Source organism: Ciconia boyciana, chromosome 3 (assembly GCF_034638445.1).
Source record: "Ciconia boyciana chromosome 3, ASM3463844v1, whole genome shotgun sequence".
Classification (NCBI taxonomy): Eukaryota; Metazoa; Chordata; class Aves; order Ciconiiformes; family Ciconiidae; genus Ciconia; species Ciconia boyciana.
In genome coordinates, this window is record NC_132936.1 from 53,393,219 (window position 1) to 53,681,576 (window position 288,358).

Consider the following 288,358-nt stretch of genomic DNA (forward strand, 5'->3'; position numbering starts at 1 on the left):
ACCTCAATTAAGTCAGGCAGAATCTGCTGAAGCAGCTGGATAGGATCAAGCAGGGTGTGAAAATCTGTATTCTGACGCCAGGCAGAGAAAAGAAGATCAGTTGGAAATTTCAGTGTGAAGCTGGTTCTGTATGAAGTGGAGAATTTCAAGTGTGAATGCATGTATGTGTTCGTGCATGTGCTGGGAAAAGTAGGGTTGGCAAGGGAGACAGAGGAGAGCTTTGTGTTCAGTGCTTCCTCTGACACAGCTCAGCCTGTTCCCTATCTCCCAGTTTCACTTCTGAATGTGCAGAAACATGCGGTGGCTCCTTTTTCCCACCATCTTCATCATCCCTTGTACGCAACAGGTAAGTTCATTAAAAAGAAGAAAAAGATTTCCCCCTTCCTCACCCTGTCCAGGTTTAAAGTTTTTATTTGCTTAATGACAAATTTCAGAGAAGCAAATTCCTCGTAAAGAATAAGGAGCCATTCCCTACTCCTGAGTAAATTTCATTTGCAGCTTATTTACTGCATCAGTCTTGATTTTGGTATTTTTTTCTCTTTTTCTAATCTGTACATTAATATGATTCGGTGGAAAAAAACAGGTTAGGGAAGCTTAAATTGTCGGTCACCTTGCCTTTTTTTTTTTTTTTTTTTTTAAATATAAGCACAAATGGTTATCTGGTGCTGTAAGAAAGGAAACATCTTGTCCATGCTCATATTATATATAAATATATATATATATATATATGTATACACGGTGGTTTGACTTCAGGCTAGTTTTACAAATGAGAAAGGCACCACCTGGGCTGTGTTATGCTTTGTCTCTTATGAGAAAATTTTAAGTGATAGCTGTTGCTGAAGGTATTTGTGTCAAAGGCCAATTTCATTATTTATTTCCTTAATTTTGAAAATACACTTTACGTGTACACCGTGTATTTTTCCTTTATGATCAAGATGAATGTCAAATGGAGGATTTCCAAATGACTGTCTTCCTCTGCTAACTTTCTGCATATTTAAAGCCAGACTAAGATAACCAAACATTAGCAATAATACATTGCTTACTGTTGCTATTTGCTTATTTATGCCATACAGGCCTTGTTCAATCTTTAAAACATAAGAAAACAAACAACAACACATGAAGGGCTGCTACACAATGGTCTCATTTTCTGATCTGCCCATAGGATCAGGAAAAGTATGCAGTGGGCTTGTGTGATGTGGATAGCTTTGGTATAGAAACTTTGGGAAGCAAGGATTAGAAAATATTTGGCCTGTAAACTTTACAAGCAAACTTTAAATTTTCGTTGTAACTGAATAGATTTTTGAAGATTTTTCAGGCAGATCGAGCTTCTCAGTAATTCCATAATTAAAACTGTCAAGATATTTGCCTGATGGGGTTTTTCTTACTGGGAAACTTTGTAGTCTCACACTTCTCAGTTGACATATTTCCCTAAAAAAGGGAGAGAAAAATCACTTGCTTAGGTACAATTCTGTACATTTAAAGTACATTTTAATTTGTAATACAAATTAAACATACTGGTTGAAGCACACAGATTATTTCCTGCTATACATATCCATTTTGAAATGCGATAGCTGATTTAAGCCACATAACCTCATATAGCTGGCACATGGCCAAATTCCTAATACTAATACTCTGCTTAAAAAGAAAAAAAGCAGCAAGAAAGTGAGTTTCCTAGAGCAACCATACAGGCTTGAACACTGCTAAATGTATAGGAACACCTGTTTTCTGTGTATCTTCTTTCCAGAACAAGCCTTTAAGAACCTTTGCACTCCAATGCACACGTTCATCAAATTAACATTATGGCTTATAGGAAAGGCTTAGCTGTCTAAAAAAAGTATATTGCTATATTATTGCTGCATTTATTCTGTATTATTGCTGCATTTAGGTAAAAAGGATTGGAAGAAATCCTTTATCAGCAAATGATTAACAAAATAACAAATTTATGAAACCATCTTCTGCATACTGCATGGAATACTACATGACGTTGTTTAAAATTCTTTTGTTATATGAATTGCTTCTGTGAATTAATATGTATCTTAAAAATCATTCAGCAAAGGAACTTGAAAGCTACTACTTTGGAGCTTCATTAGTAGCTGTGGATTAAGATATCCTAAGTATAGTTGTAAATGACCATGAAAAATGGAAATTAGTGGTAGAAAAAAGCCTTTTAAAAGGTCATTTACTGCTGCATGCAATTAGGCCAGCTCAGTTATGCTGCGAGAGCTTTCATGGGATATGACATATGAAATGCTGAATTCTGCAGATACTTCCGGTTTGAAAGTTGAACTGAAAGGAAACCCAGCAGAAGGACCCCTTCCCCAGCTTTCCTTTAGCGTCTCTGCTGGAGGTTGTTTCTACATCAGTAGAGCCGTGCAGTTTGGAAGAACAGAGAGAAACTGATAGGTGGGGCTTCATGTGCCCAGAGAAAACCTAGGCTACTTTTTTTTTTTCCTGCAAGCTAGATGGTGATACTGGCACCTGATGAGGGACTGGATCCTGTCTTTCCCTCTTGCTCTTTGGGCAGCCAGAGCTGCTCGATGAGAGCAGCTCCCAAGCCTTACACTGTACTAGTGGCCAAGCGCTGTGTGTGCCCCCACTTAACTATGGATCCAGTCATCTGCGATGAATAACTCTATCATGGTCTGCATTTCTGCTGAAATCAGCAGCATGAAAAGATTTAATGCTAAGATCTAAACTGTTATGTTTTAGATTTAGTTCTTCAAAAAATGTTTTAGATGTAGTTCTTCAAAAAAGCAGATAGACTATAGCTATCTCAAATAGATCCTTCTCTGTGCTGACTTAATCTTCCCCCATGCCTCAGAAAAATAAACCCACCAAGAATTACTTAGGACTTCCTTTTCTTAAAAAAAAAAAAAGAAGACATGAATTCTGAGACAGAATGTGGAAAACAATAAATTCTGGCTAGCTCCTGACTTCCTACTGCTGATACAAATCTTTTTTAGAGATACATCTTTGCCCTGTAAGCCGTGGATTCAATGAACACTTACTCATGCAAATAGATATACTCTTACAAAATGACCAGTTAAGCCCAGGGCAACTACTAGCTTCCCTTATTAGGATTCAGTTTTTGTGTCTAGCACAAGAGAATTTGTAAATACTATAATGCTCCTTCCCAAACAGCTACTCAAATTTTGGAGCAAAAGTAACACTCAAAAGATGTTTACTATTTTAAAAGGCTTTTGCCATCAGAAGTGGCACACAGGGCAGTGGCTGGCTATCAAACGGTGGAAGGAATCAAAAGTTAATTAATTTGATAGGAGGTTTGTGGGAAGGAATACTTAAAATAAATCCACCGCCTACTTTAAAACACTTTTTTCCTACTTTAGCTCTACTACAGGTTTTGTTCTATTGAAGGCAAAGGAAAGACCAATGAATTGTGTTTCATACAAGCAGTAGGCCAGGCTCACTGGTGGAATGACACCTCAGTGCATGACAGTGGCTGATGAAGTTGGTCCTCTGTCTCCTGCCTAAACCTCACAGCCTCTCACTTTTTGGATCCTGTGAGATGAGAAATGTTAAGTGTCTTCATACAATGTCACAGTTTTTTCCATCCCAACTTAATTTTATGCTATCCCAGCTACGCATAAAGCATTCAGCTCTCAAAATATCCTGCTGTGTGTAAGTTTTTCCACAGCCCACCACTGAAGCCTGGAGAAAAACGTTCAGAAACCGGTGAAGTCCACCAGCGCAAGGAGGTTTGTCACTGGCCATGCAGATGCCCGCCTGTGCCAACCTGCACCCCCGGGGTAAGCTTGGTGAAGGACGGTTGCGGCTGCTGTAAGGTCTGTGCCAAGCAGTCAGGAGAGATCTGCAATGAAGCAGACATCTGTGATCCCCACAAAGGCCTCTACTGCGACTACTCGGAAGACGAGCCTAGGTATGAAACAGGCGTGTGTGCATGTAAGTTGTTCTTTCGCATTCCCTTCTTGAAATCCAGGAGGGTGGGACCACGCAGGTGAATGGTTTTGGAGGAAAACTCTGCTTGCTGGTGCTGCTCAGCTCTGTGCTGGGCAATTTATCCTAATTTAGTCCTCTGACTGCTCAGTCAGAGAATCTGAGAGTAGGGCTGGGACTGCCTTTAAACTTACCTGCATATGCATTAGTGAAACCAGTTCATTGTGCACAAGCCTGTTATTTGCAGACATGTTGATGACTGATTTAAAGTTATGTGGCTGTAGTTATCACTGCGCATAAATAAAAAAAATGTGCTTGGGCTTGGAAGAACTCGAAGCTGTGGGTGCAGTAAAGGCTGGTCGTATTTTAGCAATCTGTAAGCAGGAACCACGTGCTCCTCCTGTGTTAGTAACTATTGTTTACCATTTGCAGATTTGGTAGCTGTAGGATGTGAGCTCAATGGAGTTTATTATCTTAATGGGCAGACCTTCCAACCTAACCCACTTTATAAGTGCCTGTGTGTCAGTGGTGCAATTGGATGTACACCTATATTCACACCAAAATTAACAGCAAGTCCCTGCGCCAGGGTCACGGGCAGAAAGAAGCCTGGACAATCCATCTGTGGGCCTGGACAGCACAAGCAACTTCAATCAACAAACTACAGACTGATGTCAGGTGTGCCTGGCTACACTGGTAAACTTTTCTGTACATGAGCCTTGCTGCATTTAGTGTCCCTGGCTCCAGCAGCCGGGCAGGCAGCACACTGGCAATTTCTCAGTTCTTGCTCAAGGCCATTGCCAGGGTGACTGGTCTGTCCCAATTACCCCTCTTACTCTTAGGTCAAAGACTCTTTTCTCTAAACCTGATGAATATGAAAAGCAAAAAGCCTTTTGGCTTCTGTCACCAGGGAACTGGCCAAAGCTACCTTTCAACCCATCTTTCTGTAGGGGTTTACTACTCATCAGATCAGACCAATTAGGGTTGCTGGTGGACAGCCGTTTCGCAGCCTGGGAGCCCTCTCACTTTCTCTCGCTTTGTGGTGGTAGGGAGTCTTGGTTTTCACATACATACATTAACATGTTGCAGCCCTCTTCTTTCAATAGAAAGCAGAAAATTTTAAAGACTGCCTTGCGGGTTTAATCAATTCACAAAATTTCAGGTCACTGCAAGGACAACCCTCCCCCCAATTTCTTCTCTATTCAGTGTGATCAACATCATACAACAGTTATCCAGGCAGTTCTGCCAGGGTCAGTTGATATTCCCTTTAACTTCATTCTTGCTCTGTTGCAAACACCGTAGCTCTCTTTTCCACTTTAAGGAAGCACCATTACCAGAAGCAGCTATCCTTGCCCTTCCCTGGCCACAGCTGCCTGCGCTTGTGCTGTCTCCTTCCCTGTGCATGTGCAAATTTCCACAGTGAAACTCATCTTCATCACAACTAATGTGGGTACCAGAAAACTGAGCCATTTATTTGGTAGCAACTTGAATTATAGCAAAATTATGGCCTGAATCATCATCATGGATCAATAAAATAAAACTAAAAGGATCACAAAGCTTATCAGAAAACCTTCATAAAAGAGTGCTGAGTAAATAGGTAGATGCATATAGGTCAATCTGCAGATCAATAGACGTGCTTACAAAATCTGAAGTTCAGTTTGGACAACTTCTAACACGTTAGCAGTGGTTACGCAAGTTAGCAAAAATTAAAAAAGCTCATCTTCAAAATTGTGATACAATGCCTATAACTAGAGTCAAAGCCTTTTTACAGAAATAGTTAATGCTGTGTATAAAAACACACTCAGAAAGGCAACTGACTTCAAATGCTAATCTGATCAAAGAGAGAACATAACACATTGAAAACAATGGCAACAAAACCATTTGACCCCATGAAATACATTAATTGGGTTTGTGGGTATTCCAGATACCTGGAGAACAGCATTAAGCCATTTACTTTGTAGCACATCAATGGATTGAAAAGCTGAAGTCCAACCTTCAGTAACTCCTTCCATGAGTAGACTGCAACACTGTACCTCACAGCATTTATTCAGGAATTTGAATCAACTGCACAACATAACCTTGAGAAAAGATACCCAGCTTGCAAAGCACACCTCCTATTTGACTTGGTTCAGGGACCCAACAGCCTGTCCCTGTGGTGGCTGTACGTGCTGAAGGATGCTATTCTTCAGGTCATACAAACCCTCTGAAGAAAAGCACCTCAAAATTTTTTTTTCAAAGTGAAGTCTTCCCTCTTCCCTCTCCCAGTGCAGCAGAAGTATCATGTCAACTTGTGCATGAATTCCATGAATGCCTCAGTGGGCCAATATCTATTTTGAAAAGTCTTTTTTCTGTTAGTGTGGATAACAAGTGCTAAGTTTCATTTCACTGCACTTGCTTTGTTTTCTAGCTTTCCTTGTCAATTGTATTTACCTAATTTAAATACATAGGGATGTACCTGGGTCATACTTCAGAGGCATACCAAGTATAAACAACCATTTAACTTCCCTTTATTTGTTGCAGATCTGTGACAGGCTTTTAATCTGCTTGCTGCAATGAGGTCTTTAAATTGCTGTCTACTTTCCAGGTATCTTTGTAACTCTGCCCGTGCTCTTACCTAAATGCACAGATTCCACATAATCAGGGTTTTTTTCAGAATTTCACCATGAACATTTGCACTGCTATTTTGTTTCTTTTTTTAAGTGTATTCCACCTAATCCAGCCCTAATCCATCAGAAAACAGGCTTTTTGGTGGTATCTAGAAGTGACTGGAGAATTCTACGCCTCAAAAAAACCCTAAAGCCTTTACAATACCTACCAAGACACTGATATTAATGTCTTCAGCACCCCTTTTTAAGCTATGCTTGGCCTTAAATAATTTTCAATGTCTCTTCCATTCTGGACATTTCATAAAAATTCCACAAATAACTCTCTTTACTGTCCTGGTTTCAGCTGGGATAGAATTAATTTTCTTCCTAGTAGCTGGTCTAGTGCTGTGTTTTGGATTTAGCATGAGAATAATGTTGATAGCACACTGATGGTTTAATTGTTATTAAGTAGTGCTTACACTAAGTCAAGGACTTTTCAGCTTCTCATGCTCTACCAACTGAGAAGGCTGGAGATGCACAAGAAGCTGGGAGGGGGCACAGCCAGGACAGGTGACCCCAACTGGCCAAAGGGCTATTCCATACCATATAGAAACCAGGGGAAAGCTGGCCAGGGGGCCACTGCTCAGCACCTGGCTGGGTATCAGTCAGCAGGTAGTGAGCAACTGCATTGCGCATCACTTATTTTGTATATTATTTTATCATTATTTTCCCTTCCTTTTCTGTCCTGTTAAACTGTCTTTATCTCAACCCACCAATCTCACTTTTTTTTTCTTCTCTGATTCTCTCCCTCATCCAACTGCAGGGGCAAGCAGTGTGCGAACAGCTGTGTGGTGGTTAAACCACGCCATTCACGTAACATTTTTATCCCATTAAACTGGAGGGTCATACAACACATGCAATTTCATAGTTCTTGCTAGGATCTGAGTATCCAGTTGGCAGCTCAGCCCTAAGACTTTTGTATAACTTTGTTTATGCGTAAGTTTTAGATTTACCTACAAAAGCACCTTCATCAACAGAAATCAAATGCTTATCCTTTTATTTTCAATTAATAATTTTGTGGCTGTTCTGCTGCATAAACAATATATTGCTGTCTTAGCTTACAGAAGCTTACCGCTAGTTTTGAAGAAAAAGTGCCTAGTACAGGCAACTCCCTGGACACCCTGTTCCAGGACCTGTGGCATAGGCATGTCCAGCAGAGTGACCAACGAAAACAGAAAATGTGAGATGAAAAAAGAAAAGAGATTATGCTTCATCCAGCCTTGTCTGACCAATATACTGAAGACAATAAAGGTACTGTCTAATATAAAATGATTTCCTAATAGAAAATGGAAATATTGGAAGTAAAGGAAAAATTTATGTATTAGCAAATACTAATATAAAATGACTTCATCCTTTTTTAAGGGCCATAAGATAACTCTTCTCCTTTTTCTACCTTCAGTCTTCAGGTTTCAATAGTAAACTACAGATGTGTAATTTCAAACAAAACTACACTAAGTCATGAAATAAAAGCACTGCTATTGCTGTCCTGCTGGCTCAGTCACTCAGAAAATATTTTCTATTTGTTGACTGATAAAAATAAGACAGCTTTTAGGAGTAATTTTCAAGATATGTCTATGTAAATTTTGTAGTTTTTTCTTACATGTTCTATTTCCATATGTAAAAATTCAGGCTTTTCTTTGTTTTTATATTAAAGATTCCAAAAGGAAAAACGTGTCAACCGACATTCCAGCTTCCTACAGCAGAAAAACTAGTTTTTTCCGGATGCTCAACTACACAAAGCTACAAACTAACTTTCTGTGGGGTGTGCTTGGACAAGAGGTGCTGCATACCTAATAAGTCCAAAATGATCACTGTACAGTTTGAATGCCCCAATGAAGGCTTCTTTAAGTGGAAGATGATGTGGATAACATCATGCGTATGTCAGAGGATTTGCAGTGCTCCAGGAGATATATTTTCCGAACTCAAAGTTTTATGATAAATTACACCATTGACTGTAACATACTGCGAATGCAACACCACATTCACATCCTGAAGAGTTAGCCTAACCCCCTGCCACAGCAGTGTTTATAGTGAAACTATGTATGTGAATATTAATTTTTTTAGTAGCACCTGGAAAATGCAAGTAAGAGTGTATCTTTTTAAATGTAATTGTTTTTATATGTGGAAATACATTCTTGAGAAGGATGTCTATAACACTAGTATTGTCAAAACAAGAACTTTTGGTAATTCAAAAGGCACAGCAAGACAGCTTTGTACCCCACTGTAACAAGTTGTTGCCCACAACGACAAATACATGTTCATTTGCAGATGCTCTGACTAACCTATTAGGAAAAAAAAAAATCACCCTGTAATACTTCATCTATCATTCTTGATTCTCAAATTAACATTTTCTAATATGTATCTGCAAGATTAAAACACATCAATGTTGTTTCAAACAGGAGAATTGAATTTTAAGGTCAGACTGCCTTTTGCAGCAGATTGTCTTTCTCTAGTATTGTGAATATAAACAATGCACTTATAAAGGAACAAATAAACGGACACTTGCAGATAATAGAACGGCAAAATTTCAAGGGAATTACTATTTTTAAAATGCTTTCTTAAAAAAACGCTTCAACAAATGTTATCACAATGTTTCATTCAATACTTCTGGACTTATACATTGAAAATTGTGCTTACTTATACACCCACTCCAACTCTGCTAGAAGAGCTTCAAGCTTTAAGAAATAGTTGTATTGAGCCATTCTGATCTGTAACAGTTCACTAGTCTTGCTGTTCTAAGACAGCCAAGGCTGGCAAGCAACTGGAAATAGCTGTACATTGCATTTTGTAAAAGTTCTTACTGTAATATAAAAATCTACTTACCCTGGTAATTATAAATATTAAAACATCTGTTTTTCTTGCATTCTTTTAAGCATATAAACTTTGTTCTCCGAACAGTCATTATAACTTCATTATAAGTGCATGTTTTGCTCAGAGGTATATTGCATTATCTCACTATCAAGTGCAACTCAGCATTCATGAATATGAATCATTAAAATAATATGTTAATTAATAGTCCAAGTATAATACTTGAAACAAAATGTATTTTGTTGAATTTTCTGATATTGCCAATTTTGATATCAACTCAGAATGCTCTAATACAGCTAAGTATAACATGGAAGCAAAAATATTAAAACTATCAACATAGCTTAGAGCATTCTGAAATTATTACTACCCTGAAAAGTTTAAGAAACCAGTTTCATTAGAGCCTTGCTTTCATCTTTGAAAAGACTATGTGGGCTTTTCTCCTCTTCATAGTTGCTTGTTAAAAAACAAATCTAGCAATGGTGATCCTTCTTTGAAGCAAGGCCTGCCTTTAGTAAGCTGAAAGTCTGAGAAAAGAACTACATTTTTGGCTGCTACCATCTCTCTTCTCTTTACAGCATATGGTATGTCAATTTACTCTACAGTTAGGAAGACTGCTCTTACTGATATCCACCATAATTAGGTGCCTTCAAATCTTTCTTACAGGCTGGGCCTGTCACTTAATATGATACCTCTCAGAGAGCTGAGGAAGCAGCTGTCCCTGTCTCACTTTGGAATGACAATAGCTAGGCATGCTGCAATTCATTCTGGTTAACTGAAGTGGTTGGATGCTTGGCAGGCTTTTTTTTTTTTAAATCAGTTCTTCCTTCTTTAAACAGCTATCTTCAGTCTTGATGGATCTGTCCTAGGCCCACCTTTTGTGGCATCCAGCTCATTGTACTCTTCTATTAGGTCAGACAAAGATGATACAGCTTCAGAAAAACAGCTTTGCTCCATCCCGTCTATATGTAGATAATGGTGAAGGTGAGCCTATGAGAATAAAATATTCAGTGTTATCCTTTTTCTTGGCACTTAATTAATTTGGCTCAATAAGAATCATTTCGCCTGCATGGAAGAGGGGAGTGCAAGCACTGTAGAAAGTAGATTTAAAGACTTATATCATGACTTCCCTTGCTTAAATACTTGGCAACTTTAGTAACAATCCCCTGTGGAATCAGACTTGGTATTACTGATTTCTTACACATGCATCTTTTCATATTCTGTCTTCTTGGGTACACCTGACCAAACTGTGTATTGGGTTTATATGGTGAGGTTTTGGTAGCAGAGGGTGGGGGGAGAGAGCTGCAGGGGTGCCTTTTGTGAGAAGACACCAGGAGCTGCCCCCATGTCGGGAAGAGCCAGTTCCAGCCGGCTCCAAGATGGACCTGCTGCTGGCCAAAGCTGAGCCCATCAGCAATGTTGGTGGTGCCTCTGTGTTAATGTATTTAAGAAGGGGTAAAAAATACTGCGTGCCAGCTGAGGGAGAGGGAGGAGTGAGAAAAATGTGAGAAACAGCCCTGCATGCACCAAGATCAGTGAAGGAGGGAGAGGAAGTACTTTAGGCACCAGAGCAAAGATTCCTCCGCAGCCTGTGGAGAAGATGATAGTGACACAGGTTGTCCTCCTGCAGCCCATGGAAGAACATGGTGGAGCAGATATCCACACCGCAGCCCATGGAAGACCCCACACTGCAGCAGGTGGATGTGCTCTGAAGGAAGCTGTGGCACATGAAGAGCCCGTGCAGGAAGAGATTCCTGGCAGGAACCGCAGCCTGTGGAGAGGAGCCCATGCAGGAGCAGGTTTTCTGGCAGGATCTGTGACCCCATGGGGGACCCATGCTGCTGGAGCAGTTCTTGAAGAAGTGCAGCCTGTAGGAATGACCCATGTTGGAGCAGTGTGTGAAAGACTGTGTCCTGTGGGTGGGACCCCATGCTGGAGCAGGGGAACAGCATGAGGAAGGAGCAGCATGGACTGATTGCAACCCCCATTCCCCATCCCCCTGCGCTGCTTGGGAGGTAGAAGAGTCAGGAGTGAAATTGAGCCTGGGAAGAAGTGGGTGGGGTGGGGTGAAGGTGTTTTTTCTTTTTGGTTTTATTTCTTGCTATCTTACTCTGTTATTAATTGTCAATAAATTAAATTACTATTTCCCAAGTCAAGCCTGTTTGCTTGTGACAGTAAATTGGTGACCGTGATCTCCCTGTCCTTATCTTGACCCACGAGCTTTTCATTGTACTTTCTCCCCCTGTCCTGCTGAGGAAGGGGAGAGAGAGAACGGCTTGGTGGGCACCCGGTGGCCAGCCAAGGTCAACCCAGCACAAACTGGTAGGCAGATCTGTCAGATACGGCCTCATTGCTGAAGAAAGTAAGTATATTGCCTGGTAGGTACAGGTTAATAAGAGGTTTACCCTTTTTAAGAAGCAGCTGTTGGAATGATTCCTTGATAGGTAACACAGATAAAAATCTTGGGCTGTTACTTTTAAGTAGTCCCTTTGTGATACTAAGGCTTGTTTCTCTGTATGGCAAGATTAGTGTTATAATGATGACAGAGTTGTACCTTTTTCTTGTAGAGCTTCATAAATCTGTCTTTGAGTTCAATAAAAGTTGGTTTTACACAGGTGTTGTTTGCTAAAGCCAGAAGAGAATGGGAATGGCCCACGGGAGGTACGGAACACAAACCAGTTTTCCAGCCCTCTTGATTCCAGGAGACAAAGTGCAGGGAAGGCTTCAACCTGTGATACAAAAATTTACAGTTACCTAGGGAAAGTAAAGAACACAAAGCCTAAATTTCCTTAGCTAACAAACAGTCTGAAAAGGTTAACATTAAAGCTTTCAGGACTAAGCAAGACAGTTGTAACTAGCATTTTGAATACGACATTTTAGACTTCAGACTAAAACGGTGTGTCTATTTTAAATTTAAACTGCAAACACCAATTTTTTTTGTTAATTTAATGTATCAGGGTTTGAAAAGTAAAGTTACAAGCACCTATTTCTATAAAGGACTCAGATTTAGGAGAGGGGCAGATTAATACTGTGCAGGGACAATCAGTCTGCTTATAGTTTGGGAGTAAAATGCTTCTGGTTCTCAGAAATTTTCCCCACATGCCCCTGTCTGCCTATAAAATGCATCCTGTATGTGAAGCTTGCCTGCCTTTCCTGTTATAACTGTGTAGATCGATAGTGTAAAAGGTAGAAAACAGCGCTAACAATACAGAGTTGTTAAAATACGGATGATTCCCTGTCTACACGAGAGTAGCCATGAAAGAGAGGGGGCTCCCGCTCAGAAAAAAAACAAACTAGAGAACCTATTCCTCCAACATCCCTTACTGGCAGGAGATCTCTGGAAGGTCAGGCTTTGCTTTCTTTTGCATTTTTGAGAATGGGAGGAACAGCACAAGGACATCTAGTCAGCTCCCTTTATTTGGAAATCCAAGAATGCTGTGACTTATTCTAACTCATTAAGTAAATTATTTTCTTCCCTTCTGAAATTAAGAAAAATATTTCTGAGTAAACTGATTTGGTATTGAAATTCTTCAGATGAAAAGTAAGAGTGCTCTGGACAACTGACAACAGTTTCAAAAACAAATACCATGACTACTTGGTGTGGAATTACAAACCTTTCAATATTTCTGCGAAGGTCTGAAACCTGCACATTTCCTCGAACGAGAAGTGCACAGGCGAGGTAGAGGCTATGCTTTGGATCTGCTTGAATCAGTTGATGATCTCTACTAAAAGCATCTGAAAACATCTGATCCAACCTAGGTGGAAAGAAAACGGCATCATCTACTCTTATTAAAGCAGGCTACAGAAGTTCTTCAGAATGCCCACCTTCAGGGTTTAAAAATTCATAAAACTCTGGAAATAAAGGTACATTTAACCTGGGACCATGAATGACAGGAAAAAGATTAAAACCTTTATATGTACATATGTTGGCATTAGAAGTTTTTAAAAACAGACCAGATCCATTTTTCCCTCTCTTCTCCCTCATGTTACAACCCACTGTTGAGTCTGAAGTCAGAGAAGTGGACAGACTAAGAGACCTTTTTTAAGGAAATTTTAGGTTAACAGTTACGAAGTATTAAAATATGTAAAAGGATTTAAATACTTGAGGTTCTGGTTATATCACAATTTGAAAAGACAATCTCACTGCTTGTAAAGGATCTGACAAGGAATACCAAAGTGCTGCTGACCCTTACAGAACCGATTATTTGTTTGTTACACTTCACTATTTAAAAAGATCAATGAATCATATAACTGTATTGATTTTGATTAATGATTTAGGAAAAGACAGACTATATTTATTAGAATTTTATCATGTATGACTGCTTTAAAAGATGACACAGCAGATCATATTCTTCCTCTCTTCATCTCCTTAAGCAAGTTCCACTGTACTCTGGGATATCAAAGATGGTGTCTTGAGGAGGTCTCTATGGACCCATACCATCTAAGCTATTCTTTCCATTTGTTCCAAACTCTCTGTATCTATCATCTCTATTTCATTTTTAAAATCATCTCTGCCACAAGCTGCCTATTAAAAAAATAACTAAATAAAGGAGACAAAAATACTACTGTTCCACCTCATTATGAAACATGGTTGACTGAGCATCTCCCCATAGTCTTCTACCTTCCCTCCAGCACTGTATTGTCTCCTCAGGATATGTTTTCAAGAGATCCAACTTGCTATCACAGAAAAGGGGTGGTCCTGTCCTCTTCTCCACTTTCCATACTTCCATTACTTACCCGTAGCTGCCTCTATCACTATTTGGACCTTTTGCTGACTGAATTTAACTCACTAAAACCAGTGAAATCTATTCTAACTGGTTATTTTTCTGCCTTGTCAACGGGATAAATCATCTCACAAAATGTGACAAGCACTAGCTTATTGTTACAATGAGCTGTTAAATAGGCTCACTGCATCTCCAGACTGAAGATGCCATTACTTCCCAAGGGGTCTAGTTTAATTCCTTGCTTGTCTTTACAGTATTTTGTGAGTCAACTGCAAACTGTTACTCAAAAGAACTTGTGGGTTCTATCTATCATCTAAATAATACATTTTTCAACAGCAACATTTCCCAGCAGAGATAACAAAAACACATTTCAAGTTTACTGGCTCAACCATTACAGAGAAAAGGGACAAAGGATGTTCTCAAAATCAGCAGGACAAATTTGAAAATGTGGCAGATTTAAAACCTTTAGAACTTCTACCCTTAGTTTTGCTATAGAATGCATTTTTTTAAAATCAAAACTACGGAATAATCAGAAATTAAGCTTCAAATGTAAAGCTTCCATAATAATTTTTTCTTACCTTCTAGAAGGTACATTAACATCAGCCAGTGTATACAGAGGAGTCAAGCTTGAAACCAAGTAATGAAGTCGAGGAAATGGAACCAAATTCATGCTGATTTCATTAAGATCCATGTTAAGGGAACCTTCAAACCTAGCAGAGCTGAGAAATTAACAAATTGTTATAAACTAAGTAAATTACTTTTATAAGGTAAACATTCATTAAATCTATTTTTCAATTGTTCCCTACAATAAAACAGTAAAACAACAGAGCGTTCAAGAAACTGTTTGTGTATAATTACTAAGCTTTCACATTTGGCAGTAACAGTGCTATATCTTATTTCCTTACACTTCTCATTACAGAACAACTAATCATCAGGAATAAGACCTTAAGTTTCCCAGTTGTAGTCCTTAGTACTGTTTTTCAGTATGTGGACATAGCTGCTGAATACCAGTTTTAATAATAGCTATAGGCTATAATATAACATGCATGACCTGGCATTTCTGACAAGCTGCTTAAAAGAAAATCAGGCCAATACTCCAGAATTACATTTCACCAGGAGTTTCTTACAGCAATAGACAGTTTAGGAGCAAAAATGGTCTGATGGTATTTATAAAATAATACGATTGGCCTAGAAAGGCAAACCTCCATGGGCTCCATTAAGCATTAATGGAAGACAATACCCTTCTGCCTATAAACTTTTTCTTACTTCAGTTCTAAGACTATCATGGCTAGAGAAACACCATTGGAATCTGAATACTTCCAAATATTTTAACATTTAGTAACTAATTCTTAAAAAGAGAAGAATCATGTCAAATGGAAAACAACTAATATTCTTCGAGTTGATGCAGGCCTGCATATTTGCAGCACACACTGCCTCTAGCAATACTACTTTTACAGAGGAGTAACCTGTAACTTTATACCTTGTCAGGTTCAGCAGCAAGTTGGCTATGATATTATTCATTGCGTCAAATGGCTTCTCTTGTACAGTTTTTGCACTGCCTGCACTCGATGTTACCAAGCTGTTTTGCTTCACAGTTGACCCTAGCTTCCCAGAATTGATCATGTGATGAATTTTATTAACTATATCAAACAGAGACTTTGAGAGAAAAAAAAAGCATACAATAAGTCTTGAGCACAGAGCTTTCAAATTCAGTATCCCAATTTTTCATTTCAGTTAATCTTAAAGAAAAAGCTAAGACATGTACTGTTAGTTCAAAGATTATACCTTTGATACATGCAAGTCCAACTTTTGACCAATTCCAATTGACCAAAGTGTTTCTAAAAGCCTGGTGCTTACATGTCACAAACATGTACATAGCTTGACTCAGAAGTTTGAATTTTATTCAACTATTCAAAATCCTCATCTTCTAAAATTACATTTTAAATTCTCATAATTCCTGTGAAAGGAAAAATATATTCTCTAAATATATTCCACTTTTTCCTGCTTTTTTCATATGCAAATGGCAAGAGTGTAAAAGTTAAATTCAAACAAGTCTAGTGGTTTGTGTGGGCAGTTGTGCCTATGATGCCCAATCACTAATCAGTAAAGTCAAGTCTGTTGGAATTTGGAGTGGTTAGTCATTTGCCTTGCAGGACTCTACTAATACTATGCACAAATTGATTGCTAAAAGAATCTAAGACTCTCAGCCTCAGTAAAGAGAAGCTTTTAACTGTTTACATTGAAATAGACTTGAAAAAATTCACTCTAGACTACTTTGAAGGTACAGAGCAACTTTTTAGTGATACCCATATTAATTTCAAAAGCCTGCAAGTGATTTAGGAGTTCAATTATTATTTTTAAAAAATGAAATTATGCTTTTTAAGACTTGGCACTCAAATCAATATACAGAAGGAAGAAACACTTCCTATGTGCAGTCTAATAAAAAAGTTGACAGAAACAGAATATTATTTCTTACTTCATTCTCTATTGGTAGCACACAGTCTGCATGTTCATTAAGCTCCTTCATAGCCAGAACACTGTTATATGGAGAAGTAATAACATCATCTTCACCAGAGGGATAAACTGAAGTAACAAATCTATATACTTCTGGGAATTCATCCTCAAGCACATTTAGTACAAAAGTTCCAAGACCAGATCCTGTCCCTAATTATGAATGAAGACAGAATGAGAGAAGATAAAAGGTTCCCCATGTTATCATAAGCCTTAAGTCTCCTACATTGGAAACATACAACTTTTTAATTATATATATTAATAAACACTTTCTGAAGCATTTGGCTGACAGTGGAGGCTACTCAGATGTAAATTAAGGCAGGAAGGCTTTTCCCAGACAGGAAAATAATTAAGTGACTAAAGTATTTCCCATAGTATACCAGACAGGATGAAGTATACAATCTCAAAAATGTCTACAAAGAAAAAAGTCCTATTATGTAATAACATTTTTCTGACAGTATTTTTATTTCTTATTTTAAAATCTTTAATTTGAGTTTTGAAATAAAATATTTGTTTAAAAACATTGAACTCCCCCAAACAATTATTTACTTTCCCTTTGGGGTTTTATAAATTTTTCTCATTCTCCAGTCAAAACAGAACAACACCTTTCCCGCAGCACACACATGTTTTTCCTCATTAGCACTAAGCACATAGCACTGAGTTCAAATCAGAGAACTGAACTGTGTTTTTTCTGTCTTGGACAGCTAACATTCTCAGCAGCAGACAATCTCATCTATGAACAAGACAGCAATTTTCTGCAATAATGGAAACAATATCTGCAGGGTCTCTCAAATTAAGCAAATGGCCACAAAAAAGGCCCTTGACAAAACTCTTGCTTCATATTTAGAGCTATTTTCTGTGTCTTTTTCCACATCATAACCAGTTACAATACATGCTCCCCCACATTTCTGGGGGAAGAAGGCTTAGTGGCAATACAATAATGACAAAATTGTCACTGCAAGAGATTCTCCCTTCTGATTTATTATCAAAGTAGCTAGACCTGATTCAAGAGAATTATGTGGAAGGAAAACAGAAAAACAAAGTTTTTCTAAAGTTAAGCAACATTAGAAGTCTCCTTCAAAGCCTTTCAGAAAACCCTTTCCCCATGATCAAAAATAACTTGATTACAACAATGATGTCAGTGTTCTGAGGCCACTGTCCCTTCTTCTGATCCATAATACCTCAGTGTTTCCTTGTATTTGGTACCGGTCTTGATCCACTCACTGCCTTGTATTTAAAATTTTATCTGTATTTTTGTTCTCGGTAGCACTTTACCTTAGTTCATGATTCGGGCTCCTCAGTGCTCTAACAAAACCAATAATAAATAATCACAAGTTGACTTAACTGTACTGTGTTAATTTTTTTAGTTTGCATTATTAATGATGTAGATTATTACATTGATCTTCTTTTCAGATCCAGGTTTTTCTTTTTCACCTGTGGCTGGTGGAATCATACTAACCATAAAAAAATTACTTACCACCTCCCATAGAATGAATTATAAAAAAACACTGCAGACAGTCACAATGTTCTGCGGTTTTCCTCAGCTTTTCCACAATGTTTTCCCGGTACTGATAGCCATACAGCTTATGACCTACAGCCCTGAAGATATGAAAAGTACTTTAAAAAAAAATCCAACAGTCAGTCTTTCAGTGTTTTATTTTAACTCCTCCTATTTGACATTTTACAGTTCAGAGTCCAGAGCTGGGTGCAGTCCCTAATTTGTGATAGTTGCTAAGCTGTGACTACATCATATGAATATGGGAGTCAGGATATGGTTTTAATTTTGAGGATGCAAGCAGCACTAAGTTCCCACCTTTGGCATGTGCATTATTATGTTGTACCAATAAGGAAATAAGCTCCCACATTGGCTGACCAAATTGTAATTATGAAATGAAAGTTACACACTCCTTAACAATAAGGATATCCCTATGTAATATGTGTACTGATCTTCATTTGAGTACTATGTGAGTCAGTTGCTACCAGTAATTTAAAAAAAAAAACCAACCCCAAACAGCTCATTTTCAACACACTTGCCTGCTAGATGGTGAAGTTACAGGATGCTTTATTCCCTGTATTGCATTCCCTTTCGGTACATTTGCTGATGATCTGCTTTCCAGTCTGTAGTGCACTGAATATTATTAGAGGCACATTAAGGTCTCAGTGAAAATTTGGAATTCATTATGTTAATCTTTTTCTGAATTTCTCCTTTTGGTAATGTAGTTTGTACGCACAAAGCCAGACTCCATGGTGCTTAGAAATCAGAAGTGCATTTGTTCATATATCTCATTTCCACACTAGCTGCACAGTCTCAAACTAGATTATGGCTTTGACTGAGCAATGGAAGCAGCTGAATACCAAAGAAACAAAAATAAAAAGCTTGCTCTTTGGAAAAAGAAAATCAAAAAAGAGGAAGAAAAAATAGACAAAATGATATATCAGCAGAATTATCCTGCTGTAAAAGGCTTTTCAAAGCCCTCCTGCAGGCAAAAGTGACTCCAGAGTTTACTGGTAATATGCTGCAGCTCCCCAGGTGCAGTAGAACGAACCAGAAAGCTACTGTTATAATTTCCCTTTTCAAATGCCATCTAATTAGTTGCTAAGAAATACTTTCTGAAGAGGTTCTCACCAGTTGTTTCCTGAACCAGAAACATCTGTGATAAGCTGCTTGCTATCAAACACATCCCTCAATGGTCCCTGCAGAATTTCATTTACCACACCCTCCTCCATGTCAATCAACAGTGCCTTTGAGAAAGGAAAGAATTAAAATTCAGTCAGTAAGCAAACCACTCTTTGAAATAATCACACAAAGAAATATAAAATTATTTACAATATAAAAGGTATGTTGTTTCTACTGTGCTCCAGATAAACTTTTTTTTTTAGTTGTTAACTAGGAGACCAACTAGATTCACCTTGGCTGATTTGCTAGAAGTTGTTCAATAGGACCGCGTTTCAGATAATGCAATTCTGCTAAAATTTTATAATATTTTGCTCCAATACTTAGGAGTAAAGGAAGTAAAGCATTTTATGTTTAAAGTTTTCTTGCTTCTTAATCACTTAAAAGTGCCTCAAAGAAATCCACTCCTTAGAAAATTCAAATAAAAACCTGGTTGGTAATATCTGCAATCATTTTGTTAAAATTATAATTTAAATTACTCAACAAGACTGGCAGCAAACTGCATTACTCCACTGAACCATAAAAGTTACTATTATAAATTTTACTATTCAAAGTAGTATTTAAAAACACACACAATTATAAGTACCTTATGAAAATTCCTACACAGTTGGATGTAAATATGCAATGTAAAAAGAATGACCTTTATAGATTGCCTTACTCGTGCTTTTAAAGAGCAGATTTTTCCTTTGTAAATATCAGGACCATCACCACCACTTCTGACAAAAAAAAAAAATCCAAGCTCAGAATCATAATAGAAAATAAGGCAATATATATTAGAATAAAATTATCTCCTTAATCTTCCATGTTCAGAGGACTGTTACAATGTAAACAAACACCCTGAACATGCTGCTAAGCAAGACCTCATAATTCCCTAAAGTAATTCAATTACAGGACACAATCTCAATCAGAAATATCCTAAGCAGTACTTCAGGAAGCTGAAAAGGTAAGCATTGAAAGTTTACTCTCAGACACAGCCTATGCTCTGTGGTGATTGTACAAGCATTGCCAAAACTTGAAAGGATTATCTTTTATCCAGCATATGGTATGTCTGCATCATATAAATGGAACACAGTGCACCAAATAGTACCACTAGCTTTTCAATGGGGGTAGTACAGCACTGCGCTACTACTCAAGGTGTGAAAGCTGTATAACTGCACTAGCACAGCATGTGCTTGACTTATTTTGCTATTAAGATTCAGAAATCATGCTGGGATGACATAGCTTAATTTTCCCATTTTTCCAGGATTGGTTGTACTGAGCCAACCTAAGGAACTATGCATTGTGTACAATCACATTTTTTCCACAATGAATGCTGGTGTTTCTGCACTCAAAGGCAGAGATACTCTGGTCTGGCCAAACTATATTCAACACAGGGTAAAAAAGGCAGGGATACTGGAAGATGAATCTAATTTTCCCCTCAACTATTTACCTAATTTGGGGGCTGGTTAAGCCTAAATTTAAAGTATCTCTTAGACTATTCCACATTCAACCACAATAATATTCCAAAAACATCAGCTGAAATTTGCTACAGCACTAAATGTTCTGACCATGCTCAGTCCCATCAGGAACAAGGGGAAGAGAGTATGGGGCTGCACTGGATTCCTCAAGGATCTTCCACCCTCTCACTCAAAGAAACTCTCCAGACACTTCTCATTAGCTGAGCCGCTCACAGCAGCCTCCAGTACTCATGTGATTCCTCTAGCCTACATGACTCTCTATATGAGTCCACTATAGCACCAGTAAATCCAGCTAGAGAAGTTCTATTTCTCTTCAGGGACTAACAAAACTCAAAGAGGAAAAAAAACAAAAACCAAATCAACACTTCTTTCTCTTACTATTGCCTTTGTGGTCTTTCATGCCAGCCCATACTTACAATCACTTTGATTCAATTGCTGAAAAAAATCCCTGCATTCCCTAGAATCCCCTAGGCTTAAGACATGCATTTCTGCATACAAAACCATACATATGCATAAGCACATTTCCAGTATTACACAGTTTAATAATCACCATAACAGAAAAAAAAGTCTGTCTGGTTCTGCCAGAGTGTTGTTCATAGCTGTTTCTGACAGGATAACCCACCTGGATTAATTATTTTGAACAGTGGTATGGCACAGCATAGAAGACTGAAGCTTGTCACTTTTATGACATAGGGTTTTATGCCTGCAACGACCTGGGAGGTGAACTAGTTCTTTCTGATAAAACTAAAACAAACCCCACAAGAATAACAAGAGGCCAAAACCTCACAGCCTGAGCAACAGAGTTTGAAACAACTCTCCCAAACTAAATTACGGTTCAAGGCTACAGTTAAAAGTGGGAATTGTTTCAACAGGAAAATTAACAGCTCCTGGAAAAGACAAGATCTGGATAATCATTCTGTTTCACAGGTAGGGGAATCTTCCTTGAAACTTCTACAGTATTCAGTGAGATAAGTCCTTCCTCTTTACAGAAAGAAAACAGATGTTTCTATTGCAGCCAATCAGTTAATCATGAATTTGGTGGTTTCATCTGGCACATACAAAAACATAGACATTGTTTACAACCAAATGTTCTTGATTAAAAAAAAAAAAAGATGTACTAGGAAACACCCACAAGGAATGGCAATGAAACTCCAATGCACTTGCATGTTCTTTCAAAGAGGTAAAATCTGAGACAAAACAATTGGTATTTCAATCCCATTTTAGTTAAAATTGCATGCTGTACTGCAGCCTTGCCATATGATGGAAGGAAACAGAGGCTGGTCAAATGCTTTTTAATAAATTAAAATGCAACAGCAATATCCAAGTGCAGAACTGTTTTATTCTTGCAAACTGCAAGGATTTTTGTAACTGCACAGGTAAGAGATGACCGAATGCTCTTAAGGTATGAATTGGTTAACTTTAAAAAAAAAAAATCATAGCTACCACTCTTTGTGTAACAAACTAGTCAGATAAAAGGGATTTAAAAACTGACATGACCTTTGCTGACTACCTTACATACAATTCCTCTTACAACTCTTCAAGAAATGCTGCTAAGTTGATATCCAGAGGGCTTGTAGTCTGATCATGATTTGCAACGGCAAAAGCTATCACATCCTGACTGTCCATTTTTGGGACTGAAGGAAAGGGAAAACCCAAACACTTTCAACACCTTTAACTACTGAAGTATAGTTAAAATGGAAAGGTAAAGACAGTGTTTTGAGGACAATACAAAAAAGCAAAATCTTTTTCTAGCACAAACTAAATAGGACCTGAAACAAAGAAAACTGTAACTTAGGTTAAAAGAAAATACTGAAATTGTTGATCTACTGTGTTAAACTCAGGAGCTGCTTGATAAGAAGACTTACCTTGTATCTACGTTCCTAAAGAAACTGCTTAATGCTTCATCATAAATTCCTTTCTAAAAGGAAAGAACACGACATAAGATGATGTGTAACGTCAGAAATTCTCAGTGCTTTTTCATAGAATAAGTTGGAAGGGACCTCTAAACGTCACCTGTCAAACCTCCCCACTCAAAACAGAGCGAACGTCTACGTTGAATCTAACTAGCTCTAGTCAGCACCAAAAAGAACATTTCATTGAAGTATCAGTTTGATATTAAAAACTGACAGGAGGATGCAACTAGGAAATTAATTGTTCAGCACAAGATTAAACAACTACTCTTCCTTCATTTCTAAATATTTAGGATTTTACTGAAGATCCCAATGCAATTAATAAATTGAATAGCTGCTGTTTAGCTGACTCAGTTCATCACTGATACAACACTCAGTTGTATCCGTGCCCATGATACTAATGTCCATGAAGTTCTCTGGAAAGGAAAGCATATCACACAATATCAGTGATTCCTAAACTCCCTGCTGAGGGGTGGCATGGAAATTACTTACCCCACCATAAAGCTAAAGAGACCTGGCAAGTCTAAATACTTAAACATTATTATTTTACAGACTGCTTACCATACTCCAAAAGACCTGATGAAGCAGAATTTGGAAGTCACTGTTCCCTACAACACTAAAACCAGGAGACTCTCCATATGCACATGAACTTCATCGATTGCCTTTCTACACCTGCTTCAGCAGAAGGCCTTGAGAAGGACTGCTCGTCATTATCTGTTAACATAAGGTGCTTACCAGGAAATAGTATCTTTATAGTCACGGCAAGAATAGTGCATTTTTGTTCAGGGTCCTCAGCACAATCCTATGCCCTCTTTATGCTGCTATTTTGGTCAGCACAACTGTACTGTAAGTCACTGCACGATATGTGCTAGCATGGAAAAGAAAGGTGGGCTTCAGTGAGCTGATTTTTGCTTCACTGCTAGTGGCAAAGAACCTGTGTTGGACAACCCTCTCTTGTTGCTAACTGCCTCAAACCTGGTAACGTCTGCCTGTAAGGAGACATCCTGGACTCTTCAAGGTGGAAAGGCTAGAGAAAGCTGATCTGAATTAGAGATGAATAGTTAAACAGCATAAAAACCAGGGGATGCTTTTGTTTGTAACGAAGTGGCCTCAACGTAATCCAATAAGCACAGTGCTTTGCGGTCACAGGAAAGAACACGGAACGAAGCGAGGGCCACCGCGGCCTCCCCGTGGCGAGTGTGGAAGGCGGCTCGCCCCAACCGCCGCGCTGCCCCCTCAGGCCAGCAACAGCGGGAGGCGAGGCGGGGAACGGCGCCGTTACCTTGTTGACGGCGGCGTGCTCCCGCAGCGCCAGGTCCCAGAAGCGGCAGCCCACCTGGTTCCCGCACTGGCCTACTGCAAAGGGGAGAGACACGGGTGAGACACGGGTGAGACACGGGTGAGACACGGGTGAGACACGGGTGAGACACGGGTGAGACACGGGGAGGGGACGGGGAGGGGACGGGGAGGGGACGGGGAGGGGACGGGGAGGGGACGGGAAGGAGGAGGGGAGGGGACGGCGGGGAGGGCTCTGGGCGCCACGACCCCTTACCCTGCACCACCACCGACTGGGTCATGGCGGGGCGGGCGGCGCCCGCCTCCGCTTTCGAACTCCGCGCCCGGAAGCCACGCCCCCTTAACGGCTGCGGCGGAGCGGGGGGACGTTGCGGCGGGCGGGCTCTTCCGACGGCGCGGCCTCCTTCCCCCCGCCTTTCTCCCGCGGTGGAATGTCCCATTCGTTGGTTTAGCTGCGGGTACTTGCTGCCTACGCCTCGCGAGTGGAACATTCCATTGGGCGGGGGGTGCTGTGCCTCGCGTGCACTGTGGCGGGTGTGTGGGTCGCCTGAGGCCGGTGCGTCTCAACGGCCGCCAGTCTGAGGGAGAGGTGTTCGGGTGTTGGTCCTGAGGGCCACGACTGCTTCTCTAAGATGTAAGTTTGATGTAAGAATAAGCGTGCACTGAGAGCAGCTGAGGGGGTAGCAAGGTGTCTGCTCGCCTGGTTGGCAGTACGGGAACAGTGAACATGGTGAGGTGCTCAGAAACTCGATGTAGTATTGAAGGTAAACCTGTCGGAGTCTACAGGGTCTCTGCTAAAGCCCAAATACAGGAGACATGGCAAAGACCTAAAATGAAGGCTTTCTATGGGAGGACAGAAATATTTCCATACAATACAGTTCATTACCTTTTATGGCTAAAAATGTGTGGTAAGATATATTTTATTTTCCCCAAATACATTATTCAGAGTGATAGTGTGAAATGTGCCAAATTACGTGAAAACACAAATTAAATGAAAAAATGGCCGTGTGGAAATGCTGTAATGACGTACCCTCCCATCAGGCTTGCAATTTATGTTTTTCTTGAAGCTCAGTTTCATATTTATTGTGCAAATAATTGTCCACAGGGCAATTAGGAGGTGTTTTTGCCTATATGTTGAACACAGCAACTTTGGAACTAAAAATGAGACACAAGAAATGTAGAGATGCTATTGTCTCAGCATGGTAAGACTGGTCCACAGCATAGCTATGCTGCAAAATGATGTAAAGAATGTGTGATACGCAAAGCAGTTGCTTGCAGAAAGCTCTCTTGTGACACAGATGGCATTTCTGCTTCCTGTGGGAGAACAAAAGTACTTCCATGCAACCCAGCTCATTAGGTTTTAAGGCTAAAACTATCCAACAAAATACGCTTTTTTCCAAATATATTAATTCCAGTGCTAGTGTGCAAACAAAATTTGCTAAATGAAATTCTTAATAGAAATCTGAAGTTTGGTGTATCATAATCCTTTATTTGCTCTGGAGAAACCATGGTGCTTACTCCTGGACATGACGTAGGACCCTGTAGAGATCAATTCTAAGTCCCCAGGAAAATAAAGTTATACAAAATGACTATTTTAAAAAACTTTCCTGGAAAGATTCACTATGTATTTCAGCAAATACAATAATAGTATATTGATTATGTATAAGAAATACGTTCCAAGACTAATTTTTTAAAACTTAATTGAAAGAGAAGAATCAATCTACTGGAAATCCGTATTGTTCTTAAGAAAAAGTAATGAGTGGCCCAAGCTTACTCAAGTTTCATGTTTGAAGTTGCGAAGGACCAATGGCTTCAGTGTTATAGGCAGGTGGAAAGATTAGAAAGAATAGAGTAATACTGCCTCAAACACTTCTTTTATAAACTAATCACCAGTGTAAAACTACATGAATATTAATCAGGAAAGCAGCTAGACTTTCTCATCTCTCTCTGCACAGACTAGATGTAACCTGTAGCTTAATTTTGTTCCCTGTGGTTACCGGAAGTGGTCCAAATCTGTAGGCTGTGGTCTGTTCTAGCTGCTAGATGTGAAACTGTTTCTATACTTCTTGCCTACCATCATGTCCTTAAAGTCTTCCCTTCACATGTCTTTTTGGCCTTACTTAGGCTAAAAGCAGTACAACATTTCTTGTAAGCATTCTAAAGCTTAATTTAAAGTCTCTTAAATCAGAAATATCTTAATATTACTGTATCTGGCTTGCTTTCTTCTTCTGTAGTTAGCTACACTTTCTACTTGTTTTTTCAATTAGCTATAGTTTTTGTGTTCTATGTCCCATCAAGATTCAGCTTAATGGGATTTGCTCCATTGAACATGAGATTGCAGCAAGAAACCCTGTGCTTTGGCTTCCAATGTGCTATTAGGAGGTCTGTGATGGCAAATGTAAAGTGATTATTCTCACTGAGCTTGGAAACACTGTGAATCAGAGATACAGTTGAGATTCATATTCACGTGGGAATATTTTTTAGCTTCCAAAGGAGATCCAAGGGCAGGAAGTGGATGCGTAATAACCAGTTTGGCTTGATGCATGTGCTCAGAGGTTGAATGAAACAGGCAGCTCAACTATGTGAAAGAAATAATCACGCACTGACTTTCTGTTTCATTGCAGATGAAGCTGTACTTCATCTGCCATAGTATAAATGCATTAATCTAGTCAGGTCCCCTCAGAGACTTTTTGTCTATGTTAATCATTTAATCAACAGTCTTATGCTAATGTGTGTTTCTTACCCTTATTTTCTCAGTAACTTTTTGTTGTTGATGTTATACAGTAATAGTGTTCCACAGCTTTGGAACACGAATTGAATAATTGAATTGTAGGAATTACTTACTATGTTGTTGAGAGGAAATGAGTTGACGTGGACCACTGTGGATCTGTGAATAACCCTTACATCCCAACCACAAGAAGAGCCAAATGTACATCACAACTTAAATATATGTGCTTTCAGCATCTTTTTAATGACAGTCATTTGGCTATTTAGGCCACATGCTGCTGTAGGGATAATACACTGGAATTTGAACTAATGTTATTCTTTGATTTATATTAGGGCTTAGTTCACATATGAAGGTTTATTTGTTTTTTGTTTTTGGTTTTTTTTACTTAGAATGGCTGGCTTTTGAGGAGTTAATGTCAGACCTGTAACCCTTCGTCTTTCATTTTCCTTTTCAAGCTATTGTCCATACTCTCGATCCTTGAGAAGGAAGGGTTGAAAAGAACCTTTAACTATGGGAGATCTCTACAGTTCTTCAGAAATAAGAGATAGAGAGGCCAGAGATCATAATTAAATACTCTATTTTGAAGCAGTTTGTTGAATATTTCAGCTTGAAATTGGATTCTTTCTTATATAGCCATGCAAATTTAAAATTTCAGAATATTCCATGATATAATAACAGTGTAGTTGTAGCCCTGATTTAGGTAATAGCTATAACAACACTTATTAAAACCTTGAAGGTGGCAGAGAAAAGGTATAATCTCCTTAGGGTCAGTGCTCATTTTTTTTTGTAGGTTTTCTGCAGAATTGAGATAGTTATATTCATATTGAAAATCCAGATGGACAATCTGACAATGTACCTCGGAACTTGTAGTTTTTTTCCCAAATCTTTGTAGATGAAGGGTTTTGTACTTTGGAGCTATAAGTTTTAAGATAGATACAGAAGACAAAGTGAATTCTGGGAAGATTTCTGCTTAGGCAGTTGCCTTCTCTTAAACACCAGGAATTTTGAAATTAATGCGGAGGTGTGTGTAGTGTAATGTATCACATACAGACTTTCTTTGGTGCATATGGAGTGGTAATTTTAAGGTACATATGGATGTTGGGGGCAGGGAAATTTGCATTATTCTCTGCTCTCTCCCATGTCTGCAAGTATCCTCTGGTTTATAGTATTTTTCTTTGGAAACCCTGTTCTGCAGAGGAAAAACCTGCATCTCTGAGGCCTAGAAAGGAAAATTGAGGAAGATAGCCTCCACAAATACTGCTGTGTTTGAATAGCTGGTGATATAGTAAAGAGAAGTAAATTGAATGGTAGCAGTTTATGAATTTTAATGTGTTTTTTATTCACTTACTATTTTACTGTATTTTTAGTTTTCCATATATAAAGTATGCAAAGGACTGATTAATCAGAAAAGTCATTCTTAAATGTAAATCCATTGAACAAAACCAAATCTCATTGCAGCAAATATGTCTAAGAAAAATATTGTTTATTCACACAGCTTAGATGTGGATATGAGAAAATATGCTTTAGTTTGAAATAGGTGTAAGATGGAAAAACGTTCTGAGTATGTGCGCACCAGTTAACATCAATGCTCCACTTAATACTAGCATTCACAAAACTGTGATGCTCTTAGGGGGCACAAGCATATATATGCTAGTCCTGGCTATCTCTGCTTAGCAGCTGCAGACAACCTTGAAAGGAATTTCAGTAATCCTTGTAACGAACCTATCTAAGCAAGGAATCTGCTGTTCTTTTCTCTCCAGCAATGGGGTCCTGGAGACCAGGTCCTAAGGAAGCTTAGCTCAGGTTGTGGTGTCATGAGATTGATTGAGCCAGCCTAACAATTCGCTGCCACTGGAAGGAGGGAAGCTTCTTTTTTTACCCCTGCTCCCAGCTGCACAGCCCTGACACCATGCATGGCCTCTGGTACCCACTGGGAACCCAGCTCACTGATCTGAGGACATTGCCCCTCACCCCCAATAAGAAAAAAATTCCCAAACCAAAAGCCCTAAATGTTTTCTGTTCAGTCTGGATAGTAGCTGGGAGCAGGAAAGAGTTAAGCAGACATACTGGTTTTAGTATCTGAGACAAAGATGGCATTTGAAGGCAACTGGATTTGGGGACCCCACAATGTGCTTGATTCAGGGAGACTGCAGAGGGGTACTGTTACTGATTGCTTCTGAACTATGAACAGTGGGCTATGGAGTTATGAAAAGAAGGGGCTGTATACCACTCCCAGAAGTAGGGTGCCTCCCTATGCAGTTGGGAAGGGAATCAGTCCTGGGACCATACTGCCTGAGAGTTGCAGGGAACAGAATGGGAGATGTGTCCAGGAGAAGGCAGTTAGAACAGGCATGGGGCTGAAAGCACGAGCAGAGCTGACAAGGCTGGCGGAAGGAGAGGCAGTGCCTGCTGGAGCCACACTATCTTCTCTTGTCCACTCACCACCCAACACTGGACTCTAGAGACAAGTGGAGAGGCAGTGATGGGGTCCCAGCTGCCAGAGAGTCCCTGTGCCAGTCTGTCCACAGCTTGCACCAGAGTGAGCCAAGACCACTTCAATCTGTCAAAACCTTTTTCCTACTGAGAGAGTAGTAGGGAAGCTACTGATTAGTGCTGACACATGTATCTTATTCTGGTGGTTCCTCCAGCTGTCCATAGATTCAGGATATTTGGATTCCAGGTGTCACTTGTGTGTTTTCCAGATGAGCTCCTATTAATTTTTAGTCTGGAGGGTGTTGTCCTTTCCTGCTTTGCAGCTGGTCATATTTTGAGTTGGTTCCAACAATAATTTGCCCAGCAATCATAAAACTTTCTGTCAACAGTAGTTTATTCTTTAAAGAAAAGAAACCTAAATGACTGATGCCTTGTAGATTATCACCAAAGAGACTAAGTTTTGCAAGTGACTTGTGTCTGTTTGATGTTCAAGCCTACTGTGAGCTAAAGCCTAGTATTAACTTCCATCTACCTTCTATGGTTTTAACATAGCTCAGATTTGCAGCCCTTTGGCTTCTGTTTACATCTTCCTATTTCACCCCCAGTTCCTCTGCAGCAGCATATCTTCCAGGATACATTCCACAGGAACATGTTCCTAGTTTGAGGATTACTGCTGTTAACTTAAGTCCTGCAGCAGTCTCACAAGGAAGTGATAATTTTACGTGATAAAGGATTTGCCTGAAACTGTGACTATGATTCTGCTTTCTATGCTTCGTGTTTACTTGTGTTATATTAGTGCAAATGAGATCTCAATCAGATTGTGGATTTAGTGCTGTGTTTGTATGTAAGTGCATTTAAAAATTTAGAGAAAAAAATTGAAATTTTGAATTTTCTCTCTTCTCTCCCTTCCTGTGTAAGGCAAGTATGCTCTAAAATTACCAAGTTTAGGTAAGTGATCAGTTGTATAAACTGTCTGTCTTAAAAGATACACATCCTATCTTCACGTTGGGCTAGAACATATCTATGAAGTCTATAAGTGGAATAAAAATTTTAGTTTTTCATTGTTTGTAAGCTTACATAATTGGTATGCTCTCTGCCCCCCATTTTAATTGAGGAATATATAAATGAGTTGAATGGAAAATAAAAAAAGGAAATATATTTGAACACAGTTATTTGCGATGTAAGTCTATTATCTAGCTTTATACTTTAATGTGCATTAGCAGATCTTTTCCTGCGAAACAAAGAGTGATCTAAGGTATGGAATGAAATGATGTAGAGGATCTATCTTGAAAGTAACGTATTTAATATAATTTTCATTTCTTTTATAATCTCACCTTTTCATGTAACAGACTTGCCACACATACACTATAAGAAATGGTAAAGCTCACTCTTGTGGTATAGTAAGAGAAGTGCAGAAGCAACAGCCCTTTATTCTTCACTGATCTTTGTTTGCACATAAACATTAGAAGTGACCCTTAAACATACTGCTTTCTGTAGATAGATCGTTGATATTTTCATTCTTCTCTCGATGAACATGGTTTCTTTTGTTCTATTTTTCTTTCTGTGGTCTAAGGAACTTTACAGGATTGATGCAGTGCACTGTCAGGCTGCTGGACATGTGTTGATGCTTACAGCACCACTAACCAAAGCTGCTTTACTAAAACTCACTGGTTTTTCATCAATCATGAAGTTACGAATGCAGCCAATGAAGGAGTTGCGTGTAGTCAGGCTGGATGTTAGCAGAGACTCTGGAAAAAGCAGATTTAAAAAAAAAAAAATAAGCTCACGATAACCAAAATAATCAGTTTGGTGGTAGAATCTTTTCAATTTGCTACTAACTGCAGCTCTGCTGAATCTTCTGCTGAATGCTGGGTCTTTTAAAATGTCTGTCCTACTGCTGGTATCCTAGAGGCCATTACAGTAGGTATGCGGAGTTATCTACATTTATGTAAAACTCTTGATGCTACATAGCCAGTAGAGGCCCAGTCTTGCATTTTTTGACAACTGCATTTTCTTTTAAGGAACAGAGTAGATGAATCCCAGGGTGCGTGTTTATAATTTCTTTTAACATTACATGTATTGTCATCTGTGTCTGATTTTTAGTTTTCTATATTTAAATGGTATTAGTTAGTATTATATCTTGTTTGTTGTTGTGAAGTTCATTGTAAGATTTTTCTGTGCCAGGGTGATAATAGCATTATAGAGCCAATGTATGGGATTGCTTTAGTATTCTATAATTAACGTAGAAATAGAAGGCTCTATTATAAAGCAGAACAGCATTTGCAATTACCACTTTATATTACCTCTCTGGGAAGAGTTCTGTCCTAATAAAATTCCAGTTTGGATTTAAAGAGTGAACAGGCATCTGCACATAGATTTTATTATTCCCTTTAGGCTCATTTTTCCTCCTGGTAGTGTGGGATGGATGAGAACATCACGCACTCAAGCCACTAATCCAAGATAAGCAATATAATAAATTTTATAGTTAGAGCTGTTCATGATTGACATGCAAGTCACAGAGAAATAATGCTGCATGTTTTCAATGAGAAATGTACAGGAGATGACTTAAAAATTGAATCACGTAGTGTTGATTACAGTTTGTATATGAACCCCAACAGCATAGCTCTGTCTGTTGAATAAGGGAAGTAAATGTAGTAATCTTGGCCCACACTACACAGATGGTCTGTGAGTCACAAATTCGCATTAGCAGACATCTGTGCAATAGAAATCACCAGTCAGAAAAAGAATCTTCATGTTTTGTTTTGTGTTCCAAGATGCCATTGCTTGAAGAAGGGGAAAGAAGCCTATCAGCAATGAAACCTTGAGACTCCAGTTACAATGACAGTGAGTTTCCAATCCCATAAATAAATAAATCAATCACTTCTTAAAAAACAGTAAGCCCATACTGGAAAGTAAAGTGGAAAAAAAAGTGTTTTTTTTTCTAGCTAGCTAACTTCTCTACTGAGTCCATACTTGACCCTCCAGCAACTGTGAATGTTTTAATTTCAGTGAAGCAGCACTTTTTTCTTTGAGAACTTGAGGCAGAATGTTTCTTATCAGCTGTTGAGCCTTTGAATTTTACCAGGTTGTTCACATGAGATATGTTTTGTTCTTTTTTGAAATGAAAACTAAGTCTCTATGCTTTCTCTGGAAACCGTGTTGAAATTTGAGAACAATGTACCACAAAGCTGCCAAAAACTTACCTGGTACACCTCCAATAAACACTGGTTCCCTGTGGTCAATTGCCTTTGGATTTAGTGGCCCTACCACATGGTTGACTTCAGAGTCTACATCCAGCTGCACCACATTAGCATCTCTAATAACTGAAAGGAGAAGGAACAGGGATCAAGAAGATTGTAAGAAGTAGCACGTGAGTTTTCTATGACAGACAGGAGTTATCTGTTTGATCTGAGTAGCTTGATTTAGTGTTTGCTAGATTGGGTGTGAGCCATCAGTGACACTATGTAGGCAGATTCTGGAATAGAGCAGGGCCAATGGAAGATACAAGGGAGCAAGGGTGCTTTTGAGTGGGGCTCTTGATTGCTGGCAGCTGTGTCTAGGCTGCAGGGTATGAGCATACAATGGCATGTGTCTTAGAAAAACTGTTTGCCAAATCATTCCCAATAGGGGACATACTAGAATGCAGTGAGGTTTCCTCCTTGCTTGTGTGCCTGGGTTTCCTTCAGAAGGAAACCAGGATGCATGGGGAAAGGGTGCACACTCAGGTTTCTTCTGGATATGACACTGGGAGACATCCCAAGTGAGCATCTAGACAGGAAGGTAAGGGAGTTCAAAGTACCTGAGGTTTAGAAGTACTTTCTGACTTTCAAACCCAGGAAAGAAGGATGGCTGTCTGGCACAGAGGCAAAATCCTAACTGTAGACATCTCTCTCTGTGAGGAAGGGGCTCCCCAGATCTGTCCTGTTATTTCACCTTTAAGGGCAGCATATACTTGTGCCTACTACATTCTACCAACTTACTTAACCTCTAATTGGGAAAAGAAGAATATCATCTGGTATATGACTTAGGAAAGGCTGCCAGCATTTCAGCTAGGCTGTCTTGTGTTCTTTTGAACAAGGAGCTTTCATCTTTGCTTGTCTTTGTAGGAACTTGTGCTTGTCCTCCCCCGAAGCTCTACGGTTCCTGTATCTGAGGGACGAATACGACTGTGTCTTTCACACAAACTTGTATCTTGACAGGTGAAAAGGAAGAACTGAAAATATGACCCCATTCCCAGTGCACTAGCCCATGGAGATGGATATCTGGGGAGAGAGAACTGGGCTCTGTGACCTTACTTAGGGGATTATCATGTTTTACTGACCTGCAATTCGGTGCCACCTGCCATCGCAGAGGCTCTGTTTCAGTGTCACTGAAGTTGAAAAATCCCTGATTCCGTTATTCAGTTTCACAGTAACCTGGAGGAAAATAATGTCGTTGTTACTGTAAACCCCCTCCTGTTCTCTTTTTTCCTTCTGTTGTAATAATGCTGTATTCCCCATGTATTCAAAACATGTCTAGTATGTAAGTGAAAGAAAAACATGATTTCATTAAATTCTTTAAAATAAAGTACCTTTCTAATTCACAGATTTAGGTTTTGGTTTTTTTTAGATTCAATAGTTCTGCAACATTTCTGATTTGAACTCAAGGAAGAGTTCAAAAAAAGATTAAAAAACAACAGCTAATTTCACTCAAATTTTCTAGTACTGCTCCTCTATAATTTCCTGTGTGGTAAATTAGTGTTTAGAGGCATCAGATGATGTTTTGGCATCTTGCTAGCCACTTAATAAGGAAAACAGTCATGAAAAACCCAAGTATAAACAAACAGACAAGATGTGAGAAAGGAATAGATAGGGAACTTAAGAATGACTTTGAAGTTACTTGTTCAAGCTTACCAGCAAATCTCTGGCAAAGCTAGAAAGTGAACCTAATTCTCAATTTTGCACCTCTTCTTTAGTTATGTGGAAATGTTACAGCAGCGGCAGAGCAGTGTTGTGTCCCTGTTGCGGGGCACAAGATTTCCAGTGGTGATTGTTGGAGAACTCCAAATACTGAGTCCAGCCACTCAGGCTTTTCAAATTTCTAAGTTGTCCCTGATAATGCTGACACCTTGTTGACTGAAAATGTTGCAAGGAAACAACTTACATTTAATTTTAGAGAATCACTGTTTCAATATAGTTGTAACTAAGAAATTTTAAAACTTTTTTTCCCACAAGGGTACCAGCAAACAAAAAAGAAATTATTCTTATGTTCTCTTTTATCCACCCTTGGACAAAATATATAGGAGCGATTAAGGCAAGTACAGAATCATGAGAGAAAGTGGTTCCTTAATAAATCACCCAGACAGGCTGTACTGATAGAGATGCATACATTTAAAGAATGAATTAAAGGTGCTGATTGTTCTTATTGTCCAGCAAAAATGTTTTCACAAAACAGGTCTTTGGTAATGCATTCAAAGAGAGCAGATAGTTAATGGTAAAAACCACAGGTGCTTACTAAGAAGATAACTGGCATACCTGTTGCAGTGACAAGCAGGGAAGAGCTGCTTTTCCAGGGTGAATTTTGTTTATGAATTGCATATGCATTATATAGGAAGTGAGGTTTGAAGCAGTAAGTGAAGCAATATCTTTTGTTAGACCAACTGATACAGTTGGAAAACCAGGCAAGTTTCTGGACATACAAACCTTCCATCAGATCTTTACATAAGAAGTACTAGGCTGGACCAGTTGTATACAGATGCAGCCTTTAAGTGTGGCATGATACACAGCAATGCAATATGCTTTAAGAAGTTCTTTGTTAATTCACCAAGGACTAGCTACAGCTGTAAGAATGGGCTTTATCTTACCTAATCAGCTGTCAAAAGTTAAGTGCCTAACTGAAGCACCTCTTGTTCTCTCTATAGTCAATAAAGAAAAATAGATTCTCTGAATGACAGCTCATTTAGTCACCTATATTAGACATCTGCTTTAGGACAGGATGAATCACCATGTTCAACTGTCCAGTCAGTCACTTTACTGTAGGTTCCTGTTCTTGTGAGAGAGGTGACAGCATGTTTCCTCAGGTGTTGCACTTCTAACTGAGGTACAGGCAGCCTCACTTAAATACTCTTCCACTTTGGTTGAGAGTTAGATATTGGGTAGTGCATTGCAGTGGTTAAAGAATATCCACACTGCTTAGTCTCGACTATGCCCTGAGTTTCTTTTCTGCAAAAAGGAAAAAAAAAATTCCCCTGCTCTAAACCTTCGCTTGTTTTGTCCGCTTAGACTGCTTACTACTGTATGTGTGCAATGTGTAGCATGAAGGGATCCAGATTTTAGCCATGAACATAATAAAAAAATAGCAACAGCAACAACTATTTGGTAAGTTCATTTCAAACCTCTCTCTTTCAATTGACAGACAGCCTTACAAAAATCCAGAGGCTCTAGCAACCAGATAACAGACAATCGGAAGTTTCCCTTTCCCTCACTCTCCCCATCACACACATATATGTTAAAGCAAGAAGAGTCTGAGCGCAACTCAGACTTCTCTTTTAACAGACAAGAAATAAAAATTCATCAACAGTTACCTTACTGGTAACTGTTACACATTTTTAATGTGTGGATGAAAGAGCAGCACCAAAGAGTTAGTGCTCTTTCTTCTTTTCAACTGCTCATTAAATATTTATAGTTGGTATCAGTAAAGTGATCTGATTTTTTTTTAGGTGTTATTTTTTGTATTTTAAAAGAAATATCTGGGTTGCCTAATCTAAGCAGTTAATATATTTAGGAGAGAAATAAGAATCAAGTAATGGCAAATTTGTAAGACAAAAGCTGCATATAGCAGAGCCCAAGTAGGTAGGAGAGGAACCAGTCAAAGCAGTGGAGGAAATGTGACCTTCATTATACCTGTCCATTTCTCATGTGCATATTCAAGTACTCTCCATTCACGCTGTGACCATGCAGTAGAATTCCTGAGCTGCTTCGGGGACGTATTTCAAAAACAACTTCAAATTTCAGGCCTAAACTGAAGGATTCATCTGTGAGGGAAAAAGAATAACATTCTTTTTGTACTGAGTTAGTGATTAAATTGGACATCTATTCAAAGTCAAAATAGAAATTCAAAGCCCCAGGGTGGAACTTATTTGTCCTGTCTTTAAAAGTATTCAGACATGTGCCAGTACACATACTTGAAGAGATGGCGTGGTGTGCCGTCAATGACCCATTTCAACTTTTGTTTTGATTATGTTTGCTTGGAGAACTAATAAAGGTTTTGTTATTTTTCTCATAATTTAAAAAAAATTATTTTCTTTAAAAATATTTCTTAGCAATGAAATGGACAGCAGAAAATAAATTATCTGTATTTTTTGGCAGTTTCTTATTGTGCAATTTTCTAGACATTCAGCAGTCTTCATACAGTGAGTGGGAGTTCACTTGAGCTTTGATGATTCAGTTCAAGAAACCCCCTTTTTCAATCTGGTGGCAGGCCAGGGAGCAAATTAGAAACACTGTCTAATTCTTCTTGGCCTTGCCAATGAATAGGGTTTTGCAGTTTCCTTTCCTGTTCAGATCAGAGCCTATGTGACCAAAACCCCCTCATAAAACACTTCCTGGAACACAGCAGGCCTAAATGACAGAAAAGAGGTGTTCTGTCATGCTGTTCATTATCAAGATATGCAGAAAGCCTTTCCTTAGGATTTTTGAATTACATGTTGTTTTATTAATTAAAAACTAAGGGATGACCGTTTGCTGGTATACTTGGTCTTAGCCACACTGACTTCTATATATCTGCAATAATTTTTACCATATTATAATCTGTTCCCTTGTGAAATTATTCTAATTATTTGAAATACATACAGACATATTTGTGTAATGTTAAGTTTCATGGTGACATTGTGACCTGTCAACATCGGCTGCTTACCACAATAATGATCTGTATCTAGTAATCCTTACAGCTCACAGCCTCAGAAATTACCACACCCTTTAGTGAAATATGTCATTCTGAAGCACAGTGAATACTACAGTCTTATTATGGGATACATTTGTTTAGTAGTGTATTACCAAGGACGACATATCCTCCTTCTGATGAAAAGTATGTTCCTGCTTCTGATGGGCCTTCAAAGCAAGGTGTTACACTAAATGTCTGTGAAGCTGAAGTAATTGATCTTCCGTTGAGTTGTAAATTGCTGAGACAACCACTAAAACTGTAGACAGAGTTAATCTGAGGGGGGAAAAAAGCATGATTAGTAGATAAACTGCTTGTGGAAGGAAATGAACTCTTCTGTCCCTATTTGTACTTGTTTATGAGCTGTAAGGCTGTGATCATCTGGTGCGTCAGTTTTGAATTAAAAAAGTTTCCAGAGAAGAGAAGCTGGTCAGATGCTTTTTGTAGCCTCTCATGTCTCTCTGATGACTTGAAGGTAACTCCAGCTTGTGTTGTTTCTCAAACAATCCTTACTGAACTGTTGGAAACAAAGCACAACTAGAGCAAGGCAGTTTTATACATACCTCATACCCTCAAGCAAGACAGGGGTCTACTTTTTCTGAGTAGTGTATCTATCCTGTTAGGCACATAACAGTAAAGATTACCTTGAAGGAGACTTGGTTATGTTCATTTTTGATTTAACACTCCTTTCCATATACTTCAGTATCCAAGATGTAGAGCAGAATCCTAACTTCTAGGTACTGTTTTAAAACAGAAATACTAAGGCAACACTAAAATCTCTCCAAAACTCATTTGTATCTCAGACCTTAGGGTGGAACTGATCTCACCTAACTTTACCTGTCTCATCTAAGCTTGGATGTCACTAGGATTTCTCTGTTTCTCAGAGACCACTGGCTTTCCAGTTGCTGCTGCAAGCATATGGAAGTCTAGCCCAGCTACCACCAGCGCAGCCCTGTGGGAGCTTTGCTGTCCACTTGAACTGAGCTGTGTGCTCCTCAGCATGCTGAGGATTGAGAACATAATATGCTTTTGCCTGAACTCATCCCTGCAGTCAGCTTTTGCCTTAGCTGTACATAGAGGTATGGAATGATGTAATGGGTGTCTGCTTTACCTGGATATTTTTTACAGCTTTTCCTGGAGCTACACCCCCAATATAGAGTGGTTCAGTGACTTGCCAGGTATTAGCATTACTGCCAAAAGGTTCTTCCAGTACTCGGAGACCATCAATTATCAAGCGACCAATATTTTTGCCTCTAATAAATATCACCTAGAAAGGGAGGAAAAAAATTTGGAAGATTACTTTCATCTGTTGAGGGAACACTCTTGTGCAGTGGAAGAAGATAAGAAGTTTGAGAAGAAAAGCTTGTGAGTGATACTCTACAAGCCTGTTTTATTAACTGCCAATATTCTTTGCTGGACAACCCTCTTTTTTCACATTGATGTGAAGGCTAGATAGTAAAACTGCTGTCTTACATTTTGATGTACAAGGCAGAAGTAATCAAGGTGTCACAAGGTCTACTGAGATCTGCCCATCTTATATTCGCATATATGATTCATTGCTTACAGTGCTATCACTGTTAGCATTTTCACGGTCTATGCCAGTTTTATGGTCTGGATTCATCCAGCCTGCTTTGAACACTTAAGTGCCCAAGTTAGGAGCTTAGTAATTGGAAACTTCCTCCGTAGTAAGTGAGGAGAGAGAGGTACCTACAGAGCAAAATTCACCTTGACCCCTAAAATCATCTCGTTATTTTCATAGACTACAGAGGGACCCTAAGACTGCTGTGCTCCTTGGTTAGGCACTTCAAAGAAATTTGCTGAACAGAATTATCCCAGTCCTTCCTTTCCTAGCTAACTTAACTCTTAATTGTCTCACTGTTGTGCTTGTTTCTGTCACTTCTGTTCAGCTGTTAGTGTTGGAAATTGCCAAATTTTTATAGCTGATTCACTTCCCTGTCCCTAGTTAATGACTTGATAAAATGCTGCATTGAGGATTTAAAAATATTGGCAGAAGTTTCTCAACATATAGGTGTGGTTATGAATACATGAATGAAAACTCCCTGAGCTGTCACATCAGCAGTGTCTTTACTGCAGCCTTGATAGCATGTGCCATCATAATGATTGCTTTCTTTTACTTACATTGTGCCAAAGGCCATCATTGTATTTCTCTTGGCTCTTAATTCTTATCTTCTGATGACCAGCATTAAACATAAAAATGAGTCGGCCATGAGCAACGAAAAGGGCCATGAAGTTGGTCTCTTTTTGATCCGAGACGTAGAAAATCATTCCGTGAGATGAATGAGTTTTCAGACTGATAGAGAACTGAGCTCTGGCACATAAAAACATAACATTAAAATTAGAGCAGGTATAATTGACTTAAATCAAACTGCAGGCAGAGGAAGACTGAGATTTTCCTCTCATCCAAAGGAATATGCATCTCCTTTATGGAAGTGGTGTTTCTGAGAAACATTCCTTACTGGTTTTTGGAGTAGAACTCAAAGTTGGAGAAGAAGCTGCCTTGCAAGGAACTTGTTTTCAAAAATTAAAATCTCTGGAGTGAATAAAATCAATACAGACCATGAATAACTGACAGTATATACACTACATTTCCATTTCTATTGAACAGCAATGTTGGGGGACTTTTTAACTGTGATGGCATGGAGGCCTGACTGTTCACAAATCTTTAATGCTTTTCCAGACTCACTGCTAAGCTTCTCCTTCTTTGTAGTTCCTTGTGAACAACATGGCAAGTTATACCGACTTGGTTTGACACTGTTGACAGTGAAGATTTCTTGAATGATTGTTATTATTACTTTGAGTCTGAAAAATGGCAAAGCTGTACTGGTGTAGGACAGTGCCAGAACTGATTAGTCCTGCTTCTTATGTCAGGTGACTAGCCTAGCTTCCATTCTTTGTATTGCCTGAAGCATCTATACGTTCCCCATTGCATGTGTGTGTACATTCCACACACATACTTAAGGCCCTTGCCAATATCGGTTGTTTTAAAACATCACAAGTCATTGTTTTTTTAAAATGCACATTACAATGATGAGGCTGTAATAACAGTTGTAAAACAAATATGTCTTGTAGGGACGAAGAAACATATTAGAGTTTCAATTTTTCTTCTTCATATGGGCACCATCAGGACTGCCCTAAGTAAAACACTATTGAATTAAAATGAACATAATGCTTTTTTTAATTTAAGCCAGGAAATAGCACTCTTCTTTTCTGAGTTAGTGGTCTGGTATGCTTCCAGGAAGCACTGTGTTGTTGAATTTATAGTCTTTCATGGAAAGTATTAAACCAAAATCCTTTGTTGGTCATAACATACCATATGGCATATTCTGTGGGAGCCTAAGAATTAAATGTCCACAATATCTGGACTCATTATTAATTGTATTTCCATTATGGCTCAAATTGGACATGGTTTTCATAGCTTTATGTCCTCCTGCACTGTGTAGATTCCTAACCATTAAACAGCTGCCAAGGTCCACTCAACACATAACAGCTTCATTTCTTGGTGAACTATTGTGTTCTTTTCCAGCTCTGCTCTAATGTCATTGCTTCTTGCATAAAGAGGCCTATGGTGCATTGCTTGTATAGAACTAACAGCCTACAAATAGGCAAGGAGACACATTTTGTTAATATACAATGTAGATGAAAACTCCACAGAAGGGATGTAACTGGAAACACATTCTATTTATTGCTCTTACTCAACCAAAACACCTTTTAATATATCTGTCTCCTCCCCAATGTATTTAATTTTTATTTCTAAGGTCCCTTTACCTTTCACTGAAATCCTTTGGTATGTGATCAAATTCTTGCCGGCTGTTTGCTGTTCCTCCAAACTGATATGCATGTTCGGTTGCCTTGGGATTCATGGGCAAGTGGCACTGAGGGTCTCTTTGCATATTCACTTCTTGATACAAATTTTTGAGGCCAGTTGAAGGCTGTGAAATCTTGTCTTTATCTCTTCCCACCTTCATAGAAAGAGAACCATTAACCAGAAATTTTAACTGAGATTGGACATAATAAAAATAACAGTATCATTTATATATAAGCTAGTAATATATTTTTTCCTTACAAAAATACCAGGAATGGCTGCAAGTCAAATTTTCCATGAACAGATCTACTATAGATGCTGATTTAGGGCAGAAGAAGGGACAAACAGAATACTTGTGTAGCTAATGTAATTACAATTCAATTCTTTTGCAGTTTTCGTAATTGAATCTTTTCCTCTCTGCTTTTGATGATATCAGCTATACTATAGGCATAAGAGGACATGCTTGGACTAAAAGTTCTGCATGTTGGAAGAGGGTTTTTTTTCCACATTTATATTAATGTATGCTAATTGTACCAGTAGAAAGAGCCACACAGAAGTAGCTGAGAACAGAAGCAAGCTTATTGCCTTTAGGATATAGAAGAAATCAAGAAGGCTTGTTTCTGCAGTACTTTTTTGAAGATGTCATAAATTTTGTTTTACAGTTCTAGTAAGAGAGAATGATGCGAATGTAGGCCAGATAGATAGATTGGGTCAGGGCAGTCATTTGCAGTGATGGAATATGTAAAGGAATGTGATCCTTTCCTTCATGTATTTGAAATATTCTTCATGTGGTACATTTTGGATCCATGATTTGGAGAATTTCCAGTCATGACACAGTATGTATCAACTTTGGAAACCCCTAGGGTGGTACTGCGGCAGTTTGTAGCAAACCTTTTTATTACGGTTTCCTTTGGCTTTTGATGAGTTTTTTCCTTTCTTATGGAGAAGAGCAACTGGAGGAGATTCAACAGGGCATCCGTACAAAGAAGTCTGAACTTTCTCGGAGTACTGCTGGAAATCTTCCACTTCAACCTCTCGATCCAACCTGTGTTTCAAAGAGGGGATGACAAGAAGAGTTTTTTTCCAAGTGTTGGAGTTGTCTTCATAAAAATCACATTATTTTACATTTATAGTTTTGTTGTGGTTTAGTCCCAGTTGGCAATTAAGTACCACACAGCCACTCGCTCACCCTCCCCGCCCCCAGTGGGATGGGGGAGAGAATCGGAAGAGCAAAAGTAAGAAAACTCATGGGTTGAGTTAAGAACAGTTTAATAATTGTAACAAAAAAAATAATTGTAGTGAGAAGGACAACAACAAGGGAGAGAGAAAGGAACAAAACCCAAGGGAAAAAAACCCAGTGATATAACCACTCACCACCCGCCGACCGATGCCCAGCCCGGCCCCGAGCAGCGATTGCTGCCCCCTGGCCAACTCCCCCCAGTTTATGTACTGAGCATGACGCCCTATGGTGTGGAATAGCCCTTTGGGCAGTTGGGGTCAGCTGTCCTGGCTGTGCCCCCTCCCAGCTTCTTGTGCACCTGGCAGAGCGTGGGAAGCTGAAAAGTCCTTGACCAGTGTAAACACCACTTAGCAACAGCCAAAACATCAGTGTGTTATCAATATTATTCTCATACTAAAATCCAAAACACAGCACTATACCAGCTACTAGGAAGAAAATTAACTCTGTCCCAGCTGAAACCAGGACAAGTTTAAATGATGTTTGGATGGTTTGGATCACGGATAAAAGTACAGATTTATCAGTCAACGTTTGGGTAACGCGAGCAGCCTATACTACTCTGCCTGTTGTATCCATGCTTGCATAAACAGAGAGTCTCAATCTGCAGCATCGAATTCACTTTAAAATCTTCTATATAAGAACATTTCATAAAGCGATTAAGATCAACAAGTTCTGACCATTTTCACATGACCAAACTCCTAACTTCCCCAGCTTCTGTGAGATGCCTTGATATAATTTTGTTTCAAAGGCAGAGCTGAAAGCTACATAATATAAATGTAAATTACAGCGATGCATATTATACATTGCACCAGCAGCATTAGCAGGTGCAGTACTGAAAGCTGATTTACATCAAGTTATTCCTACTTTAACAATGTCTTAACCTAGCAGGTCTGTGCCAACAGATTGCATGGCAAATAAGGTAAGAAACTTATTCACACATGCTGTCTAGCCTCACAAAATGAGAGAGGGATTTTTATTTCGACAATAAATCAGTTCTCTTGAGCTACTATCTGAGCTGTCAGGCAGTGACTGCCTGGTAATGTGTTTGGGAGGATGCTACGCACCTAGTGAAGTAAGCATTGCTTATGCAGCCAGTGAAGTTGGCTTGCTGCGTTCTCAGGGGAGAGCCGCCAAAATAAAACTTCTTAATGCTGTCCAGGCTTTCTCCTGCTCTGTCCTTTGCTGGGTTCTTCTTGCTTTGTTTCTTGTCATCAACAGTCAGCTCATACCTGCGAAGGCAAAGCATCCATTTTGTAGGCTAGTTATGGAAACGTCAGTGCCAGTGGTTAGACAGCATATTACATGCACTCAAGATGCTCCATGCTGCGTGTACATCACTGAATGGTAGTGCTGAAAGTCATGAGAAGACCCCCTCACTTTCAGCTGTGCAACAAGTAGCAGTGCAATTAACCCGCAGGTGAAGTTGAGTCCAGAGGCCCATGGATTTCATAATATCCTGGGGTTAATTGTGAAGTCCAAAAAAATACAGTCCACTCAGTGAAGACAGATAACTAGGGGATTGCTAATAAATGGATGGGGCCACCATTTGGGTAAAATAAGATCTAAGCTCATGCCTTCTTCTTTATGCCCCTATCCCTTTTTCCGTCTCTTTCATCACAGTACATTGATGTTTGAGCTTACACAATGTTTTTTACCTAATCTCATATTGCAACACATTAAGTGCTGCAGAAGTCAGGAAGGATTCTGTTGCTTTAATAAGAAACTGAGTATAACTAAAGCATCAGCCATTGATTTTGTTTGGCAAGGTCAGAATTCAGCACACTCAGGGAAACATGACAGTCCCCAATGCTATTGCAAGGCACCTTTTCACACCTTCAGCTTTTCAAACTGTGTTTCTTGGATGTCAGAAGTCATAGGTACAAACCTCCATTTCTGTTAGAAAACTGAGAATGACCTGGTTGTATCTGCATAGGCAAGGTTCTTCAAGAAAGATGCTTTGATTATTTGACCTTCTAATAAAATTTTAAACATAGAAAACAACAGTAAAACATACCAATAAAACAATGCTTTCAAGTTTTTTAGGACGCACATATAGAGACTTATTCCCTACTGCTGTATTTAGTCTTACATTTGTGTCTGTCAGTGCTAAAAATATTTTGAACACTGTATATATCCCAAATTAATGCTTTTTGTGAAGATGCTTCAATTACATTGGGGTCAATTTGGGATTGCTTTAACAAATCGCAACAATCAATCCTGCTGAAAAATGAATCTCATGCTAGTCTTAAATTATATTAAACTGCTTTCATACCTGAGGACAAATAAGGACTAAGCTTTTAGAAAAACTGTTATTTTAGTTTTACTAAAAATTCTCAGCATCTCGTGCTCAGGCCAAGCTGGCTAGTTTTCAATCACATTTTGGCTTTGTATTTTTTTAACTGAATTGATCAGTTTAAAATATCACTTAAAAAAACCCACTTAAGCATCACTTTGAAAGTGAATATTAAATGATAACGTGCTTTACAAGAAATATTTATATTCTAAAAGTAGGGAATAAAAGATGCTGGACAGCTTTACCTTTCTGGGGTGACAGAAGTAATGATGAAGTGGGTTTTTCCATCGTCGTAATTTCTGTCTGATGATTGAATTTTGGTTCCACTTGCATTTAAAACCACAGCACCTCTGTCCATAGAGATGGATAATACATCTGACTGAAATACAGACAAAAACATCTTCATAAGCAAGTGTTACACAGAAAAATTAACAGTTCTGTGCATTTTCCTGTTGTATTTATTTTCCTTCCTGCTGTTTTCCCCATTTGTGCTTTATTTGCAGAAAGGTATACTGAGAAGCAAAACAGGAGATGATCTCATTAGAATTTATATTCTTGCTATTTTTTAAGCCTGAATTCTTGGAATTCTGCTGCTAATTATATCTCATTTATCTGTCATATGAGCTCCTTTCATCTAGCACAGATGTATGATGTTTACATTTCATTTATGTTTCTGGTACCCCTCATACTGTATAGAGTAGCTGTTACTGCAAGATTCCTGCGGACCAATACATTTTTTTCTTTTCCTAATTCCCTCTGATTAGATCCGTTCTATCACTCAAAATTATCTCAGAGATACGATGTGCTGCCTGGGTCAGACGTACGGGATCACCGTGGCACATAGCAGGAATATTGTCTGTTCCATTAGAGCAAGCAGTGCCACTGTGCACTGGTAGGAGTCATCCTGTCTCATTCTATCAAGTACTAAATAGCTGAACCTGCATTTGTTAAGTAGGGCACTTGGCACCTCATAGGATTAGAGCTTTTGAGTTAAAACCAGAAGTGGTGTGTGTAAGGCCTCATTTATGCACACGATGGTAACTGACATGGTTACTGATTTCAATTTAAGGCAATACTCCAGGCTGTAAAATGTAAAAGTTCAGGAGCGGTTATTGTTGTCATACAGCCTTCCCTGCTGCACTGCTGATGATCTTCTGCAAGTATGGCAGAACAGATATTTGCGGATGGTTGCAAATGTTCTGTCATCTGAGCTCATGCTTGCTGCAGATGTCAGTCTGAGCCTTCAGGATCTTGGACTCACTCTGGCTCACACAACATTTTGGGAGTGCAAATCCGTATTTCTGCCCATGTCACACCTCTGAGGGGGCATTTAGAGCAGCCTGGCTTCCCATAGCTGTAAGGAGCTATTCTCAAGTGCAGCTTTTCCGAGTCACACATGGAGATCTAAGTACCATCTGGGAATATAGGCAGCTTTCTGACTGATTTCTGTCAACTCAACAATGCTCAAAATACCATCCTACTAATTAAAACAAATTTCGTCTTTGCTTCTAGGGAATTGTCTCTGGGTGGAAAATGTCAGGCCCTTAATATTATTTGTACTTTCATAGCACCTACAGGTCCAAATAGGGATTGCAGTGCTGCTGAGCACAGCAAGATCCTCTGTGCATTTCTGCCCTAAGGACTTTATTGAGCACAAATGGATGCATGTTAATTGTAGGCATATGATCAAATCCTCTCCTCAGCATCAAAATAATGTCTAAACATTGCTGGTTTTCATCTGTAGATCAAACTGTGAAAATGAGGTCATCAATGAATGCTTCTATATTGCGGACTGCTTTCTCTATTATGAAAAGATGAAGTGAGAAATTGTATTATTCCCCTAGTATTCTCCTGGGAAACAATCCAAGGATAAAATAAAGCAAACTGTAAAGAAATATATACTCACTCCTTCGGAATAGTAGAACAGCAGCCCGTTGGGCTGCAATGTCCGGAAATTAAAGCCTCCTTCAAATTCAGTAAAGAGGGAAACTTTTTGGCTTGATGCAATGAAGCTCTCTCCATTGAAATATGCTTTGCGGGACATCTGTGTATTAAATAAAACAAAATTACAAGTACATTGCAGAAAACATTCAAATCATAAAAAGAATGAGGTTATTTCTTTTTTTTAAGATGTAGCCAGTTCAGTTCTTCTATAAAAACTTCAATTTTTCCTGCATGTCTTAATCTAATTTATATAGGCTATCCCTCACATGCTGTGAAAATCTTAAGAAACTGTAGCCATTTTAGACAGTATAAGCCAAATGTTCTCAGTTTCCTGGGATTCTTGGCCTCGTCCTAAGTCTGCTGATGTTAGTGAGCATGAAGACTGGAAGCAGAGGGGGCTCAAGCTCCTGTCAGAGCTGTGTGGCACTGAGTCACCATCCCAGCATGTGATATATTAGTTTGCGTGCTGTACTGAGTGCTGGTGTGGGAGGCTGGCCACGGCGGTCTATAACCCTCTGAGGCTGAGAAGGAAAACTGGGTCTGAGGTAGGACAAATTGCAGCTAGCTTCCTTGTTGACAGAGGGTGAGATTGTGTGATGAGTTCTACAAGCGGTGGCCTCCTTCATCTTCACAGGTTTGCAGCATGGCTTTGGATAGACATGGCTGTAGTATAAAGACCACAAACACTCTTTAGATTTACCAGCCTTGCATTATAATGAACAAACGATGAAGAATGGAAGGGATTAGAAACAAAATGGCATTTTCTCAGTGTTAATGCTGGTGCGGTTGGTTTGTGTATCACAGAGGAAGAGCTGGCCTGACTTAAGGGGAGAACTCATTTGAAGGGTGAATATCTTGCTGTCTTTTTCATTTCATACATCTGTATTAGGAAGCATGTGAGGACAATTCTCGTTTCTTTAAGAAAAAATGAACTATGCTGCAATATTTCCTTTCAGAATACAGCACACAATTTATTTCAGATCCAGCTTTCACACTGCAATCTCACATATGATAAGAATATCAAGTAAAACACCTTGTCCTGTAATTCAGCGTGAAAATTGGGTAGTATGTCAGCAGACTTACACACACACACACCACCCCTGTCCGTCAATGAGTTTCCTTGGTTCAAGACTTTCTTTCCATTGCTTGGAGTAAAACTCAAGCTCACAGCTGTATCCATTGCCAAAATTTTGTTATCTCACAAATGATGTTATGCTTACCAGTGAATCCTCTGGGCACCCATAGCTGATTCCCAGGGTTCCTGGTTCTTCTAACAAGTTGAAATCCTTCTTTTGGAACTGAAAACCCTTCATGCAGCCTTTAAAGCCAATACTTCCTGCCAGATGTGAACTAATGCTGTTGGAAAACAATATCAAACAAGCTGCAGTTAGATAGCCCTTGCCTTTCTGAACAGACTTTTATTGCCAAGGTGTTCTAAAAAATTTGAAAGAGCCTGAATCATTTGCCTCACTAGTGCCCAATTCCTGCATCTTTACGTAAAACAGCTCAACCACGTTGTGTGTTTTGAAAAGTCAAGATGCATCAGATGTAATAAATGTTATGGGGGAAATATACAAGAGTTCAGAGGGGAGATCCATATATAGTAATTTTAAAAAGATAAAAATAGCTGCTGAAATGGAAAGTCTTATTTTTAAATGGATTTCTACCCACTTACAGTGAAAATCAATGGATTTCTATCTCAATTTTTTATCATTTTAGAGAAGTCCTGTTTTAGTTCTCCTGTCTTGCTTTAACTAGCAAGCTCCGTTCTTATCTTGGGAAGCAACTAAAACTCTGTTTCTTAACAAATAATAGTAACAGAGGTCAGGGAAGTAAGAGTAAATTCTGATTGCTGATGAGTGGGTTTACATAGTTGTAAATGAGAGCAGCAGGTGGGCTTCCAGGATCCTTTTTATGTCAGATTTGAGGCGGGTAGCACAGCAGTGTATCCCAACTGCTCCTACTCACTGCTCTAAGTTTTTCAACTACACCTCTCACCAAGCTATCACAGCATTACGGCAAGGGCAAATATAATTGAATTTATCCTCACAATACTCACGCTGCATGAAGAAGAAGAAATTTGCCTAAAATCACAGAGGGTCTGTGACAGGGCAAGGAAATGACATGGGATCTATTGGGTACCAGTCCAGGAGATAGCTAGAGAACAAATAATACACTGAAGGAGTGAATGTGAAATCTGGAGTTTTGACCTGGCTACCTGTAAATGGTCTTTGTGATTTCTACAGGATGGACCTTAGTAGAGACCTTCTCACCTCACATGAGATGATACTGACAGTGTTGACATCTGCTTCTGTGCTAGTTGTCTGTGGGTTATCTCATTGTAAGGTAGACATTGGAAACATGACAAATAAAATCAGGCTCTGAAAACGCTTAATTTTCTACATTGGCAAAAATGGATCATCAGGTGAAGTATCGCAGATGTACATGTCTGAAATAAGGTGAGAGGAGGAGCACTGTAGGGGCTTAATCTGCTTCTCAGCAAAATCAGCAGGAAGGCAAAATCAACAGGAAGGCTCCTGCCATCCTCACTGGGATTTGGATTAGTGTGGGATATCAGTCAACCAGTTTAATCTCTATTCTGACTGACCATGTGACTGGCTAGATGCCATAAATATACCTTTCTGTTAAATGCCATTAACTTAACAACATTTTCTAGGAGCTATAGAAGATAGGTTTTGACCTAAAGAAAGGCTTCTGAGTTTGTTTCTTGACAGTTCCCAGCACCTAGTGCTCCTGCCTCCCCTTAGCTTTCTGCTTTATGCAGTGACTGAGTTGGGAGAAAAATAACATATAATGGTACTTCCAGATACATTTATGTGGGAAAAAAGGCAATTGACAGAGGAAAGTGCTGTTGAAGTGAATGAAAATGTACTGCTTTGAAAGAATATTAAACTATTTCTCTAAGACTACAGCTCGTTTTCCCCCCTACTGCTGCCCCCCAATGTCAGTCAAATGTAAATCATCCTAGAAAAAGGAACCATAAATATCAGTAGTAGATATTAGTAGTAGTAGCTAGATAGTAGTAGATCATCAGTAGATGTAATGGTAATAAAAACTTATGCTCCTGATGAAAATGGAAAAATGTCACCACATTTGGACCATACTTTTTGCTGTCTACTCTTGTCATGAGAACAAAAGCTGGGTACAGTATCCAAGGCAAAGGTGTAGCTCTGTTTAAATAGTTTCAATATACATTTTTCAATATTATAATTGGTCATATTTTTACAATGCCTATGGATTTTTTTCTGATATGACTTGTTCATTGAGATGCTGTTTTTCCTGCTTTGACAGTACCTTCTAGGTGTTCTGCAGCATAACCACAATTCACTCAGAAAACTGCAGGCATAATTCATGAGATTTATCTTGTATCCTACATTCGTGAACAAGTTTTGTCTGCCATTGAGTTGCTCAGCTTCCCAGATTTCTAGGTCCTTCTGGGCTTTTTCAGTGTTCTCTAGGCTTGATTAACCAAAGTAATTTCCACCATCCTTTCGTGCTTTGTTTCTAGATCATTAATGTATTTAATACCAGCCCTAAGAGAGATCCTTTGGGCATGTGCTGTAGTCTTTTTATACTGTGAAAATTGAAGAGTTACTCTATGTCCTATTTTCTCTTTCCCAGCTGCTTTCTAACCTACTGCAGTCTTTCCCCCTTCCACCTCACTAGTTTGCTTAATAGCCCCTTATGACAGACCTTTGTAAAGAACTATTTGAAAGGCCAGATAAATTATATACTCTGTTTCTCCCTTGCCCACCATTTTGTTTGCATGTTCGAATAATTACATGGGATTGAAATGCATCATTTTCCTTTACCTGAAATTTGTCCCGATCTTAAAAGCTTAATCTGTAAGTGTTTTATAGCTCAGACATTATTTATCAATTTAACAGGCTCTCCTGACAACAAAATAAGGTTTCAGGAGATTTACCACTAATTCCTAGAAACTATTGTGGCAGCATTTGCTATCTTCCCCCCACCCCCCTCTTTTTTTTCCATAGAGGGTATTTTAAAGAGAGGTGGTATTTCTGTTAGCAGTTGTGACACTTAAAACAGCAGCTGGCGCCCTTCTGAAAATGCTGGCCTTGCTGTCTGACCCCGGGAATGAATATTGCCTGTCAGAAGAGCATACCCTTCTTCAAGCAGCCAGCCTGCTCTCCCAGAGCGTGACCCTGGTCCGGCAGATTCCCACTGCAGGAAATGAGAGTTATACAGTCTACTGAGATTAAACTTGGCTTCTGTCAAATGGTATGATGGGAAAATGAGACTTTTTCTTTTCTTCCCACGCCCACACAGAGCCAGCTGACTTGGGTCTAGAGAGAAACTGAGATGGATCAGAAGTGAAGTGCATAGTAGGAAAAGTACCATCTTTAGATTTGAAAATGCAGTTGGTAGAGGGTTTTGATCCTTCAGCTAGTGTATTGCTATTTTACAAAGATCACTTTTTGCAGAGCAAGGAGGAATAGCGATTCTATATATTAATGTGTTCTTTCAAAATGCCTTTTTGTTTTAAGACAACAACAGTTTCTGTTACCCTTACTAAAACTAGACCAGTTTCAGCAGAATTTACTTGTGCTGGATCAAGCCTAATCCTTGGTACTTCAGAGCCCTGAGAGACACTTAGAAGAGTATCTGAGGCGTTGTTTTTACATAAGGTGTTGAGGCTGGGGAAAATGTTTTATTGTAAGCCCTTCAGTACAGGTCATACAACATAACTTAAATATGGTGATTACTTGAGGATAATGATTGAATCCCCGTTGTAAACCAACCTGGAGTGCAAGATCTCAGCAGGTGCTCCTCCAATGTAGATATCTGTGAATGGCATTGCTGTTCTTTCATTGTCCACACTTTTTATATGTCGCCTGTCTACTACCAAGATCATCTTCTTAGAATTGTGATATATAATAGAAATCTGAAAAGAAAAACATGTGCTTAAAAGTGCCCAAAATGTCATCTTTTGTGAGTTGTCATGGTGATTTTGCAAAAGCAATTGCATCTTTATATCTTTTTGTTTGAAAAGTTCCTCCCATTTATCAAAAAAGTTGTTTGCAAATCGGGAGAAGCTGACAACAATTACTAGTAGGGAGCTTATTTTGATGTCACAATTTCTCTGATGACTGAAAACCCAGGATATTTCAGTTATGAATAAATCCACATGAAAGTACCCCATGTCAGATTCTACACTGTGGCACACAGATAAGCTCCATTAACTTCAGAGTGCTTTATTGATTTATCCAAGAAGTTAGGGCATACTTCTTAAAAAACTTATTTAATTGTCAAAGCATGAAAGGCTTAATTGTGCTCTGCTTAAACAGGTTGAACAGAACTGTAGCTGTAATTTTGGATCAGGAATCAGACTTTGAATTTACGTTAAGTAAATAGCAGGAGAAGCAAGCCACTAAGGGGGATTTGCTACTGTCGCTGTCACAGTTACCCTGGCTTAAAGTGAATTGTCTTAAACCAAATACAAGTAGATATTTTAGATCTGCCAAAGTCCCTAAAATACTATGCATATATAAAAGACTGCTACCACGTTAATTCTCCCTTCAAATGAAATGGGAAATGCAGTATTTCTTGTAATACAATGCATAACAACTAAGGAGGTCGAGTTAACGTAACTACATGTTTTTAGTTGAGGAGAGTTGTATATTTGAAGGACATAGTTGTCCTGGATATAATTTCATTTTGAATTAATAACACTTTTTATCCCACATGAACTGTCCTGTCCTTGGCTAGTAATATGCAGAATCTGTCCACAAGCACTGATTTACCAGGAGGCAGGGAAAGCCTTCCCTTTCCAGCACTCAGTAGTGGTGGGACTTGCATGTGCTCTTTCACATGCAAGGCAGGCATGCACTCTACTCTTCTGCCTGCTCTACTGCATCACCACCTGGCCCCTCATCCTTTTGCTCCTTTCATGGGTGTTGGAGCAAATTATTGCTTCTTTGGAGCTGCTGGGATAATTGGCCAAATGGCTGTGATTGTAACCGCATCTCTACCTCATGAAATTTAGCATCGTTAATCTGAGCCTTCTTCATGGAGTCCTCTAGCAGCACAGGGCCGGTGCTGAAGCCAAAGTCATAGCGGAGGTACAAGAAACCATTGTGCATCTCTAGACTGAAGAACATACTCTGTATAAAACAAAACAGCAGTCAGAAAAGCACTATGATTGTGGCAGCAATTTAAAAAAAAAAATAAACAGTGTTACGAGAGTGTCTGACATTGTGAGAAGCATGCTGGGAAAAGGTCTTTTTATTTGCAAAACTATAATACAGTTTCTGGATTATTTTTATATATATAGTATATGTGTATATATACACATGCACACATAATTGTTTGATAAACAGCACTTATTTGAAGACTTGGTGAACTGTTTCCCTGTAGGAATAGTATTTGGTAGCACAGTAATATCAATATTCTTTACCAGCAAAGTATTCCTAATGCAAACACATCTATTTACTGTCGAAGTAATACCACATGCCCCAAATGAAAGATGTTATACTGGTAAAAGCAATGTTGTGCTAGAATGGCTGTACCTGCATTAGCAGCTTCTGTCATGATGCCTGTAATAGCTCAGGATTATATTTTTTCACAGCCCTGATCAGCACTGATGTATTTGCTGAAGGCTGAGCAACAGCTAGAGTGTATTTACTATGTACTTGGTTTCTGGATTTCCTGACTATTCCTGCTTCATGGTTTGGCTTCTGTTCTGTGGCTTGGGTGACCTAAACTTTATCAACAGGAGCTCTACTTTAGAAAATCTTTAGGGAGTGCTTGTAATGAAGATCTGTACCATAGAATTAGTCTTGTTCCAAATCTGAACATAAAGAAGCAGAAAGGACAGTTTACAGCAACTGTGCATCTGGGTTAATGCTTTTAATGCTAATGTTCGTCTTCTCTCCTAGTGTTCATGCTGTTGTTCCCATGCCTAATGGAAACATGGGAACAGTAATTCTCAAAAAACTGCTGCAGGCCAAGAACTGCTGTCTGACACAAATGAGTCCACCCTCCTAAGTCATTACTTAAAGTAGTGAAAGTAGGTTTTAATCTAGTGCTTTTAAATGAAACTGCAGCTTGGGTTTGTCTTGAACAGGTTAAATTTGAAAATGAAACAGGGATTACATTCAGAATATTTATGAGCTCTCTTTGCAGAACTGAATAATGGGCTGGCTTACACAGTCTTTCTAAAATTGCCTTTGAGCAGGCATGGTCTTCCACAGGTAACATCCAACTTGATTGCAGTTTCCACTGTAACATACAAAGTGCATACATCTCTGACAAACCTCTGGGCACTTCTGCTTGGAAGAAAAATGACTGTTCTGCAATAGAGGCTGTTAAACTTTTAACAGCAGTTGCTTAGTCCAAAACCTCCTAAGAGCGAAGGTTAGTGGTGGCATGCTATGCTGCAGAGCAAATTGCTCCCCATGACTCTCCTCTGGAAGTTACCCTAAAGGCAAACACAAGAGAGTATTTCTTCTAGTAAGAGTGGATGTTTTTCTCTTCTAAATGCTCAGTGTGGTGGTACATGTAGGTGTCTACCCAAGTGTATGTCTGTGGACTGCATCTACATAGTAAAATATTTTCTGTGGCTTTACCAAGTTGTAATCCACACAGGACTTGAGAACTTGATTTGGAGATGCCCAAAGACAAAAAAATCCAAGTTTGTCTTCAGAGGATATTTGCATGTGGAGTCTACTTTCTTCAAACCCTTACAGAGTTTGCATCACCCTCAAACATCTGAAAAGCTGGTGATATTTGGATCAAGCCTTTTTATTCGGGCTACTTTCCATTTTCAGTAACTTAAATAAATATTTAACTCTAGTACACCCTGAGACACAGTTATAAAGTGGCAGCTGCCACAAAGTGGCTGCTTTGTGGGAATTACTTCACAGAAATTTCTGATCACTTTGATTGTGCATTCACATTTAAATAAAGGTGCAACTACTGGGCTTAACTGGAGTCTCTCTCAAAGTGTCATCACAGGGGTATGACCGGTCTGAAGTCCTGACTGTCTCTGGATGAGAGCAGAGTCCAGCTCAGGTCCTTGGCTTCCTGGGGCCTTTGCAGAGCACGTTCCAGTTCTCTCCTAATCTATACATGCACCAGACGAACACAAAGTATTTCTCTTTCCAGAAGGTAAATGTAAGGACATAAGCATTTTGGATTTTGCATTATATTGTAAGTACTGGAGAACTTGTGCTCATGGACAAGGGGTACCAGCAGGATTTGGTACTCACCCCATTAATCATCAGCAAGATCAATCCGTTGTCTGTCGGTGTTCGAACTTCTATGTCAAACCGAGTCACCTGGCTGAATCTTCCCCTTCTCTCAATGTTTCTTGCCAAGGCATAGCCAGAGCCGTCGAAGAAATAGCTCACAGCCCGGCTCTGAGTGAAAGCCAACTTATTTCTATGAAAAAACAAGCAGGGAAGCAATATTTGGCATATCCCCATTTTAGGGAAATTTAAAGGCCTTTATAATTAAACTACTTTCTTGAAATAATTGTTCTGAACTGCTGCTTCTTCCTGGCAGCAGTGCGACTGATGACTTTTTCTTTAAAATTCTTTCTGGGAATTTTTTCTGAAAAATAATGTGTAGCTTTGAAGGTGTATGTAATTCCTTCATCATTAGATCGTGCTTTTATCCTGTGTTGTATGTAGAGGACAGAAAAATTCTTTGCTCATCCTTGTAAGGCAGCATGCCCACAACACCTCCCTATTATAAGGATACACATACATTTCTATTAAGAGCTTGCCCAGTTTGTACAGAAACCCATTTGAATTCTCCAAGGCCTTTAGCCAAGCATGGGCTCTGCTGGGGAGCTCAGGAGTGGCCCACATGCACTGTCCTGGAGAGCAGCAGCTTGTGCTCCCTGGGGGAGTGGCGTGGGAAGCAATCATTTTCTCTGTCCCAACACCTCCTGCATTTCTTCCCAGTGAAAGCTGCACATTTCTCTCCTTTGTATAGAGAGAGATTTTGCTGTTGCTGCCTCTTGTATGAACAAAATGCCTGCTATGTCTGTGCTAAACGAACGCTGCGGTTGATGATCACTTCCACTTTAAGGACTGCATTTCCCAGTTTGTGAATGGCTTATCTGAGGAATTTCTGTTGTGGGTTTAAGAATGTATAGCAGAAGGATAACTTCTGTACCGACTTTGTTAGCTGGGGGTGGGAGTGTGCTCAAGTTTCCCTTTTGAAGGCATGAGCAAGGTTGTGAGAGAGTTAATGGACACAGAAAATATGTAAGTTTAACTAGCTGATGCAACTAGGAGTTAAAAAGTGGCCAAGTTCCCTCTGGATAACTCAGTATCACCTTCACATTTATATTCTGAAACAGGAATGAACCACCAGGACTGGCGCTTTCTACAAACCAGAGTAGCAGAGTGACGGTGGGACTGTCCCCTACCTGGCACAAGGTGGCGATGTGGTGGTGTCGATGTTATAGACGTGCTTGAAGTTGTATAGGCTGATGACGTCATCGTTCAGGGTAGCCAGTTCCAGGCAGCCGATGAAGCCAGGTAGGTTTAAGCTAGGAGGGAGCTGTGCGGAGGGCAAGGAAAAGTAAAAGGAGAAAGGTCACACTCTTTATTTGGGTATCACGAAAGCATTTGTGCCTGGGGTCAGTTTTGTCTCTGTGCTCTTCATATTTTGAAAAAAATGGAGTGATGCTACCTTGGAATAGTCTTTGCTGTCCTTATCATGAGATGGCCATTGTGCTGTAAGTTAAAATGGAGCGCATAATGTTCTCACAGTGAGAACAACCGACCAGGTAAGGCAACTGCAAACAAACTTCTTTTGTAGTTTTGAAGGGAGCACACTTGGAAAAGGGGAAAAGGGTTAGGATTTGCTAATCACAGATCTTGCTCAATGTATTTGAATCTCTCAATAGATATTCCATGTCTAATGTATAGACATCCTTCGCTGCCAGAAAAACAACTTCATACTGTAATGAAAGAGAGAGAAATGAGGGAGCACTTTAAACCCAGGAGACCTGGATTCAAAGTCTGTACCAGTGGCTAATCTTCAGTAGGTATTGTTTTAAACGTTTAGCAGGATATAGAAACTCCTCCTTTTAACAAAGATCACTGAAAATGGAATTTAAATAGCCGCACTGGTGAGGGGAAAAATACAAAAGAATAAAGCTGACAGAGCTAGTGAATCATTCTTTCAGTATTAAAATACTTTGCCTTGTGGAACAGGTGTGATATTAATAACACCTCTTGTACTTCATAGTCTGATCACTGCCAGTAACTTTTCTTCGGCTTCTCATTATTTCCATTTTACTTACGATATAATAATAATGGTAACACAGAAATGCAGAATATGTGTAGCTGTAAGAGAAAATGAGATTCCTATCTGCAGCACAGATACACTTTGTAAATTATGTTTCCTTTTTTTTCTTTGTTTCTTCTACTATTCTGTTAAATTATGTTAAGTATGAGACTTCTAATAGGTAAGTGGTACATTTCATATTTACAAAATAAATAATAGGGAAGCAAAGGCAAAAGCTTTAAGCAAATAAGACTGTATGTTAATAAATGAAAATGTGAGGTGTCCATTCCTAAGGGAGAAGAGACTCATATGCTTATCAAATAATTCCATGAATCCTTTTCTTCCCATTCCCCTTCCCATTTTCATTCACATTTCTCTTTTCCTTTTCCTCTGCCCTGCTCTGGAACAGACCTGAAGGGTTCATTTGCTGAATTACTTTTTTTGTGTGCGACTGTTATTCAGTCCTCATTCCTATTCCCAGGCAATTTGCACCCAGGGCTCAGTAATCTAAAATTCAAACCATGGCATATATCTGGCAGTCACAGCAATGCAAAAGCTCAGGAATACGTAAATGTATTGAGTTAATCTTTGTTTTTATATTGTTAGGAGGGCTGCTTGTGGAACAGTAGTTGGATGTTTTTAGCACCTACTACAGTTAGCTTGAAGAATTTAGCATTCTTTGAAGTCTTTCTAAGTATGTTTTCATTTAGCCATGTAATTTTCATAGCCAAGATTTACACATAACATTTCACGTAACATAACAATTTACACGTAACAATTTACACGTAACAATTTACACGTAACATTATTTACACATAACAATTTACATGTAACATTTTCTAAATCCAAAAAGAGGACCTGGTATGTTCACAGAAGCAGGTAAGTGAGGTGCTAATTCATGCTGACTGTGATGAGATGGGTGCTGTTCACTAGGAACTAGACTGAAGTACCTGTCTCATGCAGGTCCTTGGACATGTTTTGCACAGGCGAGTCTTCATGCTGTTTTAAGGCTGGATTTGAACCAATGATCATTTAAATTCAAACAAATCACTGTATTACTAGTTTGCCACACTGTCCTAATATTAACAATACATTACTTTTCATTTTTGTGACAGTTGTAAAAGAGAAATTGTAAGCATTGAACTCATTAGCATTGAAAAAACCTGGTAGCTTGCAAACTTTGTTAAGCTGGGATAATAGGCCTTAATTTATATGTACTACTTAACAGCCAGCAAGCTTTTTTCTTGTTATTACATTTCAGAAAACTTTAATGACAGCTAACAGGAATCTGATTGTCTTACTGTATGAGATGATATGCTAGAGAAAGCAGTAGTTTTTGCCATGGCTAGGGTATGGAATCCTAGGCTGATAAATGATTAAATAAGGACATTTTATTTATAACCATTCATGTGTTTAAAGGGAAGCCCAGCAAGATAGGTTTGCATTATTTAAGTCTGAATATAGAGTATTTCTCTGACCAACCTTGAAGTCTGGAGGCACTCCGCCAACGTAGAAAACAGTATTTTCTGGTTCCAAATTCAGGAGAGAGCCAGGACCAAGAACCTCTCCCTTTTTGATGAACTTCTCTTCAGCAGTGCTGCTAAGACTAGGCACAGTTAAAAACATTTTGCCATGTCTTCCAATCCTGTAGATTGTAGAGAATTGTAAGAGAAGAGAGTTTTGTGTTGGCTAGACTTAAAAAATAACAAGAAAGCCTCCAACTCCAGGAAGGGTTTTTATTTCCTCACTAGAAGACTGGTACCCTGGGGAGAAAGAAAGGGGAAACTACAGACACTTTCTCTTCCCCTCTGTGGCCCCTTGGGTGCTGGCTGTCTAAAAGCAAAGAGAATTTTGATTTATTTCACCAGGAGTAGAACCAGGCACTAAAGACTTCTGAGGAGCAGTTCTGACCCAGCCTTTTCTGTTTGATTTTTTTTTTCTATTAACTGTTTGATTTTGGGGAAATGTACATTGTCACTTTACCTCTCAATTTTGATGATGCTGAAGTAAGAAGGCCAGGTGCTGACTGGCTTGGCATCCAGAGGTATCTCCACGTCTTGGCCCCCCAAATTATAAATGTACACAAGGTTGTCATTTTTAATTGCAAGACCAATGTAATTTTTTGCCTAAAACACCAATGGAGAAGGATGTCAGAGCTACAACATTGAAACGAATTTAATGCAGGAAATTAGTAAAGGATGGGCTCTGATAGACTAAATGACACTTTTAAATATAACTAATAAACAAATGCTTCATTCTCTAATTACATTCCTTCATGAGATAGAACTGCACAGAAAAAATCTCTGATATTTTACCTCATATCCATTTTGACTGAGGTAAATACAAGGTCATGAGATGTCTTCTGGCTGTAAATTGGTAATGTTTAATGGGAAGCTGTTCATCAGTGTTTAGCGTGCAGTGTCATATGTAGGAAATACGAAGAAACATTTGTCTAAAGCCTAGGTGTTATGCTGCAATTAAATATTCTGCCAAGAGGGGTTTCGCTTGATTTATATTCAGTAGATATTCTTTTTAGAAAAGCTTAAAAATAAAAGCCTGTCTCTTTACTCTTCCCAGCTAACAGCTTGCCAGGATTATACCTGGCTTGTGAGGATTGATTTGTTTTCTTTTAGGAACCACAATTTAAGGAACAATTATTTCACAACACTTACAGGTGGTGAGAGTATATGCCTTTTCTAGGTGTTTCAAAGTAGTGATGTACAGAGTGCGCAACAGCAGCACAAGCCACAGGCAAAGAAACCTGCTTATCTTGTGGGCTTCTGACCTCGGAGATTTGGAATTGACACTGTCAGCAGCATAAACCTGATTGAAATGTGGCCCACAAAAGCCAGGTGGGTGACATTAGCTGCTTCAGAGCAGCTCAGTACTGACAGTGGGGATGGCAAGTATGGCTCACAGCAGGGACAATCAGCAGCATGCTGCATAGGCAGTCTAATTTGCTTAGAGAGAATCCTTCATTGTTTGGGGTGAGAAGTTTCAAGGACAGAGGTCTCGGGAACCCTTGCTCTTTGCTTGTCACAAAATTGATGACAGTCATATAGTAGACACCTCTTATTTTGAAACATGGAGAAATAGTGAGAGGAAAAACCAAGGGCAAATAAACTTCAAACCTATTTCAATTATGTTTTTTTTATATATATAACATATAACTGGGTTATTCTCTTACATTTTTGTTTCCAAGGTACAAAATAAATCTGTCTGGAGATGCTGCCAGTTGTGGGTTGTCTTTCTGAAGCTTTATATACAAACTCATGGAAGTGAAAGATTTCAATTCCTCCACGTTGATCTTTGGATTGACTTCAACAGCTGATTGGCCTCCAAACATCATAGAAACTTGGACCTGCAGTTGTAAGTGTGCTAAGTGAGACACATTATTGCCACCTGGGGACATTACTTAAGGTAAATGTGCAAGAATACTTAGCCAGCAGCCTCACTTACTACAAGAGTGGAGTTGGCACCTATGTATGTGCCATGCAAAATTTTATGTTTATAACAATCACTTCTGGAAGACACTGTAAAGAAGATGAAGGGAATTAATTTTAAAATTAATTAAAGCTCCTAATTAACTGTGCTTAAGCATATTCATAAAGTAAATTAGATTTCAGTGGGACATAGATGTGTGCTTAGTTGAATCAGGGCTACATCATTATGTATGGCACATAATGAAATTCTTACATAGCTATAAAACTTATACCCATAATTTATTTCTTTTTGAGTAGTATGACCAATTTTCTGTTCACGAGTAATCCTGTTCTGTTACTGAAGTTACAGTAATATATATAAGATGCTAATAACATTTTAAAACATGTTCATTTTGGTTCAAAATGCCTTCAACATAACTGAAATAATGTTTTCAAGTTTAAGCACAGTATGCCTGAATGATGAAATATGTTTAAAGAACAGTCAAGCGCTGCACACATACTAAATGAATTTTGCTTTTCTTTTTTGAAGTAATGTATGTGGACAGCATATTCCAGCATTGTGAACATAAAATAATGCACTGATTTTTGTATTTATCTGAATGAATTCAACTATACTGTTGTAATTTTTGACCTCAGTGTTCTTGTTACAGAAAATTCCCTCATAATTTATGTATGATAATGAAAGTAATTTTCTCTATTAAGTATGTATGAGCCAAAGATTCTCCTACCCTGCAGAAAATTAATTAAAAAGAAAAAAAGAAATACTGTCATCTCAGGAAAGTTTGCATTAAATTGCCATAATTATGACTGCTTGTAACTGATGTTGCCAGCTGATGTTGCCTATTAGTTTTAGCTTTAAATGGTTTTGTTTTTGTGGCCTTCTTTAACACTGTGCCAATTACTTAATTAAAGTTGCTACTGCAGTAGCAGTAGTCTACCATGAATACCATGGTAATGTTAATTGCTTGCAAATAGCAACTGTAAAGATTTTAATGACTTCCATGGTACTTTGTTTATCCAGTTGTTGGGAGGAGATATTGTCAAGGTTTGACATAGCTCAAGAAAATGGAGCTCCTAGTAAGATGCATTTGATTATTGGCACTAGTAACCAAAAGTCCCATCCAAAAGTTTTACCTTGCTTGCTACACTCCTGGTTTGAGCAATTAACTCTCTGATCCGCTGAATGCTGGAAGAGATATTGTTTGCTGGTGCCTTCTGTTCTACTCTGCGCAGTTTGTCCAGGAGTTGAGGGAAAACTTCTGTAAGTTTCTTCACTGCGGTTAGAAAAGAAGTGACAGCTTGTTTTTTTCCTCTTTGTAACACTGGTTTTGCACTAGGAAAATTCCTCCTTACCCTCTTAGGTTAACTGACCTATCTTCTTCTGCTTTAAGAAGTCCTAACTGTGGTGTGTGAGAGGCAGTGATTTCCGAAAGGGTAGTGATTTGTCAGGATCTACTATTGCAAAAGTTTTTGGAAAGAAGTTTGCACAAAGGAGACTCCTTTTTCACAGGACTCCTAGGTACTAGCGTGGTGTTGTACCTCTGTAATACTTTCCGCAAGGAGCTTTGTAAATGTTAATCATTTTAACCTTTTCATCTTCCTTCAAGGCAGATAAATGTTAAACCCAATTTTACAGATATGGCAACTGGAGCAGAATGATTATTTGTTCAGCATCTCACTGGGTATCTGTGGCTGACCTGGGAACTGCATCTAGGAGCTATGGTTCATGAGCTCTTCAAATTCATTTTAAGGGAGGTGAATAGGTTGTTTCTCTCAGCTGTGCATCTCTCCCAAAGGTTATCACACAGATAGCAGCAATGGCTGCACAGGTGTTGTGTCTGCATGTGGTTCACAGCCCACTCTGCTAACAGAAACACTGCTGCTTTCAGACTGTAGTAACAGGCCTGTACTGTACAACAGTAGCTGATGATGCACGTGCACCTAAACTGTGCTTACTACCTGCCCCAGCCCTTGTGAGTGGTAACCTCTTCAGCTTTCCTGCCTACATCTGCCAGGGGTCAGAAATCAGAGTCCTGGACCTTTGGTCTTTCACTGCTGTGTCTTCTGGTACATGTGCAAGTAGGATTGTTATCAAAGAGAAATGCAGGTGCTTTGTTGTGTTCAAAGGGAGAGAAGTCCTTTCCCAGAAAGATAAGCAGACAGAAAAATTACCAAGAAAGAAAAATAACTACCCCTAATTATAATTCATCACATCAGATTCCAATGACATGCTGCCCTTTGAAGGATATTTACACATCACATCATTTTTCATCTTTAATTAGATGTAGGTACAACTGGCTGAGTATAATGAAATGCGATTTTAGCCACAAGCTACGTGCACATAAGAAAGATCCAGTATTCATAGTTAATTTTTAATGACATGGATTCACTATAAAGGTTAAGACCAGATTTGTAGGGTTTGCAGTTATATTTTAGGGGTTGTCAGCTTGCGTCTGCCTGCTCTTGTGTTCTTCCCCTCATATTTTTACTCTTGTCTGAGAAGATAGCAGAGAGACAGGTAGAGGAGCTAATCCTCAGATGCACTGAGACTGGATAGAAGGGAAAGAAGGAAGGAAGAGTAGCCTCCAATCACTTTTCTGTGCTTCCAGTTCTGTATTGACTAAAGACTGAAGCAGCGCCCAGCCTCACTCAGAGCAATCCAGAGTATGAGAAGATCCCATAGAGTCCTACAAGTCCTGCTTCTCTTTGGATAGAGTGAAAAGCTGTATTTGCTGCAGTCCTGCCCTCTCTCTGCTTGGCTTTTTTCACTTGTGTTTTACTTTCCATGTCCAGTGTAGCAGTGGGCCATGTAGACCTTTAGACTCTCCAGTTATTCCCATTAAGTCCTGAAAGACCTTATGTGATGGGGGTCAGTAATCAGATATTATATGTAAAGCTCACTATACATTGAAGTGCCATTATTTTAGCAAATCCTGAAAGAACTACAGTGAATTCTGGGTAACACATTAATTCCAGAATGCATTAAAATTTCTACTTAAAAAAATAACTAGTATAACAATCAACTTACAGAAAGTTTTCTCTGCCTTTTGAAATGAATGTTCCACGTTGTTGGAAAAAAGCCCACATTATTCTTAAAGTAAAAAATTGCAAGCTCAGAAGGTGATTTAGCAAACTTCAACCACCTTTTTTTTTTTAATAATCGACAACTCAATTGGAATTCTGTCTGATCTGATATCTCGAAAAACTGGCTTTTCATCTTTTTGAAATTTGAGATATTAAACTTGAAACACAACTGTAATGTGAAAACACAAAACTAACGTCTGTTACTGCTAGTACTATTATAAAATCTCACCATAAATCTCTTCCTCTTGTCCTTTATAATGGCATTCTTCAACACAGAAGAATATTGATTTTTTATTTTAGTCTTTGGGATGAAGATGAGGGTGAAAAAGGAAAACTAGTCTTACCCAGTGATAAAATACAAATAAGAATACGAGGGAAACTGTCAAAGAGGAAATACCTTGACTATAACCTTCCAGACACTTTCTCCTTTCGTGTTTTCCTTCCCAAACTGTCCTTCATCCTCTCTGCTGAAGCCCACCAGTTCCCTTCACAGTGGCAACACAGGGAGTGTTCTCAGAGAAACTGCACAGCCAAGACATGCTCTCACCCTTGCAAAAACCAAATGCAAGCTTTATTCAAAAGCAATCCAGACATGCCAGCTTAGAGGCTTCAGCTGCCATGGTAGTGTTATTGGCATGACGATCAGGTGTTTTGGTATTTCAGGCACCTGTCTGAACATTTTTTGTGACTTTCTTTTGGACTTTGATGGACACTTCTCCTGCCAGATCAACCTCTCCTGGCAACATACACAGCTGATCTGAGAGCACTCCACTGTGCCCTGGCATGTCTACATCAGTCTTCCCAGGCTGTGAATCACAGTCACATCTGACTGGAGCACTACCCATGCCAGCCTCCTTTGTAGCACTGGTCTGTCTTCTCAGCTATTTCCACCTGATCTTTCTGGCAAAAAAATCATCGTGCCTTACAAAAAAAAAAAAATGCTTTCAGACCAAAAATGCCATGGAAAAGCTGCCTCCACAAATGTAGTAGGCCACACATTGCTGTAGTTTGCATATTAGCATCTCTCAAACAGTTAGCTTGTGGTCAGCAGGCCCTCCAGGCACTCTGATATGATCACAATACTTTCAAGGTGACTCCCTACCTGCAAACCCACTGCCACAGAGAAGACATTTTTGCCAGGCACATCACATAGGAGCTGAGCTGTTCTTTACAACTCATGGTGCATGTACCGTGTGTGCCTTTTTGGGAGCATTACTGACTAGGAGAGCTGGGCCATCTTAGGTCTATCCACTCTTATGAAGCCTCTCAAATGCTACTGGAAATATTTCTTCCAGTATAACACCTAGTATGAGCAGATTTTTTGAATCCTGAATGTCTGCTGACATTTTGAACATGAAGAGCCAAATGCAGTTTGTATTGCTGCTCTATCTACTAAGCTGGCACTGGTAAATTTAAATGTAAATCAAGTGTAAAGGTGAATAAAAACAATAACCTTCATGTGTAAACTATAGCAGACTGTTTCTCTTAGATGTTTTTCCTCATACCATTTGCTCCCTGGATGCCAATCATATCTGCATTTACATTATCTTAAATGGGAATTGGAGCCCATAGCCCACAGCGTAAACTGAGCTCTGTGGTGACTGAAACATTTTACAGCAATGTGATACAACTACTGTTATATTAACTACACCCTTATGGAGCTCTAGCTCCGTAAGCTAGAGTGAGTTTACCCATTTCCAGAGGGGGTAGCTCAGTGTTTCCTTTGGATGAAAAGCTCAGACAAATGTGAGTTACCTCCAGTTCTGGAGCCAGAAGTCGGGATATTGAATAGTACTGAATTTCTTCTTGCGGAGGGAACCACTTTTATACCAGTTCTTGGGAGCACTCACTTAACCAAAAATATTAGTGTGAGGGTCTTATCCATTACTGAATTCTGGAAATAACATGACCCTTGGTTTTCCCTGGTGTGGGATAATTGCTGAAGGTGACTTAGAAATTAAACTTATATTCACATTTTTAGGTAAGGTATAGCATTGAAGAAGCTTCCCGGGTGGAATGCGGCTAACATGCAAGGAATCCATTCCATGGAAGTTCCCTAAGCCTGTAACCTTAGATGTCGGTAGCGCCAGGGGAGCTTGGTGTGCTGACTCTAAGAGGTACTGCTCGGAGGGTGGGGCGGTGTGGAGACGCCGCGGCCAGGCTCTGCGATTAAATGGGAACTTAAAGGTATTGTGTGTAACTAATAAGCTGCATATTTGCTACCCTGGGCCAACAGTCTGTCATGTTTTTGACAAAATGCTGTCCTTTTGGTGAACTTTGCTCATTATAACATCATTATAATACCAAAACACACCTCCATCCCAAAAGCTACCCGCCTCCAAGGTGCGACCACCCCTCACTGAGCTTGCGCTTTGAATTTTTCCTAGTTTATACCTTTAAAAGGGAAGCGAGAAAACTTTACACCAATCCTAAACAAAGGTATGTATGACTAGAGTCACTCAAGCTCCACCTGAAAGGTGAAAGATAGTATAAAATGGCTTAAGAGAGAGAGAATGTTAGGGAAGACACCATTGTGTACCATGCTGACGTCTGGGATCAGTCGACGGGCTGAGCCTCTCTTCCCCCCCCATCGGGACGCCTTTGGGTAAGATTCGAACACTTGGTTATTCCAAGTGCCTCCCCGGGAAACTTAGAAATCTCTCTAGAGTTGCTTTATTATCTCTTAACGCGTTTATAGTTGGAAGTGTTACTCATACTCTTGGTATTTGCACGTGCTTTGCAGACAGTGAATTTATCACCGGTAATCCAAAGAATCTGTGTGTCTGTTGCTCTAATAAACTGCACTCTTCATTAATCTGGCCGTGGTAGTTCTTATTGAACACGACCAGACTCTTTAAGTGTGGCCATGATAGTTCATGCCACACGCCTAGACTGGGGGTGCAGCGCGTTATTTGTGAATCCGTAATCGTGAAGTTCAGTACGCTGAACACGACCGGACTTATAACGTTGTAAATTAACAGTGTCGCCTTAATTGACTTTGCAGAGCTGTTTCAGTGAAAGCCCTGAGAGGGCTCTGACTCTGATGAGTGGCTACATACACAGTCCTTAGAAAATAAACCGTTGACCAAGTCTGAGACTAAGACTGGACTTAGCCGCACCTAGACTCCTCTCTGAGAAGGAGTTTAGAAAGCAAGGGGGTCCTGTCTGAACCTCGTGACTCAACGGGAGGGTTCTCCCCCCCAGCCACTCCTCAGACTCCTACATGACAGTAACTCTTAACGCAACAGAAAAATTGGCGTAGTCGGCAGGATTACCATGGATAAACTGCTGCAAAAATACAAATGTGCCCCTTCCCAGGCTGGGAAGGAGTGGGCTCAAAAATTTTGGAAGGATAAAGAAAAAGTGGTAGAGTGCATTGAGCAGTGTCAGGCTGCGCAAAAGCTTGGAGTGAAAAAAGGTAAAGGTGTAATTTGTGCGGTGTTAGGAGCCTGTTTGTCTTGTGCTCAGCAAGAAGCTAAGGAAACCCCTGCTCCCAAACTAGTTTCCGATGTAGAATATACAACTTTAAAATCGGAAAATGAGGTGTTGAAGTCATCATTGGCCTTTGAAAGGGATACAGGAAAAACACTAGGAACCCGAGTTGATAAACTTGTGAGTGAGAATAATTGTCTTAAAAGTGAGAATAGTAATCTTAAAGAATTACTTGAAAGGGTTAATCGGCTGTTAGATAAAATGCAACCTTCTGCTCCAGTTAAGCAGATTTGTAGATTAATGCATGGTGCAAACCTTGAAATTTGGGATGGTGATCTTTGGTTTGACAACGATGATGGTGAGGTTGAAGGGACCTCTGATTCCAAGCCTCAATTGATTTTCTCACGACCTCTGGTTAAAACTGAGACCACTGTTGATGACGATGACAAAATACGCACTACTGTGCGAACAATTCCATGTTCACCAGCAGAGTTGATAAAAATACAGGAGAAATTCTCAAGGCGGTCAGGAGAATCGGAAGTTGAGTATGTGTGGCGAGTTTCTCTTGAAGGAGGAGACCGAATTATGTTAAGTGAGGAAGAAGCAGGAGGCTTTTGGGGACCAGGAGTATTTTTAACTACCACTCCAGGAGAGCATAATTACTCCTTAACTGCACGAGCTGCATACTGGGCAGGTGGTATAGATCCTCAGGAGAGAGGAGAACCATTGGTGATTAAAGCCACAGGCTATTCCGATCTGGCTGGAGCAGTACAGAAAGCAGCCTGCATACAAGCAATATATGAACGAGATGAGTTAAGGAAATCCCCGATGCTAGCCCCTATTGACCCGGCACGATTAACTCCTCTTATTCGTGGTCTCCCTGATTGTCTCAAGATGTTTGTAGCAAATGCCCAAGATCGCATACAAGCCGCTCGTAGAGATGCTGGTCGTGATCGTAGACGAAGTCAGTGCATCCCCATACCCACATGGAGTGAATTTGCACAAGACATGCATAGGTACGGATGCCGAACGGGCTGGATCAGTTCATCCAGTGTAAAGCCCCCAGATCACGCCCGGCGAGTTCGCCAAGTCCACACTCAAAACCCTAAATTCAATAAGGAACGGGGTGAGTTGTGGCGTAAGGCCCTAGATTTGGGTGTACCCCGACAAATCTTGCGTGGCGTCTCTACAGAGGATCTCCGTACATTGGTCCAATCTCTGGGTAAAAGGAATAACCCAGCCAGGGAGAATTGCCTAGCTGGAAAACCCCCAACCCATAAGGAAAGTGCACCTTCTGCACCAGGCCTAATTGACAAGGCGGGATCTCAGCAAAAAAACTTCCATCCCCGGGGAAGGCAGTGAGCCACCCTGCTTGGCGGGTATTAGCAATTCGGTGGCTCTCTGATGAATACTCTGACCCTATCATTGCCATTCCCGTTGGACCCCGAAAAATATTGGTAAACTTTCTCATTGACACTGGGGCCCAAATGTCAGTAATTACCCATGAAACAGCACAAACCCTGGGCATAAGACCTGGCCGATGCAGGGTTAAATTCACAGGAATTGATGGTGTGGAAAAGGAATGTGCTCCCGCAAAAATTTCACTCTGGTTGCCAGAGGAACGAAGATTAACCAGGGTAGAGGTATTAGTTGGTGCTGCATATACTAACATTCTAGGATTTGACATACTGCGTGGGCGGATGTGGAGACTCCCCGATGGAACTGTGTGGAGTTTTGCGAGCAATAAAAAGGAATCAAGCATAGTGAAATTGAGCCTGTTACAAACATCTATACCCTTACCCCCCTCTAAAATCACAAATGTTCGGCAATATCCGTTGCTGGCAGCAGCGCTTATGGGGATTGACGGGGTGGTAACAGACTTGGAAAAAAGACGCATCATTAAAAGGACTCATTCGCCCTATAATTCACCGGTATGTCCAGTAAAGAAACCAACCGGGCAGTGGCGTTTTACAGTGGATTACCGACAGTTAAATGCTAACACTGCACCTTTGACTGCCGCAGTTCCAAACATAGCAGAAACAGTGACACTGATACAGGGAGCTGCCCATCCCTGGACGGCTGCCTTGGCAGGAGAAGTACACCGGATTAGCACCCGGTGGATCTCACCCTCTTTTTTAACCCTGCCGGTTAAATACAACCGAGCACGTTTGTTTCCTTTTTGTTCACAGGAATCCTGAAAGAAGACAACTCCAATTGAGGTAGATGTCTGCAAAATGCGGCAAGGGGAGTTGTATTGGAATCAAGGTATACTTTAAATTCAGCAGCATTTTGCAGACAACTCCTTTGATGTGTAGCCAGAAAGACCCAGAATGGCCATGGTCCCAAGCCCACATTAAATACAATGGAATTATGGGAACATGTGTCATCAAGGAAAAGCTAAATTTAGCTACTGTAGTCATGCATGGAGCCGAGGTGTTCTCGAGACACGAGTGGAGGTGGGATAATGGATGGCTTCCACTCCTGAAGGGAAAAGCAGGAGAAGAAATCCGGGTAGGGTGTAGAATGATCAACGGGTCAACCCATGAAAAGGTCACATCCATGACAATATCCAACATTTCCAGAAATACAATAGCATCAAAGTCTTGTGTCACTGACGAGTGGGATTGCTGGTATAACTTTACTCTGGTGGGGCCCACTATTGTGGCCTGTGTGTGGCAACAACACTGTACAGGGCCAGGGATGTCAAAGCAACACTGTATAGGACTGTCATTCCGGTTCAAAATAGATATGATTGAACCTGATCCAACTACACCACCTGACCTAACCTCACCCACTCCACTTGACACACTACAAGATGGAGTTAGGAATGTACCTATTCTTACCATGGTATCTCACAATGACCCTTGGGACCATGCATTGTCACAATATAGTGCAAACATTGGAACACAACAGAACAGAAGGAACTTAAATCTCTCTGTTCTAGTTATGCATGGAAATGAAGTATACTCAAGAGATGAATGGAGTTGGAATGACTCTCTTTGGATGGCTAGACTTCAAGCCATTCCAGGGCAGACAATACAGATCAGCTGCTGAGTAACTAATGGGTCTACTTACCATAGGCCGACTGAAATTAAAACAGTCTATACTGACTCTTCCAGACCGGAAAATTATAAGGCTGAGTGTTACAAAATGACCGAACCAAATTCGGATTGCTGGTACAATCTTACCTTTACCAAACCTATAATTGTGTACTGTCTTTGGGGTTACAGAGGCACCGAATTACTATTTGAATTCATGATTGATACAGCAACATCTGTGCCAGTTGCAAAGGATGAGGAACCTCTGCCCCCACAAATGTCTGAAAATGTACCGACTCGGCCTCCCATTGGTCTAACTCCTTTCATCTTCAACACAGGCCCTTACATAATTAAAAATACAGGTCAGCAACAAGTGCTGTTTAATCCATCATACTGCCTCAAATGGGTGGAATTAGCAATGCAGAGTAATATCTCTGCAATTAAACCTACCTGTTCACCATTCCCGAGTACATCTTACGCAGGATGGTCAGCATGGTTACATAAACAGACTCTCATCTCTCCAAAATGATCAAAGAGAGATGTGACTGGTGTCTTAGGAACAGGACTGGGAGTCTTAAACAGCATAGATGCTGAAGTACTTGCTAATAAGTTAGCCATAGTAACCAATGACTTAAGTGCCCTGAAACACCCTTTACAACCTTCTCTTTCAGCTCTGGGAGCTAACCAATGGCTCTTATCAGATATATTGCCTCAGTGGGGAGAGGTAAATGAGAAAGACCACCAGCTGATTGTGGATGCACTTGGTGTGACCCAAAACAATGTTTCTTTAGCTCTTAGTTGTATCCAAGCTCAACTGTGGATGCAATCTCTAGTAGCTGCAATTATACGGGAAGGCGAGGAAGGCACCCTGCCCACTGAAATTCGAAAGGTAATTTGGGATAATGCAACTGAATTTGAGAAAGAATTCCAATCCCGGTGGTATCCAGTTAATTTCACCTACAACCCTACTGACGGCAAAGCCACAGCTTTTGTCATAACAATATGCAATGCTTTGGCATACGCCATATACCCAATCATTGCGTTGGGGTTGAATCCCAATGGAGCTATACCCTATCCATTAGAACACAGAGTATGGGCCCAACAAAATGGGAACAAATGGCAAACTATTGATGTGAATGCATGCGTTGTATGGGAACAACAAGGATTTATTTACGAGAGTAACACCCTCAAAGCCCAAGACATTTGTCTTGACACTGAACAAAATGTTTGTCATTTTGAAATACAACCAGATGAAGCCCCTGAAACTGTACTTGTCTATATTGGAAAAGGATGTGTTTGCATGAGAACCTTTTGTGATTTTGTATTTGTAGGTAACACTACTGTAGATATAAGTAATCACTCGAATATTTGTGTTTGTAATTTTACCAAAATTATGGGATGCAACTTCAACTATTCAGCTCCTGTCACAAGCCACCAACTGCTGCAAGCTAACTATAGACTGTATCAAGACTTATTACCTACCCCTATTGGAATGAACCTCACATTGGTGAGAAAACTGCTACAACATGATGACCTGAATTAACTGCTGGAATGCATCCGGAATAATGGACATAACACATTAGTCACTGTCCACCATGACGTGGAAGAGATACATCGCATCTTAGAATGAGTGAAGCAGGATGGAGGACACTATTGGTGGGACCCTTTGCTACGATAGTCGCCAACCGCAACCAGAATTCTCAATAAGATGCTTCACCCAGTTGTTGTTCTGCTAATGCTCACTGTGTTATGCTTCATTCTAACCATCGTGCTGTATGTTAGACTTTGGACTGTGGTGAAGTGTTTGTCTCATCAAATATCCCCACAAGCTGTATACATACTCGATAATCCTCACCACGAGAATGTATGTGACACACCTGAGGCATTCCAAATATCGTGAAGCTTGAGTGACTATAGTCACAGGGTGGATTATGTGGGATAATTGCTGGAGGTGACTTAGAAATTAAACTTATATTCACATTTTTAGGTAAGGTATAGCATTGAAGAAGCTTCCCGGGTGGAATGCGGCTAACATGCAAGGAATCCATTCCATGGAAGTTCCCTAAGCCTGTAACCTTAGATGTTGGTAGCACCAGGGGAACTTGGTGTGCTGACTCTAAGAGGTACTGCTCGGAGGGTGGGGCGGTGTGGAGACGCCGCGGCCAGGCTCTGCGATTAAATGGGAACTTAAAGGTATTGTGTGTAACTAATAAGCTGCATATTTGCTACCCTGGGCCAACAGTCTGTCATGTTTTTGACAAAATGCTGTCCTTTTGGTGAACTTTGCTCATTATAACATCATTATAATACCAAAACACACCTCCATCCCAAAAGCTACCCGCCTCCAAGGTGCGACCACCCCTCACTGAGCTTGCGCTTTGAATTTTTCCTAGTTTATACCTTTAAAAGGGAAGCGAGAAAACTTTACACCAATCCTAAACAAAGGTATGTATGACTAGAGTCACTCAAGCTCCACCTGAAAGGTGAAAGATAGTATAAAACGGCTTAAGAGAGAGAGAATGTTAGGGAAGACACCATTGTGTACCATGCTGACGTCTGGGATCAGTCGACGGGCTGAGCCTCTCTTCCCCCCCCATCGGGACGCCTTTGGGTAAGATTCGAACACTTGGTTATTCCAAGTGCCTCCCCGGGAAACTTAGAAATCTCTCTAGAGTTGCTTTATTATCTCTTAACGCGTTTATAGTTGGAAGTGTTACTCATACTCTTGGTATTTGCACGTGCTTTGCAGACAGTGAATTTATCACCGGTAATCCAAAGAATCTGTGTGTCTGTTGCTCTAATAAACTGCACTCTTCATTAATCTGGCCGTGGTAGTTCTTATTGAACACGACCAGACTCTTTAAGTGTGGCCATGATAGTTCATGCCACACGCCTAGACTGGGGGTGCAGCGCGTTATTTGTGAATCCGTAATCGTGAAGTTCAGTACGCTGAACACGACCGGACTTATAACGTTGTAAATTAACAGTGTCGCCTTAATTGACTTTGCAGAGCTGTTTCAGTGAAAGCCCTGAGAGGGCTCTGACTCTGATGAGTGGCTACATACACAGTCCTTAGAAAATAAACCGTTGACCAAGTCTGAGACTAAGACTGGACTTAGCCGCACCTAGACTCCTCTCTGAGAAGGAGTTTAGAAAGCAAGGGGGTCCTGTCTGAACCTCGTGACTCAACGGGAGGGTTCCCCCCCCCAGCCACTCCTCAGACTCCTATGCGACTGTAACTCTTAACACAACACCTGGTCTAATAGAGGGAAGAGTGTGGCTTTGGGGCACTAGAAACAATGTTGGGTTTGGTACTCATAACAGCATTTGCAGTAAAATGACACTGAAGTTGCAAAGCTCCTGACAGAAGGAGAAGGGATTTGGGGCAATAGATCTGAGATCTAGACTTTCTGGAGGTATAGTTAATAGAGTTATGGGCCTTCTCTGAGGCACTTTCAGGAGGCAAGACATCACTGAGCAGTGCTGCAGGTGATGGTACATATCATCAAACGTATGCAGGAAATTTCTTGTTCTGGATTTCCAGCTTCCCTAGCCATGAATAACTTGGGATTAGAGAGCCTCCTGAGAAGAGTCAGGAATACATCGAGCAATAAATAGTGGTGCTTGTCAGCAATTTTTTATTCCAAATATTTTCACTTCTAGGTTGATTCTTTTCTTTCCTAGTTGTTCTTTTCCTTCTTTCACCAGTCACTTCATTTGAGCTTCACTCTCCCTGCCTCTTTTTCCACTCTTTCCTATCATCTTCATTTCAATTTTGTAGCCTTCCTCAGTTTTTCTTTTGTCTTTTTATTTACCTTATATTTTTCATAACAAATCTTCCAATTTTTACTCTACTCTTCCTCCTCCCCTCGATAATAAAAATGGAATTAATGTGATGTTTACAATCTTTTCCAATGGTCACCCTGCTTAAATATTATATTTCCTCCCTAATCCTCTTTGCCCCGTTTGTTTAGACTACAAGCTCATCAAGTCAGGGACCATTTCTCCTCCATGTTTGTACTACTGAGGACAAAAGGGCCCTGTTTTCAAATGCCTCCCAATGTTAAAAAAAAAACAACTGAACCGCCAATCGTAACAGCGAGAAGTCTTTAAACAAGCTGTCTGTTGTTAGCGTGACCTTGATATCCTGATAAAACGACTTAAAAACCAACAAGACTTCAGCCCTTAAGTGTTTAAGTCATTTTGGAAATGCCCAAGTATCCAAAAGTTTTAAAGTCCAGTCAAGTCTCTAGACAACTACTAATTTTTGAAATGTTTTCATGGAGGTAAAAATGCTAGAAGATTATATGCAATGAATATGCAATGTAAATGATTCATACAACATGATGTTGCAATGATTCACTGACCTTTTAATGTTAAGGAATGGCAAAATTCAGGTCACTGTACCTGCATCCCCAGCTGAATGCACAGCACTGTCGTAGGCCGCTGATTTGTGCTGGAATTCTTGCAGGTTCTGAGACCACAACCTCACGTTCTCATCCATGGGGGTCGTAGCCTGCGTTACTGTCATGGTAGCACTTACAGCCTCTGCAGTCTTCAGTTTAGCTTGCTCCAAACGCTCTCTGGCCTCCACTACAAAATAAATAGGGGATGAGAATAAATGAACTCTTTTGAAGATTCAAGCGAGCTATAACCAGTACTTAGGACGTGGTGAGGCTAAGGGGATTTTCCCTTCTGTAGAATGGGTACCCAACCTTGCTTGGTTGGCTTTCTCTTTATTTCCACAGGGAATATTCAAAACTTCCTGTGGTTGGTCTACAGTTATATTATTTCTTAAAATTTAACAAATTCTCATTTCCATTCTAGATTGTTAGAAATTTCCAATGTCCTTGAATTTTTATGGGTGTTATATAGCCAAGAAAGTTGTAACAGAGATGAAAAAATACCTTGTTTTTCATCAAGTTTTTAAAAGAAAATGCATGTATTTGTTGAATATTTTTCATGAAAGTTATTTTTGAAGGAGAGAAACCCAAGGCACTGAAGTGGTTTTGTTTTTTCATACCTGGCATTTTGGGTTTTTTTTTTTTTTTGGAGTTACCAACTACTGTATTTGTAAAAGCTGTGGCATTTTGCATATGATAATGTCTTGGCAGTAAAAACCAGCCACTTTTAGTTGACGTTAATGAAGAAATATTGACCATGTCAACTTTGAACACCTTCAGATATACTTGCTGGATGCTCTATGATGTCTCTTTTCTGAAAAACTAAGGTGAGATTTTGTCAATCAAGACTGCCAGTAATTACCTCCCAAATACTCTACTTGTCAGGTGTGATGTATATGTGAATTAGATTTTGACTATCAATACAATAAATCCACAGACTTGTAGATTCTCCAAGCCCTGAAATGATCAAGAGTAACATGGGAGTGGACAATTGTAGTAAGGAGGATCAAGAAGAATGTTAATAATTTCAGATGGCAGAACATATAATTCCATTATGGATGTGTTAAATCTGGATATTTGCTGTCTAGGTCTTGTAGTTTCAGTCAAATTCCTTTAGGCCTCCCTGGGACTGAAATCTTAATACCAACTTCATAGGCCATATGCAAAGATAAAGTATGATCTTAAATGTATGAAGATAAAGCATCATAACGATAAAGTTCCTCTTACAACCTGGCTCTGCTGATTGCATTTTTGTGATGGCTCTCATCAGTTGGCTTCGCAGAGCATTCATTCTGGCAAGAGTGCCATTAACATGCCGGCTAGTGTCTGCAATGGTTAAATCGTTACCTGTGGGGAGAAAATGGGAGGTATAGTTGAGTGGCATCAGAGTGGCATTTAAAAAGGTAAATTTCATCCTGTGGAGGTATGTTATTAAACATTTAATACACCATAGGCAGTATACTATAGCCTCTTTTAGTATAGGGCATACTAGCACTCTGGACTTCACATAATCTAAAGGAAAAAGCAACCTTGCAGCTCCCAGCCATTATTTGCTTGCCACAGGGCTTAGAAAAATCGGGAGACCTGTATCTCAGTCAGTACTATCTCTCTTTGCTTGACCAGAACTGCTGAGAATAGCTGCAACAAGTATACAGGAAAAGTTTTAAGGAACTCAAAAGGTCCTGAAAAATTGAAGAGGTAATTTCTGTAATTTTAGAGCTTTCTTTCATTTTCAGTGAAAAAAGGCCAAAATCCTTTAAAATTTATTATATCCTTCACTGGTGAAATCCAGTTTTCTGAACACTTAAACTGTTGTGAATTGATTTCAGTTGAACTACTTGATTGAGTATATTTACCTGTGAACAACTGTTTGCAGGATCACATATTTAAACAGTGGTTGTACCTGAAATGGTCCTTTTGCAAATGAAATAAACTTTCAGCATCTGGCAGGATGGCAACACATGAACTACGCAAACTGTCCCTGTGGCCATTTCAAGTACTTTGTGTGGTAACTTTGATCAATACACTGTTCTGTTACAGCCGTAGTTCTGCCTTAGTGATGTGCTTTTAGAATTTATTTTAACGTGCATGCTTATAAACTGACTGGGAAAGTAGAAAGGATGTATATTTACTGTAATCTGCTGTCCGTTGTAGCTCCGTGGCTCGGTTGAGAAGTTCTTCGCTTTTACCTTTATGGTAAATGATCTGAGTATCAATTCCAACTGCAGCCTACAAGTATGTTCCAAAAAAGAAAGTCAGAATAATGCTTATGACGTGTTCCTCTTTATTGTGTTTAATTGTGGACAACATATTACTTCATATAAATGTAACTACAAAGTCACTACTGTTTCATTTGCTTTGTTAACATTTAAGATTGGCAGCTGGATTAGGAAAAAAAGTCTGAAAAGCAAAATTTTCTGTAGATTGTAATTAAAGTTTAGAGAAATGTGTTTTTTCCAGACAACAACACTGAATAACAAAGATGCAGAAAGCACAGAAGTCCTCTTAATTTATCAGCTCCAGTATGGTCAACGTGATAATCACGCTGCATGTTAGTTAGGCACTGTGACTGTTCATTTCTACTGTCATCTCAGGTGGGTGATGACCACTTGCACTGTGTGGGGAGCTGCCTTGCAGTCCCCAGTAGCATGCTGGAAGCAGAGGGCTGGACTCGAAATCCCACAGCTCCCTGGGGTTCAGGCCCCTGTAATCTAACCAAATCCTCTTGCTAGGCCACTAATAAATTGCTGTTAAGTAGCATGTATCTAGGTTGGAAACTGTATACATGCAAAAATACATATAAAATATTTTAGAACAACAAGGCCAGAGACAAAATTAGCATCCTCATCCCTGCACTGAGTGTGTGAGTGGGCTATTTGCCACGTTTTAACTTGATTTTCTATGAGAAACAGTGATGCTTCTGTTAGATGTCTTGAGCACCTTTTCTGCCACATGGTGCTGTGTGGAGTAGGAGGACTCGAGTGCTAAATGCCAGATCAGGTTCCTACAAGGCCAGGGTGTTGTCTGGACTTTCACGGAAATGCCTCAATTTGAGTGACAACATGGAGCAGCTTTGGGACTTGTACTTAGGGACAGAAGGACTGGTTGCATCTTTTCGAATACCAGGCAACTTCAGTCTGGCAGAATAATTAACCACCTAGGATTTAATTCAGGAAATAGTTGATGAAGCAAAATGTGCAGTGAGAAGTCCAATGCTGACAGTCAAGCTAAATCTTGTTTCTTCTTTATACTTAGGTGTCCAAAGTCCCTGAAGCATTGCAAAGTAAAAGCCGATATTATGAAAATTACTTACATCATTGACCCGGTTTGTTGTGTTCAGTGCCAGCAATGCAGCTTTATTAGCTTCTTCAATATAACTGGCAATGTTTTCATACACATTTGAAGCATTTATTGCCCTTTGTACCAACCCATTTGTGTCAACACCATATAAATTCCTGTTAAAAAGAGAGTAAAAGGAGGAAGAAACCGAACGGAATCAAAGTATTTTCAAATGGATTAATTTTCTTAACATTCTGTGAGTTCTGACTACATATCTACACTACTATAATCATGCACATAAATATACTTGGCCTAGGTAGCATTCTCTTCATTGTGTATGACCATTTATGTCAGTCTGAAGCAGGTGAAAACTATGTGGATAGAAGGTACCTCCCAGTGGTTTCACTCTGGGAATTTTGCCCTTAACGTCTATGTGAGCACCAACAAGTGACTACTGAGCTTTTATCTTTTTAAAATCTAGATTATATATTCCATAAATTAACAGAATAACATCTATCAGTTGTCCTTTTTTAGGAATAACTGCTGGCCGTGAATGGAAAGACCTGTACCTGCCAGTGATCAGGACAGTTGTACCACTGGGCTGTTTATACTTTCCAAAAGTATGTGGGAAAAGGGGGAGAATCAGATGAAGAACTGCCCATGATCATCAAACTTTGCAAGAAGTTAGATTTCAAAAATACAAGATAGCTTTGCTGGCATGGTAGAGCTTGATTTGCATATTAGGTGATAACTGGTCTTCAGGGGAGATTCCAAACAGCAGTTGGTTTAGGACTCAACCTTCAGCTGTTAGCAACTTTGACTAAGTATTATTTTTTTATATTTTTGTGATAAACAGAATGCAGACTATACGTTAGATATAGACTCTAAATATATGTATACACGTGTGTGTATTCACTTCAAAGAGTTTGCACACTGAGGGCTTATTAAGTTTCCAGATTCAGCATTGTTGCAAGAATTTCCTGCTATATTCCCCCAAGACAAAAGAAGAAACTCTACCAAATAAAAACCTAACAGGCTTATAAAGCAAACCCATAAAAACCAAAATTATTTGAAGACAAGCTAAATTTTTTAAAGGATTGAAGTTTCACTGCACGACAATCTTCTCAACAAATAAAAGAGTCAGCACATTTCCATCTGGATACTTCATCATTATTTCTGTTTGCTTTTTATTAAATTTGTAAGGTGTTGGATTTGGTAGTCATTTTTAAATTATTTTGGTAAGGGACGAAGGCTAGCTATATGGAGTATTTTCTTTCAAGTGATTCTGCTCTGCCCCCAGTTAGCTGATCTCAGACTGAACATACTGTCTGTTTTTTAGGCTGTCTGTAGTTTGTGTGGCGCTATAGAACAGAGTTTCAGATGTCAGCTTTATATGATTGTATAGAAGAAGACCATCTGTTTGTTTTTTTTTTTTTTCTGATTTAATCTCCTATCTAGGGCATAATAATATTAAGAAACAACTGGTATTTAGATAATATACTTGAAGAGTAGTTTTAAGTTTATCTTCCAAAAGCATACGTCCATGATGTTACTTAAGGTAGAATTTGGTGAAATATTTTATTTAAGAGTTCATTTGCGGCAGTGATTTTTCCATGGGTAGTCCCAATTGCAAATAAAGTCATATTTCAAATCTGTCTAAAAGTGGCTTTTTAGTAAATAGGGGGGAAGTTGATGCGTGTAGTATCTTCCAGCAAACTAGGAAGACTTACAGTAAGTTTTTGGTGTTACAGTGGGCCAGTTTCACTGGGACACAACCTACTGAGTATCAGAACTACTCCATCTGTAAACCAGTTCTTGAACAAGAATTATCCCAAAGCCCATTTTTTTGGCCCATAATGCTAAACATTTTTTAATGTGAATGAACTTACTGACATGAGCTGTTTGTGCAAACCCCATTTAATCTGCCTGTATTTTTTTACTTTTCAGTGATCTACCTTTTCTGTTCTCTTGCTATGGGAAGAGAAGAACATGCCAAATTAGAAAGGGGAGAATGTCATGCAAGATATATGTTTGTTTATTCTTTGAAAAGATTAATAGATTTTGCTTAGCTGAACTTCAGCTGTTCCCTCTGGACCTTGACAAGTCCTTCCATACATGACTTAAGAGTGATTTGTTTAGTGCCCATTTACAGACAGCATATCTAATGTCACTGTTTCTGCTTGTCTTTTAGTTTATTCAGCTGTTCAATCAGTAGCATTTGTATGAACAGAGTCTGCTGAAGTTAAATTTTACCAGTCCAGCTCATCAGCAAGTCTTCTTAGGTTGTGTGCATGATGCATAGCCTTTTCTACCAAATCATCATCAAACAGAGACAGATTGGCTAGTTTTTCTTGCAATTCCTTTTTCGCTCCATCTATTTCTGCGTAGAACCCTGACACATTCTGAACAAAATATGGAAGAAAGGAAAGAAGATGAAAATTGTAAAAAATCAAGTCTGTATTTTGATTATTATTTTTTATTTTACCTTTTATATTATTATAATGTTGTTGTTTTATGTTATATTTGTTTGATGATACATTTTTAACAGATAAAAAAGAGGAAAGATCAAAAAGAGTCTGTCCCGTGAATGTCAGTATGGCAAGACAAATGCAGGAAGATAAAAATCAACCAAAATTCCAGGAATCCTTTAAAAAGATATTAGAGAGAGATGTGTAAAATACCAAGGAAAGACAGTTGAGGAATGTCTTATTATCCTTTATGTTTGCTCTGGAATGGTGCCAACGACAAGTTTTTCAGAAGAAAGTGCTAATAGGTGAAGTAATTAAGCCAGATCTTTGCAAAAATCCCCTCATTGTGGTTCTTCTTAAATTGGGAGGTGGAACCCAATTTTTTTTTTTTTTTTACCTCTTTTCTGTGAAGACTGCAGGCCGGAAATTAGTTTTTGGGACTTCTAAATGATAACTATACAAGTAAACTAAATAGTGCTGGGGTGGGTGGTCTTATGCATCATGCTGTTACTGCATGGGCCCTGGCACTGTTTTGGCCCTGGCCAGCTGCCACTCTCCCAGACCTGCCTCCCTGGGGAATAGCATGGGGCAGAGCCTGTGCCCCGGGGACAATTTGGCAATTGCTGCAGAGGGCCAGAGAGTTTTGCTGTACGGCTGTACAGCTGTGCCACATTGTGGGCCCTGGCCCCTTTCTGTCTCCTTGCACAGAGACATCCCTCACGCTAAGACATCTTGGGTTAGTCTAATTTGTAAATCAGTCCACCTAAATACTACCTATATGTAGGCCAGGAGAAGTGGTATCCCTTTGCCTTAGCCATACTTCTTTCTTATATGAAATAGTCATGGGGAAGACCAAAGGGACCTATATTCACCTTCTCTCCAATGCACAAGCTTGCTGATATGCTTGAGGATTATAAATGTGGCCTCAAAATACACGAAAAAAGGAAATGGAGTGAGAGAAAACGGGTGAATGAGTGAAGCGTGAAAATACTTATTGCTGATGAGGATGGAAGAAGTATGATGTTGTATACTACTTCCTTCCCTGCAGTGTGAACGTCCCCTATGAGTAAACTTATCCACAGGAGTGGGGAACCCAAAATGATAAACTGCAGCAATTTGTTTTGCACAAAACACAGGAGAAAAAAAAAAATCATACTGCTTGATCACCCCGGGATGGTTATAAAGCAAGCTGTCTTCTTTCTGTTTTCTCAAATTACTTTTTCAAAGAAAAATTAATAACTTTTGATATTTGCTTTTGTGTTAAAAAAAGAAGTGGGCAACTGTGACCAAAATGAATGTTTGTGGAGAATTTTCATTTGTCTTAAATTGTGTCAAAATTTTAAAATAAAACATGAAAAATAAAGCAGCTTTGGTAAATATTTTAGTTAGAAAAATCCCGGTTTTATTTTCTTCATTTTTTCATAGAAAGTCCAAAAACTTAAAATTTCTAAAAATTTCCTACAACACCTTGTCTCATTCAAAACACTGTGTAGTAGTCTGCAGTTCCAGAAGAGGATTTCTATAGGCAATCTGTTTATATATGTTTTACGCTCTGATGGTGACTGGTTTTAACACTGATATCTGGGATCTTTAGCCTTCTCCTGTGCTCACTTGCAGGCACGGGAAAAGGTATTTAGCATATAGTGCAGTCTTTTATCTTTTGGCAGCTGCTTGTAATAAAATGATTGAGAACTCTACAGTAAAATCCTTCATTCAGCTCTGCCTACAGTAAGGTGTCCTTATAATTATTTTTCCGAGGCAGTAAAATATAATTACAGAGCTTTTCATCTGGAAAGATCTATACTTTTTGGGGGGAAATTTTATCAGTATTTCATTAAAGCAGTATAAAAAAAGAGAGGTTTTTATTTACTGGTCTAAACACATGACTTAAAAGTTCAAAAAATCAGGACATATCATTTAAACAAATCAGTGAGGCACCTACCTTTATTACCTCACTTAACTCAGAGTTGACCTTTTGTGGTCCTGCCAAAGCAGTTGTGGCACTTAGCAGAATGCTGTTCACTTCATCTATTTGCTCTTTTATTTTCTCATGTTGTTTCTACAAAAAATAAAATAAAATAAAATCACATCCAAAACTGTCTGTGCATTGCTAAAATACAGTGTTACCATTTTTGTTAAATTTATTAATGTTAATTCAGAAGATGAAGTGATGAACTAAATAGATTTTAGACAAATTTGAAGTCTAAGTTTTTCCCAGACATCTCTGGTAGCTGCATATTATAATGTGACTCTTTGCATTTTCTTGTCTTTGTGAAAGAAATGTTGGGGTTTTTTTTAATTTATTAATTTCATTTTATATTACAGCACGAGCAATTATTGGAATGAAGCATTATTCAGTGCACTGCCAGCAGAGACAAGTTAAACATGGATTTTTCATAGTGGTCAGGTGACTAGTTTTTTTCTGGAGATTTTTAAAATCTACAGTACAGAGATCTCTTTTCCTTGTCAATAGTAAAGCTAATGTGAACAGTCTCTTTTGTACAGCATTTGCCTTCATTGTGAGGAATAATGAAGATCCAACTGGTTAAAAACTGAACAGTTGCGACTACATGCTTCAGGCTTTGCTTCATAAATGTGAGACGAGCTGCAGCTTGGCACTGTAATTATGAAACAATGGAACAATAGAAGAGGCTTTGTACATAAGGATCCCAAGCTGCTTGTAGAAGAATTCATGAGAACAGCACGCCTGATTTCACTATTGAATTATTAGACCTTCCACATCAAGCGCTGCAAATTTCAAGAGCTCAAAACTCAGCCACTGATGCTATGAAACCCAAAGGTTGGCCTGAATTTGCAAGAGCGTTCTTCAAATCACAAAATTGTTCCCTAAACCCCTCTCCTGCAGAATCCAAACAATTTTGGCCATTGACATGAAAACAGTTTGCTTCAAATGGTCCCAAATTGTTCTTTTTGTCATTTTCTTCTTTGCTGAAAAAAATAAATGAAAAGTTTTAGGTGGGACATTCTGGTTTCGCATCCCTTAAAGGAAACTAAAGAGAATGGAGAAAGAGTCACAAAACTGCTGGGAGGAGAAAAAATAGCCTTTCTGTATGGCTGATGGATTGGGAACTTTTCTGGGATAAGAGACCTGAAAATTCAATTTCCTCATCAGCCAGATGGGATTTGAACCTAATACCACCACTTACAGGCAAGCATGCCCCCCCTTCCGTGCTGTAGGGGACAGGTCTCCTCTGAGCTCTTCTCTGGAGTGATTACTTTGTTCAAAATACTGAAACTATTCATTTGAACAGAGCGTAAGGGAAAACTGCTGTAGCCTTATAGCTAGGCTGTTCACCCAGCAAGTAGGAAACCCAGTTTCAAGGTGTCTGTTGTGGAGCAGTTAGAGAGTGGATTCATGCTTGAAGATGCAAGGACAATCATCTGCTCTTCCTGAAAAAATGGGGATGCATTTTGTTTAAAGAGGACCAGAGAGAAAGTTTGGACTAGATGTTGTGAATGCACTCACAGCCCAGGGCATAAGTGCAGTGCAGAGTCTTTAAAAATAATTGTTTTAATAGAATATAATTACTTTTGTGAGCACGAAGTCGTTCCACATTATAAATCAGTACATAATAGGTGAAACAATCCCACCACAATATTTGTAGCAGCCATGCTGCATGGAATTTTAAGCTCCTTGGGTTTTGTTGCAATACGTCTTCCTAGTTTAGGCATTAGTATCCTTCTCTTCCTTGGCCTGCTGAGACATGCTATGCCAAAACTTGTCATTTATTGTCACTCCATGAATAAATAATAGTACCTTGCACTTCCACAACTTGTTTCTGAGAACTGGAGAGTCAAACTCATCCTGCTGAGTGGTCCAAGAAATTGTTTTTTGCTGTGGTGATTCCTGAATCTAAATTGTTTGCAATCTACTATTTTAAGCACCAGCAGAGATGGAGTGTTCACAGACAACAGTTATGATAAATGTACTGCATAGTACCTCACGCCTTTGAAGATTGGCTCTGTTTTCCTTATTTATGTCCTCTGTTTGTATAACATAGTCAAGTGCCTGGTCTAATGCCTCCTCCAGGTCTGACAGCTTGACATCCTGTTCGCTGAGCTGCTCCAGCACATCAGATACCAGATATCTGGTGTCGTTGTACCTCTCGTGGAACTCTTCAACTTGCTGTAGCACTGGGAGAAAAATCAGAGGCCACTGATTAATCCACAGCTTGGATTTCTGACAAAACTTACCTGTGCAACATTTTCTGTTGCTGTTACTCAGGGGACAGTAAAACACATTTGCTAAAAGCTGACTTGAGAGATCATATACCTAGATTTTAATTTTCACTCCTCTTTTGAAAAGGAAAGATGCCTCTCAGTTTAGTATCTCATTTTAATCCCATTAATTCCCCCTCTCAAGTAGCTTTTCCTAAAAGAAACTAGGCTTGGCTTTCTATGCTCTTCATTTGTTTTTCATTGTCACAGCTAACTAGGCTATTCTGGAGAAGACAGTCCTTATTGTCCTGGGGCTCTGACTCATGTTCACCGAGCTGTGAGAATTAGGCTGCCACTCTTTCCCATACGAGCAGTTTTTCTCTCTGCTGGAGTTTACTGTCCCCATGGCAGAGCTGGCAGGGGGGAAGGAAGAGGTTAGCACGAGCAATTCCAGCCCTGGCACGAGCCTTCCTAAGCAGCTGTCGCTGAGGAGCTGCAGTGCACAGGCACACACAGACGCACAGACACACGGACACACAGATATTTTTCTGCCCATTCTGCCGCAGGGGCAGCGAGCGCCAGCAGAGGCTTGGGGCAGGCATTTGGAAGCAGCAGCATCTTCAGCACAGCAGTGGGTGCTTGCCAAGCGCCTGCTGGTCCTCCCCAGGGCCTCAGCAGTACCTCCAGAGCTGCCTGGCCCGTGCCAGCTGCACATCAACATGTGGGTGAATGGAAAACAGATTTAAAACTTACACTCCTTCGCTGCGTTTTCCTCCTCATCTGCAAGTTGCCTCTGATTAGTGAAAGGCTTACGGTGTTTGATCTCCTTCAGCATCTCCTCAGCCACACTCAGCTTCTGGGCAATTTCGTCAGGGCTCAGCTCTTGTTGAATTGCATAGTATTTCATCTTGCTGCTGATTTCTGTGGGAAAAAGGAACAGATGGTCAATCCAGCATGGCTGCAGAGAAGTAAATACTGTGAAGTACTTTTGTGAATCCAGATCATGCTGATGGCAAAATAAAGTTTTAATTATCTCTCAACTCTATAGTAGATAATTAATATGTTTAATCCAGTCTTAAAATTAAACCTGTAAATATATCACACTTTCTGGCAAATGTGGGGTTCTCATCAGAAGAGGACGAGATTAAGCAGGCATGGGTTGTGTGGATTATTTGGCTTGGCAGTTCTTATAGACTGGGATCATCATTTTATTCTGCGTTCTGTGGCATGTAGTAGGCTGGGGCTTTCATACAGGATCATGGTTTTTAAGTGCTGCTGCAAAAATGTTATGTTTATTAAATAACAACAATGGCAAGGAGACTGAAGTAACCTTTTTTTCCCATCTGAAGAAGTCTGAGGCACCCTAAAGCAGTAACATATGGCTTTCTGGCCTGATAGTGCCTAGCTGGTTTGGAGCTAGATACTATTTCAAGGTTTTGGTCTCAGTTCAAAAAACACTGTTGGATCCCTGCAGCTGAAATTGAGTTTACCCATTCCCAGTGTAGGCATGACACAGTTTACCCACTTCTTACTCCCTGGCCTTGAATGCCACCTCCTCTTTTATGCCCTACAATGTGAGTAGCTTTGGTTTGCGTTCGTCACTACTTTTGTGGGTAACCAGAGCTGGCAAAGCCAGCACTATGCATCTGTAAGATTTTTATAAAAAATAGAAGTGTAATTGTGGCACAACTGGTTCTTTGGCAGAGTGTCTTTGTATGCAGTTTCTGGCTGGCTCCTCAGCTCATTAGTCAAGCTTTCAAGTCTCATACTGAGCAGTTACTGATCACCACCAGCGGCTCTCCATGGATTTCTTTTTCCTTCTCATGCTGGCACACACATGTGCATGTGTGCCCACATACACCTTCCCTTCAACAGAGAGTGGCTTGCCTTCTACAGGTGGCAATGCCCCTGTAGAAGAATAGTTTTGAACATAGTGGAAATAATTTTCACCCACTTGTCTCCAACTGCTTTCTGGGTGAACGAGCACTCTCTTTTTATTCACAGCCATGGGTGTGGCTTCTTCTATGATAGCTCAACCTTATTGTGCTATTTGTGCACCAAACCAGATACATTTCTGCCTTCTGTGGTTCCTTTTGTGCCCCAAACCAACTAATAATACAAAAGGACTATCCCCAGAAGTCAGCCAGTGATTGTTGGTGACATACAATGAGGCTCATGCTGACACTTTTGCTCAAAAATTGTAGAAATAAGATGTGACGGATGGCCAGACAGTCAAAGGTGATCTAGCATCACAGGTGTAAGAAGGGAGTACAAATGTAACATCCTATGAGCATGGGCTCAGCCTGCCTCTTCTGTGTGGTAGGATAAGTTAACTATGTTTGTTGAAATAACGTAATGGTTGAAGCACCCATGGAGTTAAGGATAAGCAAGGATAACCGTTGATATGTAACTGCTCTTCCTTACACAACTTGCCACAGAGCTTGCAGTAATTGCTCTAAGACAGAACGGCTCAGGTCTGTTAATAAATTATTTCTATTAATTAAAAAAGGGCTGTTTAACCTCAACTGCCAGTCAGCCTTTCTATTCTGGTGCCATATACAGCTTTCTTACACTGTTGTCTTTGCCAAGGACTGGGAAAAATCAGTGTGCTCTATGGCAGGATGGAGGCTGTCATGATGCAGGTGTACAGGGGACAGAGATGCTTCTGAGTATGTTCATGTGGGGTTTTATTGCTTTGTGTAGGTACAGAAGAAGAGGCTGCAATTGGTTTAATCTCAGTTTTCTATATCAGCATGCTAATGAAACGTCATAGATATTCCAGATGAAGATGATAATCTCTGACTAGGAAACCTTTTTTAAAGAGCATTTGTGCTTGGGAAGGTGTTCACTGTTGTCATTTATTCTTTGATATATAGTACAGTAAAAATTCTTGAAGATGCAGGAGGTTTAACAGGCTCTAAATAAAAAAAAAATCTTCATCTGGGAAGGTGTAAAATACATACATTTACAGTCAGAAGAGAAGTTATGTTTTGAAATTTATAGTAGTTCTGGAGATGCTTTTATTGCTCTAGTATGTTGCCCAAAGATGAACTTAATAAGTTTTGTCTGCGTCCCCTCACATCATATGGACAGATGAGGAGGACACTGAGACAACAGGTTACAGTTTGTCCCAACATTTTAACAGAAAAAGGTCTTGGTTTCACTCTTTTCCTAATTTTAGGAGATCATCATCATCATGTTTACCTCTCCTACTGTGAATCAGCATCACTATAACCATTTCTGATGGTCTGCACTAGCCACGCAGTTTACAGTTCTGCCTTTCACTTTTACTAAAGGGCGTGCTTTCTCTGTGGAAAAAAAAAGCAATAAAAATGCAGTTTTCTGATTCTTCTTCTGTATTTCAGAAAAAAAAAAGAACAAAAGGATAACAGCTAGTCTGTAATGCTCTGTAGATGTGTCTGGACCCAAACTCAATTGGAAATTCTGGTCAGATGAAGCAATAAGCAGCTTGAGGAGAAAATCACCACCACCTTCCACACTGAGCTTGGGGAAGCAGTAGGTTCCCCAAATTATTTACTATTCGGCATCCTTTTGTTTTTAGAAGCATCTACATGAAGTTGTATGAACCAGCACAGTCCTACTCAGCAACAGTTTGCTAAAAGGCAAAAACTAGATTAAAGTAACACTCACCAGAGGGATCACCAGAGTTAGTCAGACCTGACTGACTGCCATGGGTTCAAAAGGGAAAGCATAACTTTAAAGAAATCTCTCTAGCTATTCATATGGCCTCCATTACTTATCAGCAGGATGGGAAAAGTGCACTTGCATGAATCCGCTGACAAGTAAGACATGGAGCACTCTCATCTCCCATCCTATGCTTGTGTTTGTGGCTTCATCCAGCCCCAGCATTCTGATACTGACTTTTTTTTTGCCACAAGTATATATAAATACCTTGAGCAGCTATTCAAACAAACAAAGGCTACAAGCTGAATTAGCTTGAAGTATTTCATGTAAACCTATATTATTATTTTGCTCTGTCAAAGAGAGAAAAAAGAAAGATAAGCTCTTGTTCTGGGTGTCAGACCAAGTCAGCCTGTGGTGTCAGCTGTCTTTTAAGAGACACAACTTTTCATCATGGCATTGCAGGCTGCAAAAGCCCTATGTGTGGGTTGCTTTGTGAGAGTGCCCAGGTGCTATGACATTTTTTTGCTGGAGGTTTCATTAATACATGCTTGACATTGAGCTGAACCAGAAAGAAATCTATTTACCTTGAATGTTATCCCTCATATTACTGAGCTGCTGTACAAGCTGAGTAGCACGGTTGTTGGTCTCCATGGTTTCCTTCTGTAGCAGTAGGCCTTTGCTGGATGCTTCATTTCCCTATGAATAAACCATGTGAGCTAGACATTAGATTTCTTTTCAGATCCATATGCATGTGTGAGGATGAGCAGTGTAAACACACATTTTGCTTTCTCCTGATGAGCATGTGAAAGTCCATTTATCATATAAAGTGGTATTTACAGAGGTGTTTGAAGTGAAGGGCTGTCTTGTCGGTATTTTCAGAATTGCAGAGTGAGAGATTAAAATCTGTCCCATATTTTCCATCATTTGCTGCAATCAAATTGCCATAAATTATGTACAGTTGTAAAACTCCCATCTGCTGAGTCTCCTAGGCATTCAGCAGGGCTGGCTCATTTTGCTGGGTATGGCATTTCCTGAGTAAGCATATAGACTGAAGAATAAGGTGTCAAGCTCACAACCATTTTTAGATCAGTGTCTCCCTCAAGTGAGGTCCCCAGCTCTGCAACTTGTTAAAATTAAGAAAAAGCTTGAGGATTCAAAATACTCTGAGGAGCATAGCCACATTCCTATACTATATCACATTGGAGGCTGCACTTTGCATTGTGTTCCCTAACATGTAAGGGAAATGAAGAGTTACCATGTCATAGTTACCATCTTTCCTAGAAGGTCACTGACTTTGGGAGTCCTTAGATTTAATTTTCACTGGCATTTCCCAGGAAGGAGGAAAAAATACATCTGCTGTGCCATTGACGTTTCCTGGACCCTGTGTGTGTATGTGTGTGGGTGTGTGTGCACGTATTAAGTCCGCATGCACGTATTAAGTCCACACCACACACTTGCCAGTGGTAAATTTGATTCACGGTAAGTTTGATTCACTGTTTGATTCATGGTCCCCGCTGGGGCTGCAGCAGCAAAAATTCCCACTGTAAAATTAGTTTCTGGGTTTGGGGTGCCCTGACACCTCATGAGCCAGAAGATGTTTGGCTGTTGGTGTGCTCACTTCATGCTTGCTTAATCCTGCAAGAATGGCAGAGGACTCTGCTGCCGTCCTCCAGCCCTGCAGGGCTCAGCCGTGCTCTGGCTGCAGGTTCAGTGCTGCCAGCGGCCGTGACCCACAGCTGCAGAGTTCTCTCGGGGTTTGCAAGGCACCCGGTGGTGCTTGAAGGCAGGGCCAGGGCGGCCAGCCCTGCAGGGGTGGATGGGCACCCGGCTAAAACAAATGCAAGGGTTCATAGCAAGGTTTTAATTTCCTTTCTATTGGTTTTTTTAGTCTTTGAAGGGCAAGCGCTATGTATTCGTATTCCTTTATTGCTATCAGGGTTTCTTGTGGATGCTCTGTTGCTCAGCATCGCCACTTCATGCTTCTTTTAAGCCACTCGTTACTGTTTTTACACACACTTGGCTTTACATAATGCTCTTTCCTTGCCAGATTTTTCTTTTAACTATTGAACACCTGGGGAATTGCTGAGACAGGTTCGCTGATTGCCATGAGATTGATGGGAAACACAGCAGCATGGGTGAGGGGTGCTCTTAGGGACCCTCAAATTCCCGCTGATGTACAGAGGCTTCCCCTGAAATTTGCTAAGAGCCCAGGAAGGAAAGGCGCTTGGCTCCCCCAAGTCTCTGCCAAATATGCAGGATCGAGCTACATGCTGTTTTACTCTAAGCTCATCTCAAGCAAACTCAGGGAGTTACAGGTCACATTTACTCTTCTCATGTAGCAGGAGGATTTGCCTACAGTTGGTGCATTCATCCTGCCTTTGGGCTTTAGATCAGAATCTGCAGCAACCCCCCAGATACAGGGACGTGCACATGAAATGCACTCTGAAGGGAAGATGCGTCACGTCTCTGCAAAACCCACTCGAGGCCCTAGCACCTGTTTTCCATAAAAGTGCCTTGAAAGAGCAAAAAGTTCAATATATTCAGAGTTATTACTGTGGCCTTCCTTCCACTGTGAGAGTCTGGGGCCATTATTTCTCTGCCTTTACAAGCAATCACAAGTATTCATGTGGAACGAGCATTAGAAATAACCAGGGAGAAAAGACCAGAGGAAACACTGAATTTATTTGTTCAGGGACAGTCAAACTGAGGAATGAGTTAAGAAATCCCCACGTAGTACTGAAGATGACAAAAACGTTATTATCCAAATTCACTAAATATTCGTAGAAAACCTAACACCTTAATCATCCTGCCTACAAACTCCATGGAGTGACACTGAGGCGTGTGAGCACTGCCAGATTTTCACAGGTACAGGTGTAGGGGGATGTGAGCTGATTTAATCAAACCTCTCTTTTGAACACAGGCATAGTCTGTGTAATTCTGCAGTGCCCTTTCTACTAAGTAAGCTGATTAAAAACACCCAAACCCAAATTTTCTCTTCCGCCTCTCTATACAGTCCTTTCTCCTCTTCCTTTGTGTTTTTTCTCCTACTTGCTCCTGTATTTGAGTTTTAGTCTAAGGCATAATTTATTTTGTCTTCTGAAGGAATTGGTAAGTGAATATAAGGTCTGGCATTTTGCAATAAGCATGAAATATACTCTAGTCATACTACAGCTGTGATTATCTCTGGGAATAACATAGAGTGGTGTATCTCACTAATATATATATATCTTAGCAACAGAAGGATGTTTAATAATATCTCTTTAAAATAGAGGAGAAGCAATTTTGAACCCTATTTCTTCTCTTAACATATATCAGTATTCTTCTAGGGTGCAATGAAAGTGTTATGTGAGCTGAGAGCAGATGATAACCTTAATTTTATAGCCTGGCAACCGAATGTGGATGCAACATTTATGATTACAATTGTGTTAAAGCATATCTTAAGTGCTGATCAGGCTCCCACCTCAGTGGGTACGTGAAAAACCTTTTAAACTGGCAGTTTTGTAATGTATTTTGAAGTGTCTAATCAGGGCTAATTTAATTTTATGAGAGCATACATGTAAAATAGATACAGAATACTCCCAAAGTCAATCTGGATTAGTTTAGTGTTGGTTACTTTGCTTAATTAGAAACCAAAATGTGAAATAGAAAGGCAGTGTGTCTATCTCAGATCAAACGTGTAGGGGGGTAGGTGGAAACTCAGATCCTGAGGAAAGGCTTTTTGTGATCGGTGACAAACCTCCGACCACATTCAACAGACTTTGGCCCTACATCCTTCCTTTTCTGGGAAGAAGACTTGATAGGTCCTTTACACTTTTAATTCAGAGCTAAAGTAAAGTAGAAAGTCTAGAAATAGAAAATAGGAAGTTCTCCCAACTATCTTCCAGGGCACTCCCACTCTAGTTTGGTGAATGTAGAGGTTCAGACTAGATGTTAGGAAATGTTTCTTTACCGAGAGGGTGGTCAAACACTGGAACAGGCTTCCTAGAGAGGCGGTCGATGCCCCAAGCCTGTCAGTGTTTAAGAGGCATTTGGACAATGCCCTCAATAACATGCTTTAACTTTTGGTCAGCCCTGAAGTGGTCAGGCATCTAGTTGGAATAGATGATCGTTGTAGGTCCCTTCCAACTGAAATATTCTATACTAACCTCTTATGCCAGCATGTGAATATGACAAACCACAAACTCTCAGAACTCTGGCAGGGCGCTATAAACAAACCTGTTCATCAAGTGTCGCTGCCTCTCTCAGGAGATCATTCATTTCATCTGCAGCATCATCGACCTGGATGGTCCAAAGCTCAGCATGGTTCTTTTTTTTGGACATTGCCGCCTGTGTGTGGGGAAAAAAGTCAGTGCATCTGAAAACAAATTATTTCTCTAGTGAGAACAGGGATTCAAATCTACAGGAATGGAATGGAAACTCATAGATTAGAATTACATTAAAAAATAAAATGTCATCAATGTTTGTACCTGGAGATGGGTGGCAGTGAGGTTCACGTCATTCAAGCGCTTTTGTGCTGCAACACCTGTAGAAATGCTCAGTAAAGTCGATTTGCTTTCATCAATAGCCAGAACTGCTAATCGGATGTCATCTGTCAAATCCCAAATACATTTATCGCAGCCTGATAAGAAAATAAGAGAGTGTCATTTTTCTTCAGTGTTTGCGGCAGTGAACAGCAAATATCTTAAATTCACTTTATAGTGCTCTCGCCCCGTGGTGGTCCCTCTGGATCCTGATGGATACCCATTTTTCTTTCACTTTCATCCACTCACTCCCAGGGTCCCACAGTACAGTCATGATGCTTCCAGCTGAGCAGCGCCAGATGGGACTGCTCAGAGAGGCTGCTGCAGCGGCACCGTAATCAGCAGGGAGAGAGAGAGAGGCATTTCCTGGCTATTCCCTAGAGGCTCTGCATGTTTGTGGCCTGAAGAACAACAGATGGGGGTCAAAAACCCAACTTCATTCTGTCAGAACCCAAACCTCCGTATTTAAAATTTAGTGGTATGAGAAGTAAGGATGTCCAGCAGATGGCTCTTGGCTGCCTATTTGATTAGGAAGGCAACTTCTAAAACCACTTACAACATGTTTGGAATACGCTTGTGCAGAACTATATCCTTGTCCCTGCTGAATGCTTGCAATACCACCTTGTTTTTAGTGACATTGATGCCACCACTAAATGCAAGAGACTTAGGTGAACGTGAAACACAGATTCCTGCAGAAACTTTTGCTTGGTATTGTATAGTCTGTATTCTTGATGGCAGCAGCTCCCAAATGTTTTCTTTCTGGTTGCACTTCCAGGCACACAACGCCTCTTCTTGGGAGTCAGTTTAGGAACCCACGTATGCTACATGGTCTGCATTATACCACAGACATAATTATACTAACATTTAAAAAAATATCAGTAGTTGCCAATAGTTACAACATAGTACTTCTGGAAACTCCCCAGGCTTCCTATAGTTAGAATAGGGGAGGCGATAGTGGAAGAGCAACTGCCTGATAGATGTCTGTCAAATCATCAGCAGCAACAATTTATGTTAAGTGTACAACTAGAAAACCAGAAATGATATGCAAGACGGCACAGATGATAAAGTTGTGATGGCAGTTTTTAGGGCCAGAATATTATTTTGCAGGCACTGTATCTCAAAGTCTAGAGAAGTAGCTTTGGTGATACTTCCCTGCTGCTCTGCAGTGTGTACCTAAACATTCAGTCTGCATCACAGAGCTGGATGTATGCATGTGCTCAGTCAAGCAAGCGAGAACATGTTTAAATACTCAGTCAGCGGGGCATCGTGCATATTCACATGTTTAAGTGCCCTGTGGGACCAAGGTCAAAGTGCTGAGCCCACTGGAGAACTGAGCTCTTAAGTTAGTATTTGTAAGCATCTAAATACAAGAGCGATATTAATTTTTGCTGTTCTCATGATAATCTTCTTACTGATGGTTGGGCAGTCTGTGCCAGTAGAAACTTCAGGACTGTCTGCGAGGCATTCTCCAGTCTGGCTGTCACACATTCTCCCTCCACAGTTACATTCTGGGGGAAAAAGAAAGGATTTTTGAAAGAAGACTCTTCAAAAGGTATAACCCACCTTTCTCCTCCCAAGACTAGTGAGAAGATTGTATGTAGGATTGTGCACAGATAGTCAAACCAGGATCAAGGGCTTCTTGGACTGATTTTTCCTTCCTTCAGTATGTAGAAAAAGGTGTTCTTTGCACTGCGGTTGAATTGGACCAGATAAAATAGGAGACAGGAAACAGAACCAGAAAGCCTGTGCCAAGGCGACTTGTTCAAAGCTTCCCAGCTGGTCACAGGCAGAGGCAGCGAGGCCAGAGCTGCCCAGCTGGGCCATTGCACATCACCGTCTAGAGGGGTGACGTTTAGGAGATGGGCTAAGGAAAACAGTAAAACTAAAGTTAATTATTAGTTACAAATCTCTCCACAGACCTGTGGAATTTATCAATGCTGTGTCAGGCTGCCACTAAATAAGCTTTCCAGCTATCAAGGATTGGTAGTGGACCCCAATTCCATCATCAGCTTGAGCATATCAAAAAGTAAATATCTGTCTCTTACCACTTACAATGAAGAATAAATGAGGTTTTACATTTTTTAAAACTTGAATAAGCTACATATTTACTGCCAGCACAAGTGGCTTTTTAAAAAGCATAATTTTAAATCTAAAGTGTCTCTTTCAAGGTTTAATTGGCCTTTTAATATATATTATTTTAAGGATTAAAATATTCTTGGAACACTTTAATAGAATAAGAAAAACTCAAGCAGAACATAAGAACAGCAGCGACTTATCTGGAATTCGTTTTGCTCTTGTGATTCATGGTTTCAGCAGAATCTCATATAACAAAATTGTTTACTGCTGTTTTATTGCAGCCCATTCATTGTTCTCTATGAATTACCCTTGTATTTACATTCCACATTGCACATTTGAGGAATTATCAGGGAAAATGTGTAATACAGCTTCAAAGTCAACGTGATGCACTAACATTGGAATAATTCTGTGTAACTGAACCAGTTACTGTGTAACTGTGTAATACTGTGTAACTGAACCAGGAACTACTCAGGTTTTGTACCATTGTGAGAACAGAATTTGGTTATGAATTTTGTGGAGCAATTGATATTTTGACCTCACCACAGTCTGTATGAACTGTGTGTCTCCCAGCACTTGCATCCACAGTTTTTTAATTTGGTTTTTTTTTTTGTTAAGAAGTGAAAGAAAAGTCTCAGTTGGAAGCAGAGATTGCTCTTTACCTATATCAAAGGATCTAGGCTATCGCCAAAACAGGTGGCAAGATCTCAGTTACAAGATTAAAATTTGGATGAGATTGGTGCTCAAGAAAATCAAATGGTGTCTTCTTATTTAAATGGATAAATCTTAATTTGCTACACAAATGCTTTTAGTAAATTAATTTCAAAAGCAGCCCTGACAATTTTTCACCACTTGTTTAGGAGGTACCACATTTTTAGTAGGGAATTAAGACTTTCAATGCTACTGTGACTTACTGGTGGAGAAAGCTTATAAATTTACCTTTATTTCTGAGGGACATTTGTGGAAAGCTTTGAAGTGTGGCTAAAGGACATGTGGTTAAAATATTTATTGAAAAGAAGCTGAAAACTGCTATCCACAGCTACACAGATTTTGTTTTTTGCTTGAAAGAAAAAAAGATGGTCTTAGCTGGATAGAGCTGTTTGCTCATTTAGTACTTTTGCATTTTTTTGTTCTATGTACCCTTTGAGGTGCTCTGTGGAAACCATCTACACAGGCTCTTTTGTCTTACACTATTTTTTTTCTGTCTTTTTTTATTTTAAAGAAGGTATTTGTCTTATTTCAGAATCTATATTGTTCTAAATAAGAGTTCCTAATTGCTCCAAAATGCCAAACATAGTATAAGCTTGCCTTGTAAACTACCTGGATAGTTTGGATATCATGGATGTATTGATTGGTGCAGGCAATCTACACAGTACTATCAAGTACAGCACGTTGTGGTGTTTAGCAGAAATGAAGATGAAACAAGAAGTATGTAATTCCCTGAAACATAATACGTCAAAATCGGGATTTGCTAAAGTCAACTACAAGAATAAATTCACTCCTAAATAGAGAAATGCTGTACCTGTCATAACATACTCAAGTGCCAAGACACTTTATTTTTAGCAAAGATCAAACACTACAAGAAAATCTGCTAATGAAGAGAATTACAAAGCTGATTTATAGTCTGCATGAAAAACCCGTATAGAGAAGTCCTGTGCACCGTGAAATCCCACTTAAACCGTACCTCAGAAAAGAAAATAATACTGAGGCATTCTGCCTCTAATTCCTGCAACTCCTTAAGGGTGCAAACCAAAACTATACTGAGGTGATGGCAAAATTGGTGACAAAATTATGTCTTGCATAACCTGCTTAGACACTTGGAATGCCCTGTAATCCTCAGACTTCTGGCAAAGGTACTCTCAGCTGTTTGAAGCTCTGCTTTTGCACATGGCCAAGGCACAATTGCTGTGGTTTGCTGACTTAAAGTGCTGGGTGCGTTTCTCCTGCCTCACGGCATTCAGGACCCACAAACTAGATCCTGTCATTCTATATGCAAGAACTGCAGTTAAATAATCTCTGGTGAGCTGAATTAGGCAGTGAAAGGCATAAACAAGATTTGCTTTTGCAATCTCAAAATCACAGAGATGATGAATTTCAGGCATGTCTGGGGTGCCCAAATCCAGGCAGGAGGTGAGTTTTGGGGCACACTGTTCCCTACAGCCGCTGTCTTTTTGACTGATTTGGATACCTGGGATTGGTTTTTGGGATTACTGTGTGTGGGCACCATCTCTCCCCATTCAGCCTAAATGGAATTTAAGCATGTGACTTAGTGATGAGAATTACATCCTGGAGAGGGACACTCAACTTCTAGCTGTCACCGGAACATAAAACCAGAAGGGAACACTACTGGCATCCTGCGTGGTCCCCTGCAAATGAAGACAGCAGCACAAAGGGCACTTGAATACAGAGCATCCTCACAACCTCCATCCTGCAGGTCTCAAAACACAGCTTAGCACTTTGTAGTAAGCTAGTAAAAAGCAAAGTCCAAGTGTACAGTGAGTTAAAAGAAGGATGTAGGTTGATCAAGACATTGCTAAGGCCCCGAGACCTGTAGCCCTGTACCTGGAGACCCAGGAGCACTTAAAAGGTCCGGGTTGGGTGTATGGTTTGGCTGTGTCTCACCTTTAAGTCAGCTAAGAGCTAGGAGTGATCCATCTACCCCATTTGTGTTCTGGTCTGTGAGGGAAGGACCCTGGCAAAGGGGTTGGGAGGGACCCCCAAGGTCCTTGCTCTGAGCACCTGCATTTTGCCTTTAGCTGTGGCTATTCCTTGGTGCATTGAAAGAGGATGTACTCTCTCCTCCCAGAGCCAAAGCAAGGCCAAAGAGCATGAGCCCAAAGTCCTATTTGGATCTAACTCCATGTAAATTAGGAGAATAATTATATTAGTGGACGTAAACCTCTGTGACCCCTCTGTGTAGGTGTGTTTTGGTAAGATTCTCTGGGTAGCACTTTACCAGACCCTGGAAATACAGTCATCCCTGGGGTGGAAATACGGTAACCAGCAAGATTACACAGACACATGGGAAATGCAGAATACACTATCAGTATGAAAAGTAGCAGAAAATGAGCAGGGATTGGGTCAGGACAGGAAGGACGATGCTGTTCCCATAAAAACTACTTTCAAGTCTTTAAGTGCCGTCAGTCTGGGTGGTCATGCTGGGCAGCATGTAGCGTGAACAAACACAAAGGTGAAGTCTCTGCCCAAGGAAAGCTTAGAGACCCTTATTTAAAACAAGATGCAGGACACAACAGTGCCTACATTCATCCTGCCCAGGCGTCTGAGATGTTGGGGTCTGGGGTTTGAGACTTCCTCATGGGCAATGGAAAGAGAGCCTGGGATGATTCAGCCAAACAAGCATCCAAATTATCCCGCCAGGTAGGTGGCCAGGAGTACCCCTGGCCTCCCAGGGCCACAGGTGTCTGATGACTGATTCAGGCATCTCTGGGAGGTCGCCAATGGACCATGCTGTGCTGTATTTTGCTCCGCTCCACTAAACTATAGACAATACCTGTACAGTTTTTAGCGAATCTGGCATCTCCATAGTAACCCGGAGCGCATCGTTCGCACTTGAACCCGGTGGTGTTGCGCAGGCAGTTGCGGCACTGGCCGGTCACTTCATCACAGTCTTCAAAAATCAGGTTTGGGTCTGAGTTGCCGCTGCAGTCACATTTTTTACAAGTGTTTCCAATTAGCAAAGGGTTCCCATAGTAACCGGGGGCACACCTGCAAGGAAGAGCAAGCCCAGCGATGACGAGCAATGACATCCCCATCTGCAGTACCATTTTTTCTCTGACCTTATTTAGGTCACCATGAATTGATGATGGTCTGCAGCTACTAAAGGACAGAAGGCAAATTAGGAGCTGAAGTCCTGCAGGGGCTGTTTTGTGCTCTAATCTCAATCTGTACGGTTATATATTTTTCCCTTCTTGAACACTCCTGGTATCTCAATCACACCGGTCTGTGCTATTTTTTTTGTGTGTGTCTTTAGCAGTAAGATGATTTGTTCCCCATTGTTTTAAAATCTGTGACAGAATGACCTTGGCAGAGAGGCAGCCCTAGTGTTTATTTTGGTCTCTTTCAGCTTTGGATCTCACCAACTATATTGTGTTATATAGGAAACTGGGGTAAGAGACTGCATTTCATGATGCTGAAACTCAGAGGAAGTTCAGACCTTATTTTCATTATAATGCACATAACAAATTACTGACCAGAAAAGTTTTATATAAATACTTCTATGATGAGGCATTGGGATGGTTTCTTTTTTTTGCAAAACAAAACAGGCACTGAACCAGCCTCCATTTTTCAGATTTGTTCGGTGTTAGCCTGCTGGCTGAGGGCAAAAGGCTGAGAGCAGCCACCAGCCCAGGAGGGGAGGATTCCTCTGTTGGTTTGCAGAGGGCGAGAGGGAAGGGGGTAACAGGCTCTCCAGGGGGGCCTGAAATGAGGCCAAATTGCTTTTCATGTCTTGTCATGTTTGGGAAGCATTTCTGTGGAAAACTTGCTACGTCTTAAAATGGAAGAGATGTTGAAACTGTAGTGGTTTTTGAAAGTCTAGGCAAACCAGCGATACCTAACGTTCCTGTGTGACCAGTGACCCTAAGCTAAGACAAGAGGTAATAGATTTGGTGTCATCATTTGGACAGAAAGGAGAGGGTTTCAGTTAAAGGAGTTTCTGCTGGTAGCACGGAGTGTGCTTAATCCTACGAGCTAGAGGAACCTTTGCAAAACAACCAGCGAGGCGAACAGAGCCAGCACTGGAGTGGGCATGGAGCAGCTCGCAGGAGCAAATCCTCGAGCAGGGGCGTTGCTGTAGGAGCTGGTGGCTGGAGCGGTGAAGAGCAGCTGCTTATGGACTGGAGGGGCCAGCGGGCAGGACAGGGGCAGCCCACACCCTTCACGGTGTCACTGCAGGGGGGCAGGAGAGTCCCTGACCCAGCAGCCTGGGGCACAGAGATCAGGGACTCGTACCCCCAAACTGGGAATGAAGAATTACTGCAGGGAGAGGGATAACTAGCTGGTGTAGCAATTGTTTACGGAAGAAATCGGAGGAGTGAAAAGTTGTTGCAGTGATATAGGTAAAGAGTAGTTATTGTATTTCATCCTGTTTTATCACCCTGTTGTCCTTGTCTTTTCTCCCATCTGTAAAGTCCTGTTTTAAGATGCTGTTTGTTCTGCTGTTTGTGGGTGGGGAAGGTGAGCTCTCAGGCAGTTTAGTTTATTTTTCCCAGGTTTCTGGCTGGGGACCTGAGCCGAGGTCTGTTGCCTCCTAAAATCTGAACATAGTCAAATCCAGGTTCTGCTATGTCTGAACGATGAAATTGTGGGAGATCTGATAACAGCTTCCAGTTAGCTTCCTACATTTGATGATTTTTTTTTCAATAAAGCAAGTAATTTCCTCAACGCTGCTTTGTTCATGTTCCAGTCCTGAACCCCCACAGTAAAAACACATAAAATTTTAAGTATCTTAATATAAACCACTTGGCTGCCTCAAACACTGCTTTTGCCAATGGCAAAGACTCTGTTTGTCTCTTTGCAGCACTGCCAGAATCTTTGGTCCAGATCTTATCACTTGGGTGACCCAGATGTAAAGAACAAAAGTGTGACCTGGAGTTCTGTGCACCCCTCGAAGAACTGTGAATGCGACACGGAGCATAATGAGTGTGATTTAGCTGACTTTGGTGGAGTCACTCCGCATTCCCATGGGAGTTAGAGCAGACAGTGATGGGTAATGCTACTATTTAGTCATGCCAAAAGTCTTGCTATAATTTTCTAATATTTCAGCCAATCTGAGATTGTAGTATTTTCCCAAATTTCAAAATTTCAGTGTGTTTATGAAGTTTGGACAAGAAAAAAAACAAAATCCTGGTTTAAAAAAAAAAAAAAGTCCTTTATTCTGAACTCTCAAAATCTTGCAGAGTTTCTTTTTAATTTTCTGTGGTTAGGTATTTTCCAAATGGTTGTCTGTCTAATGTGGCCACCAACTCAGAAGCCACTGAGCAGTGCTGGGGCAAGACCAGTGTTTTGCTTTCCGCTATCCAGCTCTGGCTTTCAGCCAGCATCCACCGAAGACTGCGTACTATTCCCCTCAGGCCCACAACGTCTGCCCTCTCATCAGGGCAAGGTGAATTTTTTTTCTTTTCTGAAATATACCATTCAGTTCACTTGCCAGACACTTAGTGGACAGTTCCTCACGTCCTCACAGATGTATTTTGTAAGTGCTCCTTTTTATGACCATCTGAGTCACTTTTATTAGCTATATCTCCTCATCTGGAGTAGCTGTCTAGAACAAATAGAAACTTTTAGAGCTGAAAATAAATGTGTCACCTTCACTTCCCCCTTCCCTTTGCCACTGAGCGCATCTCATAGGGCTGGACTGCGCTTGGCCTCTTTTGAATGATTTGTAGCGCGGGAGAAGAGCAGAGGCCGCTGGATGGAAACATATTGCTCCATCTCTGCACTTTATGGTCTGAAAAAGTAGAGGTCTGCGGTACATGTCTTTTCCTCTGTTGTATCAATAAATGGCTCTTTGTTGCTAGCAAAAAATATTTCCTCTCCCATAATAAAGCTGCTAAGTTATCTTTGTGTTATTTTACAGCCATGCTTGCTTCCTGTAATTATTGGTGAGTAAGAAATTAACTTCCTTTTCCCTGGCAATGCCAAAAGAACCTTTTTCCTCTATTCACTTTGGACACTAAAGTATCATTTCTTCAGTTATCTTTTTTAACTTTTGGGCATTAACAAAACCTGGATTTCATCCGCTACCACCTTAATGCCTTATTGCTGGAGTCCAGGAGCAGAATGATTCATTCCTAAATTTCAAATTGGGAAGCTGATTTTCCCAGTTGCTAGCAAAGGCCTCTGTGATTTCACAACACCATTTGCTGGCAAACATAAACTGGATAGGTTTGTGCCAAGCCCCTGGAGCAGCACACGGAAGCCTCCTACACGGATGCCAGAGGAAATGGAGCAGATTGCCTCCTGGCGTGCTGCTCTGGAGATCCCACGCGCTGCCTGTGGAGGGGTGTCCTGCAGCTCGCTGCCCCGTGGCACCCATCGCCGACCGCTGCAGAGAGCTGGGAGGGAGGGCGGTGAGCAGGAGGTAGCCTTCCTCTCCCTGGGGACACCAGCTGCTCTTTGGGCTGCAGGGAAGGACAGGGCCAGTGCCCTCTCTCGTTCAGGATCCCCCAGTCCTCCTGAGAGCATGTTGGTGGCACGATAGCTGCCAGTGGGAGCAGGGGGTGGTGGCAGTGCCCAGGGACAGGGACAAGCAATGTGTTTCTCAATAGTCTTCAAAACACTTTTCATCGTTTCTGACACAAATGGGAGTGGGACCAGGAGCCTACCAGAAGGAAAGTCCCATTTGCCACTGCTTGCCACTTACCCCAGCAGTTAGTCAAGGACTTAACATGGTGACTGGGACAGGCTGATTTCTTCCTGTAGCTTTTTCTAACCCATCTATGCAGCTTTGCCTTCCCTGAGACAGATGCACTGTGTCAGGCTGGGTAGTGGCTATTAGAAAACAAAGCTGATGCTATTTTCTGCTGTTACTATGCATCTGCTACTCTTTTCATAGGATTTGATTTGCTTGTAGTCTAGGTTGACATTTTAATAACCATTAAGAAACCTCACAGACCTTTTAATTGTCTGCATTATCCTTTGTGTATATATCTGACATTTTGGAAGAACAAAAGAATACAGCCATAGGCCTGGAAACAAGCATGGGGTTTTTTATTTTTGTGCCATCTGTCTAACGGGCTTTCACTATTGCTGTCACCATGTTAGTGATGTGGAGATAATATGCTGATGTTTTTGCATCATCTGTAAGGGCAAAAGCCTTCACTCTTTTTTTGTCTTACCTTTTTCATATTGATTTTTCTTTGCATCTTAAGCATCCCCTTTCCCCCTTCTCTGATAGTTATGTTAAGTATCATTTGAATTCAAGACTTGTCCATTAATGATAGCGGACTGAAGTCTTAAATACTTCAGGGGCTTTAAGGAAAAACAAAATGAGGTGTTCAGGAAGCCAGTGTCTGAGCCATCCTATACCCCTCAGTCTTTGTGTTAGAGCTGTTTTAATTTATTGGCTGCTCAAGGAGAATTTCTGAATTATAATCAGGCCTCTGACATTCATTGAAGCATCATCCGTGTTTGTTCATAGTGAGTAAGATGGCCCTTTATGACATAGGAGAGTAAGTTATATTTCTGCTGTATAGCTCCATTTATTTGTGTACTTTGTTATTTAGAAGATATTTACTAGAAATTGTTTATGGGCATAAGGGAAAGTTGAAAAGCAGCACTGGCCTATGGTTGTTTGCTTGACTTTATTGAATGATGTCTGTGAAGTATATTTAAAATTCAACTAAAAAGCTGCATCCGCTCATTAAGAATTTGACTAGATAATCCATTTTCTCCTTTGCTTTAGAAAAATGTATTTGGTAGAAGCCTGCTATATGTTTTAGAGTGGTGAATGGCAAGAGGCATCTACGTGGTGGTTATTTTTCACTTCAGCTGCTGTTTCTGATTTTGTATTTTGTATTTTGATTTGTAAAATGTATTCCTTTTAGGAAGAACACCACATGAAGGTACACAAAGTGCAAGAGCTCGATCAAAATATATCAGATATAAATGTCTGTCTTACCCTGACAGGGTAAGACAGACATGTCTTACCCTGTCTTTCTTTCTTACCCACAGCAAGTTCTTATGCTTTTTAGTAGGAACTGAATGAAATCCTTTAACAGACATGATTCGACCTGGTGAAAACACATGCACAAGATTTCTCACCAGTGTGGCAAGATTCCCTTGAAGACTTCTGGACTTCAGTATTGTTGACCAGTAAGTCATCCCATTTGCTTCTTACCTTTCACAGTTGGGTCCTGCATAGTTTTCCTTACAGACACAGCGCACACTTCCACTTTTTCTGTAACAGGAGACTGCAAAGCTGGAATTTCATTAGAACGAATAGTTAGGATAGCAGGCAATGGCAAACACGTGGGAGTATTTCTTAACTACATTATGGACATTTGCTGTTGGTGTGAGCTCTGGCTCTTGGTTACTCATTGCTGAAGAGGTATTCTTAAGCTCTGTATGTTATTCACATTATACCCCTTGTTTAGTCTTTTTAATTAGTGTAGAAAGCACTAATTAGTATATAGCACTATGGAGCTATATAAATGCAGATATATGTAAGTTCCTGTCTTGCAGTGTAGATCAGACACACCTGCAGGTTTTGTTACACACATTTTAGATAAAGGACTTAGGATAAGTGTGTATGTCATGCGAACCTAATTGCTTTCTGTCTCTTATTCTAAGGGGTGAAATATTGCTTATGAAAGACACCGCAGTAAGCACTTCAGGAAGGTAGGCTCTGGAATGGGTGCAGCAGTTTCCTATGCAAATCCTACAGTTTTCCTCAAATCCAATGTGGAAGTACTGAGTGGTGAAAGCTGAACTCAGTGATGCTATCCTTACTTACAGTAACCATGGCTGCTCTACCATCTCTCTGAGTAAGCTGGAAAGAGTCTGGGGACTCTTCTGAGACCAGCATGCCAAGTAGTGATACTGATTGCAGTAATGGCTTGGGCTGTAATTTTCACTGCCGTGATTCTAAATCATGGATTCCTTTGCTTTCTTTTGTTTTCAGGATTCAACAAATGTATAACTAAATACAAGACCCGAGGAACAGCAGCAGACAGATGTGGAAAGTACAAGTTGTATACACTTCAAACACAGTGATGGACATGGCTTAAATACATTTGCAGGAAAAAGGCATATAATCCTAAAGATGTTTCCAGTTAGTTTGCAGTATGTGTGAGCAAATGCCTGCCAGCACTGGGGTGCAGCCAGAGTAGTGAGTGGCAGCAGTTGCCAGCTGCAGGCCCATGGTTGCTAAAACGCAGGTCCTGAGTCGTACGGTGCTGGGCAGCTGTGGCCAGGCTGCATCCCTTTCACACAGAAGGACAAAAGATTTGGAGCAACAGGAAAGAGCATGATCCATGTAGTGCTTGTTCTAGGAACAAACAGCATTGAAAGGTGACAAGTATTCCTGCGTAATTTCAGTTCCCACCAGCATTTCTCAGCTGGTGGGACAAGCAGGGCCAAAGAAATCTGCGTCTGAATCTGTGCTGTCTCAAAACATTTCATATAACCAGAGAGAACATAAAATCAGATTCTTCTCACAGAATTCACAAATTAACTTCAGTAAAGCTTTTTTGAGAACATATTGAGAAAATCATAACAGTTTGGCAGCCTTCCTCTTCTTTTACAGAGGCTAATTCCTTCATGTAGTTGAAAAAACCGCATTGTGGATTTAAGTTATGAAATAAGACTGAAGCCTTCCTGAGGTTCTGTATTTTTTGTGATCTCTTAGGGAAAAAAAGTTTGTAAAATTCCCTCAGATTTGAAAAGTAGTAACATCTGCTGGACTGTGAAGCAAACTCCCTCCTCCTTTTTTTTTTATTCCAAAGAAATGACATTACACTTCATGTGTAATGTCCAAAAGTTATTCCAAAAGTTCCCAGGATAGCAGATATGAAGATAGTCTGGCCAAAAAATCTAGAGACACACAGATGAATCCCAAGAAAAAATATGTATCTGATGAGTCTGTCAGTTTACAGATTTGGTCACTTTGTCTAACTATTATGAATTCGGTGGCTATTTCCAAAGTAAAACAGAGTACAAAACAACAACATCCTGTGGATGTTCTTTATTTAAGGCATTTAATACTTCTCTGCTTTCTGGTAGTTACTGTTCTGCCTTGATATAAATGGAGTAGGATTAATGGAAGGGGAAAAAAAAAAAAAAGAACAAACGGTTGTTCTTTGAATTTAGTTATGCAAGGCTGAATGTTGCTCAATCATTATTATTTGCCTCTTCCAGCCCCAGCTGAAGGCCATTGCTGCGGTCAAATCTCTCTCATGCAAGAAGCTGAACAGGCAATTTCTGCATGTTATTTAAATAGAGGTATGAGGCAAATTGGGATCAGATATTCCTTTCGCTATTGCCTTCAGGACTTTTCCGAGGGAAAACCCTGAAAAACTGAAGTGGATTTTTACTGAGGTAGTTTTAAAGGGGTGACATATCACAGAACATAGAATATCCTGAGATGGAAGGGACCTATGAGGATCAATCATCAGGTCTAGCTCCTATATTGCTGCTAAAGTTGAAACATCTGCATTCAGGCTCCTTGCAACTTTTGTTCTCCCTTCCCAATCCCACGCTGCTGTCCTTTTAGGTTCAGGGCTTCTTTATCTCTAGTGGTCTGGAATAGGAGAGGCGTATGTCCCTAGCAGAAGAGCTAAGGAGCGTGTTGAAGCAGGGAACGCTCCTTGGCCTCTGCGCCCATTTCCCATAGCACTGGTAGAGACAGCCTGTAGCTCAGGTCCCTGCTGGTCCCACTGCACCAAGCCCTGCTGGGCTGGCAGGCTGGCTGGCTCCCTGCGGTCGGGGGCACTGCTGCAGAGCCCAGTGACCTGTAGGACTTGGTGAATGCAGGCCCGGCCATGCTCTGTCAAATCACCCCGCAGGGAGGACAGCCTAGACATTTGCTTGACCGGCTGTGCTCGGTAGCGACTGGGACTCGTCATGCGGTAGTGCCTCAGGCATGTGGAGTCCTGGTTGTGGTTGAGAGAGCTGCTCCTTACACCAAAGTCGCTGCTCTGTGCCCAACAGGTTAAAAAAAAAATCACTTTCCTTTGCTAAGGAAAAAGCACTGCTTTCAGCAGTTGTATTTCTACTATTTCTGGCATTACAGCCGCTACTGAAACTGGAGGAAGCGGTCTGCTTTGTCTGTGAGCTCACTCATTCCTAAGCCTTTTTAAATGCGAGCAAAGCCAGGTTCCTCCCCTGCCTCTGGAGGATTTTCTCTCAAATTCAGGCAAAGCTGCAGTTTTTCAACAATAGCTGTTCTCCACCCCATGGCCCTCCGCACATGTCTGCAGCTTGCTGTGAAAGCCAAGAAGTGGTCTGCGGGAGTTTGGCCGGAGCGATTTTGCTCCATTGCCATTTTGAGCCTGTGCCACTGAACAGCTGAGCAAAATGTGGCTCATCCCACCTTAAGGCTGTATGAGTAATCCTATAGCAACCGCAAACAAATACAGTGAGGAAATTCCCCTTTGTTGAGAAGCCCTGCTGAAAGTGAAATGGAAAACAACACAAGGGGAATAGGTATCTGGCTAAAAAATAGCTTTAACCCATTGGCAAGTATTTACTAGCATCTCCTCTATGCACTATAGTGGGATTTGCATAGTTGCCTCTCTCTTAGAGCACGGACCTCAAGCAAGAGGAAGCTGATAATTTCTTTCATCTGCATTACTGATGTACCACTAACAGTTTCTAATAGCTGGTCATGGCTTGTAGTTATGTGTTTCTTCTGAAGGCACAAAGTGGCTAACAGCTGGAGCTCTTTGGCTTGGTCTTGGTTTTCTGTCAGGTTTCAGAGTTTCTTATCCAAAGGCAGCTGGGCATAAGCTGAAGGGCACTGTACCTGTCACAGGGTCCTCCAGCCCTTCTCTTTTAACTGCTCCTGTACTAACCTGATCCAGCCACTGTTTGCTCAGGAGTCTGTCTGGCTATGCTTCTTCATGGTTTGTTTTACCATCCAGAGGTCATGGATTGATCTTTCTGTCTGCCTGTCTGTCCAGCTGCATACATCCCTGATGCCACCTTCCTAGGGAATTTGTCTTTGAGGGATTCTTAAAAGTAACCGGACAGATGAATAATCTCTCCTACATAAAAGAGGAAGAACTTGAATTTGCTCAGATATTTTCTTCTCCCTCTTGGTAAGAATTGATATGAGCACTTAAGGATATTTTACACCTTCTAAATGAAATTCTGTTTCCTGTGGTTATAAATGTGAGCAGCTGGAAGTCCTCTTATTTTCCCCTGGTTGGCAAGGGCAGCAGCCTTTGCCTCCTGCATCCAGGAAGGGATGCTGACCCCACCTTGGAAAGGGCCAAAGCCAGCCCAAATCAAAGAGAAGCAGAGACTTTTTACGTACTTGGCAAGTGCTGGCAGGGGGCAGGGGCAGGGCTGGCAGAACGTGGGCACTCCTCTGACAACGTCACCGATGAAGCCGTCTGGACATTGCTCGCAGTGCTGTCCTGTTGTGTTTCGCTGGCAGTCCTTCAGTGGAAAGAGAGAGAGTGGTGAAAGTTAAACAGAGGTGCTGTCTAATTCAAAAGGCAACCATTTAGCTGAAGACCCAGCCAAGCAGAACAGGGGCTGATGCCAGACCCTGACCCTTCAAGGCACTGACAGATGAAGCCAAACCAGCTAGCACCGCTACAAATAAAAATGCTATAAATGATTACACAGGCCAGCCAGCAAGTGTTGGCAAGGTGTGGGACAGGACAAAACAGACACATGTGCCTGCCGGGTGCTCGAGCAGAAGCAGCACTGCCTGTCATCAGAGGTGTCAGGGGTATTCAGGTGTAGCCGGCAGCCCTGTTTTGAGTTGCATGTGCCAGTAGGAAAAAAATCCACTTTACTGACACCAAAACAAAATGGAAAATATCTGCTGGTAAATACTATCTAGATTTCAGTCTAGATACAGGTTTTAGCGAGGCTGCTTCTTGGACTTGATGACTGGAAAAGAGCATCAGGGGAATCTGCCTGCAAATGGTGGCTAATACACCAGTGGCTCTGATGTTTTTCTCCTGGGATGAAAAAAGTGTTACAGCATGAAGGAATGTGTTATCACTACACCTTGTTCTCAGCCTTAAAGGAGGTGCACTTAATGGAGGGAAGGAGCAGGAGTCTTCTATAAGTGGCCTTTCTATAAAATACAGAGCAACTGTGCAAAATGTCACTCACTTTATAAGCAAGTTTAATCTCCATGGTTTGATGTTTGTGAGAAAATATGCTTCCTCATGCAGAGGCAAATTGGCCACCAGCTGATATTGTTTGGGCTCCATGGAAGTAAATCATGCTGTGGTAATTCATACAAAATATTTGTCCAAAATATTTCATGATGCTAGGTACAAAATTGTGCCTCTCAGATAGATAACATTTTCAATCACACAAAAATGTCAAGGTTTGCTGTAGATAGATAATTCTAAGTAGAATTTATAAGTCCTGCAAGCTTAAGTAAGCATTGTTATATCTCTTGGTTTACAAATGGACACACTTAGATACCATAGGTTATGCGGGCTTTCCCCTAGGCCCATGGCAAGGCGGTGGGTGACCGGTGCAGAGTGCACGAACAGTGCTCCTGCACGCTGCAGGACTCTTGCGGACTCCTGTCCCCCTTTCCACTTCAGCAAAATATCCAGAAGTTGCCATCAAAAAAACACAACCCTCCAAATTCTAGCTGTCTCAACGAATTACTTTAAAAGAGTAGGAAGGTTGCAGAAGTGCTTTTCTTTCTTGCAACTGTGCAATTAATTTTGCAGTGTCCCTGAATCAGAACTCTCCAATTACGCCACTTTGTACCGATACCGTACAGATGCAAAGAGCTGTGCAAGGCTTGAGGCAGCAAGGAGTCAGCTCCATGGCAGAAATATGTGGAGAACTACTCTGTCAGTGCATATTTGCTGTGGTTTTGGGCTAGCGTGCTTGATTCTTTCCTCTTCTGACCTACAAACAGTGGATCATGGAAACTGCAGACAGATGGATATGATTTCAACCCCTGGTAAGGTGACAGTCTCTATAATAAAGAAGATCTCTGAGTACATGACTAAAATATCATCTGAGTCAGGAACTCCTTCTTCACTAACCTGCTGTATAATGGTGCAAATAAGCAAGTGTATGAAGGGGAACCAGAGGACATAACATACCTGGACTTTCAAAAAAGCCAACTAAGTCGTGAGGGGACTTGAAGAAAGTTTATTCTACGAACTGAAAGCTGATAAAGGCTAGGAAGTAATGGGTAGGATGTTAACGGTCACTTTTCAGAGTGGGGAAGAGTCACTATTTGGATCACCTAGGCCTTGGTGCTGAGACCAGTTTTGTTCAGTATTCACCAGTGTCTTACAAACAGAGACCAAAAATGCTAGGGCTGCTCAGCTGGGAGAGAAAGGCTGACAGGAGGATGTGTTTGGGTTATGTAAAATCACAAAGTTAATAAACAAGCTGAACGCAGGACAACAGTTCACCCAAATCCTGCAATACAAGAGCTGAGGGACACTGAATTGAAAAGGTACTTCTCTGCACGGAAGGTAAGAAACTTCTGTAACCTGTTGCCAGGAGGCGACAGTATTTGCAAGGGCAAAAAGGGGTTTGCTAGAGAAATTAATGGGCCACAGATTCATAAAGGATTTGAAAAGGATTCAGGAGATGGATGCTGGTGGAGTACAAAGCAGAGACTTCAGAAGTGGGCCAGGATAGGTGCCCTCCCCAAACATCATCTCCTGTCGCCGCTGCTGGAGACCCTAAAAATGGGCTGGAAAGACCTTCGGTTGGGTCCTGCAGGGGACCTCTTGTGCTATGTTCAGAGCTGGCACAGGTGCTAGGAAATGGCCACGGTACCCCAGGTTATTCTCCAGTAGTCATTTAATCCCATCCCAGAAGTCACTGTGCTGTCAGCAGCTGGCAGTCCCTGGAATAAAAGGGAAAAGCTGGGTGTGGGATTTCAGGAGCGCTCGCAGCAGGAGGGCGATCCCCAGGACGGGGCAAGGGGTGCCTTTGCCTCTCCGTGGTTGCAGCTTCGTCAGCAGTGCCAGCCTGGGGATGGGTCAGCTTAGTTTACCGATTTTTCATCTGAGCCAGTCCCTACAGATTTGAAACTCTCTTTCTACTCCAACTGTGGTGTGTTCTTTGAAGAAAAGAGTATGAGAAGAGAGGAATGCCATTAGGGAAGATGTTTAATGAAAACAGAAAGTCAAGTTTCATTTGCACAGGCATTGCTAAATGAGTTTTGTATCCGACTATTGTAACTTTGATTTACTGGCAGAATTTTGTCCTGGCAACATTGATGTTTTGTATTTTTTTTTTCCTAAGTCTGTCCAGATATTGTCAATCTGTGTTGAAATCAGTAAAAGGACACTCACCCTTGTGAAAACACATCTGATTTTTTTTAGCCAATATTCCTCATTTGAATCCCATTAAAGCCCCCAGTTAGGACTCATTAATTTAATTCATATCCCTTTTGATCCTAGAAGACTTTGCTTATGTTGCTGCATTTTTTATAGTCATACAGAAACTATTGCACAGCAATTATTTATTTCTATAAAGCTGTAATTTGGCCAAAGAACTCTACAGCAGATAGAATATGATAAGGAAAGGAAAAAAGTCAATTTCTTTTTCCAGGGATCATTAAATATATTAAACACCAATAGTTATAGAGCTAAAGGTGGTTTTTCATAGTAATATTTGCTGTAAAGAAGAGAGTATTTAGTATACAGAAAACCAGAAGATTATTTTAACTAAAAGGCTCTAAAATGCAGAAAGCTTGACTAGGAGGAAGAGGAGGAGGAAAGAAACTTGGTGAGAGCAGAGAAGCTGGGAGCAAATGAGGGCAGAGTGGCAGGCGGCTGCTGGGGAGATGTCCAGATCTTGCACTTGTCTCTTGCAAGAGTGCCCTAACTGCGAGTCACACGGTGTGAGCCAGAAGGCAGTGGAAGGCTAATATAGTTTTAAAAATAGTTTGCATTTGTCATTATTCAATGAAAAGGTGATTTTACTGTACCACAAGAGAGAGATGAGAGCGTGGGCACTGAGCGCTCAAAGAGAAAGAGCAATCCTGTATCTGAAGTGCTGGCGGAGGCCTCAGGTGGGCTGCATTCAGTTGTAGCCTTCATCAGGCTTTTCAGTTTTGCTCTGAGCAATTCACCTCTCTTGTCCTCAGCTCTCCAAACAACACATGGGTATTATCAGAATAAATCCATTATTGGTTTCCAAAGCTCAGATACTATTGTGATGAACAGAGCAGGGCAGCAGGGGAGCTGATGTTGCTCCTTAAATCTGCAGTGTTTTTCATCTTCTAAACCGAAGGGAAGTGCTAAAAGGCCCTTTTACCCCAAAGACCCAGTTAGCTGAGTGCTTGAGGCACTTCTGTAGTTTTTCTCTGCTTAGCGATTATGTAAAAGTGTCTTTATCTTATTTAACAAGTCAGAACTCCTGCGGGTATTTAGAATCATATTTTTACAGTGACAAAAACCGTGTCCTTATATTTAATGTTCCATTAGCTTGCATCTCTGCAAAAGACTGCAAGAAGCCTGTGAGACATCTCTGAAGGCAGGGAGGACACCCTCCCTGCAGCTCATGCATGATTCTCAGCGCTGGGTGGCACTGGCTTGTTCGTTTGAGGCAAGTATTTTGATTCTAAACGGATCACTTTTGACAGAGAAATAATGATGAGGAAAAAAATGGAATTCCATTTATGGCAATTTTTGTGAAATTGGATTTTAAAGAAGTGTTTTGCTTTGAGAGTTGCAAGGGCTACTCTTGGTCCCAGTATTCATACATGCTTTAGAATGAAAGGCATCATTTATGGTTGATGTTATAAATCAGACTATGCGTGGGATAGCTCACGGCCTTCCCTGTCTCAGTGGTTCGTTCAAATGTACTCACAAAATTGTAGAAATATGTTTACTGATATTGCTGTCTACTTTTTCAAATAAAGAAACTCAGGATATAGTTTTTGATTTGGTTTCCTTTGAAAAACAAGGAAGTAAAAATCTTTAGAAAATATGCCGTGATATGTGTCTTAGGACATCAAACACTGAAGCTAGCAGAAAATTGCTTCCTGTCTTTCTACAGAACAGAGTGAGACATGGTAAAGGTCATGAAAACAGATACAAGGATGCAGTTAAAAGTATTGCAACTAGGCGTTATAATACTCTACTTTTGGTAAACTATGTTTTAAGTTACAGTAAGTGAAAATTCTAAGCTAAATTATTTCCATATGCCCATGTTACTACAACCTTTATTTTCATAAAGCAAAAGTCAAGGCAGAGGTGTCCCTTCTTCATGGACACTTCAGCTTCAGAGGAAGTAATCCAATATAATAGCAGCCTGGCTTCTAAAAGCTTCTATACGAGGATACAGCATATAATCATTCATCCATAGGTACACCAGCAGCAGCTTGTCAGATGACAGAGTGGCTGGAGTGTATTTTCCTGTTAGCCTTAGCTGGTCCTACTAGTCTGCTCTCACTCAGTACCATCAAGCAGGGTGAGCATTTCTACCTGGCCCTTATGGTAACTATCTATACTTTACACACATGAAAAGTACATGAAAAGGTGCTATGGGGGGATACTTGGGAATGGTTGTCAGCACTGAGCTCCTGCACTCATCTGCTTGGAAAGTAAAGCTGGAACCGCTGCTCCGAGACCACAGAGCACTTTGAGTGATGCGGCTCTGCTCAGTATATATGCTTGTGCACAAATAATAACGAAAAGTTTGTTGATTCTCTTCAGGCAATGGTACTAGGACAAGTTTCCCAGCAAAAAACCAAACATGCTTTTCTGTAAATGAATGTAACTGAAAATCTAAGAGGTGGGAATCTGCCCCACCTTAATTTAGGAACCTGAACTTAAGAGAGAACAGCTCATTCTAATGGTCTTCAAAGGCACCAGCTTCATTAAATGTGCCATTTAGGCAGTTATTTTAGGGAGATTATTTCATTGGATGGCTAACATGTAGCACAATTTAGGCAGGCTGGACCTCCTCCTTAGGAAACGAAGATAGCAGACTGGTTTTCTGTCTGCCCTCTGGAGTTAAGGAGAAAGACAGGACAGGCCACAGAGTGGTGAGAAGACCTGTGCTAGGCACCTAATCCTGAATGGTATGGGGATTCTCCAGGGCAAAAAAGTTAATACCCAGCCCTGCTTCTAGTGAAGTTAGTACAACAAAAAACAAACACAAAAAATCCTAAGGTCTGAAATATTGTGTGTGAAATCTGGAAGTGTCCTCAGACCCTGGTTAGGAATTCTGAATATTACTTTGGAGCTGAAACCAGTCTTTCTTACAATATAGAAGGAACTGGTTTTTTTTCCCCTTATTTCTTGTTCTTCTGAGAGATAGTCTTGTAACAATTGTTAATGCAGAAAGATTGCACAAGAGTAAATTATATAGGTAAAGAGATGCAAGTGGTTTACATTGCTGTGCAGTCTGTCTGTATTTATCGCTGGGCCAGTAGAGATTGGCTTGAGGTATTATATCTGGATGTAGATTTAGACTTCCTCAAGTCTGGGGGATGTCCTCATATTTGAGGTTACAGAACTGCAGAGTGTTGCCCATGCCAGTGTGACAGAACTTATTGCTGTCCCAAAAGAATAGTGGTAAAAAAAGTACATCAGCATAGTGACTTGAAAGCCAGGAGATTTACATGTTTTAACTATTTCTTCTTTGAAGTTTATGATTTCAAGTCTTCTCTCTCCAGCCACTGTGGATGAGATGCAGTATTAGTTTTCAGAATTTCTTATGGAAGAAGGAGATGAGGTACTAAAAAGAAACACTAACTACTGTGCAACTTTTACTAAAGACAGCTGTCAACCTAAAATAATGATAATAGCAACAAAACTCAGTTCCTGATCTAGTTTGGGTCAACATATCCCTTCTACGTCAAAGTTTTGGTTTGTAGAACTTGTCCTGTATTAATGAGTGAAGTGGGAGTTGAAGTCTTGCCAAAACCAACCGGATCTCTACTTTCCCAGTCTTAGCTTACTGTGGGAAATGGGGCTGAGCAGGCGTGAGAGCAATGGCAGCCCTTCCTCTCAGTCTTGGCCTGACTTCCTACATGCCTCTTGTACAGGCTGCACAGGGAATGGAAACGAAGTGGTTGCATGTTGGGGTCACTGTTGCAAGTTTTTGGTAGTAGAATAGTTAGGACAACAACTACTAAATTAAAACATAACTAAAAGGGAGGGAAATACCTACATCTGACAGGCACTGAGACTATTAACACTAGTGCTTTTGATAGCTACTGCATATCAAAACACTCTGGAGAAGAGAAGGGCTGCATTTCAGCACCGGACTGTTGTAGTTCTGGTTGGCTTTCCAAACATGTATCACCAAGGTCACTACAGATAGATGTAGTCCATCTTTGTAGAGAGAAACGGTGAGCTGTAAGCTGCAAGGTTCTTTGTGAAGCCAGAAGTACCTAATAAGCTGGAGAGTTTTGCTAGCTCCCTGCTGCTTTTTGCTCATGCTTGATGGATGGTTGTAGATCCACTGGCGATTCTCCAGACCTGCCTTGGCAATCATGTGGAACATATTATCCTCTCGGGCAGAACTGCCAAATCCGTTCGAACCTTTCCACTCAGCTGTAAACCCAAACACTTAAACACAAATCACTTACACGACAATGTGTTCTATTGTAAAAAATTCCATAAAAGGCTAGAAAGGATACCAGCGAATTTATCCTCTCCACCGTTATGATCCTTTGGTTTTTCTTGTTCCAAAAAGGTCATCTTTCTTTCTTTCTTTCTTTCTTTCTTTCTTTCTTTCTTTCTTTCTTTCTTTCTTTCTTTCTTTCTTTCTTTCTTTCTTTCTTTCTTTCTTTCTTTCTTTCTTCCTTTCTTTCTTTCTTTCTTTCTTTCTTTCTTTCTTTCTTTCTTTCTTTCTTTCTTTCTTTCTTTCCTTTTGAGTAATCTTTGGATGCCTTATATACATACTGGTCAAATATATGGGACTGGAATGATAACAAAGCACTCTAGAGATTTTTAGGTAGACACCAACAAATTTACCCTTTACCTTCTGCTATAGTGTTCTCTCCAGACTTACTCTTCTGCTCTATGCATTTTCATGCATTTATGAAGATCTAACCTCCATTAATAGTAGAAACCTCAGAAAGGACACTGATAACTCAGTCCAACAAAAATTTTGTCTGGATATCCAGCTTTGTAATTTTTAAATCCTTTCAACCTTCCAATCCATTTTACTGTTTGTCTGGAGTCATTGCCATAGTACATTGCAGTCACCTCAAGCGATTTCCCTCCTTAGTGCATGCAATCAAATTTTTTAGTATGGTAAAGCCCTGCCCATTATCTTACTTGCGTATGGTATGAGAGCTCATTGCTTTAGACAAACTGTTTCACCTCCATATACCGCTCATTTTGGAGTTGACCATCACGGCCACTGTGACATTCTGCTCAGCTGCCAAGTCATTTGAAACCCACTCCTGTGTCTGAATTTTCAAATGTTGAACCTTCAATGGAGGCACTCTAAAGAAATAGCTCAGCTGTGGGTTGCTGGTGGAGTAAAGTCTGGGGATGGTGAAGGAAGCAAAACATTCCCTTCATAACTTCATATCATATTAGCAGCAAAACCCAATTGCTTGGGCTTTATGCAAGAGACATGCACAACACTCTGTCTGCGGACTGCCACTTGCAGCTGTTACAGTTTCACCCAGTTAACATTACATATATGCATGTTTCCAAAATCAAAAGCTAGAGGGTCCTACAAGTGACTTCCTCTTCTTCTCTTAGCTAGGATTGAGAATGTTAAAAGTCCAAAGTCTAAAATCAGTACAAAGAATTGGTGTTTCTTCCTCTACTAGTCTTACATGTGTCACCAGATAATGTATTTGAAGTGAAACATTATTTGACATCTGTATTGTATTATATCGTAAATGGAGTTATATTGTGCTGGCTGCTCTTCTTCTAAGACTTGTGTGATTTTCTATATTAAAAAAATGGACTGAGTGGCTCTTCAGTTTTAATCACAGGACAATGTGATTGATTTCTGCACCAGTTTTATGTGGACATCTATGCAAGAAAGGCTCTGTCTACAATAATTTCTTCTGTCTGGTTACCTAATGAGATTGTTGATTCATTGGTTGTGTCATTCAATAATCTTTTAACGACTTGTGGATTTGATTAACATTCTGTGAATAAGCTGAGAGAAATTTTGAAACAGAACCCTAAGATAGATACTTATGTCAGCAGAAATTAAGGATGTGAGTACTTTACCCTAAGGCATCATTAATAGGGGTTTAATTTTATTTGATTTCAAATTCAGGGCAGAGGCCAATGAAAATTTCATTAATTTGTATGCTGCGGGAACTACATTCACCAAATTGATTTGGAGGATTTGCATAATATGATGGTCTTAGAGCATTGTATGGAGTCTGACCCTTATATTTCATCCCTTTTGAAGCAGAGTACTTTTTCATTTTCATACTGCCTTGTTCATTTATTCAGTTCTTATAGCTTAGTTATTACTTAAACTACAAAAAATAATTATCTACCAACTGAACACAGTGTTATTATTACTTTCATGTTGTCTTCCGTCATTGTTAGCAGAGTTAACTTTAAAAAATGATGGGTTTTTTTCATGTTTAAATCATTCCATTGTGTGAATAAACATGTAAACATAGAAACTTTTAATTGTGGGGAACATCACTTCTTCTAAAGAAAGATCTTCTGCTAAGGACATTCTGTAACATCTATGATTCATGATTAGTGTAACGTGTGGTGCCAGTGGAGAGTCCATAAGTGATAAAATTTTAGCACACTGCTGCATCTCAAAAGCAGGGAGAAAGCAGGTTTATAATGATAGAAACAGAGGATGACAACTATAATAATATGGGATAAATACAGAATCTCTCTCTTTTTTTTTTAAACAGCCTATTAAAAACTAACTGAATGCAGAAAGTCTTATGTCTTAGTGTCAGGTGTGGTGGTTACCACTGTAAGAATTATTGGAGTAATTTGCCTAAAAATTTGAGGGCAGAGAAAATAGTGAGCTCTCGCTGCCATGTGGTCCTAGCTCTTCACAGAAACTCCCAGCCATATAGGTACCTACTCGTTTCTGCCCCAGCCTCAGCCGCAGAGGGCTTTGGCCAGATCCATTCCTGTGCTTCTCCAGAATGGTCCTTAGGGAAAGCTGCTTTGTCCACTGATTCTAATACAAATCACATTATCAACCACTGAGTCTCCTTTTCCCAAATTTCTTGCATTCATTCACTTAACATGCTTCTTCCTGCTGTAATTCAAGTTACATCTTTCTTTCTCTAAGCTTTTCTTCTCCCGGGCTTTCTTGGTCATATTTTGCAGTTTACCAATTTCATCAGTCTTCTGATCTTCCCTGGAAATTTCTGAATCCTCAGGAAAGCCCTGTTATTGCAATCCCCATGGGCATCTCTGGTTCTGTTTTATGGTATCAAACCTTCAAAACCTCTTTTCATTCTTCTCTTTCCTTGCACCACACTCTTTCCCTCTCTCTTTCACTCTTATTTCACTTAAGCCTTTTTCCTGTTCCTCTTTATTCAGAAGTAAATGGCCTGAGCTTAATGGCTTATTAAATCATTCAGATAAGCCATCAAATGGCTTATTTGAACTCAAGCAGTAAACTGGGGTTCAGCTCTTAGTTTTGTTCTTTACTACCTGATCGGTTCTGAGAGTTTAGTATCCCAGAGAAATGCCAGTCAGGAATACACATACACTTTCAGATTATTTCCTGCTGATACAGTAACTTTGGTTTTGTTTGTTTTTTTTCCCCAACCCTTGACATCGGCCTTATTTTTGTAGCAGGTCGGAAACAATCTTCTGTTGTGTTTGTAAACTGAGGATCTAATCACTTCCCTACCTCATATATTCTACTCCAGAAACTGGTCACCAGAGTAATCAGAAGCAGACATTTGTCAAGCTCTCTCTCTTGTTCTCAAGTCTTCCATCGGAAGTTTCCTCTTGTCATCATTGTTACCTGACACTAAGGGGACAATGATCCCATGAGCAAAAGCCATGTGCACGTGAAAGAGAATAGCTGGGAATGCCTGGCAGTGTAAAACAACTTTAAAAAATTGAATATTAAAACACTAAGCCAATACGTGTTCTGCAGAAACCAGCCAGTCCTAAGCACACTACAGTGGCCAAGCCATAATAATTGTCAACTGCACTGTCTTCCTCCCATGGGAATAAAAATGGTAGGAAATATGCCATGGAGCATGCCTCTATGTATTTGTATAACTGAAAACTTGATAGAGGCTGTAACGATGCAAAGTATGTGAATATTATCAGGCCATTTTATGAAGAGACAAACTGAGGGCAAAGGTTTATGACTTGTCAAAAGTAACACATGGCAGAGCAAAGAGCTCTGGGCTCTGCTCCTGCTTTACAAGCCTATAAAGAGTACACTGGTGGCTAGCTCTTGCTATGTGGTTTAGATACATTGCACTATTAACTTCCATCCTTTTCTTAGTGTATTACTGCTCTGATTGCCCACTAGTAATCAGGATAAGTTTTACAGGACTAATTTTTGCTCTGGAGGTACAAGTGATCAACTACTAATACTAACTCACAGCTTTCTGTATGAGTTGATACTGAGTGAGACCGAACAGACAGGAAATTGTAATATTACCTCAGAGTTCAACACGCTCTTCCCTTGGTGTATTATTTCAACCCCCTTATGTTGTTCCTTCACAGCAGGAGGCTGCCATGCAGCAGAATTACTATGGGTAACACATGTATATACACTCACAGGGGTCACTCACCATTGTAAATTGTTTATATGATATACAGCAGTGTATTCATAAAGGAGAGAATGAAACGTGTTTGAATTTATACATTTTTCTCTGGGGGTGTACAAAACTCTTTCCATAATTCTGATGGACTAAAAATTTTCCCTAGCATACTGAGTCTCACAAATACTGCATGCAGGAAGTGTTTTGAATCTGCAGAGATAATTTAAGTAAGTGAGAATGAAATTTGGCCAGGATAATCTTATTAATGTATTGATCTTAGCCCTACTTATGATCGCCCTTCAGCAAAAAGCTCCTGTGGTACAGACACTGCTTTTGCAGTGTATTGAAATTGAGCATTGGTGTTAATAGAAGAGTCAGACCATGGTTTCCTGGGTTTGCCTGGGAAATATTTCCTTCCTATGAAGCCTCATGCAAGAGTGAAAGAAAGTGAAAGGGTTCATGTTATCATTAAAAAAACCCCAAGGTACTGTTATTCAGTGAGGGACCAGCAGAGAAGACAGAAATTCCTTACCACACAGATTCCAGATCCATCAAGGCATCTGTTTGCATTACCATTACAGTTGCAAGGAGAGCATTTTCCTGAGCTGGTACGGTAAAATCCTTCTTGGCATCCCTGCAATGAAAAAATAAAAAGAAAGCATTTCCTATGCATATGTATTTGGAGAGATAGGTTTGGCTGAGAGACAGGGGAAAGCAGGAATTACAACCGCCAGGTCTCCCCAGAGCACACTGCACAACCCCATCATAGCAGACCACACACACGCTGCTGAACTCGAGTCTGTTCTTTCACTCCCTGCCCTGGTGCTTGCTTTTTTGCCTTACAATATTTAAGCTGTCAGCATTCCTGCCTGTGTCCTGCCCCTGGCCAGGAGTGGGTGCCTGCCTGCAGGTGAGGAGCTGGCAGATTCTTACTGTGTTTTGTACTAGAGGATGATTTCACTAGAAATGATGATCCTTATTCAGTAAAGAAGGTGTATTTATAGGAAAGGAATATCTTTTTCTTGAAAAAGAAAAGCTTTAGAAAGTTTAGTTTACATCAAAGCTTTGATGAACCTGGAGGAGACAGAAACAGATCTACAAAGATCAGTGCCCTTCTGAATGACAGGGCTGGCTGCTGTGAGAGGCTACCAAAGCAGGGCTGGCTGGCTGTGAGGCTGGTGAGATGTGCCAGCGATAACCTGTTGTCATTCCGGGAAGTAATCAGTCCCTGGGAGATGCAACACTTCTTCAATCATTCTTCATGTGACATAATAAATAAATGGGGGGAGATTGCGTGAAAGGTAAAATTTTCTTGTTATTTCTTAAATGTGTGGCTGTGCCTGGTGTATATAATTTAGTACTTTTGATAACTTACCAAAGCTTACCGAAATTAAACAGAAGATTGTAAATATCTAAATCACCTTCTTTTAAATGCTAATTAGAGCAATAGTAGAAGGAATCAGAAACACAAAGCTATTAAGATGCCTCTTTAAGACTGGAAAATAAAAAGTAAATGAAAGAGGATAGCTTTCATTTGATATGTTATGTGTAAATTCTTGTTCTCCACTGATGAACGTCTACCTCATGATGCAAAGCTGGTGAGACATGCACAGGTTGACTTCAGGAGCAATCTCTGTTACTCAGGCAGCACCTGCTCACCCTGTGCAGTCTCCGTGTGTCACATGTATTATGTTCGATCCATGCAGACTCATGAATTTTTGGATCCTAAATCTCTTACCCTTGCCTAACTCCTGCAATGTTGTTGCAGAGCTGATGTGAAGGCCCTAGCACGTCATTTAGATCTCCAGAAATTAATTACCACACCCTGTTTCTGCTAGCATTTACAAACACTATCCCTGAGGTGGCTGTCAGAGCCTGAGATATGCCAGGCTCTCCTGGAATATTTTTTGTGGCTGCCTCTACAGCACTTTGTGTATTCTGTGGCTCTTGAGGTCACTTACTCTTGCAAAAAGTGGAAAAAAGTGGGAGGTTCAAGTGAATCAGAAGGGCATGATCTTACATAGCTTGCATTTGTACGAGGTATGAGGCTTCTTATTATATTGTACTGATCTAATTAGGATTAGATTTCCTTTGTATCTCCCTCTCCCTCATTTTCCTGAGTTGCTCTGAAATAAAGGATGGTTTGTTTTCTGCACTGGCCTAACCATTGCTTCTCACACCCACTGTAAGCTATGACATGAACAGGTCTGCAATATCGAATGCAGCACCGCTCAGTGATACCTCCACTAGCTGCAGAAACTAACCTGTGACTAATATTGCTAACTAGCCCTGCTGGTGACTGTGGCTAATTAACCCTGGCACAGTGCTATGGCTGTATTGCTTCTGGGACGTGAACCTGTACGTCTGCACGGTGCAATAGACACAGCTGTGGAGCACTGCATAGCAAGAGCCAGCAATCCCGAGATTCATCTGCGTGTTAGCTTCCATTCTCAAGGGTGGGTAGATACTTCTATCCAGCCAGACAAGCTGCTTGTTTAGAAAATAATGTATCTTACAAGATGCTTAACAACAAGCTTTAAAAATGAGGTTTACAAATGAGTCATTTATCCAATCTTATCCCAGAGAGCTCTGAGAAGCTGAGATGAACATAAATGGAAAACTCAGTTGCCTTTACCATTGTTACACACAATATTTTATCTGGTTTGCTTTGGAAACGCTTTCTTAGATAATAGCTCCTAGGAGAACAAGCCTTCATACCATAGCCACTTTGGGACAGCAGAAATACTATCTATTTGTACTGCTCGTTTCTTTCAGTTGTTTAGTCTTAACACAGAGCTGTAGGACTGGCTCCCACCAGACTAAGGATTTCAGCTGAATGATTACGCCACACACTGTGGAAGGGACACAGTTAGTTTCTAAACTGAAAACAGATTCTTATCCCAGTGTCTGTCTTGGCAATATTTCTCTCCACCGGTACAGATCTAAAGCATGTTATATTCTCTGATGCCCCTCAACTGGTAGGTGGTCCTAGCTGGTCCCTTAGTGTCTGCCCAAAAGCTTTCTTGGTTTCGCAGGTCTAAGCAGAATAATTTTTTACTTACGATGGTGAATATGGACAATGGAAATGTATGGGCGTGTGTAAAGGTGTCTACACAAACCCTTCAGTCAGCCATTAAGATCACATCCTTTATACTTCAACTAAGGGTATATCTGCATTGCAGCCGTGATTGAGCTTTCATTTAGTCCACTCACCCAGCAGTAACAACTTAGGTGCAGTTCAGTGCAACATCACTGGTTCCAGCTGTACGGGCAGGGTTGTACAGTCTTTGCTGAAGTCCACTGGGAACCAGTTTACCCCCTATTCTGACCAGACATGCTTCTCAGTTCCTCAAGACATCTGCCTCAGTTTTGGGTGCCTCTGCTATTCTCACTGTCAGAGCCCCTCTTGAAAATGAGATGCAGGGTCCTAAGTCACCTGGGTATTTTTTGGCAACATTTTTTCCCCCACATTATTCAATTAATCACAAAAACTTGGAAGGTGCTGATGCTCACTATTTTAATACAGTATTTTAAACCATGGGTTGCATCAATTTAAACCAGAAATGAGATATTGACAATCAGTGCTATAAGGGAATTGGGAAGGAGGGGAAAATGGGATCCAGATTTTTTCCTTTGGGTTCAGAAGTTTTCTCAGGCATTCTCAATTATTTTGATATATTTTTGTTGCTCCTTGCCCTACTAGTGATAATGGAGTGATCAGTTAGTTGTTCCAGGGCGTGAGCCAACATCATATTTATAAAAAGAAGTGTCAGAGTGTTGAGCTAATTGAGGGATTCAAATGGCCGAATGTTCCGGGAGCACAAAATAATTGCACACAAAGCACAAACAGGTCTGGAACAAAATGGAAATACCCTCCCTGAAAAATCGTTATGTAGGCAATTGAGTGAGGAACATTTCCATCCACTGTCTGTTTCTGAATGGTGAAGACGATTAGTAGGCCAAAATGCTAGGTCTGCATTAGCAATTATGTCTTCATAATTATTAGATTTTTTTTTGCCCGAGGGACAATGTTTGTTCCAGTTCAAGCTGAAAAATCCAATCTAATGTGGATCTTGCTGAGCTCTTGAAAATCTTTTACACCCATGGTGCATTTTTTTTTTCCCCGTTGCATCTGGATTTAATTATTACATTTCTTAAAAACAAGAACCAGGTGCAGTGCTGAAAGTGCTGTGGAGCCTGTAGTCATATTCTGTTTCTTCAGACCCTTCTGCTGGGTGCAAATGGGACTGAAGATGGAAGACAATCCACATACACAGGGTATGGGTTTACTCCCATATTATATTCAAGCAGTTCCACTGGTTTAATTGCAGCTGCTCCTGATATGCGCCTGCATAACTGAGGGCAGAATCAGGTCCCCGTTCCTTCCCTGCTGCCAGCTAGCGGTAGTGGTGCAGCCGTGCTGGGATAAGTATGTTTGCTGTGACCCTGCCTCTTCTGGCTTGCTTTTCCCACAAGAAGAGTGCTGTGCTGGTAACATGCACAGAGTGTTCTCTGTGGTTACATCTGCATCAGCCAGCTGAAGAAGGGCAAGGCATGGTTTCAGGCACTGGCTTATGACCACCCATACTGACTGGTGGTTCATTTTCTGCCTTGATTTTGCTCTTTGACAGATTGATTTTCCCGACAACGTCCAGGCACAGGTCAGAGCATGTTCCCACAAGGCAGTCTGTATGGGGCTGTTCTTTTCTGGGCAAACACAGAGAGAGCGTCAGCACATGGACATGGGCTGTGTTATGCTACTTGACTAGGAGGTCCCCACACTGCTGTATTCGATAATTCAGATGTAGCCATTGACTCTCTCATCTAATGGTAAAAAAACATGGCATGTTTCTTTAGTTAGTACTGGAACTTGTGACTTCCCTGTGAATATGTAAAAGCACAAAAGGTCTCTTTCTTCTACAATAAAAGGCTCCCTTGGATCCACACCAGTGTTTGTTATTTCCAGAGTATTCTCTTGAGTGCTGGGGTACATGAGGGGATGTGATTCAGGGTTAAATGGTCTACATTAAGACATTTCATCCTTTGTTATATTCATTATACTCATGCCTACCAGTCTTGGGCCAGGAATCCCATTACAGTAGATTCAAAAAAAACCCAGAAGAAAAAGATGGTGCTTGCCTCCAGGACCATTGTAAAGAGGAGACAGCTGGTGCACTTGGGGAACTGAAGCTGAAGAACAGCACTCAAAGTAGCAGTCATGGCACTTCAGCTGCCAAGTCACTGCTAAGTTTAATGTTGGCTGAGACTCAGTCATAGCTGGCCAGCGATGTTATGTTATTTTCTGCTAGAGGCAGAGTCAAAAGGTATGCTTCCTTCCAGGTCTGAGAAGGATCCTCAGTGGGCTGCAGGGATGTTCAGACATGAGGGCAAAGATCAAACATTATGGTATTACTTAATAGATTCTCACTTCAAGGGTCTGTTCAGGATAGTAAAAGTGAGTGCAGCCTGGGCACAGTTGAATCCTATAAACTCATGGGCTTGTGATGAAATTAAAATTAACTTAATTAACCTAATATCCCAAATCTACTTGCAAAAATACAAAGTTCTATCCTGTGTCATAAACACCTTTATTTTGTGTAGAAGGGTGTTTTTTTATGCCAAGAGGCAAAAGCACACATTTTTTAGTTTCTGGCAGCCCCCACACATCACTTCTTCATATGCCAAGAGGCTAGACAAAAGATTGTAGCATAATTTATGGTATGCTACCCAAGTCATAGTAACTGTTCCTGATCATGCTCTTTTAGCCTTCAGTGGAAGAGAATTAGATTAATTCTCATTACCTGTCATCTGGTGATGGTCAAGAACACACATAGATAGTTACCTCAGGCTAAGCTGACATTACACAGCTTGTTCACCTGCTTTATCTTGATGGTGTAGCAAGTTCATTGGACATATAGTTTCATTTTGAAAAGATTTTTATGCATTCGAGTTTCCATTTTTCTGCAGCCTGACCTGTTCTGTAAAGGTGGTAAAAATATTGTCAGAAGACATGTGCTTAAGACAGTCTTAGTCTGAGAACGGTGAAGTCTGCTGTGATAGGCTATCTCTCAATCGAAACATCTATGGAGAATTGTGAGACACACTGTGAATTATTTGCATAATAATATTTATCGCTTGATGGCGATTGATCAACAGTTTCAGAGCTGTGGGACCCTCAAAAGCCCTCACTGTCTCTTAAGGAGTGAAAGAAAAGAAGAAGAAAAGAAAACAAACTCTACTTGAACATTATCAAGCTTCACCTCAGAGCCCAGAGAAAAGAAAATAGAAAAATGTTGCTCCTCTGTCTGATATAACGGGCATCATATCAACCATAGCTACCTGTCAAAGTAGGACACATGAGTAAATAAAGCCCAAGTTTTTAATGCGTTGATGAAAACAATCAGACAAATTGAGTGGAGCAATGGATTCTTCCCTTCTCGACAGTTTCCCATCAAGGTTTAGTGTTTTTCTGGAAAGAATGGTTTAGCCAAACAGAAGTTTAGGACTCAGCATAATACTATATCCCTGAAACTCTCCATCTTTTGCTATATAGGGGTGAATGAATACTAACATCCTCCACCCATTTTAAAATCTGTGGATCTAAAAGAGAGACCGGTCTGCTGGAAGTGCATGGCATTGCCATGGAAACAACAGCCCTCTGCTCCTTGGGGATGTTTCCAAACTTAACCCAAACACGCTTGCATTTGTTTATTTTTTTTATGAGCAGTATTTGGAATTGGCAGCCACAGTTCTGAGGACTTTTTGAAGATTGTTTGCTTAGGCCAACTTGAGATAAACAGCCCAATGCCCTTCCTAAAAATAAAGATGTTTTCCTGCTTGAATATCTCCCAGTACTTTCATGTATGTAATTATTTATTAGAAATAAGAACATTAGACAAACAAGTCTGAGAAAGCACTCCTCTACTGTACATTTGATGCTATTCCAATTTCTCTGGTCTCCTCAGAATAGGTAGGATTCTTTTCCGAAGAAATTCCTGGTCTTTCTCACCTACAACAGGGTCTTCACCTTCAGAAATACTCAATCCCCAGCCAATTGCTCACAGAAAGCACGCCAAATTTTCAGCATTCAGCAAGTCCCACCTGACATGTCTATGTCAGCCATGAAGACAGTCCCAGGCTGAACCCAGAGGACCCCCGTGCCCCAGGTGCAGTGCTGTGCTAACACAGCTGTGGCCGTGCGAGTGCGGGGGCATCCTGGCCAGCAGCCTCCGCAGCTGGACGGCAGGACTGCGTGTGTAGGAAGCCCAAACCACAGCAGGCTGGGAGTCATCAACATGGAGACATCCACATGAGAAGAAGCCAGCTAGACACCCTTTGTATGGTTTAATTCCTTCTATACTAAAATGCATCTAAAGTAGGGTCAGCTGTGCCTGTTGCTCTCTACTGACTGCGGAGGGCTTGGAGGGCTAGCTCATGTGTAGGCGCCTGTACTGCACACAAAGTCTGGGGAGATGAAACCTATTGCATATGTCAGGTGTGCTGTGCTGTGTAGACGTGTCCAGGTTACGGCTGCTGTGCCACAGATCTGGCCAAACTGCTGGACACCCTGTACCTTTGGAGAAGTGCAAAGGCTCCTGACAGTCTGTTCCACCAGTCAGTATCTTCAGGTAGAGAAAGTGGATGCATCTAAAGGAAACCTTGATGTCTGACAGGCCCAAGCGATTCTGTTTCTGCATTTGAGTTTAGGCTGATTCTGGCCAGTTCAGAGTGTGATCATGGAATGTTTCCCTTTGTCTGGATAGTATCTCCTCTGATATTTACAACTAACTCTCCAAAGGAGCTGTATTATATTACCCTGCACTGGTGCCACCTTCCTCACTGAATACTTGTGCGTTCAAAAATCTGCAAATAAAATCTTTTCAGCCCATCTCTGAGATATGTTTTTCTTCTTTGGGGGGCACAAAGCATACATATACGCTGGCACCTTTGGTAAAGCTATAATTCTTAGGAAGAGTTTTAAAATGCCAGTGGACATTTGCTATCTGGAAATTAATTTTATTGCTGCTAGTAGCTCAGTCCCACTTCAACTTGATGGCTTTGGACAGAATAGAACATATTTAGGAAAGAAATCTCTAAGAAATTATTATTAAGACTTTGTATTGTCATCCAAAATACTTGGTGCTCACTGGAAACAGTGACTTTAGTTCTAACACATGCCGGTGAGATACAAGATTATCTCATTTTACAAAGAGCAAAACTGGCCCCTGCCATCATGTTAGTGCTGTCATGTTCATTTCTGGCTTAAGTTGCAATTAAGCACTGTAGATACAGCTGGGAAGAACAGCTCTGATGCTGTGAGTGACTTTGGCAATCTCTGGAGCTAGTGACTTGAGTAAAACTCCCTGAATAACTACGCAGATAAGCTCTAGCACAGAAAGGAGCACGACCTCATTCTAAGGACACCTTTGGTTCCCTCCAAAATGCACACTTTTTGCTGCACTAAAAATACTGCTTTGCCAAACTGGGACGTAAATAAACAAAGTGCTTGACTCCATGGGCATCCTAGCTTAAAACCACTCTGGGTAGGCACAGATTGTACGGCTTATCATGCCTGGAAAGCATTAACTACAAAGCAATCTTCTTTACCTCATATAGATATATGAGTCTACTGGTGTTTCATTCAGCAAGAAAGTGCTGAGGGCACCAACATGATTTCTACATCTGCTTTGCAGCTCAGGACATAATTGACTTCTAGTATGTTTAAACATGGACTTTTAAAATCCAGACTGCCAGTTGTAGACTGATGGACATTTGACCATTTCTCGCTCCCTGGGAGCAAAGTAACAGACATTTCAAATTCCTTAGGTCAAAAAGTGTTATTCATAAGCATAGACACAAAGATTTAGTTCTTCTTCAGTCTGCTGGGAAACTTTATGCAAACAAAAAGGGCTGCAATAACACTGCGCCCCACTGTCCTGACCTTCCTGCCTTTGGTGACCTGCAGGAGAAACCCCTCTCCATTTGTTGCCAAAACACAAAATCCAGGAGATCTACAGTATGCACTGTGTGCAACTGCAGCTTCATGCTGGCACTTGCTACTGGTGAGCCACGCAGTCAGGAGCCCTGGGCTCATTGCTCTCTTACACAGCCACCACACGCTTTATTGACTATGGAAAAGATGCTTAAGTGCTGGAGGTTACGTTTTGGCTCAAGCATTTGGCATGTGTAGTATTTAGGATTATCTTGTGACTGCAGGGGGTCTCAAAATTGTGCGTGTACATGGGGATGGATGAGGGTTAAGTGGGGGGAATGGATATAGCTATATTTGCTCTGCAGGATCCTGGTCATGCTGGTTACTGCCTTGGTCCCAGAGAACTGGATGGACTCGTATGTTCACTAGAAAACCTATGAACTGCACTTGCTGTGTAGAGACAGCAAGATAGGAAAGCCTGCATGCATTTCCCTCTTTTTGGAATGCACAGGCAGCTGCACTGGATCCATCAGAGATCGAGTTTACCAGACTAATAGGGTGTTTATTAATTAATACTCTGTTTGAATGGTCTATGTGGACATGCCTTTAAGTTATGGAGATGAAGCCCTATTTCTGGCAGGGGATGAACTGCCAAAAGCTTTTATCCCCATCTCATGTCTTTTCCAGCCAATGCTCTGCCCCTCCAGGCAGTGTGTGATGCTCCAGTATACTCCACACCCAGACTTTTCCACTTTTATGGGTGAGGAACTCACTGGTGCTAGCTCACCAGCTCTTGCTGGGAACACTTTTGTACCAAATATTGACTACAGCTGAGAAACACTGTTAGGTAAGTCTTGGGATGAATTTGACTGATAAAGGTTAGAACTATGCTGGTTTTGTCTGACCCCAGGAAACAGTACTTATTTTACAGGTATAGTAGCTCATGTAAGATATCTGAGAAGTGTGCATCAGCAGGTAATCTGCCTTGCCTATTTGGCTTAGCTAACCATGAAAGACTGTCTTGCTACACTTCATAACTAGGAGATAACAAATCACTGAACCCAGCATCAGATGCTGCCAAATGAACAGCAGGATGAGCAGGATGATGAGGCAGACAAATTATTCTATAAGCAGCTGGGAGAAGCCTCACGATTGGTAGCCCTTGTTCTCGTGGGGAACTTCAACCTACTGGATGTCTGCTGGAAATACAATACAGCAGAGAGGAAACAGTCTAGGAGGTTCCTGGAGTGTGTGGAAGATAACTTCCTGACACAGCTGGTGAGTGAGCCAACTAGGGAAGGTGCCCTGCTGGACCTGTTGTTCATGAACAGAGAAGGACTTGTGGGTGATGTGATGGTTGGAGGCCGACTTGGGCAGAGTGATCATGAAATGATAGAGTTTTTGATACTTGGAGAAGTGACGAGGGGGGTCAGCAGAACTGCCACCTTAGACTTCCGGAGGGTGGACTTCGGCCTATTTAGGAGACTGGTCGACAGAGTCCCCTGGGAGGCAGCTCTAAAGGGCAAAGGAATCCAGGAAGGCTGGACATTCTTTAAGGAGGAAGTCCTAAAGGCAGAAGAGCAGGCTGTCCCCAGGTGCCGAAAGATGAGCTGGTGGGGAAGAAGACCGGCCTGGCTGAATAGAGAGCTTTGGCTGGAACTCAGGAAAAAAAGGAGAGTCTACAACCTTTGGAAGAAGGGGCAGGCAAGTCAAGATGACTACAAAGGTAGCAAGGTTGTGCAGGGAGAAAATCAGAAGGGCCAAAGCTGAGCTAGAGCTCAATCTGGCTACTGCCATAAAAGACAACAAAAAATAATTCTTCAAATAAATTAGCAGCAAAAGGAGAGCTAAAGACAATCTCCAGCCTCTAGTAGATGGGGGAGGGAACACAGTGACAAAGGATGAGGAAAAGGCTGAGGTACTTAATGCCTTCTTTGCCTCAGTCTTTAATAGTAGGGCCAATTGTTCTCTGGGCACCCAGCCCCCCAAGTCGGAAGATAGGGACAGGGACAAGAATGGAGCCCCCATAATCCAGGGGGAAATGGTTGGTGACCTGCTGTACCACTTAGACACTCACAAGTCTATGGGGCCTGATGAGATCCACCCGAGAGTACTGAAGGAACTGGCAGAAGTGCTCACCAAGCCACTTTCAATCCTTTACCAGCAGTCCTGGCTAACTGGGGAGGTCCCAGTTGACTGGAGATTAGCAAATGTGACGCTCATCTACAAAAAGGGCCGGAAGGAGGATTCGGGGAACTACAGGCCTGTCAGCCTGACCTCGGTACTGGGGAAGCTGATGGAGCAGATCATCTTGAGTGCCGTCACACGGCATGTAGAGGATAACCAAGGGATCAAGCCCAGCCAACATGGGTTTAGGAAAGGCAGGTCCTGCTTGACCAACCTGATCTCCTTCTATGACAAAGTGACTGGCCTAATGGATGAGGGGAAACTGTAGATGTTATCTACCTGGACTTTAGTAAAGCCTTTGATAGCATTTCCCGCAGCATTCTCCTGGAGAAACTGGCTGCTCATGGCTTGGACGGGTGTACTCTTTGCTGCATAAAGAACTGGCTGGATGGCCGGGCCCATGGTGGTGAATGGAGTTAAATCCAGTTGGCAGCCGGTCACAAGTGGTGTCCCCCAGGGCTCTGTGTTGGGGCCAGTCCTGTTTAATATCCTTATCAATGATCTGGACGAGGGGATTGAGTGCACCCTCAGTAAGTTTGCAGATGGTACCAAGTTGTGCGGGAGTGTTGATCTGCTTGAGGGTAGGAAGGCTCTGCAGAGGGACCTGGACAGGCTGGATCAATGGGCTGGGGCCAATTGTATGGGGTTCAACAAGGCCAAGTGCAAGGTCCTGCACTTGGGCCACAGCAACCCCATGCAACGCTACAGGCTTGGGGAAGAGTGTCTGGAAAGCTGCCCAGCAGAGAAGGACCTGGGAACGTTGGTTGACAGCCGCCTGAATATGAGCCAGCAGTGTGCCCAGGTGGCCAAGAAGGCCAATGGCATCCTGGCTGGTATCAGAAATAGTGTGGCCAGGAGGACTAGGGAAGTGATTGTCTTCCTGTACTTGGCACTGGTGAGGCTGCACCTCAAATACTGTGTTCAGTTTTGGGCCCCTCACTACAAGAGAGACATGGAGGTGCTGAAGTGTGTCCAAAGAAGGGCAATGAAACTGGTGAAGGGTCTAGAGCACAAGTCTTCTGAGGAGCAGCTGAGGGAACGGGGGTTGTTTAGCCTGGAGAAGTGGAGGCTGAGGGGAGACCTTATCGCTCTCTACAACTACCTGAAAGGAGGTTGTAGAGAGGTGGGGGTCGGTCTCTTCTCCCAGGTAACAAGTGATAGGATGAGAGGAAATGGCCTCAAGTTGCACCAGGGGAGGTTTAGACTGGATATTAGGAAATTTTACTTCACTGAAAGGGTTATCAAGCATTGGAACAGGCTGCCCAGGGAAGTGGTTGAGTCGCCATCCCTGGAGGTATTTAAAAGACGTTTGTATGAGGTGCTTATGGACATGGTGTAGTGGTGGTCTTGGTAGTGTTAGGTTTATGGTTGGCCTCGATGATCTTAAAGGTCTTTTCCAACCTATATGATTCTGTGATTCTGTGAAATGCCTGTGTATGATCAGACTCCTGACTGATGTTTTCCCAAATGGTAGGACAGTCAGTGATAACTGCATTAAAACAGTGCTTTTAATATTATTTGCTGCTTTGAATATTATTTGGCATTGGTCCTCTTCCTCACAACTTTTATCGTCATCTGTTCCACACATGATCACTAGACTGTTCACAAGATCTCCAGCAATGTGTAACCAAGAAATGCAGAGCAAATGTCTGCATTTTTTCCTGTAATACCTACTATGGGAGAAGCTTGAAAGGGTGGTCTCTGTCTCTCAACAGCTGAAATGGTTGAGATAACAATGGCTGTATTTAAACACTTCGATTTTTGTTACTCCTCCAACCTGCCAAAAGGACCCATCTCTACAACTACGTTTGATCTAACTACCATACGCCATGTGGACAAAGGATCTGATGATCTGATAGATCCTATGTGAAGTGTGTGACTCGGGGTAAAATTTGTCTAATGAAACTCTCTCTGCTTTGTTTTGTTCTGATTTTTTGAGGTAGGAGGGAGAAAAATATTTCTAGAGGGTGTCCTTGGGCTTTTTATAAACAAGTATTTGATGACAACTCTGGTATTGTCCTAACAGTCATTCATATCCCTGCCACTTTTTTACAATCATAACTATATAGTTGCAAATAATTTGTTTATCAATTTCTTCTAGCTCTTGTGTCCTCAAAATTTGGATGGATTTGAATTTGCTAAAGGAGAAAGAATAATCGTATGGATAGATATTTGTGTAGTTACAATTTCCTCAAAAGCGTAGTGAGTACTTGTAGCAATGAGGGGTTTGCTGCAGACAGCATGTTCCAATAGGTCCATTTATATATAGTGAGGCATTGATTAAATCCATGGCTCCTCAGTTTATATTTATAGCACACATTCACTCTAGTTTTTATTTATAGGTTACCTTTTAGTCTTGTCTATATTATATGTCTCTCTTGTTGGCAATGAGGCTTGAATGTCATTTAAACAGTCTTACAGTAAATGCCAACCAGATGAGTTGGTCGTTCATTGGCCCTTCCTGGGGGAGGCCTCTGTACTTCTCTTGGGCTGTTTCTATTAATGGAGCATCTGACCGTTACGCTTATGGGCTGTGGATCTCCACCTGCCCCCCATTGGCTCCCACAGCCCTTCTGCTGCTGCCTTGTTCTCTACTCATGCTCGTGTCCTCCCTGTCCTGCTTTCCATTTGTCCTCCTACTCCTCTTCTCCACTTTACCTTTCCCTGCACCTGGTTCTAGTCACTCACCCACTTCATGGCATACCCTTCACCTCTAGTCTACTAACATCTTCACAGCAATAGTTTCATTGTGTTGTTTGAAATTAACTTAAGGAAAATATTCCTTCTCCCTGAACAAATGAGAAACTCATCATCTGGTTTCTGTGCATGAACTCCTCTGTCCCTAACTATGTTCATAAGGATATTGGGACTCAGGAAAACACATTCTTCTGCTCATCTCTTGTGTGACCATGAACATGACTTTTTCACTCAGTTTCTCCATCTGTAAAATGGAATAATAACCGTAGTCACACAGGATCACAGAATCACGGAATCATAGAATCCCAGAATGGTTGAGGTTGGAAGGGACCTCTGGAGGTCACCTGGTCCAACCCCCCTGCTCAAGCAGAGCCACCTAGAGCTGGTTGCCTAGAGCCATGTCCAGATGTAGCTAATGTAATCCACGGCAGTGTACCCAATGTAATCCCAGATATAGTGTCCCAGATATACCCAATGTAATCCACAGCAGCGACACAAGTCAACAACTTCATGTCTTTTAAGAGAACTAGTCAGAACCACTAGGAATAATGAACATCCCCACATGGGCAGGCATTTCTGGTAGTCATGATTTGCTTGTTTCAGATGCTTGCAGTGAATATAGAGCTGTTGCTGGACCCAAGACTTCCAGTCTTTTTAATCCAGTGCTGAAAGAACTTTTTTGGCTTCCAGTTAAACAGCCATACTTTAAAGTCATTTGCATATTTACACAACACTGCTTGGCATTGTGCCATCTTTTCGATTTTTTTTCTCCATCCTTTCTAAGGGATAGACCATGCTCTGGTATTTGAGGGCAACTTTTATGATTGACCTGCGAGGATTTACTGCCAAAGCATACCAAATATATGAAAAAGGTTAGTCAAAGAGGGTAGGGAGAAAGAAAAGGAATTACATTTTGGTGTTAAAATTTCACATGAAAAGTTGAAACTAACTTTGTAGGACAGCTTTTAAGATAATTAAGGAAAATCTGTTTTCTTCAATTCATGAGGAAGAAAATATGAATATGGAAAAAATTATTAGATATAGAAGTTGGTTTTGTTAAAATATCTTTTGGGGCATTTGTTTTTGTTAGATACGATGATAAAACATTTTCCTCTACTTGAAAAAACAAATGAAGAGCTGGAGCTCTTGCTGAAGGTACAAATAACATTAGTTCTGCTGATAACTTCCCCTTTTAACCTGCCCTGTTCATTTCTCTTCATTTGCTACATGCATCTTCCTAGACCAGGTCTTGGCTATGGAAGAGGTTGCTGTGAGTTCTTCCATCCACTGAGTTAAACAATAACTAATTTTAAAAATAAAATGCCCTGGTGATGCCCTTTCCAAGAGCTGTCATAGTTCACTTTAGCTTAAGTTATCATTTGAAGAAATAAATGAATTTCAAATTCCCAGGCCTTGAGTAATAGCAAATTCAAGACTGTCTTTGTAGTTGAATCTATAAATCCCTATGAAGTGATATTTTAGAGGGATCTTTGTCTTTCTCTGCAGAATGAGGCTCTCAGAAGTTAGTAACTGACCTGTTGGCCAGACATGCTCTACCACCAAAGTCATCATAAAGAGAGATGGACAGAAGTCCTGCTCTATACCATGAGTTACTTCACAACATGCAGACAAAAGCAGACGTCTGCTCTGCAATTTTATTTCTTCTCCATTGATTTTTGCTAAATTTATCTGAGCTTTGAAGCCTCATAAACCTAGAGAATTAAAAACAAACAAGCTTGCTCACCAGCTTCCTGTTAGGCCTCCAAGCTCTATTTATAATTTCTATAAGCCTTCATTACCTCTGGTCTACAGTATCAAATTCTCCTGAACTAGAAAGGTCACATTCTAACTATTATTACTGGAGAAATTAATTCAGTGTGTGACATCATAGCTAGACAGTTAATTACGCCATTTAATAGAACACTACAGCTGTTAGAGAACTGTCTGCATGTTCTCTAACAAAAAAAGCCACTCTACAGTGTTTAGTGTTTCAAGGGCAGAAACTGCATGCAAATTAGTCATTTGCAATTTCAAATTTATTTTTTAAAATGTAAACATTTCTGAGAGGAACACATTTTTTAGCTTAGTCTCCAAATCAATATTCATGATTGATAGTTTTATAATAAGCACCCTGGTGAAGTACATTGAATTCCTGTATTTTTCTCTTAAATTTCTGACACTGTTAACTGTGAAATATTTATTGCTTCCAGTGCTCCACTGATGTTGTAAATTAGGAATTAACCAGAAGTTGGTGAAGAGTTTTGGGCACAATGCTGGTAATCTTTTTTTATCCACTTATCTCAACGGGTACCTCAGTTCTAATTGCATATAATGAGATTACAAACTAAAGCAGTTATGTGAATTATACAATAACAAGCTTTCTGTTTTGTTATTTAGCTTGCAAATATAAAAGCAAATTCTTTCTTGCTGAAATAGTCATTCAGTGAAAACCCCCAATATTGTTGCATATTCTTATTTTTAAAATTAAATTCTAAGATGAGATAGGTTCAATGAAAATTAAAGCCTCACTGGGTGCATTTGCCATAGATCTGGGCAAATTAATATAATAATGGGATTTTCTAGGTAAGCGATATGAAATGCTCATTAAAGCTGCAGTGGCGTGTTTTTGTGAAGCGTCAGTAATTTGAATCTTCAAACATAAAAAAAATAAAGCAAGAAGTGACACTGGGTTTGAATCTGTAATCTTTTTCAGTAAATGAACTGTTCAATGAGTGATGAAACAAATGAAGCCTTATTTTCTGTTACTGGTGTCCTTTCTGTCATCCCCCGTGTGTGGATCTCAATATTGTCCCTTTTTGTCTGCATCCCCAGCGATGCCCCCACCTGAGAGCACAGGGCTATGGTTGGTCTGGAGCCACGCACACAGTGTCTGGCCAGTCTGCAGCTGCTAAAGAGTATATCTGATGACTGAATTAAGTCCATTTTTCCAACTCTTGCTGTGATAAGCAACAACTTAACACTATAAGATCTCCATCATTTATATATACAGAGAGGTTGAGCTCTCCTCAGAATTTACTGAAAAAATTGTAGTTGCCTTGAGGCAGACAGGACAAGGCCCTAACTTAATAACAGCCTGATTTGAAAACTTCATTTGCTGACTTATCGCTGAGAATGGGGAATATTTATGTATCACCCGAGGAGTTATTAACTCATCAGCTTCCAAAACAGAAGTTTATTTTTGATGATAATAAAGAATATGATACTGATGGAAACTATCTTCCCGAAGTTTTAGACAAAGAGCTTAGAGATTGCTAAAACTAAAACTAGCAAGACTGAAACTAGTTGCTCCAATTCTAGGTAAAATCTTGCTGGCAAGGGAGATACAGAACAAGTGTTACCTCTATTTCTCCCTGTTGCATAGTAGAGCTAGCAGTTGGAGAGGGAGTGAATATGGCTAATTGCACATGGGTAATCCCCAAACCAATAAACAAAGCAGAGCATGGGCAACAGGGAAAAATGACAAGGAACCCCCTCCCCAGCCCACTGTCACTCTATATTCTTGTTCCTTGAGTGGGCTTGTGCATGCCTCCCTTGTAATAGTGACAGAGTAACGGTGACTCCCGCAAAAACAAGCAATAGCTGAAAGCCAGATGGCTTTATGCAGAGCAACAACATTATCTATTACCTTGACTAAGTAATTGTATTTAATTTAAAAAAAATTTCCTGTGTTGAAAATGTTTCCAGACTGTTACCCCTTCCCCAGTCCAAGTGGAAAACAAAATGCCATTCAGTGACAGAGATGGGGTTGGATCCAACATAAACATTTCTCAGCTAGGCATTCTCCACAGAAGTGCATAGTCATTTTTTCCATATACAGTGGGAAAGACAAAGCCTCTGCTTAAAAGGCATTCTTCTCCAAAGAGGGGGAGGGCTAAAATGTTTTAGCTGTCTGCAAGCTGGCTAAGGATTAGAGATTAATACCAGCCTCTGCTCTAATGTTCTTATTACGACAGCCACTAAGTAAAAAACTTACTCTTACATACGCTCGCTGTTGGAAACAGAAAATCTGCAGTTGGAAAGGTAGTTGTTTGATTTTCCTCTTTCAAACAAAATGCCAAGTTTATTCAAGGAGAACAATTTACAGGAAAAGGGATAAATAATTCTGTGTTGTTTCCTCATTAACCACCCTCCACCCAGTCCCCACAAAACACTCGCATGAAATGTGCATTCTGAGTCATACTTTCTCCTCTTGAGCCCCCCGATAAGTGAGACATAATCAGTTGACAAACTACAGCACTCCCTGAGAGATTTCCAGATAGAGACACAAATTTTCAAGGGATAAAAAAGAAAATTGGCCTTTAAAGTAGGTACAACTGTGCTCTTGGGACGCTGTTAAAACTGAGAGGGTAAATCTGAAGCTTCCTTTGATTTCCCTTTTGCAGCAGTTTCCCCCACCCCAGATTTCTAGTATTTCCTGGTTTGATTTTGCAGGTCTCTGAAATGTTGGAATCGCAGCAGGGACATGTAGTGGTCTGCTTGACCAACAGCCAAGGCATCAATTTAAAAGCCTGTTAGCACGAAACACAAGCCACAGTGTGAAAAACTTGAAAGATCAAGAGAAAGAGCTTTCATCCATCTCTCCCTCCCAAGGGTGGCCCAACTGTGGACAAACAGGCAGCTGCTGGGGATGGCTGATGGGAAGGTGCCATGTTTCTGGGCTGTTCTCCCAGAACAGTTTCCCCCTTGATGGTGCCAGTGCTTTGCATATGTGAGGGAAGGAAAGGAGACAGGCATGGTTAATGTGTGCTACAAGCCTTACGTCCAGCATGGAGGTGGGCAGAGACTGTGCTCTGAAAGGAGAGAGGAAAGGCCAGGGCTCAGGACAAGGTATAACCTGCCCTGATCTCTCACTGCTTCTCGGTCCATGGCTTGTTTTGTCACAGGCGTGGTCCGATAATGAAGAAATTAGTTTCTTGTTGGCTCAAAAAGGGGGAAGAATAGATGCATCAAGAGAAAAAAACCCCAATCTCTTTCCTCATCCCTTACAAAAATCCCTTGCCCAAACCCCTGTTTCCAGCTGACTTAAGAGCAATTAGCTGGTGCTTTAGAGACTCTGTTGAGCCTCTGCAGACAATCCTCGCCATTGATGGGAAGTAGGGAGCCACGGAAAACCACAAACCTGCAAAAATGCGAATACGACACACAAATCCCCTCTGACCTTACACCATGTCTAGACCTTCAACACCTACCCACCTGCCCCCTGAATGGATCTGGGCCAGGTACTGGTGCTCTGGAGGCCTTGCCAACCCTCAACGGACCAGGCTGTGTGAGCTTTTCTGGGGCACCTTGGTATGTAGGATTTTAATAGCTGGGGTACAGAGGGCTGTGCTGTGTTTTGCCCTGCCAGCTCTTTTACTTATTTTTTCTTTTTTTTCTTTTTTGGATGCTGGAGCAGATTTTCTCTGGACAAATGCCTTCTTCCGCGGAGTGCTTTCAAGGAGGGGTCCCTGGAGCCAGAAGTGGGGAGCACAGGATAAGGGAGTCATGAACAGCAGGCTCTGTGGCTTTCCACGGGCTATCATCCAGGCTCAGAGGTGGGAAACCACAGTGGGAAACCCTAGGACTTATTGGCCTTGCATTAGCCTTGGCAGAAAAGAAGTCTGTTCATCTCTTGCCGCTCAGAAGGCCTTTTATACAACAGTAACAGGATGCATCGTAGGGTGGTAACAGGGTACAATGCAGCCCAGAAATGATCCGGTTTAATTGCTGGTTCCGTGTGCTTTTTCTTCCACCTGACACCAATAGTGAAAGGTTGAATGAGCTCATTTTTATTCAATTTTTTTTGGGAAGACAGAGTGAAACAATGATTCAGAGCCTTACAGTTTTAGCTAAAATGGCTATTTTTGCAGATCATATTGGAAGTTGTTCATGCAGGCAGAGTCTTTTTATTCAGTAATTATTAAATTATATTTCAAATCAACATTCAAGTGTGCCAGTTCTTCCCATGCTCCCTGGCTTCCATATGTTATGACTTTAAAAATAACATTTTAATTCTTCTTACAGTCTTGTAAATATGGAATAGTAATTTCTAAAATATTTTTTCACAACCCTCTATTATTCTTTGGCTCATATTAGGTATCTTAGTAACTCTTGAATACTTGGGTTTTAGCACTGTTTCTTGCTGGTTTGTCTTAAAAGGAAAAAAGGAGTTCTAGTATTTCTGAAATATTTATTTTAGAAAATAACCATCTAAAGAATTGTATAGTACAGCTAAACAGGAATGACAAAGCCAGATCGTATTTACTGCATTTTAGTCAATCTCTGTTTGCATTGCCAAATACACACTGTATGTATCCTGACTGATAGTTAGGAAAATCTCTTTGAGATCATTTAATGACAAAGAACTAGATTTCAAAAACTGTGGAGCTCTAACAGCTTTGTATACAGTACTATTCAGCAATTGTTGAATCTTGCATTAGGATGCATAACCCAAACATCCCCAGCTCATGGTGGTGTCTGAAAATGAACTGGGATCAGATCCAAACGTTCAAGAGGACCAATTAAAATATAAAAACCAAGGGTGTCTATATTTTGGTGTCTGAAATCTAAGTCCAGAAGCAAATTGTAAATTATCAGTGGCTGGTTATATATTACTCAGAAACTAGACCTATTTTCCACAGCTCTTGAACACTAAGAGCTGTAATTGTTATCAGTTTAAATCAGGACAAGTTCTCCTTCAGAAACCAATTCTTTTATTGCTTCTCATGCCCCCTGGAAAAACTGGACTTTTAATTCCTTCCTTGCTTCCCATGTCATGAATAAGAGTGGGCATGAAATGCCTTTTATTGGTTTTCACAGCCCTGAATAAGCTTTGGGGCACTTTGCTGGTACTTGCCCAAAACTTTGTGGGAACTCGCTGCGGTGGAGTTTAAATTGCATTGTTCTGGTGGGTGCTTTATGCACCTTCCTGAAATGGAGAACATTTCCCACTATCCATCTGCTCTGTCCTGTGCTTCCATTTGCTTCAGCTTCCTATGATTTAAAAGGTTTGGGGTCTGGCGGCTCTACTCCAAGCAGCTGATTTTCATTAAAGCTTTGATGAGAAACTTAAGCTGGAATCACAAACATCTGCAGTAAAACTTCCTCCCCACTAATAGACATTTCTCAGAACATAACCTTGTTGTACCAGAAAAAACCAGCAGCTAGAAATCCAAATTGCCCATTATGGGAAGGGAGTTAACCTAACATAACCTCAAGGATCTGAAATGAAATCTTTTAAAGATCTGCTTTTTTAAAGGTAGATGCAGTTCCCATTAGCTTAAAAGAGTATAAAGGTTTCTGTCAAGCTAAAACCTTTTTTGGCTCACACCTCAGGATTAGGTCTTCTGCTGCTTCTTTTAGTGCTAGTTTGTTTTCAAGAGATTAATGCCACAAGTAAGGATCAGATTGTGGTTTCTCTAAACAGTCTGCAAGACTCTCTGTTTCAACCTTTACGTGGGAAGGGGTGAAGGCACTTTGGTGATAGTTTGAGTCTTGGTTAACAAGCGGCTGGGACTTTTGATTGCTCTCTTTTATATATTTTATGTGAGCCATTTTAGAGAGGTGAGTTTGTCGCAGGTCCCATGCTAATTATTGCTTATCACTTTAGAGAATCAGAAAGAAAGCACCTAAAATACTGTTTATTGCTTTTGAAAATTTAGATCAGCAGCTGCTGGTAGAAGTCAGGTGGGAAAAAATGATTGTCAAACATGTCATTTTAACATGCAAGCTCCGTCAGATAACTTCTGCCTCTTACAGTCTCTTATAGTAAATGGCTATTTTTGCCTTGACTATGATAACTGTTTCCTTTAAAGGACTTCTTTTGCCTTTCTGCCTTTCCCCTGAGCCAAAACCACTGATGCTGGAAACAGTTTTCCTCTTCCATCTGTCCAACAATATCATGCCTGCCTTCACTCTGGGAATTGGCTTCTCGCCCTGTCCCAACTACTTCATTTTTTTCTTTACCCTTAAGGCTTTTGATTATCTCATTCTTGCTCTAATTTTTTTCCTCTCCTTTGTCTTCTTCCTGCTTTAGCTTGCTTCCTTTCCCACTATTTGCTTCTCTTCTTCTTTCCATAAAGGACATTTGAAATCTTTTCTTGCTTGGCCAGTGTTTCCACAAAATGTCTGTCTTCGCTTTCGTCTACTAATCCTTCTTACACTCATCTCCTATATTAGGCTCTCTTCGCTATTTTCTTGATCTCATGTAGTCATTTGCACCAGAATGAAATGAATCTTCTGAATATCACCTTACATTAATTTTGCATTAAAGCGAGTGACTGCATGTGTATTACAGGGAATCATTTGCCTTATTCTCTAGTGTTTGATATCTTGTACCATTGTTCATGCTCACCTTAGACTCTGTACTCTTCCACTGTTTGCAAGGAACTTTATTCCTACTGGGGGACAAAATCTACATCTATATAATTAAAATCAGTGGAATTTACAAACACAAAAGTTGATAGTGGCAGGCTTCAAACCCAAATGGTAATGTATGACCTGCCTCTTATTTTAAAGGCATGTGTTTGACAGTGGGATATGACTATTCTCAGAAGTTACTTCTGTTTTTCAGTTTTGACTCTGTGCCACACCAAAACTGAAAGTGTCTCATCACCCCCTTTCCTTCTGCCATGTCCAAGCTAATGCGTGGAACCCCAAACCAAAGATTTCTAATGTTTACCACTTGCTTGTTTGCTTTCATTTGATATCTGACTGTCAGTTTTAAATCCTTTGCTTCCATCTCTGATGAATCTTCCTTGTAAAATATTTTAACCTATCCTTATTTGAAAAAATCAGTCTCTGACTTAATGCCACCAACTGTGGTTGGGTTATACTGATGAGCTGGATCCAGCGCTTTGTGCTCGTTCTCCCTCTGTTTCTCATTGTCTCCCCATACACATCAGGATTTGGCACCATAAGGTCTTCCCTGCGTCCCCTTATTGTCTTCGTGAGCCAAGGAACTTAATAATCCTAAATAGCACACAAGCAACTGAGTACTTGAGAGTGCTTTTTATATTGATCTGCCTCTTGATAGACAATCCAACACAACCAGATAAAGTCTCCAGTGCTTAACTACCTTTGAAATTAAAATTTTTAACTAACTTGTAGTCTGAACTGGGTCACCTTCAGTTTCCAGTTGTTGCATATGATGAGACCTTCTTTTGTTAGACTAGCGAGCCTGTTATTAATTTTTTTTTGCCTGTGTATGTGCTTACACAGTAAGTTCAAAGTTTTTTCTCAACCTCCCTCTGAGCTAAGCAGATTGTGTTGTAATCAGCTATCTTCCGATTCCTAACACTCTAATACTTCTCATGATACTTTTCTGAATAATTTTCATCAATTTATAAGCATTCTTGAAACAGAGGCAGAGACCTAGATACAGTATTCCATGATGGTCACTACCAGTGCTCATTTTGCAGGTAACATGACATTTCATTGGGTGGAATCTAGTCCAGTTAAATTAAACATCTACATTTTGTGCCCCAGCCTTTAGCTGATTAATAAAGCTGTCCTGAAGTGAGTACCCAACATAGTCCTTACAAAGGAAGAGGATCCTTTGAGGGCCTCCAGGGAAGACAGCTAGGAATTAGAGGTTTAAAAAACCTGGTGTCTCCATTACTGTATGGGGAATGGGGATTCCAGCTTCAGTTATACTTGAAGACCGTGCTTGATTTGGATTGAAGAAGTTTAGCACAGTTTATGTACCTAATTTAGGTGTACTGGATCACATACTGATTAACAACCAGGGCACCAAGCTACTAGATGTTGCTGAGATCCAACTCAAACCCATGGTCTGCTCTGTGAGTGAGTACAGCATATTAGCATAGCATTGAAAACGTAGTTAGTTCTCTTCTCTCTGCCATCAAGAGGCTTTCATTCAAATCCAAGGCACAGAAAACTCCACATTAACAATAATTCTGAATTTTTAAACCACTTATCCCAGTTCCTCTGAGTTTAGAGTTGCCAAACATGGGAATGGAAGAGGAGTGGAAAACTGAGAAATATTCACTAATATGTATTTACATTAATTGGGGTCTCCTGTTCTTCTATAGGTTCATAATATCAAACTCTTACCAAGATTTAAGAGCACCCCACCAGTTATAGCTTGGTAACTCCCATCAGCACTGTTTCAGACCTTGCAAATTTCTGAAGATGTGCAGAACAGAATCATGTGTGGGGCAAATGCTGACCAGCACCTGCCCCACACGCTGAAACATCGTGATTTCTGACTGCCCTGATCTGTGCTCGACTTTACAGTGGCATGCTTCACGTCGCGGTTGACTGGCACCACAGTCCACCATGAAGCACCATCCACGGCTCTGTAACTCTGCCTTGTAAATCTGCCCCTTTTGTATAATTTGGCACTATTCAACGTGACTAACAGCCTCTGTCTGCTCGGGAGAGCTATAGGCCTGAGTCAATATTTAGATGAAGCAGCTGAATCAAACCGCGCTGTGTAAGGGAGTTTACTCTGTGGTTCACTGTGAGCTGTGGGTTAAGAACTCGGGCTTTGAAAGGGGCTAATTCAAACCTGCTGGGATAAACCCTGTTCCTGGGGTGAAGGGAGGGGAGGTGGGCTGTGGGAGGGGGAAGCTCTCTGAGGACTGAAGGAAATATTCCTTCCTCGGCTGAGAGACTACCAGACCATCACTCTCTGGCCCCTATATCAACCTCCGGCCTTAGAGCCGGTTCCCCAGCTCCTGTTACCAACTACATACGTGGATCAATGGTTAAGCAGGTTCTCACTGTTACAGAGCCACCAGCCCTATCCCAAAAGAGCATCCTACTGGGCCTCCTTGGAAATTGCCATGGAGGTGGGCTCTGAAATGCAATAGTAAGGAGAATCTGCAGTTAGCAAAGGGGCCCAAAATCCTGGCTCTTCCTCATGAAACCGTAACATCCTGCAGCCAAGGGCCTTGGTATGATGATAGCAGGCAGCATCGTTCATTCGTAACACGGGATCCAGAGTCTAAAGTGCTGTCATTGCAGGGGATGAAGTAAACTGCCAGAGCAAACACCAGTTAGTGAGTCTATTAGATCGGACTATACAAATGAAACTTTAGGGAGGATTAAAATGGGTGAAGGAGACTAAAGTGTCATTCCCCTGCAGTGTCCAATATATCTCACAGCACTTTCCCAAGGTAAAGTCTAATATATTAAAATGAAGCAATGTGAACTGTGTCTTTGGGAAAACCATACTACACTATCATATCGAGAAAGGCTAATAATCACTTATGCCCATTATCCTGTGAAAAGCAGCTACAAAACCCATCCAGCTCTTACATCAGGCATTTCATTGAGGGACTTTCCATGTTGTAAGCAACAGGTGGCAATGCAGCTTCCTGGGGCTGATCCCAGGCCAGGGGAGAAGAGCTGTACATCCCACGTCATGGAGCCCGTCCAAGCCCGGGAGGGCTCCCGAGAGCCCCTATGCTGAGCAGAGAACGGTTTACCCTCCAGTTTTCTCACACAAGTCATGTTTCATGCCGAGTCCCTGGCAGGGTGGGCAGGCATTTCCCGAGGCTGCCCAGCTGCTTGGAGCTGCTGCAGTGGGGGGATGAGCTCTGCCCAGCCCCGCGGTAACCCCAGCTGTCTGAAGGGCTAGTGCACTTATTTCCATGGCTGTTAGTTCTGGCAATTGGAGTGTAGGGGGAAAATTAGCTGTGTGATATCGGAGACTGCGATCTTTATATTGTCACAGTGACACGGCTGTGCTAATTGCACCTCATTTTTGGATGTTATGCTAGAAGAGCTACTCTTTCCCTTCCCATGACCTTATGTAACTCAATTTGCCTCCTGCTTTGCATCTCCCACGCATGAGACATTACTGTCCCCCCCCCAGTGTATGCTGGAGTAATTTATTGTTTTCTCAAGCTGTATTTTTGAGTAGTCCATTCCCAATGCAGCCTTGCTAGAATGAGGAGTATCAGCCAATCGCAAAACACAGGGGTTGCAGGAATATTTTCCACCGTCAAATTGCTTCTCAGATCTCTCTAATTCCATTTGTCACTAATCCCAAACTCATAATTTTTGGAAGTCTTAAAATCTCTGCAGGTGTTTTCTCTGCAGGCAGTTTCCTACACGTGTGTGATTTATTATCTCCGCTCTCACCGCAAAAAGGAACTTCAGATTTTGGAAGCAGATAGCATTCAGAGACAAAAGCACAAATTTCTACAGTACAGTGTTTGCCACCAAAAGACAGACTCTTTCTGGAAGTTTAAGTGAATTACAATTCCAGGAACTACAACAAGGCAAGCAGAAAAGTGTTGTGACAATTAACCCTTTTAAAATAGCTCTGTTTAGACAGGCCTGTTTAGTTATGTTGGCAGGAAAGTCAGAGACGTGCTAAGCCAGCCTCACTGCAAAGTACAGCAGCTGTCTGCTCACAGCAGGCAGGGCATGTGTACATTTTGAGGTCTGAACTGTATCTCTCCAGTCCCGAAATGCAATGTCTCAGACCCCCCCGCAAAAAAATCTCTGGTATTGCTTTAAGGATTGAATGATTAAGCTAATGTTAACCAGATGGGAGCTTCAAGACAGACAGATGAAAGCAGAAAAGTGCAGACACTAGAGAGAGAAGGGAGTTACTGTACCTCAGCAAAAGGCACCCAACTTCCAGCAGCTACTGCCTGCTGCTGCCCTCTGATAACAGTGGCTTCTTGCGCGCTGACCGCTGAGCTACCTTCAATGTCAAACTGAAAAACGCCTCCCTCACTTGAGGCTGTGCTGGAGGAGAAGCATCTCAAAAAGAATAATATAGGAGAAACGAGGGGCCAGGCGGAGATCAAAGCCATTTCCTCCCCTTACATCCAGGAGTGGTCTTCTAGCGTCTCAGTAATTGTTTACCCTCTTCTGCAATCAGCCCCCCTTGGCTTAGTGGTGCCTCAGTTATTTTAACTTTCTTTCAGCGTTCAGTTTCCAGATGTGGCACTTCAAGGCAGTCTAACCAGATCCTTATTTAAAAGAAGAAAAAAAAAAAAAAGAAAAAAAAAGGGAAAAGAAAGGAAGAAAAGCGCTTTTGCTGCCTCCCTCGTTCACTCTCTGTGCCTGTGGCTCCTCTTTTTCCCCAGAGGCTCCAGCTCAATAACATACAGATGGGCAGTGCTTAAGCAGAGAGTGTCAAACAGAGATTGTATTCCAGGAAAGCACCGCTGGCTCCCCAGCCACCTTATCTCCCCCTGTCAGGATACAGACTGACGCTCCGCTCGGTGCTCTGGCTTCCTTCACATGTTCACATCATTCCCTTTTTTACCTTTCGTGTCGAGACCCTCCCACTCAAACTTTGCCGTTCAGAAAGTGAGGTCACCCTTTCCTCCCCCCACGCCACCCCCCCCCCCCAACTCCATCCGACCGCTCCATGCGAAGCATTGACTCTCGTGACTGTTTATTTTTTAACATCTCCAGTTTATTCAGTGGAAAGCAGAAAGGTGCCAAATTTATTAAAAAAAATGCTAGACTAACTTTTACTTTTGACATGGGGGAGGGGAGGCTGTGGGCGGGAGGAGGAGGAGGAGGAGGAGGGAAACAGCCTGGCTGTGCCATGGGCTAATAGGGCTAAGTGGTTTCTCTAACACGCTTCATTCAGATCCTTCCCCTCAAGCCCACCTCTTGGCTTCTCGTCGGCTCGTGAAAAAGAATATAGTTCACTGCAATTTTGGAAAATGACTTCATTCCTCAGACTCATGAACTTTTATTTACAAAGAGCATCTTGTATTCCTTTTTCAAGAGATGCTTTGTGAGGCCCTGGTAACAAGGCTTGCAGTGTGTGTATGAAAACGAGCTGAATATATTGCCCACAGTTGACTTAATTTTATGACTATAATCTCAAAAAGACAACGCAGTAACCCTTGCTAGGTTTTGGGCCAAAGTCAGGGTATAATTATACTAATGGGCACTGTTCCAGCCAAGGGGTCAGCACCCCGTCCCTCAGCTGTCCTGTGTGCAGGGGTTTGTAGCACCATTGGCCTGTCAGGCTTCATTCTTAACTCTTAACAGATATTGGCTTATTGGGCTTCATTAATCATAGAATCATAGAATCATTGAGGTTGGAAAAGACCTTTAAGATCATCAAGTGCAACCATTAACCAAGCACTGCCAAGTCGACCACTAAACCATGTCCCTAAGCAGATTCCTTCTTTCTCCCTCCCTTTCCTTTCTTCCCTTCCTCCCTCCCTCCCTTCTCCCTTTCCTATCTGATTGAAGATATTATGAACCAAGGAAGCAGTCAATAGATAATTAAGGGTAAAATAAAGTGCTTTGGCTGTCTGTTAACTTCCACACACCTGTAGGTACAGCTTTGGACCCATAAATGCTGGACAGATGTCATATAGGGACTATAAAGAAGTTAACCACCAAGAATCTCTGCCTGATTCAGAAATGGTGTAGCTGAGCAGGCAAGGCCACTCCAGCTTGTGGGACAAAGTATTACACCGGCAGAGAAGAAAAAGCTGTGTGACCCAAGGCTGTGAGGTTCAGGACCAAGGTTTGTAGGAGGAAATAAAAGATGGCAATGGTGGTTGCAGGTAATTCTGTCCTGTGAGCAATGGAAACATCTTGCTGTCATCTGGACCTGATATTGTGGCAAGCACACTGCCTCCCAGGAGCCTGAGGGTGAGACGTTATTGAGGGCTGCCAGGACTTTTCCATTCCTTTCTGCTAATGGCAGTCCTGGGAACGGCCTGGAGCAGGTCTGAAGGCTCAGGGAGCAGAAGACCAGGGAGGACCCAGTCAGGGACCCCATGAGGTTCTCATTAGGCCTCCTGCTATAGGGACGAGCTTGAGGTGTAAATATAACATTAAAGCAGGGGCAAGAAACAGAAGAAAACATCTTGACAGTAGTGACAGAATTACTGCTGTGGTGGCAACGGAGATTTTTAACTACTGTGCAGCAAATTACTGGAATATGTGTCAGACAATTTTTCTGAATACTTTTTTTTGGAAAAAGCAACCACCAGAGAATATTTTACATCTGTTCGCAGGTGTTAGGGAGGAACTGTTGACAAAACAACAGATAAAGATAGCTTGGGGAACAGTTACTTAAGGTTTGTAAACCTTTGGATGGGAAGAACAGGAAAATTAAATCTATGTATCTCTGGCAGTCAGTCTTCAACAAATTCAGAGACTTGGAAGGAAAGTTCTCTTGCCCAGTAGAAAAAGGAATTGAAGAATGTAGGTGGTCTGTAAAGAAATGACATGAACCAGAAAGACAGGAAAGACAAGAAGATTTGGCGAAATGGTGAGCTCTTTCTGAATCTGAAGCTCAAGAAAGAAACAGGTGGGAAGTCAAAACTGAGACTACATCTGAGCACAGGAAGAACATATTGACACGAAAGCTGAAAGGTAGAGGCAGAAAATGCGATGTAATTTTAATAGGTGTGAGAGGAAGATTTGGGAGATCCTTGATTCAATATCCATCAAAGAGAGAAAGTTATCAAATGATAAATCTGAGAAGTGAAATCGTTTAAGGTGGAGGACTGTGTTAAATGGCTTCTTGAGGGTTTTCCTAGCTCTTTGAGCTTTAGTTTTCCTAGGAAGTCATTAGCTGTTATGGTTTTGGCTCTGGAGAACAAGACTTCTAATTATAGTGGAACAAAAATAAGGTGTAGCACTGTTTTTGTGCAATAGATTGTGCTTTAATCTGGGTTGCATTGCAACAATGAAGAAAAAGATTCCTTCCAGAACATTTTGGGAGAATTTCAGTAAATAAAATTTCAGAATAGAAGGCTCTTTAAAAAAGCTCATTTCAGAAAAGTGATTTGCAGAGCATATAGGGTTTCTTTGTGTCTTTTAATTTGCCTAGTGATGTGGTTTGGGTACAGTTTAGGACTGGGAGTATGTCACAAGAAGTATCGGTATGTAAGAGATATTGGAGACCAGTGGTAGGTAGTAGTCATTATGTTGAGTGATTCGTAGTTTTGACAATTTAATTAATTCAAGGAATTAAAATTAATTGAATTATTAAACCCTGACAATTTAATTGATTTTTTTTAAAGTCTTTTTATTGCAGGGATGATGAAAGGAAGTTGAACAATGTATTCATGCATACTTAATTTAGGTCAAGATCCTGCAATCGTGTATATAAGTCACATAATGGCTTTGAAGAGTTCAGGGCTTATGTGTTTGCACAATTGGGCTTAACTAAGTAGGTGTATTGGGAACAAATAGCAGGGTTTGGAGGGCAGCAGCTGCAGAGTGCCCTGGGCAGTCCAACTGGCTCGGCAACAGATAGAAACAGCCCACAGTGCCCCAAAACACGGCTTCTCTACTCAAACAGATGCTAAAAAGGGCACTAGCTGCTGGGGCAGGAGATACTGGAGGAGAAACGTGAGGGTGCACTGAGGACACACAAAAGGAAAGATATGAAGATGCAAAAAGGGGACTCATGAGGAGAAATGTGAAGAAATGCATTTGGAGAAATGAAATGGAGGAGATGTGGTAGGGGACCTTGCTGGGGAGATGGCAGGTGATGCAGTCTTGGAAGGACGCACTTGTTGCTGGATAGGGTGCCCACCTGAGGGTGACCCACATCAGGGCAGGGACACCCTGAGGGAGTGCAGCCTGTGTGTGACCCATACTGGTCAGGGACACCCCTGAGGGTGTAGATTAGGAAGGGGCTAGTAAGGTATTGGACAGAAGTTGAGCCTGGTAAGACGGAAGAAAGGTATTTCTCTGGGTGTTTATTTAATAATTTGTTTTCTTGCTCTTTTCTCAATAACCTAAACAAGTGTTTAAACATTTATGTTTATTTATTTCCATTAAATTAAATTATGTGAAATGCCCTGAGTTGAGACTGTTTTGCCTGCGACAGTAGTGAATATGGAAGTCTTGTGAATGCGCTGCTAAATGAGATATATTCAAGCAGAGCAACTGTGAGCTTCACGAGCCTTGCTCGGCACAGCAAACTGACCCTCTGCACCCTTGTGCATTCCATCGAGGGACTTCTTCAAATATGTATCTGCTTTACCAGACCAAGAAATACCACTAGAAATATCATTAAGAATGCTTAGATTACAAGTTCTTCAAGTAAAGCCCAATTTTTATTGCATGTATGTAGCAGGTAACAGAATGAACCTCAGTGTATGATGAAGGCATCCCACCTAGTAGGTTATTAGGTTATTAATAATGCAAAAATCCTATGACACATTTACAGAAAGCAGAAAATACCATTGTTGAAAGAGGCAAAATTTACCAAGTGAAAACAACATTGTTACCTGCCACATCTCTTTATGTAAAATTGGAATAAAGATATTCATATACCTTGTAAAAGAGTTCACAGTGCTAATTTACAACACTTTGAGAGAAGTAAGATTGTAATTATTCTCAAGATCAAAGTCTTAAAAGGAGGAAGATGTCTGCTTAACATCTTCGGAAAAGCAGATCCTTTAAAAAATCTCAGACTGGCCCAAGGCATTAAAAATCTGGAAAATCTCACGTTATTAATCTACATAGGGAAGGAAATACAGATAACTTCAAATAGTAGCATTATTAAACAATAAAGAATTTATTCTTATGAAATACAAGAAATCAAGAAAGACGCAGTTCAACACAGCTCACTAGATCTAAATCTCTCCACAAATATATACTAGTCCCATACCAGAAAAATTATAACCAAAATCTTTTGAGCAGAAAATATTATATATATTAATATCCCTAAATATTGCTATACTTTGCATCAGTGGAATAGCTTGCTGAACAACGACATACAAACAACTGCTTACAAAAATTGTTTCCTGTATTTAATTTTAAATCTTTTAAAAGATTGTACTCCTTTTCAAAAAGTGCAGATTTGTGTAGAAATTCAGAAAAATGAAAATGGTGTATAGGGTGCTTATAAAAACATGAGCCTCTGAATGTAAATTTATGCTGTGATGGACTTCCAGTTTCTTTATCCTTGGCAGAGACGATGTGGGTGTGTTATGTGAGCAGTCTCAGATTTGGAACAGGACTTCTTCAATATGGCAGGGTACAGAAACAGGAGTTTCTCCTTCTGTTTTCACAGTATCATCTTCTGTTCTTTTTACGAGATCTTTCCCTCTCTTTAACATTTGGTTTTGATTCACTGTGATAGACAGTAGGATTAGTGAAAGACAAAAGGAAGAATCCAGTGGAAGGCTTATTACAAATAACATATTCCAAATTAACCAATCTCAAGCTGTTGTGTGTGGGCCACTGGTGGTTTGTCAGGTCCCAGTGGGAGTTCTGCAAGCAGTCTGTCGAGCTCTAGTGCCAAGTGTTACCAGTTAAACATTTGATAGTGTTGCATGGTGGTCCAATGGAAATGTTGACAGATGACTGATGTTTGTGATCCAAAATGTTTTGGAACCAGTGTTCAAAGTACCTTTGTAAAGGTTAGAAGATGTTGGCAGTATATCTATGTATCATCAAATGAATTAGCAATGTACAATCTGCGCTAGAAACCTATGTCAATTGAGGGGCAACAGCAATAATTTGACTGTTATAGTTTGTGCCAGAGAGAGATGCTAATAAAATCTCAGTTACACAAGCAAAATGGCACTTTTGTTAAGTTATTTCATGTGGTTTGGATTATGTCATACTACGAAAAGTCTAAGTTTGCAGGTAGAAGATAGAATTTATGCTGTAGGGTTCAAGGAGAGCATACCTTCAAAGCCTTCAAGTTGTAGATCTGGTGTGAGGAAGCACAAGCATGTTCTTTGCTTCTTTGCTATACTAGTTAAGGGCATAATCTAATGAATTTCCCAGATGATAACGCTTTAAAGCCAGCAACGCTTATCCTTCATGTTATTAGTTACTGGCAACAGTGGGATCTGGCTGATTCCAAGCTTCCAACTAACCTTGTAGTGTTTCTTTTCTGCCTTGATACTTGTTACTGCCTAATTTTTTCCTCTGTAAAACTCTTCAATTAAGCATGCCAAAATATTGCAAGTCTGATGAAAATGCCATTATTCTTTAGTACTACAGTATTAAAGGCGAGTTTGTTTACTGAGAAAGATTTCTCAAGGTTTTCACCTCCAGAGTGCAACCGGGAAACAGCTGCCTATCCTGCTTAAAGCATTGACCTTGGGAACTGTATAGACCTTGTAAGACTAGAAATGAACCACAGGATCATGTAATACTGGATAATTTACTTGAAAAATCCAACCTATGCTTTCTGCTAAAAGTCAGTCAGATTTAGAATAGTGGTTTTCCTAATCCAATATCATCTCCCCAATGGTAACCAATAAGCAATAACTTTTTCATACCTTTTTAATATGAAAGTCTTTCAGTACCTCTGGTCATTTTTGTCACCCATATCTGAACCGCCTGGTACTCTTGATATATCATTATTCCTGTTGAATGGCCTGAACTATAGAGGTGCTATACTACCATTAATGTATTATCTACTTCATTCCTTTACAGATCCTAAGGTTCTGTCTGCTTCTGAGACAGCTTCTCTACACAAATTACTGAGAGGGGGGTAAGAGGTGTTAGTCCAACTCCAATTGTAGAAGGGTGCAGGAGAAAAGAAAACACCATCACATACAGTGTTGCATAAATAGCAGACTCAGTGGTCTTAAAAAGTGAATTAGAGTGAAGTAGAGGAGGTGGGGCTGGAGAGATGAGGGTGAAGAGGTATTTTCAGGGATGGAGACTGTTCTTCCTGTCTTCTGTGGATGAACAGTTGAATCTTTTAATTTCCTGTTGCGATTCTCATGCCATCTCGGCTGTGGCAAGAGGACCAATGTAATATTCCAATCATTCAGTTTCTTGTGACCCAGTGTTTGGCTCTGACACCTTGGCTTGCACATCCAGCACCTGATATTTCCAGATGGTCTCCGATATAAGTCCTGGGCATATCTGCTTATCTTTTATGATAAAATAAGCCAAGACAAATCAATTCAGTCTGTTATTGCCAGGAAAGTGATACCTTCTGCTAGAACAAAATAAAATGTTAAGTGAGAAATTAAAAAAAATAAGATGTTATTTCTACAATGGAAATATTCCTAATTATAACAAACATATTTGCAGGTTTGTGTGAGTCTGGAGGGAGTATGATTAGGAGGGAACAGGACAACTATATTTTGCTCATAGATGATAACAATGCTTAATATCAGTAGATACATTCATGGAGAAAGATGTGGCATTGTAGCATAGCAAGTGTGTGTTTATTTGGGTTATCAATAGATCTTATCGATAACAGCAACATGTAATACAGAAGAGAGTGGATAGCCCTGACTAACAAAAGTGTCAACAGCTTCTTTGGAAATCAATAGGAATAGGCTTCAAAGTCAGATTCATAGGGTAGAGATAAATTGTTAGACAGACACATATTTTGACCTTATAGGGAAACAGATGTCTTGTTATAATTAGCGAAGTTGCGCTGGGTATTAGTGAAGACAGAAATCGTCACTGGGCACTCCAGCATAATGCAGCAAGTCTAGAATGTGGATGGTGGACTTTTTTCTACTGTGAATTTTGTACTCATTTACTTCTGAAAAAGATTACATAAGGGAAAGATAAATAATTTTATACATTTTAACCATGTTCAGACTAGTGATAGGTGAATAATGATCCAGTTCAGATAAATCCTTCTCTTAAAGTGGAGGCCTGTCCCAAACTCAAATTTCCTTATGTTTTTTCCCTTTTGCTATTCTCCTTGCAAATCTTCCCCAAATCTCCAGAAAGATACTTTTTAATTTGTTAATCCTTCATGATTTCACTCATGTCCTTACTGCGTCTGAAAATTCCTTTATTGGAGAGTCCTCAAAGCTACAACAATTCCTTCGTGAGGCTGCCGTCCTAGTCTAATGATTCCTCTCCTTGACTTTAGCTTGGGTCCTTTGCTGAAACACCGGGCACAATGGGCTAGCTGTTCTTCCTGGTCAAGTCAGGAAGATTTTGCGCTAACAACAAAAAAGAAGATGAAAACAAAAAAAGTCAGATTGCTGTATTTCTAATCACTCATCCTTAATCTGGTTTTGGTACTCATACCCTGATAAACTGGCATATCTAGCTATTGCATTCCTACACAGTGCAGCATTTTCTGTTGCATTATGCTTTGACCTACACTGACCGCTTTCCTCTCCATCTGAAGTCTTCAGACATTTCCCTTTCTCTCCCAACTTGTTTGTTTAATTCAAGTTACATATTTCTATTTTATTTAATTCTCCATTCTCTCTCCAGGGAAGCTTCCCCACCCTTCCTCATCAGTTGTTGTTTGATCATAATAATGGAACATTGGCTAAAGAAAACGAGTTGCAGAATAATCCACACCGAACTTTACATCCCCTCTAGAAGTCCCCGTAAAACAGCTTTCCAAAACTGAATAAAAAACCCCACCCAAAACCCCAGACCCTGGAAAACTGGCTAACAACTCTGTCAAATCCAACAGTGCTTAACTTAGCCTTGGATATAGTCACACAGAAGTAGATAGTCCAGAACACTGCCAAAACGCTTCCCCTGGATCCTGCGCGGTCAGTACAAAGAAGAAATTGTCTCAGAACCCTTCAAGTTAATCCTACGCGCTCCAAAGGCATGCTGGTGGCCAGAAAGGAGTATGTTATCTACAGTTAACAGCAAAAATGTAATCTAACAGAGCTCACTGAAGTAATACTGAAAATACTAGCAGTCTAACCAGGGCAGCAAAGCACTGAGTGCAGCTTGTTTTCTGGCAAGTTGGGTGGGTTTTATAGCCTCCACTGAGCTCCGAACTTACCCTGACATGTCCCCTTGTGGTAGATGTAGCAGAAAGACAGCAATTTGGACTTGCAAGAACAATCTTTTCCAACCCTACATGTCCCATAGGAGGGCATCCCAGCACCAGCCAGCTCTGTCTGCTCAGTCATTCCTTTTTTAAGCATTGCACCCGTTTTAAAATTGCTCTGTGCCAGCAGTGCTTGAAAACAGCCTTAGTTGGCTTGCAGAGCAAGCCTAAAATGCAGTCAAAAACTTATCTACTGTGATGAGAAAGAGAAATGTTGCCCTGCAGTTCAGCAAGGCAGATTCAGAACCTTTATAAATCTAGATTTTTTGTACCACATCTATTGCTGTATGATCTGATGGGGAATTTTTCAAATCCTTGGTTTCTCTAGCACTGATTTACAGTTGTTTAAGTGGAGGGAGCTGTGAATGTGCTCTGTCTTAGCTTATTGGCTTTGGATGCTAAAATTACTTCTCCTGAATGGCCCAGTAAGCAAGGAAGAGGAATAAATTTTGATTGCACTATGCCACCTGTATTCCTGACAGCTTAATTTGTTAATGTCAAGTCTGCAGGCACTAAACGAATGCTCATGAAAGTCTCGACTATCTGATGAAGGGCACTGGCTAGTATGATGCAATTAGCTGAGCTCATCGATTATGATGGACAGCTGGAGCTCTCTGGGTTTTTCTGAAAGAGCTTAATCAAAGGCATCAGAATAATAGAAGCTCTCTAAATGAAAAAAGCAGTGAACTAAGACAGTTAATTAGATTTTTTTTTAAATTGTTGTGTTTGTTATACTTCCCATTTGTCCTTGACATTTAAGTCTCGACCACAAACGAACATAACTGTACTGTTGATTTCACTTCAATCAAAAAGAGTTTTAATTTGCATAATAAACTGAAAGCATTTGTATGAAACTAAAACCTGTAATAAGGCAAAAAAAATTTTCTCAGCCAGTTTTGCGGGATTTTCATGTCCTGTCTTAACAGCAAGGGTGTTTGAAAGTCACTTTCTCATACAGTAAACACTGGTTTTCAGATTTTTTTTTTTGTTTCATTTTTTTTATTTTTTTGTGATTTTCACCCTGGCCAACTGATGGATTCAATAGAATAACAAAGCAATTCCCTTTGACAGGAGGCACAATACCAGCTAACCCGGCTTGTCTGTTAGGAACAGGGCTGGCTGAGCAGCTGGCCCCTGTCCTGCTGCCGGGAAATGCTGACAGCAACAGCTACACCATTTCAGCTGCTAACTGGCTCCATAGCGAGTCTTGATGGCTAATGAATTGCGTAAGTGCTACCCAGATCTGTCCAGCTCTGAGGATGAAGAACAGCAGCTTTGGGACGTCAGCTGCTTTGAGAGAGACCCTGCACCACAGAAAGTTTCATTACGAATGCGTGGGTCACGCGCCGTCCGCAATGACGTTCCCTAGTGCGATAACATACATCAACCATGCTGCGTTTACAGGTAAAGCAGAATGAGAAAGAGTTTAGGAGACACCAGCATCTTTCAGCTGGCACAAAGTGTTTTGCTACGACAGCAGCCAGCCACAACGGAGCCAACAGACAGAGCAGTGTGCATGCATGTTGAAAATTGGCTGATTTAGTTGCCTACCCACACGAACAAACGAATCCTGGTAGCTCCCTAATTGCCAAGCTGTTAGCTATGCAGTCAGGCAGCTCCAGATTAAGCCAGTCCCTTCAATTTTAGACACTTGCTTTCATAGCTGTGAGGAAATCCATGTTGCTTTGTCCACTTTTATTAAGCTACCGGAGATCTGAATGTGTACGCATGTGGACAGGCATTGTGTAAAACTCCAAACAGATCAGTGCTACAAGGCAACTGCCCTTAGGTATACATGCTGTGTGGATGACCAGAGGCAGCTGTTTCTTCTCTGGTGTCTTAGGCAGACTTTATCTGAAACAGGAAAAGCCCTCTGCCTTTAATAAGAATCAGCAGCTTTACTTTCTAAGTAGTAGAAAGTTATTAACTTCAGCCAGGATGATCACAAACATGATGTGGTGAGTTTTAAAGGCAGATCTGCTGCACATTGCTGAAGGTTATGTCGATGGTACAAGCTATTGCTTTGGGGAAAACTGTCCCTGTGACGTCTCCTCAGTTGTGCGTCGGAAGTTCAGGCCTCCTGGGAAGATCTCACTGCTAAATACCTGACATGTGGAGAAAGAGTGGACTGTTTAGATATCTTTGGAAATGTTTCCTTGGATTTCTCTAAGCTTTGCACTAAGCTCAGATGATTCTTCTGGCTAAGCTGAGAATACCTTTTTGAGAAACTGCTCTTCATAATTAAGTTGAAGGATGTAACAAGACTTGGCTCCTGAGCTGAAAGTGTTTACCAGCCCTAATAAACAGGTCAACCATGTGGGTCTGTAACTGCGGCTACCTGGCTGGCTGGGATAACAGCCTTGTAACCTATGATGAGCGTGGATGGATGCCACGTGGACTCCAGCTTCAGTGCTCCCCTTCTGTTCCCACAGAGCTCATTGCTGCGTGCTGTGTGAATGGAGCAATCCAGTCAAGCTACCATCTGCAGCGTAGATGCAGTCAGGACCAGCTGACTCACTCATACAGAGGCAAGGAAATAACAAACCAGTCATTTCACCAGTCTTTTAATTCTACACGGTGAGGTATACTCAGACTTTTCAGGATCTATATTTATTTTAAAAGCAATGCCAGTGGATGTATCCCAGTCCCCTCGACTCAGAGTCTGCTGTATCATTCCAGCACACATACTATGTCTCTATAGCATCACTCGTTACCCTGGTAATTGATGGAAAGTCCAAATGAGGCTTGTGTAGCCAGTATCATTCTGATAACTCCTGCCAAAGCTGTAGGATACAAAGCACTTTATATATTTCTTCTTACCACTAATTTAATGTAAAAAATACACCCTGTCAGAATTCCTGGTACAGCGACAACAGTAAACCCACTAACACTTTGACACCATTCCCATTGTGGTTTCCAAGAAAACCAGCCACTTTCTTTAGTGACTATCACTAGTTTCCATAGCTGAGAAATTACTGTTAGCTGCCAGAAAGTTTTCTTCACTTCCCATTTAGGTTTTATTCTTACTTGCAGCTGCAAAAGCTGTCTTTAAGCTCCTATTTTCCATTCTCTGTTTTCCTTAGTTGATGAGCACAGGTAGAGATTTATACTGCTTTCTGTTGTGACAATCTTTCGTGATGTTCTTTCCCTAGCTCCAGACCCTATCGGGGCTGGCAAACGCTTGAATGAGACGATAGAGTGGTCTCTTAAATTTTATTTTTGTGATGGGAGAATTCATGGCTGCTGCAGTGACTGCACTTATTGTATCCATAGCAGCCAACGTCACACTTGACTGCTTTGGAAACAGTCCCTGATGAACACTGGATTGGCATGAAAGGCCCGATTGTTCATACAGACTATCAAATTAAACAAAGGAAATTTCCCTTTTTGGTTGCATTTGCAGAAAGACAAAAATAATTGCTGTGGGCCTCATACTGTGAGACCTCGGTGCTTGCTGGGCCAGAGCAGGTTTTTCCTGTGGATCAAATGAAGGTATCTAGAAATCTTTTGTTTGCCAGATTCCAGGGCTGATACACTCCAGCCTGACTCCTCTCTTAGAGCAGATGATTTTAACATTGTTCATCATACAGGATGTCCTTTCGTTTCTGATTCTTTTGCCTTCTTGTGATGACAGTGGTGCCTGCCCTCTCACCTCCTCACATATCAGCATGTGACTGCTTTGATCTGAGGATGTTATTCTGTGCTAAGATGCTCCCTTAGCTCTCTTTCTTTGATGCAGCAAAACCAGAAAGTTTAAATATTTTAAGATTTTAAGCTCGTGGAGTTGGGACTGTCATTATCTGGTATGAGATGTCCAATTTTTTAGGCTAAATTTCTAGGCTAGATACTTTAGGCTAGATTTCACAGTTTTTGGACTTGTGGGTTAGCACTGGAAGCTCAGCTCTGGAACCTCTTGCTTGTTGCCCACCTGTTGTTGGTTGATGGTGAATTTAGGCTATCCTGGGTTTGCTTGTGGGAGCCTGAAGTTACTGCTCTAGGAAGCAGAAAAAAAGCAAGCAAACTCAAAACAACAAGCTTTTAAAGTTTCATTGCAAATTTGCCATGTCGTTTTAATGGTGCCATTAGGAATAGAAAATGGTGTCATGAAAGAAAAGAAGAATCTTTCATAGGCTTCTTTAGGACGTCTTAAAGAATGACGTATAGAACTGTACCTCATTTATAGAGTTATATGGGATATATGGGATAGTAAAAGTCCCCAAAACTGTTAAAAAGAAAGGGAAATTGCTCTGGCAGATCTGTTCATGAGTAATTTCTGGACAAACCTACTACATATTTAAGTAGGGCTATTGACAATTTCATGCTGTTTTACTCCAATAGTGCTTTCCAAAATCATGAATGTGATAAGTAGGAAACATTGAACGCAGTCATCAAATGTGAATTTAGTCAGACTCTTACTGTGCTGCTCTCACCCTTCTACCTAACTGCCTTTAAGCCTTATTTTCCAACTCCCTGACAATTTATGCTGATCTAAGTCCATGTGCTAGCGCTGGCATTTTTCTGATCCTGTGGTGAGCCAGTTCAGGGAACTGAAGAGGAAGAAAACTAACCTTACAAAACAAAGCAAATCGTTTTCAGTCAGTTTGGCTCCCTGAACTTGATTGCTAAGAGATCAGCAAGCACCAGTGCTAGTGCAAGTTTAATGAATACTCTAGGAAAAAAGCTATACTTCAGGAGCTGTATTCTAAATCTTACCTGATCCCTGGCTTCTGAATGGAGTTTGCTAACATAAATCAGGACTCATCAACTTCCTTACTAGGATAACTTGCTTTTCTATTTCCCAAACACAGAGTTTGCTGTGACTCATTAGGACACACCTTGATGCAATAAAATGCAAAACAAATAACTGAACTGACTTAATGGATCTGGGAGTTATCCACATGCCAGTAAGAAAAAGTAAGTAGAATATTTCAAAATATAACAAGATTGCAATTTGTTAACTAGGTCATTTGCATCATTTCATGGTTCTGCCAAAGGAGCAGATAAGGTGAAGTCTTGACCCCTCTGGAATCCATAGGAGTTTTTTTTATGTACTTGAACCAGGATTTGACCACAAAGATTTTTCTCTTACAACAAAAAGCAGAAAATCAGAATTTACTCTTTCTGCATCTACAGTGGCCACATATTTGAACATGTAAATATATTTGTTTGCATAAAAGTGAGCTCATAGATGCAGAAACGCAATGTACATTTAAAACAGAAAAGAGGGGATAAACCTCTAGAATTAAATCAGAAACTATTGAACTGTCCAGATATATATTTATCATTGCAATATAAAGTCAAAGAAACCATTGATGTTTAGGAGGAAAGGAATGCTTTAGCAAGCATTTAATTAATCTTAATAAATCTTAATAAATTTAATTTAATAAATCTTAATTTTTCAGTGTAGTGCCTTGATACCATATGCTGTAGTGGGATATCTGCAGTTGTGACACCTTGAAACATACAAAGTTACTCTTTACCTGCTAAATTAATTGCCTGTTTCAGTGAGAGACTTTACCAGGTGATTTGCTGGGATACAATACAGGTGAGAAGGCCCAGAAGTTGCATTCCTGTATTCTTACATTTATTTGTTCATAAAAATCACTGAAAGATTCAAAGATGTGTAAGGAGATTACAAGACAACAGCACAGATACTGTGGCTGATCCCTTTCTCAGATGGGACATTGTCAAGGTCAGGCTATTATTCTGACATAGCATTGATTGTTTGGGCAGAGGGAAAACCACCTTTTCAGCATAACTATGTCAATTTGAATACGAGTAATATTTCTCAACACTTAATCCAGAAAAAGCTCTCAAAGATCAAAGCTATAACCTGAAATAAAAGGACGATTCAGAGCTATGAGACGTTTGGCAGTCAAGACTGAAAGCCAGAGCACAACTGAGCCTCAATACGTGTGATTCTACTAAAAAAAACCCCAAACCATAAAGAAAAGAGCAAGATGGTGTTTAACACTGGCTGTACTTAGCAGAGGGTATTGTTGGTCTCTACCCTGTATTAATCCACTCCAGAGACTGTGCCAGTACACGACACTGCAGTTTTAAAAGGCTTAGTGTTTGGCAGCTGTTTTTCTTGTACAGTAGGCTCCATGTACAGAATCATGGAGATCTGGGATTACATCTTTTTCCCCCCTCCACCTGAATGCGTTCACTTCCTTTCAACAGTATCACCACTTAATTCCCCCAGAAAAGGACGGGGGGGAAAGGAGGAGGAGGAAGAAGAGGAAAAAGTCAACACATAAAAATGCTATGGATTAATTTGGAATAGAAAGAGACTTCACATGTCTGGAAGCACAATAGCTCTTTCAAGGCCCAAATTATCCCCATATGATGACCTTTGAAACATTCTCTAAAGTTTTTTAAGATGGATCACGTCATGGCTTGGAATTTGAATGCATTTTCAAGTGCAGTGATAACTTCATTGTTAGGACTTTTTCTGCTACTCCTCTCTGGTCCCTGGTGAATTCAGAGAAAAGAGATCTGGCAAGAAACTGGAATTGACGATCTTTTAGTGAAGGTCTCCTCCTCAACAGCCATCATTAAATGTACGTGGGATGCTGGGATATGGGACGATGGGCTTCACTGCAGTCAGTGGAGCTGCTGTCCTTTATACCAGTAATGAGTGGCAGTAACTGGCTGGAAACATTTTTCCCACATATCTCAGGCAAAAGTGATTCCATCACACTCCCTAGACCACGGGAAATACAGAGATTACTCCTCCCAAGCCACCATTCTTCTGCATATTTCTGAATTCATTCCCCGCTGTTGAGTGGAGATGTGGAAGGGAAACATGTCGACCCATTCACAGAGACTACCAGCATGGTAAAATAACCTGGAAGTGATTGTATTGCAGATTGTGTAAATATTTTTGAGCCCCAAGATGATACAATTCTAGACTGGCTTTTAGATGCTGAGTGTAGTTTGGCTCTTTCTTGTCTCTGCTTGGCAAAGGTCTCTTAATATCCTTTACAAGATCTCAATTTCAAATAGTCTATAGTAAGAAGAGCGAAATGAGGAATGTGTTGACAAGTATTTCCTATTTCCTTAATTATTTACTTTGCATTGTGAGGGAGAGGAAAACCAACATCAATTTATAGGGTGTTCTCTAATACGTTGGTTTATATATGCCACTAAAGGATACAAAAGTCCTTTTTTGCCATGTAAGAAGCCAACTTTGGAATATTTGGACTCAAATATACTGACTGTAGACATCTTTGACTAAATGTTTGCTAAAATACTGTTTTTCATGCCTGAGGTAGACAGGTAGGGAAAGAAAGAAACTCACACACACGAAGATAGCATGTACTCGCTAGTTTATTTCCTTGCGTAACGCAGATCTCATTGCTTTGTCTAACTCTGACAGTAGAAACCGCTGGCAGCACCAGGAGTTTGGTTTAGATATCTTGTGTTTACTCTTCAAATTAAAAAACATGTCAATTTTAGACTTTACCCAGAATGGCCCCAAGGCTACTGATCACCTTTAACAGGCACGCTTCCCTGATTTTGTCCACTGAGTCTGCCTAAAACACAAAAATGGGCTGTATAAAACAGGAGGAGACTTTTATTTGGAGACAAAGCACAGCATCACCTTTGGAAAAAACTCTGCTGGCACAAATGAACTCTATATAAAGTGCTCTCCCTTCAGTATCTTTGGCTAAAGTCTTTTTCCTGCCTGGCTATGAAATGTTTGGAGGGTGAATCACCCCCTTTACCAGCACACTACCACCTCTTAACACTTTCCCAATTAGAGAAATGCATGTGGATGAACTCTAAGCATCTGCACTTTCCCTTGTTCACCCAAAGGTAGTGACAAAGGTATTCTCACACTAAATGTATGTCTCTCTTTTCTAGGTTAGCAGGCTTTGAGTTGGCTCTTCACTTCTCTTTCCTATGTTGGTAGAGAGCTCCTTACTCAGTTGGTAGACATTCAGGCCCCAGGGATTACGTGCACAAAGACTGCATTAGCTTCACACAAAAAGGAGACTTCAGCACTGAGATGCCTTTCTGCTCCCAGAGGAAGGGCTGCCTGCAACTGGGGGGCCTGGGGAAGGGCCATGAAGGGAGTGGGCAGAGGTCAGACCCAAACAGGCAAAGGGTACATTCCTTTGGTGGATGTGATGTGCTCCTAGTCAAAGGGTAAATACTTCCCGATGAACTGAAACCTGCCACTTTGTGGTTTCTCTCATTTCGACTACCAGGATATATATAACAGTATGAAAGGATTGCACTGGACTCACAACAGTGCTTGCAGGTAGCTGCTGTGAGGTCCCCAAGGTGCCTATGCCCATGTGAAGTGTTTGTGCTGTGAAGGCCATTTGCTAGTGCAACAGCCACGGTGACAGCCTGACCAAGGATGCTGCTGCTCGATTCACACCACTGTGCAGCTAGCTGCATCTGAAATACCAAGCTATGTGCCCTGTGACAAACATACGTCTGTGAGTGATCACCAAAATACCTCCCCTACATTACTGCTTGATGTGTGCAGACAAGCTGACCCTACCACCTCAGCAGACAGCCTGAGAAGCTTCAGCCACAGCCACAGCACCGGTGGCTCAGTCCTGGCTGTGTGGCAGCCTACGGTCTGGCTGCATGCAAACCTGCCCCAGCTGTTAGACACCCTGATCTCTGACGCCAAATGGTGTATGTACAGCTGTGGAACTGAATGGATTCAGTTTTTGAATGTCTCAGAAACTCTCTGTATTTAGCACTCGAAACTAAATTTAATTTAGTACTTTATTTTTTAGTAATTTATTTAGTACTTTAGAAACTCTCCAAAAAGTACAAACCATACCCCTGTGGAAAGTAGGATGATACTGCTTTCTTCTTCCTGCTCTTGCCTCTTGGTCCTAATGAGCAAATGAGTTTTTCAAAGTCAGGAATAGCTCTTACTCTGTATATGCATCATCCTGAAGCAATGGGGTTGACTTTGAACTGGTGACGCTATTGTCATAACTGGTCAACATTCCTGGTCTACAAGTCAGCAACTAGAATACAAGACTTAGAGAGAAAACCTCTAAGAGATAGTATAGCCAACTTGTTTGTTCTTCACACTTTTAGTCTTCATTTAGTTTGTTAGAAAGTCTAGAAAGCAGCTTCGGGGGACTTACTATATTAACATTCTGTTGAGGAAAGTGAGCGGTCAATGGACCAGACAATACCAAAGATGCAGTGAAATTAATATTGTGAAGCATCTCGTGTGTGCCTTTCAACATGAAAATTTTCAGTGATTGGTTAGTGCTGATAATTCAAGTTGCAGAAGTCAGAAGCTATAAAAAGAGACTGATTTGAGACAGGAAAAAAGAAATGGAAATAGGATCTGCATTAAGCTATGAGCATTACAAGCTGCAGTTTCTGTTCACCTTCTCTGGGTTTGGAGGCAGAGATAAGAGAAGATTTTTAGTTTTATTATTTCTGGAGAAAAAAATGAAAGAATTCTAGTGAAAAAAAAAGATAAGAAAAAACCTCATCCCCTTGACCTTTCTATCAGCATATGCAACTGTTTCTCCTGAGGAACAAAACAAGTTGTGAAACACAGAAGAGAAAACTTGGTAGAAGGGAAGCAAAAGGATTTGGGAGGAAGGGTGGTGCAGTGGTTAGCGCATGGGCTTGCACTGGTTCAGTTCTTTGTCCTTTCTGGCCTTGTGTGGCTTCAGATGAGTTATTTCAGCTCTGTCTTCTGTCCCTTTTAGTGCAATAGCATTTCTTTGATTATTGCAAGTATAAGCAGATTGAAACTAATTATGCCTTAGGCTGGAAACCTATATGGCTCTTACCTTGGGGGTAGTGGGGTCCTTCCCTGGCAAAACTTATAACTCTCAGTAAAATCTTTCTCAGTCTTATTTCCCTCTTGTGTTTAGCAAGGCTAGTGCACATTCTAGCAGCAAGTCCAGCAGCACCGCACATGGGAAATGGAAGTTTACAGTGTGGGGATTTTCCTGGCTATTCCCAAGCTTGCACAGATGGGCTCATGGCAACTTGGGCTGAGCACAAAAAGGGAGTATCAGAGTAAGTTATAAGTCCTCTACAAGGCAATGACCTTTTTTCTGTTTTCCAATGTATCACAATTAAATATGCTCATCTTGATAATAGTATATTGATAATAACTTATGCTGTTCTTGTTTTGTTTGATATTGTTCTCTTAAAACTGTGTTGCATTACAAATGTGTGTGCGCACACAAAGACACAGTCACAGATGCATGCATCTGCTACAAAATAGTCTATTGACATCCTCACCACCTAAAAAGTGTCAGAGACATCAGTGCTGAAAAGTGTCAGCTTCTTCATGTGGATTTGGTCAGCTCCCATCCCAAAGACCTCTGGATTCTGGGGAGCAGGTCCCTCCTGCATGGATCTGAGGACCTCCTAGCTCAGTGCTAGGAAAGCTTTTGACCAGGTCTTCCCATGGTCTTCCAGCTTCCTCTGTAAAGCACTGTGATCTTCTACAGAAGGAGACATTTTTCCTGGCTTCTCCTGTGATATTGCTTATGGTGCAGGGAGAAGGGGAACAGGTCTTTCAGCTTGGCCCTACTCCCCAGGTCTGTCACTCAAACCTCCAGCAACATCCAGCAATGCTGAGCTCTTCATGGAGCTGCAAGGAGATGGGACTGCAGCTTATTGCCTGGAAAGCAGCTTTGCAGTGAAAGACCTTGGGGTCCTGGTGGACAAGAAGTTGAACAGGAGTCAGCCTTTGCAACAATGAAGACTGTCTGCATTTTGGGCTACATTGCCACAGGCTGTAGATTGAATGGAATGACTACTACCCTTTCTCCACTATTTGACATTTTGTGGGACTGCATGTGGAATACTGTGTCCAGTTTTGGGCTTCCAGTACAAGAAAAATACTGTCAAACTGGAGCGAGTCTAGCCAAGGAAGATGTTTAGGAGGAGTATGTGGCGTGAGAAGGGAGATTGAGGGAGCAGGTTTTGTTCTGCCAGGGAAAGCAAGCTGCTGTCTTCAGCTGCCAAAATGAGGTTATGGAGATGGCAGAGCCTGACTCTTTCTAAAGGAGCACAGTGCCGAGAGTGAGAGGCAGTGGGCACCAGCTGCAGCAAGGGAAATTCCGTTATACATAACGAAAATGTTTTTCAACATGAGGGTGTTTGAGCACTGGGAGGCGTTGCCAGGATAGGTTGTGGAATCTGCATCCTTGGGGATATTACAAACTCAGCTGGGCATGGCCCTTAGCTGTCTGATCTAACTTTGTAGGTAACCCAGCGTTGAGCAGAGGTTGGACCAGATGGCCTCCAGAGGTCCCTTCAAGACCTAATTATTCTGTGACTATCTGATTCTACAGTATTGTCATGAAAGTATGCACCTGAATACACACACACACACACACAAATGGTATGGGGAGGGTCCTTGCAATGATCAGATTCAGGACCTGGCCTTTATTTTAGGAAATTTAATTAGTAATATGACTGCAAGTACAGTCCCAGCAGGGCAGTGACCATAACAGGCACAGAACAGCAAGAAAGACTTACAGACACTTAAGTCAACATTTCCTTCCACTGTTCCTCTTGAAGAGAGATAGCTGGGCAACAGCTAGTCTTCCTCTATTCTGAACAGCAAGGGTCTCTTCATTCAGAACATTGCCCACTCAGAGATAACGAATGAGTTCTTATTTTTCATCTGCTGCATTACATGCATATATTTTGCAATAAGGAGAAGTCTCTGTCACTTATGGGTTACAATACTAAGAAGAGGGACAATGCTATAGAGACCAGCTTTTAAATTTAAGCTTGTTATCTCATTAAGTGGTGTTTTTCCTGTGAGGCCAATGCCTGTAGCTGCTCACCTCAGAGAACTTGCAACTGAGATGCTTGACAAAGAAAGAGAAATATATAGATGGGAAAGCAGATAGCAAAAGGACAATTAGTGAACAATAAAATAAATGTCTTTTTACATAATTATCAAGACCAAGCTTTCTCAGATGCTTACATCTACACCTCTGTGGTGCAGAACTAGCTTGATTTATTTTCAAAATGCAGTGGGTAACATCTTGTAAAAATGGGATTACATGAGACTTTCAGGAAGACAAAATTTCATAAAGTGACTGCATTACTGTGTGTTTCCACAAGCTTGACATAACTCCGAAATTAAGGAGAAGATTGTCAGCTTGTCATAACTTCCAAAAATGAAAGGGAGGCAATTTGCCAAAGCTTAATAAAAACAGGTGACATCTGCTCTTTCAGAGTTGGACTGATACTGCTAGCTACCTTAAATTGTACCTCATTCTCAATCCTGCAAAAGCTTTTGCCTGGGCTCAGCTTGATTTCAATACTACTACTGATAATACTACTGATACTACTACTACTACTATTGATTTCAATAGTACTATTGATAATAAAGAAGTAAGATAAAGACATATATTTAAGCTCTGCAGGATCAAAGTGTTATTCTGCTGAACTTCCTTATTGCTCCAAATGGAATTTATTGGAGATAGGGATACCAATGACACAAATAATTTATTTATTTTTTTTTTAATTAGAGATTCAATGTTTCAGTAAATTGTCAATTTGTAAAGCAAATCACCTTCATCTACTCTTGGTTTCTTTATGCTGATACTTTAATGCAACAGTGGCAGAGTTACTGGCATAAAATGCTGTCACTAAAAAAATGGAAGAATGACTATTTTCTCTACACAGTTCTGTTTACAATATTTTACAGCAGGAAGCTACTCCACTGACATTATCTCTTCAATTAGGCAAGCCCGCTGTGCTGCTGGTAATTGCGAAGTGGATTATTGTACCAACACAAAGAAAGCTCTTCTCCAACATGTGTGTAAGAGCATAGTAGGTGGGGGAATTATGCCCACAGTTTGGCTCTTCAGAGTCTATGAATGTCATATTTCAGAAGTATCGGCATATTCAGACTATGTTCAAGTGTCAGGATGAGCTGAGGAAGAATGATCATAGGGCTCATAAGCAGAGCTGTAATATACTCCATTTTAGCAATCCACTCTGGTCTCTAGTTTGGGCAGAAAATTAAATGATTGCCTGACAGTGTCCAGTTGTAATGTAACAGCAGTGGGCTCCAGCACCAATAAAGATTCAGTGTCATAGACAGTAAATTAAGGCATTAACACATTTATATTGCCCCGACTTAGACTTGTCTTTGTGCCAGCTCTGTGTGCTGCCCGCTCTGGGAGGAAGCGCTTGTCAACACCCGTGCATTCAGGCTCAACATGACACAATCCAATGCAAATGTTGTGACTGCAAGACATTTGAAATGAAGCCACGGGCTGTATGTGCACAGGCTCCCTGGTTTGGTCAGGGAATTTATCTTCACAGCAGATCCAAGCTTAAATCTTTCCTATGCCTAATGGGACTCATATCTGAAGGTCCCATTTTGCAGGAGAATTCTTTAACTACCAGATTGTGCAGAGATTTTAGTACTTTGTAGGCCAACTGTTCCCCTCACCCCAAATCACATGGGTCACGGGCTATCTCTAGACAAAAAAGAACAGTCCTGGGCTTAATCCTGTTCCTAAAGCAAAGTAGCACAGTAAAGAGTTTTCATTCACAGGCTTGCCCTTTCCCTTTAAATAAGGAGACTGCATAAAACCTGCTTATTGGAAACAGTCCTTATCTTGCGGTGTCCTCCAAACTGTGCCTAGTGAGCCAAAATTGGACCAGGAACCATTATAATAATTTAAGAGAATGAATAATCATGCTCCAGAGACTGGGTCCATGCCCTGTTCGCTTTACTGGTACAGCTGAGTCCTTGGGGATTAGCATGCCCAGCTGAGACCTGGTTTCTTGCCTTTGTCCCAAACCTGCTTACATGAAACAGTAGTTGTCTGTAACATAAGAAGGTGAGACTCTTCCTACTGGTGGAGAAAGGCATGTCTCGATCAGTCCTTTCAGGTGGAAATTATGTGAAAGATACTAGGCTGGGTTATAATTTATTTCAAAGCCTGGCCCGAAATGAGTGTGTGTACCCACACATCAGAACTCCAGGCAAGAAAAAGATGTTTCTGTATGTATAAACCTGCATGGAGCTGCCATGTCCTGCTGGACCCCAGGAGGGAAAGGGAAATGTGGCAGAAGGGAAGCCGGCAGAAGGGGGATGCTTCTTTTATCTTGCAGGACTTCCTGTAGTTTCTGAACATTTGCCATTCAGAGGAAAAATTAAACAGAAACAGTTCAGAGGCTTTCAAAAGTTAAAAGAAATTGACTCTTCCCAAACCCCTTTCCACAAAACCTCTCTTCCTTACTCAGATCAACCCAAGCAAGCAACAAGTTGCTGGTCAGGGCACTCATCTGGGACACTTAAATGCCAGGTTTAGGCCCTCGTTCTAGCCTTCTCCTTTGTGATCAGGAATTGAGGCTTGCTACGGGTTCTCCAAGTTGGAACCAGCAAGTTGTAAAGTCTGTCTGCCTCCTCAGCCCCATGCTTATAATGATTTCTACAGTATGGAGCTGCTGTAAGGAGAGAAGGCTCCATTAGGCAGTAATTGCATCCAAGGTCTTACCCAGGGTATGGGACCTTTCCTGTTCTTATTCCTTACTGTCTTTACTGTCTCCTTACTCCTTTCCTCACTCCTAGGAGAGTGTTATTCTGGGATGGAGACTTCTCAGACCTGAAATGCCATTCTGAATTTTATAAACCTTTTTGGACTAACTTTTTTTCAAAGCCAGCAAATCCTTCCATCAACGTTTTGACAGTGACGTTTCCCAGTAATGACAGAAACAGCATCAAGTCATTAGAAATTCAGTTCAAGTCAAACTTTTATTGCTTGTATTTATAAATCTGAAGAGAGTAGAGAGATATTTGTGGAAAATTTTCCTGATGTCCTTGTTTTTCAAAGGCTCTAAGGATGTATGACAAAGAAATGCACACATGCTTTTCCTAAATATATATGCTTCAAAGTGGACTGAGAGATTTAGCATCAAAATAATCTCTCCCTAAACACAAGGTAACACACTGACATTCAAAGTGAATGGCAACAGATCACTCTGCCAGTATGTGGTGATGGATTCTCAGTTCCTTGTGTGCTTCATGCTGATAGCTAGATGTCAAGTCTTTGCTGCATACAAATGAAGAAATAAAAAATAGTAACAATAAAAAAAATCTAGTGACTTCTGACAGGAAAAATCTGAGATAAGGATGACCTACCTAAAAGAAGCTACATATGTTAGATCTATTAATTTTATTTTCTTAGGAGTACTGAAAAGATGTGTCAGGTATTATGAAGAGTTGATGACATTTTCATGTATACCTTTTTTTGTTTCACTTTCCAGTTATGTGACTGAAAGCTACTGCATTTTATGGGATTTTGTAGGAAGCCAAAGGCTAATATTTTTAAAAGCAGAGGTGCCACTGAGGAAACCAAGCCACTCTGAAAGTCAAAGTCTGTTAATCACCTACATCATTTAGGCCAAGACCTTAACAACCAGAAGTATTTGGCTGCCTCTTTGAATTCCAGTGACATCTTAGAGTACACCATCCACCTTCTGCCAAACATATTGCTACTGGGTATGCTAAAAACCTCCTAAAGGTTGGTACTTCTCTATAGAGCCACACAGAGTCTTAGGCCAAACTCAGAACTGTTGTTAAGCCAGGTTTTATTTAAGAGCAGAGCTAGGAATGGCTGTGCCAGACAAGGACCAATAATCCAACCCTCCTTGTATCCTGTCTCTGACAGTGGCCAAGAGCAGGCATGTTGGAAAGTGTATAGGAACAAGACTGTCATGTATTAATACTTCTCTGTGGTATTTTCCCAGTCTCCAAAAATTAGTGTTCAACAATCTTCTGAGCCAGCATTGTCATCTTTGTATAAAATGGTCCTCAATGGATTTTTCTTCCTTGAGTTTTCCCAGTCAAATTTTGAACTCATCTTAATTTTTTGCTTCCACAGTGCCCTGTGGCAAAGGACTGCTGCCACCAGCCAGTGACATTTGATGCCTCCTGATTCTTAGGAGATTTCTTCATTAAAAATTTACTTATGCAACTACCTTCCAATCACAAGTGTTGTAAAATCAGGAGGTACTTTTCCTGTGGATATCTCTCTGTTTCAGCTTCCTTTTTGTAAAATACAGCCACGTTCCCACAACATGTAAGGATGCTGCTTATGAATCACTGCGATGCTGTGCCAACCCTGTGGAAAAACCCAGTGGGAAAATGAACAGCTGAACATCATGCTGTACATGAAACTGAGGACCAGATAGTGAATAATGAGGAGAAAACAAATTATCAGTGGGATGCTCATTAAGTGAACACCATCCCCTAGTGTACTGGACAAGCATAGACAAGCTTGTTACCCACTTCTGTAATTAGAAGCAGTGTCCTAATAGATATGCAGAAATGCTCCAAATTCAGATGACTCACGTTTGACTTTGTAGTCTTAAAACATTGTTTCAGTGTAGCTTGTGTATGTCCCATGTCAGAGATAACACCTTTCACGTAAGGTGAGACAGCTGCTTATTAAAAATCGATATTGTATTTTTTCTTTTTAAGTTCTAAAACACACAAGAGATTCAGTTTTGAGAACAGCTGAGCTGTTTTTTCTAAGAATTTCATTTCACATCCTACCCATTGCATTATGGATAGGCCAGTGCAAATATTATTCCTGTAAATGAAAAAGACTGCTGATAACTACTGTGACCTGTATAGATCGTATGTGCTAGGGTTAACTGGAGTGTTTATCAGGCTCACGTTGGTAATGAAAACCAGCTGCTCTTCAGTCACACTGACTGTGCTGGTTTTGGCTGGGGTAGAGTTAATTTTCTTCATAGTAGGGGCTATTTTTCTTCTATAGGGCTCTGTTTTGGATTTGTGCTGGAAAGTGTTGATAATACAGAGATGTTTTGGTTACTGCTGAGCAGTGCTTACACCGAGTCAAGGCCTTTTCTGCTTCTCACACCACCCCACCAGCGAGTAGGCTGGGGGTGCAGAAGAAGTTGGGAGGGGACATGGCTGAGACAGCTGACCCCAACTGACCAAAGGGCTATTCCATACCATATGGCGTCATGCTCAGCATATAAATCTGAGGAAGAAGAAGGAAGGGGAGGACATTCGGAGTGATGGCGTTTGTCTTCCCAAGTAACCATTATGCGTGATGGAGCCCTGGTTTCCTGGAGATGGCTGAACACCTGCCTGCCCATGGGAAGTGGTGAATGAATTCCTTGTTTTGCTTTGCTTGCATTCGCGGCTTTTGCTTTACCTATTAAAGTGTCTTTATCTCAACCCATGAGTTTTCTCACTTTTATTCTTCTGATTCTCTCCCCATTCCATGGTGGGGGGAGTGAGCGAGACACTGTGTGGTGCTTAGTTGCTGGCTGGGGTTAAACCTCAACAAGTGTTTGTCAGGCTCATGTTGGTAATGAAAACCAGCTGCTCTTCAGTCACACCGAGTTGTTCATAGCTAGCAGTTCCCATATACAACTAAATTGTGTTTTGTATAGGGGAAGGTGTTTGCAAGATGTCCCAGACTGGTAAATACAAAAAGGATGGATTTAGAAACATCTCTGAAAGCAGTATCGTATGAAATGTATAATCAAGGAATATTTTTGTAACTATTGAGGAAAGTGTCAAATACCAATGCCAGCTGTCCAGCTGTCTCAGCAAAGAGCCAGGAATGAACAGATCCAGAAGAGGTCTAAGTGGATTTCTAAAGTAAACTTTCCTTGTTCTGTCAGCTGTTTTACCTCTGGGTTAGAGCTGACATAAGCTTCCTGGTGATGTTTGAAAGACTGCCTTTTTCCTCCCCAAATCTTGCTTTCCTGCGGGTAAAGCAAGGTATTATTGTTCCACAGCTGTCAGTGGTCCACAGGACCTGGCAAAAGAGAAGTAGTAGTGGAAGTTAGTATTAGTGAAAGTGGAAGCTAAATGCATAGACAGATGAAAATTCAATAGTCCTATGTTCTGTAATACATATCTTGTGGCAACTAACTGGGGCAGTATTCCACCATGGTCTGGTGTGACCACTCTGAAAAAGGATGGGAAATAAACACTTTTGAATTTCAAATTAAAAAACAAGGGAATATAAACATAAAAAGTAATGAGTGAAGCAAACTTAAGTAAATATAAACTGTGAAAAATTCAATTGTTTCAAGTTTTCTGGATATAAAGCAGCCTTTGGACATACTTCCCAGCACAGGCATAGAAAGATGTGCCAGCCATATATCTAGAATGGCAGAACTAAAGAATAGGATGTATTGGCATGGAGATGGCTTTTTGACATTAAATTTGCATCACAGCCTGTGATTACAGTAATTACAGTGGTTACTCTTAGGCCACAACCTGGAGCTGAAGATGTGGTATAGTTAATTTCTTAGTGACAGAAGCTGACCTTCTCTGCAACAAGGAAACACATTGAGGAAAACCTGATGTGAGCCAAAGCAGTCTCACAGCTTTGTTTTTTTAGCTGTTAATACAAACAGCCTTTACTCCATAACTTCTTACTTGCAGGAGGTGTAATCTTCTGCACATTCTGTGGGAGACAGAAGCAAGGTGCAGCGTAAGCAGTAAAGTCATATATCCAAGCTGTGGCATTACCAATGCACAGCATTACAGATCTGTGCTGTACGTCCAAATGCACTGTATGATCGTAGAATCATAGAATCATAGAATAGTTGGGCTTGGAGGGGACCTTTAAAGGTCATCTAATCCAACCCCCCTGCAATGAACAGGGACGTCTTCAAATAGATCAGGTTGCTCAGAGCCCCGTCCAACCTGACCTTGAATGTTTCCAGGGATGGGGCATCTACCATCTCTCTGAGCAACCTGTTCCAGTGTTTTACCACCCTCATAGTAAAAAATGTCTTCCTTATATCTAGTTTAAATCTATGCTCTTTTAATTTAAAACCATTACCCCTTGTCCTACTGCAATAGGCCCTGCTAAAAAGTTTGTCCCCGTCTGTCTTACAAGCCCCCTTTAAGTACTAAAAGGCTGCAATAAGGTCTCCCCGGAGCCTTCTCTTCTCCATGCTGAATAACCCCAACTCTCTCAGCCTTTCTTCATGGGAGAGGTGTTCCATCCCTCTGACCGTTTTTGTGGCCCTCCTCTGGACCTGCTCCAACAGGTCCATGTGCTGGTCCATGTGCTCCAACAGGTCTTTCCTGTGCTCAGGACTCCAGAGCTGGATGCAGTACTCCAGGTGGGATCTCACCAGAGCAGAGTAGAGGGGCATAATCACCTCCCTCGACCTGGTGGCCATGCTTCTTTTGATGCAGCCCAGAATACCGTTGGCCTTCTTGGCTGCGAGTGTACATTGTTGGCTCATGTCCAGCTTTTCATCCACCAGTACCGCCCAAGTCCTTCTCTGCAGGGCTGGTCTCAATCCCTTCATCCCTCAGCCTGTATTGATACCGGGACTCTGCTATGTGGTCGGTTTGTGGTCCATAGCCTCTGCTTCCCCTTGCCTCTTTGCTTGTTTATCCTGAGACAGTTGAGTGCAAACCACATGTACAGCTCTCAGGTAGGCATCCTCTCCAGGGGCACATAGGTTTTTGGGTTTGCCCTTCTGAGATGCCTAATTCTGTGAGGTGGCTGAAAATGGACACTACGTTCCGAATCCTAGATATTAGGCACCCAAATTTTGGCACCAAAGTGTGTAAAACATTGCCTCCCTCAGCAGTTCCCACTGCTTGGCTTTGATGGCACCAGTCTGTGAGGCTCTGGTTTCGGCAGTGACTTAGTACTAATTTTGCTGTAGGTATCTGGAGGTGGAGGAAGGCTGAGGGCTGATTGCAACTGCAGAACTTTGGAGTTACCGGTGACTGACAGCTTCTCCAAATGAGGTTATAAACCCCCTCCTGGGCTGGCCTGGGGCTGCACAGCCATAATTCACACTGACAGTCTGGGTTTCTGCAGTGAGTGTGTAAAAGCAAAGCCATGGAGCCAGCGCTGGCTGCTGACCAGCAAAGTCATCCGGCAGAGACAGTTTGTTCACCTGCTACCACATGGGCAGGAAATGCCTCCTTCTTCACCTGCCACCCATGTCAGAGTAAAATTCTAACTTGGGCAAGGTGTGTGTGCTTGTAATGAGTGATCTTGCTTGGCATCGAGACAGAAAATATCAAAGATCGGTTGTAAGAATAATATCAAAAGAAATTATGGATGACTCCAGTGACTCTCCCAGTGGCTTTGTGTGCACAATGCTGTAGGAACAGCCTTTGGCAGCTGAGCTTTGGACATGCTTGAGTTGCTAAAAATTGCTCAGGAGGGACCATTCATAGGCATGAGGCCTACATGGTGCACTGTGGGAGTCACTGGCAGTATGGTCACAGACCTTACTGAGAGGGGAATCAAACCTGTAGCAAACAGGTGGCTAACTCCCAACACTTGCAGAGCTTCTCAAATTCTTTGATTCGTTGTAGTTACCAAAGGTGTCATCTTCTCATCCATCATCACAGTAATCCCTTCTACCACACACTGTGCAAAAGGCTATTTGGTATCTAGCAGTTCTTTTCCATTCATTTTTGGTTACTCATTTATATTAAATGTCAGATCCCTAAGAACATCACAAGAAATGAAAAGCAAGTTTTAGAGGTGCTTTACCAGTGTATTTTTTGGTATACATAGAATCATTTAGGTCGGAGAAGACCTTTAAGATCATCAAGTCCAACCGTTAACCTAGCACTGCCAAATCCACCACTAAACCATGTCCCTAAGCACCACATCTACATGTCTTCTAAATGCCTCCAGGGATGGTGACTTCCTTGGGCAGCCTGTTCCAATGCTTGACAACACTTTCAGTGAAGAATTTTTTCCTAATATCCAATCTAAACCTCCCCTGGTGCAACTTGAGGCCATTTCCTCTCGTCCTATCACTTGTTACCTGGGAGAAGAGACCGACCCCCACCTCTCTACAACCTCCTTTCAGGTAGTTGTAGAGAGCAAGAAGGTCTCCCCTCAGCCTCCTTTTCTCCAGGCTAAACAACCCCAGTTCCCTCAGCTGCTCCTCAGAAGACTTGTTCTCCAGACCCTTCACCAGCTTCTTTGCCATTCTCTGGATATGCTCCAGCACCTCAATGTCACTCTTGTAGTGAGGGGCTTAAAACCAAACACAGTATTCGAGGTGCAGCCTCACCAGTGCCGAGTACAGGGGGACAATCACTCCCCTAGTCCTGCTGGCCACACTATTTCTGTCTGATACAAGCCAGGATGCTCTTGGCCTTCTTGGCCACCTGGGCACACTGCTGGCTCATATTCAGTTGGCTGTCAACCAACACCTCCAGGTCCTTCTCTGCTGGGCAGCTTTCCAGCCACTGTTCCCCAAGCCTGTAGCGTTGCATGGGGTTGCTGTGACCCAAGCGCAGGACCTTGCACTTGGCCTTGTTGAACCTCATACAGTTGGCCTCGGCCCATCGATCCAGCCTGTCCAGGTCCCTCTGCAGAGCCTTCTTACCCTCAAGCAGATCAACACTCCCGCACAACTTGGTGCCATCTGCAAACTTACTGAGGGCGCACTCAATCCCCTCGTCCAGATCATTGATAAGGATATTAAACAGAACTGGCCCCAGTACTGAGCCCTGGGGAACACCTCTTGTGACCGGCCACCAACTGGATTTAACTCCATTCACCACAACTCTTTGGGCCTGGCATCCAGCCAGTTTTTTACCCAGCGAAGCGTACGCCTGTCCAAGCCATGAGCAGCCAGTTTCTCCAGGAGAATGCTGTGGGAAATGGTGTCAAAGGCTTTACTGAAGTCTAGGTAGACAATATCCACAGCCTTTCCCTCATTCACTAAGTGGGTCACCTTGTCATAGAAGGAGATCAGGTTGGTCAAGCAGGACCAGCCTTTCATAAACCCATGCTGACTGGGCCTGATCACCTGGGTGTCCTGTACGTGCCACATGATGGCACTCAGTATGATCATCTGCTCCATAACCTTGCCTGGCACCAAGGTCAGAGTGACAGGCCTGTAGTTCCCCAGGTCCTCCTTCTGGTCCTTCTTGTAGATGGGCACCACATTTGCTAACTTCCAGTCAACTGGGACCTCCCCTGTTAGCCAGGACTGCTGGTAAAGGATTGAAAGGGGCTTGGTGAGCACTCTGCCAGCTCCCTCAGTTCGCTTGGGTGGATCCCATCCGGCCCAGTAGACTTATGTGTGTCTAAGTGGTGTAGCAGGTGGCTAACCATTTCCCCTTGGATTACAGGGGCTTCATTCTGCTCCCCATCCCTGTTTTCCAACTCAGGGGACTGGGTACCCAGAGAACAACTGGTCGCACTATTAAAGACTGAGGCAAAGAAGGCATTAAGTACCTCAGCCTTTTCCTCATCCTTTGTCACCATGTTTCCCCCTGCATCCAATAAAGGATGGAGATTGTCCTTAGCCCTCCTTTTGCTGCTAATGTATTTATAGAAACATTTTTTATTGCCTTTTACAGCAGTAGCCAGATGAAGTTCTAGGTGGGCTTTGGCCCTTCTAATTTTCTCCCTGCATAACCTCATGACATATTTGTAGTCCTCCTGAGTTGCCTGCCCCTTCTTCCAAAGGTCATAAACTCTCATTTTTTTCCTGAGTTCCAGCCAAAGGTCTCTGTTCAGCCAGGCCGGTCTTCTTCCCCACCAGCTCATCTTTCAGCACATGGGGATGGCCTGCTCCTGCACATTTAAGATTTCCTTCTTGAAGAATTTCCAGCCTTCTTGGACTCCTTTGCCCTTCAGGACTGCCTCCCCAAGGGACTCTGTCAACCAGGCTCCTAAACAGGCCAAAGTCTGCCCTCTGGAAGTCCAGGGTAGCAGTTCTGCTGACCCCCCTCCTTACTTCTCCAAGAATCAAAAACTCATATCATTTTGTTATAGCTATGCCCAAGATGGCCTCCAACCATCACATCACCCACAAGTCCTTCTCTGTTAGCAAACAACAGGTCCAGCAGGGCACCTTCCCTAGCTGGCTCACTCACCAGCTGTGTCAGGAAGTTATCTTCTACAGAATCCAGGAACCTCCTAGGCAGTTTCCTCTCTGCTGTATTGTATTTCCAGTAGACATCTGGTAAGCTGAAGTCCCCCACAAGAACAAGGGCTAGCAATTGTGAGACTTCTCCCAGCTGCTTATAGAATATTTCATCTGCCTCTTCATCCTGGTTGGGTGGTCTATAACAGACTCCCACCATGATATCTGCCTTGTTGCCCTTCCCCCTGATTCTCACCCATAAACACTCAACCCTATCATCACCATCATTAAGCTCTAGACAACCAAAACACTCCCTAACTTACAGAACTACCCCACTGCCTCTCCTTCCTTGCCTATCCCTTCTGAAGAGTTTATAGCCATCCATTGCAGCACTCCAGCTGTGTGAGTCATCCCACCATGTTTCTGTGATGCAGCCCACCTGGGAGTATGTGATTAACATTTAGATTTAAACAGCTTGAAAATTATTTAACATTTCCCCATCTTTCATTTGTTTCTCCTCCTCTCCCTTCCCCAAATACTGAGCTCTTCAAAGAGTGATCTAATTAAAAATGAAAGTGTATTTTCTTGCTTTAAAATGCCCATGTCACTTTTTATCATCAAGGGAGAAGCTGATATATAATAAAAATTTCAAATTCAGCATTCTTTTTATTCACATAGGGAAAAGGAAGGAGAAATGTTAGCTTATTTATTTCCAGGAAACATTAAAAATTCCTTACCCTACCCTGCAGTGTGTTTTGTTTTGTTTAATTTTGTTAATAGTCTGTATTCTAATTGCTCCTTGGTAAAGAATAAAAGAGGATTCTTTAGTCATGGGAATGCAGAGATGTTTATTTCCACTTTGGGAGTATAACATACTTTTAAAAAAATTCAGCTGTTTCCAGAGTTAGTTACTGAAGCACCTGGTATCCCACGCTCCACCCAAGATTACAAAAATATTTGAAACTGCAGGAAGGCAATACAGCTGTGCAAGCTTGTATGGGGACTTGTTGATTTAATTAAGTTCAGAAAAAGCAGCCGTACTAATAAATGTGTAGTTGCTTGAAAGAGAGAGATGCCATTTGCTAAAATAAAGTTTTCCCCCTTAATTATCTGGTATCTAGTTAACAATATAGTCTCCCATGATTTCTCTGGCAGTGTGGTGTAACCAAATTCTGTTCTCTTTGAAACGTGTGTTAGATGATTATTTTTTAAGGGTGAAAAAATGACGCAGTAAGGAGAAATTTAGATTCAGCTCTTGCTGTTGATGTTTGTGGCAGGGCAAAAAAATGACGCAGTAAGGAGAAATTTAGATTCAGCTCTTGCTGTTGATGTTTGTGGCAGGGCAACCTGGTTAAAAAAAACAACTAATCCAAATGAAATTTTCTGCCTTTGTGAGTGATTCTCCTCAGCAATAAATGCAGTCTTTTGTATGAAGACCCTTCTTGCCTTGATTTACTAGGCAGATATATAGTTACAGGAGAGAGCCCTGTCTGGAGGATACCATACATATGGGGCAAAGAGCAGCAAATATTTCAGTGGATGGGATTCAATTCCCGGAAGGGCTGGATGCATCACCTCCCGTTGGTCCAGCTGGGGGAAAACTCCAGCAGTCATCCTGGAAACAGGAAAAGTGACACCATGCATCCTTGCTCACGTTAAATAAGGGAGGTGCTGAAGTGATGTTCAACATTCAGGGATAAATGAGGGTATGGAAAATGGTATTGCATATAAAAATGAAAGGCAAAACCAAAATCCAAACTAAAGGCTATTTGTTACAAATGAATTTTTTCTGCAAAACGTTAGTGTGTGGGATAAATAGGGAATTTTCAGCTTTCCCCAAACTCAGTAATCCCAAACTATTTGGAAGAATTGCCACAAATCTATACGGGAAGCTGTTTGTTATTTTCTAGGTTACATACCGTATGTGGCAAGTTTCTGACATTTAAGTGTAATGACCATAAATCACTATGTGATTAGTTAGCAGAACATATATTGGTATAGGTGTGGTAAACCAGTACTAAATGCATAGCATGTGGAACAAAGATCATTAGTTCACTCACTGGTCATTAGTTTTTCGCTTGAAAATCAATCGATCATTTGGTTACACAAAGCATTGATAGATGGGAAATTGTTTTCATGTATTTGCTCTGCATCCTGTTTGATTTTTAAGTGTTCCTGGCTAAACTCACTGGCAGTGTTTTCACATGGTAATACTGTATTTGCATATTGTCAGGGGAGGATTCTGAAACCTGAGGAATCTTCTAAATGAGGTTTTAATATAAAAGCAGAGTGACAGAATTTTTGGAAACAGAAAACACCAATGACTGAAACAATGGCAACAGGATATGCAAACAGAGAGGAAAGAACCTTTTGTTACATATTTTTGCTTACTAGAGATGCAGTTATACTTGAGATGTGCTGAATCCTATCTCATTTGATTGGGTAATCAATGAGGCTGATACCTCAGAAAGACAGTTCACCATAAATTCTATGCTGGAAAGCATATAGCATGGATGAATACAAACCACTGTCTGGACTTAGGCATGGTAAATGTGAGTGTTGAGGATGCCACTGACACATATTCTAAAAACTATGTAATATCACTCCAACTCTTTACATGTTTCTTCTCTCTCTCTCTCTCTCCAGTGACATGAAACAAAAAGAAAGTTAAATGAATTTGTAACTATTTCATGTTCAAGTACACAAAAGCATCGTTGCTAAAGGTGGTCTCCTCAGCTTGTTTGTCTCTATCAAAAGCTGCTTCAAGTTTGGTATAATCATTGCCTGTGATTCAGAAGCACCTCATCACAGAACCTGTGCCTGAAAATACGGGTGCTCGATTTCATGTGTGAAACTGTACTTTTCAGGACTAGGTCTGCGCACTTTGCTAAAGGGAGGCATAAATGTGTCTGACTGGGTTGGGAGAGCATTTTGTTAGGGAATCAGCTGATCAGTTTATACAGTGACATACTACACCTTGAAACGAATATAGGACTAGGACTATGAGATATGAGAAGTACAAATATGGTATCAATAGAGAAGTCTTCTAACTTTTAATCTTGCAAGGGGAAAAAAGAAAACATAAGCATATGCTTTCATGTGACATGCTTTGCTAAATATGATAACAGATCATGGCCTTAAAGTAGTAAGAAATTATAAATACACATTTTATCATGTAAACTCAGCACTGTTTAATGACAGGATGACCAAATCAATAGATAAAGTGAATGAAAGAGGAAATGTAATTGGATTTTAGTAAGTATTAGATAATATTTCAAACCAGCTGTGGTATGAACACCATCAAGTGGATCAAAATCTGGCTAGCTGGCGATAGAAAGGCTGTAAAAAGAACAATGTGTTAAATGGGAAAAGATATCTAGTTGGGTCATGTCAGGATTAGCTCCTCACTTCTAAATTTCCTGGTCTGGAAAGCAGTGAATAACATCCTTATGAAATTTACAGCTGTCAGGGTGATGTTTTAGAGAGCAGTGAAGACATGAGGAAAAGGGGCCTAGAAACAGAAATGAGAACTGCTAAATAAAAGATCATCTGCACACCCACAAAGGGGCACAGAGAGGCAATGGCAGGAGGGGGAGCCCAAATAATACCCTGCCCCGGCTCCTCCCAGGCCCACAGCAGGAGCCATCAGTCCTGATATCACCAGCCCCTCTCTATATGCCCAGAGGAGCACAGGGGCGAAGGCAGGTGGGAAACCAAGCTGCAGGCTCAGACGAGGGGACACCCTGTCCAGTCCCTCCCAGGGCTGTCCCAGGAGACCCTCAGCCCCTGTGTCCAGGTGTGACGCCCATCAGGATGAGTCAATGCCAGGGCACTTTTGGGATGGAGGGGAATTACCGCCTTGGGGCATGGGACACATTGGGGGATGCTGGGGAAAAGCATTTCAGGATCACACAGAACTTATTATGGGATGTTCAGGGGAGGAACCAGGGAGGGATTTAGGTGATTTGGGGAGGAACAAGTGTGGGAAAGTAAGAGGGATAAGAGGATAAACAGGACTGGCCCGTGTAAACAGTATGCTTGTCTGGCCGTGCCCTGCGCCTTATCAGTGCAGTTTGTCCTGTCCTCTTGCTAAATTGCTTTCTAACCTTTGCCTGGGTGAGGTACTCTCCATCTGTGTGTGTGTGCATCTGTGTGATATATATATATCTCTCCATATATATATATATATATATATATTTTCTCACTCACAGACCTTCATACTGCTAGCCAGAGAGGGGAGCAGGATGAGGCCATTGGTTTTGTCTGTGTTCAGGTGAGTGCTCTGTGTGTCTATCTGATCTGTGTCCAGCCAAGTACACATGCACAGATGTGCTCTGTGTAAGCATACCTACTGGCAATACATTTTCAGCCTCGCTACTGGTTGGAACTGGGGGCATTGATGTGCATCAGCCTGGCCTTTCTTAGGCTGTAACATATGGCCCAGTATTTTGCCCCTAACAAGAATGACAGAAGAAGAAATGACACTCTGCTAAAAATACCTAGAATTATCTGTATGGCTGAATTTCACATGAAACACATTTGAATCTGAAAGGAGATGTGGCCTTGTAAAAGAGGGTATTAGCACACAGGAGAGTTCTGCTCCAAATTTCCAGTCTGACCTTTGGGTGGCTCTTAATGTATGGTTTACAGTGATTAAAAGTATCTGATGATGAACTCATAAAGATTAATTGGGTTTTGAAGCATGTAGCTTTGATAGTGGGGTTGATGCAGCTGTAGCACCAAGATCAGATTTAGCAAGAAAGCTGAGAGAGCTGTACCTTCTTGCAATGTGCTATATTAGCATTGGCCAAGGCAGCTGCCTTTCCAGGCCATGTGAGGACCACTGCCTTTCTTCAGCATATTGCAGGTGCATCTAGCTCCTCACAGCCCATTGCCACGCACGGACCATTTATTCATGTTCTTAGTAGGGTCCAGCCACGTGTGCTACATTGCCAGTTAATAAGTCTCATTGTGAGCTGTACCTCCCTGGGTGGTGTGAATCTGCCTTATGCATTTCTACACAGCACTGCAGTTGCAATAGTAGTAGGAGGACATATGTTATCTGTTTTCCACTTTTAAAGATGGTTAAGATAGCAAATTTTTTTTGTATTCTCTAGAAAAATGTTAGGGGAGATCACTACTTCATCTAACAGGATGTATCACAGCCCTGAGCCTGAAATTTAAACCAAGTGTCTCAGGTGGGAGGGAGCACCCCCTGCGTGACTCTGGTGACTGCAATGGGGAAAAGCTGATTAGTTTTGTCTGGGTGCCTCACTTATGGTGACTGCTGACTTATGCCTCACTGGGTGACTGCTGGTTATGCGAGGTGACAAAACGTACACAAAAGACTTGTCAGAGTGCTTCTCCAGGGCTGGATTCAGCTCACCTCTGTTAGGTGTCGAAGAGATGGTTGTCTGCTTTAAGATAGTTCCCTGAGGCTATTTCTGTAGTGACTGAGGCAGGCACCTTCAGGGAGTGATTCCTCCTGTCTGGGGTAGAGCAGATGAATCAACTTCTGGAGGTGCCTATTTCTTTCCTTTGACTCTAGAGGGAGTCCAGCCTAGCTTTTTGTGGGTGTCTAAGGCACAGATAACTCCAGCTAGGAGCAAGAATCCCACCCACAACGCTCAGCACAATGTGGCTCTGCTCCTAGTTAGCCCTTCAGAGCATCACTGTAATAGAAATCACTGCACACAAAACCACGACATTGAAATGCATGCTGTACGTTTATTAAGCATTTGATTTCTCTGGGGCTTTCTGTAGCACTCATCACTCAAGAAGCTGGGTTTTTCAGAGTTAATGACTGTATTTTTATTACAAGCTGGCTAGATGAACCAGATAATCTGTAAATCGGAAACAGCTACAGAGGCTGAGATTGAAATGTCTGTGATTTTGAGTGGCCAATCAGAGGTGGATAGTACCAGTCTCTCTGCTTGATCTTCCAGTGTCCTTGCTTGCAGGTTTTGTTCTCTGATACTTGCACAGCAAACATTTTTCCTCAGGATGCCTTTGCATCATGGAGTTAGCATTTTCTTCTGCTCTGCTTAGACCCAGCTAGGGGACCAATGAAAATATGTAGAAATCTGGCTCTCAGATAAGGTGCCTGGACCAAACCTAGAGCAGCTCAAAATTGCAGTTTTGCACCTCATTGTGCAGAGACTTCAGATGTTTTAGCTGCAAAAGTCAACATGGTTTCTATTGAACATGCACGAGCTGTACTTTTGAAGGGTCTGTAGCTTGGCTGAATTTGTTCAGATTTTCACTGGGTAGGAAAACCAATTACAGACAGACAAGCTGTGCTGTCATTGCCAGCTATGAAGTGTGTGCTCTGAAGTTCAGGATTTTGACGAAAAAGTTGCCAGGTTTTACCAGGACCGAGTGTTACTTTTTTCTCTCCTTGGCCCAGTAAAGACTGAGAGGGATAAATCCTAAAGCCATACCACCCGGCATCTAAAATTTGAACCTGAAATGGTGATAGTTTAGCAAAGCCATAAAGTGAAATGCAGGCTGCAGAACGTGAAGTGCTCTAGGCTGGCAGCAGGCTGGGCTTCCAGCCCACTGACATAATTACATTACACACTTTTACTAAGTTATTTTCTTGTATTTGCTGTACTGTACTACGCTTATGTGCTTTTGTGCCAGGAATGTATTTACCTATATATACCTTTCCATGAAAAAGTTATCTATCTGCATATACATGCAATGCAGACAGATGGAGTATATTCTAGTCTATGTAGTACGAGCAAAGATATGCTCTTTTTTCCCCTTTATATTTAACTTAAAGTACATTTTGAATGCCACCATCTGCACAGCAGTACGCCTCAGCAAACCCCACTGGCCCTAAAAGCTATTAACTGAAAAACTCTGCCCACGCTGAAGCAAATCCATTCTACGTACTCCCCCTATTTTAAGTGCCCAAGGAAAAAAAGAAATTAATAGGTGTCATAAAGCGTTTTTGTGTTATTTTAGATAAGCATAGTTGTGAATTCTAAAGCTGCAGTTTCCTTACATCCACCCCTGTTAATTAATACAATTGCTTAAATATAAGTTAGGCATCCATGTAAATGTTTTCTTAACAAGTTTGAGGATGGGCCCAAGAGCATGACTGGAGAGCAGTTCTTCCCCACACACTTCACAAGCTCCAGCTCAGACTCACCTCCTGACCTTTGCTGTGGAGATGTGTGGGCTGGGGACAGCTTTACAGTGCCCATATTCTATTCAGTTCAAAGGAGATGGATTTAATTACAAGTGCTATAATTTGAAAAGATTTTGTAATTCAGAATAGCTTTTAAAAATCCTTGTTGGCAAGCTAAATAAATAATCCTTTATTACACTTCATCTTTGCGTGGCTGCAGGGAGTTTAACAAGGACCTCTGCTGTTGGTTTAATTTATTGCACCACCTTACACTTCACATTCCTGTAAGTTCTCTTTTTATGAGTTCTCATTTTGTTGGTCTTTCACAACATTTTTTCATGTCCCTTGTGTGCTTATATGCACCAATTATATGTCACATAAAAATCGTAAATCCTCCAATACCAGCTGGTGTAGTTAATAAACTTGTAACTTTACCCTTGTTGAACTATGTCAAATCCCTGTAACATCTGGCATGTTTTAATTGCTATGCTATCGAGGGTTGAATTTTCATTTAAGAGCTCCCAGATATGGACCTGTCAAGAATTTCTTTGCACTCTAGCTTCTTTAAGCTCCTTAAACCGCATCTGTAAATGAGAAGACTTTCAATTGACAACTGCTAAATATTTGTGGAAATTTTTTTGTTTGTTTCATTTGTCTTAAGGATTTTTTCCCTTTTTTTATTTTCTGTCTTGATTTCTGATCTGGTGAGTAGCCCAATCAAATTAATAATGGATTGCCATTTCTCCCTGCTGAGCTGGTCTTTCTGCCTGTGTTACTGGCTCTGTACCTACACCCTCTCCTGGGAAGAGAAGGTGGGCAGCTTTGGACAGGGGGAATGTGTAAGTGAGGGCGGTTAGGTCAGGAATACAGTTTTGTCTCTCCTGCTCTGTCATGTGAGATTTTTGTAGCATGCCTATTCTTAATATTTTTTAATAACGCTGAATTTATGCCCTTTGCTACTCAGTGGCGCTCTCCTTAGTACAACTGGATTTCAGTATTTTTTTCCCACCGTTTGTACTGGGCTGGACACACAGGTCAGAATAGACCCTCCAGAGGTTTTGGTTGTATCACATTTGGCCTCAAACTCCTGCCCTCCCACCTGCTCTCTCACCCTCCCACCTGCTTCCTTATTTTTAAAACAAAAGGCAGTAGTCTTGTTGAGGAAGGTTTGCTGGAGTATGTCAAAGGGTTAATACATTCCTCTCTCACTGCAATTTAATGGATCATCCGTGTCTTCTGTATTAGCTCATCTCAGACTACCCCAAATGATACATGATCTGTGTAGGCAATTTCAGGCAAACCATACCATTAGCAAAGCTTCCACAGCATCCCCTCAGCTGTGTGAAAAAACATTTTGAAAAGACAGGCTAAAGCATGTTACTGGTTTCATGAAAGGGATGAATGAGGGGAGAGAAACAAAACAGAGCAATACTCAGCTGGGGCCTCACTGTCACCATCTCTTCTCCTTGGTTCAAGGTTATGGGTCTGCACACCAGTTCACATTTAAAGTCCGTCATGTATCCTTCTCTTGGCTGGATAACTACAATGGTATTAATATGGAAAGAAATCACATTGCTTGGGGGAATCAGTGGAAACCTTTTACTAGGAACAGGTATGGCTCTAAATATGCTCATAATGTAATAAAGCAACAGGTCCACCAACATGCTGGAAAGAGCCATGAAGGCAGCTGTTAGTCTGCACAGACTAGAAGACCTGCTGAAAATAAGCTAGTGTGTAGCTTTGTGAAAGACCCAGCCAGAGACTGGCAGCTGGAGAGATGCTCAGCTTCTTGGAAGCATCCCTTCTGGGCAGAATGAGGGAGGGTTTTCAGCATGTGCGTGATTTACCATCTGCAGTGTAACTCCCACCAAAGCACAGCATTACTGAGGGTCTTGATGACAATTTCCTCTGTCTGGGGGTCGTTCCGGGGGTTCCTAGGCAGAAGGTTGTGTAGTGTGGCACATGTACGGTCAACATGAAACTTTGAGAGAGTGTGAGAGTTACAGGTTGTGCAACACAAGTGCATCAACCTGCTTCGTGGGACCAACTGTGCAGCACCATCCAGAAAATTCAGTACTTTGTGGCCACTATACACATACCATAAACCACCTGATATTTCTGGATGACCAACTGCCCAGCCTAAGCTGTGCATGCCTGGAGCTGCAGGTTGTCAAGAAATCCCAGGCCCAGGTATGCATCTTCTCTGACCTTGCTGAAGGAAATGTGGACATGTGGTAATCTCTGCAGAGGTCAGGCATATGCTCCCACGAGGTGCTCCCAGAGTGCCATAACCCTCTCCCACTCTAAGTTCAGAGCAAAGGCTGTGTCTACATTGCCCTGTGAGCTGGATAAGGTTATTTCCCCCCTCCACAAACTCTGAAGGAAGGACACTTGGCCTATAAATGTAAATACCTAGAAGTACATACTATAAATTAACAGCATCTTTCATTTGTTTTGTATGGTGCGATGAAACACTGCCTTTTTCGTGACTCATGCTTTGGGAGTGGCAGTGGACCTGGAGTGGGTTATTTATGAGGCTGAACTCCCCCTGCTGACCTATACACGCATGTCCCAGCTGTATGAAGGATCAAGAAATGTGACTCTTGTGAAAAGGGAGGGAAAGGGAATAAAACCACTCACTGTTTCTAACTGGAATTTGAATTTAGGAAAAGAATCTTTCTCCATGCTGAAGTGTTAGCACTCCAGGGAGAAGTGGTAATGTAGCTACTCGAGCTAACCAATAACAACAGTGCAAAATAGTTGCTATTCCACATGGAATAGTAACACACTGAAGTCTGAACTAGGAATAGAATATGGACCTCCTAAACCTACAAGCTCCACACAGTTGTATTTAGTGTCTTTACGACCCTCAGACCACGCATCACTCTTAAAGGTGATGAGCACTCAGGAGACTGTTAATGAGCTATGAAGCCTTGTACATTCACCTTATCAATCTAAAGCCAGCTGAGGCTGACAATGGCTGAACAGTCTGTATATGACTTGTAGAGGGATTTATGTGGGTGTAACTGTGCAGGCTGGACTACATTTTCCACCTACTTTGGTGGTTTCTCAGTTTTCTGCTAAGGTAGGGAGGCAGAGCAGTGAGAGGACAATTGCCCTTTCTGTGTTTGTCCTGTGGACAAAGCATAAACATTAATTCCCTCATTTCTATCAACATCCCTGCAATACTTTTTATTTCATTTAACAACTAGTGCTTTAAAAGTCTGCAGCACTAGTATGGTGTGGGTTTGCAGACGGGAGGAGAGCCTCTTCTCTACTTGCATGGGCACTCCGGTGTGGTGCGTGCTTCTGTATCGCTGGTGCTGCTGGGCTTGGAAGAACGCCCTCTGTTTTGGCAGGTGCACATTTCACACTCAGCCCCCCCTTACATACGGGTAGTTTATTGTCACAGGGAGGGTCATTCTTTCTGGTGTGTGCTCATCAGGCATGTGAGGTTCATGTACAACTGAATGGTACAATGTATCTATTGCCTTTTGTCAGGGGGAGCCAAATGTTACCATGCCATCATGACTTACAACCCATCAGCTCTGCATCAGCATCATTTTAAGTTCACTGATTAGTTTATATTATGGTTTTATCTTTTGGTGTGTATTCACGTACACATGAGCAAGGTGTGCGGAATTACAACGTGGCTCTGACTCTGTGCAATACTTCACCAAACCTTCAGCTGGTACCAGTGTGTTACAAATCAAGTACAGCATTATCTGTATCAACAGGATAACTGTGTCCATTTATGCCTATAATCTTTCGTGAAGCTTGTATGACCATCTTTGGTTTGGGGGCATGAAAGACTATTTGGTGCAACATTTGAGGAACAGGAGAAAGCTGTATTGAGGCATTATTTTACAAGCAAATGATGCTTTGGCTTATGTCTTGGTAACTGCATGGTATTGTTTCATTTTCTAATTGTTGAATTCTCTATCTCCAAGTAAATGTTACCTTAAGTGCTTGCTAAATTAAGCTCTTGTTTGCATATATGAATGAAGTTCCTATCTAAATAGTTCTAGCTTATTTGGAGACTCTGTCAAAAGGAAAAGAAAATTACACAGTGAAAATACTTTTCCCTGTACCGGTTACTGAGCTTCAGCATACTTTTAAATTTTTTCGAATTCTGGCAGTTCCAGAGGTAGCCAGTCTCGATTTGAAGTTGTGAAAGGATGGAAAGTCTTTCCTAAAAACGTTTTGTATCTAACTGAAAATTTTATCCTCTAACTTCCAGTTATTAATTCTTGTCATTCCTTCCTTTCTGTTGGTTCATAGGGCCATTCAATATGCTATTTGTCATCATGAAAGTGCTTGCTGTGACCAAGCCAGCTCAGTCTTCTGGGGCAATTTTGTTAGCTCCATAGATTCAATGTCTTAGGTTTCTTACTAGAAATAATTTTTTGTTCTTAGATTATTCTATTAGTTCTTCATTTTTAGCCTCTCCATTTTTCTCCATCCCTTGTAAAATATGGATACCAGCATTATGTGCAATATTTCTGTACATGCTGTGTGCAAATGTAAAATCACTTACTACACTATTCACTGCTTTCTTTACACAAAGGGATCACAAGAATCACATCCATCCTTTTTGCCAGTCTCATACTGAGAACATTCATGTTCTGTTGCTTTTCAGAGTTTGATCTTGAAAAATTTATATCAGCTTGATAGTTATCCCCCTATTGCCTCAGAAAGATTGTTTATGTTTTCCAGTATTTATTCTTGCATGACATTTAAGTAAGTCAGCTATTCTACAATTTTTTGAGGGGTGTCCATCCCCCGTTCTCAAAGATGGGCACTATAATGGGCCTTTTGCATCATTTTGGAACTTCTCTTTTTCTCCATGAATTTTGAAAGGTGTAAAGATTAGTTCATTCAGGTCCCTAAGTATGCTAGAGATGGTGGGAGTGGGACCAGGTGTTTGTGTAACATAGGTAAGTAATCTCTGACTTGTCTTTGTTCTAGCCTGAGCCATTACCACTTTATCACTGATGTTAATTGTGTCAGCCACCTGAGCCCAGTTTACTTTCTTAATGAAGATGGAAGCAGAGACTGAAGCAAAAAAAAAAAGAACTAAATGAATTGCCCTTCCCAAAGCCATCTGCTACCAGCTTTCTCTTTCATTTGGTGGAAGACCAGGTCATCCAGTTTGTTCTGATTTATCATAAGTAATCCACTGTAACCCTTCCTTTCTCTGCCTCAAATCAGCAAATATTTTCCAGATGTGTTTTCATAATATTGTTCCCTCCATGTTGGGTCATCTTTTCCTCATTGTGAGGAGCCTTGCAAATGATTCCCATTTCTGGGTGAAAACCCATTGTTTTCTTTTTGCAGTGTAGAGTTTTTGCAGTGAATTATAGTTTATGGCCATTCCTCTCAGGTGAACTGCTCACAGCAGTGCTTTAGGAATGCAGTCAAATGTCACTCAAGCGGTACAAAATGGTCTCATTTGATTTGAATCTGATATATTCCTTCTTTATTTGCCTCTGATAAAATGCCCTCAAACTTCTACAATCAAATTACTTCCTCACTAATTGAAATTCCTAATGACCTTTTGTAAATGTCTCAGTATACCAGCATCTCATTTTTCCTGCAAATCTTACACAAATTCACAAATGTAGTTGCCCTTCAGAGAGATTTCAGTCTTAATAACATTTGTTAGGAAGCAACCTCTTATTTTGTCAGCTTTGCTGACTCAGTACACATCTCAATGCTGCAGCTATCAGCAAATCTGGACAGTCAATGTCAGTGTTAGCCTAGCAGGCAAGTCACTAGGTGGCAATGAGAGTTGGGACAAACATCTGAGCTATCCCAGCCCAAGCTAACTTGTCTGGGATCTTACAAAAGAGGATGAATGGGAATGGCAGCAACATCGTATAAACTGAGATCAGTTTCCTGTGAACTATTTTGCGGGAGGTCTGATTTGTCTCCCCTGACTTAATGTCTGGCTGATCTCAGGTCAGCTCTACGTCTCAGTGCTCAGCCTGAAGCCCTGCAACCCTGAACATGATGCTCCAGAATCATGACTAGTGCTACAAGTACAAATCTCTGAAGCCTGAACAATAAAACCTCCAATGTAACTTTTAAAGTCATCCCCAATTCTATTACTACTTGAGTTTTGCTCCTCGTTTCAAAGGAAGTAACATGGATTTTACTCTTTAAATTACTGGAGCACAGCTTTGCATGTCTCCTTGGTATGCTATCATAGTCTCCTACAGAACTGTTGGATCTTTTAAGAAAATCTTCCTCCTTTACCTGTGGGATTAAAGAACCCATCTATGACACTGTATGAGTTCAAGTTCCTTCTTTGCCTGATTGGGAACAGGATTTGTTACTTCACATGAGACCTTTCTTAAGCAGGGTTTGGCTGCATATCCCAAGGTGACCTACTGCACTGTCTTCAGCTGAGAATGTTCCAAAATGTTCATTGCTGAATCAAATGTAAGCCAAGACTCTGATAAACATATTCCCCACTGAGCTCTAGATTTCCATGCTTGTGGCCCAGTGGATATTCAATAAGCGAGACTGAGAAGCACAGTGAACAAGTAGATAACTAGCAGATAATAATCTGCTAGTCTAGGAAGAATAACATAAGGAAATAGAGTTTTTTATTAAAATCCCTACTGCAAAAGAGGCATTATAGTTTTATTTGACTTGTGTCAGTACTTTATCAACAGGACTGCTCAGTGGAAAGAATGGTCAACAGCTCCTGCTCTGTGTTGTGGGCATGTCCCAAGTGGCTGGTCATACTCTGAAAATGCCTTGCAGATTGGACCCTGGGAAACAAGTGGGACCATGAACACTGCAAAACCCTTCTGGGGGTCAGGTACAAAACACACCAGCAGCAGCTAGGGTCAAGCGTATACCCTCCATGAACAAAACTTAAGGGAAGGTGTTGAGTAGGGAATGTATTGAGAAGGCAGTTTCAATATCTCAATGGTTAAGCAGGAGCTAAGTGTAGCTATAAATTCTTGGATATGGACAACTAAAACATCATTAGGATTTTAATCTGGCTTGTGGATCCTGCCTAAAATCAGGAGAAATAAAGTGCATACTTTGCAGAGAGCACAGGAGCATAGATCTCCAAATGTGGCAAATGCTCTTGTATTTCCACCAGTTCTGAAATGCCTGTTACAAACTTTGTTCTTCTGTTCATTTTCCCAGAGCTGAGAATGCCTTTAGCGAGGATTTAGTCCCCCTTGAAAAGGGTCTGCAGGGACTTAGCCTTTTTCCCAGAAAAAATAAGGATAAATCAATTAATAAAAATAAATTCTACAAAATTTTGTTGATGCATTAGATTCAGCAGGGTGCCAGATCTAATATCTACATGGAAACAACCTTCCAGGGCTCTGACCTGCATTGCAAATTGTCTGTAATTTAATAGTGAGTGAAGCTTAGTGGGAGCAATTTCTTTCAAATGTTTGCTGCCATTAGCTTAGAGGAGAGGAAATTAGAGGAATCCAGAAGTTTTCATTTCCAAGTGAAGCAAGTCACACAGCACAGCACAAGACCTTTTTAAATTGCAATATGGCATCATATTAAACAGAAGCCATCTGTGTTTCCTTTGGCTTTCTATCAGTTTACATTTTTTTCTTAGATGTAGTAGTAGCAAATGTCAGAGCTTTTTCACCCTCTCCCATAATGCAAAATTAGTATGTGACTGTCTGTAGATATATAGCTCTCAGCTGACCCATTGCTGCAAACCCCGAGTTGTGTGAGCTGCTTGTCTTCACAGAAGTACCATCAGTGAACTTAAATGGCACCTCACATGAATTGTAACCTAGATCCTGCAAAGTATTAAAACACTTGTTTAATTAGCTTGCTAGGGGGGAGTTTTGAATTAGGTTTTGTTTTTTTTTTTCAGAAGGAGGGCTAAAGAGAGTTGCAATAACATGTGTGGTTCCTGAGTATCTTCTAAAATGACATTGTAGTTTCCTACATTGTTGGCTTCCAGGGCAGCTGTGCTAAATCTGGCTGTGATGATTAAAAATGCTGTGGTCCCTAACTGTTTCCCTGCCTCTCTGCTGGAAGCTACTGCCTCCATAGTAAGATAGGCAGCTATCCTGCTACATGCCAGCTGCTCAACTTGTGCAGTTTGCAGCCTAGGCTATTAGCTTTTATTGCAACTGGAGATAGGCTGGTCTCTGAACAGCGTTGCCTTGAGGTGTAATGCCATACTGATCTGTCATAACAGCAACGTAATGCCGTATTGGTCTGCCATAACAGCAATAGACACCAGCAGAAAGGGAAAGGCAGTCACTGGGAGGTGTGGAAATATTATTTTCCCCTGACATGAATTACTAGTGCTTGTGAACCTTTGATGACTTTTGTTTCTTCAGGATTTTGCCAAAACAGACACTGTGAAGTGACTTTGATAAAGTGTTTTACTGCTGTTAATGAAATAAGAGAATGGTAATTAAGGTGAAATGATGCCTGAAAATGAAAGGAAAGCACTGTCAGATGCTGCTGGGCTAGATAGTCATGTGGGCCGCTGGCAAGGTATATGGCTAGAACCCGGTACTAGTGAGGTGCATGGGCTGTACCTCTGCAGCATCATTACTCCATCCACACAAGGAAGGAGGCTGGGGCTGTGCTGCCTGAGCAGGGGAGGGTGCTGCCAGGGACCGAACTTGGGGTGGAGGGGCCCTGAGGTCTGATCCTGCCTCCCTCAGGAGGGAGAAGGTGCAGGTGGTGTCCATGGAGCTGGTGGCAGGGCAGGAGGCCTGGTGAAGGAAAAGAGTCCTGCTGGGACAGCCTTAACCGTCAGCTAAGGAACAGTCTGCGACTTTAACTGCTGATTCCCAAGCACTAGTGGTTTCTTAATCTTGGGGGTGAAGAAGTGAGCATTTCGAGAAAAATTACAGGGGATTTCTGACAGAGGGGACAAGAGATTGATGCGCTGCTGCAAGGGCACTGAGACGTGTCCGGAAGTGAGCTCCTCACGTGCAGCCGGCACCCGTTGGTGCTGCCAAACCTCTCTCCATCCCTTGTCTCCCTGAGGGCTGACAGCTCCGGGGCTGGCAGGGAAGCTGTGCTCAGATGGGCTGTCAAAGCTGCCTGTGGGGCTGATGCCCCCAGGAACGGGCCTTTGAACTGGACCCTGTGGGGAGCAAGCATGGAGAGGTGAGCTCTGGAAATACGAGGTTTTAATGATTCCTGCTACTTAAAGGACTGCCTGCTGGGTTTGCTGTGAGTGGGCCTTTGTTTTGAAGGGCTTTACTGCCAGGGAGAAGGGACGTGCACGCCTTTGATAGCCAGGGGTGGTATGGCTAGAGAAGATCATGCTCCTAGCATTAGTCAAGCTTAGCTTGAGTCTGGCAGAGAGAAAACTGGGGGAAGGTGTCCGTGATGTGCAAAATGCCGGTTGTGTGTCAAACAGTGGTGTCCTGGCTGGGGTGGTTCAAGGGCTGCTGGGAGCACTGGGATCCTCTACCAGTTCACACGGTACACCAAGGAAAAGGGCACAAGTTTTCAGGGATATGGAGAGGGATTGATCTTGCGGAACTGCAGCAACTCATCTCATCCTAAGGCCAGCATATAAATTGGTTCAGGTGAGTTCCTCTCTGGAGACACCTAGCTATTTTTCAGGGTATGAGTCTTAACGACCATCTCGGACATAGATGTTGGTATTCTGTGTGTGCAGAGCTAGGGGAGCTGACTCCCACCAGCAGCAGCCTGTGAAAATGACCTTGTTGAGTCTGTTCGCATCTTGCTGCCGTATCAGATACGCTGGAGAAATACATAACTCTCTTTTATGAGATTTTTGTCCTCTGTTGATCCCAACTCTATAGCTTATCATGCACAGGCACTGAAGTGGTACCTATCAGCAGCTTAAAGAGTAACATGGAGGTTGTTGCAGTTGACCCAATCTGCTAGTGCACTATGTAGACAAACAAAGAGAAAGACAGGATCATTGGGTTGTGTGGCACTTACTTCAAGAGTAAAATGAGAGTGACATTTCAGTAAAGACTCAGCAGTGACTCTGGAAAAAACAAGCTAATAACATGGGGAGCATTTAATGTATTTTGAAAATTCAAAAGTCACCTCAAGCAGTTCTTACATGTAAGTCTCCGTTTTGCTGTCATGGAAGCTGTGGAACATCAAAGGGCAGAAGAGTTGCACGGAATTTGTTTGCTTTCATAAACTTTCAGCAGTTTTTCTTTCCATAATTCATTTTCTGGGTCACTTTCTGGTCCTACTAGTTTGTTATTACACAAACTTGTGACAATCCTGGCAGCTTTGCACTGATTACAGTGTGTTCAATTAGATCAGGCTCCTATTTTAGATATAGATGTGCAAAAATTGAGATGGATCAGAGACCAGCTGACAAACTGCACCTCATATTTTAATTAAGAGTTTTAACTTATCTATCTAATACTATATCCTGTCTTTTGGAGCAACTAAGATTGCTTGTGGGGGCTTTCTTCCTAGGATGTTGAGGCCTTCGGAAGCTAAGTAGATGCATGAACTGAACAGCCGTGAGAATAGGCAACCTTTCTGGGCTTTTTAAACTTTTTTTTTTTAAAAGCTCTTATATTTTCTTGCTCTGTTCCTGGGTCTTGATGTTTTCTGAAAGTGTAAAGTCCTGTGCAGCCTGAAGAGATGTAATGAAAGCTTAAGAAAAAATGGCAATGGTGCTTTCTAAACTCTGCTTAAGGATGTAATGCAATGCAGATGAATGCCTCTCCTCCAGCTGGCTAAATCCAGTGGAACTAATTCACACACCCACATATACATACACATACTCATGCTTTTTCCCTTTTTGTGGCCTTAAAAAAAACCAAAACAACAAACAACCCAACAAGCCTCCTTTCTGTTCATAGAACTAGTGGATCCTGGTCTGCTCTGCTGAAACCATGATTAATGAAGTACAAAATGGGTAGTTTTCTTATCGAAGGGGTACTGACAGATTAAAGGCTGATTAAAGTTGACTGTCGCTTATGTGTGAAAGGAGGCAACTACTTGATTCCTGGTGGGCAGCAGTCATTATGAAAGTCTGTGTGCTCTTGTTGGAGCTGGAGGAGTGGCAGAAGGATTCCTGGAAGAGTGCAAATTTTTCTCTCAGATGAAGCAGCCAAATACTATGCAGTTTGTCCCAGATTTTATATATTAAAAAGATATATAAATGCATTTAGAGTAAGGAGGGGTGGAGCACCCTTGTGGAAGCACTCAATAAATCCTGCATCGGGTAATAAACTGGCTGATATCAAAGGGCTCGTCTGCTTCTTAGAGATAAGCTCTTATGTGATTTGATACTTATCAAAGACCCATGAGTTTGCAAAATTTAGTTGGGAAATCTTCTGAGCAAAGGCCATGATAAGCCATTTGTGAAAACAGTGTGATATATTCCAGAACTGTCAAAGCATTAGAGCAGTCTTCCTTGCAGTATCTTAGAATACTTGAATTTCTTGCTGAAGCACAAGAAACTAGGGAAAAGAAGTAATGTTAGCTCAGACATATCCAAAATATCTTTGTGCTGAGAAGCTCTGGCCATTGGGAAATCTTCATGCTGTAATGCAAGGTGCTTCACCTACCCCTACAATATGCTGTGCTCATCCCTACAGTCTGTCCCTGTGTACCATGATAGCAGAGGTTTCAGCAGTCGCAGCAGGCTTGCACAGCGTGTATCCTGCCTGGCAGCTGCAGGAGATGTGGTCCAGCTTCATCCAAGACAAGTCTTGTTGGCAGCTTCCCCCACCTTGCCTTGGGAGCTGTGTTTAAGCTGGTCCTTGCCTGAACTGCATTATGGCTGTGCCTGTATCTGGCCTTGTACCTTGTCGACCCAGACGCACTGGCTTGATGTCTTGACTTGAGCAAGAGTGATGTCTGTCCAGCTGTGTGCTTTATCTATGGCTTAACTTAGTTTTCTTCCATTGCAGACCAAGCTACATCAAATAACTATGTTTTCCACCAGTTAAGAGCATGTACGAGGAAAATCAATTGCAAGTTGGTGCCCTTTCTCTTTGAAACCGTTCTCTGAAAACAGGATCAGTCTGTTCTGGTGTATTTTGCGGTCACATTTTATTTTCCCTTCTAGAAAATGCCGTATTTAGTTCTGATCATTCTGCTCATGATAAACATATGCTGGCTAATAATAATCAACAACCATAATACCACCAATGTTATAGTTTTGAAAGTCTATTTGCAGATATGTCAAGTGGATTTTTTTTTTAATGCATACTTTGATATTTTCCTTCCATTTTCTCTGATGGTGTCTCCATAATTTCAGTTGCGGTATACATCACAGTAATTACAGTGTAAAGAGACATGAACAGTGCTAAAAAGTAGGCTATTCTGAGTCTGTTTTGTTAGTTTAAAATAACCAAATGACTATTATGTGAGTTGACAGCAACTTTTCTACCTCAGAGAGGTAAAAAGCCAGGCTACTTTGTCCATGCTGAGGATGTTTTAAACGAGGCCAGTGACAAAACTGTGAGCTGTAGCTCTTGCATGTTGTCACAGTTCAGCACCACATGCCCCATGGTGGGGTAGCGTGCCCCAGCGTGGTAAGGATATAGGAGAGCAGCTGGCTCTGCTATGTGAGGAAAGGACCCGCCTTGCTGGGAACCGCTCTGTGGGGTATCATTCCTCACTAATGGTCTTAAGCAGAGCCAGGTGGAGTGCAGAGGCAATAGGAGGAGAGTTTTTGTAGAAAGTCCTGGCGTCGGCGTGACTACATAAATAAATGGAGGAAGGTTTTCTTCCTCAGATATGAAACAATTGGACAACTGAAGAAGGATGCTGACGGTCCAAAGGGAAACAGTTATTTTGCTTTGCACTTTGTTTTGAATGTATAGCAATACCCGGCTCTTTTTTTTGTGGGTTTGGGGAGGGGCATATTTTTCTTTTGTTAACCAAAATATGTGTGTCTCATTTTCTCTGTCACTAATTTACACTGTCTTGAAGACTTAACCTATTTCCTTCGGGTTCAGTTAAAACCTGGTTGAGAGCTTGGCTCATGCAAGAGGCTGCATTTACTGAGACATGAACTTCCTCCTTCCTTAAAGGCTGTTCCATACGTTGTAGATAGGCCTGTTGGCTGCATTTATTCTTACCACCTGTAGGCATCTAACTCAACAGTTAGAGCAGAAGCTTAGTGTCTCTCTTAGATCTTTCTATACTTGATGTAGGAAAATGTGCATCTTCATCCTGCTTGAAGTAAATTGCCCTGCGAGGTTGCCTTTCTCTTTTCATTCATATAAAGCAAGTCTGTGGTGACTATGTACTATAGGTCTCTCAGGTAAGAGAGATGAATCTGGGCACAAACAAGTGAGTGTAAAGACGGTATTCAATGGTGACTTGTAGCAGCTATGAGAGAAGCTTATATAGAGTAATTTGCCTTTTTCATTCCTCCTCCCTATTTTTTTTAATTTAGCTGACTTATGGTATAGTATTTGGTATGCTTGTTAGAATTCTTTACCAGATTTTTTTTTAAACATACACAATACATTAAACCACTGAAATACAATCTCTGTGGAATCCCTTTGGATTCCCTGTAAATGTTTAGCTTCCACTCCGGCTTTCTAGCTACCTTGTTGTTTCTGTCCTATAACAAGATCCTTTAATATAGCTCCCAGATCTGTAGTATAGAACCTTACACCTTATAAAAACGGATTTTGCAATGGATGTAAGGAAATGATAACAGAAATATCCCTGCAAAGAGCTTGCCAATGAGTTATAGATAGTGTCAAGGCTGGCACAATGCCAGCACTGGGTGACCACTGCTTTTGGATATTTTTCTAAAGTTCATTTAATTCTTCACGTATGTTCTTTCCCCAGCCCCCAAAGAAATATTTTTGCATTGCTCTTAAAAAAAAAAAAATCAATGCCAGCTGTTGGGTCCTCAGAAGAAACTTTTAACAACAAGGAATGCAGCACACACACAATGGAATTAAATACCCTGGGTACAAGAAACAGATTTCTTTAAAGATAAAGATTGTGATCAGCAGTAAATAAGACAAAATAGAGCTTTTCCCATGGAAAAAAATCTTGAAGGGAATGAAAAATCCAATATGGTGGATTCTTTCTAGTGTCAAGTCCTACAGATCAAGGCAGAGGTGCCATTACTGCTAAGTTTTGTTACTACCTGAGGTAGAAATAAGGGAGTATTTAATGTGCATTGCAGTCAGTACTTTCATAAAACCCCTGGCTGGGGTGTGGCTGCAGCTAGTGTTTGCATAGATTTCACTTCGTGTAATTTGGTACAAATCTCTATTGCAAACACTGCTGTATTACAAGGGAGTTGTTCTTGACACCAGAGCTCTTTTTTAGCAATCAAAAACCAAACAACCCCCTTCCTTGCAAAACCAAACAAAACCAAACACCCCCTAAACTCAAAGAAACTGAGCCATTCTTCCCAGTGTCCTGCAGGATTTTAAAGCTGCTTGGGCTGCCTGCTGACTCACAGCCTCATTCGGTCAAGTGTTGAAAATCTTCAAGGATGGAGCTTTCACAGTTTCCCTAAGCGCCTGTGCAAGTGCTTAAGCACTATCACTGTGAAACCTTTCCCTTGTTGCAGCCTCTGCTCATTGCTTTTGCTGGGCACCTCTAAATCATCTGGCTCCATCTTCTCTACGACCCCACTTAAGCTGCGGAAAGGTTGCAGTTAGATCACCTGACAGCTCCCCTCTCACCAGGCTTAAGCAGACCCAGTTCCCTCAGCCCCTGCTTGTACATCATATACTCCAATCATCTTAACCCTCACAGAGGTAGCTTGCCTCTTCCTGAACTTAAAAAAACAAAAAAACCCAAGCCAACAAATAAAACCACCCCATTTTGCTCACTATTCCTTAAAGACAAAGTTTTCTAAGGTCAGTAGTATTTGTTCCTCCATTGTATGTGAAAGGATGAGGCTCCAGATGGAAGTGATTACATACTTTTTCTCATTTTCTCTTTTCTGCTAATGGATAGTCAGAGAGCTAGTACTTCCTTCAACTACTTCTCAACCATCTTCTTGAAATGATCTTTTCTCTTGAGCTACCGCTGCAGAGAAGGACTCAAAGGAGCTTCAAGGTGTCGTGTCATTCATCCTGCTGACCTAATAAACCAGCATCCACTATATCACTGCCATCTCTCTAACTGAGATTTGCCTAACGTGTTTTTGAAGATCTCCGAGGATGGAGACTCCAGAATTTTCCAGCACTTCAGTATTTTTTTACTGTCAGAAATAATTTTCTAGTGTGCAATATGAATCTTTCTCAATGAAATTTTATGCTCTTACCTTCTGTTTCGTCCAACGTGGTTACAAGGACCAACGTTGTCCCTTCTAAACAGCAGTCTTTTATGTGTGCAGGCTGTTCTGTTGTTCCTTCTCAGACTTTTCTGCTACAGGCTGAACAGGTTAAATACCCTCTTTCCTTCCTCCCAGATTGTTTTCCAGACCTCATTCAATCATCAGTCTCAAGTTTGAAATTTTCTTTAAGAGCAGCATGCAGTGCAGTACTCCAGCTGAAGTCTGACCAGTGCTGTGTAGGTTGGAGAGATGATCCTGCCAGTGCTGCAGACTACATTTCTATTTATTCACCTCAGTATGATGTTTCTCTTTTTTGCAGTAGCATGATGTTGTTGACTCATGTTCAGCTTGTGATCCATAGTAACTGCCAGCTCCTTTTTTTCAGAATTGCTGCTTAGTCATCTGCCATCCAGCACCTGTGCAGCTGACTCTCCTTACCTAACCACAGTAAATTGTGGACGTCTTTGAATAATATTGTATTTCTGTTGAACTGTGCCTCTGATTTGTCACGATCATTTTTAATTCTATATCTGTCTTTCAATGTATTCCCATGTCTGCAAATGTAGTAAGCCCACTGCCTATTCCATCACCCAGAGCAATCATGAAAGTACTGTGTTGCACTGGGCTCTAGGTATGCCTTATGGGACCGAGTATGATACGTAGCTCCATCCTGATAGTTGATTGCATATAACTCTATTGGTATGGCTTGCCAGCCCATTTTACACCCTTGGATAGTAGTTTCACGTAGTTCATATTTCTCTGGGTTAAGTGTGAGAACGCCATCTACCCTAACCTGAAAAAAAGTACCAACATCATACGTGCTATTATCACTCACACGGTCATAGGAGTTGCACTGAAGAAAAAAACCACCTATACAATGTCATGCCCCAGTAAGGATGGCAAATAATTTAAGGCTGTAGAAGACTTCAGGAAGTAAGGTACCAAGACTTAATGAAGAGATATTAGAAATAATAATGAAACTAAAAAAACCTTAAAGTTATCATTCATTCTGACTTCATATGTTGCTGAATGTGTGGTTATTCATCTCTAACCTGGGCACATGCTGAAATAACTTGGGTCACTTAACCTTTCCTGCCCTGAAGCAAAAAAAAAGATTGAGGACTGGTAGAATCAGGCAGAGTGGGTAGTGTAGGTAAGGAAATTTTGTTTTTCCAGTAGCAATTCTTCCTCTTTAAATATTGTTACAATGTTCGGGTAGAGAAAAATACCCTGAAGAAAAAAAAAAACCAGAATAGATCCATAGTGGTATGCATGGAGAGGATACAGCACCTGGATGGAAAACAGACCTGTGTTTAAATGAACAGATCTTACAGATTTTTCCAAGGAGAACAATGTAATGCACCAAAGTACCACTAGATTATACCTGTTTTACAGAGAGAATGGGAGGCCAATATTTGTCCTACTGAAGCTGGCAGGAGTGTGGCAGGGCTGCCAATAACCCCAAGGTTTCCTGGACAAATCTTATGTTCCTTCCGCAAAGCCCTGCACTGCTCTGAGTCTATGTATTTTGTCACTCTGTGATTGCCATGTAACACTTTGTTGTCTGCTCTTAGCACTTCAAAAGGCCAGCTGCTCCCTCAGATTATCAGCTAACTGGTTATCTATAAATAGAGTATAGCTATGGCCCTGGGGAGATTCTGGGCTGGAATAGAAGTAAATGTATTTGACAGGTTTTCTGAGGCTCACTCTTGGGGGTTAACATAAATTTTCATACAGGATAAAAGTCAGCAAGACATCCTTATATCCTTACAAGCATCTTACGACACAGAAGATTGTTCTAGTTTATTTATATATGTTATCACTCATTAATATGACAATACACATCAAATCCTTATTTTCAACATGAAAAAATGTGGGCAATCTCCTTCACTGTGCAAAAGTTGGGACCTTTAGTGGCCACATATGCCATTTGTATTTGTTTGTGCATTGATTCAGATTTGTTCTCCACAGCCTTGTGCAATCCCCTCTTGAAGCACGAGTGACGTGCAGTGATAATTTTGTTTGAAGTTCCATATTTTCTAGGCTTGAGTTTCATGTCGTAGTTTGAGTAGAGACACAGTAGATGGCAGTGCACAACATAAATTACCTCTGCTGCACACTCCTGTTCCCAGCGGTAATTGTCCGGAGCCGGTGAGATTACACGGGAGGGCACCCCCTGCTCCCTGGCTCCCTGCGGAGGAGAGGAGGCTTCTGTGAAGCAGCATACTCTGAAGCATCACTTTTGCTCAGTGAATCAAGACTGCTGAATCAGTAAAGGAAACTGGCCCTGATTTAAGCAGCTTAATCACCGGTAGGAGACTCTGAAGGCCTCCTGCCTCCTGACAGACTGCGGCTTTCAGCAGAATCCATTCCCAGGGTATTTTTGTTTTCACCCATGTTTTTGTCTTCCACACCTTGATTCATGTTCTTAATAGCTTTGCTGCTTCAAAATCTAGGCGATTTGCATGTCAAATTCATTTTTTCCCATTTATCCTCATAGCTCTGTTTTTGGGTAAATGTTAGAATACTCATTCTTCATGCTTTGTGACATTTGAACTAGTGTCTGGTAGGGAAATAATGATGACATTAAATGAAAGTTCCCTTACCAGGTCGTGATGTGTTTCATCAATGTGATCTGGTGCAAGGGACCATCTGAAATAGGAGAAAAAGGAGGATGGAGGGGAAAGGGAGGAAGAAGGACTTCCCTGAATGCATAGGAAACTAACACAGGACAGCTTTGATAACAAGGACTGGTGAAACAAGGAAGAAAGCCTCCAAATTAGAGAGTTTTAAGTGGAAAGCATTGTTTTTAACTAAAACATTTAATTATGGAGCTACTAGGGACAGCCCAGTGGAGTGCCACTAAGATGATGAAGGGGCTGGATCATTTCTCCTATGAGAAGAGGCTGAGAGAGCTGGGACAGTTCAGCCTGGAGAAGAGAAGACTCGGGGGGACGTTACCAGTATATATAAATAACTAAAGGGAGGGTGCAAAGAGGATGGGGCCAGGCTCTTTACAGTGGTGCCCAGAGGCAATGGGCACAAACTGAAACACAGGAGGTTCCCTCTGAATGTCAGGAAACACTTTTTCACTGTGAGGGTGACCGAGCCCTGGTACATATTGTGGAGTTTCCATCCCTGGAGATCTTAAAAAGCCATCTGGACATGGTCCTGGGCAACTGGCTCTAGGTGGCCCTGTTTGAGTAGGGGGTTTGGACCAGACAACCTGCAGAGGTCCCTTCCAACCTCCATCATTCTGTGATTCTGTGAACCCAAAGGAATGCCAACTCCTGGACTTCTGGAGTGGGTAGCTGTACAGTTATGTTATGGTGCCTGCCAATGTCAGATTACTCCTTGAAAACTGTTTGGAGCATTATTAGATAAAAATCGATACCTGAAGTTACACTTGGAAAACTAGTGTTAGCCAATGTCCAATATGGTCTCAGTATTCAAATTCCAGAGGGTTTCCTGAAACCCCTAAGTTGCTACTCTAGTGTTACTTTTCAAAAGACCTCAGCAAAAATGTGGGGTGTTATTACATTTTTCAAATGGATCATGAAGTGACAGAAATGCTAGGGTAGTACAGGAGGTTGTCTCTTCTGTTTATTACCAATTTTGCACCTGGGCAAGTAGCAGTCAGGTAACATCATGCTTGCATTACCTGGAATTCAAATGAAGGAAAGATCTTGTTCTCTTTGTTTTGATTGGATTTTCTTTCTCTTCAGCCAAGAGACAGACTTTTCCTTCTCTTAATATGGTGAATATTCTAATTACCAAAAATGGAAAATTCTAAAATACGGAAAAAAATCTGATTACCAAAAGTGCTACTTAGAATAACAATCTGGGAAAAATAGCAATTGTTTCAAAAAACTAAGATGCTGACAGAATCTTTTAATGAAAATGAAAAAAATCTGCAAATCTGTTATTAATCCTCTTGAAAGGGTCACTTTTTTTTTTAAGCAAAGACATGATCGACATGTAGGAACTTGTGTATGGAACCATGTAGTAATAGCAATTATTTTTATCAGTGGTCTTATTCAGCATGGACTGTTTACCCTCTAGCCTGGATCATTTTGGACCAGAAAGTGTGGAAAAAGATTTTGATTCATTCTATTACAAGACAAGAAGATTGCTTTAGGATCTTTCCACTGAAGGACAAGAAGCTTTGTTTAGGACCCGCTTCTTAAAGTGTATGCTCTCTTTCAGGAATGACTAAATGGGAGGAAAATCTTGTTTTCGAACGGGTCTCTGCAGGGACCTCTGGTTGGGAAGTAGGTCAGGAATCCCTCCAGGAAGTGGTGCATGCAGGAAAAGCTTACCCTGTGCTACTCAAGGTGTTGTTGAGGCAATGTTCCTGGGGGACAGATGTCCATGTCGTGACCATCCACTTAGAAAGTGGCTCTGACTTTCACCTTGGAAAGGCCAAAAGGTTAATGAGCAAAAAGACTACATTTTTCTTTTTCCCTGGATGCCATTCCTCCAGGAGAGGCTTGAGTGGTCAGAAATGTCAAAAGCACTGTGGGGATGTTTGCACATCTGCAAAATGGTGAAGAAGCTCGTCAGTCAGAGTAGCTGATTTGGGAAACAAGAATACTGCAGCTAATGCCTGTTTCAAATTCTCTTTATAGAGTTAGCTTAGGATTTTATGATGTATAACATTAGCACTTCAGAGACCCTCATCTTTTTTTAGAAACTAAGAGCAAATTTTGACTGTAATCTTTCTACTGCTTGTCTCAGAAGAAGAGCAGCTTTTAAACAACACAGCTAACTTTCAGCAGTCCTCATATCACCAATAGTCACCACCCTTGTGAATTTTCCAGAACAGAAAATCACTAGTTCTCATACTTAAGAAACAAAACAATATCAGTGAGAAATCTCTGCAAAGTCACAGGAGTATCCCACATAGAGTTCTTAACTTTCAACGAGGTCTGACTTTGTCTGACACAGTTTAATGCCCTTGACACCACTTCTGCAAGCTTTGAAATGGGGTGTGATTCCTTTGCTGGTAAGATAGGTGGCTTCCTTAAGCTCATTTGTATATAGGGTAACCAGAAGAAAAGACCTGGACTGATAGTGCTACAGAACAGGATATCTTGTAGTGAGAGAAACTGAACTCCTGCAAACCTGAAACCTTGCGGTGCAGCTGAGGAACAGTAGGAAATCCAAAATTTTCTCCCACTTAGTTGAGCTGCTACTTTTCCTTTCCTGCCCTGCCTCTCTTCTCTTCCGATTCAGTCTGCTTTGAGTTTGCTGCTTTGTGACCTTCAGGCCAGATAAATTCTTTCAGAGTCCTGGTTTTCCACTGCAGCCCTCACAGAAAGCTATGATTTTCCTTCCAAACTGAGCCAAGGAACATGTGAAAATCCCCTGGTTTTCCTGGAACATGCTGCTATTGGTTGCTATTTGTCTACTAATGGTTTGCTCCTGGACTCTGGGCACTGGTTAATTATGACAAATAGTCACTCTGGAGACAAGCAAAATAAAAAGGAAAAAGTGAAGCTCCCATTTCTATTGATTTACTGTAAAGCCAGAAGAGTAGATCTGCTAGCCTGTATGTTACCTCTCCAAGAAAGTCTTGCCAGGGCCTACTGCCTAGCACACAAATAGGTTTAATAAAAGTAAGGGAGGGGGTAATTCTACACCAAAAGGGACCTAGATTGGCAGGTTTGACTCACTATTCTTTACAATTCCTTCTTACACTGACCTATTTTCAAGCACTGTGCCTTTTTTATTTCATGCTTTTATCCTGCTTTTGCCTTTGGTTTTGTTCAGAATTTTGAGGGTCCACTCAGAGGAGGAGAGGGGTTTCAGCTATTCACCCTATTCACCAGCTATTCACTATAGATCAGTTTGACTTTTTTTTTTCTTTAGACTAAGTAATTGCAATTTAAATCACTGTTTTAGTTGTGCGTCTCTGGAGTTTTTCAATCTTGACTATATCTTCCTTGAGCAAGGGCATCCAAAACTGAACAGATGTGTCTCCCACAATCACCTTCGTTCATAACAGGCATTCAGAGAGTATTGCTGAAATATTCATAAGCCTTAAGAGATAACATTGCATGAATACTAATGAATAGTAAGTTGTATGGTGCTTTAAACAATGACTCAATAAGGCAAGTCCAAGCTAAAACATCACACAATTAAACATTTCCTTAGCTGCATAGTCTTAGGTGAAGATTTCATGTGTATTGTTTCCTCTAATATTCACAATAAACAGGGAAAAGGGCACTGCAGAAAAGTGCATTGCAGTTTACAAAGATGCTTTGCCAATGTATTTAATATATCTTGAATCAAGAAGTTCATGAGAGATTGTTTAATAGCCTCATCACTATGATTATTCCTAAATGGACATCTGTGGAATACATTTAAGGCTAATTAGAACTTTTTCTATTTCTTTGTTTATTTTAACTGAAGATGATTCCAACAACTTATGCTGCGTGCATACAATCACTACCAGTTAGAGCTAGAAACCGTGGTTTTGTCATGGAAATTTCTAATATTAACTGCCATTTTTCAGTTTTGACATTTTTATCAAAAACACAACTTTTTTTGATGACATTTCCCCCCTCACTAATTTGATGTCAAACACATGATGAATATTTTGACCATCTCAGCTGGTGAGCTGTTGAACATGAAAACAGACAGCAAATACTTTCACAATTTAGAAACAGTAGATTTGTGCTGGGCTCAGGTTTTACTATTGTTGAAGCTGGCCAGTGGGAGGTAGTTAAAATTGCTTCAGATTTGCAGTCCATCCTCACTTAACACCTCCAGAGGTGGAGCACAGCAGGATGAGCCTGGAGGTGAGGAACCTGACAGCCCAGCCCACTAGCCACCGACACTTGCTCTTTGGGGTCTCTATAGACTTGTGCCTTTGCCCTGCTGGCAGGACATGCTGGCACCACCGTAACACTGAGTAGTGCCACCAGCGAGGTTGTCACTGTCTTCTGCTTTCAAGTCTTTCTGGTGCCCTTTGGCTTTCAGCTGAGAATGGCTGCGTTATGCAAATGCAGCATTTTCAGCCCCATGTGTTCTGCGTTCCCCTGCTCTAACGAAAGAGCTGCTTTAGCCCAGTGCACTGAGATGAGAATATCCCCTCAAATACTCTACAACTTGTCCCATTTTACATAGTTTTTAAATTACAAATTACATTATTCCACCTCCCTGCTGCCAGTGTTTAAAGACTTGTTACCATGGAATTTCAAATGAAATAGAAATAATGATGCTGAGAGACATTAGTTGACACCCTCTGCGACTGATGAGTTCCAGCACTTATCAAGACAACCCCTCTCACAACGTGATCAAATGCTGGAAATGCTGACATTTCACAAGCATGTGTCACCAGGACATGAGAAGTCTTAAATGTTTTTTAGGGAGGGCTCAGGTAGTCAAAATATCATAAATGATAAAATCTGTGATTTATAGCACAATGGCTAATTCAGAACAATGACTTGTCATGTTTTTATCAGGGAAATCATGTAAGATCATGTAAGGGAAGACGTAATGCAAAAAGCAAATGGAAGGTAATTATAAAAGGAAAGGTTAGCTGTCATACTTGTAATAGTGCCTGGTATCAATCTGTTTAATTGCTACGTGAGATTGTTAGCAGGGGAGCACATAGACCTGACAACAAAAATGGTGGGGCCCCCACTGGCTATTTTAGCCCCTGGAGGTTCCCTGGGCTTTACTGTCATGCAGGGATGGGTCTTGCAGGGCTTGTTCCTTCTGGAGTTCCCCGAGGTAAAAAGGGAGCCAGCAGAGCTGGGTGCAGCCAGCGTGAGGGAAAGGCTGATCAGCAGCAAAGCCCCTCCCTTACTGCAGCAATCGTAGTGGGCTGCAGCTCAGTGAGTAGGAAAAAACCATCAGTGTTGGGGTGGAAAAGCACCCCATGCTCTCACAGAGTGGTCCCTGAGCTGCCCAGTATGTCGTTTATAGATTTGCTGTGGTCTGCTGCAGTGTAACCACACGGTCAATTGATGGGAAAAAGATGTGTTTTGATGTGTACGTTTGTATTCACGATTCATTTATGTATCAAGGTGCTTCTCCCTATCTTCACCAAAGAAAGTCAGCATGACAATAACAGGAATAGCTCTGGGGGAAGCGGAAGCCAGGGCAAAGCTTGGTAGATAACTTGAGCTAGCCATGTGAGTCCACTGGACAACATGGTGAGAGGAGAGACACAGCCTTTAGGTGTTGCCAAAAACATGAAGCTGAAGTAATGCTTTTGCTGTCACTTCACAACGTGTGTTTGCATACCGTGTTTCCTCAAAGGGGTTGTGAAGATCTAGGGCAACAGCTCTAACAGATGAGCAGAGCTATGAGGCACAGGATTTGTTCCATGGTCCCTCCAGTCTCACTTTCATTTAGACTCCAACTCTTTTTCCTCGTCCTATGTCTCCATCACTGAGTGTGATAAAGGGAGGTGGGAGGGGGAAGGCCAATTTTCTTTTATAAGTATATTTTCGCTCCAAAACAAATAAGAAAGTAAACCTTTTGTCCAATAGAAAGAAGCTGGACTCCAATACTTCCTCTTGGTACACAGCACAGAGAAAAACAGGACTCTCTTACAGTATAGCCTGAAGATCAACATGGACTTTTATTGGAAGACAATATTTTTTTAAAAGCAAGGTTGTGTTCTGCAGGCGATAGAGAAAGTAAAACAAGCTCTTTTCTTCTTCTGGTCTTTGGTGCTCTGCTCTCCTTATCCAGTCCTTATGCTTCTCAGGCAAAGATGCCACTGCCTCAGGCAGGTGCCAATGTGTTGCCACCAATCTGGGGATCACCACTATCACTCCTTGAGGGACTCATTGCCTTCTTCTCAATTAAAACACAGTTTCAGAAACTAGAAGGTAAACTTATTCAATAAGAAGACAGTAATGAGCTTTCTCAGTTATGAACATGCTGACATAGAACTGATACCGCGTCCACCTGACAATTACTCTGTTTAATGCATTCACACAGAAGATGAATGAGTGGGTCCAATAGTTGAGCATTTTGTAACAACAGTGGTTGAAGATGGTGCTGCAAATGAATGTTCAAGGAACTGAAAGCTAATGCTTCACAGAATAAGCTTCCTATGGGCTAAGTTTCCACACAACCAGCCTTAGTGGCAACTTGAAGAGAGGTAATTGTGATGAGGGAATTGCCTGAACACAAGCTGTACAAATATAATCGATTTGTTTTTTGTCTTTTGTGGTAATGTCTTAGAATTTAAACAAAATAACAAGTGTTTCTGTCAGTATGTGTGTTTTCTGAAGCATTGACTTATCTCATCACTTACATATTTATAATTCACTGAAGTATTAAAAAGGAAGAATTATTCTGCATTAATCAAAAGAATAGTAGTTACTTTCAAATATTTGTTTACTTCCATATATCCAGCCAAAGGAAATGATCACGTGACTGTTATTATCTTTACATCTATACCAAGGTTTGACTAAATACTTGTAAAATTGTATTTGTTACTGTGCAAACCATTTTGCATAATAGCTGAGAATCTTATTTACCAGGACAGTGTTCAAGAGCTTCACAGAAATAGGTTTGGAGTTGTACATTTTGCAAATCAGACTTTGTAATATACAGTAAACCATAATAGAAGCATTAATAAGGTTTGAACTTTGTTCTTATTATGTATTTCCAAGATTTTTATGTCTCTCAATTTATGATAACTTCCACATTTCATTGCCTTTTCCTCAATATTTCATGGCTTCGCTTCTACATTTTAATAGAGGTGTCTTCTAGTAGGGAAATTTATGGAATGAGCTTGATTTCTTTTTTCTGCAGCTCTGAAGTGCCTAGGTGTGTTTTTCATTTCTGTCACCTCTCCTGATGAAATGTATCATCTGCTTGAACCATATGTAGCTCTCTGGGATACCTCAGGAGGTGGAGAGGAAAAGAAACACCAGTTAAAAAAATCTACACCTTTAAAATGTTATTTTACCTTTAAAAATCTCCAGTCTTTTTCTCCTCAGGATGAACATTAGCCCTGAGAACCATGTATTCATTTATAAATGTAGGGCCAGGCAGGACCTGACTTTTTGCAGTGTGTAGTTCATAGATTCCCACTCAAAATGTTACTCAGGAACAGGTTGTGAAATGAGAACAAGAGTTGCCCCTTCAGGAAGACACATGTTCCCGAGTTAAGGAGTTGAAGGTCTGGAAAATTTATCACATTCTCTTCAAGGTAGTTAAAACAGTTGGTTGGCTTTACTGTTAGTGTTCCCAGAGTGCAAGCTACTGCCTTACTGACTTTCATTTTGAGGACAGGAATGGTGGCTTCTTTATCCAGCACATCTGAGAGATTAATAGTCTTCTTTTGGTGCTCCAGAGGTGGCCCAGGAGATTACATCTAGACTGTGGGGCAACAGCATGCTTCAGCTCACCCTGCTGTCCTGGTGCTCTGAACTGTGGGTATGGCTCGGATATGCCATAGCTCCTTTCTGATCCAGGTGTCCAAGTTCCTGCTACGGAAGCAATTTAGTGGGGATAGCGCAAGAGGGAAGAGGACTGATCTCTGCCTGGGTCTTTCCCATGCATATGGTCAGCATGTGGCTAGGGTGTGCACCTCAGTCTGGATCCACTCTCCAGTCTGCTGGTTTTGATACAGCATCAGAGAGAACATCCTTCTAGATCATGGGCTGGACTGCAGCCAGCTTCATGGGATATATACTGGTTAACACCTAGTGTAGAACTGTTTGCGTATGGAACCCTATTTATTGGTCTGTATTTGAATATTGGTCTATCTACACATATATATTTTGAAGTCTGCAGGCAGGATGGGAGCTGGTTAACAACTCCTGAGATGTCAGTAGAATAGGAGGGGCTCCACAGTGGATCCTCTGCCCCAGCAGCCTGGTTTTGGCAGAGCAAGAAGCTTTGGTTAGATGAGAGAACTGCGGGGTGGCCACACATGGTGATTTAACAGGGCTGACATGAGTAGAAGTGACAGAATGGTATTATTTTTGCCAGTGGTGTAGTGATCATTTCAAAATGGTAAAATACCAGGATATTGCCTTATCTCCTTTCAATCGCACTCATTTGGAGAGCAGCAAATAAACCCACCAGACGTCAAGTAAGAGAAACAGATAAATGCTTCACTACTTTATGTAGAATTAAGTTAACACTGTTAACCTGTACATGACCTGGCTACCCCACTGGCCCTATTAGGCAGGAGCTGGCAGCTGAGAGAGAGTGAGGAGCAGCCCCATCAAATGCTGCTGGCGGCTTCAGCAGTCCAAAACATGTCTCTCCACCCTGCGCGGGTTGTCAGGATGCTTTATAGGTACCTCGAGAGTGTTGCTCATCCAGCCTAAAGCAGCTGCTTGACATCATAGTTCTGATTTTCTCCCTTGTGTCCTTATCTCTTGCTTTTGATGACAGAGAGAGCCCAAACTGTGCATTTGGGCCATTTACCTACCGAGAGCACTGAAGTTACGGAAAAATAATCTAACCCACGTGACGCTGCAGCTGAGTGCTGTGGTGGTTTCAGAGCAGAGCTGGGCAGGGGCTCCAGCTCCGGCTCTGCCCTGGCACGTGGAGGGGACCCTATGGCCAGCTGCAGCTGCCCCGGGGCACAGACTCACACAGCCCACTCTGCACCACTTCCTCTAGTGTGTTTTTGGGTTTGGTGTTATTCCTGCAGTATTTGCCATTGGATGACAAAGTGGAATAAGACACAAGGGCAGGTTTAAAGCTTTTACTAAACTACCTCCAACTGCTGACTAGAAATGCTGTGTGTGCTGTAATGCGTAGTACTCTATACCATTGCCTTAACAGCCTGTGTTTTAAAAAGACTTCTCTACAAATATGTGAAAAAAACCCCACTTTTTTTCTCATGATAGCACTAGAGGAACAACAGAATAACTTAGTGCCAATAGGCTCTATGAAAACAGTGAATAGAGCTAATGATGCTTGCAACTAATACATGTGCTTTCCCAGGCAATAGATGCATCTCAGGTAAAACCAGAAATGTTTTGAAGTGATCATCAACATGTCCATTTTAGGGAATAATGAAAGGAATATTTCCTTTTTCATCATTTGTCCTCTTATATGGGCATAAATGTTTATTTATTAAACTGAATAACTCTGAACTTTATTACTTTCTTCTCTAGCTGAAAAGAACAGTTTTGTAGAGATAATGTGAACTATATATTTATTGCCTCTTAAATCCATAATCAAATTGAATACATCAGAAGGAATTAGATTGTTCACTCGGTTAGCCTCATTGCAGCCTTGAAATGTGCTCCAGTTGCTGGGGACACTAACTTGATATTTAGTTTAAAATTAACATTTTTATACTTTAAGCTTGTTGAATATCTTCTTAGTGAATAAATTAAAATGAGATATTTTCCTTTCCATTAAACCAGCAGTGAAATTATTTCTTTCAGATATGATACAAATGTTTCTGATGATATTTTATAAAGTCTTACTTTTAACTTTTATTAAAACTTTAATAAATTTTTATTTACAGGCAGTGCAACATTGCCTTTTGAATTCGTGTCACAGTGTGAACTACACAGGGTCACTTATAAGGAAGCTCTCTCTGTTGGCAGGATGCAGAAGGAAAATAACTAGCAGTTAGTAAGTAGTAATATCTATGTATAGTCCCAAGTCAAAGCACCTTACCTATAAATTAGGGTTTCAGAGAAAAATTGTAAAAACCCCACAAATTCTCCATTTCACTTTTGAAATCTGAGTATGGATTCCTATGCCACTTAAATGCTTTCAAATTTTAATATTATATAAAAACCAAAATGTTTTTCAGTATTAGGGATCTAAGTAAACAGAATATACTTTTATTATTATTTTTAAAGAAGCAGAATATATAGAACTCTTCACGCTCCCAGAGAGGTTCTCTCTTGTTCATACTATTTCAGCCTTAAAAGAACTCGTTAAATGTTTACAAGTGTTTATAATGTTGACCAAATTCATTTGTTGATTTCCATGTCAAAAGGAATAATGTTTTGCAAAGATGTCAAACAACTTTTAGGTAGCCCTATGATTGTAATGGTCCAGATCACATAATGTGTTTACTCAAAGCATTTCTAAAATTTTGGGGAATAAAATATTTGATTTTTTTTTTTCTTTTTGAAAGATGTCTGGAATTTGGTTTAGCTGAATATAGTGTCAACAGTATCTCCCTTCCCATACTAAACATTTTTATGAGCATTAATTAGAGAATTTTATGCATATATTGATAGGAAAAATACAAACAAATCATAAAGAAGCTAACAATGACATGAATGATTAGTAATGTTCAAGTTCAGTAGAAATTTTGTGCAAAGACATGGGTGGATAGCTAATTTAGCTGCTGTACTTGCCCTTGCTTTCTGGCAAACTTTTAAAATAGTGTCTTTCCTTTCAAAACTTGTCACTAGAAAGTTTATCTGATTAGTTGCTGGTAGCAAAAGAATGTTTATGTCTCTATTTTCTTTGTTGAAGATAAAACCCTTTCACTCTGCCAGGACCTCTCCCTGTGTTGCATGTGAGATGTAACTCTTTCTTTATTATTGTGGTGATCTTATTTCTGAAGGAATGGATGTTGACAAAGCATGGCCTGAGAGTAGTCTTTTTGATTAGGCTGTAAATACAATATGCATGGAAAAGAAGAAATGTCACCAACAGAGTCAGCTGCAGCCTAAAGTCAAATTGCTATGTTGATGCTGTAGAAATTTGTACCTCTAGGCCACTGGACCCTGGTTATCAGCAGGCCACCACAAACCTCTGAGAAGGACTTAGAAACAGAAGAAGTTTGGGCTAAATTAGGAGTTGATTGTCGTGGTGGGTTGATGCTGGCTGGACACTAGGTGCGCACCAAGCCGCTCTATCACTCCCCCTCCTCAGCTGGACAGGGGAGAGAAAATATAACAAAAGGTTCATGGGTCAAGATAAGGACAGGGAGAGATCACTCACCAGTTACTGTCACGGGGAAAACAGACTGGACTCAGGGAAATTAATTTAATTTATTGCCCATCAAATCAGAGTAGGGTAATGAGAAATAAAACCAAATCTTAAAACACCTTCCCCCCATCCCTCCCTTCTTCCCGGGTTCAACTTCACTCCCAATTTCTCTACCTCCTCCCCTTGAGTAGGGCAGGGGGACAGGGAATGGAGGTTGCGGTCAGTTCATCACACATTGTCTCTGCCACTCCTTCCTCCTCAGGGGGAGGGCTCCTCACACTCTTCCCCTGCTCCAGTGTGGAGTCCCTCCCACGGGAGACACTCCTCCATGAACTTCTCCAGTGTGGGTCCTTCCCATGGGCTGCCATTCTTCACGAACTGCTCCAGCGTGGGTCCTTTCCACGAGGTGCCATCCTTCAGGAACAGACTGATCCAACGTGGGTCCCCCGTGGGGTCACAAGTCCTGCCAGCAAACCTGCTCCAGTGTGGGCTCCTCGCTACATGGAGTCACAGCCTCCTTCTGGCTTATCCACCTGCTCCGGCGTGGAGTCCTCCACAGGCTTCAGGGGAATCTCTGCTCCGGTGCCTGGAGCACCTCCTCCCCCTCCTTCTTCACTGACCTTGGTGTCTGCAGAGTTGTTTCTCTCACATATTCTCACTCCTCTCTTCCAGCTGCTGTTGAGCAGCAGTTTTTCCCCCTTCTTAAATACGTTATCACAGAGGCACTACCACTATTGCTAACTGGCTCGGCTTTGGCCAGCAGTGGGTCCGTCTTGGAGCCGGCTGGCATTGGCTCTGTCGGACATAAGGGAATCTTCTAGCAGCTTCTCATAGAAACCACCCCTGTAGCCTGCCCCACTACCAAACCCAATACAATTGTTATCAAAGAGAAAATCCTGTTCTCCTAACTGGCAAATAGTGAAGCTCCCGGGTCCATAGCAAAGCCTGGGGCCCCCAGCATTGCCAAGAGATGTGAGATGTTTTCCCTGGCATGCAGCGGTCATTTATACATGCTCCCACTGTGGCTCCTGTTTTCACTTTCAGAGCAATAATTAAGGATAGATGATGGCAAATCTCTAGAAAACAAGGAAGGTCTGACAGGCTACAGAGTTTTATTCAATGTTACCATGTAAAAAGAAAAAATGAACCAAACAAATTACAGGCTTTTGTTCATATTGCATTTGCCCTAATTTTTGCTCTTTGACCCAAGCACTGCTCAGGTCAATTACAGAGTATTATGGCACCAGCTAAAAGCTGGGATTGTTTTTCTCAGTAGAATACTGCAAAGAAAGATATGTTGTTAAAGGTAGCCATGCTCATTCAGTCAGATACTGTGGAGGCACTGCTCAAAATAATTGTGATTCCTCTCTGACCCATTTCAGCTGTCTGGGTTGTCTTTCATCATTTAAAGATGTCAAGTGTATGTTGAGTTATATGCCTTTATCAGTGTCCAAGCAACAAGCAGAGTGAACTTTTTATGTGTACATTAAATACACAACATTAAAAGCAGTTTTAAATAACAGAAACTTGATTTTTTTTTGGCAGGGAAAGGATGAAATAAAATATAAATCACTCTTCAAGGTAATTTCAGTGTACAGTGAAAATACCCATTTTAACAATATTTTCATATTCCGATTGACATTCCACTGTGTGTGCGTGGGAGGGTCAGCAGAATTTACACATTTTAATCTCACCCGAGAAAAAAATGTCACACACTATCATTTTGTAACCTGCAGCTGAAGGTATCAAATGACTCATTTTGCTTGTGTGTTATAAACTACAGCTCCTCAGAGACAAGGACTGCAGTCAGGCTGGGATCTCGAATTGGTGTGCCTTCACCAGGCTGCAGTGTCTCACCAACCCAAGCCTTGGACCTGTGCCTCTTCTGCTCAGCCTCCATCCTAAAAAACCTTTACAGAGGTTTTGTTTGCTATTCTCTGATAAAACACGAGCCTTCAGGGGAGGACTGAAGGTATCTGTCATGCGTAAAGACAGGGCGTTCAGCCAGCGGCAGGAGTGGCAGGACAGGAGTTACCACGGCTCTTTTCCTGCTCTGCTCCACCTCCATTTACTGGAAGGGCCCCTTCTCTCGTTTTGGACCAGCTTTGGGCTGCTCAGTGTCTGCATGGACACAGCCCTAAGAGAAAAGAAAGGGCTTCCTGTACACCCACCTATTCACCTGGGTTATGAAGAAATTATGAAGAAATGCCTTCCTCTTACTCCTTGAAATTTGGGCTATGGGTACCCAGAATGAGGAGCGTGATGCTACTCTTTTTTGACCTAAATGAAAGAGATGCTGCTTGCTTAAAGAGCAGATCCCAACAGCCCTCTGCAGCAGCCTGTGCGTTGGTTCAGGGGGCATGATTTCATCAGCGCTCCTGGGGAGTGCTTCCGTTTCACACCTAGAATAATCTCTCTGTATTAACTAACTTCTCGGTATGATTGTCTTTAATTTTTGGAAAACACGTGGAAATGTTTTCATTTTGGCCTGGAATCACTACTTTTTAAATCCTGTATTTCCTTGAATGTGATTAAATGCTTGCCTAGTTGTGCTGTCATAACTGCTAAGCTACTGTCATAACTTACTGTCATGCTGTCATAACTATTACGATAGTGCCATCTGTATTTAACAGCTGTCAGCAATGTGCCTTAGTAATTCTTATGTAGCAAACTGCTATTATTTTGACCAGATGTTTATTTTCTTCAAATACATTGACCAAGTCCAATACCTTGTAAAAAGATTTGAGGACACTGTGAGATCAGTAAAACTGATGACAACATCCTATTTCTCAAGCATGTCTTACAAAATCCTCCTTTCATTTACATTATGATGCTCTGCTATAGCCAGTGCTATCCTACACTTGCAGAATGAAACAGGCACTTCAGCTTCTTCATTAAAAACAACCTAGTCTCTGCATCTTTTCTTTCTCCCTGACTTTTCCCCACAACAACCCACCAGACGCCCCAGTCTGGTGGGACATTTTCTGCAATGGCAGGAGTGGTGAAACAAACCTGGACGAGTCAGTGGTTTTATTCTCTTCAGCATCCAAACTTCAGAAATTTCTACAGGGTCCAGTTTACGGAGGTAGTTAGGTGCCTAGAAATGCAAAAAGGTCTGTGCAGGATTTGCTAAATCCTAAACGGATTATATACTTAACTCCTATTGACCTCCTTTCAAATGGTTTTGATTCTTTTGTCTGCAAAACAAGCTGAAAAATCTGAAACAGTCTGCTTCTGAAAACTCTGAATATTTGCTGATTTTGGTCAAGACAGAAATAACACATGGCAAACCCACCCATGAAATGCAAACACTTCTGTATGTGGTGTTACAGAAGCCAAGGAAATGCGGATGTAAGCAAAGAAGAAGGGGCCCTTCTTCCAGTTCTCCCTCCTGCTTTCCTCTCTTTCACCCATGTCATTACCAGTTACAAAGCCAACACGTCAGCTGAGAAATGTTGGGTTTCTTTCCAGACACCTACTTCTTGTCTGCACTGGGTGGGAAAGCCAGACCTGATCTTTTTCATTATCCTTCTCAGCCACTGGCATGGAACTGATGGCAGACAGGCTGCGTCACAGAACAATTACAATTAAAACAATTACTGTAAACAAGAGAAGGTAGCTACACTTGTCACCTATTTCCTCTTGTTTGCATTTATTTATTTTAAATTTGAGGTGGCCAAGGCAAGGCGACATAAATTCAGCTTGTGGGGTGCCTTCCCACTCCATCCTATTCACAAACAGTAGTGTCTACATTAAAAAATTCCAGAAAATGGAAATGTAACTATTAAGCAGATGAAAGTGTGAATCACAAAGATGGCAGGGGATGGTGCCAAGTGCTGGTTATGTTTCTATTCTTGAGGCCTTCCCAGATGAAGGTGATGTGAGAGGAGGAAAACAAATCTCCCGGGACAGCTGGAGCCTTTATCCAGTCCCTTGCCGTAGCCTTTATCTACTTACCTCCTGTGGTGCGAAGGTTGTTCTGGGTAGGACAGAAACAAAGCACACAGGAAAAAGGCATGAAAGAAGGCATTTTAAAAATGGCCTAATGTACTTGATTCTTTCAGGCTAAGGGCAGCACATGCTGGTGAGAATTGCAAATCACACTGAGAAAGTGCCAGAAGACCAAGGTTTGCTCCTACCTAATTGGCTTGTTAAGCTGTTAAAACCGAAAACACTGAATCCTTGGATATTTCTTGCCTGTATTTTTTTGCTTACACAGACGTGAAAAGACACATGTGCACGGCTAAGATCTGATATAAAACTGGCTCTGATATGTTTCACCTCCTGTGTGAGAATGACTTAATTCGTTTTATTCTGTGCTTGTGCAGCACTCAGCACAGTGGGGTCCCAAGTTGTGCCTGGGGTTTCTGGTAACGAGCATCATTGCTACCATTGCATGTGGAACATCTATGAAGTGTGTCTGCTTAGCTTTTCTCTTTGGGAAGTAATGCTGTTGTCATTACCACATCATTTCTTTGTCCTGTCAGTTAGCTATTATTTTTTAGATTTAGACAGTACTAACAATGATGCATGTATAATAGGTCTAAGCAATTTTCAGTAAAGTGATAATCCATTAGCATTAAGTACCCACACAACGTATTAACATAATGCCTTTACCTCATCTTTGTTGGCCTGTCATCTAAAATTGTGTAAAATTTTGGAATCACAAAACACCTCCCACCTGCAAAAATGCTAAACCAGCCTAGAAATAAGCCTTTGTCAGAGTTTTAACCATCCCACAACTCCAAATCAATCTCCTCAGGTTTCCTGTATATTTGCAGAAATGCCTCTTTCTGCATTATAAACCAAAATGATATCATTTTTCTGTTTTAGTTTAGTTGAGGTTCATGACTGTTTGGCTGCTCTAGATCATGTGCTGTGGACAATGTGTCTCTAATTGACCCAGCTGAGAGGATGAAACTGGTTAAGAGCAGCAGGATTTTATGTGCTCGTATTCAAGTGACTTTCTTTGTTTTCCAGGGTCTTTGATAGGAGTATGCCTATTTCCATACTTGAAACTCTCATTGATTGAAAGCTGCCTTGTGAACGATTTATGGTGTCTTGAATCAAAACAGCTAAGTGTCTTTTTCCTGTGTACTTCCACCATCTTGATTTTCTCATGGATTTTGTGCATTAACAACTGCCATTCCTGGTAGTGTGAATGAAAGAAGACGAGTTAGGAGAAGGGGTGTAAAATGCCTAATTCTGTAATGAAAAATGTGACATTCAGTGTGTTGTTGTGCATGAGATGAGGTCTCTGAGAATGTTCAAAGAGCCAAAAATGACAGAAAAAAAATAGAGCTGGAAAATAATTTTAAAGAGTTATGTTTTTTATTTCAGAAACATTTACATCTTACAGCCTTGTCAAATGATTTGTCTGATGCTGTTCTTCAGCATCTGATTTTTATGAGCCTTATTCCTGGTTTCTAGGTCACGGAGTCCAGAGGCAGCTCACAACTGGTTGTTGCCTCACATGCACGCAGTGTGGGGGATATTTTGCTCTTCATCTATTAATGTGCAGTTAACGCAATCAAATAATAAGACAAATCCGTAGCCTTCATTTTTTATAAGTATATTTAATGTGTGTAGGCAGTTAGGCCCAAATACAGAACTGTAAATAAGATCAAGCCAAGCCAGAGAGGAATCAATAAGTGATACTGTTGTATAAGTCAAGTATTTGATTTTTCCTTGCAGTTATTTGCTGGAGAGGCAGATTTCTTTTTTTCTCAGTAGGAACTGAATTAACAAGCACAGAACAGCAGCAAATTTCTGATACATACATTTAAGAACTAGCAGTGTATCTTACAGTCAAATATTGTATTGTTTCAACCCCCAAACAAAGTTTCTGGAGCCCAAAGATTTACAAGTTAATGAGTGACAGTTTGACATACAGCATAATGTCTTGGAGAGGTTGGTATCTCTATGGAGACTCAGTAGTCAAAAAGGACAGTAAAAATAACACCTGAAAATTTTTACTTATGTTCATTACCACACATATTAATGTTTTCTTCCAGCTTTTGCAACACATGCGGGAGAATTTTGTGCTCACAGGGCCTACATTTGCTCATACAAACTCTCATTTTACAGGTTCAGGGAGACATAATAAACACGGCACAGTCATGGTCAAAAGTAAATTCAATTAAAATGTGTCGAATTCTAGTAATTTATATTCATACTACAATGGAAGTTGTAGCACAAAGCATTTCTGTCAGTATTTGAAAGTAAATGAGAGTTTGTAGGGACTTTGTCTCCACTCATTTAGTATTTGCTACTTTCAAGCATTTTGTCACTGAATTTTATGAGCATGAATGATCATAGAAAGCAACTTTTATGCTCCTGTGATCATAGGCAAAATGCGACTTATGTGACTTAGGGAAAATGAGCTTACTTATTAAATGCAGTGTTTCCCAAAACCTAAGAATAAATGTGTTTTCATTGAACTAGAGAGCATAGACAATCATAGCAAGACAATGAAGCAGTGATTTCTCCTCTATAGGATCAGGTATAAGGCACAAAATAAACCATTCAAGGTAACAAATACACTAGAGAAAATGGAGATCTGTGCAGAGAAGCTATGTAAAAAGAGAGATAAAATTTGTCAGACATGAATCACTGTGGACCTTGCTGAGCTGCAGTGCTGCATTTCTAAATGCTTTACCATTACAGAATTTAAAGTGAATGATGATGCCTCATTAAGAGATTTTCCTTAATGCTCATTTGTCTAAGCCAACTGTTTACATGTATCCTCCCCCCTTGGGCATTTGCTCAAGAATCCGTCGGAAGGTCCAGGAGATGCCATTTCCCCAGATGACCTGTGATTAGGGGTGCTTCGGTTTGAGACGGTACAAAGGGAGACATTTTGCAGACATCTCAAGCACCTCTCGTGTGTGTTCACACCTGAAACCCAAAGTTACACAGCTTTGTGTTTATGGCCATGCTGGACACGTGTACAGTGAGGACCCCTGTCTAAGTACAGTCCCAGAAACCGTGGCAGTGGCAGCCAGGACTACATCTGTCCCTCAGAGTATCTGAGTCATGAAGTCTCACTAACATAAGACATCACAAAACCAATTCCTAAATCTTATGTCACTGCTTATGACTACACTGAGTCTGTTTAACTGCAAACAGGGCATTACTCTCTGTATTTACAGAACTGTGCTCAAAATAACCTCTTTCACCCTTGAAGAAGCATCCCAGCAATGTTAAGAGTCAGCTGCTGGATAGTCTTTCTCCAAATCCCTTTGATTAACTGAGCTATTCTGATTGTTGTCACCCTGCTGCAAATAAGTGTTTCCAACCTTAGTGCCTAATGGGATATGAAACCTCAAAGACATCTGACTTTTCTGAGACGGAGGCTGGCTGCCTGCTGTTGAGAATGGCTACAGATTCTGGCGGAAAGCTGGGCTGACTTGACGTGGATGTCACACGAGATGTGACTACAGATCTATATTATTAGGGCTTCCTCAGCCCTGCCTAAATGGCTCCAAAAGACCAGCCATTGTCATGGCCATTGTCACATCACAAATGTGACTCCAGGTTCCTCCAAAGCGTAGACGAGAGGTGATGGGGAGGAGGCAGAGAGACTGCCACCCCCCTGGGGCTGCAGGGTTTCTCATCCTGTCCCACTTGCTCCACGCTGCCTTATCCCTCGTGGAGCAGCGCAGGGCAGGGACAGACGCAGCCAGCCTGGCTCCCTGAGGCTCGGGCACTGGCAGATATAAGCAGCAGCTGTTTCACTGCTCCCAGCAGCCTGCTACATGCCCAAACTTGGCCTAGCCCTTAGAGGAGCATTTCTTCTGCTTGCAGGACTGAATCAACTCTTTTCCTGCTTTGATTTTAGCAAAATCACACCTTTATTGGGGAATCTACACTTGTGATCCAGTTGCAGTGATAGTCCGCTAGCCATCATTTCTCTCAACATGTGAGCAATCAATTACTATATATGATTTTCAAGGCACTCATATCTGTAACTTATTAATGAGAATTAAGTAAATGGAAAGAAACAAAAAGCTTATGTCAGTCAAACTAAAAATCTGCTATGCAGAAACTTTTGACCTCCGTGAAAGTTTGTGTGCTAAGCTAAACACTTTGATTGCACATGACTTTACAAGGCAACAAAGTAGAAACCTACATCTTGAAAGCTCCATCAACTCTTGTTTCCTAGACCTCCCATTCTGTCTAGGTTGGACTGGGGCACAATGGCATCACATGTAAAGAAAACTTTCCAGGTTTTTGTTTTCGGTAGGCACCTCCCTGCATTCATCCACTGCTCATGAATGCGTGGGATGTCCTGGCTTGTTTCAGTGGCTGCAAGGCAGTGACCAAGGCCTTCACCCCTCAGCAAATTGATCCTAAGGAGAGACGTTCAGCTCTCTGAACTATTTTTTTTAAAGACAGCTAGACTGTAGAGGCAGACAGAATATAGATTTATTCATGGAAGAATTTCAAATCTTAGCACACACACAAATTTGTGAGCTTGATTTACTAGCATACATCATGACAGTTATGAGTATATTTTAACCAGAGATACAGCCTGTCTTTGAAATATATGCTTTGTCAATTGTGGCTGCAATTTGTATGCAATTTTAGAGTGCTTTTTTTTTTTAATTGATTTTGGAGTGATCTCACTGGTAATGAATTAGGTAGATGCAGAATTCTCTGAAATATTTGCTAAAAAGGGTTGGAACTAGTTGATCTTCGAAGGTGCCCTCCAACCCAAGCCATTCTATGATTCTATGACACAGTATTTGTCATGTGATACTTGCAAAAATCCCCTAATGGTATTTGTAACTTTATATTCCATCCAAGTGCAAGCACAACCATTAGCCGGAATATGTTGGAGCAAATGCAATCAAAGTAAAGTACACAGACAGAAAGAAGGAGACAAAAAGGGCTTGCTATTTTTGAACCAGACTTAAACTTTGTTATCTGCACATCAATATTTTGTGCAGCTGTGGGTCGTAAAGAGCATGTAGTTGTTTATTTTATTAATAATGGTCACAACACAATATCTTAAATATAAGCAGGTTAGTAATTTTGCAGTATCTCTGCTAACAGTGAGTGCATAAGCAAAAGCCAGATGTTTTCGTTTCGTACAAGGTGATACTGAATGGGCACAGGATGACTGACCACTGCCCATCCCTGACCACATTGCAGCTGTATGTAGCTGTGATCATAAAAAAATGTTCCTGCCATTCAGCATGCATAAATCTCAAATGCTAACTTGGCTTATTAAAAAGCTTGTTTAAGTGAAAGTAGTGCTATAGACTTGGAAAGATACGGTTTCTCCTGGATTAGTTTTTCAGTTGAAAGATGAAGCCAATTAGAGGCATGTTGTCTAGTTCTGGCCCCATCTACTGATAGAAACTCATTGCAACTGGATTTTTGTCCTGTTGCATTCCATTGAATGCATATTCCATTAAATACTCCATGGAAATCTTATTACTTTCTCTTACTCTAGTTTTTGTGTCCTACCACCTCTAGGGTATAGTACAGACTAGAGTGTCTCTTTTCAGCTGAAATTAAGAGTTGGAACAATATGGTCTTTTTAGAGGAGTGGCAGGAACCTCCATGTTTTGGTCGACACTTTGGTTTACAGTTCGTTATTATTCGCTTTCACAGTGAAAACAAATATGACGAGGAGACATATGAAGAAGAACGAGTGTGTACATTCTGCTCAGAGATGGCTGGGAGTGCCACATGCATATGTATAGGACCGTGCTTTTTCTGCCCTGGCAGGCAATATGCAGGATGTACTGAAATGAATGACAGAGCACCAGGAACCAGTGCTGGAAGATGTGAAACAAGTGGGAGCTAAAGATGACACAGGAGCCTGCTCTTCACCTTCTGAGCAGCTAATTTCTGCCCCTTAGTGGGAAGAGACCTGGGCCATGAGCAGCACATGGTACTGAATGAGGCAGAGTTAATGAGAAGACTTGCTTTTTGAACTAGTTTAAGGGCTTGGAGTCTAATAGCTGACATTTCCTATGAGTCTCATCTAGAAGTAGTGGAAGGTGTCACTGTTCCCCTCAACAGTTTTATTGGGTTATGTAGGCAAAACCGAGACACCTGCTGGAAAGTATGTAGAAGGATACTGTAGTTATACCACAAACCTGGAGCTCCCAGGCACTTTAGGGAGTAAAAAGAAAGAGGTTATATCAGGTATACTCTTAGCTTTGTAAGTTTATATCAGATTTAGGGGTAGTTAATGTGAATTCTGCCAATTCTGGGAGGTGAATGTATTCAAGTTGCCTGTTTCCCACCAGACCTCTTAGCCACAGACCTCCAATATGCAGGGGCTGAAATGACTGGTTCTCAGTGGGATATCCTGCCCAGGATCATGCTGTATTGTCTTGGGGAAAAAAAAGTGTCTCCAGGATTTTGGAAGAGAGAGAGGGACAGGAGCATGCTATAGTGCTTATTAATTGCAACAAAGAGGGAAATGCCTCAGGCTATAAGGAGGTTGGCATTGATGTTTGACTTGGGAAGTGGCGCTCTCTGTGGGCTATAATGGAAGAGAAAAAGAAAAGAAAACATCACTGTTTTCGGACGGGACCTACCAAAGAGTCAGTTACAGGACTCTACCCAGAAATGCATGGTCTTGTTCTCATTTTAGCCCAATGCCAGATAGATGTTGAGCAGAAGCATGTGAGGCAGCAGATTCAAGCCGAGAGAGAGATGACAAAGAACTCAAGCTCGCTGCTTAAAACTCATGAGAACAGTATCTATAATCTGGTTGTGCGAAGATACCTACAGATGTGACCAGTGCTGCTTCTTTTTCCTCTCTTTCCTCAAAGCTGACCCTGGATCTGAAAGAAGAAGAGTTCATGCTCAAATGAAGAGAGTAAAAAAAATCAAGATTCTAAAGCTATAGAAAGTAGGCTCTACCTTGTAAATTGGCTAACGGTACTGTAGCTCCATGTGCATACTTGAGTGTTGGCTAGTGCACAGCACAGCGCTGAGACAGAACAGCCCATAAATATCATTGCTGGAGCTGAGGCTGGATTCAGATTTTCTGAATTGATTAGTAGCCTTTTTTTTTTGTTCATTGTTGTTTTCCCCACAGAAGGTGGGGAAATGCAACTGTGAGTTTTGAGTAGTGGGACAAAGGGACTGTGAGGCACACAGATACAGCAGCCAAACTTCCTAAAACCATCTTCTCAGCAAGTCTCAGTTTCAACAATGTGGTTGGCGAGCTCTATACTGAAACAGGGACATATATTTAAGCCCTAAGCTTGGGTATGCAGTGGTCCACAGATGTCTCTACCCATTGTCAGAGAGTGCAGGATTTCTTGAGCCCATCGGTGTAATTTCTGATCTCTGTAAAGCTTGGGAGGGTTGTTCTGTGAACTTCTGCCCTCTATTTGTAAGAAAGGTACAAATTTGAAAGGCTACCCAACAGGGAAAAATTGCATTATTATTTCAATGTGATAAGAACAGGAGAGAGAGGGAATGAAATGTGAGGCAATGTTCATAATTTGTCTGTGCTTGCCCCAAGTGGCATGGGATTTGGACGAAAGCAATCTTTGCAAAGACAGAAATGTTTGCTGGGATCTTGAGACTGAAATTTGTAGTCCAAAAAATGTCGGGTTAACCTATCGTCTGCTGAAATGTAACAAACTATGTGTTTTATTGGTGGTGTTTAAACATTGTTCAAAAGCATGGAAAAAGCACAGCCTCTGCTATAAAGAGCTTTGGTGCTTCAGGGCGGAAGAGCAAATTATACAAGTGAGTAGTAAGGTCTGTGCAATCATGTGGCATCTCCCACTCACATCTATGAGGAGCTGAACAGGACGTGCAGGTAAGAATACGGGGAATGTCACCCCATTGCCTGCCACAGCAAATCTAAACGGAGGGGTGGGAATGGCTGTGTCTTGGCAATCCCACATGTTTTTTCTTTTATTAAAAAGATATAGACTATTATCAAATCTGAAACTCCACACAATGAAAGGGTTCGTTTCTTGGAACATTCAAGGTAGTTTCAGAAAATTTACTTCCTTTTGCTGAGGATACACAAATTTTAAAAATCTTTTTCCACCACAAAAAAAAAAAAAAAGAGGACAAAAAACAGATATGTGTTTTTCCTTAATTTTATCTCTCTTTTTAAACTTTTTTTTTTTCCACACAGAAAATATGAGATATATTTTTCTACTGACTTGCAACAGTTTTTAAATGGGCATTTTTCACTTCAAAATTTTTCTTTGACTAATGAAAAAAGTCTGCTAAAATGAGAAATCAATTTCCATTTTAGACTGGAAGGGCTGAAAAAGATTCAGTAGGAAAAGAAAAAATTGTATCTGCTTGTATCGTAGCTACAAGCAGGGTATTTCACACAGTCGTGTCAGAAAGCACCTACCAATAAGAAATGCATGGAGGCAAATTGCAGGTTTGAAGCCAGTAGCACAGTGGAAAGGAAGAGGCAACTGATGGGAAAACGACTAGGCAGAGAAAGAGCTTTCTTTGTGAGGTATTGAAAGTAACCAGTTGTAGTGAACTTGATATTTTTAAGGGACTGGAAAGAGAGAAGTTGTTTTCAGGAGGATCTGAGCATTGTGCTTGATATGGAACGGAAGACCTAAAGAAAATATCCAAATACAAAGGCAGAGGAAATTAATAGTCAGGGATAGATGGCAGACAGAACTGAAGAAGTTTCCATATCCCAAGGTGGGTGACTCTGTTTGTATAAAATGTTTGCCATTTCAGACAGAGAGAACTTGCAAGAACTTGCGCTGGCATGGCTTGATGGAGGAAAAAGGGGCTATTGTGGAAAGAGACATGGGTTAACCTCCAAACCAGCATGCTGTGCCAACTCTTGGCTTCAAATCTAGTTAGTCATTGATCTTTTAGACCTTTTTTTTCTGCCGATTCACAGGTTGTATCTTGTCAATTCATTTGTATGAGTGAGAAAATGAACCCTGGAAGCACATGTCAGGGCAGAGGTGGAATATAGGTGGGGTTTGCTTTCCTGACACATTTCAGGCTGGTATCATCTTGTCAGAGAAGATGCGAAGCTGAGATAGCAAATCTGCTTTTCCATGGCAGGACCTGAGGAACAGCACATAGCAATGACAAGCTCAGTAAGAAGCAGTTAATTTGCAGTAGCACAGCTTTTTACACTGCATCATCACTATGCTGAGGCAGACGGCTTCCAAATGCCTTGTTTCTGATGTTGTCTGATTTTCAGGTATGTTATCTGTTAGGACATGCTCCAAAACAGATCCTTACCAAATTACCCCGTATCAGTGCATGATGAGTGCAGAATCCAGCTGCATTTTAGTTTCCATGTGCTACTCCAAGTTGTCACAGTCTGCCCTGTCCTCAGGCAGGCCTCTGCTTGCTTCATGTTTCACTGAAAATGCCTGACCTTCCCATGTAATAGCTTAGGTTTGCCCACTGTATTATGCTCTGGCCCCAGTAAATAAACATCTCAGATTAGGTTATTACACTAGCCCTTTTACAACAAGGTGGGCATAGGATGGATAGTTGTTGGTGGAAGATATGTGTTTTCCCTCCTGGATTTTGAAAATTGAGACTATCCCTTATGGAAATGCATGTGGAGCCAAGATTCATTGCTGCTTGCATAATGTATGGTGGATACTTAGATATCTGAAGGCAAGTAACCTTATGCATAACTGTACTGACTGTCTACATGCCAGTCCCCCTGGACCTGCCCCGTTGTGATCTCATTAAAGTATCATTTAGCTTTCATTAAGGCAGAAAGCAAATACAGCAGTGGCTGTCAATCTAAGTCTATTTTACAATTCCAGGGCCAAATCCTTTTCACCTCATTGGAGCAAGTTATCCCACCGAAACTCATGAAGTATTTCTGTAAGATTTGCTCTTGAGCAAAGTAAAGTGACCTGCTACTGCTCTAATTAAGCTTCTCTCTACTGAACCTCAGCAAACTTCGACAGACGTGAAACTGTCTTCTTGCTGAATGGTAAATACACCCTGCTCATTGGAGAACCTCTCAAGTCTCAGATGGGCAAGCCTGAAATGAAGGCTGAACCTATCGATTTAGTTTGCTTTAAAAGGAACAGAGGATAATTTCTGAAATCAGACTTGATGACCCCTTGCTCTCCCATCTGCCCCCATGGGAATACGTTCTGGTACACAGCCCGGCACTCGAGCCTTGCTGGCAGCCAGAGCTGAGGTGTCAGGTGGAGATCACAAGCAAATGGGAAGCTATTTTACTCTGAAGCTCAATATTGCAGAGGAAAACAAATCTATTAAGTAGGCTCCTAGTGAAAAATGAGAGCTGACAGTTACAAAGTATTGCAAGGAGAAGCAAGTAAAGCAATAGAAAGATGTATAAGCATTAGCTGATCTAGAACTGTTCTTTCCTTTTGCTTGTTTGATCTGACAATTAAAGTGGTTAATTGTATCACAGAACAGTTTTAACAGAGGAAAATTCTAGTGACAACAGACACGCCATTGCAAAGCATTGAGGCCATTTGCGGTAACAAGTCAGATACTGTACTGCAAGGAGTCTAATTTGTAGGGCATTTGGATAAAATGAAACGTAATGCGTCATGCATTACACATGACGTGCACTTCTGATGGGGATTGGGGATTGCAATTATTCCCTATGAATAAGGAATTCCCAGTAAGTGTGGGGCATAAACTCACTTTGATTAAGTCCCTGCTCTTTGTATACACTGCCCATCACTACTGCCCATTGGATGGTTTAGTGAGGTGCTATGTGCTTATGCATTATGCATTGCACTATTCTTCTGTTCAGAGTAGTTATTGTAAATGATTTCTTGTGTGGTAACCAAGTCCTGATGAAGTCTGGCAACCTTAACACTGAGTGCTGTACAGGAACAGATGAAAAGAGTTTCCCATTCTGAATTGCTTTCAAGCCAAAGACTCATCCTGCAAATGCATCCGTCCCAATGTCTTCGGGGTTCAAATGGGACTCTAAAGACACTATTGGCACACAACCCATCTCTAAGCAAAAAGCAGAAAAATAAGTGCAGTGAGTGACTAAAATACAAAACAGATGAGAAGGGAGCCAATGATAAAAGCATACACTGATGCATCAGAAATGAGAGAAATGTCATGGGTGAAATTCTAAGTCTGTTGAAGTTAATGAAAGCATTGGCACTGACTTAATTAGGACAGAATTTCATCAGTCTCTGCTTTGCTTACCAGAGAATCTTGTTATTCCTGACTGGCAGTTTCTTAAAAGCATCAGTATAAAAGTGGATATTGATGGGGCCAGAGTATAGATCTTTTTGAAGAGTGTGCTTCATCTATCAAGGGTAACACAGAAAAAATATAAGATAACTGTTAATATGAATGGAAAAACAGGCAATGGAACTCAGAAGACTTCTCAAAATGTGTATCTATTTGGCTGGAACTTGGTGATTAATTTGGAAGAAAAAGGTGCTTGAAAAGATTGATTTCAAAATTTTTCAAAGAAAACATTTTGAAACAATAATCCTGTTTTGAAATTTTCCTCCCATTTATTGTTTTTAAACGTGAAATGATATGAGAAAGCAATGGTATATGTAGCTCTATGGTCAGCAAAACATCTCATTTGCCTTGAAATGATTATTCTTTCTATTTTGTTAGGTGGCCTATTGCACTGAAAAAAATTCTTTTTTTCATACGCTTTGGAACATCACTGGTGGATTGGGGGAAGGGGGACACAATAGAATATTGTGGTGTACAAAAGCATATGAGCAGGTGTAAAAAACTGCAGAGTGGGAGATATTGTTCTAATTTTAATACGCAGTAACAACAGCCTGATTCACAATGCAGTGATTTGATTGCTTCATCAAAAGTGTAAAGTGTAGCAAGTGGAGCTGAGAAGTACAGAGAATTTAGTGGCAATGCAACAACATATATATGTATATATGTATATATGTATATATGTATGTATGTATATAAGTATATATGTGTATATATGTGAATACACACACACAAAATATTGGAAGATATATATACTTAGTTTTATTACTATTATAATCACATGCTCACAGGCTTGCAGCATAGGGCTCAGGGCATTACAAGAGTTGCTCACATCATAACATCACTTCTGGAGAGAGGACACCTGGATGTTTGGAGCAGATAAAGGAGAATAAGGAGCCTGGCTCTGCCCTAGCTTTTTCTCTCACCTTACAAGCTGTGTTGGGCAGATGGGTTTGCCTGCCCTCTGAGCGGTGTCTCAAGTATGAAACATTTAAAGGGTTTGGACTGCACCGTAACAACCCATTCTGATTGCAACCAGTGGATGTTTGATAGGGTGAGTATGTTATGACTGCTCTCATGGTAAGAGAGGGTCACTTTCAGATCTTTTGCCTCCCTCACATGCCCTTTCCTACAATAGTGTCTGGCATTGTTTGCAAGGCTCTGCATGGTCATAAGGACCACCCCACGGTTCCGAGAGACTAATCCACTGGCAGTAAACCTGGTGCAGGTGGCTCCACCTTTGGGACAGCAATAGAAATTTGGACATGTAAAGAATCTCCTTCCTGTACTGCTTTGGTCAGCACAACGCTGGTCTGGGACACTGCCACAGGAAAATTTCTTCAGAAAGGTTTGACAACTACACATAATACCTTAGAGTGGGAGCTGTTGACTGCCATTCCTATTTCTATTTGTGTGTTGACGTAGTGCAGCTTTGTAAATTAAGTTTGTTTGGAAGAGATGAATCTGCCGTTGAGTTATACAGCATGCACAGATGATAATAATAAAAGCTGCAGGAATATTTTTTCGCTAGTGATGCAAATGGGAAATGAACTTTGCCTCTCTTACCCTTCCCTCCACTCTTCTGTAAAACAGGAATTACTGGTGGGTGGACAGAGTTGAAAGTTGTCACTAGTTTGCATAAAGTGGAATTTGGAGAGCTTGTGAAAAAATGTTGAGAGTTGGTTTTGCTTCTTTTTCTTCTCTGATCCCTGGAAGGACAAATTTCTCAGCAGTATTTCCATGTGACTTCTCACAGAAATCCTTCAAAATGGGAATTGCTTGACTGGCACCATTGTTTCCAGGCCTGAAAAACCAACATCTGCCTGGGCAGTTTGGCCGTGTCCCATGGAGCCAGATGCTTGAAGTCTGTTTTGAGATGTGCAAGCAAGTTGTGAAAATTTGTGCTGCTGCTATGCATGTTACATCCCTCTGCCCAGACTGCTTACGAGCACAGAGTGCTGTTTTCCAGGGCTGTCAGTCAAGCAGCTTTCACCAGAACTAAATTGACTTGAAAGAATCAAAAGAAAAATACCCCTAATTTTTCAAAAGAGATTATTTGCAGTGTGAAAGCTGATCATTTCAAATTCAGACATTAATCCAAACCTGTAACCTTTAGCAAGAGCACAATTTACTTGTTCTTTATCGCCTAAATGAATCCACATCTCAATTTTTTTTTCGGTACAAACCCAGATGAAGTTCAGATGTTTACTTGGAGCCAGTCATTTCAAATTTAACCATGAAAAGCAGAAACATAATCTCCTAGTACAGAAAGACCCTCTTTCGTTTCCTTTAGTACTTCCAAAAGCACTCTATAGCAAGCTGTTTTAGAAGTCTGGGTATTAGTTTTATAGGCTTCCCCTGCTCCCTTTAAGGACTGTATGATTGCTCAAACATTTATGAAGTTCAGTAAATATCTGATGAAAATTGAAGATGCTTTGAATGGATCCTGTGTAATGGGTGAGTTTCACAACAATGCGGTGTAATTGAATGATAGGCGGGTAATTCCTCCTTTAGCTTCCTCACTCCTGGGTGAAAGCTGTACACACATACCTCCTCAAGACCCTACCTTAGGTGTGGAGCATGTTAAGCCTATCTCACAAAGCACAACAGGCACATCATGAAAAGGTACTCTGGAAAATCTCATTAAGGATCTATCCACACAGGCATTACAATTTGGCCCTACCTGCAGGTCGGGGCAGGTGTAGGGGTATGTATCAATACAGGAAAATCAGCTGCTGAGAAAAGGGTAGATGCTTTCCTTTCCAAATAATAATAATAAAGAAGAGTAGACGGTGTTTATCTGTGCTTACCTTGAGTTCCCTGCTGCACAGGGCCCTAGGAGGAAAGCACAGCGAGCTGTTTTGAGGCTCTAAGCCGGAGCAGCGGCAGCTACTGACACTACGTCGGCTGGTGCAGGGTCAAATGCCTTACTGACACATGCCTGTGAGGATGATAAACCCAAGGAGGAGGTTAAATGTCTCCCCCACTACTGTTTTTTCAGAAGGGAAAAATATGCCCGAAGGGACTGTGACTAGTTTTACAAATTCTTAGAAGTAAATGTTGAACCAGATAAAGGGGGGTTAAAACCAGAGATTTCCTATCTGTCAGTTAATCTGGCAGGTGTGATAGGGCACAGCCCTGCTGGTCAGTGTTATTGTTATTGTACTCCAGAGATAAGGCTATGTGGGCATATGAACAGGTTTGCTTACACTCCCACTGCTTTTCATGTAGCCACTTAAACCAGAAAAATCTCTGACTCCTTTCCGACACTTCTCCTGCCTCCTGGTCTTTATTCTCCGCTCTCTCCTCTCCCCCCTTCGTTCAACGGGAAGGCCCCTTCCTCCAGATTTGTCACTGCTGCCAACGCTGTGGGAAAAGTCCAAAGCAACACTTTCTGCAAGAAAGGCCATTAACCCCTTCGTGCCCTCACCTTTTAATACCACTGCACACTGGAATATTTAAAATATTATATAAACACAAAGGGTGTTTATTTTCTGGATTAAGCTGTAATGTTCTCTAGTCAAGGACTTGCAAATGCTAAAAAGGAAATGTTAAGCCAAGTTGTATTATTAACCCTTTCTCTGTAGAAACTGCTGGATTTATGTGTCACAAATTGTTGATTTTTTTTGTTTCTTGAAAAACTTTATTAATGGATTACACACTGGTTGGGAAATCCCGTAGAAGAGAAAAAAAAAGCATTCATTTGCTGAGCAGTCTGAAGAGTGAAAAGAAAGCATAAGCATATCCTGTACCAGATTTCCTCAGGGAAAATTAAATTCAGGAGAGGAAGCTAGAAATAAAAATATGAACAGATTTACTAAACACCTCTAAACTGTTTTATCTCTTGGGTGGCTAAAGAACAAAACCAATTTTGCATTAATAGAGACAGATATGAGCTGAAAATCTGAGCATGAGCTTTTGAGCCTTCTCCCCAAAGCCTGATGGTTTTGCTAGCCATGATATCAGAATGGGATCATTCCCAATTGTTATATGCAGAAACCATGAGTCACATAAAGCCCCATGAATAGTGCTGAACAAGGTATATAATCTAACCCAGATTAATGACTTCCAAGAGAGAAAATGGTAAGTGGAGCAATACTACTTATCTTAAAAGGTTGTATTTGGCTTTGCTGTCTGGGATATGGGAAATATCCAGCTAGGTCAGTGAGTTTTTCAGTGATCTTTGCTGAGATATAAACAAACCCTCAACACATAAGCTAAATAAGACAGACAAATTTTATGTAAAGGTAATTTAGCAATGCTTTAAAGAAAAGGACTTTAAAGCATTAGCTGTTCTCTTAATTCCCTACTTTTCAGGGCTTCAGAAAACTCCAGAGGTGGGAGGAATTTGGAGAGGTTGTCTTCTCCATCCCCTTGTCCCAGGGTAGGATCAGGTGTTCTTATTCCCACAGACATCTGCCTAACCTGATCTTTATGGTCTTTCTTCATGGAGTCCCACATTCCCTCCAGGCACCAGTGCTTCATTCTCCTTACAATCCACCAGTTTTTCTTAGAGTGTCCCTGGGCTTCTCCTTGCTCTAAGGCAAGAGAGTTACCTCTTGTCCTGCCTGCCACAGAAATGGACACAAGAATACTTCCTTGCTCTGTCATATATTTGAAGACTTTTTGTCCAGCCTACCTTCTGGATTATGCATAGCAGTATAGTCCAGTTTCCCTAGTCTTTCCTCCCAGCTTGTTTACTTGTGTAGACCCTAATCATTCTTACTGAGTTCTTCTCAATCTTGTCCAATGGGTTCATGTTTTCCTCTTGTTTTTCTCCACCACTGATATCATCGACTAGTGCTCCGTGGAGTATTGCAGCTACATCCTGACCACCACAGAGCAGAATGGATAGACGACTTCACATGCTTTGCAGGCTACATCTCTGTTTATACATGTTGGTATGGGTTTGCTTTTTCTGCAATAGCAGGTCCTTTTTCACTCATGCTCAGTTTCTGATTAACAGTGACCCAAATCCTTTTCTTCAGAACAGCACACATCCTGATAGTACTTCTATGCACTGAGAGCAGATTTAATCTGCCATCAAAATGAAGGTACATCACAAATGGAAAAATTTGAAAGAAGATGATCAAAGTAGCTTCTGTATGAAAATCAACTAATCCTATTAGGAAACTTCAGATTGGATAAGAGTAGCTAAGTGGGCATATAGTAGAAGTCTGTCATATCACAAATACCATAGAAAAAGGGAAAACAGATTTATTTTTTCTCTTTTCCAACACGGAACTAGGGGAAATCAAATTAAATAGTAAAAGTCAGATTCAAAACAACTGGACATGGTTCGTCACGCACTGCAAAGTTAAGTTCTTAGTATTTCTTGCCACAGGATGTTTTGGATGCCAGAAAAATATGCTGGTTCAAAAAAGCAACCAAACAATTCACAAGGAAAAACTGTAGAGATCACCCTGTGCTTAGACAGTCCCTGAGCCACAAGCTGTTTGAATCAAGGAGAGTATTCTGGTAAAGCATTGTGATATTTTTTGCTTTTTCTTCCATTCTTCCCTGGGAATCTATCTTTGGCCACCTTTATAGACAAGATGGAACCAATGGTCCCTTGAATTGTTGGTTTGATCACATCAATGGATGGCTGTATTTTTGTGTCTTCAGTGCATAGAAGTACTGTCAGAATGTGGCTTTTCAGCTATATTTCCCTAGTCTGCTTAGGAAAATTTTGTATAAAATAGTCAAACTCCTAACTAATGTCAAAATACATCACATCTATTGTTTCTCCTTTCTTTGCCAGGCCTGTTGCCCAGTCAGAGAAATAAATGAGATTGGCTTGACAGAATTTACTCCTGACAAATCCATATGGGTTGTTATTCAACACTTTGTTTCCATTTACATGCTTGTAATCATTTACTCATTTAGCTGTTCCAGTATTTTTCCTGAAAATGGAACTAAGTAGATATGTCTGTAGTTCCCTGATGCCTTCTGGGTTTTTTTTGTCTTCCTTGAAAGTAGATACCATATCTGCCTTCTATTTGTTTTCAGACTTCTCACCTTTTCCCATTACTTTTCAAACATAACTGCTAATGACTTGGAGAATTAATCAACCAGCTCTTTAAAATTCTCTATGATGACATTGTGTCAAGACTGGTTGATTTGAAAACATCTGACTTCTCAAAATACTTTTTAGCCTGTTCTTTCTCTACCAAAGGTAGATGTGTTTGCTTGTTTATTAGGACTAATTATACTCTCTATCTGACTGCAGCTGACTTTCATACCCTCTAAGAGCAATGTCTCAATAGCTTCTCATCTCAAGTACTTATTAGATCAATCTTTTCTTTGCCCTTCCTCTTATCTGTGAACATATTTCTAAACTTGACCATTAATAGAACATTTCTCATGTCCCTACCTGCTACTCTTGTTTCAACTTGTTGTACTTTTAAGCTTGTCCTTAGAAATCTGACCCTATTTCCCCTGCCTGCATACTTTGTTGTGATGTGTAAGATACATGAAGGACTCCTCACTTAGCCAAGTTAATTCTTTGTAACGCTTCATATCTTTCTTTCACGGTGATGTAATTTATGTTGGTGCCTTTTTCCAGGAATCTTTTTCCAGGGCTTTTTAACCCCTTTCCTTCTTAACCTATTGTCTCATGGGACCTCACATGACAGTTTTATGACTTTCTTCGTTGACTTCAGAGTTTGTCTGTGATCATGCCACTGTGCCACAAGCGCTTCTACATGTTCAGTTGCTGCAATGATTGGTCCTTCCTGTTAATGGGAGCTGTGTGGGAACAATGGCAGAAAAACTTCATTTTTTCTGAATAACAATCAGAATAACTACCTTGAGTTCAAGAAAGGATGAGCGCTCTCTTTTGGCCAGGCCTAACTAACTATGCACAGGGCTGGAAGGGGCTGCTCAGGTGCCTGAAGTTCAGCAGGCAATTGCATCCCTGGTTGACGGTGCTGTAACCATACATGTGGTCAAGTGCTGGGCTGAATTCTGCCCCAACCTTTGGCCTAAGACTATCATGAATGAAATAAATATTGGACTTATTCTTATCTTCAATTACTTACTTTCTGTTTTCTGTTATTTATTTTTATTTAAGCACAAAGGTGGTAAAGATGTCAGTATTCTATTCTTTCTGGGGTAACTGCAGTAGAGCTGGGTAGCTCTCACCTTCTCTGAGAAACATTCATGAGAGAAAAACGTCAAGCTGGACAAAGCAGAATTTCTTTGCCTTTGATTTTCTGCTTCTCTCTATTTTTACGATTCCTTCTTTGCTCCGATGTACGTCACCTCACAGCTTTTCTGCTGGGGTTGTACTTTTATTCCCATAATATCTTCACAGTTTCAGTTACATCTACATGTGCCAGGGCAACATATTCAAGAGAAGTCTATGACAGCTACAGGATCTTGGATAGTCTCTGGTGAGTTTTTGTTAAATACTTTTCAGTCTATTGGAATTGTTTAATACTATGCTACTTTGCTTCAAAGCTGTCTACTTCAGAGGATGCACCAGCCATTTCAGAGCTCCCAGCATTCCTTAGCCAGATGTTTCACAGCAAAATATTTTCTCAGCTGGATGGGAAATCAGTGAAACTGCAGAAAGCAGTGGTGGGAATAACCAGCCTCAATGATACACTTACGTTCTGATTTCATTTGGGAGAATGGCACAAAAATCTGAAATATGAATCCCCGTCTTACTCCTGATTTACCTTAATAAATTCCAGTTCCAGCATAGCAAATGTAAATAGACAAACATGGACTACACAGAGTGTAAAAATGTGGAACCTATTCAGAAGTTATTACAGCTCATCCTGCTTCCAATCATACATTTGTTCTACTTCGGTATGATAAATGAATGTTCAGTGTATGTTTGCAATGATATTTATGAATGTCAAAAAATTGTTGTTCCTACTGCAAGGAGTTTGTGGAACTGAGTTGCATCAGGCCTGAAATCATGGCAAAGAGGTTTAAAGTGATTTTAACTGATTTTGATAAGGTATTGAAAAAGGAAAAAATCTGTAGTCGCTCGGGGTGAATCCTGAGCTGTAACAGTGTATATCTATTGCTGAATTCCCTGCCCAAAATGGTTGTCTGAGTTAATATCAGTGCATTTACAGAAAATTGTGAGTTGAAGACTGGAATCCTCTAAAAATCCAGATAAATGTTGAGCAAAAACTTTGGCAACAAAACAGCACAGATTTCTCCTATAACTGTCTCCCTGCTATCTTTTTAGAGGACAGGCCTCAGGACAGCCGTCTCCAGGCAGTGGTGAGAAAGGCAAAGGAAGCAGGATTTTCTACCAAGAAATACCTTGTGATACTGACTTTCTTGTTGCTGAATGTCATGTCTCTTGCAGCAGCATGGCCTCCAATAATAGCCTGGTGTTAAAGTGCATGTAGTGAAGCGGGGCTGAGGGGAGGAATCTGGAGAGACCTTAAAAGGATAACTGTTTTTGGGTAGTGAGAGTGCGTGATCTGGCTGTCTGCACTGGAGATGACTAACCGATTTATATTGATCTTAAATGTACCGTGAAGAAGCCTGTGTAGAGGGGAAAGCTCATCTTTTTGTCCAGCTTTGAAAAGAGAAAAATACATATATTGATGAACTTGTAGACTTGTCTCAACTTTTCCCATTCAAAATCTGCCACAGTAAATCTGACTTCATTTGTCTCAGTAAGAAAGAGCTTGGGGGTTAGCCTTGTCATGTATCTTGGTTACATGTAGAAATCAACATCTTCAGCTCCTCTCCCTCCCTCCCCGAAAAAAAAAAAAAGAAACAGAAAAAAAAGCAAACCTAGTCCAGACTGAATTTCAACTATTTTTTCAGGAGTTTTACTTCTAATGTTTCAACTTAGTGTTGGAAGCACAAGCCCTGGCTATGAAACGTAGATAATCTATCACAGAAAGCAGTGATGTTTCATGGGAAATCACTCCACGCTTTACCCTCGCAACAGCTTGCAACAGAAAAGGATTATCTGGTATATATGATCCATCAGTTTTGTCAGGGCTAGAGCAATTATGAGTGATGCTGCATTTATACTTATGACCTCTCAGTAGCTGGCTGGTATTAAAATCATGTAAGGGGAAATTACCTGATTTTACAAGTACTTCTAGTTACTGACTGAAAGCACACACCGCCATTACAGAGAAGTCTTTTCCTAATGATCATTTGAGAAAATATAGCTTCTGGTGGGCACAGAAACTGAAAAAAAAATGGTTTACCAAAATATTTTTTCCTGTGGATCAACGCATTCTCCCATGCTTTTCTGATGACACCCTGAAAAAAAGACACAAAAAATAGCACCCTTTTCAATGTCAAGAACCCAGGCCTATCTTGCTTCACCTGAGAGTATTTCCATGACCAAATCCAGACTCACTTAGCTTTTTAATTATCACTGGCTGGTATCATGTGCTATCTGGCACTAAATCCTGAACCCTGTCTCTCTTTCCATATGTACTTCCTTCTGATAATTGTGGCAGCATTTATAAAGGTACTTCTGACCTGACATTTTTTACAAATCTGAATTCCAGCTGTATGCTTGTCAATGTATAGAGCCAAATGCGCTTCATTTATGTTCATAGAGATCTTATGCTAAGTTACTAATGTCTCCTGTTTCTGTAAGTAACGTTACCAAAGTCTGTGGAAATACTGAGGATTTGGACATGATTTGGACATTTAGAATTCCAGTTTGGCTTCCTGGCCTTTTGGCCTCTCAGCACATATTTTTGTTCTTTTCATTAAACACTTTCCTCAGGATTAAACTCAGAATGTCATTTTGTCGGCTCCTTCCTATTTGTGTCGGTACAAATCCCTTTCATTACTTCTTCCTTTGGCATCAGTTAATGCTGCTCTTGGGCTGGAAAGTCAGTTCCTGTGCATGCTGTAATCTTTTCCAAAGCCCTCGTCATCTCCCTCCTTCTCCCTCCTGTCCTTGGGACACCGGTTCCTGTACAGGGCTCCTGGGAGCGCTGGCTGCTGGTTCACGGGGAGCTGGCAGTGAGCTCCATTCAGGCTTGCTTCATTGTTTCCAGTTCTAAATTATATTAGAAGTTAAACTCCATTAACATTTTCCTAATATTACTTTCCTTCACACTCAGTTGGTGCCATTGCCAGAGGGATGTTATGCGATCCCCTTTGGGAAAGAGAGTGATCAGCACTTTTCCAGTTGGGAGTGGAATGGGAGGGAAGTGGGAGCAACTGCGTGGGTGGGGAAGGTGGTGGGGGAGGAGATGGAGGAGAGCTGGGCCAGGAGATGGGCTGCCTGATGGAGATGGGAAAAAGCACTTTTTGGTCTTTCTCCTTCTGGTAACAGGTCTCCTCGGTGCACTGATGGTGGAGATGGATACCTGTCCCGTCCTGGAGTAGTTATGATAGGAGGAAGAAATGAAAGAGGAGCTGTGTGCCTTCAGTCCAAGTAAGGACGAGGGGCCAGTCCCTCGGTACGGGGGCCTGGTATGCGGCAGTGTGACTGCGAAACCACAACTGATGTTTTAGCTGCCCCGCACAGCTGACAGTGGACTGAAGCCAGGAGCAGCCAGGCTAGGTAAACCTCTGTGGAGCGGGCTGTGTTTGTCCTTGCATATTCCAGGCTCTAGAACTAGGTATTTCATCCCTGCCTAGCTTTTAAGAGTGTAAAACAAGGAATACAATGGAATGCTTTTGACAGAAAGCTGAAACAGAAAAGGAGGACAAAAATTCTCTTTTAGTTTATGATTAGTTTCTGCAAGAGGATTGCTTCTGTCCCAAGTTTGCATGACTTATTTTAAATAAGTTATACATACCATATTTAATAGGAATTGAATAATATTCCCTCTATTAAAGAGGAAAAAGTCAGATTTCCAATGGATTAAAAAAATTCAAGATACATGCTCTAGCCACCTCTTATTTTTTCACATTTAGGAACTGATAAACTTTGCACTCATTTTTCTCAGCTCTTCAGAGGCCCAGGCCAAACACAGTTCAACTGAAGCTGCAAGCCGAGGAAGGTGACAGTGACTAAGCTTGGATCCAAGCCATGGTCACCCATTTCCTGTACTGGTGCTTTAGCTGCTTCCTTCCTGCAGACTGCCTGTGTCTGAGGTTCCCAGGCATTTGCCAAAGTTTTACTGATGTTGCTTTTTACATATGCAGACACTTACTGCACGTAAATATTTTTACCTTTTACCACTGAAGTTGGGAAATACTTTTTGTGTATATGGGCTGTTCTTTAGGCCATGTGCTACGTGTGATGCAGAGCTTGGCAGCTAAGCAGTAACTGCATTAGCAATGTTTATAGTCTGTACAGAGCAGAGATAGACAGTGCCCAGCCTTTTCTCTGAGTGTCCTCTGGGGGATCTGGCTGTCCTTCTTCCATCCAGCCCAGGCAGGGATCTCTGCGGGACAAGGGGAAGGATTTCTTCTTTGCGGGCCATGGAAGAACAGCTGAGATATTTCTGCCTTGTTTGACAACTCCACTTCCCCTCTCCAATACCATGCCCAAGGTGCTTTCTCTGCAGGGAAGGAGAATGCTTTTGAACCCACCTTCCAGCTGACTGGCACAGACAGCTTTCCATGGGACCTTTGACTGGGAAAGCAATGGACAGGGTTTCATGGGAAAGAATATTGCACATGGAAAAAGGGCTATGAAGACATTGTCTTGGGATGTTGTGTTGTCTTGGTGCCTTCTTGTTCTGTCTCTCAAACACCGACTGGTATCAGAAGTCAGTTGGCTCCTGCAGGTTCGTGAAATCAGAAACGATGAGTATTTCCAATCCCCTCCAACCCTCCCCACCAAAAAGCTTATTTAAAAACAAAGCAAGCAGGAAAACAAAAATTACCTCATCAAAGCAGATTGTTTGAACAACATGTCACATTCCTGTCCCTGAGCAGATGGCAGTGATGCGTTCAGTGAGTGGATGCGCTCTGGCTTACGGTAGGAAGAAGTCGACAGCAACGGGAGCTGGATGCCAGTGTCCCTGTCACTCTTTGCGGTGGTGGTTGGGAATAGAGGAGGTGTATTTCTTGCCCCTTTCTGCCACCATGTTCAGACATGGTAGAGGTTGCAGGTTGCGTCAGAACTGTCCTCACCTTTCCATCCTCCCCATCCCAGAGGAGAAGGCTCTGCCTGGCTGCTCACTGGCACCCCTCTCCTCCCCCAGGCCACAGCAGTGGCAGGAGCTGCTCTGCTGGGGAGAGGGGGCTCCTGTTGGGTGGCTGGTTAGGCAGGTCCTGATGCCCACATCTCCTTAAGTGAATACAGGGAGGCAGAGCTGAAGTTGCCTGTGGGTTGGCCTTCCTTTAGATAACTCTGGATAAATGATGCTACTGTATTTGGGTTAGTAAACTAAAACAGAAGGGAAAAAAAAAAGAAAAAAAGAAGGGAAAAATGGAAAAAAAGGAAAAAAAGAAGAAAAAAGACCTCACCCAGATTCTTATCTTTTTCAGATCAATACGTTCCCTATTTCAAGAGTTTTTGGCCAAGTGTGGAACAGATAAAGGGGTATGTATAAAGTGCTAAAGTATTCCAAAAGTATTTTCAACTAGCAGTCAGAGAGGTGTCTATTTAGTGAGTCTAATCAAGAATTGGAGAAACAATGGATCCGTGTTTTGGTGACCTGAGTCATGCAGTTAACACATTTTGAAACTGACTCATGATAGATTAGTAAATGGAATGCAAAATGCAGGTGTTTGAATGAGAAATACTTAGACATCCCACGCTAACCCTGTCAAAAGTTGTTGGCATATAAAGCAAATGGAAAGTTCATACCTAAATGCAGAGCAGAAGGGGAGCAGTCTCAGAGGTAAACTGTTGGTAATAATGAGAGCACAGACACCCCAACATCAGCACTGTGCAAAACCAAATGCAAAACAACAAAGTAGAAGAAACAACACAATGCAGAAAAATATCTCTGAGCACACTAGGAAAAAGCATGAGAAAGCAACTATTCATTTGCGTGGTCCCAAGCAACTTTTCAAAGCTCCTTGCCCAATGCTTGTAATTGACTTGGCAAAAGTAGTATCCTATGCTGAAGATGGATCTTGGCAAGTACTGCTGCATAAAGAAGTTTTTATCTGGCCACATTTGGGATCTCTAGCAAGTAGAGGTGTTGGAACAAACTTTTGGCGATCAAACCAGTTGCAGGACAGTATTAACAGTGGCAGAAAGAAGTACTCAGATTTGCAAAGAGCTGCATCAAAATAAATGACTTCTGTTGCAGGGACATGTAGCTGGCCTGACAGATGGGCTGCAACCATATCCTTCTCTGTCAGCTTGAAAGTCTCAGAGAAACAGATTTGAATAGAAATAAGGGGAATATAAAGTATTATAAAGTTCCATCCATGAGGCACCTATTGGCCTCCACTGGGCTGTCATTCAATCCAGAAAATATAACAAAATCCATACTAGAAGATATTAAAACATTTCAGAAACTGTCTAATCTTGTAAAAAAATACAAGGCTTTTGGTTGTGCAAAAATCCTTCAGCCTACACAGGCAGAAGCGTAGCGTGGCCAGGTTTACCTTAGTGTGCACCAGCCATGTCATGCATCAACAATGTTGTGAATACCACTGCTGGGCTAAAAGAATAAATTGAGGCTAGCAGCTCCAGAAAGATTTCTGCATGTACGAGTGAAATTGCATCATTGCGGCTTTCTCCAAAAAAGAAACTACCTTCTTATCTAGAATGGTGTGAATATATATTGTCAGCAGAGATGAACAAGAGATGTAGGGATGCTCAAAAAATTTGCAACATTTTTTCTTTTTTTTCCTGCTGAGGGATATCATTGTATGGAAATCGAAATGTCTGAAGCTACATATTAACTCCAAAACTTTCGTTGCACAGGGTGCTCAGTTCTAGGACAGAATGATGCAAAGAGAGACTGAGTTAGTGGGAGAGAGAGACTTGGTGGTGGGTGGAACACCCATGTGAATGTCACTCTGGGGTAGGTCTGCATTTCTTTCACACTCCTGTGTTTGTGATGAAAACATTATAAAGGATATAAAATTTCCAACAAACCAAGATTTCACAAGATAATTTAAATCCAAGGTATACCCTTCCAGCTTTTTCTCTTTCCCCTCATCTTAACTCTCAAAAGTCCTGAAAGCATTGAGATGGGACGTATGTATAAGAGAACATTTAATGCAGAAAGACAGCTGAATCTCATCTGTGTGTTCACTGGGATCAACAAATATCCCGAGATTACACTGGATACATACTGGAGAAAATGTATGTGCTGGAAAGCTTACACCTGCCAGACATGATCAGAGATATCTGGAGTCTGGTGAAAAGAAGTGGTTTCTTGCAACAAGTTAGGAACAGGCTTCTTCACTGCATACTTTGAAAATATATTTTATTGCAGACTTATGAGTTTCATGTTCTTTTTTTTCTTTGATTTGCAAAACTTTTTAAATATTTTCACTGGAGATGCTGACCAAATAGATTCCATTCAGAGCAGGCTTAGGTTTTTTAATTGCTTTTCATGCACCTGTAATCTAACCATTCTCAAGGGCATAAGGACAGCACTTTGAAGACCACTGCTGATATCAAATCATGCCTACTCTTTAGCCAATAAAATGACAGAGCTTAGTTGGTTTTCAAAATTGACTAGGCTCAATTGGTGACAGCTCCATGAAGCAAACAGAAAAATGCAGTTCATAATTCTTGAACGAGGATACACTTCCACAGAAGGCATGAGGGCAGTCCAGGACAATGCTTCATTTGAAGAAGCCTGTGAATAATGGTTACTATACCTCTGGTTTTATCTCAGTCAGTTTATATTTTACTTGAGTGTCACTGTGCAAAGCCTGTTTGCTTCAGTGAAGGGTCAAGACTTGTTCTTAGAAGCTGAATAATTTTTCCTGTGAATATGCTCTGAAATTCGTAATTCCTCTGTATTAGCCAACAGATTGTATATCTCCTAAAGCTGCACACTGACTGTTAGGTCTGCTGTTACCTGGGTACGAGATGAGAAGGTATCATGAGGCTTAGTATTCACTGAAGGTAATTTTGTGCATGTTCTTCTAGGTTTACTAGGAAATACTGGTCGTTTATAATGAAATTATTATCCCAGACCTATGCAATTTACTGTCCCGATCACTGGACTACAGTATGATGCCATTGCTTTTGTTAGCCAAAAGTTGACCCCCATCTGTCTCCACTTTGAAAAGGCCTTTGCAGATCCCTGATGGATATAATGTTAAATTATATCTTAATAGGGCTTTAACAAGACCTTTACAGAAAGGAAAATACCACCCCATACCTCTTCATTGTTTTGTGTTTTAAACTAGCTCTGCAAAAGCTAATAAACTATGGTAGAGAAGATACTTCCTTTCACTACCAAAGCTAAATGGAGAAATGTCTCATCCTGCTGATTTTTGTGCTTTATTTTTTTGAGCTTCCAGCTGGTTTGAACTATATCTTTTGATTCAGTGCTGTCTTTGTCTTTGGTTCTTTTGCTGACCTGCAGGAAAACTGATATTGATTTAGGTCGGTTGCTTCGACATTCAGCTCAAATATCCAATGAACATTCGACTGTTGCTCACTGCCATATCTATCCCTCTTTATCTGAAAGTGTTTATGTGCTTTAACTGAAACAGAAACATTTCAAGAGGAATCTCCAAATGCAGCATCAATGAGCTACTCATTTCAGGAGCAGGAACAAGGAAATATAGCATCACTGTACAGTAAAATACAGAGAGCTCTAGTTGCAATGAGAGAGCTATGAAGAGGTATTTTATTTCTGCAGCTGATCCAATTGTAAATCTCCTAATTTCCTCATCTGATTGCTGAAAAATGCTCAGGGAGGGGGTGTGTGTGCCCTAATCTGCCACTGCATCACCTCAGGCTCTCATATTGCAGCAAAGCTAATTATCATGTTTCCAGCAACACAGCATGATCTCACATTTGTTTATTGGAGGAAATATAAATATGGCTTTGAAAACAAAAGCCTTACATATATATTATGGTATGAAAAAGTAAGGGATAGAGGGGAAGGAGAGAGGAAGGAAAAGAGAAAGATTCCCTTTTTACAAGGTTTATTGTTCCTTGGATTGTGCTGTAGACAGTCAGATAATTTTCTCCTGTGAATTGTGTGACATTTTACACCTAGTGAGATTGTGGCATTGGGTGTGCAAAGGCAAAGCAAATCTTGTGTTGTAGGAAAATGACCTCACAGGGATCTTTTTATGCTCTCTTGATAGCTCAATATGTTATGTGATCCTCACCAAATTAAATTTATATAGGGCAACTGGCGCTGCCCTGACTAAACTGCCTTGATTTTGCTACTGCAAACACTCATGTGCATGTGGAGGCATGCTAGTGCTCTCACAATTCATGGCATCCAGAAAGCTTTATTTAATGTTCTCATTTTTATTTGTTTACTTTGTTAGCAGGGAGACATCCAATCAAGGTGGCAGTTTGGTTATTTTCTCTAGTGTATTCCTGATCAGACTGAGCATAGCAAACATGGCTTGTCACGTACCTCCCCTGGCAGCTCCACCATTCATGTGAAACTTGTGTTTCATATATCCCACTAGAATTATATCAAACATGCTGTTCTCTGGGAGATAACACACTTATTCTAAAACATACCAGATTATAAATATCTACTGGCACACAGAGGCTTCTTAGACAATAACAGAACAATAACGGCTCGGTCCCTGCAGCTCCCCCTGCATACAAAACTGGACTTCTGTTCTGTCAGCTCTCTGGGAGGAGGAAGCCTTTTTAATGATAAATCACAGCTGATGGGATTGAAAGGATCAAGGCACTACCCCGATCCAGCCCCTTGCATTCAGGAGGGAAGGACCCTGTGGTACTCTGTTCATTGTGTGCATCTGACCTTTCCTTAAAGCTACTGAGTGCCTGTGCCATAACTACCTCATTAGTCAAAATGTTCCACCAACTTTACTGACAAAGAAGTTTTCCTAGGATGTGAACGAGATATACCTATTTTTCATCACTAGCCTGCAGAGTGTTACTCTTGTGGAATCCAGCATGAGGAATTATTTTTCTCCCTGTAATAATTTTCCTACCTCAGATAATTTGATGAGGTCAGTACAGGCTGAATGACAGATGTTCAAGGGAGGTGAGACTGGAAAGGTCACAAACGAACTGGGCCCAGCAGCACTGAACCCTATAAGGGGTCCCCATTTGATCCACTGAAGCATGATGGCAAAATTTGAGTGTTGCTTTTTTCTTTGCCATTCCTCACTCCCATTACAATGTCAGTTTTCCAGCTGAGGAACAGAGAGCACGTCCCATGACCAAATAAGCACCACCACCCCTGCTGTGCTGCTGGCTGACAAACACCCACCCAAGCTACTTGGTGAATAGGTATCTTCCTAGTGTATAGCTCCATGCACCTCAGTTAGAAATAATCTGTGAATGATTCATGAACAGGGAAGAATCTCAATTCAGTGGCTTTTCAGTTCCCCCTGTGTTGGTATCATACTTCCTTTTATGAATATTTTGAAGCTTTGAAATTTTAGCCTAACATATGTATTCTATTTCCAATTTATGTTTCCTAAAAGAAAACTTACTCACACTCTTTTAGTATATCAATAATATTTAGGACATCTACAACCTGGAGTGATTCATCTAGCAGGTAGAAACACCGACAACAATACTTTTATAATATAAAATCAGTGCAATCTTTATAAGCCCCATTGCATTCGGTAATGCCTTCCAACCACCCTTAAACTTTGTAAGAAATGTGTGACATCTTTAAGTTTGAAAAGCAAGTTCAGGAATAGGACTTCAGAGGACAAAAAAGAAGAGAGACAACACCCTGTAACAGTACCAGTACCTGCACCTACAAAAGTTGTTGGGACTGAATGTTTTCAGAAGAAGAGTAGTTTCTCTTTCTCTGCTGCTTTTTTTCATAGCAAATTTTTTAGGAGTGGAAGAAAGAGAAATGTGTTAGATAACATCTGAGCTCTCTGCTAAATTCTTTCAATGTTACATTCGTTGGAGAACATGAATATAAGTTGTGTTTGAAAAATGACACCAACATTTAAGTGGTTTTTGTAAATGGATCAGAGCAACTGTTCAGTTCTGAGGTAACCCTTACTCTTTCCCTGTCATTTAGGACAGTGAATTTCTTGTGCCACGATCACCTGCGAAAAAGTAAGGAGGACTCTAATCTTTGGTGCTAGTTTATCAGTTCAGTTGTACTTTGTTGCAAATGTCTGATTTTGAGCATGCAGCCTTGCTGCTTACCATATGACTTAAGCCCATACTTTCCAGCAAAGGATCATCTTTAAGAAAGACTTACTCCAATTTGTTAACATGTGTTTACTTGCTTTGTTGAATCAAGATCTGTGATTCAGGTTGTGAATCCCTATTTTCCAGCAATGGCAATAAAGAATGATGGGGGTAGAATCATAGGCAGACACTCATAGGATCATGTAGACTGATGCATTCAGCTCTATCGATGGAAAATGAAGTCTCTGACTGATAATATCTGATATTTCATTTGTCATTGTTCCCCCTCTTTTTCCTTGATAACAATAGATATGACTAGTATCAGGCTTTTCTTTCATCATGAGCTTTATTAACCAGCAGTGGGAAGGTACTTCAAACACAATACGAGGTCTTGATTTTATGGATATAAATATAGCGTATATTTAGACATAAAGATAATGCATTTCTTCTTGAATTTAGGTTGTATTTTTGGTAAAAAATAACTCATATATAATTTCTAGTTTATAATTATAGGATGTCTGTATCTGCATTTCTCACTGCTTAGGAGTGCAGTCTAAGTGCTTCTGGAATCATACCTCTTCCAAGGGCATTTTTTCAGTCTGATCATATAGTGAGGACAAAGGGAAATTTATATCTATCAATCATGTTTAAATGATGATCAAAATAGTGTGAAGGACATAAGCATGAATTTGGAAGGGAAACAATTTAGCTGCAAACCTACTGTGTAAAATTATCTTTGATCTTTCAGAAGGTTTAGATTGCTGCAGTTGTGTGCAAGAATTCATTTTGTGTATTTTTGAAAGTATTGTAAATTAATGATAAAAAACCAGGAAATGTGAAGACAATGAAGAATCCACAGCTAAACTAATTACTAAGAAAACAGTCACAGGGAGCAGTAGTGTAGTAGCATTTTCTAGAGATCTGGATACACACACACTCTTTTGCACTGAAAAGCTCTGTAGAAAGAACAATAGTAAATACATAGATGACAACCTCAATCAAATGTACAAAGGACAATGAAAGGTAGAGAACAAGATCAAAAATCTAATCTGCAAAGTTATTTAGGCCTCTAATCATGGACACCAAACTAGTTCTGGTAGGTTTTAGATAGTCAAACAACTTGCGGATCTGAATTTGGGGTTTTTGGTCACTGGAAGGCCAGTGTTGCAATTTAAGGGAATCATTCCTGCTTCCTCTCCTCCCTTGGTTATTCCAGTTTTCACAGACTGTGAACTTTGATTTTCCTTGGACTGGCTAAGGGCAGCAGGGCTATCCACTGTATTTGCCAATGTGGTACTCACACCTTTGCCTTTTAGCTGTGATTTGATGTCAGTTCCCCCATTTCAGCACCTTGTAGGATTTAGAAACAATCAGGAAATCAAAGCTATTGCATCCTGGTGAAGAAATCCAGGGCAGAAGAACAAAAGTAAGTTTGAAACTAGCTTAATGAAGAACTCCTTGAACCTTTTTACTAATGTAAAACAGAAATGCACCAAAAAATTGAAAGTGTTCATTCAAAACCAGATGAACTTCGTCCTCTTTCTCTCTGTGAAATAACATGAGATAACAGTTTCATACATATTCTTGGTGTGATGAATGACCTCATCACCATCATTTTTTACTTCATTTATGATTCTAACCCATCTACTGGAATTTTAATTCACTCAACATTTCACAATTCTCTCAACATTTCACAAAACACACAGGAGCAAGTCTTCTTTGCCCTTGAAGTATTGGTGGCTTAGTGTTTTTTATTTTATTTTAGCCTATGGATTGGTCACCAAAACTGTGTCTACGTAACGCCTGTGTAACTGTGGCTATGTAATGCCTGCCAGTCAGAGCCAGTGCCAGAACTGTGTGCAACAGTCTTGGGGCTAGCACAGCTCTGCTTCCACCAGGGAAGCATCTCTCCAGTCTGGTGTGTTCCTCCCTCTGTCATCTCCAGGGCAGTTCTAACTCAGACATGCTTGTTTAACAACAGATGGAAACGAAGGTGAAGAGGAGGGTAAAGAGTCAAAAGAAGTTAAAAATATTGTAATCTGACACAGAAGGATTGTGCTGCTAACATTAAGAGACAACACAAGCTGAATAACAGAACCTGAGCAGCATTAGCACTGCCTGAAGGGGAATTCACTCTATCTCCTTCCAAGACATGCATAATGCACATGTCTGCTGATTTTTTAATTTGAATTTGTCATTTTGTCTCCCTTGTACTTCATTGGCAGAGCAAGCAATAATTATGAGTTTTGTGCCATGCAACTAACCATATCAGCTGTTTAATAGCTTAACATCTGTTAGGTCTTCATGCACCAACACTATGTAGGATGTTCTGTGGGATGTAATTATGGGTTTAAAATTTGTGTGCCAAGGGCTCAGGTAACTCTGTAAGGTTTGAATATACCCTGATATAATGACTTACTATTACTTTACTATATCTTACTATTACCTATATTAATTAGTAATATTAATAAGTCATACACATTTTTATGCTGCCATTTCTGTGGCAGCCATTTCAGCTGATGAAAGTGCAACGTGTGTACAGATGTGCTACCTTCTACTTCAGTCTCAAACAAGAAGATCTGCTTCAGTAGATCAGTATGTAGGTACTGTCCATGGAATAACCATGTTTACTTTAGTGAAGCAGATTTAGTGAGAGCAGATAAGGTACTTTAGAAACTGTTCTTTTGGCTATATGAAGCTTTGAAAAGCTACTAGAATATTTGTGCAAGTACCAGGAGCAGCTTACAAAATCAAGGGCTATGTTTTCAAATCTAGTGGGCAGCCTGAGAAGTTTGTGAAACATGGAGTCCAGAAGCCAGACTTATTTGCCCTGTGAGCCAAATGACCACTTGGAGCCTTTCTCTGGTGTTTTTCAAATTCTGTGCTCTCATAAACTGTTCCATGAATGTTATGCAAAGGGAGTGTTAGTCTTTGCTCTCCCATAATAACAAGTCCATGCAGGATGTTGTCGGGTTTGTTACAGCAGATAGGTAGAGAGCCGAAACTGGAATTTTGAATGACAGGAGGATTTAGATACTTAAATACCTTGGGAGATCTGGGCTGAGTCCTTTGAGTTAAACTAGACATTACTGTCACAAGACTGTCACATATAAACACAGGCTCCAACTCCAAATGTCAATTCCTGAAGTGTTGATTATTCAAAGACTTCACCTACTGACTATATTCTTCCCTGGCTCTGCATCTGTTCAGTCACAGCAACATATCCAGTGCTGCCTGGCATGGGGCTGAAAAAGGAGAGCAATGAATTCTGTAGTTGCCACAATTATCTACACAGGAGACAAAACAGAGCTTTCATTCTCCTTTTCAGACTACGTGGATCCAACAGTTGCCATAATAGTTAATAAGCCTTTGACAACTTGCCTATAGCATCAGATTTTTTTGCACTCATGTTACACAGGCATGCTCTTTCTTGGTGGCTCGGTGAGCCAGAAGCAGCCCTTTGCTTTTCCCCTGCAACATTTGGCAGCTATCTAACACAGCAGTGCCTTCATGGTGTCTCAGCCTGCCATCATGCATTGCTTCCCTGTCCTCTCCTTTGCCTCCGTGCCCTCTTGTAGCAATGTTAATCTGGTTTCCCTGCCGTGCATTTGCATTTAGTTTTGCATAATTTGTCAAAAATTAAAATACATGTTTAAGCACAGTGAGACGACTGAACCCAGAAAGTGTTTGTTATGAGCTACAAAAATTCTTCTGTTCCCTTCTGCACAATTTCATTATTTTTATATCTGTATTCCTAGTGAAGAATGTATATATAGAGATGCAAGACTTTAAATATGGCAGTGCTTGGCCTCAAGTCCTGGTTTGTTTTTTTTCTAAGGAAACCCTGGTTTTCAAAGAACAAATCTACATATTACAATAAAGCAAAATGTACTCATACCAGACCTAACATGAGCCACATGTACAACCATCCAGTGCAGTACAGAGAGATGTTACCTCAATCCAAAATATAAAATAGTTGTTTCTGACTACCACTGTGTCTTGGCTAACAAGCCCTGTTTTTCCATGGAGGAAATTAATTTGGGGCAGAACTGCATTTATGTGGCTACAATACTTCAGGAACCAATGACATCTCTTGTGATGTTTTGTAGGCTTGGACTTGAGAGTCTGTATTTCCATCCATTGTGCAGGGTTTTACAGTGCATAAATAAATAAGCAATTCCAAAGGGAACCAAAAGGTAGATTCAGAGATAGATAATGCTCATGCAGTAATTTTCAAACAGTTATGTGATGCAATGCCATTTCTCAGGCAGGCATATATCACCAAGCCTTAGCTAGAGGAAATCAATACAACATTACTAATGGAGGTTATGAGGCTCTGCAGTTCTAGCAAGTTTATCATTATTTTTAGTTTACTGCTTTGTAGAGAACTTTTCTATTCAGGAGGACCAGGTTCTGTGGGGCATTTGAGCAGGGGGAAGAAGGTATATTTCACCTTCTCATCTCTTATGGGCTAGAGGTTTCATCTGAGGCAATGACTTCAGCTTCCTCCATAGTCAGATTAACAACCTCCCAAGAGTGGTTGATGCCACCTGCAGCAGACCTTCACTTTAGGATGAGGTGAGGCAGCCTCTGATGGTGCCTGTCCTTCTCCACTGGTTATAAAAGAAACCTAGGAAAGTAATTTCGGACTAGACGTCTCCCTTTTGTACAACTTAAATTAGGCAAGAGGAAGAGAACTCAGAGTATTTTCCAGCCCTGGCTGCACAGGCACAGAGCTCCAGTCACTCCTGCTGGAAGCTGTAGGCTATGGACCCGCACTCAAACCCTTTTCTCAGGGGACTGGCTTAAGTCACAGCCCGCTGGCTTGGTGATTATAATACAGGTGCAGCAGCGGGTTCACAGCCACACACCATCCTCCTAGGATAAAGCTGCAGCAATTGTTTGTGTTAATAGGGTTTTAAATTGCGTGAGGAGGCACAAAAGGTGCCTGAGAACTGGAGATAGAGAGGTGAAAGAATGATGCAAATATGGTACTCTAATGATTGAATTTTACTTCTTGCAGTGGTCCTAGCTCTTTGGATGGAACAACAAAGAATGAGAGCGATCCTTTATATTATACTTCAGTCTGCACTGGCTTTGTGAAGCTCTCACTTTAGGATATGCCCCTAAAGATGTTTTTGATTTATGTCATGGAGACCTGTACAGGATGCCTTTCTCTTTTTGATCATGATGGTTCAATCAGATTTAGCTGCTACACAGCGGATGCTTGTAGTGTCTCTATTTCCCTGCACTGGCACGTCTAATTTAAACAAAAGTAATTCCACATGGTGTAAGGGTATTTCTAAAGAGAGACTGTGATGGAGAGAAAAATATTTCTGCATTTCCCACAGAATAAAGTGTTTGCACTAGAGACATCTGGAAACGTGTCTCACTGTACACCTGATTTATAGGATCAGAAAGAGATATGGCATACTGATTAATGGGAAAACGAGATACTAATTCAATTTTTAAAGAATAGATGTTCAGAGATTTTTAGATTGCATTACTATATTCATCTGTTTCCTTTTATATCCTACAATAAAAAGCCTGCCAGATACTGTAGTGTGATGTATTTTGGCTGGGATGTTATCTCATCTGATGTCTTGAAGCTGAAGTCATTTATTTAGACACTGGGAATTAGCATCAAGCTAATCTCGTTTCCTTAATCCACTACCCACCAATGCAGCCACATTATATGGATCTAGGAGCTCTGTAGGTAATGTATGCGCAGGACACTGAACAAATTGATGTGAGCTATAAGTCTACATGTCAAATAGCACTCAACAAATAAGCATTTGCAATAAATATGTCAATTTCCATAATTCTATAATTTTAAAGAGTCATTCAAATGTGTGTCCCTGGGCAGCACTTTCATGTTTTATCAAGTACACTTGTTTATACTCAAAGTATGACTTTTCATATAGTTCCAAAATAGTTTTTTTCTTTTGTTCTTAAACAGAAACGGCAGAGATACAGACAATGTAGATAAACATAATTTAAGGACTATGGTCAAAGCTACTTACTGATATTTAGTAGGTCTGTCTGTTTTTCTCTCTTCCCAAGTTTCTATTTTCCATGCATTATATGATAAAATGTTTCCCTTTCTTTCCACAGAAAGTATAGTAAAATAAAATTTTTGAAAAAGCCTGCTTTAATACTTGCCAGGTGGTTAGCCTTGGCCCCATGTGTTATACTGACAAACCTAACGTGACAACTTTGCTTAAATTAAATTCTGCACTGTGATATAAAAACATGAATCAATCAAAACTGAAGTGATGGGGATCATTATTACGCTGGGTGTAGTAAGAAAAAAAAAGAAAAGACTCAATGTGAAAGAAAGGAATTTGTTCCACAATGACAGGATGAAAAGAAGGTTTGAAAGCTAATCCTGTGATAACGGAGAGCTTCCCCTAGCTTTTTTGCTGTTATCCAAGGAGATGCAGAACAATGACTGTTGGGTGTCTGAGCGTTGTGTATGACTGCAGGTGTCACGGTTCTCACTCTTTCTTTCTACATTGCTGCTCTCATAGCCAGCAGGAGCATTGCACTATATTTGTAGCTGCAGTGAAAGGCAGTTTCTGCCCAGACTCTGTCACTCGGGTTTGACTGGTGGATGGAAAGGGCGAGAAGGGCAGCTGTCTGCATGTAATGTTCCTGGGAGGGAGGGAGGGAGGGAGGGTGAGATGGTTCCAGGCAAAATTTGTATAAAGTTTTGGGAAGCTTGACGCAAACCAGGCTTTGTGGAATTATGGTATAGTGGTTCATTTTCTGAAAAAGATGTTCACAGTTTCTATTCAAACTTAGTATTTGTCAGCATAGCGAAAAAACAGTTCTTCTAGGATTATGGTTATGCTGAATTTTATGGAAAAGACTAGCCCATGACCAAAACGTGTCTCTGTTAAGTCAAATAAATTTAAATTTATCTTAATTTTTTTGAATACTGACTAGCTTCATTCTGCTTGCTGGTTTCTGCTAGGATTTCTGGGAGCTTTGTTTAAGACACCTACACAATGCTGGAGTCAAGGTGTCAGACTGGCTGACATGGAGAATGTGGGGTAACTTGCTTTGCTGAGCTGGACATGTCCTGCATGTTTCATGTGTATCTGGTAATTTCTGAGGATTTCTCTTGCCATATTTGTCCAATTTGCCCTTGAGCTCCTGTAAACTTTGAACATCCTTTGACAGAGCGATTCATTGCTCTCCTCTTCCTTGGTTTCTGTTTTCACTGGCCGTACTAATGTGGTCTGATGTTCCCTAGTTCATGAATTGGTTATGCCTGCTTCAGTTTTGGTGTGATATGTTCAAAACAGAAGATTACACTGTTCTACCAGTACTCCAGAGAGCTCCACACTGGCAGTGAGCCTTGCTTCAGTCAGCTCAGGGTTACCCCATCCCTGCGTGTGCGTGGGGTGGGCGAAGAGGGCAGGGAGACGGGTCGGAGGGTTGCAGACCTTAGCACTAATGTGGAGTGCATGTCACTGGCCACACAATGACACAGCCCTCTTGTGTCCCTTGGCAGCGTTCAGCCCTGCAAACAAGGCTTCAGACATTTCGTTTGGAAGATCAACGGTCTGCTGATCATCATCTTTGCTTTTAGAGACAATGCAACAAAAATTTAGGGGTATTACTTTAGTGCAGAAAACAATGCCTAGGTCGACCCCTGAGGTTACAAAAAGTAACGTGAAGCAATTTTCAAGCTTTTCCCCATTTCCCTTTTGTTTGTACGATATTTTGTTTGGTTTGAACTTGCTGATCTTTCTTGTGCATTTGCCTGGTGATCTTGCCTGCTGCTTTAGCTTTCTGCTCCTTTTGCCTTGGTCATTCTCCTCCAGGGGAACCATTCACTCCCTAAAGCTCCTTGCCTTCCTCATTTTCTTGCAGTGTTTCCTTTCATTTCTTCATTTCCAATAAGGAATTACGATTTACTACTGAAGTTGTGACTATATGATATGGAAGGCCACTTATAAATCAGATCCAAGGGCACTTCTGTTCTTGCAGATGTTTAGTTCGAAGGACGGGCTCTGAAAGGGTAACAGGGCAATAGTATCCTTTGTATCGTGTGCAACCGTTTAAAGTATTTGCTCTGTTAATAACTTTCGTGTTACTCGGTGCTACTAAAATGTAAAGCTCCTGCAGGAAACACCTGCAATGGTCAGAGCCTACACGAGGTGGCAGTACTGGTATCACATTGGTTTTCCTTTTTTGGGCTTACTGGTTTCCAGAAAATCTCCCTGTAAATTAATTGATTCATGTCAGAAGTGGGCAAGCTTGCAAACACGTCCATCTGGTAAGCAGCTTACTATATTTCTATATAAATAAAGAAGATCATCCAACTTTTCCAGGGTCACTCCGCCCCTCAGATCACAAGAAAGTCTGTTTTCAATGCAGAAAAATTCAGATCTGTACCATGCTCCAAATGCATAGCTGAGCACATCCTGCCTGGCCAGATAATTATATGCAACTGCAGCGCCTGACGACTGGGGGCACAATGAATCATGCCTTGTACAAAACCATGCACAGATTTGCTAGGCAATCTGGGTAAAGTCACTTTCAGCTTCATGGAGATGTGGGCAAGACTGACTTCTGTTAGACTGAGTCCCAGAGAACAGGGCCTTAGAATGGGAATTAAGTGGGTTTTAAGCCATCTACCACCAGAAGAAAAAGTAATTTCATCTTATGTATGGCCCTATTTTCATAAAATACTTTAGCTATAAAGTGCTTTAGTGGATAAAAAGCTCTACATCAGAATCAGATATTGTTATTACAATCAGATAAGTCAATGGAGAAAAATGAAACAAATGTTCTGGTGCATTTTATTCTGTCTCCTTCTGTTTTCTAAGGTTCTGATGCCAAACTGCTTTTCTCAGATCAGATTTTGTTATTGCTACTTTTTAAACAAATGAACCAACTGACAATGTGGCTTATCTTCAGGGACACTGAGGCCTGTGTTTCACCTAAAAATGTCTTAAGTGTGTTGCAACCAGCAATGAGAAATCCCTTGCATTTGCCATCCTTGTTTTACTCTCTTTCTCTGAAAAAATTAGAAATCAGCATTCCCAGGCAGATCACTCAAAGACAATTTTTTCCTATGCCTGGGGGAGCTCTGGCAAGCTATGCCTGGGAGGACAGGAGCAGGTCTGGGCACCTGAGAGTGGAAGGGGTACAGGGGAAGTGTGACACCTGTGGGGTCACCTGTGGGAGACATGCAAGGTGGCTCATCCCTAGCAGCTCTGAAAATCAGTGACCCCCTCTGCTCTGTGAGCCCCTGCTTCAAAGTGCAGCAGGTCAGGGGATCACAACTCCACTGCGCTGTCGCGGGGAGAAGCTGCATGACTGTGCTGTAAATGTGGGAGGTACAGGCCTACCTGCAGGGCAGGTAAGATGGGACTCAACCATATGCTCAACAAACTCAACAAACACTGCCTGCAACTGAGCCTATCTGCTCCATTTGGTTTCCCTGAGCCTTCCCACTCCAGCTCCATCCTTTCTGTCCTTCCCTGGGTATTCCAGGCTGGAGAAGGACATTGCTATAGAGAACAGATGCTGCTAATGGACTATTCAACTCAGGTCATTGTAGACAGCCTCTTGGCTACCCTGGGAATTAACAACAGGAAAGCCCAGCAGCCAGTAACTCACCAAAACCCCTTCCCAGGGCTATGTTTCTGCAGCTGCAAACCAAGTCAGCCAGCAGGAGTATGGTTCCCAGAGGAGATGCTTGGGAACAAGACCGTAATGAAGGACATGCAGATGGGCCGGGGACAGTGCTGAGGTTCTGTGATTTGAGGATATGGTGCATTCTCTTGGGTGCCTGTGCTTCCCACCTCCTGAATGTGCTCCAAGGTTTTGTACTGCTTTTTCTATTTCCAGAGCAGCTTTAGGGTAGAGGCATGCAGATATAAAGAGGGTGCACAGGAAAAGCCCCAAACCCTTGGAGCTATTTTGTGTCTGAACTTCTACTGAAGTCAGTGAGACTGGATCCTTCACATCCCTTTCACGGTTTGGGCATGAGGATTTTTACACTGAAGGATTATTATATGTGTTGAAGTAGAATCCAAACAAACAAACAATCAAAAGGTTTTTGTAACTTTTTTGAAAAATTGAGAGAAAAACAATAATTTAAAAATAATTCACTGTGATCTTTAGATTTTAAGGCTTCTCGGTGAGTGCAGAGAAAACAAATGAAGCAGTGTAGGAGCAGACAGTTGACATGCTGCAGCTCACCAGAGGAGAGGGACAGCACTAGGCTCGGCGAGGGCAGGTATCCATGCCTTTGCCTCAAAAGCTGCCACCTTACAAGAGAGGTTCTTACCAGCCCTCTCAGCCCAAAAGTCAAGGACCAAATAAACAGCAAGACCCTCTCATGCTCCTTTTCCATATTTTCCTTCTAAAACCAAGCCCTTTTCTTGAGCATAATCACTAACTGCTTTAAAATCTTTGTTCTGAATTATGACCTGAATTCACTGGATCATAAGGCCATACTTTAATTAAAAAGAAAAAATGACCAGATAGCTAGACTTGCAGGCAGGGAGCAGACACTGCTTTCATACATTATGTGTTTTTACAGAATCTGTGAGCACAGCACAGCACATTTTGCAGTTAGTTTGCAGTCCCAAAACCCTTTGCTAACCTGGGATGCAAATTGTTCTTGTCTGCAGTGCTTGACACTGAAGCCCTGGCTGTATGGTAAAACAAGATTATGTCACCCTCCCTCACATCTGCCTTTCTTCTTGGGGAATATCTCAATTCAGTGTGATTCAATTGCAAATCTGGTTTGCTGAGGAACTATGTACTTAGAAAAAGTGCTGAAAGTACTGATTAAATGGCTTACAATCTCTTTTCCCTTGTGCTTTGGTGACCACTTGCTTATCTCATCCAAGCAAAGATGAGTAACAACTTGTTTTGTTTTTTAATTTATATAATAATAATAAAAAAGCTGAAATAGCAGCCAAAGAAGGGGAAAATGCATTATTCATGCATCTTCTCTTTGTTGCTCAGCCATCGTGGTGGTCCAGTGATTCCAGCAAACTGTTTCCAGTACTGCTTTTACAGTAGAAAAATTCCTTGAGTTTGCAGTTACCAGTACACAAAGGAATTTTGCCTGAGGAGAAAAGAGAGTGGCTGGGGAACAAAAACTACTAATCTGTTATCATTCACTCCGAAAGACATCTCCCCCACCTTAGAGCAGGCACTTTTGGTAGCTGGTTTGAGTAGATACTCTCCTTGAAGGGATTATCTCATCCCTAGTTCTCGTCAACTACAGAGCTGACAAACACAATAAATGAAAACATCCTGCTTTGCTAAATTAATGGCTCACGCAGGACTGCACGTGCTGCTGATCCACAGGTGCCACTGAGCTCCTGACTCTTCTCCTGGTGGAAAAACTGGGCGGGCTTCCAGCTGTGACTCTGCTGCTGACATTAGACTTGCCAGGCTGTCAACAGGCACACAGCATTTCTCCTCAGCATCTTATCTGGCAGAATATAGCATTGTAGTGCTCTTTTTATTTTCCCTGTAAAACTATATTAATTCTTAATTGTGTCTATGTCCTTAAAAGTACACTTTGAAAGCATAAGCAGATTCAAATCAGTCAGGATCAATATGAGAACCAACCAACCACTTTGTTCTTAGGGCAAAGCAAAAGAAAACATATAACAAGCAAATCCGAGCCTGTGACAATGTTCAGACTCAGCCATGCAAGTTAACTAGCAAGTGTGAAATGTACATTGCTGAATCATGAAATCAGATTCAGCTTAATCACATGGAGAGTATGTAATTTTTGAAGTTTGCTTTTTAAATAAAGAACTGCCTGCACTGATGGCACCTCTTTTTATATGCAAATAGCAGAAAGACAGCGCATGGAAAGGAAATTTCTTACTCCCTGAGCCCGGACAGTGCGACCTATTGCAAAGATGCAACAGTGAGATTGCTGCAATAGGAATTCATGCCTCCTTACAGAGGTGTGCCACGCAGCCCCTGTGGTCAGCCCAGCCTCTGGTGCAGTGGGCATTGCTTCCACCAGGAACAGCTGCCAAAGTGGGCCCTGCATTTCCAGGCGCTGTAGGGACAGTGCATCTCTGACTTCTGTTAGTGCACTAACCACGCCAAATGCTAAGTGGTAAATTTGATAAATGGTTTGAATGGACTGATTTCAGGTGAATGTTCCTCGTTTTTAAAGAGAGCTTTCTGAGGGTGAGAGGGAATTTGAATACGAGAAAATATTCAATATGAAAATGTCAACAACTTTATAGACTACTGTAAACAAAGTGTTCAGAAAACACTTAATTTTCTCTCAGAAATGAAAATGGTTCTTTTCTCTGAGGCATAGTAAGAGTACTCAGATGTGAAAGAACTAGTAATCCAGAATAGGGCAATAGTAAGATAAATTCAGCTGTGACAAGATGATTGCCTTTTGCCTGCATGTTATAATAGGTAAACATAAATCAGTCAAGGTGTGCAACTGGTCGATCACTGGAAAACATGTAAAAATACCTGAAATTGTTTTTCCACTTAGAGCTGTAGCAGGCACAATTTTTGCAGAGCTAAAGTGGTCTCCACTTCCACTATGTGCTTGCAATGTGATCGACTGGGCAAATGATTACAACTTTTTCCAAGTTAGAGTTATGACAGAATTCATACATCTGCATTAACAGCCGGGATTCTGCTCCAGGCTAAGACTGCTAAATGTTGTTGTTTTCTTATAGGTGTCAATATGTGTGCTGGCTGCCCAAGCTTCCTTACCAATCAAAGGCAATTTAGTCAGTACAGTCAATGGAGTTTTGAGAGCTCTTCAGGTGAAGAAATGGTGCTCGCTCTGAGCTCAGCTGAGCAGCTTTGGACAATCCATCAACTAGGAGCTGGATTTAGTTGTCTAAACTTATGCATCTAATACAATTTAAGACGCATGAAAATAATCGTCCATGACCTCCAGAAGGCCATGAATTTCCCAAAGATCCTGTGTTACATCTGCCTGATCTGTGTGGCTGTCTTGGATACCAGAGGACATCTCAGGTCATTGTGGACAGCTATGTTTAGGCACCTGTCCTAACTCCATTGACCACAATAAGAACTTAGACGTATACCTCACATTATATACATACCTACACTCATCCATTCACACATAGGCATCTATATATAACATAAAATATAGATGTCTATATAAGTATGTATAAGTATAATTATAGATGCAGATTCAAGTGGATGTGTATGTATATATACATAGGCGTTTCTCTCTATGTATTGCAGATGTGTAATATAATTATATAAATATATGTGAACCTAGATGTACTTATATGTGTACATATACTAGTATACCTCTACATGCATGGATTAAATTTATGTCTTGTTCATAAACAGCTTTTTTTTTGCTTTCATGAAAGCATGATTTCCCAAATGAAACTTTTATTACACTGAGAAAATCCCACCTAATACCCCCCTCTCCTCACTAGGTAGCAGTGAGGCTGGCTAAAGAGCTACAGCACAGAGAAGTTGTGGCCTAACAGTAAAAAGACTTTGAGGTAAACTACTCTGAGGCCACTACTGAAGCAGTAATACTGGCTGGTATCAATTCACATTTTAAAAATTGGCAGCTCAGCTCCTTGCCACTTGGTGCCTTGTAGATCCATTAGACTTCCTTCCCCGCTTTCCACATTAATATGTTAGGTTTACAGTGAGAGTGGGCAGTCCAGTGGGACTGTATGTGTTACATTACAATATCAGATAATTTCTGCTACCATGAAAGAAAGTAGGGCTCTCCCAAAGTTATTTTAAACTGAAGTCTTCCGTGAGGACCACACAGCCAGCATTGATTGCAATGGGGTTGCATGCGGATAACAGAGAGTCTCCTGGTGCAGTTCGTTGGTCAAGAGTTTTTCAAGAGTATCTAAAGATTCCCCCATCCTTTTTGGTGAGAAGCTGTAGTGACCAGAGGTGGGAAGGGGACGGAATGTCCTCTACAGAGTGAACAACAGGTAGTAACTTCAGCACTCCTCAAGAAAACAGATCAGGAGTCCAGAACAAGGGAAGGAAATTATGGTTAATGAGTTTATGCAGGAACAGGTCACCTGTTCTGTATACATGCCCAGGTCGACGGCCCTCTCCTCTCCTCTCCTCTCCTCTCCTCTCCTCTCCTCTCCTCTCCTCTCCTCTCCTCTCCTCTCCTCTCCTCTCCTCTCCTCTCCTCTCCTCTCCTCTCCTCTCCTCTCCTCTCCTCTCCTCTCCCCTCTCCTCTCCTCTCCTCTCCTCTCCTCTCCTCTCCTCTCCTCCCCTTCCCACTACTGGAAATGCATTTCCAGTAATGTATTATTTTGTGTGGGGTTTTTATTTTTTTAATTTTCACAACTTACATATATAAACATATTAACCCCCCTTGTAACTATTTTCTCCTTAAAGTGCTCCTCCCCTGTCAGCCCAAAGTTCATCTGTGCCCTAATGATCTCTTTCGGTTCCAGTGTGAATAAATGAGGAATGTCACTTACTCCTTCAGGAGTGCTAACTTTGGCGGTTATGTTTACTTTTAGTAATGAGCTTTAATTACTTTAAAAATGACAATATTTTGGACTGAATTTCCACTGACTGCACACATCTGTACTGGTGGGACTGTACGTACTCTCTGATGGCTGCCCAGGGCTCCCCTAGAACATGATAACACCTGTAGTCCATTAGTCTATAAAGCAGTAAGCAAGCAGACGTTCTCCAGATTTACACCAGGAGATTTAAACTAGTAGCTCTTGCCTTTCATGTCAAGTAGAGGTTGAGACATCCTGGATCTTGCCTTCTATCTCACCTAGTGTAATGGTTTGATCATTCAATGTAAACAATCATCTGCTCACTACATGGCTTGCTTTGGGTTTCTGTGAGAGACTCTGTCAATGCTGCTTTCTGAGCAGAGGTCTCTGGACTGATGTTTATTGATGCTTTCAGGTATAATGTGTCAAATGGCATTCCTTCAAGTGGTCGCCCCATAAAGTGACTGCTACAGAGGCAACACAGTCAGAGATCTGTTTTCTCATTGAATTACATGTGGTTGCTGATATTTCAGGAGTTAGGAAGTTGAAGGTCATTGTAAGATGTAGTTATGTTGTCTTCTTAAAGATGTTTAAAATTGTGATGGAAGATGGTAAAAAAACCCAAACAAACAATGTTGCTATTGGCAAGGATTTTCTGTGTGTACATGAACTAGATAAAAGGATGATTGTGTTTCAAAGCCAAGCACTCAAATGTTAGGAAATTCCAAAACTGAGGCTGCTTGTTCAGCTTTGTGCCTCTGGAGACGTTTCCCCTCCCTTATTCTCCAGTCTCTAGGTCTGTGCCTGCCCTCTGTGATCGCTGGTCTTCTACAACCTGAACCACATCTCTTGGATCATCTTCTTCAGTGTTTCTGGGAAGCACTGAACCCATAGGAGCAGCGCCAGGGTCCCTGCCCCCTTCTTGCATGCCATGCTCCTAGACAGTCCTTGACAACTAAGAGAGCAATTATGAAGCAATCCTACCTAGTCACAAGCTGGGAGTGCTGATAATGAGCTCTGCAGGGATGTGGCTTGCTCTGCTGGGCTCTCCCAGCTCTGCATGAGTGCAGGGCATGCTTGGTGTGGACAGACTAACAGTCTAGAAGGGATTTCTGGGATAAAGTTCCACTGAGCTTTTCCAGACTGCTTCTGCCCTTCTAGGAGTGGCAAGAAGATAAGTGCATAGCTTTGAGATCTTCAGGAGCAAGATAGACTCCTGCAGCACACCACAGTGTTGTGTTGAACTACCTCTGCCTGAACTAGCTTGGGTAGTGGGAACAGTCTTGATGGAAAGTGAGATAAACTGGTCCTCTTGTAGAGAAGGCTCCTTTCAGAGGGAAGGGGATAGGAATTAGCGGTGGGAAGGAGCAAGGAAAGCAGACTTTTGCTTTGGCATCCAGAATCCTTTACAGGAACCCAGAAAACTAATACCTCCTGGCTTCTCTGCCATCTCCAACAGCTCAAAAATCAACAAATCACAAAAATCCTTTTGAGGTGATTAAAGATTAAATAGAAGGATAAACAAACCGCCTGTAACCCTGTCTCTCCTCCTCCTTCCCCACTCTCTGCACATAACCAGTCAGTCCTAGGTGAATGCCAGAAGGGCCAGGTGTCCTCCCTTTACCTCCTGCCACTACCATGAAGTTTCAGGATGCCTTTCAGCGCTCTCCTGGAGCTTTGCAGCTGTGCATTATGGCTTGCAAGGGGAACTGGCTAGATAACATGCTTTGGCTCCTCAGATAGTAATTACTTCAATGGAATTACTAGCACAAATTAAGATTTCTCAGGTGAATGAGGACAGCATAAGCATGTAGGTTATATTTCTGCAAACTGTAAATAGAGCCCAATCATTCATGCAATGACTCCTTCCAGTGCCAGTCTCTCCTCCCCTACTTTCTGGAGAGAACTGATAGGGAGGGGGAATAGTTTGTGCTCATAAATAAATTTGCACAGAAGAGTTAATGAGCTGTGGAAACTGTCACAGAGCTAGTCAAAGACAGATTTTTTCAGAGAAGGGGTCACATATCTTTTTGGTACTATAAACAAGGCTTTTTCTTTGGTAACTGAAGCAAAAAAAGTGAGAAAATCTTCAGTTAAGACTGACCAGAATGTACATAATTTAAAAAAAAAAATCCCACCCCAAAACAGCTGAAACTGCTTTCTTTTTTATTTTTACAGATATGAAAAGAGTATCCTGGGGTCAATTCACAAAGCTGCTGGAGGAAGGCATGTAGCCTCCTCCACACTTCTTGGAAATCTCAGCCATGATGAGAGAGATCTGGGTCCCAATCAGATCTTCCACTCTTTTGCTTGAGGCTATGATTTGACATGACAGTGGGCCTGGTGACAATACTGCACATGTTCCCACCCCTTTGACTGCTCCAGCAGTTGATCCATGCCAATTTATATAGTCACACTGTGATCTGAATCAAGGATGGCTCTTGCAGAAAAATGACTTGGCAAAAAAATGTACCGGGTTGTTTTTTTCCCTAATACAGATGGGTTTATTACAGTGGTTCACAGCACACCTGGGTGAAGAGACAACACAAAAGGTTGAACAGATTTTATTGGTAATTAATACTTTATAGTATCAACCCTGATCAAAAGTGCCTTTATCTGTATTGATTTACTATTTTCCACTCCAAGAGGAGCTTATGTAAATGAAAATCATGCGCTGTTTGTCAGACAGAGAGAGTCTTATATTCACAGCAGGAGTAGTAATTGAAATAATGATTTCCTACTATCTTTATATTTACTTACAGTTTCAGACAAAATCCGCAGAAACATGGTATGCCGTTATTGCATAAAAGCAGTCTCTGGGATCAGAAGACTCTTTTCTTTAAAGGCAAACAAATGCCTGATTTTTGAAAAGAAATCCTGAGAACGTCAAGCTGTTACTGGAGTGGTTCATCTCAACAGCAAAGTGACTTTCTCTCCAAGGACTCCTGAGCAGAAACCTGCTTGCTGTACCAAGACCCATGCTGGGCAATGCTGTCCTGTTCTGTAGCCCAGAGGGACTCCAATTTTAAATGAAAGATGACAGAGCTGAAGCTTAAGCTACCAGCTATTCAAACATTTATAAAAGGACAAGGGGGCTGAAGTTTTTGAGAGATTTCTATCAGAGGAGTAAGAAAGAATAACTATGGCTATGAGATTTAACATGTCTTTAATTCTACAGCTGTCCAAAACAGCACTGAAGTGCTCTTGAAATTTGTGTCTTTGCGTTTCCTCTCTTCGTTTCCAAATGGCCACAGATCACCAAAAGGCTTGAAACCATTTACATTTCATCTCAAGACTCCCAATAGTTAAGTGTGAGTTTAAGAATTTCACTCATTGAGTTGACATGACTTGGGAAATGCACTTAAATTCAGCTGATGCCCAACATTTTCACAATTGTAATGGAACGGGAATCTGGAGAAACAAAACAAAACATGTGGCAGCTAGAATGGAAATATTATTTGTTTTCTTTTAGATGGTTGAAGGTGGTCTTACCTTCTGGAATTTGCCATCTAAATGAAAAAAGTAATAATAATCTTAAAAAATAGCTCTGATATTAGGTGTTTAATTCACAAATTTCAAAACATTTTGTTCAGAGGAAGTTCCAAATGCACATCCAGGGAAATTTATGCTGCCTGTTGTTATGCTTTTACTCTAGAAGCAAAAGAAGATTTGAACAAGAATTGGTCAAGATCAGCAAATTATACAAAATTCTCTGAAATGTTTTAACTCCTGAACTGTTATTCCATGTTTAGTTAACATTCAGTTGCATGGCTGGTAGGCAAAGCGAATATATAGAGATAATTGATCTTCCATATGCACCCTCTACAGTAACAGGGACAGAGTGCATTCCTTTGACTTATGCTGAAGACATCCAAATAAGAAATCACTTTTTTTGTCTAGTATCTTCTTCTCCTACTTTATTTTTTACAGTGCATTTTGATCTGTATTCTCTGCTCACAGTGATTGTACACTGTTTTATCTTCACTGACTTTGGAAGAATTTTATCTGAGCTACATGGGTGTGATTTACTGGGAATGAAGCCCATTATAGATAATTAACTGTAGGGTATTGTTATAATTCTTTTTTTTGTATTTAAGAGAATTTTTTCCTCCCTTTCCCCAGGGTGTGTTCCATCTGCTCCAGGATAGGAGGTAGAAAGGGAAGCTATTCATTTTTCATGTTTTTAAAGGCACAGAGAGCATGAAGAATGTTAGCTGGGTCCCACTGTTGTGAGACACTTTTTTTCTATACATTTCTCCCTGATACTGTCTGGATTGCTGAGGCATAATTATTGTGGTCAAGGACAACATCACTCTGGAGATCAACAAGCCATTAGAAAGAGACTGAGAAAGCATGAGAACAGACTAGAGATTTAGCTGAGGCACGAACATCATTCCCCCAAATCCCTTTCGAGACTACTGACTGCTTGCGGGCAAGCTGGAGCTGTGTGCAGCCTTCCCGGAGGCATCGGTCGTGAAACACCAGCTCAGTGTCCAAACGCCATCCCCCCCCTTTCCTGGGTATGATGGGTCCCCCAGGACAGCTCCTCATGCCAAGCAGCCATTGTTCGCCAGGGTTTTCAAGGCAGACCAATTACACATGCACGTAGGTATGTTGAAAAGCCATCTTATTTGTTCCTGATGCTGAGCTGGGTACCTCAGGTATTTTCATATTCACTCTCTTTGCTCACCTGCATTGTGCATTTGCATAAGAAAATATCTTAAACAGTATCTATCTCAAAAGCCAACATGGATGCATGCGACTCATGGCTGACCTTTAAAACTTCGGTGCATTGCAGAAAGTGAGTGTGTCAAAGCAGCTTTCTCAGAGGAGGGCGATGCCTGCTGACTTCAGGGGGTTGCTGAGAAAGCTGCAAGGCTTTTGCCTTTGTCTCAGCAACAAACATCAGCTTCATTGAGTATGTTTTAAAGTGCATTGGTCTGAACAGAAAGAAATGGAAGGCCCTGGAAGACAAAGCCCTGAGAGTTAATTTTGATACATTTTTCATACATCAGAAGCAGATATAAAGCATTCCAAAATATCTCCCGCATGTTGGTTTCCCGCGGTTGATTTACAGGCTGTGACAGAAAATCCATTTCTGTTCCCGTAGATGCTAAATTCATTACCTTGCCACAGAATTCAGATTCTCCACTTCTCCTTGAACTTCAGCTTGTTGCTATGGCAACCAGTGCCAGACAATATATTTTTTTCTTCCCACTATTTTCCATTGGCACAGTTGCCTATTGCAGTAAAAATAGTATCCTTTTGCAATATTAAAAAAAAAACAACCAACAAACCAAAAACCACTGTGCTTTATTACAAGGATTCCCCCTATACTGTGACTTTAGGCCATATATTATATATGCAGCATAAATCTGATTAATCACAATACAATCAAAAGCTCTATAAACTAACAGGACACTTTTTTAATAGCTGCACTCAAAAAGCTTTTTTTTTTCTTCTTCTTTCAAACCGTCCCACAGCTGGACATTTTAAGTTACAGTAAACTGCTTTTGAAATGGCCATGAAGATTGCATTTTTCTTCAATAAATAACTGGCCATTCTTCCCTGTTTCAGATGTTGTCTCCACTTACAGTTGTCAGAAGTATTCAGGGATCGGTTTGCTGATAAAAGTCCATGCCATTTTGAGCTCGTCTCTCTGAAGTCTTGTTAAAATTCCAGATTGGTTTCTGAGGGGGGTGTCTGATCTTTGCTGCAAGAAATCCAAGGAATGTCAGGAGGATGGAAGGGAAATCAGTCAATCAATAGGTTGTCCTTGCTCTCCTGAATGAGATGGAAGGCTCACAAAATAAGGCAAGTACTGCGAAGCAGGCATTGAACACTGCTGCCTTGGCACAACGTGGGAGGCTGGTCAGTGGGTGAACTGAATTTTCTGATTAGACTGCTTGGCAGACCCCTGGCTGGAGACAGCAGAGTCTGTAAAAATGATCAGTAGGTATTAAAGAATAATGAAGTTAGGAATAATTTTGTAGCAATCGTTAACATACATTAACTGAAAAGATGCTTATCTGCACATATAATGCTTTGTTCAGCCTTCCCTATGCATATTGTTTATTTAGACTGAAAGATTTTTAGCACCTGCGGGTGCTTTGTGTGAGCCTGGGAATTGTACAGATAGTTACACTGCAAAAAACTACGTAAGAGAAGTGTTAAAGTTGCAAAAACTTTCAGTAACAGGGGTTTTTTGCTCTTCACACAGAGCATGGAATTGTATTCCTCTGCATCTACCTTTCCACATCTTCCATGTGTGTTTAATCTTTCAACTGGTTTTACAGCACCGTTCTTACTACAGTGCATAAGGCAGATACAACTGCTAATAAATTGATTTTCTTGACAGCTCTCTGAGATGAAAGCATACTGGTATCCAGGCTTGTGAGATATGTCATCTAAGTGACTTGAAAGTTAAAGCTTCAACTGTACAAGACTAGTCATCCAATCTGAGAAGCCCATGGGCTAATTTACAGAGTCTTTAGCTTTTCATGATGCACATCCAGGACACAGACATTCCTTGACTGCATTTACAGCTGTGAGTGCTCAGTAATTCAGATCTAACCCTTTAACAGAGCCTAATTAACAGCACAGCCCTGATTCATTCTCAGAACATGACTCACCATGTGCATTAACTCAGGCAGGAATCCTGTAGGAAAATTGTAAGGTGATCGTGCACTTAAAGTTCATGCTAAAATGCATTAATACAAGGACTGAATTAATGTCAATGTATGCTGTTTAGTTCTGGGGTTTCCTAATTTTTGGAGCTGTAACTATGGAGCTGTAATATTTCTTTAAGGCTTTGTTAATGGTTATCTCCATATTTTAATTTTTTTTTCAAGTAGTGTATTTAATCTGCTTTACCCAGCATTGCTGACTATTGTCATTTAAATAGTTATGCTATTCCAGTTTTGTGCTTTCTGGAGAGATCTGTACCCTATGCTTTGGTATCCTCCTTCCAAGGAAAAACTGGGGAAGTCTTCTATCTCTGCATGATCCTAGGTCCTGCTAGACATGCACTAGGCTTGTTCCCTGCATATTTTCTCCACCCAGCACTTTCTACTACAGTCAAGCAGCTTGCTCCTCTGGAGTGAGGTCAGGATGAGCAGTGAGACCACAGAAAAGACAAGATGGGATATTTCTCACCTAATGCTTGATGTCCAAAAGTTAGACCTCTAAAGCTGAAGCATGCACACCCTTGGAAGTAGATGGGGAGAAATGTTATCCTTCAGGATGTCTTTTGTCTGAGATCTGAGGTAAGGTGAAACGAAGGTGAGGTCCGTGCTTCACATTTACTGGTTTGAGCTTACCAAGGGCATCACTTCTTTTTCCCATGAGGCACGAGAGAGAGTGAGGCACAAGTTACAAGTGAGATTCTTTCATCTTGGCCCTCTGTTACTTTTCATTACTCTATACTGATGCAAATACGTGATTTTATCATTTTTGCTCATAGTCATTTGTGTGAATGTTTGTGTATGAAATGAAAATTATAAACTTTCCTGAAAAGAGACAGCTTCTAAGGCCTTTCCAGCACTTACACTTCACTATCAGTTATAGTGCTCATTTTTATTCAATAACCACCCTGAAATTGAATGTGCCAGAGTTTGACACTATACAAATAAATGCCACAGAGAGCAGTACATCTGGTTTCAATAACAACAGCAATAATTTCCAATATTTGTTTTCATAACGAAGGACCAGAGTCCAACAGCATTACTGGTGAGAAGACCACTGAAAGTGAGAAGGGCATATAATTTATTACACATACAAAAACTATGTTAAAAGAACATTATTAAGGTTGTAAAGTCAAACACTTGAGACTTAGGAAATGCCAGAATTAAGGTGGTCTGTGCAACTTTAATTTGACCTCATGAATGTATGCCTCAAGACAGTCTTTAGTTACACGAACATATATGATTTCTCTCCAAGACACCCACCTCAGTCAGCGCACAGAAAGTGTAAGTTGCCCATTTAAGGAACAGCTATGCAATACTTATTTTCCTTCTCATGTCTGACATGTGATGCTTTTTACTCTGTACCGTACAAACCTTGCTCTGAAGGAAAAATTGTTCATTTCCTCCTGGGCAGTTTTTTCTCTTGCTCATCACTGCTGCAACTGAGCACTTCGTAGCATCATTTTTGCAGAAATCTGTGTTTGTGTTAGCGGGTGGTGATGCCCTGCAGGAGCACCTCTGCTGTATGGAAGAGGGGGTGCCAAGGGCCTGATGCTCACACTGCAGGGGTTTTGCTGCATCCTGGCAGCATATTTTGAAGACCCATGAGCAGCTGGAGTGCATTAGGGGGAGGTGCCTACAGAACAACGTCCAGTTTAATCGGACCCAAAGCAATCCAACCTGTGTGCCCCAGGAGGGCTCAGGAATGCAAACTGAAGCACGGTGAGTGGGGGCGACAGGGAGATTCACTTCAAAAACACACTGCAGATCAGACCTAAGAGGCTATGGTAGGCACATCCTGTGAGAAGACCATCTGTTTTACAGATGGAGGAACCACACACATGGAGGTTAAAGCAAAAAGCATTCACTAATTTTGGGTGCTGAATGTGAGATACCAGGAATTTAGTCCTTTCAGACTTACCACTTCCAGCAGTCCCTCCTCTAATCTTCTCTCTGACAATGACTTGCTGCAGTCACAGATCCTGTGGACCTGATATTTTCCTGTTTTAGCATTTCATCCCCATTGTAATTCAAGCTGACCCCTCACTGCACACTAGAATCAGTAAGTCACACAATCTACTTTATATTAGACAACTACGCACAGCCAGGACAAGGGTTGTAGCACATCTTACTTCCACGTGGCTTAATTTTCTCCCTCTATCCCTCCCAGCATCCCCAGAAAGCCTCATCCATATTGCTTACTGGTACTTACTCTTGCCCATGCTATCCTCCAAGCTGTGACTGGGCAGCTGTTCTTGATGGGACTATTTTCTTGTCTTTGGCCTGGATAATCATGCAGTTGCCATAGAACAGGGGCTATAACTCTGTTTTCTTCGCTTACCAACATCACATTTCCCATATGGGGAGTATGAGCTCATATTTTTTTCCATGTCCACAGAGCTTGAAATACATCCAGCTGTATATAGCCAGGAAATTCCAGCACTTGGTATTTCCATTTCCTTAAAACATTCTATTTGTTTTATCTGTATTTAATTTCAGCTGGAGGTTGGGGCTGGCAAGTTGCTGATCTGTAAACTTTGCTTGGTTTCATCCCCAGAGTACCATGAACTTTCTGTATGAAGGACAGGCACGCGCTCATAAATACCCATGCAACTTGCACCTTCCTCATCACATAATGTAGGAACATGGATTTTCTTGTCCACCCCTCTTATGCAGATCCCACTGGCACCCATGAAAGTAGAAGAAAATTACTTCTTTATAACTTAATCAGCATATTTGCTGCCACATTGCCCCGGAACAGTAGCACATCTGATACTACTTTGATTTTGGACTTAACATTGGCCAATCAGTCAAATTTTCCAAATGTCCAGTATGAGGTATGCTGATGTTTAACAGGCAGTCAGTCACCTATCCTAAACCAAAGAACAAGTAGCACATCTTATTAAATTACAATACTTCAGCTGTACTGATCTGCTTTTTAAATCAAATATCATAATGCCAAAATAATGACTAATAGGAGATTGTTAGAAACACTTTCTTGTCCTGAACATGATGGAAGATGTTCAAGTAAATTAAAATCTTGTTAGTGTACAAACCACAGCAATAAACAACCACTATATGTATTTTTCATAGTGGATCATCATGCCATATGGTTTTTAATAAAATATATGACCTAGTCCAAACCTTGGCTATTGCTGTTATCTATCATTTGTTATAAAGACACCAGACATGTTTGATTTCCCTCCCTGAATTGAATCTGTTTCTGTCTTTAGGTTATTGCTGCTTCAGAATCACATCTACCACATTCCTGGTTGGTTTTAATTATCTTTCTTGCATTCTCTTTCTCAATATGCTTTTTTCCAAGTGTTTTGAATTGTTTTATGTTGATAGCAAAGCATCTTTCTGAGGGCACATTTATTGAAAGATGCTACTTAAGAGCTAACTATAGTGTAGATTATATTTTTCTTTCTAGTAAATGCACTTGACTATTTTCATTTCTTGGCAGAAATAAATAATTAACAACTATCTTGAGCACCGTACTGTTGATGTGTGTGTGAGCTTGGTGAATGGATGCTAAGGTTCATGACCCTGCTTTGGTATCCCTTAGATAAGGAAAGACCTTTAATCGCTTTAGAAGGAAAGCTTGCATATAAGGTAACAGTAACAAGGAAGTAACAGATTATTCCGAACTGATTTGTGAGAAAGATATATATGGAAGAGTCTGTATAAAAGTTTAAAAACTTGGGCTAGTTTCCAATCTGATGTGAATCTGTGTGGTGTGATTGACTTAGTCAGAATTTACTAAGATTTACTTTGGGAAGTATGACCCAGATGGTATTGTTTCCTCATGTTGTTCTCTCTTATTTGTCTGCTCATTTTCCATCTGATTCTCCTGGTGGGCCTTTCCAAGCAGGCAGACCTGGTAGAAACCAGGCAGGAGAAAAAGCAATAAGTTAACACTCCAGCTGACAGCACTTGAAGTTATTCCACAGGTTAAGACGAAGGCGTATGGCAAACGCGGACCACTAACATAGGGATTGGAGAACACTTAATATCTAGTTTTCTGGTGGTTTTCTCTAAGCCTTACTTCTTTCCCTTTTTCATTATATCGGAAAGAAATCCCTCTTTTCTTGCCCAGACCACTTCATAAAGAAGATCCAGACGTTCCCCTTGACTGCTAGTTAGCACATCTTCAGCAGCCGAAGGAGGCCTCAGCGCCACATAAGCAAAGAGCAGGAAACCTCACGGTGAGAGCCTTCTGGAGCTATAAGTGCCAGAGTATTTTTACACAAAACAAATGGTTGCTACCTCATATTGTGGGTTTAATGCTTGCTATTTTCAACTTTCTCCATTTTATTAAAATAAAATAAGTGTCCCTAGTATTTTTGGCCTGTCTGGCTTTAATTTCCTCATATATATCTGGAATGAGGAGGAACTGCTACAGAAGAAGGTTCCAAGAAATATGGAAGCAAGAAAGAAACCTGAAATTTTTTCACCACAGTGTTTGCCTTTTAGAACTAGGTTCAGACAGCTTACTTTAGGTGCTCAGTTCAGATGTCTTAATGCCTGAAAAGGAGGCATCCAGCCTTGACAGATGTTTCAGGATACTCCAGATTGATGCGTGTGCTCACCAGAGGGATAGAACAAGGTATCGTCTGGGTAGCTGCATCTATCTAGACCTCATGAGATTGAATCAGAGCTGTGCATTGCATGATTCCCATCACATGGGGTGCAGGGTGCTGAGTTTCATGGAAGGGTAGGTGTTTGCCTGCTGTGCTTATGTTTCTTTTAAGTGGCTACAGGAAAAGCACAAAGTCCTTCCATGCGACACCACTCAGTCATGAGAAAAGTACAAGATCCCTCCATGCCACATCACTCAGTCACGAGAGAGCTTTAGCAGGAGTGAGGCAACCTAATGACTCAGACAAGGCTGCCTTTATCCACTTGCAGGTGTCTAAGCTGAGGAATGCAGGGAATTTCATAGACCAGCCTGGACCTTGTTTTTAGTCACATACCAAATTGTTTGCTGCACCTACTTAGCACATATCATACCAAAAACATGTCAAACATGGAAGCAATGAAAGTCTGAATAGGAGAATATCACCTTTTAAAACACATTAATAAAGTTTTCAAAAATAAAAGTAAGTGGAATTCATTAGTCTGAAATATAACCTTTAATCTTTTAAAGGCTGGCATAAGCCTATAACCATAGATTTTGGAGTACTTAAATGATTGTATAATACCAAAATATTTATATGGGCATTCATACAACTAAATTTTAGACCTGTTGTGCTTTTCAGTATGATCTAATGGCTGGTGCACAGAAGCTGTTGTTAGGAGTCCTGGGCTCTGTTTCCCTTTTCTGCCAAGATTTACGGCTAATGAGATGCTATTTTCTGCACTCCTTGGCTAGTGCAAAACCATATTTGCAAAACCAAAACCGTTTTTTTTATGATCTAAGATTTACAGTTTCTAATGATCACATGCAAAGTAAACCTTTTATTTACTTAACCACCATGGGAAACTGCATGTAACAAAATCAGCATGTAATTCTCGCTACAGAAACATCACTGCTTTGTAGCCACTGTGATTTTTTAGACTTATACGAAGAACCAAATTATGACATCTTTGCTTGTGCTGAGAGGAATCTTTGCAAGCAGCCCCATGGAGCAGATTTTAATTTTCATGAATGATTTCCTAAGACTTTGGTGGAGTAGAAAAAGTCTGAAAACTGATAAAAGTGAAATGAGCATCGTTTTCCATGTCAGGGAGCAAAGTGGTTTATTGTATTCAGGTACGTTGAATTCAGTCTGGTTACTTGAAAAGAGAATTACTGTTCAAAGTCACAATATCAGAATCTGGTCCAGACTAAACAACCTTTTTCATGGCAAAGCCATAAAAACCCCATACTATGCCCAAATTTGTACAATTTAGAGTAACTCTGAAGTCAGTGATAACTGAAAGAAAAATTCAGTGCTGTTTCTGAAGTTCAATGATAATTCTGTGAATTCACTTCTTTTCCCTTTACACTTGTATCTGTCAGTAAAACTGTGGCTTGTTGTTTGGAAGTTTATGCAATGATTTTAGGTCACATATATACTTAAGGCGTGATGCTTGTTATAGTAGCATATTGAACAGGTTGAAATTATCAGGGATAATTTTTCAGTTAATTGCTCAGGCTGAAATAAATAGATTGAGCTCATGTGATTTCCACAGTCTTCAGCATTTTTGATTTGTGGTCTGAGCTCTAGAGTAATGCATGCTTAGATGTTTTGCATGTCTATTTGAGCAGACCAAGCAATAAGAAAGGGCAAGAAAACCTCTGAGACACTGTTCTTGTGACACCAGATTTATAGTGCTGTAGCATATTAACATCCAAGTGTCCTGGTTTCAGCTGGAATAGAGTTAATTTTCCTCCTAGTAGCTGGTATAGTGCTGTGTTTTGGATTTAGCATGAGAATAATATGATAACACACTGATTTTTTAGTTTTGTATTAAGTCAAGGACTTTTCAGCTTCCCATACTCTCCCAGTGAGGAGGTGCACAAGAAGCTGGGAGGGGGCACAGCCAGGACAGCTGACCCAAACTGGCCAAAGGGCTATTCCATACCATATGATTTCATGCCCAGTATAGAAACTGGGGGGAGTTGGCTGGGGGGCAGCGATCGCTGCTTGGGAACTGGCTGGGCATCAGTTGGCAGGTGGTGAGCATTGGCATCACTTGTTTTTCCTGGGTTTTGTTTCTTTCTCTCTTTTTGTTGTTTTCCTTTTCATTACAATTTATTATTATTATATTATATTATATTATATTTCAATCATTAAACTGTTGTTATGTCAACCCATGAGTTTTCTTACTTTTGCCCTTCTGATTCTCTCCCCCATCCCACCGGGGGAAGGATAAGCAAGTGGCTGTGTGGTGCTTGGTTGCTGACTGGGACAGCAGGATAAACCAGGACACCAAGATAATGACGCCGTATTGGCAGTGCCGTCACTGCAGTGACCAACAACTAATACCTGAATGTGCTACACCATTGCAGAGACCTGAGTATTTTTATTCCAAGATTCAAGCATCATAGGTTTTTGTTTCATTAAGAGTACAGATTGACCTAAGTGTATCTAAAGCACTTGTGGTTTTACGTTCCTATTGATTGTGTGTAGGAAGGAAGTAATTTTTTGGACCTGGATCTTTTTCAGGCTATTGCATTTTGACTTACTTACAGTGCTATCACACTCTCCTTAATATTGTAAGCACCTCTAAAGAACAGCAGTGGAATTTTTTTTTGATATGGGTTTAAAAGACCATTTGAACTTGGCTGTAATATGGCCCTTTACGGACAGCTGGTATAAGTAATTCAGCTGACCATCTGTCATAAACCTAGACTCTGGCTATGGATTCTATAAAATCCACCTGGCCAGTATATTTTCTTCCTGGGATACCATATACCTATAAACAGGATTATTCAGTAGTTGAGTATGAGTTTTCAGGTGATGTTTTGAGTCTGACAAGAAACACTGTTTAATGTACCATACCTGCTACACGCAAGGATTTCAATTTGTCGTAACGGAACTCAGGTATTCACTACTGTCCTACACTCCTGGCTTTGGGCATATCCCACAGTCACAGCCACTCTGACAAGAGGAAGAGCATCTCCACCAGGTAGAGTCTGTGGGTTTGCCTGATGCACAGAGGGCAGTCAGGTGGACATGTATGGGGACATCATAGTTATGTGTTGAATTTTCGGAAGGGGTGGGATGGGCACTTAAGACAGTAAAGGGACAGCAACAGAGAATTTTCTGAATTTCTACAAAGGAGCAAAGTAAGACAAAAGTGTATGTATAACTACTTCAGGTAGCTGTTACCCCATTATAATTTATGCACATGTTGAAAGATATGCTCTATTCAAAATCTTTACTCAAGACTGATTTAAGGTGTGTTTAAACTACAGTCACAGAATTCACTACAGTGTAGTGTAGTGATTTCTGAACTGGATTTAAGCTACATAGGCTACGGATAAAAATCAGTCAACCTCCATAAGATGAAGCTTGTGCAAGAAGTTGGATTAAGAGTACCTTTGCTGCATAGTCATTGTCTTAACTGTTTGGCCATCATTTATACTAAAATCGTCCATATTGGTCCATCAATACAAAAGGGCATTAGTGCTAATGAGACCTGGTCTCTAAGCTGGGAATTCCTGTTAATGTTACCATGAAGTCGTTAAAAAATGCTGTTGGTGATGGCACACCATGAGTAGAACAAACTGGTACAATTGTACCATTAAATAGTTACAGCCAGATGGAAGTTTTCTCCCTCACATAGCTTGCTGAGTAGGAAAGCAGAGTTATTACATAGCAAATTCAAGAAAGAGGGCAAGTTAGCATGCAGAATGAGGACAGGAGTTTTGGTATAAAGGTTCATGGACTGCAAATGAAAGCACTCATATGACAGAAGACAAAAGACCAGGTTTGCTGAACAGTGAAGGGGGAGCAGGATATGCATTCATGAATGTGGGTTAAGATTCAGCAGCTGGGGTCTAAGTCATTGCAGACGCAGAAAAAAATGTTGGATCAGTGACTGTCCAATTCCAGATGGCAAGTGAAATGTGTATTTAGATAGCATGATAAACCACGTCCTGAAGCACATAGCAAATGGAGTCAGGCCCACCAGGGCTTCTGGAAAGAGCTGGAGGTTATGTGAGAAAGGGTCATTGTTAAAATTCACGTCACGTTACAACCCTGCCAGTTCTCAAGACAGGGATACTACCAGCTGAGAGCAGGAAGAAAATAAGCACATAGAGAATCTCGAATTCAACCCCTTTGGGCTGCTGACTGTGACATTTCTGGATTATTCATAGTTACTACAACTTTGTATTTTTAGAGGTTGTCACATCAGTGCTGGAGAACAACACTAGAAGGCTCTGTCTGTTTTGGCTGACTCATACTTTGATTTTCTCTTTTGTAATAGTTTGTTTGGTTTGGAAGTTTTTTTCCTTGGGTTCCCCCCTCCCACCCCAGCTCTGGCAATAATAAGGATATTTTCTAATTAGACGACAGCCTGGTGTGATCTAAGTGCGTTTCCAAGGGCAGATAGAAATATTAGCTTTGAGAAGTGCAGAGAGCCATTGTTCATTTCAGGAAAATGTTAACCTGAGGTCTAATTAAGGAAAATTAATGACTAACAAGGTGCTTTTGGCTTGCAGGCGAAGTTTAAGAAACTGTGTGAAGTATGATCATCATATGATTAAATTTCCATTTTTCTCTAATGTGAACAGCACAATCCTCATACAGGGGAGACTGAAAATACCTTCCTTAAAATGCACTTTCACACTGAAACTGATAGTGGTACTGCCTCAGATTTTCAAAAGGGCCAGTGTGGCCAGTGGTGTGATTTTGCAAACAAACTAGGAAGTTTGGTGGTGTTACAGCTCCCTAGTGCACGTACACTTCTTACAAGCGCTACTGTCCTGCAGAACAGCGCGTTGCCTCTACCCGCCGTCAGACAGGCTGAGCCCATGTTGGCAGCCAGAGCCTGAAGTGCATCCTTTGTTTTTCTTGCTTCCAAGTTTGCTGGGGAGGTCCCTGAGGCAAGGTCCTTGCTGGCTATATGCCCGCGCCACACCCTACACACTGTGAGTGAATAATAGCAGTTTCCACACGTAGGGAAGGAGGGAGGATGGCCATGTGGCTGGCGCGGGAGAAAGCCCCATTCTGCTCCGGGGGCCCCCTTTGATGGCTGGTTGGGGGGAGTCACAGGGAAGGGGGCCGAGAGAGGAAGGGAAGACTTATGTGCCACTTTTGTCTCTGCAAGTGTCGGTCCTAGATAATGTGCTGCTTCTTTGAATTGTAAAGATGCAGGGATGGATATAGATCCTCCTTCCTTTCAGTAGCTGTCTTCTCTGGATGAAAATCCTCTCTCACCATACCCCAGAAGGTAATCTAACAAGCTTTGGAAATTTTAGCGCATTGTGCTGCTCCGAAGAATTCATGAGAATGATGCACATTTTTCCAAACCTGCTTTGCACACCATGCGCTGCCAAAAATATTTTGCATTCATGCTTGCAAAAATGAAGCTTTTGAGTGTAACTGGGAATTCTCCCCCTCCCCCTGGCTTTATGGATGTGGGATTTCACTTGCAGCAAAGGCTCATCCTCTGCATGGGAGCCTCCGTCACGTTTTCTCTCTGTGCCAATCCATCCCCCATGGAGTGAGTTTATAGCAACCAACAATGAACGGAGAGGATTGAAGCAGATGTAAATAAAGGGCTAGTGAACATTTTTAGCTCACAAGAACGAACCGTGATCACTTGGTTTCTAAGCAGGCTGAATGGCAGAGCCTAGTTGGTATATATAGCGTGCTTGCTGTACAACAGGCTCTGACTAATTCCTGTCTTCTTGATCATCACTAATAAAATTCAATTTAATTAAAATGCTTTAATTGCCAAAACTAAATACCTCACCCACAAATAATGCTAGGTTCTGCTTCTTGTGAGTTACTTTGTATGCTGATTTTCTCAAGGATAATTGGTGTGTCAAATATTTCAGACTAATATTATATTTTATACTTTAAATGTGCACAGATGTATTTAATATATCTGATATAGTAAAGTCATCCATATATGATGCATTATATACGATAATGCATATATTAAAGAGTCTGTTATAGTCTCCCATTATATTTCTATTGTCTAGGATGATGCATTATTTATTCACATACCAATATCTACATACATGTGTGCAGAAGCAAATTTGCCTATGTTGTGTGTCTCATATCGTAACAAGCATGCACAAACACAAGATTAAAGTATAAATGGATAGATAATAAACATTTTTGAATAGTCTTTTAACAACAACCTTTTGGTTTTGATCACATCACAAATGTGAAACACTTATTCAGCATAAAATGTCTCTGTGCTTTCTGCAGAAGCTGCCATCTTTTTTTTTTTCTTCTTTCTTCAAATCCTCTGACCTCCCCTGGGAAGGCTTTTATGCACGTTCAGTATGCTCACACAACTATTTCTACCAGCACTGTTACCATAGAAACCAAGTGATTTCCCCCCCACCCCCCATCAGGGTTTGGACCTAGTGCCAGACCTCTCTACTGTTAGCAATAATATTTTTTCAATATTTGGACAGATATTTTAGAAAAAAAATCTGTTGTTTACATTGTCAAGATGTGGTACTTTCTTTCAGGATACAAATTTTCAGGTATTAACATCAACCGATTGATTCACTTACTTCAAGGAGCTAGACAGCTCTTTCTTTTGCAACATTTAGACCATGACATTTTGTAAGGAAGATGCCAGAATTGGTTATTAATTGTAGACTTCAACTCAGAATGTGAATGAAGGGATTTATGTATCAGGTCAGTGGACTGTGTCTCACATTTTCATTTTTTTAGTACTCATTTTCAACATGTTTCTTTTGTATACACAGAAATGGCTTGATCACGCCTAACCACGAAGAGAGACATGTAATTAATTACTATATAATTTACAAGTTATTGATTGGCATAATTTGTAGTGCTCACATTAACAGCTTCCTCATATAAATTTTTAAGTGTTTTGATTCTCTGACTACATATCATATTGATTTTTTAAATGAATCTACGCTCGGTTAGAAATACAACATTATATATTAATTTTATAACTGTTTTATTTGGGCTGAATAAATTATTTCAATTAACTTTTCATTGAATCATCTGACATATTTTAAGTGTAATTTGACTTAAACAAAACACACATATACATTAGGTCATACCTACACTACAGCACAGATATATACATCTGTTTGAGAATTTTTAGCCACTGTTAGTTTATGTAAAATATTACACTGAAAAGCAGAATCACAATAACATATATTCCAGAAATATTGTCTTCTTCTAACATACACGGTAGCTTTTGGGTGCAAATATCATATTACGCCAGCAAAATGCAAGAGAAGGGAAAGCCAAGACGATTTGAAAGTGCATTTTTGCCTTGCTGTCAGGAAGCACTGGACTTGCAGACCCTTGTCCAAAACAACCGACTCTCCTGTAACATAATTATCAAGTGCAAGACCACCAAGTGATCTTTGGTCTTCTTCTTTCCCTGTAATACCTGTTTGGCGTAAGAGGTAATTATAATAATTAAACATGATAAATAAATCGTAGCGTGTTTCAAATGCATTTTTTTTTCAGTGACAGAAGAGGGAGCAGTTCTTCCTTCTCACTATCGAGAGATACATTTGGCCCCCATCCCCCGCTGCCTATGCCCCTCTTGCCAAATGCAAACCTGCTCGATCATAATCCAGACACGGCTGGGTTTTACTGTGGGGGCAAGCGGCAAGACAGTTTGGGGTCGAGGGTGGAGGGGGGCCAGACCACCCACTTCGTCTCTGGAGGAACAAAGCCGAAATTCTTTCTGAGTTGCCACTTTCCCTAAGGATATAGTTAGATATCAGGGTCTTTTGTGCCCTACTGTATATTTTTATTTGTAACAATGCTTTTTTTTTTTTTTAACCCGCCTCATCACGCTACAAAGAAGCCGTGATGGTGTGTAGTCAACTGGAGTGAATGTGTACGTTCTCCAGGCCTCGTTTTGTGAGACTTTGTTCCACTGTTGTTCCCACTCTGAGCCGAGCAGAAACCATGCATGTCTGAATAACGGGGCCCTTTCTGCCTGTTGTAATCCTGGATTGTTACAGTCTAGGGGCCAGCCATGCTGTCACCGTCACAAATTGATTTAACCATCAATTGCAGTGGTCATTAAAGCTGCTAGAAGTCCCAGCCAAGCTGATGAATTGCAGCTGAATGTGAAATGAGCCTCCAAGCCCGTTTCCCACCATCTCATATCAAAGCCTATTGTGTCCCTGCAAAGTAAAGGGTCGGAGGTTCAGCCTGGACTGCAACAATGGGCTCAGTCAGAAGATAGAGCCCCCTTCGCCCCGGCATTCCCAATTACAGTTTTCTTTCCATACCTTATTGTGCAGTATTTGCATCCAACTAATACGTTGAATTATTGACATACCCCAGTGTCAATGGAGCTTTTGAAAGATTTATCCCCCAAATATATGGAATCACAAACATCTGGTGGCTCCCCAGTAATGACAATGAAATGATTCCCCGGTTTTCCTTGTCCAGCAGCGTAGTCGGCTGATCTGAGCTGAATGGCTATCTTTACTCAGCAGAGATTAGCTGCTTCCAGGCCTCACACAAAAAAACCTGAGTCTGCTTCTGGAAGTCCTTTTCCTTCAGATGTATTGTTCCCTGGACTTGCCTTGCTATTCATTTTTATATAGCACTTAAATCTGCTAGTCTTTTGCTTAGTGGCTGTAAGTAACAGGGGAAAAAAGAATAACAATAAAAAAAGATCCAATGTACTCCAGTCTTTTTTTTTTTTTGCCCTGCTGTGTCTGCATGATTGATACAGTCGTCTTGCATTTTTGGTTTGTTATTAACCCGCACACAGTCGGTGCTACCAGATGAAATTGCAACCCTTCTGTTCGGGGGGTAGCGTTTGCATGCTGGGCACACACAAGCTGGTTTGGCTTGCCCGCTCTGTCTTGTCCAAGGGTGCTGTCCCTGTGGACGAGGGACTCTGGGGCGCAGACAAAAGGAGTGCGAGGTGAGACACCGTGGCTGTGATTGCGTACGTGCAAAGTCCAGGAGGGCTCCCGCTGCACACATGGACAGAAAAAGAAGATGTGGGAGGGAGGGGGGAAGGTTCAGTAAAGAAGTCACAGGTCCAGACTATCCCAATGTATTAATAATGAGCCAGTATTCTGGCTCAATTCTAGGCCTGTATTTCCCTAGATTGTATTTATTATAGACTGAATGTCTCCACTAAATCTGCATGGAGATGCTGTTAGCAAAGAGGACTAACTGTTACCACTGGCCGCTGGTCCTCCGTGGCTCCCATGGAAGTCATCAGATGCCTGGTCTTGAAAGCTTTGTTGTCCCAAAGACAGAATGAATAAATGAATAAATAGATACATACACTTTTTATTTAAAAGGTTCTTTAAATCTGATTGTGTCACAGAAGAGCAGTGATTTGTTGAACTCTTGGATCTTTCTGACCTCTGGACCTTTTCACTGCATGTAGCAGTGAACTTCCCTTAATGGAAAGTAATATCATTGCAGGTTTAATTTTCTTTTTGCCTTACATGTTCCAAGTGAAGCATCTGAAAAGTCCATCAATGCATGCTAGCACCAAGTTGTCTCCACAAAAATCTGGACTGAATGATTAAGAGATTAAAAAATAGAGCGGTAGTCTGTCCCATTAATGGCCTGCGGTAGTGATTTCATGTCTCCTGAGAATCTGGGATTTAAAAAAAAATATGCCCACTCTCCACTGTGACAAGCCCAAGAATTTTCACAGTTTTTTTCTTTAAAAAATAGAAAACCAGCCCCAAATAGACAATAACATGGCAATAGGAGATTCCTCTGAATTGGAGACACTCAGGTTCAAATTATCTCAATTTTTTTCCACAGCGTAGATATCACGCCCATCTGATAATGTGAAACCATTCAGTGATAACTCTTAAGTTTGTCTCTCTCAATCTCTTTCATGAATAAGTAAATATTCATTGGGCCAGAAGCACAAACCTGAGGCTCTCACAAACTCTCCCTCTGCCCTAATCACTAAGCAAGAAAGCAAGGCACAATTTTTTGCCAAATAAGTATTGGGGCAGCCTCAGCCTGCCTGTGCAAGGTGAATGCCAAAAATCAGGGAGAGGATGATAGAAGGTAAAAACTGCATCTGACAACTCCTAATCTTACTGTTCTCAGTGCATATGGAAAGTGATTGACTGCTGCAGTGCAAAGCCTGAATAATAAATGGCACAGATTACAGTCCATCCACCCATTTTGTCCAAACTTCAGTAATATGGAAAGGTACAAGTGAACCAGCTTATAACTTCAGGTACTTATTTACTTTTGAGACAAATTTGTACTCTGAGACCATCCTTGCTTCTCTGCTGAGATATTGCAAATATCTTTCTGTCTGGTTTCTACTGAGAAGAAATCAGTGGTGGTAGAGCTCTGGTCATGTAACTTTCTCAGTTTATACAAGCCCTGAAATGTGGTGGTCAAGGATCATATAAACAATCTTAGCATGTTATCGTTGTCTAGTTCCAAGGGAGCAAGGCTGCATTGAGATATGACTTTAACAGGAGTAAAGTTCCCTTCAGCTCGACTGTCAAAATTGCCTCTGTGTTAACTCCTGCACAAATCAAAACTAAGAACAACAGCACAAATTCCCCAGACTCAAAGCCTTCTCACCTTCTCAGGACTTGGAATGCTGTCCACTGCATGGTTACCTGATGGATCCTGACCCTGTAATATTTATAATAGTTCTTGAAAAACTGCTTGTTTCCTTGTAAACTGTTGAGACAAAAAGGAATCAAGAAAGCTTCCACTTTGGTGAAGAATAAAGATGTTTATGTTACACACTTGCCTTCTACTGAAAGAAATCAATCTTGTCCTGGCAAAATTTATATTCATAAGTATATACCTACAGATCCTGGCAAGACTGGGTTCACTGATAGATGAAGATATCTTTTGCCCTACAGGACTGGGTCCTCCAAGGCCACTGAGGACAGATTTTATTTGCAATATTCAGCTACTGCGGGGAACAGACTAAGCTGCCCACACAAAGCAATTTTTTCTTCGAGCACTGGAGCAGAAGAAGTTCTCTTTCCCACAGGTTACTGTCCTGGGGCCTCTCCCCTTTCGCATGTGACTGAAGTGAGTTAAAATGGGCACAAACTGAAACACAGGAGGTTCCTTCTGAAGATGATGAAACAGTTTTTCACTGTGAAAGTGACTGAACTCTGGCACAGGTTGCCCAGAGAGGTTGTGGAGTCTCCATCCTTGGAGATATTCAAAAGTCATCTGGACATAGTCCTGGGCAATCATCTCTAGTTGACCCTGCTTGAGCAGGGGGGTTGGACCAGATGACCTCCAGAGGTCCCTCCTCTGGGGACCCTTCTGTGATTCCGTAAAAGCTTCACAAGTTATTTGCAGGATAGACTCACAGGCAGACACACAGTTCTCAGCAATTATGTGTCTTCTTGCTTTATGACAAGAGGGGTAAAAACTCAGAAGTCTTTCACAGAAGAGTTGTTGGGGTACAAAAGGTAGTTTCAGAAGTACTGAAATGTAGAGATATTGAATTTATGTTTGCAAGGAAAGATATTTTGATAGTGCTTGTTTTTAGCTGTATGGCACTGAAGGTAATTTTTCCTCAAGGCAGACAATTAGTCTGCAAGTGCAACTCAAATTAGTGCCTACTTATATTATTAACTTGTATATGATTAACTTACTAACTTTTGTAGTAAAACTTTTCTGACCTATATTCACTTTGTACTATAGAGTTCATGGTTATTGTACAAAAGAACATATTGGTCATTTGGGTTTTTGTGATCAACAAATGCAAATAAGAGATTAATAACAGCAATAATGCCACATTAAAGAATAGGCATTTTAGATAGAAATCTACTTTAAATATGTGGTGTTGAGGGAATAAAAACATTTACTTAACTTTACAGAAAATGGTTTTGCTTTTCTTTTTTTCCCACACATAGCATTGAAAAGAAATAGCATTGTAAAGGCATCCTTGAATCAGCAGCAACTAGTAGACTCTTGTATCAGGAATGTTAAAAGGAATCTAGATCCTTGATAGATTTCTTAATTTTAAGATGTTGAAATAAGATATGAAACCTTTTGCCATTAACTGTAGGTGAAAAAAATCCTTGAACCAGTCACAATCAGTCAAATAATATGCGATAAGTGGCAATTGCAACTGCAGATTTTCCCTGTCTTCCATGCTTTTCTGAGAGTGACAATCAGTTGGTGGTAAATAAAACATTTGCAAGAAATTTTCTTTTCTTGTTTTCATTTGTGTATTATTAAGTTTTCTCCTGGAACTGGGAGACAGTTCACTAGCTTTCAAAACCTACTCTCAATGCAAACATGATAATTGTTGTTTGGAAGAAGTGTAGCAAAGCTGTTATAGAAAGTGTTCATATTTCACTTAAAAACATAAGTTCTGGTATGATTGCTCATGCAGAACATGTATGTTCTCTGTGGTTCTCTGACTATCTGAACCTAACTTATCTACAAGATTTTATTGGATGTGTCTGAATAGGCTGCTAAAGCCCTTTCGGTTCTTTTCCTTATTATGTGCATGTGGCTGTAGGAGTGTACAGAATCACAGAATCGTATAGGTTGGAAAAGACCTTTAAGATCATCGAGTCCAACCGTAAACCTAACACTACCAAGACCACCACTATACCATGTCCCTAATGTTAATGTTTTTCACAAACAGAAGACGAACCTCAGCCAGTTTGGTTCAATGCACTGGACTTCTCTAAGGTCCTGCAGGTCCTGCCTTGTGGCCAGTGGCAGCAGACAACTATTTTTCTGCAGCCCGTGCTATTTTGTGTGTGGGAAGACTTGCCTCATCCTGCACATAAAAGCATCCAGGCGGTAAAGAACCCCGTTAACTCTGACAAAATGTAAGTAATCAATGTGGCTGAGATTTTTTGTTGTGTGTCTGGCTGATGCATCACTTTTAGAGGTCCAACCACCACTACACTTCATTGCCCATCTTTTTTGATTATATTTGTTTATGATGAGTTTTTTTCATATAGTTTTGCTGTGGCAAAGCTGGTTTGTAACATATTTTTACATGTAACACTGGGGCTCATTTGTTTTTAACTTCTTTTTTTTCTGCTTGTAGGTGTAGAAGCAGAATAAGAATTGCTTCAATGGGAAGAAGAAATTATTATTTCAGTTTGGAATCCAGGAATAAATCAATCAAAGTTCTTGTCAAACCACTGTAAGCAGCACATAAATAAAAGTCAAGGTCAGTACGGCTGTGGCTGCTCATTTGCTACTAAGAAAAAGGCGTATTTCTGGGGACAAGGCAGCAAGGCCTGCAGAAATCTGCTGCCTCTGTACATGCTCAAATTAACAGTCTTACTTTTTTAGGGTTCTTCCCTAACTATTGTGTTTATCTTACAGTGGGCGGAGATTGCAAAAGGCATTCATACTTGAGTTCATGAAAGGAAAAAATACACTGACTCCTGTTATGTCCCTCTAAAATATCAAAATCATGCTGTGCTCTTTCAGCCTCTCTCAGTTTTTCTGCTCCAGATACACAGTCAAGTTCTGCATCCTGCTTTCTTTCAGGTGGATTCCCAAAGCAAGGGTGGTGGAGACTTCCCAGGCCACCACAACACAGATGGCTGGCGCTCCCCCCCCATCCCCAAACACACATTCAGAGACATGTCTTGTTTTCTGTTCCTGTGTGTTTCATGTGGAACCCAGTTAGCCATGGAAAGGTTTTTCCAAATGTATGCTCTCATTATGGATGCGATCCAAAGCCTATGGAAGGCAGTGAAGACACTCCCACTGATATTCATGGTGCTGTGCCATCTACTGCATCTGAGGAGTTATCCGTGCTCACCACTGCTGAGTTTCCAGGAAATATTGAAGTCCTTTAGCGCTTATATTAATGAGCATCAAATGTAAGTGAAATGGTGTAGCTAGGTTGCCAAAAACATATTACATGGCTGGCGGTAAAAGTAGGTGGCAGGCACAGCAAATAGGATTACTGTGTTCTAGTTTTGCTGTGTTGCCATTTTTCCCTGCCTCTTCACAGTAACCAACATTAGGCTTTAACAAACTAATATGAGCTGTAATTAAAATATCAGACCCAATTGGCGCCTGAATATATAACTTGCCTAGGGATAGGTTCAGTGATGTGGTGACTGACATCATTCTGCCTATTGAATGCAGAAACTGTGGGTATTTGAAGTTCCTGTTAACTACTGGATGAAGGGTCATTATTTAGAATTTCAGAAGCCATCCACTGATTTACAGTGAGACTTCAACTCCTAAGTCACTTGGATGTTTCTGAAAAAATCACACACCCTCTTTTGGAAAGGAAAAGGCCCCAGGCGTGTTTTGGAAGAATATAGCTAGTTAAATGGCATGGTAATGAAAACAAATAAATAAACCTTAATCCAGAATTAGACTAAATACAAGTGATGGGATTGAGTTTCTCTCTCAGAGAAGAAAGCTCTGCTGGCATCAGTCAGCTTAGAGCAGGAGTGAATCTATTCCACGGTTTCTGTTTAACTTACAAAACCAGGAGAGAAATGTGGAAACACACAAGGGAAATTCTCAGAAAGGCCACTGTAGGCTACTAATGAGATAAATATCCCTGAGGTCTCCTGATAGCCCATGGGGAAAGCAAGACTTCTCCAGAGGGTGATTCAGAGTGAGTACAGTAGGATCTTGTGATTTCTCTGGAGAATCCTTTTTCTTCCTGGGGACTGTAGGAAGGGAGCATGGAGTTACCTCACTGGCCTCAAAGCTGCCTTTGGAAATGTCCACTAAAAAAACACAGGCAAGGAAATGATAGAAGATCAATCAAAGCATAAGGCCAACAGTTTCAAAACACTAGTTCTGAAGAGAAATCGAACCACAGTACACATCTGCTGAGCCACGATGCTGTACCCAAAGCCGGCTGACAGGACCAGTGCTCTCTCTGTTTCTCCTCCTTAACTGGTCTTGCTCAGTGGGCAGACATTCTCCTAATAGAAATCCCAGGGAACTATATGTGTTTCCCACTTGCTAAATCAAGAGTTAGCATTTCCAAAATACCAGATTCTGTGCTGGAGCTAATTTTTAAAGCTTCCAGGTGTGGGACAGTGAAAGTAGGCAGCCTTTAGTCCCACAGTGGCTGCTACTCAGTTATCTCACTTCTCCATAACTACCCCACCTCTGACTAGCTATCATCTCCCTTTGACCATTTGCTCTGCCTTCGCCTGCTGGGAAGGTTCTCCTGTATTATTTTGGTCTTCAGTGGCAATTGGCCTTTTGGTGAAAGGAACAGTATCAATTATATAATCAGGGTTTCCCGGAAACTTGCAGGACTACACAGTCCCCTTTCCATCTGTTTTCCAGAGTTCTACCAGGCTTAGAAAACAAGCCGTGAAACTATAATAGTGCAGTAAGTACAACCAAGGGTCCCTTGTATCTTATGCTCCATCTCAGCAAGAGGCTAAATTATACAATATAATACTATATAACATAACAGGATATTTTTCCATTTTAGGCTATGACATCAGTGTTCTTACAATCATAAAAACAAATCAAAACCAAGTTTTCCTCTCTTCTCATTAGGACATGCACTACATATTTAAGATTGTCTCTTGAGAAAATTTTACGGACAAATATTACAGAACATGCAGCAGATGTTTACAATCTCTAATTCCAAGTAAGTTCCAGCCTGGAAACTAAATTGAGGCACATTTACACTGATTTCAGGGGAGCTTTGCCCAGATGAGTATTGCCAGTTCTAATCCGTATTTGTTTCTGGATTCTTTAACATTTACATTAAGTACAGATGGACTTGAACAGAATCCAAACCTAAATTAAATCAAAGTTTGGATTACCTGGCTCCAAGTGCTCAGGCTTTTCTTGCATCTAAAAAGAAAGTAGTAGATAATGAGATATTTCAGAGATGCTCAGCACTGTCTCCATTTTTACTAGATGTTCCTGGGGCTTGTTGTTTTTGTAAGGGTGACATTCTTTTAATCCAACTTGTGCCTAAATGGGGTGCACAGTAGAGGTTTCTTTCTTTGTTGCCTAGAAAGAGAAACCTAAAACCAAAAATTCCTACATTCTGCTCATATATGTGGTCACTA

General features: G+C 41.0%; 4 protein-coding genes, 1 long non-coding RNA gene and 1 pseudogene across 13 annotated transcripts; 4 read left to right on the plus strand and 2 right to left on the minus strand.

The window, feature by feature from the left end:
- The first annotated feature begins 283 nt into the window (after positions 1-283).
- CCN6 (cellular communication network factor 6) lies at positions 284-8,493 on the plus strand. Its single transcript, XM_072855716.1, has 5 exons — positions 284-346; positions 3,645-3,921; positions 4,348-4,590; positions 7,615-7,808; positions 8,212-8,493. Exons 1-5 carry the CDS (start codon positions 284-286, stop codon positions 8,491-8,493), a joined length of 1,059 nt encoding a protein of 352 aa, XP_072711817.1.
- On the minus strand, positions 5,344-24,343 carry TUBE1 (tubulin epsilon 1). Of its 5 annotated transcripts, none has more exons than XM_072855709.1 (13): positions 24,191-24,343; positions 23,921-23,994; positions 22,594-22,646; positions 19,930-19,987; positions 19,224-19,339; positions 18,075-18,196; positions 16,563-16,750; positions 15,567-15,742; positions 14,665-14,805; positions 12,977-13,117; positions 11,917-12,091; positions 10,929-11,230; positions 5,344-10,352 (listed from the first exon to the last, which is right to left on the minus strand). In XM_072855709.1, the coding sequence occupies exons 1-13, from the start codon at positions 24,213-24,215 to the stop codon at positions 10,325-10,327; spliced, it is 1,599 nt and encodes a 532-aa protein (XP_072711810.1). In that variant the 5' UTR covers positions 24,216-24,343; the 3' UTR covers positions 5,344-10,324. The 5 variants fall into 5 exon arrangements, with proteins under 5 accessions (XP_072711810.1, XP_072711809.1, XP_072711811.1 ...); XM_072855708.1 differs by having other exon boundaries at positions 19,858-19,987; XM_072855710.1 differs by lacking the exon at positions 10,929-11,230 and having other exon boundaries at positions 19,858-19,987.
- Positions 24,292-33,637, plus strand: LOC140649056 (uncharacterized). Of its 2 annotated transcripts, none has more exons than XR_012041453.1 (3): positions 24,292-24,568; positions 31,870-31,939; positions 33,202-33,637. It is a non-coding gene; the product is annotated as an uncharacterized lncRNA (long non-coding RNA). The 2 variants fall into 2 exon arrangements; XR_012041452.1 differs by having other exon boundaries at positions 24,293-24,568; positions 33,295-33,637.
- LAMA4 (laminin subunit alpha 4) lies at positions 29,555-145,340 on the minus strand. Of its 3 annotated transcripts, XM_072855705.1 has the most exons (38): positions 144,913-145,340; positions 119,036-119,137; positions 107,158-107,282; positions 103,021-103,101; positions 97,672-97,886; positions 93,500-93,595; positions 92,034-92,185; positions 91,783-91,893; positions 88,152-88,263; positions 84,676-84,843; positions 83,705-83,898; positions 81,686-81,802; positions 79,529-79,677; positions 77,310-77,451; positions 76,129-76,225; positions 75,227-75,343; positions 74,001-74,186; positions 61,174-61,313; positions 59,784-59,957; positions 58,580-58,722; positions 58,079-58,241; positions 55,731-55,864; positions 54,562-54,733; positions 52,324-52,455; positions 51,094-51,236; positions 47,530-47,665; positions 46,272-46,409; positions 44,611-44,744; positions 43,137-43,301; positions 41,727-41,880; positions 40,799-40,992; positions 39,152-39,341; positions 38,124-38,279; positions 37,129-37,288; positions 35,977-36,107; positions 33,417-33,510; positions 32,299-32,418; positions 29,555-30,843 (listed from the first exon to the last, which is right to left on the minus strand). In XM_072855705.1, the coding sequence occupies exons 1-38, from the start codon at positions 145,111-145,113 to the stop codon at positions 30,698-30,700; spliced, it is 5,484 nt and encodes a 1,827-aa protein (XP_072711806.1). In that variant the 5' UTR covers positions 145,114-145,340; the 3' UTR covers positions 29,555-30,697. The 3 variants fall into 3 exon arrangements, with proteins under 3 accessions (XP_072711806.1, XP_072711807.1, XP_072711808.1); XM_072855706.1 differs by lacking the exons at positions 93,500-93,595; positions 97,672-97,886; positions 103,021-103,101; ... (1 more) ...; positions 119,036-119,137; positions 144,913-145,340 and adding an exon at positions 92,337-92,400; XM_072855707.1 differs by lacking the exons at positions 93,500-93,595; positions 97,672-97,886; positions 103,021-103,101; ... (1 more) ...; positions 119,036-119,137; positions 144,913-145,340 and adding an exon at positions 92,259-92,294.
- On the plus strand, positions 65,721-71,277 carry LOC140649054 (uncharacterized). 2 transcript variants are annotated; one of them, XM_072855714.1, is made up of 3 exons: positions 65,721-67,571; positions 68,745-68,820; positions 71,012-71,277. In XM_072855714.1, exons 1-2 carry the CDS (start codon positions 66,400-66,402, stop codon positions 68,776-68,778), a joined length of 1,206 nt encoding a protein of 401 aa, XP_072711815.1. In that variant the 5' UTR covers positions 65,721-66,399; the 3' UTR covers positions 68,779-68,820; positions 71,012-71,277. The 2 variants fall into 2 exon arrangements, with proteins under 2 accessions (XP_072711815.1, XP_072711814.1); XM_072855713.1 differs by lacking the exon at positions 71,012-71,277 and adding an exon at positions 70,265-70,403.
- LOC140649051 (uncharacterized) lies at positions 69,706-71,493 on the plus strand (annotated as a pseudogene).
- Positions 145,341-288,358: the final 143,018 nt, after the last annotated feature.

Coding starts and splice junctions, on each gene's coding strand:
- CCN6 (XM_072855716.1), top strand. CDS start 284: ATGTGCAGAAACATGCGGTGGCTCCTTTTTCCCACCATCTTCATCATC. Junction 4,591..7,614: donor AAACTACAGACTGATGTCAG/GTGTGCCTGGCT, acceptor TTGCTGTCTTAG/CTTACAGAAGCTTACCGCTA. Junction 7,809..8,211: donor ATATACTGAAGACAATAAAG/GTACTGTCTAAT, acceptor TTTATATTAAAG/ATTCCAAAAGGAAAAACGTG.
- TUBE1 (XM_072855708.1), bottom strand. CDS start 24,215: ATGACCCAGTCGGTGGTGGTGCAGG. Junction 22,647..23,920: donor AGCACGCCGCCGTCAACAAG/GTAACGGCGCCG, acceptor CTTTCCTTTTAG/AAAGGAATTTATGATGAAGC. Junction 16,751..18,074: donor AATTCATTCTATGGGAGGTG/GTAAGTAATTTT, acceptor ATTCATAATTAG/GGACAGGATCTGGTCTTGGA.
- LOC140649054 (XM_072855714.1), top strand. CDS start 66,400: ATGGATAAACTGCTGCAAAAATACAAATGTGCCCCTTCCCAGGCTGGG. Junction 67,572..68,744: donor TTTGCACAAGACATGCATAG/GTACGGATGCCG, acceptor TTTTGTTCACAG/GAATCCTGAAAGAAGACAAC.
- LAMA4 (XM_072855705.1), bottom strand. CDS start 145,113: ATGGCTTTGATCTCCGCCTGGCCCCTCGTTTCTCCTATATTATTCTTT. Junction 97,887..103,020: donor GCAGGACCCAACTGTGAAAG/GTAAGAAGCAAA, acceptor TCTTCCTTGCAG/GTGTGCCCCCGGTTACTATG. Junction 84,844..88,151: donor TATGAGGGATAACATTCAAG/GTAAATAGATTT, acceptor TTTTTCCCACAG/AAATCAGCAGCAAGATGAAA.